This window comes from Wolffia australiana, chromosome 12 (assembly GCF_029677425.1).
Source record: "Wolffia australiana isolate 7733 chromosome 12, ASM2967742v1".
NCBI classification, from domain to species: Eukaryota; Viridiplantae; Streptophyta; class Magnoliopsida; order Alismatales; family Araceae; genus Wolffia; species Wolffia australiana.
In genome coordinates, this window is record NC_135846.1 from 13,719,248 (window position 1) to 13,974,966 (window position 255,719).

At 43.5% G+C, this 255,719-nt stretch overlaps 7 protein-coding genes across 10 annotated transcripts; 5 read left to right on the forward strand and 2 right to left on the reverse strand.

The window, feature by feature from the left end:
* Positions 1–2,159: 2,159 nt before the first annotated feature.
* Positions 2,160–3,516, forward strand: LOC144710668 (protein NONRESPONDING TO OXYLIPINS 2, mitochondrial-like). Of its 2 annotated transcripts, none has more exons than XM_078584497.1 (3): positions 2,160–2,367; positions 2,449–2,611; positions 3,375–3,516. In XM_078584497.1, exons 1-2 carry the CDS (start codon positions 2,234–2,236, stop codon positions 2,597–2,599), a joined length of 285 nt encoding a protein of 94 aa, XP_078440623.1. In that variant the 5' UTR covers positions 2,160–2,233; the 3' UTR covers positions 2,600–2,611; positions 3,375–3,516. The 2 variants fall into 2 exon arrangements, with proteins under 2 accessions (XP_078440623.1, XP_078440624.1); XM_078584498.1 differs by having other exon boundaries at positions 2,164–2,367; positions 2,449–2,567.
* A 6,219-nt stretch (positions 3,517–9,735) lies between these two features.
* On the forward strand, positions 9,736–12,480 carry LOC144710180 (uncharacterized). Its single transcript, XM_078583870.1, has 5 exons — positions 9,736–10,318; positions 10,409–10,603; positions 10,850–11,410; positions 11,490–11,580; positions 12,030–12,480. The coding sequence occupies exons 1-5, from the start codon at positions 9,866–9,868 to the stop codon at positions 12,392–12,394; spliced, it is 1,665 nt and encodes a 554-aa protein (XP_078439996.1). The 5' UTR covers positions 9,736–9,865; the 3' UTR covers positions 12,395–12,480.
* Positions 12,481–14,465: 1,985 nt separating this feature from the next.
* On the reverse strand, positions 14,466–33,515 carry PIP5K9 (phosphatidyl inositol monophosphate 5 kinase). Its single transcript, XM_078584576.1, has 9 exons — positions 33,337–33,515; positions 31,222–32,517; positions 30,481–30,648; positions 25,821–25,986; positions 18,099–18,209; positions 17,815–18,002; positions 17,020–17,183; positions 16,648–16,813; positions 14,466–15,007 (listed from the first exon to the last, which is right to left on the reverse strand). Exons 2-9 carry the CDS (start codon positions 32,457–32,459, stop codon positions 14,737–14,739), a joined length of 2,472 nt encoding a protein of 823 aa, XP_078440702.1. The 5' UTR covers positions 32,460–32,517; positions 33,337–33,515; the 3' UTR covers positions 14,466–14,736.
* Positions 33,516–53,443: 19,928 nt separating this feature from the next.
* On the reverse strand, positions 53,444–170,838 carry LOC144710218 (ARM repeat superfamily protein). 2 transcript variants are annotated; one of them, XM_078583923.1, is made up of 51 exons: positions 170,718–170,838; positions 170,551–170,641; positions 170,427–170,481; positions 170,185–170,316; positions 169,760–169,831; positions 169,533–169,623; positions 169,348–169,443; positions 169,191–169,269; positions 168,970–169,033; positions 156,185–156,288; positions 155,972–156,077; positions 150,174–150,263; positions 146,612–146,689; positions 139,739–139,806; positions 128,988–129,087; positions 128,302–128,478; positions 128,130–128,219; positions 127,969–128,034; positions 127,775–127,873; positions 127,635–127,709; positions 126,923–126,982; positions 116,297–116,386; positions 115,407–115,528; positions 112,957–113,086; positions 112,805–112,884; positions 100,089–100,224; positions 99,459–99,540; positions 98,858–99,003; positions 98,696–98,776; positions 98,528–98,628; positions 98,043–98,281; positions 97,846–97,955; positions 97,605–97,733; positions 97,453–97,527; positions 97,224–97,357; positions 97,066–97,138; positions 96,831–96,962; positions 70,943–71,118; positions 70,729–70,851; positions 70,598–70,658; positions 70,410–70,505; positions 64,665–64,765; positions 63,938–64,043; positions 56,884–56,997; positions 56,705–56,779; positions 55,502–55,600; positions 55,262–55,333; positions 55,110–55,195; positions 54,065–54,158; positions 53,886–53,993; positions 53,444–53,806 (listed from the first exon to the last, which is right to left on the reverse strand). In XM_078583923.1, exons 1-51 carry the CDS (start codon positions 170,749–170,751, stop codon positions 53,657–53,659), a joined length of 5,148 nt encoding a protein of 1,715 aa, XP_078440049.1. In that variant the 5' UTR covers positions 170,752–170,838; the 3' UTR covers positions 53,444–53,656. The 2 variants fall into 2 exon arrangements, with proteins under 2 accessions (XP_078440049.1, XP_078440050.1); XM_078583924.1 differs by lacking the exon at positions 150,174–150,263.
* Positions 170,839–185,339: 14,501 nt separating this feature from the next.
* Positions 185,340–192,313, forward strand: BTR1L (binding to TOMV RNA 1L (long form)). 2 transcript variants are annotated; one of them, XM_078583932.1, is made up of 8 exons: positions 185,340–185,663; positions 186,693–186,931; positions 187,117–187,217; positions 190,618–190,811; positions 191,048–191,148; positions 191,689–191,823; positions 191,898–191,959; positions 192,047–192,313. In XM_078583932.1, the coding sequence occupies exons 1-8, from the start codon at positions 185,582–185,584 to the stop codon at positions 192,132–192,134; spliced, it is 1,002 nt and encodes a 333-aa protein (XP_078440058.1). In that variant the 5' UTR covers positions 185,340–185,581; the 3' UTR covers positions 192,135–192,313. The 2 variants fall into 2 exon arrangements, with proteins under 2 accessions (XP_078440058.1, XP_078440057.1); XM_078583931.1 differs by having other exon boundaries at positions 185,345–185,663; positions 191,033–191,148.
* Positions 192,314–200,646: 8,333 nt separating this feature from the next.
* On the forward strand, positions 200,647–203,562 carry KAB1 (potassium channel beta subunit 1). Its single transcript, XM_078583930.1, has 4 exons — positions 200,647–201,306; positions 201,993–202,136; positions 202,967–203,131; positions 203,233–203,562. Exons 1-4 carry the CDS (start codon positions 200,722–200,724, stop codon positions 203,344–203,346), a joined length of 1,008 nt encoding a protein of 335 aa, XP_078440056.1. The 5' UTR covers positions 200,647–200,721; the 3' UTR covers positions 203,347–203,562.
* A 30,073-nt stretch (positions 203,563–233,635) lies between these two features.
* LOC144710258 (hydroxyethylthiazole kinase family protein) lies at positions 233,636–239,250 on the forward strand. Its single transcript, XM_078583980.1, has 3 exons — positions 233,636–234,195; positions 235,258–236,393; positions 238,793–239,250. Exons 1-2 carry the CDS (start codon positions 233,749–233,751, stop codon positions 235,699–235,701), a joined length of 891 nt encoding a protein of 296 aa, XP_078440106.1. The 5' UTR covers positions 233,636–233,748; the 3' UTR covers positions 235,702–236,393; positions 238,793–239,250.
* Positions 239,251–255,719: the final 16,469 nt, after the last annotated feature.

Below are 255,719 nucleotides of genomic sequence, written 5' to 3' on the forward strand. Positions count from 1 at the left end.
CACTGTGTAAATCACATACTGTGTTCATTGGGCCAAAATACTTGTTCCCACTCAATAATAGACTTCTAACATTCAGCCTATGTAAATTTTTATAATGATGGTTGTTGACTTATCCTTTACTTATTTGGTCAAGTTGAGAACCTTTTTGCTTTCTGAGTTCACAAACTGTGATTAGAGTAAGGGAGAGTAGTAGTAAGTTGGGAGGCTGCCCGGGAGATCTTTTAATCAATGAAATTCCAGTAAAAAGGTAAACAAATTTAACAAAAAAATGAAAATTTTGAATAATATTATGGAATTCACTTATATCAGAATACAAATACCATAGTTCCTCTTCTAGATACCAAAAAAAATATAGTTTATACAATTTATGCCCAATGATAACATGATATAAGTAGAATTATGGCTTTTATAAACTTGATCAAATATCAATTTTTTAGTGAAATATTTAATCAAATATGCATCTGATAACCAAAAATATTCAATCTCTTGGTCCCTTGAATGATAATCTTCAGAATTTTCATTTATCTGGCCTAAAGACACATTCTCACAATTTTCAGAGTGTTGAATCTCCTCCCTTTTCCTGGAACAATGCTGGTGGAAATCTGATTTTCTTGCCGTACAGTCCTACCAGAAGTAGCATTCAAGAAAAAGGAAGAGAAGAAAGAGAGGGCACTAAAAATGACTTTAATATTCACATCAATTGAGTGTTGCCCCTTCTCTTTATACTATTCAAGAAATTTTCATTGAACTCACCATTCCTGAAGCATTTAATAAAAACTATGTCCACCAACATCCCAAAATGTTATATGCGTGACACCTAGGCCTATGTATCTGTTCAGGGAATAGCTTCAATGGCCCTATAAATTTTATTGGCTAAATTTATTCAATAATTGTATCAGCAAATAGATCAATTAATCACAGATTGATATAACCCAATTGATAGGTCAAGTTTCCAGCTCGTGCCGTGACAAGCTACACTCTACGGTCTATAAGATACAAAGGAGTATTCCACTTATATCATGGAACATTTACCATCATTGGTTACCTTGTTTGCATAATACTTCATCCCAACAAAACTCCCAAATGGTTTAGGTTACGTCTAAACTTTCAAACCTTAAGTGGTCATCCTTGAGTTTATATCCTATAGTACTGAGAGGAGTCAATCCCATCTTGACCACATAATCACATTCATGGACTTATTTCTTCATAGAGCTAAGTGAGTTCATACTCTCGTGGTTAGAAAAAAATTGGTTAAAACACAGTCACGATTGATCACATTCAAAACACATTCAAAACTCTTTCCCTTACTGAATTCGGTGATTTCAGTGTAGTACCCAGAGTCAGTCCTTAGTTTCTCCTCACTAATGGATATGGAATGTAGCATACTCATCATATAAGTGCGACAAAATAATATGATTCTATGAAGATATTTCAATGCCCTTCATGAGTATTCTTTGAATAAATATATTTAAATACATATTTTAAGACTAGTGACCTATGTATTATAATCTCATCAAAATTCACTTTATTCGTGCAATGTATTTCATGGATTTCAATAATGAGCATCAGATATGCATTATTACAAATATGTTGCATCAAGTGAATATTGAATGAGAGGCAGAATTTGTGATTGACTTTCAGGCCACATATTTCCAACGCAAAGTTGACAAAAAGATAAGCTACCTTTGATATTATTAAAAGTCATTGAGAGAGCTATAGAAATGATGAGTCCATAAAAGTTCAAATGTTATTGTGCCGGGGATATCGTCAAGACTTTCTACAAAAGAAAATTCTCCCCAAGGGTAAAAGACATGCCAGAATTGGTTATGCATAAAACTTTGGGAAGAAGGGAACTCCACTGTGAATCATGTTGTGATGACCCTGTGGAAGTTTGTCGAAAAACAACCCTTAAAAAATCATGGGGAAAATATATATATCACACTAGATGTTGAAACCACTTCACATGTAAAAATTATGGGCAGAATGAGCCTTTTCAAGCAACCCTTCAAAAAAAAAATAAACAATACACATACACACACACACACATATATATCTTTAACCAGAAGTTTAATTTTCTGATAAGTATAAAAAATGAATTAATGAAAAAGTAAAAACAAATGGGTTGAACTGGGCCAAGCAGGGCTCATCTTTGAATTCCCCCACCCCTGGTCTGATAAAAACCCTAGAGGAAATTCCCTCTCCAGAGACCTTCAGAGCTTCAGCAAGCCAAACCATGGCTTTCCGCGGGTCGTTCTCCCGGTCGCTGATCTCCTCTGCTAGAACTTCCTTTCGATCTTCGGTTCCTCCACCTCGTCGCAGACCCACGCCCCCAATTGGAGCTCGTCGCGCCACTTCTGCTCATCTACGGTGAGGATTTCTTCACTTCAGCGCTGTTCCTGAAATTTGGGGTGACCCATTTGAAAATGCTTGATTTTTCCTTCTCTGCAGTCCTCTGGCCGCGTTGGGTTGCTGCCAGTCTCTGCTTCCGCTGCACAGCGCGGTAGCCGTCGCCCGTCTCTCCTCTCATCTCTCGGTTAACGCCCGCGCGTGCTTTGAGCTCTCCCAGGGTACCTTCTGCCGCACTTGCCAAGATCGCTAATGCTGTTTCTTTGTGAGTCTTGCCGTCTATCTTGATGATTCTTCAGATTTGGAGCTTGGGCCGCCGCGATCTGGTTGTGTAGATTTGTTGCGCGTGATACTATTGAGGATTTCTGAACCGAGGAATTCGTACTAATTTTGCGTCTCATCCATTCTTTGCTAATTAGTCTGATGAAGAAGAGTACATGATTAAAGAAAGTTCTCTACTTCTGCATTTTTTTTGTTTTTTACCACTTTTTTTTAGTGGAGTCTCCATTACCCGCAATCATTTTTTTGTTCTGTGATTTGGACACAATTTCTATTGATCAGGTTGAGAGACGTTTTTAATTACGCTTAAGATTAGCATTCTCATGAAATTCTGTCAGTGATATTTTTATGATATATCATATTTTTCTTGGTGATACCGTCAGAAAAAACACAAAAAAATCTTCAGAAAACGCCCACTGAAATTCTAGAATTATGATTTGATACATTGAGAAGATACCCCTTTGATTGATTATTCTAGTCCAAGGTAAAAACTTTCTCTATCCCGAGCATTGATTATCCTAGCTCTTCATCTTTCTCATTTTTGGGTATGCGATTTAGTTTTTTCTCTCTTCTTTTTTTGAAAGGATTTTTTAATTATCGGTACCGAAATTCCCCAAGCATTTTTATCGAGTGATGAGAAATATTTTTTTATAAATTTCAGCTTATGAGAATTTCATTGTTCAGTTACTCAAAGATTGTGCCAACTTGCCATCTTTCTTTGCTGAAATCAGTTCTTACTATTGATGCAGTCACCTGATCAGCTTTGTGGATTGGAAGAAAAAAAAGGATAAGAAAAATAAGGAAAAAAGTTGCTGACAAGCGGAAGCCTTTATTTTTTATTTGCTCAATTGGACAAATTTTTGCCGAAATTTAGTACCTGCCTTTCCTTGATTCTTAGTCATCTTCCACTGCCCTCAACTGTCCTTTCGACGTCAAGAGATAGCTAGAGAGAGATAAGGAGAGAAATTTTCTGAGAAAGAGAGAAAGAAAGAGCCAGGAAAGAGAGCTTTGTTAGAGGGAGAGAGAAACTAGGAAAAAATTACCAATGACGAGATAGTGGAGGGAGATTTTGAGGGAAAAATGAGAAAGCATAATTAATAGCAGGAAGAAGCTGTCTTGAGTAAGATATAGAGCATTAGAGAGAAATAGAGAGTTACCTAAGATAGGTTAAAAGAAAGATTAAGAGATTGAGGGAAAGGTTCAGTAAGAGTGGATGAGATTAGAAAAAAGAGTTGGAATGGTGGAAGAAAAGGAGATGTCAAGGTAGAGATATACAGAGAGAGATATCTATTAAAATATAAGTGAGAGAGGTGAAGAACCAGCAAGTGTGTAAGAGATAGAAATAGAGAGAGTTATAGAGCTACAAGGAGAGTGACAGCAAAGGGCCAGAGAGAGAGAGAGAGAGAGAGAGAGAGAGAGAGAGAGAGAGAGAGAGAGAGAGAGAGAGAGAGAGAGAGAGAGCGAGAGAGAGAGGGAGAGGGAGAGAGAGAGAGAGAGAGAGGAGAGGAGGAGGGAGGAGGAGGGAGGGGAGGAGAGAGAGAGAGAACGAGAGAGAGAGAGAGAGAGAGAGAGAGAGAGAGAGAGAGAGAGAGAGAGAGAGAGAGAGAGAGAGAGAGAGAGAGAGAGAGAGAGAGAGAGAGAGAGAGAGAGAGGGAGAGAGAGAGGGAGGGAGAGAGAGAGAGAGAGAGAGAGAGAGAGAGAGAGAGAGAGAGAGAGAGAGAGAGATGGAGAGCTAGAGTCCAAGAGAGAAGAAACCAGAGGGAGAGTCATAACTCCCATACTAGAGAGGCGTAGAGAGATTAATGAAGAGAAAGGCCAATACATTTACATAAAATGCTTAAATCAATATTTTGATGAATCCTAAACTTCACACTGTGGGATTGAGTCTCATATAAACTTGACTAACAATTGATCAACACAATTAGATATGATCAACTAATAGCAAACCATGTCAGTATATACATACAATCTTAGGATCTGAAACAATTAAGAAAAAGTCATATTGGAGTGAAATGAGTAGAGTTACTACCTTGTATCTTAATGTGCCTGAATAAAGTTTACTTTTAATAGTATAGTTTATGGGTCAGACCTTTAAGTTTTGACCCAAAATTTTATGACAAAGATTGCCGTATCTTTAATGGTTGGTCAATTTTTTTAAGATTTGTATATCATTCAAACTTAATTTGACCAATAAATAAGAAGGTCAAGACTTGTGATTGTGACTTTGAACAATTTATATATGTTACTAGAGAAGAGACGGGATAAAAAATCATTTATTTAAACTAGATTAAATGAACCACACCTGGTTTATGCTATTTGAATGATATATTGAGATGACTTTTTCAAAGTTAATTTTTAATGTTGAATTAGATATATATTGAGGTTATGTTTGATCGATAAGGTTAATAAATGCTTTTCTTATAAAATTTTAATATATCTTAAAGAAAGTGTTGAATTTGACGGAATTATATGTCCTGCAAACTTATTGCACATTCCATATTCTATTCATAATTCACCATTACAAATTATATATTGTAACTCAAGTATGGTATTTGTAATGAAGGTCAAGAGTATACGCAATCAGAAGTGAACTGTGAGGAGATCATACTACAGTAATTACTCATCTTTAAACATGTATGCTAAACATGTGTGTTAAACATGTATGATATTTGTGAAGGAGATCAAAATCTCTGGATAAAATATTACTATCAACTCCTATTCATAAAATGAGGATACTTGGTCCCACTACCATTTGTGTGGATATACCACTGATACATATTGGGTACTCTTTAAGGTGAAAGTTGATCCGTACGGGTCATGTATATTTTTATACCAAAGTATTAACCAGGTCAATTCATGTCACAGAGCTTTAGTGGGCCTCAGATTTGAGAAATAAAAGACATATTGTTGATGGATGATTATGTTTTTATTATAACCTATGAGTTCCTAATCACCAGATTCAAATAGGCAGTCACATGCAACACATCCACAAATGGGATCATATGCCCTAGTTATAAGAGGACACATACTTCAGGAAGACGTTATGATGCAATCCTTAGCTAAGGTAATTGAAATACTACAAAAAAAATTCAGAATTATTTTTAAATTCTCAATTACATCAACTATGACTCATTAGGGTTTAACAATTGGCCTTACTCTAAGCCATTCTAGGATATTGTGTTGATGAGGGATAATGCTACATCATGTCTAATGACAAACTGGTTCAATGGAATAAATGACAAACCCCCTTGTATCTTATAGATCACACACTGTAGTTTGGCATCTCACATGTTAATGACTCAACCTATGGATCAGTTTAAACTGACCGAAGATTAATTAATTAATTTTGGATGTATTTATAAAATATCAGCTTAAGTATAAAAGGGAATAAAATACCATTTGAGAAATTATCATGCAAGCATCTCCTTGGGATCCCCATCTCCCTCTTTCCCTTGTGTGTGATCCCCTTCTTGTGGGACTAAAATGGTAAGGAGATCCTCCCAGATATATAGTGGTTCGAATTGAGTAGAATATGATGTGATATGATATTCCATGGAACGTGTGGGTATTTCTAATGGTTGGACACCTCTGCAGATCAAGACAACTCATGCAAGGAAGTGTTGGTGGATTTTACTCCCTACAAGGGAATTCAACCATTGAAAATTTTTGATTTTTAATTTAAAGGTGAAGTTTAATTTTTATTCTTTGACTGTGAGAATCTCATTTTAGATTGTGAATCGTGGTTGAACCCAACAAAGCTGGTGTCAGCTGTTTTGGCATTTAGTCCCTTATCCACAAAAATACAATAAATATTTCCATGGATATACCCATTAGTTAATTTTTGGAATTCCAAAAAGGTCCTGACTGCACACAAAAACTTTACAAAGAATCCAAATCACAGTCATTCCAATTCCAAATTATAGGGCTAAAAAATTTTGGACATTAGTTGGTTGAATTATGCATGAACTTCTACGAGCCAATAGAGATATATAAATATATAAAAGCAATTTGTCTATTTTATTGATATCCGACCTATCCCTCACCAGAAAGCAAGCTCAATAAACCCATCTTGATGAAACAAAAAAGAAAATTAAAATTTTGGGAGTAGAAAGAATCTACACATTTTACCTTTTGAATATACAAGATCTTATATTTCAGGTATTGGTGCATGAGTGTAAAATTTTATGGTTTTAGAGTTTGGTTTGGACAGATTATGATTTTCTTGATATTTGAATTTAACTTCACGTTTCCTATACGAGTATTCTGCTCAAGGAAGTTAGATAAAGATTGAGACAAGAAAATAAAATTCTGATATTTGGAAAATTTCGAGTAGAAATAAGGGTGAATTATACAGTAATTTATAAACTTTTATAGATAATACAGAATTTAAAATTATAAATTATAGAGAGTAACTATTGAGAAATAATTTACTGTGATAGTGTGATATTTAAACTGAAAAAATGTTCAAAGAAAAGGACAACAAGAAGAATTGAGATTAAAAAATAAGTGATTTAGTGTAGATGAGATAGGAGAGAGAGAGGGAGAGAGATATATAGAGATGGAGAGGGAGAGAGAGAGAGGAAGATAGGGAGAGAGGGAGACAGAGAGAGAGAGATAGAGAGAGAGGGAGAGATATAGAGATGGATAGGGAGAGAGGGGGACATATACATATGTATGGAGAGGGAGAGAGGGAGATAGGGAGAGAGGGAGACAGACAGGGAGAGAGATATAGAGATGGAGAGGGAGAGAGAGAGAGAGGGATATATATATATATAGAGATGGAGAGGGAGAGGGAGAGAGAGAGAGAGAGAGAGGGAGATAGGGAGAGAGGGAGACAGAGAGAGAGAGAGAGAGAGAGAGAGAGAGAGAGAGAGAGAGAGAGAGAGAGAGAGAGAGAGAGCTAATTGATGCCAGAGTATAGTGTGAAGTGAACTGGAATAAAGGTGCCCGATCCAGACATACAAGAAGTTGATTTTGGAGAGTGAGAGTGGGCGGAAATTAGTGTGTGATAGTTTGAAGAGAAAGTATGAGCTATTTTAGATGTGTTTGTGCTGATAATGGAGAGAGAATAATGGAGAGAGAGAGAGAGAGAGGTCAGAGATCGGAGATAGAGAGAGAGGCCAGATAGAGAGATCAGAGATCAAAGATAGAGATAGAGAGAGAGAGAGAGAGAGAGAGAGATCAGGGATCAGAGATAGAGAGAGAGGCCAGAGATCAGAGATAGGTAGAGAGAGGGAGGGAAAAGGAGAGAGAGGGAGAGAGGGAGGGAGAGAGAGAGAAATCAGAAATAGAGAGAGAGGAAAAGAGAAATCAGAGATAAAGAGAGAGAGAGAGCGGGGGAGAGAAAGAGGGAGAGAGGAGAAGGGAGAGAGAGGGGAGAGAGAGGGAGGGGAGAAGAGAGAGGGAGAGAAAGAGGGAGAGAGAGGGAGAGAAAGAGAGGGAGAGAGGGAGAGGGAAAGAGAGAGGGAGAGGGAGAGAGAGAAGGAGAGAGGGAGAGATAGAGAGGGAGAGGGAGGAAGGAGGGGAGGGAGGGAGGGAGGGAAGGAAGGAAGAGATCAGAGAGAGGAAGGAAGATAGAGATCAGGGAAGGAAGGAAGGAAGGGAGAAGGAGGAAGGAAGGAAGGGAGGTAGAGGTAGAGAGGAGGAGAGAGAAAGATCAGCGAAAGATAGATAGATAGATAGAGCGAGAGAAAGAGAGAGAGAGAGAGAGAGAGAGAGAGAGAGAGAGAGAAAGAGGGAGAGAGGGAGAGAGGGAGGGAGAGAGAGAGAGCGAGGGGAGAGAGAGGGAGAGAAAGAGAGGGAGAGAGAGAGTGAGAGAGAGAGGGGGAGAGAGAGTGAGGGAGAGAGGGAGAGAGGGAGAGGGAGAGGGAGAGGGAGAGGGAGAGGGAGAGAGGGAGAGAGAGAGAGGGAGGGAGGGAGAGGGAGAGAGAGGGAGAGAGGGAGGGAGAGAGAGAGAAATCAGAGATAGAGAGAGAGGGAGAGAGAGGGAACGAGGGAGTAGGCATCAGGGATCGGATCGTTTGAATCTTGATCAACAGATTCGAACGAACAAATGCCGATTCAAACAATCTGTTCGAATCTTTTGATCGAACAGACCGTTTGTTCGTGTTCGATCGAAAGTTTCGAACAAACAATTTGGTTCGTTCGTGTTCGATTGCCATTTGTTCAACTTTGTTTGAACAAGTTCGAACAATTTCAAACAAATGGCCAGCGGCACCATTGACTTTCTCTCTGGTGGCCGCTGGCGTCTGTTGGCCGCCGCTGGCCGGCGCTGGGCGCAGCTGGGCGCCACTGGGCGCCGCGGGATTTGAACATTCGATTCAATCCGATTCGAACAACATGTTTGAATCGGATCTTATTTGAACATTAGATCCGAACAGCCATCTTGTTCGAACAATCCGATCCGAACAGACGCACAGATCGTGTTCGGATCGGATCCGATCAAACATTCGGACGATCTGTCCGAATCCCCGATCCCTACAAGGGAGAGGGAGAGAGAGGGAGAGAGGGAGAGAGGGAGAGGGAGGGGGGGGGAGAGGGGGAGGGGGAGAGGGAGGGAGAGAGAGAGGGAGGAAGGAAGGGAGGGAGGGAGGGAGAGAGAGGGAGAGGGAGAGGCAGAGAGGGAGAGGGAGAGAGAGAGGGAGGGGGAGAGAGGGGGAGGGAGAGAGAAGGAAAGAGGGAGAGGGAGAGAGGGAGAGAGAGGGAAAGAGGAGGGAGAGAGGGAGAGAGATATAGAAAACAGAGATAGAGAGAGATATATAGATAGATAGATAGAGAATACAGAGAAATAAAATCTGTATATAGAAAAAAAGATACATAGAGAGAGAGATCAGAGATACATAGATACATAGTTAGAAAGATAGAGAGATCAGAGATAGAGATAGAGATCAGAGATAGATAAAGAGAGATAGAGAAGGAGAGATAGAGAGGGAGAGAGAGATAGAGAGGGAGTGAGAGAGAGAGAGAGATAGAGAGGGAGGGAGAGAGAGAGAGAGATAGAGAGGGAGGTAGAGAGAGAGAGAGATAGAGAGGGAGGGAGAGAGAGAGAGAGAGACAGAGCTTTTCATTTCAGTTGACCACAGAAGTACTTCGCGTGGCTTAGGCGCAGACCAGATAAATCTCAACTCTGAACCCACTCAGCTTCTTCCCCAAGAAACAACTCCCCTTTCTCTCTCTACCTCCCCCTTTCTCTCTCTAGATCTCTCCGTCTCTCTCTAGAACTCCGCCGTGGCGGCGATCGATGAGCTCTGGCCGGCGAGCAGGAGGAGGAGCGCTCGCTCCGGGCTTTCGATTCCATCCGACGGACGAAGAACTTGTCGGATACTACCTGAAGCGGAAGATCGCCAGAAAACCATTCCATTTCGATGCCATTTCCGACATCGATCTCTACAAAATCGAGCCTTGGGACCTCCCCAGCAAATCCCGCATCCAGAGTAAGGATACGGAATGGTACTTCTTCAGCGCGCTCGACAAGAAGTACTCCAATCGCTCCCGCACCAATCGAGCCACTGGGTCGGGCTATTGGAAGACCACGGGCAAGGATCGCCCCGTTCTCTGCGGTGGGCGCCCCGCCGGGATGAAGAAAACCCTAGTTTTTCACATCGGCCGTGCCCCCAAGGGCGAGCGCACCAACTGGGTCATGCACGAGTATCGACTCGAGGATGAGGGTCTGGCCCGCAATGAAATTTCCCAGGTTTCTTGATCTGGATGTTGATTTTTTTGATCTTTTTGCTTGGAATTCGTCCATTTTTCTTGAAATTTGGGATTGGGTTTGATTTTGTAGGATGCGTTTGTGGTTTGCCGAGTGTTCCAGAAGAGAGGGCCTGGGCCTCAGAACGGTGCGCAGTATGGGGCGCCATTTCTTGAAGAGGAGTGGGAGGAGGACGACGAAGAGCCCACGATCGAGGAGGACAGTTCATGCGCGCCTCTAAATCTCATTAATGATCCCTTGCTCTCTGAGCAAGATGAATTGAAGCAGGTATGATCATCTCTTGATTAAATCTATGTCGTTTATTGTTTGAAATCAATGAACTCATTTCTTCCCCAGAGATTCTGAATCAACGGTTTATTATTTTATTTTTTTTAAAATAAACTGTTGATTCAGATGTCACTAATTCACTATCGCCGGTCGGGTGTTCAGCTACTGCTTCATTTTTCTTAAATCTGAGTGTTTTTCATCTCAAGGGGGAGCATGAATTTTAATGTTTTGATGATTTAATCGCAGGATTCGACCACCGATGATCAGTCTGGAATCCCAGGGATGAACAGTTTACTGGAATTTGGCGATGTTATAGACAGCGGCCTGCTTACCCAGGAGAACCATTCTCTTGCTCTTCTCAATGATGAATTTCTGGAGCTTAATGATTTTACATTGTTGTCACCAGTGCGTGCCACCGACATCCCAGATCTTGAACCGACCGCCAATTCTAAGGAGACCTCGCGGCCCGCCATCGAAGGGATCGTCTTTCCTCTTGACGAGGAGCCCGGCTTCTCGGAGTTGTTCCTTCTTGATCACCTGTCCACTGATGAGAAGAGCTTCTTAGAAATCAATGATATTCTGGGATATGAGCTGGGACAACGCAACCTGTCTGCTGAACCGAAGGCGGATGACGAGGGTCCACTCTTGCCAGAAAGTGATTCTCATTTTCTGGATTCTCTTGTTTCTAGTTCCGGCGGGCCGGATATGGTGGATGAGCTCATGGCTTACTTTGATGCCACTGAGAATTTGGAGCCCTCCGATCTTGTCGGCTTCGAGGCAGGCTCGTCGGACGTGAATGCTCTGCGGGTAAGTTCACTGGAATTGGAGCGATGCTCTCGGCTCCGGGAAGCATCCCTGAAGCCTGTGCTCTTCTTCCTCAATACAGGTGAATCGTGGCGATCTCCAGCTGCACCGAGGATCCCTGCAGAACCCAGAATCTACTCAGGACCGAGGAATGGGTGCCGTCGACAAGCTGGGTAGGAGCATTTTATTCTCATTTTTCTGTTCACTAAATGCCATGTCCCAATCGCATTTTGCCAATAATGACGACTCCAAAGGTGCAAGTTTTTGTTCAATCATTAGTAGAAGCCCACACAAAGTTTCTAGATATGTAGAATTTGGGGTTCGGGGCATTAAACTTACGTTGATATATGTGCATTGTCTGGTGCTTCATTGAATTGATAGATAAGTAAAGTACCTTTCCTCATGAGCCAAGTCCCCACTGTATTTTGTTTATTTTGAGGGACCAAGATTTGATTTTTGTTTCGATTACGGTCGAAAGCTGCGCCATGATTTTCTGCCCAGAAAAATTGTTTCCACTCCGAGATTACTACTTCTGCCGTTTCTTGTTCATCTCAAGCAACATGCTTTTGAACCCATCTTTCTCTCATCAGAAAAACTTCCCCATTTCAATGTCCTGGTGCAGGCCAAGCCAAGGGGGGATTCTCGGCTCGGCTTATCAGCATGTTAGGGGCCATCTCCTCGCCACCGGCGCTGGCGGCGGAGAAGGGGGCGCCGCTGCCAAAAGAAGCCATGGCAGGATTCTCGCAAAGTCCGGTTCGCATCACCTCAGCAATGGCCCAGACATGGATGGTGCCGGAGAAGAGCGCTACGAGCGACATGAGCTACTTCCTTGCCTATGGTGGCAGCAGCTGTGAGTTTGAGAAGCTGGGCAAGGCCTCTGGTGGGTTGTTTGCCTTTATCCAGCGTAATAGCTTCCATCTCATCTTTCTCTCTGTTCTCCTCTTAGCTGCCAGCTTCAAGATCTGCATCTGTGTCTTTGCCCATTAGGGGGGCAAGATTTTAAGGGCAGAAGTATGGATCTGGATCTTATTTCTCTGTTTACTTATCTATGGGGATCTCCCCCATTAAGATTACCCGTCTCCTAACATATCTCATAAGTTTATTAGTTTTAGTCAGATTTCAAAAAATTAAGTTTTGAAAATGGGCGTTTCAAATCAGAAATCATGGGGAATAGACATGACGGGCCAATAAGTATTCTGAAAACCTCGAGTATTTTTCAAAACCCTGAAGTGGAGTTCTTATTAGACAATAATTTCTGAAGTAGCTAATAGGAGAATGCATCTACTAAGAAACTTGGGAATTGTCCTTAAATATCTGAAAAATGTAAGTTTGCAATTTTCAGAAAAAAACGATTAAGAAGAGAATTCAGAGCAGATTTTTATGGTAAAATGGACAAAGTCCCAATAAGCTATACACATTTACTTCTGGTGTCTGTGGTATTTTTTTTTTATCACCAAAAGGACTATCAAGTATCAAGAGATGAGTCAGTGACCCTCCCAGTAGAACCTTATATGCCCATCTCATTCAATCTAAACATCCACACATGTCAGGGATAGCCCCATCGGTAGAAGTGGTCTTTCTCGTGAACAGGACCTCATTCCTATGCAGCCATATGGCTGAATATGCCGCGAGCACCTGCTTGCCTTCTTCTATTACTGCAACTCTGGATTGAGCCCTAAAAAGTCTCATCAGAATTCACATCTACTATTAATATCTCTTGGCTGACAAATCGTGTGAGCAAAAGGGCATTCGAAAAATAGGTGTTGGCAGTCTTCTTCCCTTCATGAGCATAGCACACATGCTGACAATGTATATGGGTATGGTTTTTTGTGAAAGGCCCCGATCATTAGTCTTCTCTAGGGTTTGACATTTTGGACCGAGGACCGATCAGACCACGCAGAACTGGGTCCACCGGTCCGCCGTTGGCTAGGTTGACGGCCTGATCTGGTCTGATGATCAAACCAGACCGGTATCGGATATTAATTAAAAAATAAAAAATATATTTTTCTCGGTCAACCTTTCTCCCTCTTCACCCAATGGCATTCTCCCACACCTCACCGAAGGACTCCAGACTCTGTTTATAGGATGCAAGCATGCACAAGTGGGAGGACGCCCTTGTCGGCAGTAATACGGTAGAGAACATGGAATGCAATCTTGTAAAAATTCTGGCGCTGGGCAGCTTACAGGGTGGCGTCAGCCTACATCCGGATGAGCACCAAACCTGCTGGGCTGCCCACAGATGCTCAAATAGGAAGAGAGAAGAAATGAGCAGGCAAGAAAACTCACCTGAATAAAGGAAAGAAGAACAAAATTTTGCTCAAATAGTAAGAGAAAATATTTTGCCATTCTTCTTCTCTTCTTCTTCTTTTACTCTTCAGTTCTTATTTTCTTCTTTCTATCTTCCGTTCTTCTTTCCTTCTTCTATTTTTCTTCTTCTTTTACTCTTCATTTCTCCTTATTCTATCCTTTTCATCTTCTGTTCTTCTTGCCTTCTCCTTCTTTTACCTTCATTTCTCCTTATTTTCTTCTTTCCTCCTATTTTTTCTCTTCTTTTCTCCTTATTCACATATGTTCTTTTTCTTGTTCTTCTCTTTTTATATTTTTGTTTTTCTGTTTCTTCTTTTCTTTTCATTTTATTCGTCTTTTCATCTCCCAAATAAATTTTAAAGAGCACTTAGCAAGACATTTTTATTTTTACAATAAGTTCATGACCATTCCTTTGACCAGTCAACATGGCTGTACCGGGACTGGACCAGGACCGCTGCGGAACCGGACACGACTGGACCAGAACGGGACCGACCATTAGGTTAGGTTTAGGTTCTTGCTAAAAACCCGGACCAGACCGAGACCGTAAAACCCAGTCTTCTCTATGATAGCATCATATTAAGTATTTTCTATAGTAATGTTCTCAAGAAACATACTAATTAATTGAAGTAATTTAATCTGAGGGTACACCCACGAAGTAACTAGGAAGTTCTCCTAAAATATCTCCAGAAATGTAGTAAAAATGGTTGAATTGTATCTCTAGCAGAAATCAAAGACGAATAGACACAGCCAATAAGTTCAAGGATAGGATACTATCCATACAAGGGAATTTCAAATAGTATTTCCACTTCGTTTCTGATGTCTAATGAAGAAGGATATAGAGAAATGTTGATGAAATGTTTCGTGTGGTTCCTTTCAAGAAGCAATCTAGAGATAGAGAGATATTACAAGTTGCTCACCACAGGTATTTTTATCTTACGAGGGAAAATACAAATAATCATTTTTTTCCTTTTACTCGTTGAATGAAGAACAATGGAGAAAGGAGGAAATAGTGAACCTCTGTATCATGAGTTTTCTGGGAAGACTCTCTGGATGAAGGAGAGGAAGCGGCTGGAGTAATGCAGCGGATCGACGGCGGAGATAGAGAGAGAATCAAACTTGAGAGATTTGTAGGCATGCTCAATTTTCTTGCTGGTGTTGTATTCTTGAAGAATGTCAATGATGCCCAAGTATAGCACCACGTCGTATACTTCATGAAAAAGCTCGCTGTCTTCCTCCTCCCCAGGAAAGTGCTCTGCCCTCGCTGGCATGTTCACTCCCAGCTGGATCTGCAATCTGCCCGAGGATAAAATGATAAATATACCCAAGTCTACAATCATCATGATCGATGGTGTTTAAACAATGGTTACGATAATACCAATGATCTACTTGAGCATCAGATGAACATGAGGGTGAAAAAGAGGTTTGAGATGCTTCAACGAACTTAAGTTATGTAAGTTATGATAATGATGGAATAAAGGGTGAAGATGCCAGATTCAAAGGATGGCCATAAATCTAGGGACGAACTCTCTCTAAATTATGGGTCAGTCGAGTCGATGAGTTGACATAACAACCTGTATCCAGCATCAGATAATTCGATTTGAAATGATGATGGTTAAAGATAACTTACTCAGGTTGATCATCGACAAAATAGTAATGATGAAGACATATGACATGTGATGGTAATGTTTGTGGGTCAAGATACTAGATAATGAATGGTCATTATCCAAATGATAACATGGAAGCAATGACGAACGAGGCCAACGGTTGACTTTCTACTTTGAAAAGGTAAACGACATATGGAAACTGTTAGATGCTACCATGGTAATAATGATAATGACAGGCCCTCCAATATGACATGTCTAGATGGATGATGCAAGCATCAAATGATGATATGATGTAATTATAATGGATCAAGATAATCAATGATGAATGTCATCATCCAAGAAATAAACATGGGAATGATGAGGAACAGGGTCATAGATTGAATCTTTACGTCATAAAGTCGATCAATATATGACTACGGTCAAATGATATGATGGAAATGAGATCAAAATCTTTAAAAGACCGGGTAATGAAGGTGTTACGGGATTATTACACAGCACGTGGGGTCCACGTGCTGTCCATCTTCTATGGCTATTCTAGCCTTTGGTAAAGGACTGTTGTAATCTGTAATCAATCGCGTATAAATAATGCATAGAAGAAATAGAATGCATGCAAAACTTTTTTCTCTTCTTGTTTCACTCTATTACAGCAACTTCTCATTAGTAAGATTGCCTCACAGAAGGTCATAGTGGGTCGACCCAGCAGGTTTGAACGAATATATATATAGAGAGAGATAATACAATAATGTAGATAACGATGGATTGGACCCACCGGCTTGATCTTTTGAGTTGACAACATAACCTTCTATCTTCTTTTCAAGAGTGGAAGAAGGTTATGGAAAAAATACCAGAGAACAAACTAATGTTTACAACGATGATTATTAAGAGTCAACTCAATAAATCAACTCAGAGTAAACAAAAGAAACATTTTGCAATGGGAAAGATAATGATCATTGATGACTAGAATGACCATGATAATGAGAATGATTCATGATTCACTATATACAACTCATAAATAAAATGATCCATGTTGCAGGACGATGATGAATTCAGCATCATCATCGTCATTGTTATCCATGTGTGGCTGGGACAAATGACGATGACAATTCGTTGTCAACAGATAGATGATATAAAAATGACGGTGATGGTTCCTGGGAATCGGATGACAATGTCAATAACTAATTGTCATCATCATCACCACTGTTGTCGCTGAACTGTAATAAAGACAAAGAAAATGACAACAGTAATGAAAATGAGGATAATGATGGGTTGATCTGCATGGTCAGCCATATGATACTGTTGCTCCTTTTAGAAATCGAGATGAGGTTGCACCTTGCAGTGCCAGGAAGGAGAAGATCCACTTCTTCATCCCCAATGGCAGAAGCTCGCAGGCGACTCCCCCTAATGTGTGGACCCACGACAAAACTACTCTCTTCGCTCCCCCGTGGGATGAGAACAAGACCTTGCGGATAGTTGGAGATTTCATCATCCAGTGGATCTGGAAACAAGACCATCACATGTCAAAACCAAAGTCATCCCACAGAGTAAACCCAGTTGACCAAAAATTTTCAGACATCTTTATGATGAACATCACTGATTTCTCATGTTTGGCCAGTTTTGGAGAAGAGAAAAGAATAAATCCTTTCAAGGAACAATCATATTTTATTTCCGAAAATTGGACATTAAAATGAATGTGGTGCTGACCTTCTTCAGAAACAATTGCTAAGCCATCGGAAACTGCACTCTGGAGATGATGATGTCGCGCTTGGGACCGCAGGTGCTGGGGGGCTCTGTAGTGTACGCCAAGTAGCAGACTGTAGTCCATAATACACTGTGTCTCTAGGAACTGGCTGTCGATCTCTATCTGGCTATTATTAGATGAATGAAAGAATATTAACCACACAATCTGCAAAGATGCGTCAGAATCACAGACCAGATAGTGCATTTAACTGGTCAAAGCATATTTTATGGCGGTTGATAATTGTTCTGTTGCTTGTAGGGAGGGAGGGAGATAAATATATACATATTGAGAGAGGAGGGAGAGAGAGGGAGGAAGGGAGATGCATATATACAAAGATATATAGGGAGAGAGGAAGGGAGGTACATACAAAATACAAACATAAATATATGTAATTAATTTTCCGGCTTAAGGAGGTTTGTCCGAAGTGAGGATCTAGAAGGGGGAAATTGTCATTCTAGAAGGCCGAAATAGAAGGGGTAAATACATCCCTTTCTCCCTCCCTCCCTCACTCTGTCTCCCTCTCTCCACAAATATCCCTTTTGCCCTCTCTATACGCATGTATAAAGAGAGAGAGACAGAGAGAGGTAGATATATATGATATATAGAGAGAGGAAGAGAGAAAGAATGAAAAGGAAAAAGTGCGACTTAGATGGCCAGAGAGAGAACTAAACGGCGATAAAAGGGAGAGAGAATGCAAGAGAGAGATTGATATGGATAAAACAATAAATCAAAGGAAATGGGAGGTTTCATTGTCCTACTTGAGTAGAGCGTCTCTCCAGGATGGTTCCAGGTAGAAGCAATAGTTAAGATCCAGATCTTTAAGTGTTGTATTCTCGTCAATTTCAACCTTGTCTGTTGATCGGCCTAGTGAAGATCCCTTCAGATCGTACCTCCTATGTATCCGCAGAGCCGTGCAGAACATGTTTCCCATTACCACAAACCGGAACTGAAAGGCCAATAAATTATTAAGATGACAAACAAAATAAAGCCATTCGATGAAAGAAAGTTAAAAGCCTACAACATAACATAAGTTGGGTATCACCTTCTGGCCACTAGATGGCTTCACTCGATGCAGACCAAAGAACTTGGTGATCAACGTGTTCTCGTATGTGCGGACATGATGGTAATAATTCGGCAGCATTCGCAAGAGGACCTGGATGATAAATACTATGTTAGCACCCAGCTCTTCCATGAAAACAAGAAACTTACAATTATAACTAAGCTTTTTGAATGGAGAAATATGTTGTCTCTGAGAAACGGTGCCTGACGCGTTTGAAGTTAGAGCAAGATTAAAAGTTAGACGGACGTAATAGTAATATTTCTCCTACCAGTAGGATACCTAGTTGTAGATACCTGAGATCTACTGCCTTTTTTAGCAATTGACCCCTGACGAGAAAATATACTATTGTTGTCGACATATTATTCCCATTGGGGGCCTGTAAGGCCTCGATGGGAGGTTCACTGATTCGTCTGGTGTTCATCCCTTATTATAGTTCAAAAAAAAAATGTCAGCGGACCACCACCTTCCCCCTCCCCCCACGACACGCCTCCCTGGGAGCCTGATCACTCCCTCACCCCGGCTGGTGTGACTCACCCAGCCCGACTGCACCATCCCGCATACCACCGGCGAGTCCGGCAAGATGATTGGGAGGAGGAAGATGAGCCAATCCAGTCGGAGGTCGAGAACGGCTGGAGACGGCGGGAGAAGTGAGCCAATCCAGTCGGGAATCGGCCCAGGGAGAAAGGGGTTGGAGGCGGTGAAGACGGCATGGTCACCACGAGGTGAGGAAGAGCGTCGGGATGCTCGCCCGACACACAGGCACCCAGGCGGGGACCAAGGTGGAAGGTCGTTTTGATGGCCACCACACCACACTCACCGGTCTCAAGGATGAAGGTCCCAATGGCGCAACACTGTGACAGGAAGATACGGGCGGTGATGAGGACAGGAATTGGATGCTGGCCCGTCGTGACTGCCATTACAAAAAAGATGAGAGAGTGCTGCGTAGCAACACGCAACTCAGCCATGCGGGTCGTCGCGGTGTCCAGGCAAGCTATAGGAAGGACGGCCTGCGCCAAGATGAAATCAAGCGGGACACTATCAGTTCAGCCAAACCGGTGTCGACAACAGAGGAAGTGATGGAGCGAGCATGGACTGACAACGGAGGCAATAAGATGGAGGATGAGGAAGGTTGGGTGATAGTGGGGCCCCGGCGTGTGAAGAAGAGATAAATTATGACCATGATGCCCCGACCACAATCATTCGACGAGGCCAACAGATGTTTCAGATGCTTCGCACAAGGACATCACGCACGTGAGTGTAGAGAGCCTGTGATTTGCCGCAGATGTAATGGACCAGGCCATCGCCGAGTACATTGTTGTCAAGGGGAGAAAAAGGAGGTTGGAGCACATGTTCGGACAGAGCAGCCGCATTGGAATAAAGGCTATCGAGGGGACCAGCCACTTGCTAAAGAGCGGGAGGACTACGCTAGCATTCGGCATAGGTGCTTGATGGGAGACATTTGTGGGGGCTCTCCCGATTTGAAGGTCAATAGGGACTTACATAGGAACTTCCCGGTGGCGAACCTAGCAGAGGTGCAGCAGTTGGATAGCAATACCCTATTCCTCCGGGGGGGTATTGTTGAAGACTTATGTTGCGGTCTGTGGCTGGAGGCAGAGGATCCCAGACACCACGGAGGTGAGATGGCGCCGGGTCCTCCCCATGGACGGGGCAGAAAGGAGGAGGAAACGAGGGGTAGTTGTGGAGGCGCATGGTGTCCCGTTGGTACATCACAGAAGATCGACATTGGAGAGGATGGTCGCGTCTTTGGGACGACTTACATATCATCTCAACGGGGTTGGAGTCGGGGGACCCTAGAATGGTGCTGATGGAAGTCGAAATGGTGGAGGGAGATCCGATACCTGGGTCAGTCCAAATCCATGGCTGTGATGGAACTTTCAGGGCGGATATCCGAGCCAGACCACTCCTGCCAGCACCTTTTGGAACCAGGGGGCCCGAGGCGCTACAGGGAGAGGTGGTGGGGAGTACTCCCAAGCAACTACACACCACATTGCAGCCCAAAGATGACATGCCGGCACCAGTCAGAGATAGAGGGAACCAAGCCCAGGGAGAATCTGTGACATCGGCTTCTCCGACACAATTGATTGCAGATGTTCGAGCAACAAAGAGTGGCAGGTCGGACCCTCCACAAAGGTTGAAGGAATTGGATGAGGCGACCATCCTAGTACCTCATCAGGGTGACCCTGCCACAGAGGGCCAAGGACAACGGGGGAGGAGGTTAAGGGCAGCCCAAAGAACACGACGTATCGCCAAGGAAGATCTCCGGCGGTTTAAAGGTATTGTATATCGTCGAGGGAAACTAGCCTTGACGGATGAGCAGGGTAAGACAACATGGCTAGTGTCAGGGAAAAATGGTCAAATGCGGCTGAGAACAGGACCATCAAGGAAGATAATTCCACGTCCGTTGGTGGGTGAGGGGACAGACTGCAGCTATCCCAAGCCAAGGAGTGAAAGCCGTGATAGAGAGGAAGTCAGACATGCAGTTGACGGTACGTGAACTGGCAGAGAGAGTGGAGCTCCTACCAGAGAAACCATTGGGGGGGCAATCGCCAACCCAATTATGAGGTGCATCTCTTGGAATGTACACAGTCTCCGTGATGAGGGAGACGTGGTGTGGTGGGAGGGTATTTGCAACAATGGGGAGCTGATATGGTATGCCTGCAGGAGACAATGCTGGAGAGGTATGATGCCAAAGAGTGGAACTTGGAGGGCGAGGGTTCTTGGAGGGTTTCGTGGCAGTTAATGCAATCGGCAGATCGGGGGGCTTATTGGTGGCATGGAACACGGTGACCTATACTAAGGAGGGGTCTTGGACAGGGCAGTATGTGGCTGTAGTTAAAATCAAGAGAAGGTGCGACAACCATCACTATGTGGTGGCATCGGTCTACGGCCCAGTGATTGCGGCACGCCGGTACGTGCTGTGGGAGGAGCTGGAGGCCGTGGCCTCGCTCTTCCAAGGGACCACCATGCTTATTGGAGGGGATTTCAACGTGACACTGGAGTCGGGCGATAGGCCAGATGGGACGGGAGGGCAATGTCTGGGTTCCGAGGAGTTTTGGTCCTTTATATCACGAGCGAGCATGCAAGAAATGGGGCCGATGAATTGTATCTACACATGGAGAAGTACGAGGGGACCTAATACTCTCTCCAGTTTGGACAGGTTTCTATGCTCAGTGGAGTTATTGGAGGAATACCCGTTGGCAGATGTGCGTGCAGTTCCTAGACCGTTGTCAGATCACACCCCAATTATATGGCAGAATAATGTCGGCCAAAACAGACCCACATACTTCAAGATGGATAAATCGTGGTTGCGGGAGAAAGGATTCAAGAAATTCAAGAAAAAGATTCGAGAAGAACATCACCGCTGTAGAGATGAAGCCCTGACACGAGTTCAGCAGATGGATGCCCTGGAAGATATATGGGGCTTAACTGATATTGAGTGCATGGAGAGAAAAAACTGTAGAGGGATAGTAGAAGACGAAGACAAGAAGCTAGAACTTGGCTGGAGACAGCGATCTTGCCAACTATGGATTAAGGATGGGGACGCCAATACTCGATTTTTTCACTTTGCGGCAAATGGAAGACGGCGCTCGAATTAAATACTCCGAGTGAAGGTGGGGGCGCGGGAATTTGTCAGGACACAGGTGATTGGAGAAGCGCTGGCAAATCATTTCAGAGAAGTGACTAGAAGAGGGGCTCGGAACCAGTGGAGATGGAGCGGTAGAAGTGCATCCAAGTTAACACAAGTCCAACAAGATGAGCTGGTGAAGCCATTCCTTGTGGAAGAAGTGAGGAAGGCAATCAAGGGCTTGAATGAAGAGGGCCCACCAGCCTCGATGAATTCCCAGTACTCTTTTTCAGCGAATTTTGGGAGGTGGTCGGATTAGAGGTGATGAGTACATTGGAAGAATTCTGGCATGGTAATTATGGCTTGGAGACACTAAACTGATCATATTTATTTCTGCTGCCCAAGCGCTTTGCTGCCATCAACGTGGGGGACTTCAGGCCGATTGCATTCTCGAATTCCATATATCTTATCATCGCCAAGGTGCTGGCGAACCAGCTAAGGGTGGAAATTGGAGACCTAATCGGACCTTTCCAATCAGCTTTCATCCCAGGTAGACAACTGGTGGACAGTACGGTGGTGGCAGGGGAGATCGTATCTACATGGAAGGCGAAGAAGAATAAGGGTTTCATATGGAAGGTTGATTTTGCTAAAGCATATGACTCGCTCGACTGGAGATTCCTATGGTCTGTTATGCGCAAATGTGGGTTCCCCGATGAGTGGGTGACCTGGGTGAAACGGTGTGTTACCTCTCACACATTCTCGATATTGGTCAATGGTCGAGCTGAGGGGGGATGGATCCACCCACAAAGGGGAGTCCGACAAGGCTGCCAGTAAGCACCGCTGTTGTTTCTTCTTGCGGTGGACACCCTGGCCACCTGCACAGTCAAAACCTGCGAGCAAGGCCTTTTCAAAAGCTTTCAAACGGCAAGCTACCCTGAGGATGACACCACATTTTTCATTGAAGGCTCAATGAAAGAAGCTCGTATTCTGTCAGCATTACTCGATCAGTTTGCGGAGTTCTCAGGACTGCAACTCAATCGAGCTAAGTCCGCGTTCGTGGGTTTCGCACTTACTTCAGAGGAAGAGACACAGTGTGCCAGAGCTTTAGGCACACCTTGAGGATCGCTCCCGATGTGTTATTTGGGTCTCCCATTGACAGGGCGGCGTATTCTAGCAGCTGAATGGCATTGGTGGTGGAGAAAGTAGAAAGGAGGCTAGAGGGGTGGCAGAACAAAGTACTTTCGAAAGGGGGACGACTGTTGCTTCTACGGTCGGTGCTTTCCGCGATTCCGATATTTCACTTATCGGTATTTAAAATACCGGCGGGAATGGTGAAGCTACTGGGGGGGGGGGGGGGATGAGACGGTTCTTCTGGGGAGGCAATGGAGAGGAAGAACGAAAGGGGGTGCCACTAGTAGCGAGGGAGATTCTATGCAGACCTGTAAAGCATGGAGGGCTGGGGATCCTGCATCTGGAATCAATGAATTTGGCACTGTTGACCAAGTGGGTGGAAAGGATTGCCACTTTAGGGGAGGGGCTGGTTTTCAACGTCTTGAGAGACAGATATGGCTCCGAGATAGACTGGGAGAGACGCAGGGCTAGAGTCAGAGGAGAGTCCCCTTTCTGGAATGGTCTGCGGCAAGCCATACCTCGCATTCTCAAGTTCTTAGAGCCCAGATTGGGAGATGGGGCTACATTTCGCTTTTGGACCGACAATTGGTCCAACCACGGCCCCATGAATTTGAGGTTCCCATGGCTATTTGCGCTAGCGAGGAATCCAAAGGCCGCGGTCAGGGAATGTTGGGATGAGGCTTGCATCCCTATGTTGACAGAAGCTTTATCAGAGCCGCGGTTGGGGGAGCTGATGGAGCTGCAAGAGTCACTTCTACCTTTCAGACCGGTAGTTGATTCCTGTGACGGTTGGATATGGCGGGGGTCGTTCTTCTCGGTGAAAGATGCATATTTGAAAATCCAAGGAGCAGTTCGGGACGACGAGACGACTAGTAAGGCCTGCCATATGTTGATGACATGCAAAGTCCCCCATAAAGTGCGACTCTTCAGTTGGTTGTTGAGGCGTCGAAGGCTGGTCACACGAGTCTATCGACGGAGATGGACCCCTGTGGCTCCCATTGGCTGCCCTATGTGTGACAGGGGAGAGGAAAATTGCTCTCACATGTTCTTCACATGCTAGTTCGCACAGGGCGTCTAGGCATCTCTGCATTTGCCGGGGGTGGATATCTCCTCGAACGATGCCTTTTGGGCTTCAGCTTCTGACGGGAGACATGGAAACCGACTTGATTGGGGCCGCTTGCTCGCGGTGCTCTGGACGATATGGATGCATCGAAACGAGGTAGTGTTTAATGGGAGGGCGGCTTCAATAGAGAATGCCGCTCATGATGTGGAGGCGCTGAAGTCATTTTGGGGTGGAGGGAGAGGATAGCCTATTTTGAATTTGATTGTACATTGTTTGTACAAAACCTTTATCGTTAATGATAGCAGGTAGACCACTGGTTCCGGGTGGTCTTCTTTATTGTTCAAAAAAGAAAAAATAGTTCAAAAAAAAATTATTCCCATTTTAAAATGAAAAGTTTAGAGTGTTTTCTTTTTGAAAAGTGATTTAAGGTGGTCACCCAACAAAGCGGTAACCACCCGCAGTTACATGTGGAGATAGTTAAACTCTCCTCACCACTTGGACAACCTCTCTCTTAACTGATTACCTCTCTAGCAAACCAGGATGCCATGAGGCCCTCGACCTCGTGGGCTAGCCCGTCCTTGGACACCTTGCCCCCCTTAAATACTACCTCATCTCGGTGTAGCCATATCGCCCAGAGCACTGTCAATGCTCGACCTCCCTCTTCCCTCCTAGAGTCCCCTTGCCTTATGAACTCCCAAAAAACCTCCTATGATGTCACATTCGGCGCCAAGTGCACTTGGGTAGCCCAGATCGAACAGACGACTGGGCACTCAAAGAATAAATGGTTGCAGGCTTCCTCACCATTTGTGCATAGAGTGCATGTCGCAGAGGTATTAGGATACATCCTCCGACGGAAGACGTGTGTCACCAGCCTCTTTTGTAGTAAGAGTCAACCAAAGATCTTAACCTTTAATGGAATCTTGAGGTGCCAAATGGCCCGACATGCCTGGATTGTTGATCAATCTTCCGTTCCCTGGCAGAGCTTCATGTAGGCCTTCCAAACAGAAAAGGGAGTGTCTGTCCAAGTCCATCCATCTTGTTCGCCATGTCTTGGCCGGCATTGAGACAAAGCTTGTTGCATGCCTAAGAAGTCTGCCACCCTTTGATCTGAGAGAGCACCTTCTACCGTTGGATTCCATATGTTGTCCCAACATTCTGCCACTGTGGCATCGGGGCATCCGGCCAGCCCATAGAGCCGAGGAAATGCCTCCTTCAAAGGGACGTCCGAAGTCCATGGGACTCTCCAGAAGCGAAATAAGGAGCCATCACCAAGTCGGGCAGTGAAAAAGTCTTTAACTTGGGGGAAAATCTGTCTAAGGCCCTGCCCGAAAGACAACATTCCTCTGCCTAGGGTTGCTTTCTCATCCCAGTTTGAACTCCGACCATAGCTGTCATCCGAAATTTGGATGGCTAAGTCTTCCCGAGGGTGCATAAACCGCGTCACCTATTTTGTTAGTAGTGATGTGTTCATGCGTTTTAGAGTGTTATTTATTTCTGAAAAAAAATAGGGTTTATGGATAAAAATGCTGAATAATTTCAAGACCCAAAAAATGCAAAATTAGGACAGCCTTTTTACGATGGTCAGATGAATGTGAAAAAGCCAAGTTCATGTGTTCTGATTAATGAGATATGGCCTAGCTAATTGGACATGATTTAAGTAAGAAAACCAGCTTAAAAGGCAGCAGTCTAAATTCATACCAATAATTTCTCGTCAGGAGATACTTTAAAATTGCATGAAATAGATAACAAGAGAAGATAGAGGAAAATATGTAGAATCGTTTGTAGATACCTAATTTTACAAGTAAAAAATGGAGGCCATTTTTTGGCTCCTGCTCAGAAAGTATTAAATGTCCCAAAAATATAAGTTGCCCACTATTCAAGATCTAAAAAAAGGAAGATAATTTCCCACAAAAGAGGAATGAACCTTGACTTCTGATTTCCGCAGGGTCTTGATCATGAAACGGTCATCTTGAGAAAGAAAGAATACGCTACCGCTCTTCCCTGGTGAGGAAAGCTCTCTAAGTGCAGCACTACCGCACACTGAAACCATATAATCCGCTGCATCTAGCTTAAACATCTCACGCAAATTTCTGTAAACAAAAAAAGAAACAGATAAGAAACAGAAAATGTCGCCAGAGAAATAATAATGAAACGACAGAAAAATGAAATAACAAGATGCACACATAGATGTTGAAATACAATCGGATAATACAGTAAGCCTGTGTTCACTAAGCTTCTGTACCCCAGCCCTAATGTGTGTATTGACATTTAACACATCCCAACGCAATATCCAACAATTAGTGTTGGATATATCAAAGGACGGGACACCAGAGTTAGTCAGAGCAAGGATGGATTTCAAGTTACTGAGCAAAACGATAATGGACCTCAAGAGTAGGATTTTAATTTCCACAAAGAGGAACTTCTTAGGCTCAAGAACTTCTTAAGTCATCGACCAACATTATTCGCTCCACTTCCCTCGCCCTCTCAGATGTCTGTTACTCCCTTACTAGAGCACTACCTCATAGGTCTACCCCATGGATCCTTGACTCCGGAGCCTCTGACCATTTGACTCCATCTAGAGACCATTTTTAAAACCCATCAACCCTGCACTAGAGGCCAAAAGTTCAGACTGCAGATGGCACTCTACTACCTGTGGTTGGCATCAGAAGCATTGAAGTTACTCCTACTCTCCGAACTTCAAAATTATGTGCCTGTTTGAAATCAGTAAAACGTCTTGCCCAACAGTCCTTTCATAAGTTGATTTTTTGATGGAGCTGATGCCTTTCTTTGTGAGAAAGTCCCGGGCCCCAATCATGGACTAGTTAGGATCTCAGAGGGCCTTTATTACTCAGAGGCACATGTCCAGGTTTCAGCAGCAGCAACAACTAGGAAAGAACATCTTTGACTTCTTCATCATGAATTGGGGCATTCATCATTTTCTGTTATGGACATGTGTCTAGATTTATGTTACAGCTGGTATGTGATGAGTGTTAATTGGCTAAAATACATAAGAATATACATAAGAAGATTTAACCAAAGAGCCAGGTCCACGTCACCTCACGAGGACTAAGAGGGTCAACGACCCGATAAATAAAGACAGGGACAGACCTACAGGTACGAATTTCTAAGAAGTGTCTGGTCCCCTCGAGGATCACAGGGAAGGGCTGGAGAGCAGGAGAAGCCAGCGTCCAGAAGAGGGATCAGTCAATCATGGTTTGGGTACCTTTTATCCATTTCCGTTATAAGACACATTGTATTGGTTTGTGAAACTCTCTCGATCTATCTGGGATTGAATCAAACTGATAGATTTTTACCTCTCGCAAATACAAGACGAGCACCTTTCCGATTTTGTAATCTGGAACATATCAGATTCCTATCCTATCTAAGGTTAGATTTGATGTGTTAGTTCACTAGGGGCATTTTGGTCACTTGGCCCTTATGTATTCCCTTTATATAGGGACGCCCTTTCTCTAGGCGGGCAGCCAAGAAGAACGAAGTTAAAGTCCCTCGTCTTTCCTCTTGATGGCAAAGTTCCCTCTCTCCCTCAATGATCCCCATCCCTTGTGATTGCCTCTACCTCATTGTCTACAGATGGCTTATCCCCCATTATTCCCTCCAATAACTGCCTCCAATCATTCCCATTCTACACTTCAACCTTTGGGATCCTCTACTCTTCTCCTCAATCCCCCTTCCTTCATACAAACCCACATCAAGGTTATTATCAATGGTGCAACACACATGTTTGAGCTAGGGCACAGTGACATCTGGCGACCAGCCCTATTTTCTGGCCTACATGGTTTTTTATTGTTCTTAGTTCTCATTACATTCAAGCACTTACCAACTATGCTAAAAGGGCGCTACTTTTTCATCTTTCTGCAGGATGTTATTCTTCAAAACTCCTCCATAACTCCTGTCGCTGGCCTATTTATGGCCCAAGCATGCAGTGCGTTGCTTCAGGGATTTGAACCTGCAACCTGACTCTAACACCATGTTAGATTCAAGCGCTTGCGAACCGCGCTAAAGCTGTATCTGATAACAAGAGCGCTCTTTTTCATATTTATGCAGGATGCTATTCTTCAACAGTTCTGATAGATGATATGTGCTATTTTTGCTGGATCCATCTTCCGAGGCATAAATCTGAATATGATTTCCTGATTATTTTATATGAAAGTGAAGAGATTTCACACTGACAATGGATGTGATTTATTAACTCTGAAACAGAGACTCTTAAAGTCCGAGGTAATATACATGGACTTTTGGAAAGAGAACGAGTAGGCAGATGATTGTGTAATAGACAGAATATAGCAGCTTCTCCCCAGAAACTCTTTGGAATAGAACCGTGAATAGTGAGGGCTCTTGTATTTTCCAAGATGTGTACCCAATACACAACAAACGCACAATTAATGGCCTTTGGAGCCAACTTATTTGTTTGATGCAGACGTCGATGTACATAACACTCAAATCTAACAAGTTTAAGTTCCGGGGTATACTGGACCGACAGGCTGCAGTGACAATTTGAATGTGAGTGTTACCATCTCTTTCCAATCACAAACTTATTACCCCCTTCCATATAACCTAATGAGGGACAGCTGCATAATGTTCCATGATCTACTCAAGAACCACCACCACATACGGATGCTGTTCTGCTGAGTGAAGAACTTAGAGTCTCAGTCCTTAGATGAGCAAATACCCTAACTCACTCATCCACCACCCTATCATCATCATTCCAAGTCAAAAAGGTAAGCGAATACCCATTGAACAACATCAACAAAGCACCCAAAGCTCTGCATCTACGTCCACAGGTCCAGCCACTGTCAACGATGCAAATGCGCCTATTTAGGAAAGTTGCCAGCTCTGTCATACAACTCCTTTCCCTTAAGGTGATATTCTAATCTATCAGAATCGATTAGAATTGAACTAAAGGCATTTCATCTTTTGTTCCCTTCCCATAGGTCCCTTTAAAGATGTGGCCTTCAAGGGCAGGAATTATATTCTTATTAGAAAGTTCTGATACAATACCGTATTCCTCTAAAACAATGACTCTGTCATCCTCGGATCTAGTTCCCTTCCGCAACGCCCAGTGCCCCTGTCTCTTCTGTCTCATTCTCTCGGCAACTGCCATCGGTGGGCCCTCCATTCCTCTTCCCCTTTCAAGACATAAACCACGTCAGTTTATATCACTCTGTGACAATAAGTCTGCCATCAGTCTCCCCATGATCCAGTTCAACATGAATGGACCAAACACATGGGCCTCTAAAGCCACTACATCAAGCAACAGTTGGATGAGCAGATGCTTCAAATTCATTATGTACCTATCATATCGAGCACCAACTGGCTGTTATAAGATTTCAGCATGACTAGCTTTTGTCCTAGCAGGGCATGTATGCTATCCACTCTCCATCTTACAGGGAGGTGTTATAACGTAGCATGTCACTCACATGCTGCATTACTTCATATGCAAACTAGCCATTAAATCCATCAGGTCTTTTCCTGTCCCATCAGGTTCATCATGACCCACATCCTGGGAGACATCACGGGCACACTCGGCAACCCATCTCGTCAAATCCCTGAATCTAGGAGCAATGTTTTAGCCCAAGGAACTATTTGTCCGACATTAGAGAATCATACTTTTTTTTGAAACAGATTAGAGAATCATCTATCCTTGCAACTAAAATCTCTTTTGCTGCCCCTTTTCCCATTCACAGATAAGTCAAGAAAAAACCGTCTGTACAAGAATTTATGAAGGAGACATGACTCAAGCCATCAAAAGATGAGTAGCCGACGAGACAGTTAAATAAATTCATGATTCTCACAAGTTTATCCCAGTAGTGACTGGATGATGATAGGATGCTAGGGGGTAGTATAGTCATGTTAGCCCGCAGGGGCATTTAAGTCATTTAGTGATTGCTGTATTTCCTTTAAATAGGGATGCCCTCCCTTTAAGAGGGCAGCCAAGAAGATAGAAGAAAGAGTGTTCTTGTCTCCCCTATCCTCGTCTAGGCCTGATCTCCTTCTCTCCCTGTACGATCCCCTGCCCTCATGATCGTCTCTACCTCACCACGTCTTCAGGCGGCTCGTCCTCGGCCGATCCCTGCCCCCTCAGCTCGGCCTTCCTCCGACCATTCCCATTCTCCTCTCTACCCCGGGAACTTCTACCTCGCCTCGCCCGTCTACCCTCCTTCCGATACGAGCCTAGATCAAGGTTCGTATCATATGACTTCATCTAGCGAATGAAAGAGAAGAGGGACAAATCAGGGAAAGTTCACATCTATATTTTATTCAATAACGGTTCCAAAATTCTAATTCATGTAACACTCTGCTGCAAATATTTGACTTCGTTTGTTCTGCCATTCTCTTTTTGTCATTTATTCATATTTATAGAAACCATTTATATATATGTTTCCCTTCCCTCTACCTTTTTTTCATTCTAGAAGGGGAATCATGAGAGGGTTGTCTCAATGGCATCACAACTTTGTAGCTACAAGGAAAATAATATATTGAAGGAAGGAAACGGGAAAAAAGATAAAGGAAAAATGTAGAAAACATGTCATTTTGAGGACATAAAATAAGGATCGGTATATTACCTAAAAACCATTGGACAGTAGTCCTTCCATTTGAAATCCTCGGCATGGTGGGAAGGTGTCAACTGAGAGCCCCCTTTTGGAAAGTTCATCCAAAAACTTGCAGATGGGCCGAAATCTGATGAACGGACCTCACGTCTCTGAATGGGGGTGATTTTCCCAACAGTGTACCTATATGTGAGAACACAGCCAATAGAGGTACATATCGTCAGTGGAATTTCTTGACAAGTGCTAGTCTTCGAGGACTGTTGCGAGCCAGAAAACAAAAGTAACATAATTAGCCTTTTAACATGGCCTCACCCTCTGAAGCTCAAAACAGCTAATTCTTTGAGCCGGATTCAACAAGTATTAAGGTTAAATTTTTATTAAGTAAAAATGAATTTTTGTACTGGAAGCGATTTAATGCTTGCGTTATCAGTTCTTTGAATATAGAATTAGTAATCAGAGTTCAGAGAACTAGGTAACAGGTTCCGATTATGTCTTACATGCTAAAATATGATAGAATCTTGAAGTTCTATAGAGGAATCTTTTCCAAATATTGACGAAGATACAGAAATAGAGAGACAGGGATGGAGGAGTATCTGGAATGGGAAAGGGATTGTATCAGAATACTACAAGACCGGTCAAATTATTTAAACCAACCCTGTTGGAAAAAAAACTAAAATGCGATAAGACAACACCAGTTCATAGCATGGCAGGGTCAGAAATTAGAGCAAAAAAGTCAAAAAAGTTGATAATGATTGCCTGATCCCAAGTTGTAGACTGAGCATTAAATCATAACTCCGGTGGCCCTTAATAATTGTCTCCCCTTGTCTTTTCTCCTTTGCTAGTTTCCTATGGCGTCTTTTTGTTCTTCTTGACGACGAGGAAAAACCATTATTTACCACCAGTTCATTGATTAAAACACCTTGGACATATTCTCTTTCAAGGATGGGAAAGTTTGATTCCTCAAGCTTATCCCCTTGTAAGGTTGTTTCACCAGAAAATGACTGAGCACTTCCAAGAAACTTTTCAATGGCAATCTCCAGACTCCTGCCTCTGTCCAACGACAAACTAGAACTGAGTGGCTGGTTTAGCTTTGACAACCTTCTGTTGAAGATACTGCGAGATGCACTGGCTCCTGATCCTTTAGTATCATTCGCCTTCATGAAACCCATCTCCATTGAAGAAAAATGAAGAATACGCGATCGAGAACCATGACTCTGCCTTTTTACATCACGTAAAAACCCTCTTTTTGAAAGGGCGTTAAGATAGAACTCTTCGGCAACTGGAGGCTTGCATCCTTTGGGATAAAATACACCCTTCCCATCCTTCTGTCCCCTGGTCCACGTACCAATGTAACAGTCTCCTTCAGACCAAGTGTAAACCCCAAAACCATGCACCATGCCATCTGACCAGTTACCTTCATATGTATCCCCATTGCTCCAAGTGAGAGTGCCCTTTCCCGACATTTTTCCACCCTTCATATGACCAAGATACATGTTGCCATTGGCCCACGTGTACTTGCCGGGTCCTTCCACGACTCCCTGAATCCAAGAACCATCAAAGACGTCCCCGCTAGGATACGTCTGGGAACCAAGGCCGTGTTTTCGATTAAGCTTCCAGCGACCATCGTAAGTTCCTCCAGGACCCGTAAATTTTCCAGCTCCATGCATGTAGCCACCAGAAAACTCCCCCTCATAAGTAGATCCAGAAGACCATGATATATTTCCATTCCCATGCCTCATCCCCATTTTCCATTCTCCATCGTAGATGCAGCCATCTGGCCAAATATACTTACCAGTTCCGTGTGGCACGTTGCCCAGCAATGTCCCAATATAGGACTCCCCATTACGCAGCACAAACTTTCCATGTCTTAGCTCAGGCCCATTACCAGAAATACTTGGAAGTTCTTCATGAAGAGACCGCGAGTCCAAGGTAAACTTCCTGGGAAAAGATTGCTCTGCTTCCGCATTATCCGGAAGGGCCACAGGGAGTGACATTCATAATGAGCCAAGAACACTTCAAGCCTTCTGAGGTCCTCAAACCATGCACATCCAACTAAGCAGGAAAAAAAAACAGAAAAATTAGTGGCCATGAATTAAAGCCAGCAACATAAATTTCAGGGCACAATATGGTTGTTATCATCCAAACATAATAAAGAAATGATGCCCATCTCGTTTCTATATTTCTAATGCTTACCTAAATCCAGCTTCATCGGAGAGAATTTGTGGATTATTATGTTTGTATAGACTCGGAAGTTCGAAGACTAAACGATACATACATACATACACACCCACAAGTTTCGTCATGAAATTAGGAAGAAAAAGGTTTTGTCCCTACTCCGCGCCTGGTAGAGCTTCAGTTCAATCCAACCATGCAAACAATTGAGTCTATAAAATAGAAGAAAGACGATTCTTGGAGGAAAAACATAAGAAACCAACACAAATCGGATTCCTCAGATCGAATTACGAGTAATGAGTAGGAAATTCGAGGAAACAAAAAGATAAGATGACCAAGGAAGTGATTAGACTTCAGAGAGAATGAGGATAAAGTCCAAGAACAAACTTATTAGAGTAAAAGCCAAATTCTATCTAAATCAAACCCCCACCCCCACCCCACAACAGCAAAAAACCAAACCAAGGAATCCATACCACAACATATCAAACATCTTGACCGCGATCCCTACCCCAATCACATCAAACCAAAGCGCAGAAAGTATGAACAGCGGACGCAAGATACCGTACCAGGATTCCAATCAATCAAAAAGAGACAGTCAGAGATGCGGTTTTGCAACAGTTCGCCAGCAGATCCGGTCAAGAGAATACAGAAAAAGAAAAAAACAATACAAAAATCGAAAAACAGAACCGATCCAGCTACCTTTCCATGAGGCGATGAGTTCGTCCGATCAGAAGCTACGAACATACGAAGTCACGCGGCCATCGCTCGTCCTTCCCCTCCTCGAACTCCATCGCCCCGTCGATCTCGAGCTCTGCACTACCAGACCAGCAGACCAGGGAAGACGACCCGCTCGATCAGTACCCCCACAGACGAGCCAAACGGGTCTGACCGGACCCGAACGCGAACCCGCCCCAGGCCCGATCCCGTGTCCTGCCGGAAACCGATTCTTATCCTGCTCCCCTCTTTGACTGGATCGATCGGTCATCTCGATCTAGCCTGCTCGATCGATCGACATTGTCAATGCTAAGACTCGTTGAATTCCTGATACAGTATAATACAGTGAGTCATTATTGCCCATAGAGTCTGCTGTTTTATGACGACCTGTGTAATTTATGAGCATCCCAAGAAAATGTAACTGAATTTGGGTTTTTCAAATCTTTCAATGTTAGATCACAAAGTTTAACCTTTGATTAATAATAAAGGAGATATTACTAAAACATAACGACGCAAAAAATCTCATTAAATACCTTATTTTATTTAAATATCTATCATTATCAAGACCAACAATTTCTTATTAACAGCGAGCCAAAAATATAGTCGAGTAAAATAAAAGATATGATAGAAAAATTGAACTTAATCTCGAGAAATTTAAATATTGATTATAATGATTTTCTAAAACAGAACGCAATGTGATCAAAATGATCATATTAAAAAATTTAAAGATGAATTAAATAAAAAATTACAATCGATCAAAGGGTAAAACTCCCAGGGCGACGTCCACATGCAGGGCGATCAAAGGGAACGGCTGGATCAGTCTACATGCAGCGCCATGTTTTTTGCCAATTAAAAAAGAACAGTAACAGGGTAAGTCAGCTGTGGTCTATGATAACAGGAAGGGAATGGAATTGAAGGCAAAGCGGATGACAGATGACGGTAAATGTTGGAACGGGAGATGGATCGTCATTGTCCCGCTGGGACGTTGGAATTCAGCTTGTTGGATCATCTTTGACACATGGCGACTCAGCATTGGACGTCAACGGATCGAAATTCAGTCGACCAGCTCGAACTCTTGATCGCTCGACGGTCGGATCTTGGGGGGGAACCGGTTAAGGCGGAGATACGGAATCGATGAGGAAGGGGGTACAGCGTACCGGGGGGTTTCTCTTTCTTGGGCCCGGCTTAGTGGGCCCAGCGGGCAGGGCAAGTTGCTGTCTTCAGTGAGGGACCCACTGGAGGCACATTAAAGTGGGCCCAATAAGCTCCGTAGCCACTCTCTCCACGTGTTCCTTGAAGTGAGTTCAAGTATGAAGATAGTTTATCGCTGACCGGGGATTGTTTTCCAAGGGAAATGGGGTGATGCTTTGTTAGATGTCTGAGTTCTGAAAAGCCCGCAGGCTTTTCATCCAAACGTATCTCTCCCTCTTGCTCTCTCTGGTCTATCTCTGGTATCTCTCTCTCTGTGGTCTCTCTCTGGTATCTCTCTCTCTATCTCTCGTCTCTCTCTCTCTCTCTGTGGTCTCTCTCTCTATCTCTCGTCTCTCTCTCTCTGTGGTCTCTCTCTCTCTCTCTCTCTCTCTCTCTCGTCTCTCTCTCTCTGTGGTCTCTCTCTCTATCTCTCGTCTCTCTCTCTCTGTGGTCTCTCTCTCTATCTCTCGTCTCTCTCTCTCTCTGGTCTCTCTCTCTATCTCTCTCTCTATCTCTCGTCTCTCTCTCTCTGTGGTCTCTCTCTCTATCTCTCGTCTCTCTCTCTGTGTGGTCTCTCGCTCTATCTCTCGTCTCTCTCTCTGTGGTCTCTCTCTGGTATCTCTATCTCTATCTCTCGTCTCTCTCTCTCTGGTCTTCTCTCTCTCTGTAGTCTTATTACTCTCTGCTCTCTCTCTCGGGCCTTTCTCTCTCCAGTATCTCTTTCTCTGGTCTCTCTCTATCTCTCTGGTCTCTATCTCTCTGGCCTCTCCCTTTATCTCTGGTCTCTCTTTATCTCACTGGTCTCTATCTCTATCGCTATCTCTATCTCTGTCTCTATCTCTATATCTATCTCTATCTGTATCTCTATCACTATCTCTACCTCTATCCTATCCCTCTCTTTCTCTATCTCGTGCTATCTCTGTCTATACCTCTCTCTATCTCTACCTTATCTCTATGTTTCTCTTTATTGCTATCTTTATCTATCTCTCTCTATTTTCGTAGATACCGTCGAATATATGATGATAAGTAAGTGCTACTACTAGGGATCACCCGTCCCGAAACCGGTATCGGATTACGGTATCGGGACGGATGCTGTACAGGATACCAAAAATCAAATTTTCGGTATCTGTTTTTTTCGATATCCGGATATCGATGTTGGATATCGTTTGCCACAGTACCGATATCAGATATCGACGATATCGGGCGTGGATATCAGATTTCGATATCGAAGTTAGAGAGGATATTTAAAAATATAATTAACTCATAATTATTCAGCAGTTGGAATGGATCAACGTGGACAAGAGGGTAATTGGGGAGCTTTTTGATTGATTAAGTGGCACTTTTAATATATACAGCTGAATCTTTTCAATTTCTTCCATATGGGATCACAGGATTCAGGGTTTAACATCAAAATCCTAATCCTTTTATCCCATATGGAAGAAAATAGAGATTTACATCTCTATTTATTGGACGATGTGTTATTATATTAAATAACCAACAATTTTAAGGGGCTTTAAATATAGCGACTATAGGTTAAAGTATTATTTTATCATTTAATATATAGTCCGACTCATATAATATATAAGTTCTACAAGGTTCATGCTGAACCTTGCAGAACTTATTTTTAAGATAACTTCTTCGCTCCTCGCCTGATTCATCTTCATCTTTATTGACTTCTTATCAGATTCAGATTCATCTTGACTCCGCTCCGTCGCGTCTTCATCTTAATCTGAACGCTCCTCGCGCCTCATATATTCACCGCTTCCGCGCCTCAGTTCTGATTAAAATCAGTTATTATCCGCTCCCGCTCGTAAACTTTGCGCCTCAGAACCTTTATCTTTCTGAGTCGAGGCCCGGCCTGGCTCGTGTCGTTCTAACTACCGACGGGCTCAGTATACGATCACGTGCAGTAACTGGGAGTCCTATTACACCTAAGGCCAACTTCAATTCACCAAACCCAGGTTCATCTCGTATAGTGATTGTGGAAGAAGACGGTTGATGTATCAGACTCGACTCTGTCTTTCGTAGTATGCATTCCCATCCGTGTCGCAACGGATTCGGTAAGCTACGTGTCCTGTGCACAGAAAACAGCCTTCGGTCCCCCAACCTTACTCATGGCAACCTTCCGGCCGCCCAACAACCTATAACGCTAGTAACTATTCCCACTGGGATAACATGATTCGGAGTTTACATTAATTTTTGAATCCTGTTATCCCAAATGGAAGAAAATAAAAATCTTGCACTCTATATATCAACTGAGGTTGAAAACACACCAAAAGCATATGCCATTGATGTACATTAGTCATCGAATGTGATGATAAAATTTATTTTATCCGTCGATACCGGATATTGATGTCTGGATACCGGTTCCGATATCCGGATATCGAAATCCGATATCCGGTATCTGATACCTGTTTCGTCCTCACCCCCCTGATATCCATCATCGATATTCGTCTAGACCTAAAGGACAGATATCGACTGATATTCGATATCAGACATCGTCCCAGTTTTTTTCCAGATATTGGATATCGGTTGTCCGATATCGGATATCGGATGGATATCGGTTGGACAATCACTAGCTACTACATCAATTAAAGATTTTTATAGCTAAAGTATATAGCTAAATCATTTTTTAATTAAATGAATAGTCTAAATACTCCCTAGGTCATGAACCATCGTAATTTATTTGCTAATTAAAGAATTTTAAGATTAGTCCCATTTCACTCATCAAGTCCCGCGTATTTATTCTCACATCCTCTTGAGTTTTAATTAGGATGTATGACATGAACTATGGAAGCAATTAAGGAAAACAGAGGTGGAGTTTGTCCAAGCCCATTAGAGATGATGCACTTAAGGAATTCAAGACATAGTCTTATGTGCCTGCCCAGTTTTAGGGGTAATTGCCAATTTCAAATGGGCAGTCAATTGATCTTTTCAAGGATACTCGAAATGTGGTTCTGGGGAAATGATGATCACTCCAAACCTGGAATTCATCCATAAGCTAAAGTCTTTGAACTTTTCTATTTAAAATCCTCTTTCTCCCTTGATTGTTTCACCCTTGGATTTTAATTGGTGGATTAAAAAATATATTTAAAATCTTGTTTGGGTCCACTCTTGAGTTATCAATAGTGAAGGTCAAAGTGGTATGAAGCTTGGAGAAGGAGATTTGGAGGAGACACACCAAAGTTCGTCAAAGGATTACCTCCATAGAGGTTTTTGGATACTTCTGCCTTTCCCACTTAGGTCTTTTTTGTTTATGCTTGGGTTTTTATCCAAATGGATATCATAGATCTAGAGCTTTTAAACGTCTCCACAAACATAAAAAACTCATCTTGTAGTAAAATTATTATTAGTGTTTTTAGTCCATTGTATTTGTTATCCAATTCAGCCACTCATTGGCTGCCATCGACCATTTTCTTACTGAAAACAGTGGCAGCCTCTTCAACTTCTGCCCATGGGTCATGTAAACACTTTGAGTTGGTGGGTACCAAGTTGATTTGGCCAAGTCACCTAATTAAACTGTTCTGATTCAAATTAATCATTGGTGTTCACTCCTCATGAACACAAATTCCGTCCAACTGAATTTTCCTTGGAGTTTATCATGTGTCTTACATTATTTCATGGGGATATTAATTCTTAGAGGTGCAATTAATATTAATAGCACATCATTCTTATATTTTTAGGTTCCGAAGGTGGATAGACAATCCAAAGAAAACTTAAGGTCATTACCAAGGGAATATGAATTAATTAATTTGGGAGAGGGTGCCTGATTAGATGTTAAAATTATTATATTTGTCTTACAATTTTTTTTCATGTTTAGATGAATTAAAAGGAGTATATATGTATTATCAAGTGTAAAATGATTAAATATTTTTTGTATAGTTTTTATTTGATGGATTTCTTGTAATTTTATGGGATTTTTACATCATATTTGTTAAGAATATAATTTTTGAATCGAAAAATAATTTTCGATTCAAAAATTAATATTTGTATACCATTTGTATATTTGTATACCATTTTACGACATTGTATCCATATAAATTTTAATATTATTTGTCATAATGCAGTTTTAGCTATTAATCACACTCCTCCGCCTGCCACCATTCAATTTATTTAGGTGAACCAATCAATGATTTATACAAATGGATAGTTGAGCGAATCATTACAAAAGGTCCTTGTGGAATCACAAAATTTGGCAATTAAGATCACCATCACTGCTATGCAATGCTAAAAAATACAGATACCTAGTGGGATTTCATTGGATGAGAGGAGACATTACATTAATATGGCATGCCCAAATCATTTGGCCACAACACCCATCAAATGCAAAATGTTACTTTTGATGCTACTGTAAGGATGTGTCATGCTAGGGAAAGTAGATTTCTGATGACACTAAAAACTGAGAACAAATGAGGATGAGGATGCAAAACCCTAAAAAATTAAGCTTGGTCAATGCTGAAAAGGATAGAGAATAAATAAGCAAAATAAATGGCCTAGATTGACTCAAATTCCAGGCCCATAAGGCTGATTGAGCTGAAATTTTGAGAATAGCCGTCTTTATCCTCTTACCCATTTCTGCACTCTGATTTATAGGGGGAAACACAAAATCTTTAAAAAATATCTTTTTACTTTATTCATTTATTTGGCTTAATGAAAGAAGGTGAGTAAGAGATTCATCAAGTTACTTGTGGGATTCTTGGTTTATTAAAGGGAACAAACAAAGAAGATGAGGAGGAGCCTAAAAATAGATGTGAATAGCTGAGGTCCTTGGGGAATACAAGGATCTAAATTTTATTTTCTTGCCTTACATCATTTAATTCTTCATCAACGTCCATCTAACTAAGATACACACCACATTTCAAATACTACCCACATTTAAACCCTTCCATATCACTAATGCAATGTCAACCCACCATTCCCAAATCCAGATAACTTTATACATCATTTTATACTGATATACTTATCCACATCTTTGTATCACCCTTCTCATCCCTTGATTATTCCTATTCTTTCTCATTTCATTTACATCCACAATCTTCTATGTTCCATGTTTTGTATTAAACCTCATATTTTCTATAAATATTAATAATCACCTTCTCACCTCAACATTTATGTTGTCTCTCCAGCTATTACCTTATAAGTATCCTTTCTCACCTGCTTAATTATCATTTAAAGATCAATGAATTATCGGTAACCATCCCCTCTGGAGACATCCCTTACTCATCACAAACTAGTCTTAGTGTAGAAAGATGCTAATACATATTCCTGAACATAATGAAATATCACTCTAAAATTTGGGTTTAACTTTCCATAGATAAGATTCACCAAAATGAGAATCCAAGATGAGTAACTCCAAATAATGCTTGGTGGTGATGCTAAGGTGTTCACTAATCACTCATTTCTGAGATGCTAATATATAAACCCCTTGCTTTTAAAGTATATTCCTTACCCTATTGGATATCCTCTTCATTTGGACACCAATCATACATCCTCAAAAAATATAGTTACACTAATATGTATCATATCACAAATTGTTCTTTAATCTTCATGAGTTTAAAACTTACTTTCACCTTCTTCCAGAAACTCTATTGATGTGTGTCTTCTCTTAGAAGGTCTTTTTTATATGATTCCATGATAAAATATTGAATTTTCATGAAAATCAAGTGATTTGATCTTTCCCATTCTTTTAGGTTGACTTCATCAGATTTATTCAGCTTTTCAAATTGCATGCCATAATCAAAATTATATCATATTTCTTTCATATCTTAAATTTGGGATTCAGATAGGAACGATAATCCCCTGTAAGCTGATTTACTCTAATGAAAGTGCTAAAGATTAGGACAAATAGCTCACATAAGAAATTGAATTGCAAATAAAGTACAAACCCACTTGAATACATTAGGCATACATTAATGTATCCTCTTTAGAGTATAACATGAAGTATAAATGACATTTTGGTATGATACCAACATAGATCTATTGATAGTCTCAAAATAGGGTTTTAATCCGTCGCTGATATTTTTTAGATTATTCAATACAAATATAAACCACTAAGTAATCTTAGCTAGTGATTAGTATGGACAGTCCTCCACAGGGAACATTGATTAAAAATTTGGTATTCTTAATATGGTGATTGTTGAGATGAGAAGAGATACATACTAGATAAAAAATCACGTGACCATAAAGTAAGAGGCGAGACAGTGAGATTAAGCTGAGGAGTGTAGTGATTAGATAGTGATAATTTGGGTTTGAGAAGAGCGAGTGAATGCAAGATTGAAATAACGATGATGTGAGGTGTGACGGGAATGGGGTTGAGATGAGTCAGATTGGATAATTTACGAGTAATTTAAACATAACATGATGATGTGAAGTTGGTAAGAAATGAATTGGAGAACGTATGGAGGTGATGGAAAGATGAGATGTGTAGTGAAAGTGAACTAAACTGCCAACGACCTCGAGGAAGAACAATTTAAGGCGAAGATGCTTACCATAGATCGTTACATTCTACCAGGATCAAGGTGATTTGTGAGTTAAGGTAAGCTCCCTCTCTTATCTGTTGCTTCTTCCCACACACCCAGGGCACCAAGAACACACCCAATGGATCTAAAAAACTTGCTATCTTTCAAGCAACCCACATTAGAAGGAAGCAAGTATAAGGTTAATTTTGACAATGAATCCACCTCTATTTATTGATCAGAGGGTATGGATGGAAAGAGGAGGGGGAGATGAAGTATCCTAAAAAAATTCAGCTCAATCGGACATCTAGATTGTAAAATATCGTGTTTTGAATTTGGAGCAATCCTAGCCGTTAATTGACATTGGCGTTTCCTCTTTTTCTATTTTTGGTTAAGTCATCTCATCAGCTATTACTCAATGGTGCGGTCACATCGTCTTCTGCAGTTGGGTGCTCCGAGAATGCCATGTGAAACTATGCAAAAAGAAGACAAAATAGATTTTTTTGTTTTTCTTTTAATCATGAAATCACACATTTCCCCTTTGCTTTTTAATCAATTGTGGGGGTACACGTGAGCGCCACATGTACTGCCACAATTGTTGGCTTCTTTTCTCTCTTTTTTATTCTTATCTCTCTCGATTATCATAACACATTTATTGTGATTTAAATCAGCTCTCTTTTTTCTATTTGTCCCATGTCACCATTCGACAAATCAAATGGTGACATGTGGCAGGTTTATATTAAAAAAATAGATAAATAAATTATTATGAAATAAATACTAAGTCATAAAAATATAATAAATTTACTTTTCAACTTAGAAAATTCATATATTTATGAATATAACCAAAAAAATCATTAAAAAATATTCTGAATTAGAAAATTAAGTTCTTTGAGGATTTGATGTCAGAAAAGTTATTAAAAATCCAAAAAAATCAGAATGAATCTAAAATATGTTAGGACATTTAAAGGTTGATAACACACATTTACATTCATTTTAATGCATAATCAAGTATAACTGTCCCATGATGAACCCCTTAATTTACGTATTATTACATCTTAAGATTATATAATCAAATAAAATGATAACAAAAAATAGAAAATTGATTAGCCCTAATTAAGTAATTTCTCACGTTTGATTTTTTTCCTGTAGTTAAATGTTTACATCGAAGCTTCAGGTCATCAACTCAACAGAATTTTCATTAGTCCTAGTTTTCATCCCAAAGATTTCCTCTGACTTCCACACAAGGCCCAATAAGAGATCAAGGATGACCAACTAAGTTTCATTATTCTAACTCCACTCAAGTTTAATCAAGGTTTCTTAATAAGATTCCTTCAGGTAATCTCAAATATGTTTATCAAGTTCCCTAGAAGTGGAATCCACAAATAATTCCTCAAAATAATGCAATAATGTTTTCTCAAGACAACCCAGTAGGATCTAAAGGAGATCACAAGAAGTAAGATGGAATTTCCCAATTTAATCCTAACAATACAATAATTATATCTTAATAATTTTTCAAATTATAGACTGTATCCTCACAATTTTATGAAACTTACGATTGTAAATTTGCACCTAGATTGATTGCTCTAGAGTGAATCTTCAAGTCCCTCTTTTGCTTGCCACTGTTTCTCTCCTTCATTTCTATTGAACGACCTGCACTGAAGACGTACACCACACTAAAAGGAATCAAGGATTCATTTTCCACCATGGAGGCCTTGAATGCTCTTGAGTAAGACTTTGAATATCAGAGAGAGTCCTCCAAAAAATTCTCCTTGAATCAGCCATTGAATGCACTTGATAGAGCTTTGAAAGCTTGGAAAATGAGAGGGCTATTGAGCTAGAATTCTTTATATTTGAGTGAAGACAAGATGGTGGCACTTGAAGCTCAGAATAATTCTTCAAAGGATTCCCTATCTTATCCAAGGCAGGGGATTTTTAAGTCCCCATGAAAGAGAGGCAGATAAATTTGGTTCAATTCATTTAAATAATCGAAAGCTTCAAAACGAAGGAGTCATTACGATTTGTGTATATTAATGCACCTTCTGGGAAAAACACCCCAGTAAAATGTGCATTAAAACCTTTATTGGCTTCTCGATAAGGCCTAAAGACCCATGAATTACTGTAAATAGAAGGGGATTTCCTTCCTTTTGGAGAGAGAGTTGAGCGACAACCTTAAATAGAAACATTCTTGCATTAAAGTAAAGAGGCATACCCTTCTTTCATTTTTCTCTTTCTTACCAGACTCAAATGTTTTGGTGGAATTTTTAGAACTTCTGTAGAACCCTCTAAATCCACAGGGTGACTAATAAACCCTAAATGAGGCGTAAAATTCTGCATATTCAAAGGTCATTTTGGGATAATTTTATTTATATAATTTTCATCTTTATATGATTTTTATCTCATGGAATCAATGTAGCATTTGGTAGCAAGAATAAATTTTAATGTAATTTTTGCATAAATTACAAGTTCAATTATTTTCATCTAAAATGACTTTCAAAATTATTAATGGGTTAAATTATTTCTAGTAGTTATTCTATATTTTCCAGGAAAAAACTAAATGAAATAAGTAAAAAAAATTGGGTTGAGCCAAGCAACATTAGCGAGCGCTGTTGCACCTAAGGGGCTGCATCAAATGCCTCTCAAAGACCTGCACAAGCCAGCCCAGAAGGAGCCCACATAACCCACAAATGGGGGTGGATGTGCGGGTGATAGAGGAAGTTTTAGTTTATTCAAATAGTATCCCCAGTTGAAATTTATATACTTGTTTTACCTTTCAATATTATCAATACGGGATGATGACTAACACACTGCTTTCAGCACCACCTCGGTCGCACCAAGTAGATAAGAAACAGATTATGGCCCAATGGGCCGCAATCTGAATAGAACAAGGTACAGATTATGATTGGTCTTTGAGCCGACCCAGCCTGAAGCTTGTGTCATATTGTGCTGCTTTATGTGAGCAGATATGATCTCAGCTGTCTGATTTTCTCAAGTAAGACTGGACGGTAAGATCTGTTTCTCTTTCTTTTTCTTTTCAGGTTCCTGATTGGCCATGATTGCTGACGTGATGGTGGGGCCATGCAATGGACAAATTGAGAGCAAGAAGCAATGACGAGGTGGCTAACGGTACCACTGATGTAGTAAGGATGGGTACACCATTAACAAATGGGTCCATGGAAGCAATTTAATCACAGCCGTTGATCCATTATTTTGGGGATCAAATGGAGGGGTATAAAGATGTCCTTCATCCTCCCCTTCATCACCCTGTTGGCCCATTGGATTGGGAGCTTGTGAATGAAGGGTCGAGAGAGCCTCTCTCTCGACCATGTAAACTTGATTTTTAACGCTTAACAACCCATTTTACTGCAGTAGCAGAAACGACGAGAGAACCCATATGGCAGTGGGACAAGTGAGAGGGGAAGGGTGACACTTCTCCAACAGCCTCGAATGCTCAAGATGGCTTCAATTAGAGGAAGACTCGGATCTGCACCATCACAGAGGAAGACAAGTAGGGACACATATTATGGCTAGGGGGTCATGATTGGCACAACTACCCTTACTTGCCTGAATCAGGGTATATCTGGTACCTTCCATGACTCTATCTGGATGATAATTCTTAACATAAAATGTTAGTTTAGATTAGTTTTGGTTAAAATACGACCGAGTAGATTTCACGAAGATTTCATAGATTGGGTTCATCTAGGCATTCTAATGAACATCTAGTGTGGCATTTGAATTTTTCTGTAAATTATACCATTTTTTTCAATTTTATTTTATAAAATAATCTTAAAATACTTCTTATATATATTTACCTATATGAATCATATTACAATCATTCTAAAATAATCATAAATGTTAAATCCCAAAATACTCACAAATAATCTCCTTAATCCTTATACTCCTCTTAATCTCTCTCTCTCTCTTTCTATCCATCTAGTTAACTAAAATAAAATATACTCCCCATCTAACTGCTCAATTCTCATCTAAATTAAATAATCACTATTCTCCTATCTATCTCTCTTAATCCTTATACTCCTCTTGATCTCTCTCTCTATCCATCTAGTTAACTAAAATAAAATATACTCCCTATCTAACTACTCAATTCTCATCTAAATTAAATAATCACTATTCTCCTATCTATCTCTCTTAATTCTCATCTAAGCATATACACATATTTTTCTGTCCTCCACTAATCTATATCTTAATATATGATCCCTTTTTCTCCCAATCTATCATAATTCTATTCTTCTTTTTCTTCATTCTTCTTCTTACCTCTTAATAAAATAAGTACTCCAATTGATTAACTTCTTACTAAATTTTCACTATCTATTGGAAAAGCTTATCCTTTATGAACGTTGACAAAGCACAGATAGGCATCAATTTAAATCAGACGGATGCAAATGCTGAAATGGCACAAGACCGTAATCGTAGACGAGAATCATGCAAAACTACTGTGGTAAACTCGCAGAAAAAGCATCGTGGGCGAGAATTGGAGGCTATGCAATATTTTGAAGAGTTCGACCTAAACCAGTATCAATGTATTGTGTGCAAGGAGATCAACCCTCCAAGAATTACAACTTTTGAGAGAAACAAAGACGGACGACATCTATTTTTTGGAGGCACTTTCAAAAGAGCCATACGGAGCTGCACGATAGGCTGAAAGGTAAACAAGTTCCCTAGTCAGAGGAGGAGCCCAGTTCTGGAGGTCAACGATCTATTGTTGGAATGTTGGGTTCGCCAATAGGGCAGAATACCTTCGTATTGGGTATCACATTTGAGAGAACAAAGGAGATGCTCACCAGATTTATATGTCTCACTGACCAAACGTGGTTCGAAAAAAGTTTCAGAGAGGTATTGCTTTATTGTGCACAACATAAGATTAGAATACCATACTCGAAGACCATTCCTAAATACGCAAAGACCCTCTTTGGTACGCTCACTATCAAATGTTAGAAGTGTTTGCCTAAAAACACTAGATGCATGTACAAGTGAAAGTATGATTCCCTTATTAGGAATCACTGTGCATTGGGTCATAGACGAATGGAGACTTGAAGAACGTATCTTAGTGGTAAAGAAAATTGATGGTCCACATAGCGGGGAGTTACCTCACACAACTTCTCGTAGAGGTGTTGGTCGACTTTGTCTTGGGGAAGAAAGTAACTGCTATTACGACGGACAATGCAAGTAACAATAGACCGATGATTGCATCATTGACTGATGCAGTACAAAAAGTGAACCCCAACTTTGATCGAAATCGGCACATGCCTTGTATTGCGCATGTCATAAACCTTATAGTACAGGATGGGTTGAAGGCACCGGGAATTCCACCTCCACTTACACCCGATGAGGCAGCAGTGCTAGTGGACGGGAAGTCCGAAGAAGCACAAAGATGATGGGTTGGGCGCTGCCTCGTTGGGAGATTTGGTTACACGAGTGCGTCAAATTGTTCAGGCCATTCGTTCTTTAGATGATAGATAGAGGAGCTATGCCCAATGGTGTACGCAATTAAAGATGCCTAATAGTAGAAAATTGGTGTTGGATGTGAAGACTAGATGGAACTCCACACATGAAATGTTGTAAGTCGCATATCACAAGAGAATAGTGTTGTACAAGATGGCAATTTTTGAGCTAGAGAGCACGGCAGAGAAAAACTTTGTGATAGATGACCATGATGGCAAATGTTGGCACACTTTGCTCGAATTTTACAGCCTTTCCGTGAAGCATCAGATATTGTTTGCAGCTCTAAACGTGCGACGGTGGCAATAGTTTTATCATTGCTCCAAGTCCCTGATGAACACCTTTGCGAACATATTGATGCCATAGACCAAGGACCCCTTTTTCCAAATGGTGTTGTCCTCACGGTGGAACAATATGACTCCATCCAAATCATGTGTAGAGCCATGAGAGCAAAACTGTCCAAGAATGAGGCTCGCATTCGAGGCAATACTGCCTTCTCGGTTGCATTAGTTGTAGACCCACATATTAAGTTAGACTCCATTGTTCTAGAAGATCGTGACATCTTGGTGGCATATGTGCGAAGACTTATGAACGATGTTAGCGAGGAGAAAGTCCCAAATTTGAGGGATAACCACAACTCTGGAGGCGACGGAGTGAGTCGACAACAACACAGGAATTATGACAAGGAAGTCGGAATGGATGAGAGCTACATATCGTCTATCAAGACGAGGCTTGCACATGTGTTCCCATGACAGGAATATGTCACTCCATCCATGGACAAAGAGTTACAGAGTTACCTACAAATGTCTCATGTGCCGACTAATGCTCTCCTATGGTGGCAAGGCAACGGTTGCAAGAGATTCCCTAAGCTCGCCTATGGTGGCAAGGCGACGGTTACTGACATTATTTATATTCTTTTAATGAAATTTAAAATAACAATTTTATTTCAAATTTGGTGTCTCCTTAACTTTGATATTTGATACTGATAGACTAAAAGCTGATGGACAACGTGATAGATATATGTAACTGATCAATGTTTTTCCGATCGTCCCCAACAAAAATTTCATTAAGATATGAATCTTCTCAATTAAGGAGAAAAATGTATTTTATAATATTTACATTAAAAATAACAGTCTATTGAGGACAATCAGAAAAACATTGATCTGATACATATATCTGGCGCGCTGTCCTTCAGATTTTAGTCTATCAAGATCAAGTATCAAAGTTAAGGGGACTCCAAATTTGAAATAAAATTGTTATTTTAAATTTCATTACAAGAATATTAATAATGTCAGTAACTGTCACCTCGCCACCATTGGCGAGCTTAGAGAATCTCTTGCAGCCGTTACCTTGCCACCATAGGAGAGCATCAACCGACACATGAGACATTTGTAAATAAACTATGGAGCTCTGAAATATATTATTCTCCCATTCAATTTTACAAATAGAGAGAACTACATGAACCTTCCCAAACTTGGCCTTTAAAAATTGTTTTAGTATTTCTCTTTTTCAAATGCTTATATAAAATGAGGTCACTTCATTTAATCGTGAAATTACCTCACAAATTTGTTCTGAAGTTACATTATGCTCAATTTTCATTTATCGCACCGTTGCCAGAGTATTCAGGTAAAGCAAGTTTTTTTATTTTCATTTATTAAAATTAAAGGTTCCAGATGCCATCTCGTTCCTGCGTTCGCGAACGAACACGAACACGAACGCGAACACAATTTTTGTTCTGTTCATTCGTTATCAAACAGCATTCGTTCAGCGACGAAACACGAACTTCCTAACCCTAATTAAGAATATTCTATTATTATTCTATCTATCTTAGTAATATTTTATATTTATTCCAATACGTGTAACATCACCCTTAATTATAATATCACTATTTCATTTCAATATCCTACTGCTTTATTGTCCCTAATATCTATAAAAAGATATAAATAATATCTCATACTATCTCTCTCTGTCTGTAGTTCTCCCTCACAACATTTACTATTCCTTGGTATTACACATTATCTCAATTCTCTCATCCATCAAATACTACCTCCCACCTTCTAATTACTTATCTTATAATATTTTCGCTATCTTTATTATTATTATTACTTACATTACTCAACTATAAATAATATCTTTAACTACACTTATTATCATCCCAAATTATCCATCACCTTAATTCAACTATCAAATAAATTTCTGAAGGCCAGTCCCTGTGGAGATGACTTGACTCCCATTATACAAATCTGAGTTAGTTTTCTATTTTAACAAATTTATTTGATTTAGACAAATTAAAATTACAATGACAGTGAATTAATAATGTGATTTTCCTTCATCAAATACATTAGATAGTCTAGGTATGCAGGAAAAAATATTATAAAATAATAAAAAAATTCACATGGTGAATGGTCAACTTGTAGCCCTTTGTCTAATGAGCAAGACCTATGTGCTCAAATACTCGTCAGAAAAACATGAAATAATTTTTTTTGAAAAACTGACTTAAAATATCAAAATTTTTACTCAAGTTTTGCATTAATTTGAATCATATTAATCAATACAAAATAATTTATTCAATTCATGCATTGTTGACCCGAAATAAAAATGCAGAGATCAATTTATGCTTGAGATGTCTTTAACTCGTAATACTCTTCATAAAAAGGCTCAGATAAAATTTTGACTACTATTACAATAAATTTGATGGAAAGATCAACTATTTATTTGGCATATATCTTTCTGTGGAAAATATATAATAAAATCATTCAGAGTTGGCCTGACTCAGATATAGGGGAATGTTTTTGAATGAACCAAATATTTTTAATTGATCTCAAACTTTGGTGTTTGGTCACACATTAAGTCTTGGGTTGACCACTAAAATATGGAATAAATATACACTTTTTAAACCTGTTGACCTTAAATGCAAAGTCAACTATGTTTAGGCATTGTGTGAACATAGGCTATATTTATAAAAATGAGATGGTTTTGAGATTTCAACTCATCCTAAACTATTTAAGATATTACTTCAATATTTTACACATCTTTGAAATAATTTGACCATCGATTTGTCATAGGTTGACCATGGTGCATTTAGAGTCATCAGGTCCATATGGTAAATTCATCAAAATTCACACATAAAGTCATCAAAAACCATGTATTGACTTCAAATTAATGGCCTTAAATCTTCAATATAACATCTTCAATACAATAAAAAGTTGAATCAACAAATGATTGGCTATTATAACTCCTTTTTGGAATGATTGGCTACATATGTACATCTCACCTATGGCAAGATAAGTGTCATCTTTTTTAGTCAAACGGCGAAAAGTGTCAAGGCAAGAGAGATTTAAATAAAAAATATTTCATGAAAATACTAAAAATATAGATTTTGACTTATAAAAATAATTAATCACTGAGTATATTTTATTTAAAAATAATATGTTGGGAAAATGCTGAAAAATTGTAAACAAATCCAAAAAATCAAAATATCACTCTAAAAATAGATTTAATTATTTTAGGCTTATAGTGCATATAGATAAATATTTCAATGCATATAACCATTAAAATTTAATAATATTAACATAATAATTAGTATGTTATCAGATACCACCAAGGAGCACTAATCTATACATTTGTCTGATTTGATGTAGCCCTGAATCGCATTTTTTTTGGCCCATTAGCAAGTGGTGGCCGAAGATGTAGATCCTTCCAGAAAAAGAAAAAATCTGCAGAAAAGTTCCTTGCAATCCAAAAAGTCCTATGACAGATCCTTTGTTTGTTCAAATCTATGGAATATCTCTGCTACACCTTTTTAAAGGCAAAAATTTATATATATATATATATATATATTTTTTTTTGAGAATACTCTTGAGCTAAATAATATTTTCTGACATAATCTAACATCCTAAAAATCCAAAATATAACTCTTCTTAGGCCTGTAATGCTTTTGATCCACTATTTTGTCTTGTTCTTTTTCCCAATGTTTGAATTTGTTTTTTCAAGATTACTGTCATTATGGATGACCCTAACCTTTGGTGGCCTATATAAGATCCCTTGTAACCTTGAAGGGGCATTATTGAAGTATTTTATTTTGTTGAGTAACCTGTTTCTCTCATGGATGGTTATCATTGTACGAGACCGGTCTAATACTTGTGGACTCAATGGCTGGAGAGGCTAGTTCTATAGATTCAAAACTTGCCTACTTCAAATCAAACAAGGTTTATGGATGCTAGTTGTGGTCCTATATTGTTCCTGCACTAAGGAATCATTACTACATATTGGTTTGAATTACCTACTCTGGGCCACATTATGTCCATGATGGATCAACATCTCACGCTAGTACCCAAATGGACCACCTCTCTAAGGATATGATCATGTTGGGCTGTTTTTCACCCAAATGGGTCACCTCTAAGGTGGGAGGGGCTCACTTAGTCACTTTGCGCCCAAAAGAGTCATAACATGGCCTTTTAGGGTTTAACATCACAAAAGTAAGTCACATGTGCCATATTAAAATAAAAGCGTGCAGAAAGAAAGATGAGTTATGATAAGGATTTAATTTATGAGAATCTTATAGATCTATTATGTCGATTATTCCTAGGTAAAATAGAAATTATTTATTGCATCTACATATTTGCATCTAATATTTTATAAAAATATGATATAACCTAATTCAGTTAGTATCATTTGAATATGAGTACTTAAGAAATGTTTAGAGACGTGATCACTATATTGTGACCTCATCATAATGCACTTAGTAATATAATTTATTCATAGAGTGCAATATAAGAATTACATATTTAATACATGAATATATCATATCAATGAATATTGAACGAGATGTGAAATTTGTGATTGGCTTTCTAGGTACACATATTTCCATCATGCCTGGGCAGCATGGGCCATCCAACCAATAAGGAGGCCTTTGAGGACTCTTTACATGGTGCCCTATCTGGGAGGCAAGAGGAGCAAGGACGACCTTTTGGCAGTGCTCTAGGCAATATGATTGCATTGAAATGAGGTTATATTTAAGGGGAGGGAGGCGACTCTTGACTTTTCTTGGTTTAGAGAGATGTGAACAAAGGATCTGGGGGTCATTTGTATTAATTGACCATATATATGTATACCACACTGGGAAATCACCAATCTTGGTTGATCTTCCTCTCTTTTTTAAAAATGATTCTTAATATATATAGAGAAAATGTATGATGTGGTGAATCAGGCTTTTTAATCTTTTATCTTAGGTAATCACTATGTACTTCATACATAGCCACCAAGTTAATCAAATCCTAAATGAGTGGGAATGCATGATGATCACCAACACAATGTTTCGATACATAATGTAAGTAATTATTCTCCTATCTTAGAGCCTCAAAATCACACTATCAATCTATCAAATAGCTATCCCACTAAAGCCTGGTCCACCGAATAAGGGTGACAAAATTAACTAATAATGAATATTAATGATTACCCTTGGATAGCCCTTCAATGATAAAGACCAACATTGTGTTTTTATACAAGTTTGGGCTATTCCCTAAACCTGTTTTGGTAGTTCTCCCATCTTAGAGCCAAAATATCTTTATAACAGCATATAAAATACCTATCCCACTAAAGACAGCCCAATGACAAAGGGCAAAAACATTATTAATGGGTTGCCTTAGGACAACACATTGATGATCTTGGCTAGCAAGGCTTCAATGAGTCAGATTTTACGCGAAACCCATACAAGTATTTTTAGGGTTTTCTCAGAGATTTGATTATATTCCAGCCATTCAATAGGGAGAAAGGGGAGGTTTCTGAGGATCAGGGAGACACTCATTTTCCCAAATGGTTTCTGAAGGAAATTTTGATATCAAATTTGCAAGGATAAAACATTTATTCATCCCTCATGCCTGATATTAAATCAACTTTCCAGCAATTTACTCTACTTGGATGATATAAGTATCAGTAAATTCTTAGCCTAAAAGAATTTCAAATAAAAATTTAGAAAGGACGATACTTGATTATATCTGAATGAGTAATTTCAGTACACTAATGCAGCAGGCCTAAGGACACCATAATTAACCAAGCATGGACCAAATTTTTATCCAGTAAATAAAGATTGTTGAAATTGTCCACACTTCTCACCACGACTGAGACTTTAAAATTCGCTGTTATCATTGTCTTTATTTTAGGGTTAACTTATCTCAGAATTATCAATTTCCAGATATGCTTTGGGGATTGGTATTGACCGGGCCAATCAATTTCATTTCAGTAATCCATTTTGAGGCATCTCTAGGAAAGATACAGATGCAACTGATTGAACGTAGATAACTTTTTTATATAACATATATTTTGGAAAGAAAAGCTTTGAAATTAAAACTGGATTGGGCAGAGGTGTGCTGAAACATTAGAAAATTGATGTTCCTCCCTGAGAAGAGTGGTGAGTAAGTTTGATAATAAAAAGATAAAATAGCGTAGAATATTCATTCTCCCAGCTAAAATAATCACTGGCCCAAATTTACTATCACTGCACCACCACGTCCACACTAAGAAGAGTATTAACAGATATCTAGATATTCTAAGTGAAAAATAATCAAGAAATATTTTGGAATGTTATGATTTCTAATCAAATAGTCTATCTTTTCAAAAATCTGGAAACATACAAGGTAGAATGACAAAACCAAAGCAACTTAGCCACACAAAACTTACATGCATTTGGCCAAAAATACAATTGTTTAGGATTTCACGTCCACACCATGAAATTTATCTTATTTCAGGCGTTGACTGGACCACACCGGAGGGCAGCTCTGAATTCAAACTAAAGTACATTCCAAAACATAATGAGAAGGAAAATATGAGCTTGATATTTTTACTTTCCAGAGAAAAATTGTGATCGTACACGAGAGGATCTCTATCCCCAATTCCTTAGTTATTAAAATAAACATAAGAGGAGCTCTTGCTTCTTGGTAATTTATTCCAAGTACAAGATCAGGTAACATGAAAATAGGTTATAGACTATAGGATGGAACCAACTAGAAATAGGACATAAATATTAAGTTACTGCGTAGCTTTACAACAGTAGATAAGATAAAAAAATATTCACAAGATAGAGCCAGGAGACAAACACTTCTATAGAACTTTTTTTATTGACTGCATCGGCATTGCGGTAGCTAGAAAACCCTGGGCTTTTATTTGTCTTCACTTTTCTCTAATGGCGGGGTTTTGGAGTAGTCTTCTCACGTTCTAGATTCCAGTTTATCAAGCGGTGAAGGTGACCATGCTTTGGGGTTGGACCCCTTTAAGAGAGAGCCGAGAGCAGAGGAGCAAGTGGCCCGTACAAGGGCATCCGGCGACTGACCCAACTTAGCTAGCAGCATTCCAAGCACCTGAAAAATATCACATTTAAAATAATCAAGTTTTCTACAAAATTCGACAGCAAAATCTCTAAAAAAAACTGTAAATGACCTCGGGTAGATAAGAGGCCAGTGCTCGCTGATCATCCAACTGGCTGATGATGCAACTGGAGAAATAGATGGCATTGGCTTGAATAATTGGCCAAGCTGCATCATATGCCTGAATTATAACCCCCATTAGTTTTGTTTACTTTTATTTGACCAACAAGTGATGGTGTATATTTATATGACCTGAAATGTTGAGACCAAGTAGGAGGTTGTTCTGGTAAGAAATAAGTGAGGCAATTGCTTTGCAAGGGACCTCAAGAAGTCCTCATACTCACTCCTGAAATCACAAATTGGGAAGAGGTTTAGATGTGTATCTGTTACGGTCCCCATGAAACAATATGCAAGTAAGAAGCTGCAGAAAGAAAATATAAGAGGAGTGTCACGTGCAGTAGCATGTGACAATTAAAGAGTCGTAACTAACTTCCCCTGTGGACGAGAAGGGAAGATGAATCAAGAAGGGGATTTTTCCTGACATTGAAAGGGGTACGCGAGGGAGCTCTGCTGCATTCGGTGGAGCTCTGCGCGTGGAGTCTCAAGAAGGGGAATTCTTCGGCATTTGTGAAGCATCGGAGGATTATTTGTCTGGGCGGAGATATAAGTGGCGAATCAAGTAAGAATTTCTTCTTGAAAACTATTTTGGACTTTTGGGGTTATATCAGTATCCTTCTCAGGTCCAATTTCAATTTCAAATTTTATGGGTCAATATAGAAAGGTGCATATAAAGATGACTCACATGAAAGCATTTGGCCTAAGAAAAATTTGTCCAACACCCTCTCACTAGATTTTACATATGTGATACCATCCTGTACTCCCAAGGGTATTTTGTCATCATGTTTTTTGGTTAGTTTTCAATTAAGATTTCTAGTCCTCCCCGTAGGAAGACATTCAAGAAGTCACTTGGAATCTTTCTCTTTCGCTGTCTCTACCTTCTGATGTCCATCTCACTGGTATCCCCTATCAATGCAAAGCCCATTATGTGGTCAATCATTGTCTCACTGGTTCTCCAGCCTGCTCCCTTCGGTGTTCATACCTTCCCATTCCAGATTGATTCATCTATCCTGTATTGCAATTCCTTGATCTTTGCTGATAATTGGAAAATGTTAATGGAAATCTGGGGTTCTATTAATACCACTCAATCGTACTAGATGGATAACATAGTCATGTCACATGATAACTTTCAAGATTATAGTTAATAAAGATTCAGCAACTAGATAATGAGTAAGCATACCGGTGGTCAGAATTAAAAGCCCTGGTTTGAGCAAGGGAACACAGACTATCAATCTCCATCAAGGAAGCAAGCTGTTTGAAAGTAATCTGAAAAATGAAATTGGGTCATGTTGCGACATGGTTTTGATGAATCAAAACTTTAATTTTTTGTACCCGGCATGCTTGTCGGACAGTTTGATCATCATCATGTATATGTAGGGCCACACGTGGAAGAACAGCATGAACCTTTCATGATCAAGAACATTAAACTCACAGCCAAGGAGTGAATAAAGTCAATATTGTTCAAGAGAAAATATAACATTAAGAGAAAGCCATAAAAACTAATAGGCCTATTCTGCATGAATTCTGGACACAGAAGGCTTATTGAATTGGATGATGCCACGAGATATACACCTGTTCTATAAAAACATCGCATTCTCCACTCATTCCGTAGTAACTTAATGCTCCAAATGCTGAGAAAGCATTAGCCCGCATTGTTGTGTCCATACTCATCTGTGTCATACAGTGAATATATCAGAAATGTAGACCGTAAATCAGTATCATTCAATATACATGATGGAAGTGCCGCATGAACCTTTCTTAGGAATGTTGGAACTGCACACTTATTTTTTAAAGAATTAAAAGCAGAGATTTTCTTCGGAGGGGTCATTGCAATTTCAATTGACCATGTTAAGAAAATAGAAAATTGAACTTTAAGCGACCCTCTATGAGAATTAATGTCTGTATGGCTTAATTTTAAGTGAATTCAACTAGGCTTAGCTTCAGGCTATTATTTTTTAGGAAAATTATTTTTAAGCGCACAGGTTGTGGTACAAAAGAAAATAACGCCCACGGATGTTGGAAGGACAATCTTTAAGATGAAGAATAACCCATTCACAACTATTAAGTGTTATCAACGAGTCTAATGAAATAAAAACTGTTGGAATCTCTGATCTCCTCAATGCACCGCCAGCTCCAGCAGGTCTGACATGAAGAAGATCAAGGAAAGAAAGAGAGGAGGAGAGTAGTAACAAGATATGAATGTGAAAAATGCTCCTATTATTGGTTAACGCTAACGCCCATTTTTATATCATACATAGTTGGTTTGAACCTTAATATCTGAAACTGTGTGCCTTACAACAGTCATAAACAAAGTCGATATTACAATGCATATAAAAATAAATAGATGCCTATGATAAATAAATCTAAAATATGCTCAAAAATGAATTCTGACATTTAACAACGATATCACTGGAACTGCAGCTACATAGACCGTGCAATGTGTTCCCGTTTGAAAGATCTTGATCCTTTTCATGAATGAAAATCTTATCCAATCTTAGCTCTCCATGCTTCAAGGCACATTCTATTTAGTCTCAACCCCACTCATCATTACAAAGGTTCAATGAAAATTTGCAGAACGAAAAACGGGACAAACAATCAGCATAAGGAACAATTGTCATTCCAACAATAGAAGATGAATGTTTAATTATTTCATTTTAAGATTTTCACCCCAAAAATTTTAAGAAATAGTTAATTATTTCTTCTCAAATTCACTCAGGATTCCGTGGAATTATGTCGCGTACACATCACAACACATTGCGTAGAACTTTGACTTACTTGGAGGTTCTTCAACCGCACAGAGAGATTGAGGGAAACAGGATCCACGGCATCTTTTGGACATGACTTCAGAGCCTTCCGGAAGGATAAAATGTTGGAATCGTAATTGTCATCATAAAAGAAAGCATTTCTTGACTTTATGACTAATGCTAAGCCCCTTCCCATAAACCCTAGCTTACCATTTGTAAACACTGGAGAGCAGTTAGCTGGACACCACCATCAGTATCTTCGAGCAAAGCTACTATAACACTGAGAACCTGAGCAGTGTACCGAGCCCTGTGCATTTGTGGTATCTGCAACAAAAGCAAATCTATCAGAACTTACCCATGATGGGAAAACACGGAGAATTAGTTTGCCGTTTTTAGAAAGGGTTAGAATATGAGTCCAGCTACCCTCAGTGGTAGAATTTGAGTGCAAAGGTACAGAACAACCAGGCAAAAAAATAACTTTTTTGTTGAAAATCAGGAACTAGGTCATCAACATTTAACCCTTTTAACTGTTGACATTTTTTGTCCAATTCATCCTCAACCAGAAAATTCAAAACGCAGCCCATTTTATAGAAGAAATTTATTAACTTAACAAGATCCATCATATTGACCGTGAGAGTTTTATTATTCCCTACGGATTTACATATTTTATGCCTGAAGTGCATTGGACCATTGATGAGTAACACACTTTTTTCTTCAATGTCACAGGGTGGTAGAGACCCTCCCTAGCCCCCTGTCTCTCTGTCTGATATGATTTGCCAGAGGATTTATTCCCGGAAGACTCGGCAGCAGCCTGGTTCATACGTGCAGGCCCAGCCTACTTGGGTTCCTACTCAAGCCTACCTCCAGGAAGGGTAGGAAGCATGATGCACTGTGAGGCTCTCTAGTTTCCTCCACCACACCTCATTTCGGTTGTGACTCTCTATTACGGTACTGACAAATCCGGATTGGACGAAATTAACCAGTAAATTCGCTCGAGAATCTTTTCTCAACAAACACGATAGTAACAAGGAATTTATCCAGAACCAAGAGGTCTGTATGGCATCAACAGTAAACGATGTAACAAGAGAAAGGAAACACGATCATTAGTAGTATGTGGAGCTCCTGAGTGAACGGCTTCGTTGAGGTCCGGATCGGCTTCCCCAGTGTCCATAGGAGGAGACGCAGATCTGGTACAAGGCTGAAGACCGAATCGGCAGCTCCAGCTCTGCGGAAGAGAAACTCCTCTCACCCAACAATGTTTTTCCAACTGATTCTTGATGCCCGATGGAGAGCCCGCACCTTCTATATATAGAGCTTCCGGCTCTCTCATTCAAACTCACGCGTGCAGCATCAGTTTGCACGTGTGACTGAGACTCTGCGCTTCCTTTTACTTTGGTAGGTCTTCATTGAGGACTTATAACTCTTCCCTTCTCTGTGCTCGCATGCCTGACGTCATCCTCCTGCTGAGCAATGACCTCTTGTCGACGATCCTTCGCCATTTCCCTCCACCCTTCCCATTTCTTCTCTCGCTACCACGTGAATATCTCTCTCCACCTCCCACCCTCATCCTACAGTAAATGATTTGAGACTTTGAATTATCATTTTGTGTTGAACATTGCATTGCAGTGTGCAACAATAACGATCCCAACCACGGGATTGTATCAGCATCTTTCCTAATCCTTCTAGCCACAAAAACTAATTAATAAATTTCAAGTGTCATTAATCTCATATCAATTTCAAGCCCCATATCACGCCCTTATCACAATTTTATGCCCCTGAGTACCTTTTTCTTGTGTCTTATTAGGTCCAATTCCTATCTGGCCTTCCTTCGTCCTTCTTGTCAAACTTGACCAAGCCTTCTTCATTCTCCTGCTGCTCCCTGTCTTGAAATGCTGATAGCTAGGGTTTTGGCCAAAAACATTGATACTTTCTATTGAACAAGATAGGTTGGCTTAAAATGCCATATGACAAGAACTGAGTGGACCCCACGTCACTTAAAACCCTAATCGTACAAAAGAAAATGAATGGGCCACTTATAACATGTTGCCCATAAATATATTAATGAGATTAGAGGAAAAAAGGGAGATTGTCTACCATTCCCTGCAAGTTGGGTGTGCATATTGATCATGCCCCACTAGGAAATGAGTCTCTTAAACTAAGAACCACGCAAGCATTTGGTGAAGATGTCAGCAACTTGCTTCAATGATCTCACAAACTAAAGTATGATGACCTTTGCTTTGATATTTTCTTTCATAAAATGCCAATCAATATCTATGTGTTTAGTCCTGTCATGCTGAACATGATTATGGGCAATTGGAATAGCTGCTTGGTTGGCACAGCACAGTTTATTATCACCTTAAGCGAATAACCTTAGGTCTTCCATGATTCCTTTGATCCAAAGGGCCTCACGTACGATTGAAATGGCTATCATCTTTTGTTTCTTAGTACTCCATGTCACTGGACTGTTCCCACTAAAGGCACAATAGCCAATGTTGGACTTTCTGTCTACTATTGAACAAATAAAGGCAGCATCAGAATAAATCTTTACTCATTCATCTCTGGTGAACAGGATACCTTTTCCTACTGTACCCTTAAGAAAATGCTAAACTTGTGTGCTGCCTGAAGATGACCTTCATATGGACCGTTCATTAATTGGCTCAAAGCACTAACAATATATGACATATCTGGCTGAGCATGTTTCAGTTAGCTGAGATTACCACTCAACCTCTGAAATGAATCTTTATTTCCAAGAGGGCTATCATTTTCCTTACCCAATTTGACATTAATGTCAACTGGGGTTCCCAATTGCTTGCTAGCGAGTTTCCCTGTCTCATGGTGCAGATCCAGAATATACTTTTGCCACAATATGAAAATATCTCCTTTGAAGTATGCAAACTCTATTCTCAGGAAGTATGTCAGGGCTCCCAATGCCTAGATGTCTAACTTCTCAGAGAGCTGTCGACTCAACCTCTGAATTTCCTCATCACTTCCTGTGACAATTATATCATCCAAATGAGTCAGTGGAGTTATGCATGATAAATAGAGTATGATCTCTGTTTCTTTGATGATATCCCAGACTTCTCATAGCGGAAGAGATTTTATTAAACCAGGCCCTTGATGACTGCTTGCGGCCATAAAGTGACTTCCGCAATTTACACACCAGATTTTGCCTATCTGATAATTGAAATCAAGTTGAAATAGTCATATACATTCTCTTCTAAATCACCCTGCAGCAAAGCATTTTTACATTGGAGTGAAAGTTTTTCAACCATTACAATCAAGATTCTGACCAAGTTGACCTTGGCTACAACTGCAAATGTTTCAAAGTAATCAATGCCATGTTATACCTTTCCAGGATCCCATCAGCCTTAAATTTTGAAGTATATAAACATCTGCAGCCTGCGACTTTCCTGTCAGATTGTATTTTATTCTACGCAGCCCAATCCTCATCCATGGCATTCTTTCACATTCTACTTCTCAATGCTTCTTCAACATTCCAGGGAACATGTGTCTCTTTAAGAACATTTAGAAATGGCTAGTAGTCTGGACTCAATTCAGCATAGGACAGGTAATTCCCCAATGGACATCTGGGCTTGCTTCGACAGTTCCTCACATCCTTCAACAATGCAGGTTTTCCTACCCCTGGTCAACAGTGGCATCAATCCCAGGCAACTAAACAGGTGGTTCACCTATTAGTTCTCCATTAACTTCTTGGGATTCATTTTCTTCAGGTTCACTTCGTACAATAGACTTCTCCACTGTCTCTTGTATCTCTAGGGTTTGCGCTGTGACCAATGGCAATAGTTCAGTTAATTCCTCACACCTTGGCTATCTGCTTCATGAGGGGTGAGCTCACCCATACTTTGAATCCCTCTGGGCACAATTAAGAACTAGAATTCCTGCCGTAATATTTCGGAGACCGCTCTAGTATCCTCCTCATCAGCAAACACACATCTGCTTCTCATTAAATGTCACATCTGCTGTGTGTTGACAAGAAATAATCTCATTAAATGTGTCTCAACTAAGTTTAATGGAAAACCCTTTTGAGTTTTGGAATATCTGATGAACACACATCTAATTGCCTTTGGATCAAGCTTTCTTACCACCATACACACAAAAGCAACAAACCCGAACACCCTAGGATTTATTGTAGCCTTCAATATCACTTGAGGATAGGTGAGAGACATCAGATCAACAGGGCTTCTTCCCAATAGGACTTGGACACGTTTGCCTGAAAATTGCGTGGCCTAGCTGCTGCAAGTATACGTCTACTTCTCCTTTCAGCCAATGCGTTCTATTGAGGGGTATCGACACATGAATTACGTGGCTATAATGAGGGGTATCCCCACCACAAGCAGTGATTACCTCATGAGGTTCATTAAAAGGTAGATATGATGCGAGTTGGTCCCAGTCTGGGTTCACATGATCAGTTTTCCCAGTATCTAGAGTCCAGGTTTTTTGTTAGAGTTTAGGAGAGGAGTCACTCCAAGAAGAGTCAAGATTTTACCTGAGTGAGCCAAGGACGTATAGCCCAACAATCCTTTGAGGTGATTCACCTCTGCCTTCAGTGCATGAGCATTTTCATTTGGATCATGTTCTGCCTCATCTGCCTAGTTCTTTCTGGAGGAGGTTTCTCCCATTTGGTGAGTCTCTGAGGCAGCTACAAATACCTTTTAGTATTGTTGAGGCCACTGTTGGTTCTTGTTCTGCTTCTTGTAATAAACACATAAGAGGGTGTCCTGGATTTGCCCTTTTGCAGTTGTTTTTAATTGGGTTTTCTCCCATGCTGGGATATCCCAATTGATTCCCATGTATGGTCCTGGTGTTACCCTTCTTAGTGGCAAATGCCCCAAACATTCCCCCTGCCCCTGGTGTATCTGGAGTTAGGTTCAACCTCTTCTCCTCATCCAGAAGCATCTCAACAGCCTCATCCAGGTCTGGCAACTGTTCACAGAGAATAATCCGCCTTTGGACACTTTCATATTCTGGATTGAGGCCCATGAAGAAGGTAAAGAGCCTATGGTTGAGTGTATACCTTCTCTCCTTAGATTGGTGATTTTTGACTGGCCAATAATGGTCAATTTCCCTCCAGATGCCTTTCAAATGACTGGCATAGACCATGATAGTTCCTTTCAACTGAATGGCATGGACCATGATGGGTGCACTTTTTCTTCACTCTCAAACTTCAAACTTTGGAAAAATTTTGATTTTTAGAATAATAATATTAAAATCAGTGGACAGGATATTTGAATTACCTTTTGAATGTCTGCCAATTAGGGAATGACTTTAGGGAAGAGGTTTTGTCCCTAGACATTGTACTTGCAAATCTGTCCTCTTGGAGGTGCTAGAATAACCATTAAGGAAGGTTCAGAAGCATCACCGATGTCGCTTTTAGAAATTCAGTGTCTGTGGACTCTCAGACTTTGCTGAGGCAAATCTCAAGGTACTATTACTCAATTATTTGTAAGAGTAATGATCATCCAAGCAGATCCCACTATGTCAGAAAGATGTTGGTCCAATCAAAAGAGGCAGACAGTATGAGGCTCCACATCTAGGTCATTACAAAAGGCTTCCACATTGTTACAACATCATCATTCTCAGCGTCCAGAGCCTATCAGTTTGATTATGGGATTCTCACACCATATTGTATCCAGCCCATATATGCCCAGTTCTCTGGTTAGTATGTCATATTTTTAACCTACATTTGACTTTAGTCACGTGAAGTCTCATCAATTTTTTATACATTAGTAATAAATATCTCATGAGTGACTTACAGGCAGGAGGCTGCAGCAGACTGTAAACAGACTCTACATTTGCCCAGGACAGCAGTCCACGGGGAAAATTTCACAGTTCTGAGATGATTGAGATGCCAATCCAACTATTCTCTAATTGGATGGTCGAAGACCGACTATAAAACACTCCACAGTTAGGTATTTCTAGGAGGATTCATATTCAGGGCAAGTCAGACCTGGATAGTGGAAGAAGACATTTAGATGATAGGAGTTAGAAATTAATACACTATCAATGCAATCCTCCAGCTACATTCTGTTCTCTAACTGGGTTTTCAAACCCAACTTCATCCGCGTACTGCATTTTCCTTTGATGTGTTCTTATCATCAATAGAAAAAGAACACACTAGCACCACAGAATTCCCGTTCCCCCACTTTCAACATCTCCATGCATACCATATGACATATATTGTTCCAGATCCTCAGATGACAGATATCCAGAGTGTGGAGGAAGAGCACGAGAGATTAACTGTAATGCAAAGATGGACAGTTCAGTTGTTCAACGAGCTTCGGGTTTTTTGGGCCGATTGGCAAATACATTGCTTTATTTCAAGGTATGGCCTCCGTTCTCGGCTGCTAAATAGGCTGTTGAACAATAATGGTTTTAAATTTCTTGACTGTAATACTTTTACTTTCCAATACATCATGAAACCTTTGGTCAGACCACAATCCTTACTCTGTCAATGATTCTTGATATCGAAGGGCCCAAGTGATATCAAAATACAGAGTGAAAATCTCCATCTTCCCTAAAAAATTGTAATATTTCATTAAATTCATCGATACATGTAAGAAGAAAGAAACTAATATCTGAGTAAGCAGAGATATGGAAAGAGAGGAAATGAAAAAAGAGAAGATGAATAAGAAATAGATGGGCCTATGTGGGCTTCAGACCACATAGGCCATGAAACATCCCAACAGTATGCAACAGGCATCTGGCAGTGGTCTGGGCGACGGACCCAACAGATAACATCCTACATGACGTAGAATCTCATGTGCAATACTGGTTGAAGAGGGGGTGAAGGAGGTCCATTTTGGACATCATGGGGTTGAAAGCTCATCTACCTTAATAGTATCAGGTTGATCAACACTCTCAGGTAATCTTCCTTATTTATTCAAAAAACATGCAACTTATTTCATGCATTGATGGTAATGTTTATCTTTTTCTGCTTTCATGATGTCTTGATCCACATCACACAAAAAATCATATTATTCCTAGACTAACCTTTGAACTCAAAATGACTTCTTACAAACACAAAGAAACATTCAGATACATACTCCCAGATCAACATAATGTCTTTCCATAATGGATTTTGTTCTCTTGAGGGGGTAAATATCATAAAAGGATGAAATTGGGAGTAAATGAGGAGTGAAATGAAATGGAAACTCTTCACTAATCATATCCCTCATGGTTTAAGAAAGGAAACCGAATACTTAATGAATATTCAGATACATAATTGTTAATGAATAGCACCAACCTGCACGAGTCCTTGAATACACAAGCTTCTCACAGTAGACGACTCGTCCGAAACATGTACGCACATAGCTTCCACCATTTCTTCCAATAATGATTCAATTCCATCACTGAGAGAATTTTACTGATGAAAATGTAAATCCACCCAAACTATATGGAAAACTGAATGCAAGTGCAACATCATAAAGGCTCCATTTCAGAAACATCCCAGTTCTTGAATAACCAAATATACACCAAATTGGAAGACTAAATAAAAATGAGTCATCATTAAGTACATTAAAATAAAGCTATTATACATTAAAATTAAGCATGCCATTTGCTGCATCCAATTATGTTAATAAAAATCTGAAAAAATCATGGGCCCTAGTCCAAGATGAGGCTTCATGTTTGAGGAGCTGGATGTGTCACGAGTCCAAAAGAATCATGCATCAACATTGAAATCACAGCAGACTACTGCTGCAAGTATCATCACAATGACAACTCGGTTATGTACCGAGATGAGATAAGGATGCAGACCCATATACATAACAAGAGATAAACCTAAATAGTCCCAATCCTTGAAAAAGTCTCAATCCTTAACAAAGGTGAGGATGTATCATCACTTATGAGGGGGTTAACCTTTGCATCGGTGGCATTATCATATTGTGACTCCCAATTAGTTTTGAAGGTGAGAGTTTAATAATTTAGCCATTATCCAAGTAAACTTTAGCCATAAAGAAAAATTCTCTGACCTGGAGCAAATAAATTTTGACAATGCTGAAGCTGAAGCCTCCCTCTGAAATTGTGTATGGCGACTTAAAGCTTTACAAAGAATTGTGCACATTGGTAGGACCTAAAACAAATAATTCACTCATAAACTTAAATAGAACAAGAAAAATATTGAACTCATGTATAAATATTTTCATTTAAAAAACAAAAAATGGGAAATATTTGTTGAAAAGTAAAAGCATGAAAATATTTGCCAAGATGGATGGCTATGGTCTGGCATACTCCCCTACATCAGGGGTGCATATGTACAGATTAAGGAAAGAAAAAAATCAGAGGAGAAACCATCAACCATATACGCATGGTGAGTCGTATGGAATCTAAATATCCCCCTAAAAAATGCAGTTAATTGGGTGGCTTCTCCTTAGACAAAGATCTGTGATGCGGGCCTTTAGGAAGAGATGGCTACGGGAAGCCTCAACAGGGGTGGATGTTTCTTTTGAGGAATCCTTTGGGACTCTCTACTGATGGGGGTAACCAAGGAGAGGGATGGCTGTTTGCTGTGCTCCAGACAATGTGGCTGCACCTTAATGAGGTCATCTTCAAAGGACGAGATGTGTCTTTGGTTGATGTGTTTATAAGGAGGTAGAGGGTGTGTTTATAACTTTCTATTAATTAAGCATAAAATGAAGATAAAAAGCCACGAATGTAACGGGTACAAATTTTAAAGATGAAAGACTACCAGGTCTTACCTCAACAGGAAGGGGTGATCGGGGTAGCCCATGAAATGCATCTCATGGATTGTTTGCTCTCCATGATGAGCATAGGAGAGGAAAAATGGAGAGATACCTATGCAAATGGAGTGCTGCCATGGTGTGCTTGTAGGAGACCATGTTGGAAAAATGTGAAGTGTGCGATTGGAGAGTTGCAGGTACTTCTTCAATGGCTACTTGTCTGTGAATGCAGTTAGAAGATTGGAATGAGGCATTTTTTCTAAGAAAGACTGTTGGGCGGGGCAGTTCACGGCGCCAACACAGTTGAAGAGAAGTCATGGCCTTCAGTTGGTGGTCATCTCGGTCTGGGGCAAACGAACCCATTTCTCCAGGCAATCTGTTTGGGAGTTGGCATAGGTTGTTTCTAAACTCCAGGGTTCATCACTACAGTTTGGGGGGGGGGGACTTGAATGTGACATTAGCGGAGGTAGAAATACCTAATCGTGTGGACGGATGAGACTCTGGACTTGAAGATTTCTGGGGCACTCATTGCAAAGGCGTCTTTCAAGGAAATGGGGTTGGTTGACTGTACATACACATGGACGCGCTCGGTGGGCCCCACAACCCAATCTTGGTCAAAATGTTTCCTTGAGCAATTCTAACAGGTAGATTTGTTGTCATTGCCTTGACCTCTGTTGGATCACACTCTGATAGTATAAAATTTTCAAGAGAGGTCCCAAGAATCCAAACACTTTAAGATAAACAGATCTTGGCTCTCGTAGGAGAGCTTGAAGGAGGAGACAGAAAGACAGAGGGCAAAGGGTCCTCGGCAACGGTAAATATGCCCATCAAAACTGGAGGTCTGTGAAACCATCTCAAATTGCAAAAACACATTAGGGAGATTCAAAATATAAGGAGATCCTATGCCTTAGCCCCAATCAAGGTCTTGCATGACTTAGAAGATGTCAGAATCCTATCACAGGAGGAAAGGAAGTGACATGGAAATAAAGTGACATTAGCAGATGAAGATAAGGTGGCGATAGATTGTAGGCAAAGGCCAAGATAATTCTGACAAAGGAAAATGATGCTAACACAAGATTCTTTCATCTTATGGCAAACTGGAGGAGGAGAACCAACCAGATTTGAGGTTGAAAGCAGGAAGCCAAGAGTATGTGGTAGGCCTGGCCATTGGCGAAGCACTGACAGATTATTTTTAAGAACGTCTCATAGATAGAGTAGACATAGATGGAGGTGGAGTGGAAGAGGAGCGACTCGGCTGAAGCCAGCACAATAAGGAGAGACCGTGTGCCTCTTCTAGAAGGCAGAAGTCCAAGCCACCATCAAGGAACTGACTAGAGGAGCCCTGGGGCTGGTTGGTGTCCCAATTTTTGTTTATTAGCATATTTTGGAAGACGATCAAGACAGGTAACGGCCACAGCAAAGCAGTTTAGGAAGGAAATTTCAGTGCAGAAGATTAAACCACGCTTATTTGCCGTTGCCCCCGAAATGTCAAGAAGCAACTAAAGTGGGTGATTTGCGGGCCTTTGCACTATCCTGCTCTACATACCTTATCATAGCCAAGGTCTTGGACAACTGGTGCTGTAACACGACACACCGAGATCGAGCAGCTCGTGTTACAACGCAAGGGAGGGTAGCTAATCAGTAGAGCGGCGGCGCAGGGCGGCCGCGTCAGTAACAGTGACGGGTTGAGCTTTGGCTACGGCTTGCTATAGGCAACAAAGATAGGCGTCGGTGGCGCAGAGCGGCGGCTGTTTTACCTGCGGCGGCATGTACTTCGCGGCGGTGAACTGGCGGCGGCATGTCGTCCGACGGACGTCTCCCTTGAAGCTACTATAGGAGACCGTAGCGGCAGCCCTAGGACGGCGCAGAGGCATAGGGCGGCTGTAACAAGGTAACATCGGATTTCAGCGATGGCGATGTCAGGCGTCGCTACGATGACAATGATGGCTGTAAAGCTAGCTACTAGCGGGCGGTGGTAGGCGTCGGCGACGACGGCGGCGGCTGTTCTTCCTTCAGCGGCATGTACTTTGCAGCAGTGAACTGGCGGCGGCAGGTCATCCAGCGATAGCTCCCCTCGAAGTTACTCTAGAGAACACTAGGCGCGTGTGGTGCGGGTAGACGTGGCAACGCGGGTAGGCGCAGCGGCATGGATAAGCACGGCGGCGAGGATAAGCACGACAGTGCAGGTAGGCGAGTGTGTGGCGCGGGTAGATGCGGCGGCGAGGGTAGGTGCAGCAGCGTGGATAAGCATCGCGGCGCGGGTAGGCGCAGCGGCGCGGATAAGCACGACAATGCAAGTAGGCGCGGCGATACTTGTACGCGCGGCGGCGCAGGTAGGCCCAACGGCACTAGTAGGCATGGCGACGGGCTCGGAGGCGACTGCTGTGGGGAGGACAGCGGCAGTGCAAGTTGGCGTGGCGGTGCAAGTAGGCGCGGCGGCGCAGGTAGGAGCAGCGACAGGCTCTGAGGCCAGCGCCGTGACGAGGACGGCGACGTGCGCAGGTTGGCGCGGTGGCGCTGGTAGGCATGGAGGCGGGCACGACGACGGGCACGACGACATGACGTGGCGGTAGATGCAGCGAAGGCAGGCGGCTGCGGCTGCAGCTGCGATTTCGCCTGCGGCTGCGGTCAAGGTGGTGACAGCTGCGTCTGTTAGCTACAGCTGCGACTGTGGCTGTGGCTGCGGCTGTGGTGGCGGCTGCGACTGATGGCCTGGCGGCTGTCGACTGCAGCTGGCGGCGGTCAGCCGTGGACGGCGGCTGCAGCTGCGGCATCTGCGGGCGGCTGCAGCCGCTGCAGGCGTCGGCAGCTGCTGCTCACAGTGCAACTGGCGGCTGTGGCTGGCGGGTGTGGCCACGGCGGGTTGCGCGCGGCTGCGTTGGCCGCTGCGGCCATGGCTGTTGGCCGCGGCTTCGGCTGTCCCTGCTGTGACCCGGCTGACGGCGGCGGTGGCTGTGGCCGCGGCTGGCTGCTTGGGCGCGTTGGCAGCCGAGTGGTAGACCCACAGGCGGCGATGGCGGCGCCGGTGATGTCAGCGGCGGCGCTTCGGCGAGGGCTGCGATGAAGCCCTCATTTCTCTTCTCGAGGGGCATTTTTGCAAATTCTCTCAAACTCTAAAACTAATAAAAAGGAACAACTAAAATAACGGGAAAACCCAAAGGACTACATTTTGAGTCTTTTTTTCTTCTCTTTTCTTACGATGGGGATCCCAACTCTTATAGGGGAAATATGGGCCTTCTCCCTTAGGAACAAAGGGAAGAAGGCCCAATAAAAGTGTTATAGAGGGCCATTATAAGAGAAAGTTGCACATACATGCCCATATTTGGCCTCGCCTATGGACAAAAATACAGGACCATACTCGGGTCCCCACATGTGCCAACCTAAACAAAGAAATAAAGACTTCTAGGCTAGATGGTCCCCCATCGATTGGCTTAGGGAGGCGACTAGATTGGACCCTTCCAAATGGCCTTTATGCTAAGACGATAACTGGTTGTCCCAATTGGACCTTTCCAATTGGTGGTGTAGTTGTCGCATTAGAAATCTTGACAGCGTGGAAAATAAGAAGAGTAATAGGGTTTATATATAAGATGATTTTACAAAGGCGTACAACTGTCTTGATTGGGCTTTTATATGGGCATTTTTTGAGGTGTCGAGGCTTTTCAACTGAATGGGTGGGGCGGATTAAAAGATGAATTACATCCCTATCATTTTTAATGCTAGTGAATGGGCACCGAAGGATGCCAGATTCAGCTGCAAAAAAGGGGTTAGACAAAAATGCACTCTAGCACCACTGCTATTTGTCTTGGCTGTGGATGGCCTTGTCACAAACAAAAGAGGCTTGTTCCAATGGCCTGCTCTAGGGATTTTGGAACCCTTGTTCCCAGCGGATATCCCTCTACTACATTATGCGGATGGTACCACATTTTTATGGAAGGTTCAGACAAGGAGGCCAATAACCTATCCATGCTGCTAGACCTGTTTGTGGATTATTTGGGACTACACGTTAACCACGCCAAGTGAGCCTTTGTTGGCTTTGGGTTATCACAAGAGGAAATCCGTATGCTCTAGAGCCTCAGGGACGTTAAGAGGTACAATAGCCATGAAATATTTGGGTTTGCCATTGCGAGGGGTTGTATTAAGAACACAAATTGGCAGCTAGTGTTCGAGAGGGTGGAATGGATGTTAGTGGGACGATGAGTCAAAGAGCTGTTGATGGGGGATGACTAGTGTTGCTGCCAAATGTGTTCTCAGCGATACCCATCCTATACCTCTTAATGTTGAAATTACCGAAGGGTTGGCAAGTGTTTGGAAGGTATGATGAGAAGATCCCTATGGACAAGCTCAGGGTTGAAGGAGGGGCGTTGGATGGCACTCGTATCGAAGGACATAGTGTGCAGACCAGTCTGTTTTGGGGACCAATCTGTATGCATGGATGATATTTATTTATCACATTGGGAGGGTCACCAATTATCAGTGATCTCCCCTATCTTTCGCCAAAGAAATCCTTTGACTCCCTTCTCAACTCAATCTCTGACAATTAATTACAAACTCTAGTTATGCAGCTTATCCTCTAAACTTATTCTTGCTACAAACATGTTTGGAAACTATGCGTAAGGTTAGTCATAAAGCAATTTATATGCAGTAGAAAAACAATGAGTATATACTAGGTTCCATTTATTAGAGAAATTAAATCAGGGATAATTGACGCAAACAAGGTAGAAAAATTTTAGGCCATTAAGATCTGTTTGAGTATTGGCGCTATAACTATCATTCTGAGAATACATATTGTCAATGAGTCAATCTATCAGATGTCATTTGAGGCACATACTTTGAGGCAGAGACCAGCTATTATAATTATCATTCTGAGAATACATATTGTCTATGAGTCTAAGAATACATATTGTACCTTTGTCTATGTAACCCTAAATGAAGTATGAGTGTTGTTATTTTCTCTCAATATCTCTCTTGATTCTTCTTCCCTACTTGTTCATCTTCATCCAAGAAGGAAACTTCACACATAATTTTTTTAGAAATTACCTCTTTTGGTCGTTTCATTGAGACACAGCATGCTAGTTCACCAATAAGGTCAATCCATTTATGGCCAGTGAGTTGACCACCATCTCTGGTCAAAATCTGAAAGGAGTTTCCAAGAATAAGATAAATAATGGATTATAAATAAATGACACCTTTTGAATTTCTATTAAAGAGTGATATGAAGTAGAAACCTTTCCCATTTCAAACTCCCCAAGACATTCACAGAATGACTGGAAAGCAACTAAAAGAAACCTGAAAATGAAAACCAGTAATGTTTCAGAAAAAAAATATATTTTGAAGATTAATACTTTACTAAGTTTACCTCATTGGCTCTTGCTTTCCGGCTAAACCAAGTCCATGACAACTTCCCAATTGAAGTATCAGAGTAGAGAGAACAGATGCATAATGTTGTTCCACTGCTTTCTTACCAGTCTTCCCCCCACCTCTATAAATAAAAAAAGGTACATGAAGGTAAAATTTAAAATTATAACAGGATGAAAAAGTGGGGTGATAAGTGCAGGAAAATAATCTATGACCTGAATAATGCAGTTAAAGCGAGCACAGATGCCCGCTGAATGTCTTCTTCAGGAGATAACTCAGAATAATAACTCTCTCCTACGTCTGGACTGATTTTTCCATTTGGTGCTTCATTAAGGATATAGACAACATGTTCAAGAAAAACGCTAGAAAGCGCTGCATGCTGAGAAAATGCCTGCAAACATTTTGGAGCAATAAATACAAAATGCGGCACTAAATGAGACTGTTTCACATGAAAAAGAAGCATTTCCAATCTAGAAATCACATAAGATAGAAGAGGAAATCTATGAGATTTGGTTCTTCCTAAGTTTTTCCCGTAGCTCGAAGCTTGTGAATTTCATCCCAAAGGAACTATTCATGGATCAATCAGATGAGGAAGAGACAGAGGAAGAGAGAGATAAGGAGAGAGAGAGAGGGAGGGATGGGGAGAGAGAAAGAGAGGAAGAGAGGTAGGGAGAGGGGGGGGGGAGAGAGGGAGGCGGAGAGAGGGAGAGGGAGAGAGAGGAAGAGGCGGAGACACAGAGAGAGAGAGAGAGAGAGGAAGAGGCGGAGACACAGAGAGAGAGAGAGAGGGAGGAAGAGGCGGAGACACAGAGAGAGAGAGAGAGAGAGGAAGAGGCGGAGACACAGAGAGAGAGAGAGAGGGAGGAAGAGGCGGAGACACAGAGAGAGAGAGAGGGAGAGAGAGGAAGAGGCGGAGACACAGAGAGAGAGAGAGAGGGAGGAAGAGGCGGAGACACAGAGAGAGAGGAAGAGGCGGAGACACAGAGAGAGAGAGGGAGAATGAGGAAGAGGCAGAGACACAGAGAGAGAGAAAGAGGGAGAGGGAGGAAGAGACGGAGACAGAAAGAGAGAAAGAGGGAGAGGGAGGAAGAGGCGGAGAGGCAGAGAGAGAGAGGGAGAGCAGGAAGAGGCGGAGACACAGAGAGAAAGAGGGAGAGGGAGGAAGAGGCGGAGAGGCAGAGAGAGAGAGGGAGAGCAGGAAGAGGCGGAGACACAGAGAGAAAGAGGGAGAGGGAGGAAGAGGCGGAGACACAGAGAGAGAGGGAGAGAAAGAAAGGAAGGAGAAAGGACGAAAGGAAAGAGAGAGAGGAAGAGGGAGAGGAGAAAGAGAAAAGAGAGAGAGAATAAGGAAAAAGGAGACTAATGTAGCCCAGAAGCCCATTTTCTGAAGCCCATTAGCAACTTGTGGCCCAAGAAGGAGATTCTTCTAGAACTGACAGGATCTGCAGAAAATTACCTAGAACCCCTCAAAAATCCTCTGACAGGATTTCTTCAGACAAGAATAGGGTTCGCCCAACCGATATCCGTCTGTCATCCGGTATCGGACAACCGATATCCGATATCCGGGAAAAAATGGGACGGTGTCGGATATCGGATATCGGTCGATATCCGTCTAGAAGGGGTAAGACGGATATCGGTATCGGATATCGGGGGGTGAGGACGAATAGGGTATTGGATACCGGATATTGGTTTTCCGATATCCAGATTTCGGAGACGGATACTGGATGCCCGATATCAGTTTTCGATATCCGGATATCGGATCCGGTTTCCAGATATCGGAACCGGTATCGGCCGATAAAAATAAATTACATCTCACATTCTACCTGTTAGTTTTAAGCGCATTGTATGGTTTATGATTTATGATCAATGCCCATTAATATGTAGTGTGCATTGTGCAATTTTTTTTTTCCTTCCATATGGGATAACATGATTCAAAGTTAATGTAAACTCTGAATCCCGTTATCCCACATGGAAGATATTAGAAAATTTTCTCTGTATAAATTAAATGAGGCCGATAAATTATTTAATATTAAAATAATGTTTATATCTATTATCGCTATATTTTAAGAGCGTTTTATATATATAAATTATTTAATTAATGAGTATACCGTCCAATAAATAGAAACAAAAATTTCTATATCTTTCCATATGGGATAAAGGGATTGCGAGTTTAACACAAAACCCGAATCCTTCAATCCCATATGGAAAAAATTAAAAACCCGCAACTGTATATAATAGTTGAGATGTATGACCAAATTGAAAGCTCTTCTGGTTCACCCGTGCCCACGTTATCTATGCGAAATGCGGGATATCTAATAAATAAAAGTATTTTTATTATAATTCGATGCGGATATCGGTTTTCGATATCCGCATCCGATATCGTCATCTGCCCCGTTGAGACGGAGACGGATGCCGACATCGAGATGGATATCGCCACTGTAGCAACCGATATCTGATATCCGGTATTCGGATATCGAAAAAAATGGATACCGGAAAATGCCTTTCCGGTATCCGATACAGCATCCGTCCCGATACCGGTACCGGATGCCGGTATCAGGAGGGATGCTGTATCGGATACCGGAAAGGCATTTTCTGGTATCCATTTTCTTCGATATCCGGATACCTGATATCGGTATTGGATATCGGCACTGTAGCAACAGATATCCGATACCAATATCCGGTATCCGGATATCGAAAAAAATGGATACCGGAAAATGCCTTTCCGGTATCCGACAGCATCCGTCCCGATACCGGCATCCAGTACCGGTATCGGGACGGGCGAACCCTAGACAAGAATTTTCTCTGACAAGATTCTCTCTGACAGGATCGTCTGATAGATTCATGTCTGACAGAATCCTCTGACAGATTCTTCTTCTGCCGGGATCTCTTCTCTAACTTGTCAGTACTGCACATCTTCTGTTTGTCCCATCAAGATCTTCTTGAGCTACACAAATATCTCTTGACAGCTCCTACATGTCCCAGAATCTGCAAGATATCTCTGTTCAGGCCTTTTAAGCTGCTTATCCTTTGTTTTAGCTTGCCAGAGTTGTTTTTCTCAATGTTTTAACTTGTCCTATCATGGGTACGGTCATTATGGACGACCCTGCACTTGTTGTGGCCTATATAAGGCCCCCCTGTACCCCTGAATGAGGAATTATTGAAATCTATTGTTTTGTTGAAACTGTTGTCTCCCCTCTGAGTGTTCTCTTGGCTAGAGAGTGCTTAGCTGCTTGTGGATTCAAGCACAACCCCTTGTGGACTCAAGGGTTGGAGAAGCTAGTTCTGTGATTCAGGACTTGGCTCCTTCAAGTAGAGCAAGGCTTGTGGATTCAAGTCCTGTTCCTACACTGTTCGTGTACTAAGGCTGCGTCAGAGACGGAGAGAGATTAAGCAAGAAAAAGAGAGGAAGAGGGAAGAGGGAGAGGGAGAGGGAGAGGGTGAGAAAAAAGAAAAACAGATAGAAGAGAAAGAGGGAGAGGGACAGAGAAAAGAAAGAGAGATAGAACAGAAAGAGGGAGAGAGAAAAGAAAGAGAGATAGAAGAGAAAGAGGGAGAGGGAGAGAGAAAAGAAAGAGAGACAGAGGAGAAAGAGGGAGAGGGAGAGAGAAACAAAAGAGAGATAGAAGAGAAAGAGGGAGAGGGAGAGAGAAACAAAAGAGAGATAGAAGAGAAAGAGGGAGAGGGAGAGAGAAAATAAAGAGAGAGGGAAGAGAAAGAGGGAGAGGGAGAGAGAAAAGAAAGAGAGATAGAAGAGAAAGAGGGAGAGGGAGAGAGAAAATAAAGAGAGATAGAAGCGAGAAGGAGAGGGAAAGAGAAAAGAAAGAGAGATAGAAGAGAAAGAGGGAGAGGGAGAGGGAAAGGGAGAGATAAACAAAAGAGAGATAGAAGCGAGAGGGAGAGGGAGAGAGAAAAGAAAGAGAGAGAAATAGGAAAAGGGAGAGACAGAGAAAAGAAAGAGAGAGAGAAGAGGGAGAGGGAGAGAGAAAAGAAAGAGAAAGAAAAGAAAGAGGGAGAGGAAGAGAAAACAAAGAGAGAGAGAAGAAGCGGGAGAGGAAGAGTTAGAAAAGAAAGAGAGAGAGAGAAGAAGAAGGAAACGGAGAGTTAGAAAAGAAAAAGAGAGAGAAGAAGAGGGAGAGGGAGAGAGAGAAAATAAAGAGAAAGAGAGAAGAAGAAGAGGAAGAGAGGAAGAGAGAAAATAAAGAGAGAGGGAAGAAGAAGAGGGGGAGGGAGAAAGAGAAAATAAAGAAAGAGAGAAGAAGAAGAGGGCAAGGGGAAGAGAGAGAAAATAAAAAGAGAGAGAAGAAGAAGAAGAGGGAGAGGGAGAGGGAGAGAGAGAGAGAAAGAGGGGGGGAAGAAGAAGACGGAGAGGGAGAGAGAAAATAAAGAGAGAGAGAGAAGAAGAAGAAGAGGGAGAGGGAGAGAGAGAAGAAGAAGAGGGAGGGGGAGAGAGAAAAGAAAGAGGGGGAGGGAGAAAATAAAAAGAGAGAGAGAAGAAGATGAGGGAGAGGAAGAGAGAGAAAAGAAAGAGGGAGCGAAAGAGAAAATAAAGAAAGAAAAGAGAAAGAGATAAAGAGAGAGTTAAGAGCGAAAGAGAGAGAAGGAGAGAGAGAGAAGAGAAAGAGAGAGAAAGGGGAAGAGAGAAAAGAGAGAGAGAGGGACGGAGAGAGAGGAGAAAGAGAGGGAGAGGGAGAGAGAGAAGAGAGAGTGAGGGAGAGGGAGAGAGAGAAGAGAAAGAGAGAGAGAGAGAGGGAAGAGAGAGAGAGAGGGAGAGAGAGAAGAGAAAGAGAGAGAGAGGGGAGAGAGAGAAGAGAAAGAGAAAGAGAAAGAGAAAGAGAGAGGGAGAGAGAAGGGAAAGAGAGAGAGAGAGGGAGAGAGAGGGAGGAGAGGAGAGAGAGAAGAGAGAGAGAGAGGAGAGGGGGAGGGGAGAGAGAGAGAGGAGAGAGAGAGAGGGGAGAGAGAGAAGAGAGAGAGAGAGAGGAGAGAGAGAGGTGAGAGAGAAAGAGGAGAGAGAGAGGAGGGAGAGGGGGGGAGAGAGAGAGAGAGGGAGAGAGAGAGGGGAGGGAGAGAGAGAGAGGAGAGGGAGAGAGAGGGAGAAGAGAAAGAGAGAGAGGGGAGAGGGAGAATAGAAAGTGAGGGAGAGGGGGAGAGAGAGAAGAGAAAGAGAGAGAGGAGGGAGGGGGAGGGAGAGAGAGAGGGGGAAGAGGGAGAGAGAGACAAAGAGAGAGAGGAGGAGAGAGAGAGGGAGAAGAGAAAGTGGGGGAGAGGGAGAGAGAGAAGAGAAAGAGAGAGAGGGAGAGAGAGAAGAGAGAGAGAGAGAGGGAGAGGGGGAGAGGGAAGAGAGAGAGAGAGGGGGAGAGAGAGAGGAGAGAGAGAGAGAGGGAGAGAGAGAAAAGAAAGATAGAGAGGGAAGAGGGAGAGAGAGAAAAGAAAGAGAGCGGGGGAGAGGGAGAGAGAGAAGAGAAAGAGAGAGAGAGAGGGGGAGAGGGAGAGAGAGAAGAGAAAGAGAGAGAAGGAGAGAGAGAAGAGAAAGAGAGAGAGGGAGAGAGACAAGAGAAAGAGAGAGGGGGAGAGGGAGAGAGCGAAGAGAAAGAGAGAGAGAGGGAAAGAGAGAAGATAAAGAGAGAGAGAGAGAGGGAGAGAGCGAAGAGAAAGAGAGAGAGAGGGAAAGAGAGAAGATAAAGAGAGAGAGAGAGAGAGGGAGAGAGAGAAGAGAAAGAGAGAGGGGGAGAGGGAGAGAGCGAAGAGAAAGAGAGAGAGAGGGAAAGAGAGAAGATAAAGAGAGAGAGAGAGAGAGGGAGAGAGAGAAGAGAAAGAGAGAGAGGGAGAAAGAGAGAGGAGAAAGAGATAGAGAGAGAGAGGAAGCGCGAGAGGGAGAGGAATTGAGAGGGCGAGGGAGCAGGGAGAGAGAAGAGAGAGAGAGAGAGAGAAATGTCACCTATGATGCAGGGAAAATCATCTGCATAGGCAATAGATGAGGGGTTAAGGTCAGGGAGAGGAGAAAAGGGAGAGTGGAGACTAAGAGAGACCCATGATAGGCAAATTCGTGCCCAGGACTGGGATGTGCTCAGCCTTTTCATAGGTTTTCAGGCCTCCAAAAATATGCTGCACCTGGTTTAGGCTGATAAAATGGAGTGAATATGGGCCACGATACCAGACCAGAAATTCGATTCGCCCTGGTAACATATCAAGCCGATATTCTTCTTATCCTCTGCCTTCTGCTGACACCTCCTGGTCATTCCCTGTGATGAGTTTCATTTTTTACAATCTCACTAATTATTTTCCTTGAGGTTGTGGTAACAAGAGAAATCACTCCTCCTGAACCCACAATTGAGAAGCTATGATTAAATGTGCAGGCACAATTGAGAATGTCTTTCATTCTTCCAGGGTTGGAAGAGCACTTACTTTCTTCACTACATCTATCTAATCTAAATGACACCGGGAGATGAGGCTCGCTGACCGAAGCAGCGATTTCGCGCGAACATCGCGTCGCGAGCGTCGCCGGCGAGCGGAACTCTTCGACTCCGCCGCCGATTGGAGAGACGGAGAGTGGAGTGGACGAGGCCGCGGAAAAGAGAGAGGCGATGAGACTGCCCGAGGAGGAGTCTCCATGCGACTTCAATGTCGCGATGGCAGGGAACACCAGCGGCGCGGCGGAAACCTAGTTTCTGCCCAGGATCAGAGCGATGGCAATTGGGGAAGCCGGGGCAGAAGACATGTGCGCGGTAAGGGGGAGCCCTCCGACCGTGACGGAAGGGGCAGGTCGTACGCCCAAGGAGACGACTGGGACAACTGGCGGTTTCAGTCTCATGTCAAGGGGGGCCTCCGACGCGATAGCAGGGGAGTTTGTTCGTACGCGATTTCTGGAAAAAGCGACTACCGCAGAGGAACTCCACATCGTCTGTGCCTCCTGGGAAGCCGTCGCGGTTCCTTGGAGGGCGTCGCCCACCAACCTCCTCGACTTCCAGTCGGGTGGCTGGCCACGGGCATTAATGGGCGGATCATTCAAGCTCTCTATGGCGAAAGGGATCTCAATATACACCCAGGAAGGGAAGGCCGTCTGTTGGGGCAGCGACATTGTGGTTGGGAATCCTCGCGGAGATTCCCTGACAGCCGAAGATCCTGATCAACGCCAATCCAAGAGGCCTATTACCTTGGGCATCATGGAGGGCCCCTTCACATACCTGGCGAGAGGGTCCCAAACCCAACCGCTTGGAACGAGGTGGTGAAGAGGGCCCCAAGAGCATTCGCACAGAGTGAGAGAATGAAGAGGGTCCCTCCACGCGTAATGCGAGGGGATACCACTCTTAATCCCTGGCAGAACACAGCGGCCCCGGACGCACCTCCGCTCCGCGCGGACGGGGGAAAGTACATTGACCCGGGCACGATGAGGCGGGAGGTGGAGCGAGGAAAGAAGCCCCTTCACGAAAGCCTAGGGGGCGGATCAGGCCAAGGGGATGGGAGAGACGATGGCATCACTGAGGGGCAGACTAGCGGAGGCCCCACACCGCAAGAAAGGGAGCAGAGGGGGGCGCCGAAAGAAGAACACCACCGCATGGAACAGTTATCAAGGACCGGAGCAGAGCATGAGGCCCCGGTTGTAGACAGCGACGAGCCCGGGGCAAGCCAGCAAGGATCGTCACCATGCGGGCAAGGAGACAAGAACGAGGTGGGGGGGGATAATGAAGGTTGGGTGGAGGTGAAGCCACGTCGGACGCGGCTGGGTCAGCAGAACATCGTCCATCAGAGATCACGCGGTGAGGGGAACTTATGCTTCAGGTGCTTAGGGACGGGCCACCATGCACGTTACTGCCGGGACCTGGTGGTTTGCCGACGATGCAGAAAGACCGGTCATCGTCAATACGAGTGCACTCAAGGGGGCGATGAAAGTAGGGGTCCCAAAGAGTTAAGGAGAATGTCGACCCGAAGCCCGGGTCGCCAAGAGACCCAAATTGAGACGGAACGAGATGATGCCTCCAACCCCCTCCATAAATGTGTGGTGGGCGATGTATTCGGGGTCATCCCAGCATTGGAGAGTGTATGCGTCGGCGTATGGCAGCAAGCTCCTCATTTGGCCCAGGCGGAGTTGCAAAGGCTCGCGCACACACTCTGCTTCTACGAGGGGTCCCGAGGGCTGCGCATACCGTGTTATGCGGATGGCAGCAGTGGGTCACCGAGGAGACGGAGGTGAGGTGGCATCGAGTACTCTCGACTGACGGGGCGGAAGGAGTCAAGAAGGTGGGAATAGTCGTGGAGCTGCGTGGGGTCCCATTGGTGCACCGTCGAGAGACGACTCTGGCAAGACTAGTCGCCTCTTTCGGTCGGTTGAAGAACGTTATTTCGTCAGGGTTGGAATCCGGGGACCCAAATGTGGTGCTTCTGGATGTGGAGGTGATTGATGGGGAGGCGATACCTGATTCAGTCTAGGTCCGGGCATATGCATGGGCATTCAAAGCAAGAATAGGACCCAAGACCCCTCCAGCTGCACCAGGAGTATTCAGGGGATCGGATGCCTGGCAGGCGGCGGTTAAGGAGAAGGGTGCTTCCTCCACAAGGGTACCAGAGGACGATGCATCCATGGAGAAAACCGTACAAGAAGGGGATAGTGGGATCCGAGTCCCAGGGGAGGACACGGCGGCGGCCATCCCGCCACCCTCGACCAGGGAGGAACAAAGTCTAGGACGGAAAATGGCGAGGCAGATAACCAATGATGCTCTTCACCGGTTTAAGGGAGTGGTCTACCGGAGGGGGAAGTTGGCGTTGACGGAGGCAGACGGTAAGAAGACATGGGTGGTATCCGGACGCAACGGGCAGATACACCTAATCGCCGACGGAAGACCTAAGAAGATGGAGCTCGTCGACAACCACGGGGGATCGTGCCAAAGGCTCCGCGAAGCAAAGGGAAAGCGGCCGTAGCGTTTTCTAGCCACACACAGGTCGCGGCGCCAGAGGAGGCCCATGATACATACCCGACGAAGGCTGAGGTGGCGGAGGAGGTGGGAGTGACCCCAACGAGGGAGCAGGGAGGGCATTCATCAGTTCATCAATGAAGTGCATATCGTGGAATGTTCACGGACTCCGAGACGAAGGGAGACGGGGAGTTGTGGGAAGCTACTTGCAGCAGTGGGGAGCGGAGGTGGTGTGCCTTCAAGAGACGATGTTGGAGAAATGCAATCCTAAGATGTGGAACTCAGTGGGAAGGGGCTCGCTTGAGGGTGTTGTGGTCGTTAATGCCACGGGCAGACCGGGGGGCTTGTTAGTGGCATGGAACACGACGATTTTTGCTAAGGAGGGATCGTGGACAGGACAACACGTGGTGGCCGTTAAAATAAGGAGGAGCGACAGAGTTCAGTGTATGGTGAACTCGGTTTATGGACTGGTTCTGGCAACCCGATGCCATGAACTGTAGGCGGAGTTGGAGGCAGTCACCTACCTCTTTCAGGGGACTCCAATGTTGTTTGGTGGGGATTTTAACCTCATTCTGGAGTCGGGCAATAGACCGAATGGCTGGGGAGGACAGGACCCGGGTTCAGAGGCCTTTTGGGCTTTCATCTCCGAGGCGGGTCTGCAAGAGATGGGTTCGATGAATTGCAAATACACATGGAGGAATACGAGAGGTCCTACCACGCGATCTCATCTGGACCGATTCTTGTGTTCGGTTGACTTGTTGGAGGCACACCCTCTAGCAGATGTCCGAGCACTCCCCCGTCCTCTATCCGATCACGCACCAATTATATGGCAAGACAAAGTTGGGCAGGTTAGACCCACCTATTTCAAACTGGACAGATCGTGGCTACGTGAGAGGGGTCTCATAGATAAGGTGATAACGTGGTGGACGGGTCACTCTTCTCCGGGATCAGCCACGATGAGGCTGGCCACCAAGCTGGCGGGCCTGCATTAATACCTCATTGGGGTGAAGAGACAGATTCGAGAGGGAAGACACCGACGATGGGATGAGGTTTTATCGAGGGTCCAGCATCTTGACCCCATTGAGGATACAAGATGCCTATTAGAAAATGAAGCCAAGGATAGGAAAGCCTGTCGAGAGGTGGTGGAGGAGGAAGATAAGAAGCTCGAGATGGATTGGAGACAGATTGCGGCAGACATGGCTGAAGGAGGGTGATGCCGACACTCAGTTCTTCCATATGGTGGCGAATGGAAGGCGGCGATCAAAATCACATCTACAAAGTGAAAGTGGGGGATCAAGAGGTCGTGGGGGCTCAGGCGGTCGGTGAAGCACTAGCAGGCCACTTTCAAACGGTAACCAAGCGAGGACCCCACAACTAGTGGCGATGGGAGGGCCGAGGGGTATCCCGGCTATCACAGGCACAACAAGATGAGCTAGTGAGGTCGATTAGTGCAGAGGAGGTGAAGACGGCGATCAAGGGCTTGAATGGAGAGGGAGCTCCAGGCCCTGACGGCTTCCCCATCTTTTTCTTCAGTGAATTCTGGGAAGTTGTCGGCCCTGACGTGGAGGTCTTGGGGGAATTCCGGAGGGGCAATTTCGGACTGGACAGACTTAACCGGTCATACTTAATTCTGCTGCCCAAGTGCAAAGGGGCGGAGAATGTGGGGGACTTTCGACCCATCACTTTGTCGAACTCTACTTAATCTCATCATCACCAAGGTATTGGCTAACCGTTTGAGGGGGATCATCCGGGATCTAATCGGACCGTTCCAATCGGCCTTCATCCTGGGTAGGCAGTTGCAGGAGAGCGCAGTGGTGGCGGGGGAGATCGTCTCCGCATGGAAAAGAAAGGAGACAAAGGGATTTATTTGGAAGGTGGACTTCGCGAAAGCTTATGACTCGCTCGATTGGAAGTTCCTATGGTCCGTCATGAGAAAGAGGGGATTCCCCAAGATGTGGGTGACCTGGGTGCGTCAGTGTGTTACATCCCACTCTTTCTCGGTCCTGATCAATGGCCGGGCGGAAGGAGGATGGATCCACCCACAGAGAGGAGTCAGGCAAGGTTGCCCTTTAGCTCCACTGTTGTTCGTCTTGGCGGTAGACACCCTGGCTAGCTGTACCCTTCAGGCGTGCGAGCGAGGCCTCTTAAGAGGTTTTCACACGGCGAGTTATCCGGGGGGCATCCCTTTGCTCCAGTATGCAGACAACACAACATTCTTTATGGAAGGTTCGGTGAAAGAAGCTCACACCGTTTTGTCATTGTCAGAGCTGTTCGCCGATTTTTCGGGATTAAGTCTCAACCGGGAAAAGTCAGCATTGGTGGGGTTCGGTTTATCTTCCGATGAGGAGAACCTATGCGCCTGTGCGCTAGGTACACCGCGAGGCTCGCTTCCGATGCGATATTTGGGGCTCCCTCTCACGGGGAGACGGATCTTAGCCTCAGAATGGCAACCAATAATCGATAAGGTGGAGCGGCGGTTGGAGGGCTGGCAAAGCAAGATACTCTCACGTGGGGGTCGCCTGGTACTGCTGAGATCGGTGCTCTCCGCTATCCCTATCTTCTACCTGTCGATGTTTAAGGTGCCGGTAGGAGTAGCCAATCGACTCGAAGGGTTAATGAGACGTTTTTTTTGGGGCGGGAAGGGAGGAGGTACAGGAGGGATACCCCTGGTTGCCTGGGATGTGGTATGTAGACCCATGAAACGGGGAGGACTGGAGATTCTTCACTTGGAATCCATGAATCTTGCATTGCTCGCCAAATGGGTTGAACGGATGGTGTCATCAACGGAGGGGCTGGCCGTCAAGGTTTTAAGGGATGCATATGATCCGCCACTGAATTGGGAGAGGGGGTGGGCGCAGAAGAGAGGAGAATCCCTTTTTTGGCATAGTCTGAGGCGAACCATTCCTCACATCCGGGATTCCTTTGACCCCCAGTTGGGGAACGGTGGACGGTTCCGGTTTTAGACCGACAATTGGACAAAGCATGGCCCCCTGAAGATGCAGTTCCCGAGACTTTTTGCGCTGGCGAGGAACCCTAATATTGCCGTCAGCGAGTGCTGGGAAGGGGCGTGGGTCCCTAACCTTCCTGGGTCTTTGTCGGAGTAACGTTTCGTGGAGTTGCTGAGATTGCATGAGATCATCCTCCATCTCAGCCCCTCGGGAGCCTCCCGGGATGGTGGGTATGGCCGGGGCCGCTTTTCTCAGTAAATGAGGCATATCTGAAAATCCGAGGGGAAGTGAGGGATGACATCTCTACCGGTGCTACATGTCATCTCATAATGAAGCAAAAACTCCCCTTAAAGGTGCGGCTGTTCGGGTGGCTGCTGAGGAGATGACACCAGGTCACACGGGTATATCGCAGACAATGGGCGCCAACAGAGCCCGTCTCGTGCTCTCTGTATGGCGAGGGTGAGGAAGACTGCTCACACCTTTTTGTCACATGTCCGTTTTCCAGGGGAGTATCGGCATCGCAACAGGTTCACAGGGTGGATATTTCCTCCAACACCGCGTTTTGGGCTTCATTCATGACGGGTAGACACCGGAGCAGAACAGACTGGGGGAAAATACTGGCGGTACTCTGGGCGATATGGATGCATCGAAATGATTTGGTGTTCAAAGGAGGGACGGCATCGGTGGACAGCGTCGTCTCGGACATTACGATTTTAGTATCTTTTTGGGGGATTGGGGGGTAGCGGGCCGGCCTTACGTGGCCATGTCTGTATATGCTATGTACATAATATTTGCATTTTTTTAATGGAACAGGTGGACCACTGGTTTCCGGGTGGCCTGCCTTACTTTCTTTCAAAAAAAAAAATCTAAATGACACCACTTCTACACAAAAGTCCCTCTACATAGGGTTTCAAAACCTATTCAAATGCACCAAATTATTCCCCTTTTGCATAAAGCCACGTACCATGAATGGATAAATGCTCTAGTAGCTGGCATATTTCAAAGTAAAGGGTGCAAACCCAATGGACAGAAATAGTCTCCATTTTTTCCTTTTGTCTTCACTAACTTCATGGCGCACCGTCATACTGAAGAATGGAGCATCAGAGGTGGCGCATGCAGTCATACTAGATGCATGTGGGGTTCCAATATGCTACAAGACAAGGCCAGCATTTTGTGGCTCTGGTCAAATCATTCGGCAAGCTCCAACAGATCCTTTCTTCAAGACTTAAGTTTGGCAAACCCCAACATTGTGCTGATGGAGGTGGAGGATCTCAGGGAAGCTGCAACATCACTAATGACGAGGCTTTGGGCCCCTGGATAGGACCTTTGAGGTTTGAATATTGTTGGGGAAGAGAAGAAGAAGATAATGACATGACTTGAACAGAGTACATGTAAGGGTATATGTACCCTAAGAGGGAGAGAGGATAATAGGGCTAATGGGCTTATAGAATAGGGCCCATTAGCCCATGAGGGATAGTCTATCACTAACACCATACCGAGCATTTTGTGGATATCTTCCATACCGAGCTTGGAGACAGCACGTTGAAGAAGAGGGCGGGAGAGTCCCTTGGTAAGGACGTCTGCTGCCTTGTCGGCGGATGCAACAAAGTCCAGGTCAAAGATCCCTTCGTCAACTCGCTCCTTGAAGAAGTAGCGGTTGCGCTCCATGTGCTTGATGCGGCCCAGTTGTCCAGGGTTCTTGGCCAACGCAATCGTCGACTTGTTGTTGCAGAAGAAGTGAATCGAGCCAGCATACTCCACGCGAAGATCGTGAAGGATGCCGTAGATCCATTGGCCCTCAAAGGCCCCATCGGCGAGTGCGCGGTACTCGGCTTCGGCGCTAGAGCGGGAGACTTTGTCCTGCTTGCTACTTTTCTAGCTGACGAGACTGCCAAAAACAAACGTGCAGTAGCCCGTGGTAGACCGATGATCCACAACGGAGCCGGCAAAGTCAGCATTAGTGTAGACTTTCACTGTCTGGTCAGTGCTGCGAGGGAAGAGCAGGCCCTTTCCGGGGCAGCCCTTCAGGTACGCAAGGACCCGGTGGGCGGCCTGATGGTGAATCTCCCGTGGGGAGTGCATAAACTGACTGAGCAGGTTGACGGCGAAGGCGATGTCGGGCCGAGTGTGCGTCAAGTAGAGCAGCTTCCCCACCAGCTGCTGATACCGGTGGGAATTCGTCAGCGGCGAATCCTCCCCTTTGCCCAACTTCACGTTGGGATCAATGGGAGTGCTCACCGGCGCACAATCGGTCATCCCTGTCAGTGCCAGTAAGTTGACGGCGTATTTCTGCTGCGAGACGAAGATCCCACGGGGGGAGTAGGCTACCTCAAGACCAAGGAAGTAGCGAAGAAGGCCTAGGGCCTTGATCTCAAACTCCTTAGCCAAGGCAGTGCTGAGGCGGACAGCTTCGGCAGCATCAGATCCCGTGATAAGGATGTCGTCGACGTACACGGCAAGAATGGAGACACCGGTCGGGCGGTGACGGAAGAAGAGAGAGGCATCTCTATTGCTCTGAGTGTACCCTTCGGTCTTCAGAACAGAGGAGAACCTCCCAAACCACATGCGCGGGGACTGCTTGAGTCCATAAAGGGACTTCCGCAGGCGGCACACGTGACCGGGGGGGCCGAGTGAGTAGCCCAGGGGTTGCTGCATGTACACCTCCTCCGTCAAGTCGCCGTGCAAGAATGCGTTCTTGACGTCGAACTGGCGGATGGCCCAGTGGAAGTGCGCTGCAAGCGCCAGAAGAAGCCGGACAGTCTCCATCTTCGCCACGGGAGAGAACGTCTCGAAGTAGTCCACGCCATAGGACTGAGTGAACCCCCGAGCCACAAGCCGAGACTTGAGGCGTTCGAGAGTACCGTCCGCATGATGCTTCTTGGCATGAATCCACTTGCAGTCCACTACCCTCTTGCCCGGAGGTAGTGGAACGACGTCCCACGTGTGGTTCTTGAGGAGAGACTGCATCACCTCGTCCATCGCCGCTTTCCAATGGAGAGAAGCGATAGCATCGGCTAAGCGTCGAGGAACGGGATCCGACTCGATGCGGGTGAGGAACAACCGGTAGGGAGGACTCAGCCGGTCAAAGGAGAGGTAATGAGAGAGAGGGTAGAGGGGGGCCTTAATGCACTGACGGACCCCTTTCCGTAGAGCAATAGGCCACCCCAACTGATCGTCACCATCGACAGGAGAAGGAGCGGAAGCAATGGGGGACTCCCCGGGAGGAGCAAAAGACGACACACCGGGAGTCGGAGGAGACTCACCGGAGGGCGAGGGTAGACCGGGAGGGGGGGTGACGAGGGTTGGTCACCGAGAGAGGAGGAGGGTGACGCACCGGGGTTTGACAAGGATGGGGGGAGGGAGACCAATGGGAGAGGGAGAGCTGCCGAAGGGGGAAGGGCAGGTAACGAAGAAGAGGTAGAGGACACGTCCAAGGACCCCACAGGAGGAAGTGAGGAAGAGGAAACAAGGGGAGAAAGATCCAGAAGTGAGGAGGGTGGAGTGGGAGTGGTGGACTCCACGATCGGACTTGGCCCCAAGGGGGGGGCCGAGGGAGCCTCATCCAGCGGAAGGCATGATGAGGTAGAGTAGTCCCCAAAATAGGGTTCATGCTCGGCAAAGGTGACGTTTGCCGAGATGAAGAACCGCCGAGAAGGGTAACCGGTACCCTTTTTGGAGGGAAGAGTAACCCTTTTTGGAGCACCGGTACCCTTTTTGGAGGGAAGAGTAACCCACAAACACACACCGGAGTGCGCGTGCATCAAACTTCGTGCGTGTGGGAGAAGTATCATGGACGTAGGTGGTGCAGCCGAAGATACGAGGCAAGAGTCCCGTCCGCAAAGAAGCATTCGGGAATGCCACAGTCATCCGGTCCAAGGGGCTGGAGAACTCCAGGAGTGGGGTGGGGATACGGTTAACGAGGTGAGTACTCGTCAAAACCGCCTCTCCCCAATAACGCCCCGGCGCCTTGGAGTCCAACAGCAATGTCCGCGCCGTCGAGGTAACATAGCCGATGCGACGTTCAGCCATGCCATTCTGCTCGGGCGTGGCCACACAAGAGGACTCGTGGAGGATGCCCCGGTCGGCAAAGAAGGAGGCGAGGTCCGCGTTGAAGAAGTCCCGGGCATTGTCGGAACGAAAACGCTGGATGCCTCGACCAAACTGTGTATGTACCATGGCGCAAAAGTGTCGAACATTCTGTGCAACCTCCGATTTCGCAGTCAGGAGGTAGACCCACGTATAGCGGGTAGCTTCGTCCACAAAGAGTAGAAAATAGCGGTGCCCTTTCAGACTGATCTGCGGGGCCGGCCCCCAAACATCACTGTGGACTCGGAACAGCGGGGTCGATGTGTGAGACGAGGATGAAGCAAAGGAGGATCTGCGGTGCTTGGCTAACTGACAAGGTTCACAAAGCATAGTCTTAAGGTCCACGCCCGAACACAACGAGGGAAAAAGACGCTGTAAAGTGGAGAAAGGTGGGTGTCCAAGTCGCTGATGCTCCATCAGAAGGCGTCCCCGACGCTGCTCAGCCACCGAGAGAAGAGTCCGGTGCACCATGAAGCACTGGGAGCGGCCTCCATCGTCCAGCATCAGGAGTCCGTTCTCCCGCCTAATCGGTGTAGTCCGGCCCACCTTGTCAGACAGAAACATGCCGTCAAGTTGTAGGTGGAAGGAGCAGGAGATGGCATCAACTAAGCGCTGCGGAGACATAAGCACGGCCCACAGGTCAGGGACATGGAGAACGTTGTGGACCACACCAAGGCCGTCCACATAGACTGCCCCGATTCCGGCCACACAGAGACGTCCACCCCCGGCCGTGAGGACAGTGCGGCCACCACGATGCCGCTCATATGATACAAACCGGGCATTGCTCGGGGTCATGTGTTCGGTAGCCCCCGAGTCAAGGACCCAAGTCGTATCGGAGACGACAGGTGAGTGGAAGGCCGTATGGCCACAATACCATGCATCTAAAGATGAAGGAGGGGAAGACGCACCAAAGCCGCCAAAGTAGGCCGTGGACGGATTCTACAGGGCAGCCATCTGGTCACGGAGGCGGGCCAAATCTGCCTGAAGCTGGTCCATGGTCACTGCGGAGGGGCTGGCGGAGGAGGAATCAGAATGGGCCACCATGGCCTTGCCTTCTGCGGCCTCTTTCTTCTTTCACCAGTCATTCAGGCGCTTCTTGCACTTGTTCTTCCCGTGGCCCGGTTTGCCGCAATACGAGCAAATCGTCGTCCCAGCTGGAGGAGCGGCGGAGGTGGGCGTAGGGAGGATCGATGGTGCCTTGCCGCCTGAAGAGAGGGCAGAAAGTAGTGCGGTCGACTCGCCCGGGGGGCCGGAGGAGGGAGTCCCATGGAGGAGGAAGTGGCTTTCCTCTTCTTGAAGTTCCTTCACCAACTCCTCGAGGGCAGGAGGACCTTCCTTGCGGTGCAAGGCACGACGACGTACGTCATCATACTTGCGGTTCAGGCCGCTGAGGAAGCCCATGATCCGCAGAAGAAGCACATTCTGGAACGTCTTGGACGTCGGATCGTCGGGCGGTAGGTAGTAATCCACTTCATCCCACATCTTCTTGTGGGCAAGTGCATATTCAGAGATCGTCAACGACCCCTGACGGAGATTGCTGGCCTGACTTGCAAAGGAATAAAGACGCCACCAGTCGCTTTCCCGGCCACAGAAGGAGCGCACCTGATCCCAGAAGCCTTTCACCGTTTTCTGATGCGGAAGACGGTCGTGAAAATCTGGAGCCAGGGTGTATGCATACATCCAGCCGAGGATGAATTGGTCCTCAACGTCCCACGCTGCATAATGTGGGTGATCGACGGTAAGGGGGTCTTCAGTGCAATGCTTGAAGAGCTGGCGCGCCTTCAAGGTGGTCTCGACGAAGCGCATCCACGGGAGTAGATTCGGGCCCCGTAAGAGTGTCGTCTCCGGGACCGACGGAAGCAGATGAGCCACCTTGTAGGACAGTGGCTTCTCCAGGAAGTCGGTCTCGGTGAACGGCATGGTGCTGTTACGGTGCTGCTACGGCAGTGTTGCGGGCTGCGGCTGCTGTGCGTGCACGGCGGCTGCGGGTTGCGGCTGCTGTGCGTGCGCGGCGGCTGCGGGCTGCGGCTGCTGTGCGTGCGCGGCGGCTGCGGGCTGCGGCTGCTGTGCGTGCGCGGCGGCTGCGGGCTGCGGCTGCTGCGCGTGCGCGGCGGCTGAGGGCTGCGGCTGCTGTGCGTGCGCGGCGGCTGCGGGCTGCGGCTGTTGTGCGTCTGGCGGCTGCGGGCTGCGGCTGCTGTGCGTGCGCGGCGGCTGCGGGCTGCGGCTGCTGTGCGTGCGCGGCGGCTGCGGGCTGCGGCTGTTGTGCGTGCGCGGCGGCTGCGGGCTGCGGCTGCTATGCGTGCGCGGCGGCTGCGGGCTGCGGCTGCTGTGCGCGTGCGCGGCGGCTGCGGGCTGCGGCTGCTGTGCGTGCAAGGCGGCTGCGGGTTGCAGCTGCTGTGCGTGCGCGGCGGCTGTGGGCTGCGGCTGCTGTGCGTGCACGGCGGCTGCGGGCTGCGGCTGCTATGCGTGCGCGGCGGCTGCGGGCTGCGGCTGCTGTGCGTGCGCGGCGGCTATTGGTGGGCGATGTCAAACCCTAGGGAAGGAGCTCTGGAGCTCTGATACCATGTTGGGGAAGAGAAGAAGAAGATAATGACATGACTTGAACAGAGTACATGTAAGGGTATATGTACCCTAAGAGGGAGAGAGGATAATAGGGCTAATGGGCTTATAGAATAGGGCCCATTAGCCCATGAGGGATAGTCTATCACTAACAAATATGTCTACAGTCACAGTTCCATTATACTGGCTGAGAGTACATGAAATGGGCAGCGAATGACGCCAAAGAGAGACCTTGGATCATAGCAGTCAAGAGAGAATTGTCATCAGATGGGGAGAAAGGTCAATCGGTGAACAAAATCAAGGGGAGAACATCCTACAAACCTCCTGCAACCTAGCCAATGAAAGAACTGAGCCACATGAGGACAATAGAGATGATGGGAAATACAAGGTATGTAGGTCTGCGCCATGAAAAACTAACAGGGGAAATAGTGGTAAACGTATGATCAGGGTATAGTGGTGTGGGCGAAGGCAGGGAAATGTGGTAAGGAAATACAGAATGTTAGTGAGAGGCCTCTCCTAGTGGGTCATGTTCTATAAACCCACTAGGCTCCCTCACTTATCACTAACTCATATTCTCCTCTCTCTCTCTCCTAGGGTATATATACCCCTCCTCATGTATATTCTAGTTAAGGAATTCATTCCACTCCTTCCTCCAAGCCCTAGCATGGAGTTCAACATGGTATCAGAGCCAAGCTCTTGATCCCCATCTCTAGCCCTAAGCCTTTGTGCGGGCTTCTTCTTCTTCTTCTTCCCTTGTGGTGTCCTTCCCTCTCACCATCACCCTCTCAATCTGTTCTTTGCTCGCGGAACTCCTCTCCCTGCTTCCTTGATTTGGGAAAAAGGGGGGGGGGCATTTTTCGTTCATCGCTGCTGCCCGCGAGCAGCCGCCCGCGAACCGCCGCCCGCAAGCAGCCGCCCGTGAGCAGCGCCCGCGCGCCGCTCGCGAACTGCCGCCCGCAAGGAGCGCCGCCGCGCGCCGCCAGCAGCGCCCGCGGCGCCAGCGCCAGCGCGCGCCGCCGCTGCGAACTGCCGCCGCGAGCAGCGCCCGCGAGCAGCACCCGCAAGTTCCGGGACAGCACCCGCAGGAGCGCCGCGCGACGCGCCCGCCAGCGCCACCCGCTCGCGCACTACCGCTCGCGAGCAGCGCCCGCAAGGAGCGCCCGCGCGACGCGCCTGCCAGCAGCCCGCAAGCAGCTGCCTGCGCGCAGCGCCCGCGCGCAAGCCGCCGCCCGCAAGCAGCCGCCCGCAAGCAGCCGCCTGCGCGCTGCGCCCGCCAGCAGCTACTGTCCGCCAGCAGTGTCGGACCGTGTTCGGTTCTTCGTTCGCTGCCGCTGCTGCTGTTTGCCGTCATGTCGACTACCTCCAGCATGGGCAGTGATCCGTCTGCATCCACCGCCCCGACGTCAACCCAAGCAGATTTCACCGCGGCTGACTTTGCCCGGAAACTCCCGTCGCCGAAAATCGGTGTTCCTCTCCCTCCGGCTCCGGATAACTGCCGTCTCAGTGCTCCGAACCAGCGCCGGCAGCGGCTTCTACTCACTCACCAGCGGCTCGGGCATCTGTCTTTCCATGTTTTGAAAAGACTTTTTCCGACATTGTGTACTGGCTTGGACCTCTATTCTGTTGTTTGTGATGCATGCAAACTGGCGAAGCATCGCCGGGCCTCCTTCCCTCCGTCGACTTCTCACAGTGATGTTCCCTTATATCGCATTCATAGCGATGTATGGGGTCCGTCGCGACAGGCCAGCCTGAAGGGACACCGGTGGTTCTTGATCTTTGTTGATGAGGCCACCCGTTACACGTGGACCTACTTGTTGCTGTCCAAGAGCGCCGTCTCCTCGACTGTTCAAGCCTTCTGCACCATGCTTCAGACTCAGTTTGGCCGGACTATTCAGCGGTTCCGGTCCGACAATGCGCGGGACTACGTCAACCAGGAGTTGACCTCGTATTTCACCGCCCATGGGATTCTCCACGAGACGTCTTGCGTGGCGACGCCCGAGCAGAATGGCCTTGCCGAGCGGCGTATTGGGTATGTCACGTCGACTGCCCGCACTCTCCTGCTGGACTACCACGTCCCGTGGACTTATTGGGGGGAAGCCGTTCTGACGAGTACTCATCTCATCAACCGGCTGCCCACCCCGACCCTCCAGTTCAGCCCTCCGATTGACCGGTTGTTGGCTGCCTTTCCCGCCGCGCCGCTCGCACTCACCTTCTTCCCGCGTCTTTGGCTGCACGGCATATGTTCATGACACGAAGCCCTCCTGTCGGCTGGATGCCCGGGCGCTCAAATGCGTCTTTGTTGGCTACTCTTCGCTTCAGAAAGGGTATAAATGCTTTCATCCCTCTTCTCGTCGGTTTTTTGTCTCCGCCAATGTCACCTTCTATGAATTTCAACCCTTCTTCTCTCCCTCATCTCCTCTGGCCCCCCACTTGGAGCCGGATCTGGTTCTGGAGCCCGCTGCCCCCTTTCCTCCCACCGTCGTCTCTCCTCCCACAGTCGTTCCACCCCCCTCTTCTTCTCCTCCACCGGTCGGCCTTCCTTCCTCACCCATTGCGCCTACTCCATTATCTTCCTCCCCCGAATCCTCGCCTCCTGCTTCCGCTCCCTCCCCGTCTGCTGAGTTCTCGCCTTCCTCTCTTCTGCCAGCCATTTCCGAGTCGTCTTCTTCTCCTGCTGACGATGACTCCCCTGACTTGCCTATCGCTTTGCGTAAAGGGGTCCGCCAGTGCACCCGCACTCCCTTTACCCCTCTCTCACTATCGCTCCTTCGCCAGGTTGAGTACTCCCTACCGCCTGTTTTTGACCCGCATCGACTCTGTCTTCGTTCCACGCCGCTTAACCGATGCTATCGCTTGTCCTCATTGGAAAGCGGCGATGGATGAGGAGATGCGCGCCTTGCTCAAAAACCACACGTGGGATGTGGTTCCTCTACCGCCCGGGAAGACGGCCGTCTCGTGCAAATGGGTTCACACCCCCAAGCACAACGCCGATGGCTCCCTGGAACGCCGCAAATCGCGGCTCGTGGCTCGTGGCTTCACTCAGTCCTACGGCGTCGACTACTTCGAGATGTTTTCTCCGGTCGCGAAGATGGACACCGTCCGCCTCCTCCTGGCGCTGGCCGCTCATCATGGGTGGTTGATTCGCCAGTTCGACGTTAAGAATGCCTTCCTTCATGGCGATCTTACCGAGGAGGTCTACATGCATCATCCTCCGGGCTACCCTCTCGGGCCTCCGGGGACCGTCTGCCGACTGCGGAAGTCCTTGTATGGACTGAAGTAGTCACCGCGGATGTGGTTCGGCCGCTTCAGCTCCGTCATGCGCGCCGAAGGGTACACCCAGAGCAATGGGGAAGCCACTCTCTTCTTCCGTCACGGCCCGGCCGGGGTCGCTATCCTGGTCGTTTATGTGGACGACATCCTGATCACCGGGTCGGACACTGCGCGGCTTCACGCCTCAGCCGCTCCCTTGCTCGCGAGTCCGAGACCAAGGCCCTTGGTCAGCTCCGGTACTTCTTGGGGCTCGAGGTGGCCTACTCGGCTCGTGGTATCTTCATCAGCCAGCAGAAATATACGGTGGACCTGCTGACTTTGACGGGTATGACCGACTGTGCTCCTGTGAAGACCCCCATCGACCCCAACGTCAAGTTGGGCGCGGGTGACTCTCCGCCGGTCAGCACCCATCAATATCAGCAGTTGGTGGGAAACTTCTCTATCTGACCCACACGTGTCCCGACATCAGCTATGCAGTTAGCCTTCTCAGTCAGTTCATGCATGCTCCGCATGAGATTCATCGTCAGGCAGCTCACCGGTGCTCGCGTACTGAAGGGCTGTCCCGGAAGGGTTTACTCTTCCCGGAGCTCGAGCCGATCAGAAGGTATATACAGACGCTGACTATGCAGGCTCGACTGTGGACTACCGGTCTACCACGGTCTTTGCATCTTTGTCTTCGGGGCCTTGTGAGCTGGAAAAGCAGCAAGCAGGATCGTGTCTCCGCTCGAGTGCAGGCGGAATACCGGGCACTGCGGATGGGGCCTCTGAGGCTCAGTGGATTCACGGGGTGCTCCGCGAACTTCGCGTCGAGTACACCCGTCCGATCCACTTTTATTGTGACAACAAATCGGCTATTGCCTTGGCTCAAAATCCGGGCCAGACGGGTCGCATCAAGCACATGGAGATCAACCGCTACTTCTTCAAGGAGCGGATGGACGAGGGCTTGTTCGACTTGTCTTTCGTGCCGTCATCCGACCAGGCGGCCGATGTTCTCACGAAGGGATTATCAAATCCTCTCCTTGTTCGTGCTACCTCCAAGCTTGGCATGGATGACATCCATACCTCGCTTGCGGGGGGCTGTTAGTGAGAGGCCTCTCCTAGTGGGTCATGTTCTATAAACCCACTAGGCTCCCTCACTTATCACTAACTCATATTCTCCTCTCTCTCTCTCCTAGGGTATATATACCCCTCCTCATGTATATTCTAGTTAAGGAATTCATTCCACTCCTTACTCCAAGACCTAGCATGGAGTTCAACACAGAATGTGGAGGGACAAGAAGCAACACGAATGCGGAGCATGGACAGAGTGGGATAGCTGCCACTGGGGACAAGACATGGAGACCTCATACATGGAAGGACCACTGCCGGTCGGGGAGCTGAATGAGGGGAAAAAAGACCCTCTAGAGTGCAGCTGAGTAGACAAGATCGCTGATGTTGTGGGATTGCAATAGGTACAGAACAGGGAAGGATGTACATCTATTTAACCATGAAGTATGTCTCACATAACATGCGCAGCCTCTGAGACAAGTCCAGGAGAGGCATAGTGGGAAGGTACTTAGGAAGAATGGAAAGCCATGGCTGCATGTTTGCAAGAAACCATGCTGGAACGCTGTGAGTCATGAGAGTGGAACGTAGTGGGCTGATGTTTTCTCAAAGGATTCCAAGAGATCAATGTGCTGCAATGCTCTGAAGGAGTAAGGTAGCATGAAATGAAGTCCAGTTCTTTAAAGTGGACATGTCCACTGGACAATTAGTTGCAGCAGCCAAGCCGAAAAGGAAGAGTAATGATTTTGAAATAGTAGTAGTCTCAGTCTATGGCCCAGAGAAAGCCATGAGGATTGACTTATGGAGGGAGTGGGCTGGAGTGGTGTCGGCACTCCAAGGGTCTCTAATATTCATATGGGGAGATTTCAATATAACTCTGGAGAAATGAGACAGATCCAAATTCAGAAGAATTCTAGTCCATCCCTGAGGTAGCCTTACAAGAAATGGGCTCAATGGACTGTGTAGACACTTTGAGGAACTTAAGGAGACTTGGTATGCAATCTAGATTGGACAGGTTCTTGTCTTCAGTAGTGTTAACGTAGTGTTTCTCGATTGCAGACATGAAACCATGACATTGGACATGGATTGGAGGCAACAATCGAGGCAATTATCGCTGCGGCTAGGAGATGGTAGCACGAAATTTTTTTCATCTTGCGGTGAATGGGGGGAGACGAACAATCAGATCCTGAGATTGATGACAGGGCATCAAGAACACGTTGACCTCTAGGTGGTAAGATGATACGATCCTAGATCTAGGCTCATATCGGAGGACGGTAGAGGACGAGGCGAGGTAGAAATTCCCGGGGTAGAGAGGTGAAACGGGAAGGATCGGAGAGGAGGCCAAGCAGAGGGGCTAAGGATCGGCCGAGGTCGAGCCGCCTCAAAATGCGGTAAAGTAGAGACAATCACAAGGACGGCGATCGTAGAGGGAGAGAGGGAGGACAGACTTAGACGTAGAGAGGGGAGACAAGAGTACTTCTTTCTTCTAACTTCTTGGCTGCCCTCTCAAAGGGAGGGCATCCCTATTTAAAGTAAATACATAATAGCCAAATGACTAAAATGCCCCAGTGGGCTAGTAGGGCCCACTTAATATACCTCATCTTTGAAAAGCTGTTGGGGAACAGGTTGAGAGAGGAGATCAAAGAGCTAGTAGGGCGCTCCCAGTCAGCATTTATATGGGGACGTTTATCGGTGGATAGCGCTATTGCAGCCAAAGAGATTCTAGCAGCATAGAGGAAGGCTGCTTGAGGTTTATGTGGAAGGTTGATTTTGCCAAGACATATGGTTCCTTGGATTGAGATTTCTCGTGGGCCTATATGAGAAAGGGGGCTTTCCCAAGGCATGGATCATGTGGGTACGAAGATACATCACATATCACTCATTCTTAATATTAGGAAGCCAACGCCTAGAGGGAGGAGGAATTCAACCGCAAAGGCGTTTAGGGCAAGGGTGCCCATTAGCACCATTATTGCTTGTCCTAGAGATGGATGCACTGGCCATCTATATCACTTACCGATGCTCTCATGGACTATTGAGGAGTTACCATAGGCCAAGTTACCCAGGGGGGATTACTCTGCTGCAATACACAGATGACAACATCTTTATTGAAGGCTTAGTAAATAGGAGTCAGACCGAGACAAAGCCAGGGGTTAGCGCTGGTAGCGTGGGATAGTGTACGTAGACTTACTATGTTGGGAGGTTTAGGGTTACTGCATGTGCAAAGTATAAACACGTCCTTAAAAACCAAGTGGGTGACAAGGATTATAAATTCCTGAGTTGACCTCACCATCCAAGTGCTGTGAGATATCTATGGTCGGGGGATGAATTTGGAGAGGCGCACGGCTCCACTCAGAGGGGCATCACTCTTCTAAAAAGAACTCCGACAGATATTCCCTCAAGTACACAATTTCATATCCTCCTAGTTAGGTAATGGCATGGTAGTTCTGTACTGGTTTGATGCATGGCCATTGTGAGGAACTTTGAATGAGATGTTTATTCGATTACATGCACTTGCACAGAGTCTCAATGACATGGTCAGGGACTGTTGGGATGGAATGTTGAACCCAATTTTAGATGATACCTTGTGGGACCAGAGTATTACAGAACTCCTGGACATGCAACAATCATTAGTGTAAATGAGACAAGTGCATAGAAAACAATGGCTGGGAGTAGTAAACCAGTGACACTTTTTCGGTTCGAAAGGCCAACGTAGAGATTTTAGAGGGGCCATATTCAGGGGGTGAGTTATGTTCAGGAAGGGAGAAAAACTGTACGCACCTATTCTTCGAGTGCTCCTTTTCTCTCACAATTTGGGCTAACCAAGATTACAAGTGGACATGACCTCTAAGGAGTCTTTCTAGCCTTCCACTCTGCGCAGGAGCTGCAAAAGAAAGGAAGAGAGATGTCGGGTACCGGCGATGTTATGGGCCATTTGACTGCACAGAAATGAGGTCATATTCAGGGGCAGGGCAGCTTCTACAAATGGGGTGATCAATGGTCCAGAGGGACTTAATGTGGCCTGGCTCCCTCAGGCCGGGTACAGAGGGGGGAGAATGTGACATTGTTTTGGTAGATCATGATGAATCTGTCTAATTGTACTAGCGTGGTCACTGTTTCGTAGCGTGACTCTCCCCTTCACTTTTCAAAAAAAATTGTTTCATGAGCATAAAAAAATCGGAAAAAGAGAAAATTATCTCCAACAGAAGCTACTTAGAGTTTCCCAAGAAAAAGGAGAAATAAGATAAGTGTTAACTGATCTATCACTAAAACAGCAAAGATCTATAACTCACATGAAATACATCCTGCAATAACCAACCACCTCTCAACCTTGAGATATCTTTTGTACCCGCATCCTTTCCAGCAGCAGTTAACACTTCGTTGAAAACTATACTGGGAATGGTATGTTCAGCCAAGCAAGATATCTTATTTTTTTAGGGAAAAATCAGACTTTAAAAGTGCCTTGAAAAGTAATAAGTCATTTTAAAGTGAATACTTTGAGAAAAAAAGAAAATCGCAACAGGATACTGCATTCATAACTTCATGTCTTGAGTGCCGGTCTACAACAAGAATTGTAGCTGAGAGAAGCGACTGGGTAGTCCTGTGTTAATGATTCCATATATCACATAAGACAATGTGAGCAACCTACTTTTAAACAATTTATTGATCCTGTCAAATGTACAAACCTTGAGATCTCACTTGGATTTAGTTCCTTTCCTCTTCTAACAATAAATTCAGTGACAGCTTGTATGGCACCTTCTGCAGACTGCTTGATCTTATCACATACTGAATCACAGCATGCATGAAGCGAGACAACAAGCTGTTTCAAAGACCCAAAATTTAGTAAACAGCATGAAAAACTATTGAATATCAGTCGCCAGAAAAAGTTTTTTGGCCCAAGGGAGGAAAAAGCACCTCTTCTTTTGTAAGTAGGGAGCAAACGGACAGTAATACCCTTTGAAATACTTCAGACTGGTCTATTGAAGCATCCTGGATACAAATGCACAGATTAATCCTTTTATAAACTTACCATAATATATGATGAAAACAGTATGCAGAAATCTCACTCTTCTTAATATCGAAACGACATCCTCTAGGGAGTTTAGAGCATTATATGAAGCTTCTAGGTCAAGATGAGCCTTGTCCCCCAAAAGCCTGGGAAGTGATAATGCTATATTGAAGAAAAGAGAGACTGTCTATAAGGAAAAAGCAATTTAAGTTAGCAAATATTATCCTCATACAACAAGGAAACAAAATCAATCATAACATAAACTCATCCATAAAATTAATTCTCTTTTAAAAGTATACCTGAATGGCAATTTTTCTAACTTCAGTACTTGGATCTGTACAACGTGGAAGATAAGCCATGATGCGCTCGCCAAGGCTCATTGAAGCACGAGATGGCAACACAAAAGCAGCTTGATTTATAAAATGAAACAGACAGGGTGAGACTGGAGAATTGTGAAAGAATAAAAATGATATCAAAACAGTAGAGAAATAATTACGTGGAAGATTAGAAAAGTTCTTCTGGAACATGTGTTCAGATTGCTTGCTTTGTATTGAAGCCATTTGATTTCCAATTCCATAGTAGCTGCCAGAACAAAGAGTCCGAAACTTCTGCAGTGTCTCATAAACTGCAACACATGCTCTTCTTCTTTGATGCTCAACAGAAGAGGACACATATTGATCCAGTTGTCTTAGAATATGGAGAAGTTGTTCAGCACGGCTGCGCCCGTCTTCACCACTGGATATTCCACGTTTGATGTATCCGAATTACTTTGAGATGGTATATAATAATGAGGAGTTGAGAATAGAAGTTGTATTCTATCTTAGAAAAAATGGATCTAAAACATCTAATTTGCAATAGCGACGAAAACACAAATTAGATGTATAAATACCAGAAACGGAATGTTAGGGATATTCTTTACCTTAAAATTATTTCTCGAAAAATCATTGCAAACAAGTTATAAGGATGTTTAGGAGGGCAAACCTGGTAACCAGAATCGCGCATAAAAAGGTAGTCAAGTTGTCAATAAGTGGATCAACAATGTCTAATGGCTCGTTTGGCACCGCAAAGAAGCCAAGTGTAGCCTGGAAGTGTCAGACCAAAGGCGAGTAAATGAATTTGGAAGTCTACTTATGTGAAATGAAATTTTACCTTCATCACTCGATTTCTTGCTTCCACGGGCGACTTTGGTTCTATGGAGACTAAGGTTGTGCAAGCACGTAGAGCAAGGCTCTATAAAAAGACAAATGATACTCGACAGGGATACAATGTAAAAATGATGTTTTAAGAGAATAGTATCTAGACAACACGTACTTGGGTCTGCAGATGTTCCAAGCTACTATCAGTTACATCATCATGGTCATCTCTACCCATCAACGTTAACACATATTCCAGCATTTGGTCCCTTCGTTTTAGTGGAAACGTCAGGCCATTTTGAGCAGCCCTAATGACTGCATTGCCTGCATGAGACAAACTACAAACATTTCATCCGAGTACAGGATCGTGTAAAATTAAGTCCAGAGTCAACATAGAAGAAGCACCATTCTCCAGTCAATATACCTGAATTTCTATGTTTAATTCAGATAATTACATCTTTTCCCTCATAGAGTTTAACTACCTCCTATCATGTGGGGCCAACCTGTTATTTTGCATGTTTATGACTGCAAATAATTAGTGGAAAACAGCTGACAATTTAGTTTTTTAGTAGAGAAATTTATAAAATATTTTTCAAAACCTCATAAAACCAACCCTGGTTGAGTGTTTCTAAATATTTTGGTTTAAAAGCGCCTAAATAACTATCTTTTTAAGTAGAAGAGACAGAGCCAGTCCCACACTCATTAAGAAAATAAGTGTTTTGTTTGTTTCTGCATACACCTTGGGAGATTCTCTCATCCGGAATGCTCATAGGATGTACCTAACAAGTCGATTGCAGTAATAACGGCTTGCTTTGCAGTTGGATTTTGTACATGAAGTAACCGTGACAGCATATTTGTCCCCTAGGTGCCAAGTAAAAATTGGAAATGACCAAAAATTAATAAATTTAGAACAAAATAGATATAGCTATGATCAATTTGGGCACAAATTATAAAAGTAAAACACTGTATCTTCAAAAGATTGTTGATTGGGGTTGATCATATAATCACACAGACAGCTAATCATCAGCATTGACTGTCCAGAATAATGTGATAAAAACTGTGAGATCCAGTCAGTATTCACGTCTGGAATTGTGGCCCAACCAAAGATAATGAATGCATCCAAAAAAATGTTAATCATCTTACTGAATTTTTCCTTCAGCATTTTTTCTGGAACAAAAAGGCAGCCCAGCCAATTAAGATGAATAGAGTTCTGTAAGGACTTAAACCCTGATTTATTTGGGTCCCAGACACATAATGTTTGGTATGACACCATTTACTGCATGAGATATCGGAGTTGTAGGTAATGGTTCCTTCCAAGTATTCAAGAAATAACATAAATTGATCAACGCATCAAATCCATGTCATAATGGAAACAGCTTTCTGAGATTTTTAATCCAGGCATTGCATACCACAAGGGCATCGATTCTTGCTTCTATTACTGAAGGCGGAGCATATCTTGCTGCATACCCGTACATCAATGCTAAAGAAGCATGGGTATCATCAGTATCTTCAGAGCTACCACCACCAGAAAAGAAAGAAAGGAACCTATAACAAGTGAGGGACAGAACTTAGCGAATAACACTAATAATAACAATTTATTTAAGGTCAAGCCGACAGCATCAAACACAATATAAAATTAATGGTTAAAAATAGGTTAAAATAATCTTAAGAACATCAGTTGTCGAGCAGTATATAGATTGAACAGAAAGAGACATGTCCCAAGTTTATTGATACCGTGAGCCACCAATGGCCATTTTTGTGTCTTCCCTTGGATGAGGTAATTAAATCGCCGACAGAAAAGATGAACAGGCTATTGATACACCCTCTTATTGATCCAATTCTTCACTTGACATAGAAGTCAGAAGAATCAGATCTCTGAGCAGTGCTCTTTTATTCTGTGGAGAATATTGTCAAAGATATGGTTCCTCACTCCATTCCCAAGACTCTATGTGAACAGATTGCAATCATGAGCATGAGTAATCCCCGGGTCTATGCTATGATCTCATCCTATCTAGGATTAGTTGAATCACTTAACACAGTAGGGGAATTTTAGTAATTACTTTCTGTGATGTCCCCCTCTCTCCCTCTGTGATTCCCATCCCTCGTGATTGTCTCTACCTCACTGAGTCCTCAGGCTGCTCATCTTTTGTCGATCCCTGCCCCTTCATTCGAGCTCTCCTCTGATCATTCCCATTCTAATCACCAACCCAGGGAACATCTACATTTCTCGCCTAGCCCCCTTCTATAATACAAGCCTATATCAAGGTTCATATCAGTCTATTAACCTGACTTCTGCCTACTTAGGACTGAGGATAGGATACCATAACCTCTTCGCGTAATCTAGTGCTACTCTACAATCCTAGGAGATGCTTCTCATGTACCCTCTCACTACTGATCTTAGGACTGACCAGATCATGAGCAATATGAATGGCAGATTTATTGTCACGGTTTAGATGAACCAGACAAGGGCAACATTTTCGACTCTCTCTGCAAATTATTGACACAGAAAGAGCAGTATAGCCGGGAGGAAAGGACATATAAATCTCCTCATGAAGATCACCATGGAGAAATGCATTCTTGATGTCAAATTGCTGTAGAGGCCAACCGTGTTGAGCGGCACGGGCAATAAGCAAGCGAACAGTATTATCCTTGGCAATAAGGGAAAAAGTTTCCAAATAATCAATGCCAAACTTCTGAGTATAACCCTTTGCCACAAGGCGTGCCTTATACCTTTCAAGAGAGCCATCTGACTTGTACTTGACAGCAACGACCCAACGACAACCAACCAGATGTTTGCCGGGCAACAAGGGAACAAGGTCCCAAGTTTGGTTTTTTCCCAAGGCCGCAATTTCTTCCTCTATGGCATGAAGCCACTCAGGACGAGCCAATGCTGCATCTGTTGTCTTTGGAATGGCAATGCCAATGCCGAAGATAGGTGGTCCCATTGAATTTTTGAGGGTGAGCACAGTCAGAGACAAAGGGAATAGGAGCAAGGGGGAACGAGGAAATCAAGGGACTCATCAAGTGTATGAGAAGATGAAGTGGATGAGGAAGATGATGAAGAATAGAAAGGCGTTGACTCATCAAAGGTGGCATCCTTACTCACAAAGAAGCGATGAGTAGACGGATGATAGCATTTATACCTTTTTGGTGCGACGAATGACCCACAAATACACATCGGAGTGCTTTAGCATCGAGTTTGTCTCGGGAAGGGTGATGGTTGGTGACATAGCAAATACACCCAAAAATGTGGGGGGTAAGGTTACTTTTCAACGACATAGTTAGGTGAGCCTCATGCAGGGCAGTAAGGGGAGAGATGATAAAGGACGCGTGAAGGAAGACAGTTGATGAGATGGACAGCAGTGAGAGAGGCTTCACCCCAAAAATATTTTGGCATGTTCATGTTTAGGAGAAGGGTTCAGATGGTGTCAAAGATGTAGCAAAACTTCTGTTCAGCAAGGTTGTTCTGTTGAGGAGTGTAGGCACAAGATGTTCAATGAACAATGCCATGGGAATTCAAAAAAAGTAGGAAGGGTGGAGTTAAGGTAATCACGGGCATTGTGTGAGTGGAAGCATTTTAGGGTTGTACAAAACTGGTTCTGGATGAAACAATGGAACGAAATGATAGTTTGGCAGGAGTCAGATTTGTTCCTCAGCAAGTGTAGATGTCTGCCCCGACACCTTATCACGATAGAAGTATCTTTTAGGCGTGAATGATAAATCCTGACCAAGGCGACGAAGAGATAGGATTTTAACGGTAAGGCATGGAACATGGAAGACACGGTTAAGAATAATGTGGGAAGAAAGTTGGACAACTCCACCCTCGAAACGGTAAGGAGGTAACCACATGCAGTTTTAACTTTACTCGAACCAGGAGAGGGTATGTAGGTGAGAAAACAGCGAGGCTGGGGACATATGGGCTCTCGGACCGGTAAATGATCCATCGCATCCAAGACGATAATGGAGAGGAAGTGATAGGGCTTACACCACCATGAGCCAGCGAAGTAGATACCACCACATTGGACTGAATTAGGCAGCAAAGTTGGTCAATTTCCTCCTGCCGGGGCTGATCTCCCATAAAAGATGATGCATTAGCCACTGTTGATTGAGGTACCCCCAGAAGAGGATGAAGTGGGACATGAGGAGAAGTTGTGACTTGTACATATTCTGGAGATTGGCTGATAGTAGCCGGAGTGTCACTAGGTGGCTCTAGTGAGTATTCTTGTGCTGCTGCTTGTAGCAAGTCTCCTTAGTATGACCTTGTTTCTTGCAATAGTTTCAGAACAGTGAAGTACTTCAGTGATTAGGTGGCGCTGACTTCAGGATCGAGGGAGCCACAATCGATTGCGTCGTTGCGGGATATGTCACATTGGATGGTCCTCTCTGGATTGGATGGTACAGGACGAGAGCTCCCAATATGTTGAAGAGCCATCACAGAGGCCGGTTCTGAGTGAACAAGGTGAAGACGAGTCTCATCGGTCCACACAATATTAAGAGCTTCCTTACAAGTGAGAGTGTTCTCACGATGGATAAGCTGACTGCATAGGGACTCATATTTGAGATTCAATCCCATGAGGAATTTGAAAACCCGAAATTGAAGACTGTACCCACGACCCATAAAGTTAGGATCAAGTGGAATGTAGTGATCCAACTCGGCCCATAGAGAAGTCAATTCACTGGTATACTCCAAGACATATCTCAGACCTTGGACCAAATTTGTTGAGTGACGAGATCATATCTAATGGACAAGTTGTTCTTCCTGGAATGAGACTCTTTGAGAAGCGTCCCAAATTTCTTTGGCAGAGTTGAGGGAAAAAAATTCACCAGCGACAGAGGGACTAATGCTGTCAAATATCCAATGGTGAACACGACCCTCCACATCACGCCAATGATCATAATCAGGAGCATTAGGAAGTGGCAGAGCCTCCAAAATATGTTTCATAAGCTTTCTTTTCTAGGAAATTTTAATGTATTGACCACTGGAGAAGATTCAATCAAGTCAAGCAAAATTCAAGAGGAATGAAAGGCAAAGGATGGTGCCAATTACTGAGTTCAGGTGCCAATAGTGTAGAAGGCATTGATGGCAGGTTGACATCAGATGTGGTGTAGTCGTCGATGGCCATTGTATAACCCAACAGAGACGTTGATGATCAGATGTGAAGGTGATGCAATGCCTGGGTTGACAAAGATTGTGCTGGAGGGCTGGCGAAGCCGAAGCAAGCGACGATTGAGCTGCAGCAGAGGGCCAGCGGTGCCGAGGCAAGTGGTGGAGCAACCGCTGCGAGCGGAGGTGACACCGACGCGAGCAAAGGCAGAGCCGAACAGAGCAGAGGCCCCAACTAATTAAGGAGACGACAAGACCGGCCCAACCAAGGACGGAGCCGAAGGCGCCACGAAGGAGACGGAAGGTAAAGCCGAAGGAGTCGCCGGATTGGACAAAAGGGGAGCCGAAGGCATTTTCGGATCAAGCGAAGGCGGAGCTGAAGTGATCTAGCGGCAGAGCCGATGTGATCAAGGGCGAAGCCGACTAGAGAGAAAGATCTGGAGGAAGACTCCCAGACCTGGCTCTGATACCATGAAGAAATCAAGAATTGAATTCCTTAACCCTCATTGGGGAACATTAAATTGTATTTAAAGGAAGGAGGAAAGAGAATAAGAAATGGGCCCATTATCATGGGTCATTACATGGAGATATTAGAAATATAAAAAGCAGCCCATTCAACAGTAACAGCTTACCACCACCTGCTGATATTGTTCCCTTTAGTGATGTCCTTGGAGACTCACCCCCTGTTGACCATACACCACAAACAGTTGAAGAAATGCTTCACATTACACAGCTATCACCTTATCCCCATCATTTTACACGTAGAATAATAAGGCCTATATCCCATGATCACCAACAACCAAACCCCAAAGCTCTGTATATGATGGTCCTGCTGTTGTCACTGACCCAGCTCTGCCTCCTCTAAATAGTATCCAGCTATGTCTTACTAGTTTCCCATTGACAAGTAAGACATAGGGCATTCCTTATGGAACTTCAACAGGTTGTTATTCCCAAATCTGTCCATGAAGCTATAACTCACCCTAGATAGAGAACTGCAATAGATGCTTATGACAGCCCTTCATTCTAATCAGAGTTGAGAAGTGACTCCCTTACCGCCAAGCAAACATGCTATTAGATGCAGATGGGTCTATACTATCAAGTATAAGGTTGAGGGTCAATTTGAAAGGTATAAGGCCCCCCTTGTGGCACATGGATACACCCAACAATGTGGCATCAACTAAACTGAAACATTGGCTCCTGTGACGAAAATGAATGATATACTTCTCTTATTTCCCTGGGCACATGTCACAATTAGGAATTGACTCAACATGACATAAAAAATGCATTCCCACATGGTGGCTTGAAGGAAGACGTATATATGAAGCCACCCCCAAGATTTGATCTTCCACTGGGAGTAGTCTGCTGCCTTCAGAAGGCCCTCTATGGTCTGAAAAACTCACCCAGGCTATAACAAAACTGAACAATCGTAGATGTGATGGCCATAATACACTATTCTTTCAACGGAACCCATGAGGAAAGATTGTTCTCCTCTTCATCTATATCGATGATATAACTATTACAAGGAGTGATTCCCAAGGTATTATGTCTAAGTCAGCACCTAAAGGATCATTTGACATCAAGAGCTTAGGTCTTGTCACCTGTTTCTCAGGCATTAAGACGGTTCATTCTTGCAGTGGAATTACCTTATCTCAAGAGAAACATCTATGATCTGCTGAATGAGACTGGGCACCTACTAAGTGTCCTCTTATTCATTTCCATGGAACTCGATTGAAGCTTGCTCACATCACTGACAAACATGATACTTACATCTTGGATTATCAACAGGATATATTATATTCAAGCTGGGCAGGGATACTCTACACTCTCCTACTTGCGGGGAGGTATTATGACATGTTCCGTCTCTTCAATGAAAACATATCTTTCAGATGGCCATTGTATCCCCCATGTATATATATACACTTGTTCACTTAATAGAAGTTAATTTCTTCCTTCTATTTTTTCTTCTTTATCAGTTCATGCCTGCCTGCTCCCTCAGGAGCACATGGTCTGCCCTGTTCTTCCTGTATGTAAACTAGCAGCAGCTCGCAAGCATCCACTTGGCAAGATGGAGATAAACAGTGATGAGGCTGCAATTAAAGTACATGGAAGAGATAGAGACACTCCTGGAGAAAGCTCCTGGCATGGAGATACTTTGACTTCGGCCTTCTGCTCTTATACCATAACCGTGGGAAGAGAGGATTATGACACCACAAAAGAAGAAAATAAAAAATTCAACCAACTAGAACTTGTTACATGTAATTTAAAGATGAGAATATTTGGGTTAATCGCCAGGTTGTACCAATATGACACGGGAGGCATAACCTCACATAGATCGAGTGAAATATAAGTGGGGTTTCCAAAGAACAGCACACATCGTGGATAAGCTCGTACCTCTGACATCTCCTAACATTTGCATGGCTATCCTCCTTACAAAATTGTTGCTTATCCTGATAATTTAGCGGTTCATATCAGGGAGAAGACGAAGAGGAGGGAGAAGATGCGGGGATGGTCGTCGGTGCAGGGACAGGGAGTGCCTGGGTGGACTTTGGCATGATGAGAGGCAGGCGGAGTGGACGTCACCTAAGGGATGGTCCGACAGAGTGAGCGTCGCCAGAGGGAAGATAGTGGCGGGATGGACATCGCCAGGGAGACAGACACATTTTGTGATACTTCTTGCCTGCCCTCCTCAAGGGAGGACTGTCCTCTTTAAAGGAATTACATAAGGTCTAAATGACCAAAATGCCCCTATTGGGCTGAATGACAAAAGAGACCTAGATACGTTGGGGTTGTATCACAAAACTGCGTGCAATTACTCAGCAGCCTCCTATTTAAACTTGCCCTTAGTCTGCTTGTCTGCATGTATTTCAGGATGTACACTTTGAGAGGTATTTGCCACGTGCCCTGAACTTGCGATGGTTTATCATATCTCTCCATTGATGATCATCGATGCTGGCAGCACTCATCATGTCGCAAGTACATTTGAAAAAAAAAAAATTTTTGAAAACATATGAGGCGGTCACCTGAACAAATTGGTAACCACCTGACAAGTACATGGTTCGAGACATAGGACTCTATTACATGTATACATTTTCCTCTTCCCTCTTCATCCCCGTCATGAAGTAAACCATGATGCTATAAGACCTTCGATCTCATTGTCGAGCTCGTCTGTAGAGGCCTTCCCGCCTCGGAAGATCACCTCATTTCTGTGTAGCCAGATTCCCAGAGCACTGTCAGCACTCGACCCCCCACTTCTCTATGTCCGGGACCGGTCCTCTGCATGGACTCCCAAAAGGCCTCTTCTAAAGACGTGTTCACCACCAACTGTCCTTGGGAGGCCCAAACTGTGTGTGCGAAGGGCATCCAAAAAATAAATGATTACACTCTTCGTCATCCCTCGTGCACAACATGCATACCGTCGGGCATCTGGATACATCCTCTTGAGAAAGACGCAGGTTATCAATCTCTTTCGTAGCAAGAGCCACCCAAAAATCTCGACCTTAAACCGAACCTTAAGATGCCAGATGGCTCGACACGCTTGGATCATATTTTTGTCTTCCTCATTGCCTTGTCGAATCCGTGCAGATGCTTTCCCCACTGAGAAAGGAGCTCTTGTCCAATCCCAACCATCTAATTCCCCCGGGTTAGGGCGGATCTGATTTAGAGCTTGCTGCAAGCCCAAGAAATCAGTTAGTCATTGGTCTGACAAGGCATCTTCAACCCTCGGATTCCAGGTACTGTCCTAGCATTCACCTACTGTAGCCTCGGGCGAGTGAAAATAGCCGAGGGAATGCTTCTCGCAAGGGACCATGCGACGATCAGGGTTCTGTCCAGAATTTAAAGAGAGAGCTATCGCCAATTAGGACAGTAGAACTCCCGGACCTTGGGGAGGACCGTGGGTGACTAGGATCATGCAACCAAGTGAGGACCTCATCATACGGATCTTGAGAGACAAGTATGGTCGGGGATTTGTCTGAGGCCTTGCCAAAATGCTGACGCCCCCTATATTGGGGCTATTTTCTTATCCCAGTTCAATCCCCAACCATACTTGTCTCTCAAGATCCGTATGGTGAGGTCATCACTTGGTTGCATGATCCTAGTCACCCATTTTGCTAATAATGTCGTATTCATGCTTTGGATATGCAATACTCCTAGTCCGCCATGTATGGTGGGTCTGCATACGGTATCCCAGGCAACCAGTGCAAGCCCTCGACTCTGATCAGTACCACTGCCTTTCCAGAGGAAAAGTCTCATCAAGCCTTCAAGTCTCTGGCCAATTCCTGTCGGCATCTTGAATACAGAGAGATAGAATACAGGGATTGCTGACAAGACCACCCTCAATAGCACCAACCTACCGCCTCTGGACAACACTTTGGCTTGCCATCCTTCCAACAGCCTCTTGACCTTCTCTATCATCGGCAGCCAATCCGCCTTAGTCATCTGCCCTCTAGTTAACGGCAGACCCAAATATCTCTAGTTAACAGCGCCTCTGCACATTGAGCCTCCAAGGATAGGTCACAGCTCACAAATGCAGATTTAGCTCAACTGATGCGTAGGCCGGAGAAGTCCGCGAATAGGTCCAGTAACGTGGACAGGTATTTTGCCTCCTCTACAAAGCCTTCTACATAAAAAGTAGTATCGTCCCCATACTGAAGTAATGAGATACCCCCAGGGACACTAGCGGTTTGATAACCCTTCAGAAGACCATGTATACATGCTAGATTAGTGCATGTGGCAAGTGCGTCAACCGATAGCACAAACAATAGGGGTGCGAGCGGGAACCCTTGCCTCACCCCCCTTTGCAGTTGTATACGCCCGCCTTCCGGCCTTCCATTCACCAACACTGAGAAGGAATATGTTGTGATGCATCTTTTCATCCATGTAACCCATTGTTTCGGGAAGCCCCTCCTTTTCATTGACGCCCACAGGAATCCCCAGTCAAGCGTGTCATATGCCTTGGCAAAATCAACCTTCCACATGAGACCTTTAGATTCGTCTTGTTTCCATGTCGCTAGGATCTCGCCTGCTGCTATGGCACTGTCGACCAGTAAACGGGCTGGTATGAAATCTGATTGGGAGGGTACCACAAGTTCCCCAATCATCTCTCTCAATCTCTTTGCCAATACCTTTGCAATGATAAGGTATGTGGAGTTGGACAAGGAGATTGGTCTGAAGTCCTCGATTCGTTCTACGCTTTGCTGCTTGGCGAGTAGAACCAAATACGCCCGATTTAGTATCTCCATACTGCAAGTCCCTTGTCGGAACTCTTCAAATGTGGCCATCACATTTGGTTTCACCAAATCCCAGAATACATTATAGAAGAAAACTGGCAATCCATCTGGGCCTGTCACCATTGAGGCCTTTTATGGCCTCCTTGACCTCTTCCTCCAAAAATGGACGAATCAACTCCTTGTGTGATTCTTTTCATTAAAGTCCGAGCCCCCTTTCCGCACTACATCCACGTATTGCGTCTACCTTTCTTATAGAAAGTGTGGAAGTGATCTGCAACTGCAAGGCCTACCAGCTGGGCTCCGACATGCTCATGACCTCCGACTGTCAATGTCCAAATATGTTGGTCTGACGTCTCCCGTTGCTGCTAAGTGGAAAAATCTTGTGTTTGCATAACCAGCTTGTCGCCATAGTTGTCTGGACCGCTGTCTCCAATCCATCTCAAGTCTCTTGTCTTCCATGGTTATCACCCCCTCCACTTCCGTCGTTCATGTGATTCTTCTTCTTCCAAAAAATTGTATATCCTCGAGATCATCTAGTTGTTTGATTCTGCACAGAGCCTCATTTCTTGTCTTCTTTCTGTACTTGTGTACTCGCTTGCGAAACTCCACGAAATGTTGCTCCAGCCCATATATTTTGGCTGCTAACGTTCCCATCTCTGATCGTAGTTGGTGTAGTGAGCGCCATTTTTCCTGCACCTGTTCCTTGAAGCCAACCTCTTGCAGCCATGATTTGTCTACCTCGAGGTCGGTGGGTCTCCTTGTTGTCTCATTTCCGGCCCATACGATTGGTATATGATCAGAGAGAGGGCGCGGAAATGATCTCACGTCCGCTAGTGGAAATTGCTCCGCGAGCTCAACAAAGCATAGAAACCGGTCCAGATGCGACATCCTGTTTTCGCCCGTAGCACTTCTCCACGTATTTATGCAGTCAGAAGGCCCCATTTGTTGTAGTGACGATGAAATCCCAAAAATCTTTCGAGTCTACGTCTCTCCCTCCGGCTTCATTTGGTCGATCCTTAGCCTCTAATGTCATTTGAAAAACTACCTCTTATGATTCCTTATCTGATCCTATATCCATTACTATTACAGAAGGCTCAACTGTTTGGCCACCAGTCCTGGAACTATTTCTCCACTACTCTCCGTGTCGGTTGCTTTCGTTCGTTTTGATTGCCTCCTTGACCTCTTCCTCCAAGAACGGCCGAATCAGTTCCTCTTTGCGTGAGGGTTCCAAGGGGCGAGCCCCCTTCCGCACCATACCCAGGTATGGAGTCTGCCCCTCTTGTAAAAAGTACGAAAATGGTCTGCAACAGCACGACCCACCCATTGGGAGCCAACATATTCTTGGCCTCCCACCATTAATTTCCAGATGCTATTGATCCGATGTCTCCCATTTGCTGCTAGGAGGAAAAATCTCGTGTTCGCGTCACCTGCCTGGAGTCACAGCTGTCGAGACCGCTGCCTCCAGTCCATCTCAAGTTTTTTGTTTTCCTCGGCTACCACGCCCCTCCACTTTCTTTGCTCGATTGATTCTTCCTCGTTCAAGAACCGTGTATCCTCTAGGTCGTCCAAATGTTTGATTTCGCACAAAGCCTTGTTTCTTTTCTTCTTTCTGTGTTCATGTCTTCGCTTGCGGAACTCCACCAAATGCTGTTGCAGCCCATGTATTTTGATGGCTAGCGTTTCTGTCTCCAATTATACTCTCGGTTGTGATTGCCACATTGCCTTCCCCTCTTCTTTGAAGCCAGTCTCTTGTAGCCAGGATTTGTCTAGCTTGAAGTATGTAGGTCTTCTAGGTGTCTCATTTGCGACCCATGCGATCGGTATATGGTCCGAAATAAGACGAGGGAGTGATCTCACGTCTGCTAAGGGAAAGCACTCTGCGAGTTCAACTGAGCAAAGGAAGCGGTCCAAACGCGACCTCCCATTGTTTCCCGTTGTGCTCCTCCACGTATATATGCAATCGGATGGCCCCATTTATTGTAATGACGTCTCTGCGGTGAAAGCCCAAAAGGCTTCTGAATCTGCGTCTCTCCCTCTAGTATCCTTCGGTCGATCTCTTGCCTCAAGTATCACGTTGAAATCTCCACCTAACAACATGGGGCATCCACTGAACGTGTTTGTTAACTCGGCTAGCTCCGTCCATAATTCCCTTCTGCGCTGGACATAGTTGGGCGATAAATCGAGGTTACGACCAGTTCAAGATTGTCGCTCGGTCGCTTCAATTTGGCTGCTGCGGCAAACTATCCTGTCCACGTAGCCACTTTTGAGAACATGGCCTCGTTCCATGCTACCACCACCCCCCAGACCGTCCGTCCGCATTGACTACTATAAAACCCTCAAGAAATCCTCTGCCTACTGTATTCCACTCCCTTGGCTCACAGTGCTCCAGCATGGTCTCCTGTAAGCACGCCACCGAAGCCCCCCACTCTCTGAGGTAGCCTCCCACCACTCGACGTCTACCTTTGTCCCGGAGACCACGGACGTTCCATGAGATGCACTACATGGTAAACGTTCTTCAACCCCTTTGCTGCCCAGTGACAGCTTCAGTCCTACTATTGCCGCCAACACTTTAGCACGGGCTCTTCAGTCTTAAGAGGAATCTTCTGCCGTTTCATGTTGTAGCATGCCAGATTCTATGGTCTCATTACTGGACATGCACATGATCTCCTTGCCTTTCCCCCGGGGCTCAGCTTGCCCCTTCTTACTACACTCTGCTTTGGGGTTGCTTTTCGTCCCATTCTAGTAGCATTCGCCCGCTTCTACCCGCCTTTGCCCATGCAACAATTTTTTTCTCATGGTGGATACCAAGTTTTTTGCGTTTGTATACAAAGCTAGTCAAACCTTGTTCTCCCTTTTTGCTTTGCTGGGGGGAGGGGGGGTGTTTGCTCTGCTGCTTTCCGTGGATACCAAGCTAACCAAAAATCATAGAACATTGAATACCTTGCCTGATTATTGTTTAATCCATATCCATAGGTTTCTAAGTCATGCATCCCTCTCTGGACTCCAAATTTTTGTTCCTTTCCTATCTCAAGTGAAGTGCATGTCCTTTCTAACATTTGATGAACCATACTGATCTAGTTTTGGGAAATTTCTAACAGGTTTCTAGTTGTTTACGATCTTTTTTACTTTGACATCCTTGGCCATATTCCTGTGCTGATCGCCCAATGTTTTGTCACGTGGTCCTTTTCTTTAACACCATTAGTGGTGTGAATTGGGTTCATCTTATGAAAGACTACTACGCATTATATCCTATCTTCCGCTTTTTCTTTCCTTCTTTATAATTATCTTCATCTATCATAAACCCATCTTATATTTGAAAAAACACAACCACTAATAAGCGATTGACAAGGATGATGAACCAGCACAGTGGGGAAAATACTGACATCTTCCTGGGAGAGTGATACACCTTGCATTTGTGTATCCTGACTTCTCTTCTTGAATCATATTTTGTGTAGATTAATATCCATGATCCTGAACTTCTTGTTCTCCTTAGACAGGCTCTCTATCACAAAAAGGAAACCCATAACCCCAGGACTTACACTGTTCCTAGATCCACTAACAGAGTGGTTCTTTCTTCTCCTTATTGAGGAAGAAATCTGATCATCTATTTTGATTACGTTTCTTTAACCCCCACTCCAAAATTTTAGAAACATTTAGAGCAATTTTGCGATAAAGAAATTTAGAAGCTCTTGAAGAATACTAAAATTATTGCACAAAGAAAGAAGAAAACAATTTGAATTGATTTTTCATCATATGAAAAATGTGATTTAAGTATAGATGAGGTAGAAAATACCTCTGAAACCTACCACGTCCAACAGCATCAAGAATGCTTTTTAATTTTTCCAATACAGTATCCAAATGTGAGGAGGCAACCTAGACATCTTAAATCATAAGTTTCCTGGGAATCAATTATTAATTCATAATAATAATGCAGGTTCCACATACCAAGCCCATGCCTTTTGCAAGACCAAGTCGATTAGCTGGAACATAAATCTTTGCATTCGTATACATGACGTCTATTTTCTCTCGTACATATGCTCTATCATCAACCTTCTGAAGAAGGATCCCCAAACATCTGAAAAAGCAGTTAAAGTAGCATAACAAAGAGTGTCAGTCCACTATTCAATAATACAAGGAGTACTCATTAATTTTCCAAGTAGAATACTCTGAAGATATTGAAGTAGCCCAGGAATAAGAGTCATTTAATCCGGCCAGTCTTTAGTGCCCTAGAAATAGAGCATAGACATAGGGAAAAGGCTCTTGAACGGATTCAAAGGCTGAAGGGCCTTCGCAGAACAAGAGACCTGGTACAATCTGAAGGGTGACAGAGAAGATGTGACAGTGGATGGGCCAGGAGTAGCAAGGAGACAGACTAAGGCTTTGGTGTGACAATGATTAATCAGAAAATTTGCATCAGAGCTCCTAAAATTTGCATGGCTATCTCTCCATACAGACACATGATAACCCATCGATATAGAAATTGTCAAAAGAGGGGAAAAGGGACTTCGACTTCTTGGAGGTTGTTCAACACGGTGGGATCCAAGATTTGTGGGCAGTGAGCCACTTGGCACTCAAAATGAAGGATCCGGTGTACTATTCTGGATACAAAAAGGCATCATTGCAGGAGAGTGAACTCTCAATCATGAGATTGAGAGTCTCTAAATAATCTTGGGGAAGGTGAAGCATATTACATTAATTCAATGTATTGGTTTTTTTTAAAATCAAAAAAGGTGGTCACCCGAACAAATCGGTAACCACCTGCCAAATATATAAGTACACATGGTTCGAGCCCTAGGGCTCTATTACATGTATACATTTGCCTCTTCCCTTTTCATTCCCGTCACAAGGAGAACCATGACGCTATGAGACATTCTATATCATGGGCAAGCCCGTCTGAAGAGGCCTCCCCCGCTCGGAAGATCACCTCATTTCTGTGTAGCCAGATTCCCAGAGCACTGTCAGCGCTCGACCCCCCACTTCTCTATGTCCGGGACCGGTCCTCTGCATGGACTCCCAAAAGGCCTCTTCTGATGACGTGTTCACCGCCAACTGTCCTTGGGCGGCCCAAAATGTGCGTGCGAAGGGCATCCAAAAAATAAATGATTACAATCTTCGTCATCTCTCGTGCACAACATGCATACCGTCGGGCATCTGGATACATCCTCTTGAGAAAGACGCAGGTTATCAATCTCTTTCGTAGCAAGAGCCACCCAAAAATCTTGACCTTAAGCGGAACCTTAAGATGCCAGATGGCTCGACATGCCTGGATCATATTTTTGTCTTCCTCGTTGCCCTGTCGGATCCGTGCATAGGCTTTCCCTACTGAGAAAGGAGCTCTTGTCCAATCCCAACCATCTGATCCCCCGGGTTAGGGCGGATCCGATTTAGAGCTTGTTGCAAGCCCAAGAAATCAGTTAGTCGTTGGTCTGACAAGGCAACTTCAACCCTCGGATTCCAGGTACTGTCCCAGCATTCACCTATTGTAGCCTCGGGTCATTACGGAATGCTTCTCGCAAGGGGCCATCTAGCATATGTAATGAATTCAAACGATGGACTCTTAGAGTTTGCTTAGTGAACCCTCTCTCTTCAATCCCTGTCTTTCTTGGTAATGTTGGGATCAGGACCTCTTTTTAGTTAGTTTTTTTGTCCTATTTACCCTCTCTTCCTCTTCCAATCTATAACCAATATTCATTGAATCCCTACTTCTCTTGACTTACCCTTGATCTCCCCTATTCAAATCTAGAATAGCAACAATGGTGCTAGAGCAGTTAGTTTTGGAGATAGTTATGGAAGTTAAATGAGAAATTTGTAATATCCTTCACTGCTGCCAAAATATATGGGGAGAAGATCAAGGTTGCAAACTCTGCGTAAACCAGTATCCACCTACAGTGAAACTACTGTGGCACACTCAAGCACCACCAACTCTCTCCATCTCCGATTAATCTTTACCTCAACCACAATCATGACCATTCCCTCTTCCATCATCTCTAAAGGTGGAGCTAGTTCTTTTGGTCTTATTACTATTTTACCCCATTTTGTTTAATATTGTGGTTATGTCCTTATACAACCATTTTCTTGGCAAATGATTCCAACCTCCCTTCGCCCATTCAATCTGACCAAAAAACTTCTGAGCTGCTGGGAAGGCTCCGTCAAGAAACTCTTGTATGACTTGCGCACTCTTACCCAACCATATTTATCTAATAAGAAGCACTTGAAATAACACAAACTTTAATTAAACCCCCCATTAAAAAATCAAATTTTAAAATAAACACATTATACACTCAAATTCTATAACATTTAAATTCCCACCATCATCGTACTACTTTTCAAATATCAAATATCAGACCATAATGAAGTAACTTAACAAATTGCAACTCATACCATATCGAATTTACCTGTGAAGCAGTGCAGAATGTTCATCCTCTCCGGAGTAAAGCTCATAATGTCTCACAAATGAGTCTCCCAACTGAATGACCCATTCTGGTTCATGCACAACATCCAAGGACTCTGCAAGAAACTGATGAGCACCCAACTGAGACAAGTGTCCGACAATTTCTGCCCCCCTCTCAGAATCCTAGCAGCTAAAGATAAAACAGAAATGAAAAAGAACCCCATTGCTATCACACTAGAAATTAGTAACATTTTTTTCACAAAGATAGTGGGAAAGGTCACACGAGATCTGTTATCCTTCCTATATGATCAAGTACAAGAAAACTACAAATACACCCCGTTTAACAAATGCCCAATACATTGGCTCTAATTTAATCAAATTTCATAAGGTCATACACACAAAATGAGATACTTACATATTATGGAGACATAAACACAGAAAAAGAATACAAGGTCATTGGAACCGGAACAGGAAAATAGAAAAGGCAGAAAAAATGAAATGAAAATCAATCCAAACTAGGTATTTTTTTCTTGAAATAAAACGAAGTAGATTATTGGCAGTCACCATCTCCAAAATATGATGAACACACCGCGGAAGAATTTAGAATTAGTACAATTGAACAATCCTTCACTCCGAAAGAATTCAAGAAAAATGGTCTCGATAACTTCATTTGGCATCAAGATCATCAAAAATATCGTGAGCGGAGATCCCTTGAATTTTTGGAAATCAAGAGCCCAGTGGTGGATAAAGGACAAAGGGATCGTGCAAAGCAATTCAATATAAGCAGCCATTCAAAATAAAACAAACGCACATCATCAATCAAAATTAAAACAGTCGTTAATTATGCAAAAACTAGAGTTTGCAATTACACGGAATTCAAAGTTTGTTGCATACATTAAGAACCATTTCATCCCATTTTTCTTGGTATGTCAAGTCCTGCTTCAAGTCTGCGGGATCACTGATGTATGATTTCATCTTCGGGACCTGTTCATTCATCAACATGAAAGACAATGAGGAATTCATAAAACGATTCGTGCAGATCGGAATGACTGCAACTATCAACGTTTTATCCTAAACCCATTCAAAACATTAAAGGCATCTGTGACATTAATAGTGTCAAAATATTAGTTGTGCATATGTTTTCATGCAGTATATCAATATTAATTTTCTTTCTATTAACTTCTTTCTCCTAAGCTGTCTTTTTGCTTCAGTAAATTATTAATGAATGACAGTTTGAGCATTAACATGGTGAGGGTTACTGCTCTGATAAGGACTTCAGCCAGATTATTGGGGGTCAAAATGATGTAGACAAACTACGGAGAAACATATCAACTAGAAGGAATAAGATCATTCAAAAGAAGGGCAACAGGAAGAGGCTACAATTTAAGGTGCCTGCACTGCAAAGAAGAAGTTTAAGATTCTATGAATTGGTTGATGCGGTGACGGGGCTGGAGCCTGGGAGATCCTCTAGGGATCATAGAAAATGAAATCGATTCAAATGACTCATTTCACTCTTATTTGTTGATTGAAGGCATTATATATCCACATTGGCGCAGAATTTTACTGAGCCAATCCTGGGAGCATATTAACTAGTATCAGAGCCCACCAATCCTTCAATATTCGACATGTCAGAAACCAACGCAAAGAGTGACAGCTCATTCAGGATCCATCCTAAATGAGTGACGTCCTAGACACGAGAGAGAACAGAACGCCTAACAGCTTATCTTGAGAAACCAACACCAGAGAATTGGCATGAAAAGAACTCTTGCTTCATAAGAGACAGCCTGGAAATCTTTCAAGGTACTCTTCCAATCTGTAGATCATTTTTTCATGTTTCATCATCAGCACAATAGAGAGAGACATCATCTTGACCCATTACATCTGGGCAACTCTGATATGATCCCATGCTTCAATAGGCCCTGTTAAAAATAAAAATTTGGGCCAGGCCATAGGTGCAAAAGGATCTGAATCTTTTTTTCTTTTGGAAACAAATAAAAGGCAGTCACCCGACGAGTCGGTAACCACCCGAGAAGTACATGAGCCCTAGAGCCCGTATGATACTTGCTTAACTACTCTCTCTATTCCCCCCTCGCGGAACCATGCCGCAATGAGGTTGTCGACCTCATGGGTAAGTCCATCCAGTGAGGCCTGCCTCCCCCTGAAAACCACATCGTTTCGATATAGACATATACCCCAGAGCCCCTTTCCTTTTTTCGTCTATTTGCATTTATTTGCATGGATTCCCCAAAAGGCCTCAGCTGATGTCATATTGATTCTGAGATGTGTTTGAGTAGCCCAAGTTGATCGTGCAAAAGGGCATGCAAAGAACAGATGGTCACAGTCCTCTTCTCCTTGCGTGCAAAAGATACAAATCATCAGTATCTCAGGGTACAACCATTTCAGGAAGGCGCAAGTCATTAGTCTCTTGCGGTACAGTAGCCACCCGGAGATCTTTACCTTTAGGGGGGCTTTTAGGCGCCATATAGCTTGGCATGTCGATATGGTCATTTGGTCCTCATTCCCTTGGCAGATCCTTCTATAGACTTCTTTGACTGAAAAAGGGGCATTATTCCAAACCGAACCGTCCTTTGCTCCTAAACATGGTCGGATGTGGTGTAAGGCATGCTGTATGTCCATGAATTCAGCTACCCTTTGGTCTGACAAAGAACCATCAATTTCTGGGTTGCAAATGTTGTCCCAACATTCGCCCATTGTGGCCTCAGGATTTCGGGCGAGCGCAAATAACTGCGGATATGTATCACAAAGGGGGCTGCATGGTGCCCATTTGTCTACCCAGAAGCGAATTATAGCGCCGTTTCCTAGCCTGGCTGAGTAAAACTCATGAACTTGGGGGAAAATTAGGCGAAGGCCTTGCCAGAAGGGTGATGCCCCTCTGATTGGGGTTGTTTTATCCTCCCAATTCAAACCCCGACTGTATCCCGCAACATCTGGATGACGAGGTCCTCATTGGGTTGCATGAGCCTTGTCACCCATTTAGTTAGTAATGCAATGTTCATACATGGTAAGTGCAAGACTCCTAGCCCCCGTTGACTGGTGGCTCTATAGACAGTGTACCATGCGACTGGTGACTTGTGGTCTGATTCTACGCTTTTCTAGAAGAACAGTCTCATCAGGCTTTCTAATCTTTGACTAATGCCAACTCGCATTTTGAAAGTGGAGAGATAGAAGATGGGGATTGTGTTATGACCCACTAAGCCCACTAGGGGCATTATCATCTTTCTATATTTCCTTGAGGTTTCCTTTAAGTATGTAGCCCTCCTTGTTGGAGGGCAGGACATGAATCATTGAGTTGTTTTGCTTCTAGTAGTTTCTCTTCTCCCCCTCGACGACGTCCACTCCGTTGAGTCCTCCGGTAACGTCCACTCCACCGTCTCCTTGACCGCTCGTGACCCTTCGGCGACGTCCACTCCGCCCCTGGTTATCCCGTCTTCGATACGATCCTGGCTTGGATTGTATCAGATTGCTGACAGTACTGACTTCAGTAGAACTAACCGGCCCCCCCTAGACAGAACCTTGGCTTTCCAACCTTCCAGACGTCTTTCAACTTTCTCTATCACCGGTTGCCAATCCGCTTTCGACAACCTCCCATTAGTCAATGGCAAGCCCAAATATCGCATAGGAAGACTGCCAATTGGTGTACCTAGTGCCCCAGCGCACTGCGTCTCCTCCTCCCGAGATAGCCCACTGCTCACGAAAGCTGACTTGGCTCGATTGATTGGTAGACTCGAGTACTGTGGAACGATTTTTTGCTTCTTCCTCTCCACCTTCTATAAAGAAGGTGGTTTCGACCGCGTACTGCAATAGCAGTATCCCCTCTGGAAAGATAGGTGTCTGGTATCCCCTTAGGAGGCCATGTGCGCAAGCTATATTCGTTCATGTGGCGAGTGTGTCTGCAGCTAACACGAAGAGTAGAGGAGCAAGTGGGCATCCTTGTCTCACCACCCTTTGTGATTGTATCCACCCGCCTTCTGGCCTTCCGTTCACCAACACTGAAAAGGAATGTGATGTAATGCATCTTTTCCACCCACCTCATCCATTCACTAGGGAAGCCTCTCCATTTCACTGATGCCCAAAGAAAGCCCCAGTCTAATGTGTCGTACGCCTTAGCAAAATCAACCTTCCACATGAACCCTTTGGTCCCATGCCTTTTCCATGCTGTTAATATCTCTCCTGCTGCAACTGCTATCGACCAGTAAGCGACTTGGTATGAATGCTGATTGGGAGGATCCATCGAGATCCCTGATCACCTCTCTCAGCCTGTTCGCCAGAACCTTTGCAACGATTAAGTATATGGAGTTGGACAAGGTGATTGGCCTAAAGTCCTCAATTGTTTCCGCACCAATCTGCTTTGGCTGTAGAAACAAATATGCCTTGTTTAATTTTTCCATACTACCTGACCCATGTCGAAACACATCTAGCGTGGCCATCACATCAGATTTCACCCTCTCCCAAAAGTCTTTGTAGAAGAAAACTGGCAGGTCGTGTGGGTCTGAATCTTAATATGGTTCTATAAAAAGATGTTGACCCAGATTTTTTAAAGAAAAGAGGGATGGTCACTAGCAAACGGTGATCAATCAAATTTTAATAATATATATCAACGTGAATTACATGACCGACGGAAATGGTCCTGTCGAGCTTCAATCCCTCTGAAATCAGAATGAAACACGGCTCTTCACATCATGTAAGATGTTCTGCGTCAAAATCATCATGTAAGACAATGTCTGTCATTCACAACACCACAAACCAACCTCATTGTGGTGTAGCCATATCGCCCATAATACCACGATGACCCTTCCTCATCTCATACATCCCCTGCACTAGCCTCCCTGATCATGTCCCGACAGGCCCTCATCAGAAGCAACATCCACCTCAGAGAGCTTCTGCAGACTTCAACAATGCATAGGGTTCTCGATGGAGACTATTGGAGGTATAATTGCCAAGTTAGAAGAGCCCTGTTCTCACCCCATAGAGTTCACCAAATTGGTGGAACTCAATTTCTCGTACACGGCGAGAGGAGTGGACCACCAGAAATGGAATATGAAGATATTGATGAATCAACGCCACTTATAGCCCCATGGCCAAACCCAGATCCAAGTATCACTAGGAAGCCCAACTCACAATCAGCCCGCGCAGGAAACGAGAAATAGAAGAGATGAGTCTCTATGCTAGAGCCACAACTAGAGGGCCTTTAATGCAGGAGTTGGCTCGAGGCAATGAAACAAGCAACATCATCCTTCGCCGGGTTAAGTTCAAGGGCAACAGTCAGACAAATCTTGCACCAAACAAGGGGAATCTGGATCCCTAGGACTAGGGGGGACAGGCTAAATTCGGGAGAACTGAGCTACACCATCTCAACTCCCCGCAACCTTTGGGCCCAACATATAGCAACAAATCCTCAAGTTGGGTGGCCAAAGTGCCTCGCGTGCAGACGTCACAACAACCTGACAGAGGGACCCAAACAAACAGGGACAAAGACTAGACATGACACTGTTTCTGCCGCCTCACGAGGGGACATTTCGCCCAGGATTGCAGGGAACCTCTAACAAGCAGGCATTGGAGGGGATTTGGACATTGCCAATACTCCTGCCCACGGGCTGGCCACAAAGAAACAAGAAAGGTGATCCCATAGAGTCAAAGAGCAAGGACAGGACAAACAGATCCCAATGGAAGATTCTGAGATGGCAGACAGGTCAGACAAAGGTACTCATTACTCCAAGATTGCCTACAGGGCAAAGTGTCGAGAGGCCCTTGAGATTTTGAAGAAATCAAGAGTGGGCTATAGAAGAATTTTCCGCAGCTAGGAGAAGCAGATCTTTGGAGACTAGACACAGGAGCCCTCGTGTTACAGGGTTTGTCAATGGCATCATATGTGTCTGTATGTGGCTGAACACAACCAGTCAGCAGAATTGGATTAATCAGATGGCGCTGAGTATTACCAAGGGACTAGAGATCGTACAATGAGTCACAGACAGCCATCTTGGAGCTTCGCGGGATGCCAATGGGATCTCGGATATGAGATGTATGAGCCACCCTAGTTAGGCCTTTCGGCCGACTCCGCCATATTATATCGACCGGGCTGGATTCTCGGGACCTGAATCTCGTGGTACTGGAGGTTGAGGTGGCAAGGGGTCTCTCACCACCGCCCTGGCTCCCACAATGACAGCCGGAAGGTACATGCATGTTGAGGGTATCAGAACGCCATCCTTCATCGACGCCACCATCTGAGAACCAAGGAGTGGCCAAGGAAATCTATTCGGTGCAGTCGAGACACAGAATCGGGATGCCGGTTCATCATTCGAATTAGCTACCATCTAGCAATTGTCAGAAGCTTCTCTCCCAATGAAGGCCCCAAGTGAAGATCCCAACGGTATGGGGGCCTCTACCGTTGAGGGTCTCAATGAGAGCATGGCCTCTTGGGCCTCTACAAGAACACACTCACCTCACGAGGAGAATACAGGTTGGACGGCTATTGCGCCACACAACCCCCAGAAGACACGAAAGACCACAGCTGCACAAGAGGACAGGATTGTACTATTTGGCAAAGTCATTGGGGATAGACAAAAGGTGGTACGAGCGTAATAAATCTAGCGCAGTAGTGTGGCTAGTAGATGGGAAAAGAGAGAGCCTACGTTTCACAGAGTCAGAAAGAGCGGGACAAATTTCGGAACAAGGAGTAGACTGAGTGAGGCAGCCCACTATTGTCGAGAAAATCACAAAGGAGCAGAACGAGATGGGTAGGAAGGGGGCAAAGGTAGAGCATGAAGAAAAAACAATTTCCATCTGGAGAGACATGGATCGAAAAGGCAAAACGCCATTGCCGAGACGACAACAGAGATGACCACTAGTATGACAATGGCCAGCATGGGGGCTAGACGACAAGCGGAATAAGATAGGGATGCCAACCCTTGGATCGAAGCAGTATCAGATGGAACAGGATTCCAGTGGGAGAGGAGGCTGGAGGGGGCGGATATGGTCCGCCCATGAGATGCATCTCTTGGAATGTCCAGGGCCTTCCGAATGAGCGAAGAAGGGGAATTGTGGGGATATAGCTAAGCAAATGGGGAGAAAATGTTGTGAACTTGCAAGAGACTATGTTGGAACAAAAAAAGGCCAGGGATTGGAGAATTGCAGGCAGGGACTTCCTCAATTGCTTCGTGTCTGTGAATGTAGTGGGTAGATCTGGAGTGATGGTGGCGTGGAATGCGACCATTTTCTCTAAAGAAGCGTGTTGGAAGGGAAAGTTCACAGAGGCAATGCAATTAAAGAGACGAAAGGATGGTGTACAGGTGGTGGTCATCTCAGTCTACGGAGCAGTGAACCTCGTTCTTACGACATCTCTCTAGGGAGAGCTGGTAGAGATCGTTAACAAATTCCAAGGTTTTCCATTGCTGTTTGGGGACGACTTCAACATAACATTGGAGGCAGATGATACACCAAATCGCACCGGAGGATGGGACATTGGTCCAGAAGAATTTTAGGTACACATCGCAGAGGCATCTTTGAAGGAAATGGGGCTGATTGGTTGTGCATACACATGGAGGAGCATGGTAGGGCCTACAACTCTATCTTTATTGGACCGCTTCCTATGCTCAGTGGAGCTCCTACAGCTATTTCCGCTGGCGGAATCAGACTGCACCCGAATAATATGGCATTCACAAGAGAGGACCCTGTGTCCCATATACTTTAAGATGGACAGATCTTGGCTCCAGGAGGGTTTCAAGAAGGAGATCACAAGGTGGCACACAAATGGTCTACAACATGGCTCGGGAATGGTAAATCTGTCCAATAAACTTGGAGGTCTGCTAAACCACCTCAAGGACTTGTGAACCATAACTGGAAGAATAAAATACAAGGAGATCAGACACCTTAGCCCAAATCAAGATATTGGATGATCTCGAAGAAGTCAGAGTTCTCTCACAAGAGAATGAAAGAGAGCAGCAAAGACATAGAGACAGTGGCAAACGAGGATAAGGTGGAGATGGATTGGTGTCAGAGGTCAATGATTGTGGCTGAAGGAGGGCAATGCCAACACAAGATTCTTTCATCTTATCGCAAAAGAGAGAAGGCGCACCAATCAGATCTTGAGAGTGCAAGCTGGAAGCCAAGAGAAAGTAGGAGCTCAAGCCGTTGGTAGAGCACTGACCAATCATTTCAAGAATTTCTCACAGTCAGGGGCTAGATATAAATGGAGATGGAGTTGAAGAGCAGCGACTCGGTTGAATGCAGCAGAACAACGAGAACTGGTGTGCCTTCTCAGAGGCCGAAGTCCGGGCCACCATCAAGGGACTGAATGAAGAAGGCACCCGGGGCCAAATGGCCTCTCAGTTTTCCTTTATGGTGTCTTTGGGAGACAGTCAAGACATGGTAACGACCACATTAGAGGAGTTTCGCCAAGTAAATTTTGGACTGGAAAAAAATAAGCCGAACTTAATAGGTATTGTTCCTAAAATGCCAAGGAGCCACTAGAATGGGAGACTTTCTATCAATAGCATTGTCCAACTCCATGGATAATGAAGATGATACCACTTTTTCATCGAGGGGTCTGACGAGGAGGCTAAGAACCAATCAATCCTGCTAGATCTATTCGTGGATTGCCCTGGTCTACACATTAACCATGCCAAGTCAACCTTTGTTGGCTCTGGGTTACCGGAAGAGGAGGAAGCCCTTTGTTCCAATGCCTTTGGGGGAACCTGGCGGTAATTTACCCATGGAATATCTGAGCCTACCACTGACAGCAGGTCGTATTAAGACCATCAACTGATAACCGGTACCAGAGAAGGTAGAGCAGAAATTAGAGGGGTGGCAAGGCAGAGTACTGTCAAGGGGGGACGATTGGTGTTGTTGCGACACCTGCTTTCTGTGATACCCATTTTCTATCTCTCAATGTTAAAGGTTCTAGTGGGGGTTGGTAAGCACTTGGAAACTATGATGTGAAGGTTCTAATGGAAAAGCTCAGGATTGGAGGAGGGCTGGCAGATGGCCCTTGTATCATGGGACATAGTGTGCAGACCAATCAGCTTGGGGGAATTGGGAGTGTTGAAAATGCAAGATTTAAACATAGCGTTATTGGCGAACTGGGTGAGCAGGCTAATGGGACCAGATATAGACATGGTTACAAGGATTGCAAAGGACATCAATGGATCTAGCTTGGACTGGGAAAGTAATGTGGCTCTAGTCTGTCGGTCATCTGCTTTCTGGCAAGGAATGAGGCAGGTGTTTCCTCATGTCCGAGAATTCATCAAAGCCAAGCAGGGGAACGGCACATCATTTCATTCTTGACTCGAAGCATGTTTGGGTCTGGGAACACTCAAATCAGAATTCCCCCACTTCATTGCACTTGAATGGACCCCTCAAGCAAGTTTGGGAATGCTGGGACTAGTGATTGTCCAACCGATATCCGTCCGATATCCGATATCCGGAAAAAAATCGCACGGTGTCTGATATCGGATATCGGATATCAGTCGATATCCATCCTTTAGGTCTAGACGGATATCGATGAAGGATATCAAGGGGGAAGGGACGAAATGGTTATCGGATACCGGATATCGGAACCGGTATCCGGATATCGATATCCGGTATCAACAGGAAAAATAAATTTTATCATCACATTCAATGACTAATGTACATCGATTGTATGCTTTTGATGTATTTTCAACCTCAGTTAATATATAGAGTGCAAGATTTTTAGTTTCTTCCATATGGGATAACAGGATTCGAAGTTTAATGTAAACTCTGAATCCTGTTATCCCACATGGAAGAAATTAGAAATTTTGCTCTGTATATATTAAATGAGTCAGACTATACATTAAATGATAAAATTATATTTTAATCTATAGTCGCTATATTTAAAGCACCTAATATATGTTGGTTATTCATTATATTAACACATCGTCCAATAAAAAGAGCTGAAAATTTCTATTTTCTTCCATATGGGACAAAAGGATTTGGAGTTAAATGTTAAACTCCGAATCTTGTTATCCCATATGGAAGAAATTGAAAAGATTCAGCTGTATATATTAAACAAGCCACTTAATCAATAAAAAAGCTCCCCAAATATCATCTTTCCCACGTTGATCCATTGTAACCGCTGAATAATTATGGGTTAGTTTTATTTTGAAATATCTGCTCTAACTTGGATATCGAAATCCGATACCCACGCTCGATATCCGATATCGTTATCCTTCTCAAGAGACGGAGGCAGATGACGACATCGAGACGGATACTGATACCAGATATTGGTACTGTAGCAACCGATATCCGATATCAGTATCTGATATCCAGATATCAAAAAAACGGATACCAAAAATTTGATTTTCGGTATCCGGTACAGCATCCGTCCCAATACCGTCATCCGATATCGGTATCGGGACGGGAGAATTCTTGCTGGGATGGCCCATGGACCCCAAACCTCGCAGACACCTTGTCCAACCAAAGAACAGAAGAATATATGAGGCTGCAGCAGCTCTTAATCCACCTCCGCCAACTAGGAGGAACAAAGGACAGGTGGGAGTGGATAGGCACACCATTCTCTATTCGAGATGCCTGTGCGAGACTCTTCCACTGACATAGCGTAAGGCCCGAGGATCCACCACGCATGCCGCATCATATGGAGACAAAAACTCCCCCTTAAGGTTAGATTTTTTTGTTGGCTGCTGCTTCGGTGAAGACTAGTGACAAAGCTCAACAAAAAGAGATGGCTCCCAGATGTCTACACGGAATGTGCTCTTTTGCCAGTGGCGAAGAAGACTATGGCCATTTTTTCTTCGATTGCCTGTTTGCCCAAGTTATGTGGACCCATCAGCCAATCCCAGGGATGTATGTCTCCTCAAAGGAGGCCTTTTGCGCCTCCGTACAAGCCGGCCCACATAGGGGCGAGAGGGGCCTGGTCGACCTTTTGCAGTACTTTGGGCATTATGGCTGCACAAGAATGAAGTAATCATCAAGGGACAGGAAGCCTTGATGTATGTTGTTGTATAAGCGGTGGTGTGTTTTACCTCCGTATGATTTAAAGGCCCATTGCCAAGACACGGAGTAGCTATATAGGGTATTTTTGTACTTAATGTTCATCTTTATATCACCACGGGAGGGTCACTGATTTTGTGTGATCTCTCCTCTCTTTCTTCAACAGAAAAATCCTTAGAGTTCCATGGCCATGTCCTCCTACCCCATAATCCTCCCCACCCATTTTCCCAGAGATGCTTTGATCAGTGTAGCGCCCCCAGCCCTCCTTTGCACTACAGTCCGCAACCATGAAGAAGTTGACCCACAAAGAAGAGATAGACAAGATACAAGGAAAGTATTGTCCCCCTAGAGGCATTACAAACTTTCAAGAATAGACATTACAATTATCATGATACATTCTGATTCATCAGGGAGAATCCAGTTTCATAGGAGAATAGACAGTGGATGATAAGACATTGGTGACATAATATATATTATATGATCTGTACTATACAACCACGATAAAATTAAAATAAAATATGTTTGAATCTCTATTACCTCATCTTGCCAAAACAGCGCCATATTCTTAGGGAAGAGTGCCCCAAGGTTACAAAAAACCTGCAAAATGTAGCAACATAACTATTGGAGAAATATAAACATTTCTGAAATTCATCATAATTTAACTATCGGTTTTCATTACTATCTAAGAAACAATAGAAAGCTGAATTTATTATGGTGTGTCCCATATAATGGGTTCAGCCCATTTATGTTTTCCCCTACTCTCTCCTATGACTACTAGAATTTTTGAACGAATGAACTCGCAGATTTTCAACAATATGCAAATTCTTTTATCGATCACAGGAACCAAGAGGACTAGACGATAAAGGCATGTGACTTCAAACTGACATGTCAAGCGACAATCCAAAAAAAAACACAAAAAACATTCTTAACAAGGTGGGAAAGATATTGCTGAAATTTAAACTTTTCACTGGCAAAACACTTAAAAGATTTCCCTTAAATCTTTAGCTTCTGTAAATGGATTTACAAGTAGATACGCCCAAACAATAAAGTGAAAAGACCTGAGTCCCAACTGGCAACCAATCATCTATTTGTATTGTCTTCAATCAAAGACAAAGTTTCTGAACTCCACAAAAAATAGAATGATAAAATAAACAAAGAAAATTATCCACGGACCTTTCATCTAAGATGCAGAGGAAATCAGACTAAAATTTACGAAACATTAAGGTTACAGTCAAACACGTGTACCAACCGTCAAGATCTGATGCGCCAACTGCCCTTTTGAGAGAGGATTGTGCAAAAGAACCACCAAGCGCGCAAAAAGATCCTGCAGAACAGGGCTTAAAGTTGTAATCAAATTAGAATGCAATAGTACAAGGAAAATGGACTTACGACAGGAGCTGGAAGATCAATCTGAGCGCTTGAATCTGTTGGCATTAAACTGGGAAGAGGTAACTTACGCTTACTAAGTTCAGAGAGGCATTTACAGACCTCCAAACATGAAAAGAAGAGACAAGATTATGAATTATTGACATGCAAAAAGCAAAAGCAGAGTCAAATCCAAAGAGAAACAAGGAAGTCTCTACCACGGCCACAGCACCAGTATATTTTCGTGGAAGGATGAACTTCAACATGAAAGGCCAAAGTATGTGCTGGGAATATTGATCCAGGATATGATTAGGTGAAAGACTCATTATACGTCCAAAAAATTAATGTATAGTTTTCCAGCAAAGACCCAAGAGTTTACCTCCATTTCAGGAATAGTGATAGAAATTAAAAGTAAGCTCTTGTCACATATTTCCCTCAATTCTTCCACATAAACAGGGCCCAGCTCCACCTGGAAATCAAACTACTTAGACCAACACCACTTAGATACAAACATGCAAAGGATGAATTATTGGCACTGTAGAGTAAATCACCTTACGGTTCTTGTACTGGATCTGGAAAAAGGAGTTATTATTTGTGGAGACTTTATCGGATGTCTTATGAATTTTGCAATCATCATCTGATGTAGAACAACGTTGCACCAAGAACTCAATAAACAGTTCTGCAGTTTGACCACTTAAATAGCAGTGCGATGCCATTACAACGATCAGCTGACGAAAATATATGTTAGAGTACAGAAATTACAGCACTTTTCAGTTTTTGTAGGGAACTATAAGAAATCAAAAAGAACTAAATTGATCTACTGCCATAAAAGTGAGCTCTAAAATCCACTTCGGTGGAGCAATAGCAGACATGAGAGAAGAAGGTGGTGGAGATGATGACGTAGGGTAATAGAATACTCCTAGGAGTTAGGCTGCTGGAGAGATTTAAATAATATCAACCTCGATTACAGAATGGAATTCACTAGCCTTCTATGGGCAGAGAACCTTAAGAGAAATTACATAATCAAGGATATTCAAAGCACATAGAATCATAATCAAAGATATTCATATTCTCCATATTACTAATCCCCTCATGGTTTGAGGATAAAAGAAACGAGGTCTTGATTGCTATAAATTGTTTTATCAGTTCAATCAGTTTTCTAGAAAGCATAGGTAAAAATCAAGAATGGACTATTGGAAAGACAGAAAAGAGTGAGAAGTGGAAATCAATAATGTACCTCAGCAACTGCCCTTTGAACACCAAAGCTAGGCTCACTCAGTAATGATTTTGTAGTATCAATGAGCAATGTTCTTCTGTTATGCCAAGGTTCAGCCAACCTACAGTAAAAAGTTATCTTTTAATGACAACATACAAAAATATGATGTAAATGCCTGAACAACAGTCTTTCAAAAAAAAAGCATGAACAACCGTCACGATCCCATTTTACCAGTTTTTTTTCCATTCAAAACCTGCCTGAATAGATTTCTCTAACACACCCTTTATTCTATAACTTTGCATTTTTCAAACCCTCAAAAAAACTTTATGAAATGTGCTTTTGAGCACTAGGTCATGTATCAAACGATTTCCTTAATTTACTGCTCCTTATGTGAAAGTTGTCTTCGGCACAATAAAAAGGATGAACTCAATATTACTGCTCCCCAATACCCCAAAAGTGGGGCTCGGCTATGATTGCATATTTCTAATTTACGGTGGGTATGACAGTATTTTCAAGTTTTAGAGTTTCTAAACAAAATTTATTTACTACGAGAGAGAGAGAAGAGGGAGAGTGAGAGAGTGAGAGAGAGAAAGAGAGAAAGAGAGAAAGAGAGAAAGAGAGACCACATGAGAGAAGAGGGGGAATGAGAGAGAAAAAAACCAAGAGAGAGGGATAAAAAAAGACCACAAGAGACAGAAGAGGGGGACCAAGAGAGAAAGAGAGAATGTGAGAGAGAAAAGAGGGGGAACAATAGAGAAAGAGAGAATCCGAGAGAGAAAAGAGGGGGAAAAACAGAGGAAGGGAGACTGCAAGGGAGAGAAGAAGAGGAATGAGTGAGAAAAAGACACCAAGAAAGAGAGAGAAGGAGAGACTGAGAGACAGAGAGAGAGATCCAGAGAGATAAGAGGGAGAAAGAGAGAGAACAAGAGAGAGAAGAGGGGGAGAGAGAGAGGGAGGAAGAAAAAAGGGACAGAGAAACGAGGGAAAGAGAAAGAGACCAAGAGAGAGAAGAGGGAGCGAGAGAAAGAGTTTGAGAGACACCCGTAAAAACATTCATTTGTACATATAACCTTACATCCTGCAAATGAAGGTGGAGCGGAAAAGGTACTTCTTGGCTGAGTGCAGCACAACAGGAAGAACTGATGTTTTTTTTAAGGAATAAAAATTGATTTTGTTTTGGGCCATGGCTGAGGAGCCAACCCAAGGCCATCCAAAGCCAGCCCACAGCCCGCAGTTAAGAGTCTCTAGGCGGATGATCACATGGTGAACAGGCCCCCGGCCAAGGAGGAGGTATTGTTTAAGTTTTGAACAACAGGGAGAACTGATGTGTCCCTTCGAAGATACAGAAGCCTGAGTTGCCATCAAGGGACTGAATGGAAAAATACCCAGAGAGAGATGGTCTCCCATTTTCTTTTATAGTGTATTTTGGGAGATGGTGTAGACAGAGGTAATGGCCAGAGTGGAGGAATTTCAGCCAGGAAACTTTAGACTGGAAAGAATAAACTGAGCTTATTAGGTGTTCGTCCCAAAATGTCAAGGAGCAATTAGAGTGGGAGATTTTCAGCCATTTGCACTATCTAACACTATATATCTTGTTGATCTGAGTATTACATGTCTTTATTTTCTCTCTCTTGTTAGCCCATTAAGGGCCCTCTCTAGTCAGCCCATTAGGGCTTCCTATAAAACCCTGTAATCTCTTTCATTTTCTATAAAGAATAGTTCTTTTCTTGTTTACATGGTATCAGAGCCCTAACCCTAACCCTAATCTGGGTTTCCTGGGCTCGACCTTGCGCTCCGATCTTCGGCGGTTCTCACGACCGCCTGATCTCGCGCTCCGGTCTCTCGCCGTCTCGCTCCGGGCCTCCCAGGCGCTCGCCGTTCTGACGTCCGCCGTCCCAGCGTCTTCCGCTCGGCGCCGCCCGTCGGCCCGCGCCGCCTCGGCTCGTGCCCTCCCGGCTCGCGCCCTCCCGGCTCTCGCCGCCCCGGCTCGCGCTGCCCCGGCTCGCGCCGCACTGGCTCGCGCCACCCCGGCGACCGACGTCCCGGCGCTCGCCGTCCCGGCGACCGTCGTCCCGCGCCCGCTGCCCTGCTCCCGCCGCCCCGGCGTCAGCCCCGGCGTCGGCGCCCGCCGTCCCGGCGACCGCCGTCCCGGCTCCCACCGTCCCGGCGCCCGACGTCTCGGCGCCTGCAGTCCCGGCTTCTCGTCGTTCCGGCGCCTTCTGACTGTGGTCTACTCTGCTTTCATCATGACGAACCCGGTTGAAGCCCAGACCTCTACTGTCACGCCAGACTCGACGCCGGTATCTACGCCACATGCATCTGCGGTGCCTCTCGAGCCCGGGAATTGGTCGTCCTCCTCTGGACCATCCTCTTTGCCTCGGATGCCTCCGGATGGTATGTTTACTGGATTCAATCTCCTGCAATGGCGCCAGTACGTCCAGATAACTTTAAAAGGGCGTCTCATGCGCCATCTTCTAGAAGACGGACCTTCCCGGACCGATCCCAAGTATTATGACTGGCTGGACGTTGAGGGGGTAGTTCATCGTTGGCTCTTGGACAGTATTTCACCTAGTGTTAAAGGTGAATTCATGTCTCTAGAGTCGGCTCGGGCGGTCTGGGAAGCAGCACTTGAGAGCCACTCCAAGAAGCACAACATTGCGACTCTGCACGAATTGGTACATCGGGCCGCTAACCTGCGTCAAGGGGACCGGTCTATCATGGAGTACAGTACGGAGCTCATTTCGTTGTGGAATGAAATTGACTACTACATGCCGCCCGACCCCCATTCGGTGGACCGCCAATATACTCTTCAACTTCGGGTTTTCCAGTTTCTTATGGGACTGAACCCGGAATATGAAGTTGTACGGGCTCAGCTTATTCATCGGGAGACTGGTCCTACCTTCAAGGATGCGCTCCACAGTGTGCGGGTTGAAGAATCCCGCTTTCAGCAGGCCCAGAACTCGGCTTCGGCACTTGTAGTTCATTCCTCTTCGTCTGCACGCCCATCGTCGACTCCACCACCCGGCTCTTTGCCACGTGGTCCGACGGCTCGGACGGAGGATTCTCCAAAGGGTGATCCTTCACTGTTTTGCAATTACTGCAAGAAGCGAGGTCACTCTAAGGAGACGTGCTACAAGCTTCAATGGATACGCGCACAACCGAGCAACCTTGCTGCAGCCGCCTCGTCCGTGCCCCCCCCGGGTCAAGTGCCTATGCTGTACGGTCTTCTCCCGACTAGTGCCTCGCCCGCTAGCTTCACTCCGGAAGAGATGGAGCGTCTACGCCGCTTGCTTGATCCTCCAGTCGTGGGCTCATGCTCCTTGGCCCACGCAGGTATGTCCACCAGTCTTCCCATACCTACATCCCCTCCTGGCCATTCTTTTTCCTCTTCCACTTGGCTTCTTGATTCCGGTGCCACCGCCCACATGACCCCAAATCCTCGAGCCTTTCAAACTTATGCACCCGCTTTCTGGCTCCTCCAAAGTTAAAACAGCCTCCGCGATCTTCTCACCGTGGCGGGTATTGGTCGTGTGGCCCTTTCCTCTTCTCTGCATCTATCTAAAGTTCTTCATGTTCCTCGCCTTACTCATCATCTTCTCTCCCTATCTAGCCTTGTTCGCGACTTGAAACAAGACCTTACCTTCTCTCCTAATTCATGTTTTTATCGTGATAAGGTGTCGGGGAGGACGATTTCCATTGCTGAGGAGCATGAGGGGCTCTATCTTGTTCGCCCTTGTTCGAGTTCTCTTGCTTTTGCTGCTGCGAAGTTTCCTTCGGCTTCCCACGAGCTGCCAGGCTTCTTCATCGACGCCTCGGCCATCCTTCTTTGCTACTCTTTATCGTCTCTTTCCTAAACTCTTTCAAGGCCATTCTGTGGACCGCTTTGTTTGTACTGCTTGTCGAATTGCCAAACATCATCGTACCACATATCCTATCTCGCCTTCTCATTCTTGACCCCATTCTCCTTATTCACACCGATGTGTGGGGCCTTCCCCTATTCATAGTACTTCCGGTTCTCGGTGGTTGTGCATCTTTATTGACGACGTTACTCGATTCGCGTGGGCATATTTCTTGAAGAACAAATCGGAGATATCTCGTGTCATTCCTCAATTTTACTCCCTTATCCAAACTCAATTCTCTATATCCATTCGTCGCTTCCGCTCCGACAATGCTAAAGACTACGTTAACACCACGTTAAGCACCTTCTTCCAAGACAAAGGCATTATCCATGAAACTTCTTGTCCCTATATACCACAGCAAAATGGCGTTGCCGAAAGAAAATTCCGTCACATCTTTGAAATGACTCGGAGCCTTCTCTTCCATATGCATGTGCCCAAGTATTTTTGGGGAAGCCGTCTCCACCGCCATCCATCTTCTTAATCGCTTCCATCTCGAGTGCTTGACTACTCCACTCCCATTGACCGTCTTCAGCATTCCTTTCCAACTCTCTCTCGAACTCATCTTACTCCTCGTGTATTTGGATGTGTATGCTATGCGCCCAACCACCAACTTGGTCGTGATATACTGGATCCCGTGCTATCAAGTGTGTGTTTGTTGGCTATTCTTCCACCCAAAAGGCTATTTATGCTATCATCCACCCTCTCGCCGGTTCGTCGTCACCAAAGATGCCACGTTTGATGAATTGCTTCCTACTATTCCTCCACCTCTCCTGAACCTCATCGCCCCCATCTCCTCCGATCCACTCGAATTCCTCATCCTCGCCCCTCATCCTCTTCACCGGCCCCGCCCGACGTGTCTCCGCCTGTTGCTCCTCCAGCAATTGTGCCTCCCGACCCGCCTCGCCGCCGTCTCAGTCCTCCTGTGGAGCCTCCTCCAGTATCTGCTCCTGCGCCGACCCTTCTGCTGCACCTTCTTCGATTCCTCCGCTCCTATCCGTCGCTGCCCGCCTGAAAAACGCTATGGTATTACCCTTGCTCGTCGCAAGCCTCGGCTTCCTTCTTCGTCTCCTGCTGCCCCGTCTCCCTCAACCTCCACCCCTCCTGCCACCTCCTCATTAGCCGTGCTGCCCTCTTCCCGTTCCTCTCCCCTCTATCCGTTGGCGAAATCTATCTCCTCTCGTCGCCTCACCCTCTTATCATGCCCTTCTCACCTCCCTTGATGCCACTTCCCTTCCCAAGACGGTGGACATTGCCCTTTCATTTCCGCATTGGCGTCAGGCCATGGCGGAAGAACTTCAGGCTCTTGCTCACAATGAAACGTGGGATCTGGTTCCTCACCGGCCGGGAAGCATCTCGTGGGTAGCCGTTGGGTGTATGCTGAAGCATAATTTGACGGTTCTATTGAGCGCCACAAAGCCCGGGTTGTGGCACAAGGTTCACTCAGAAACATGGCATTGATTATCAGGAGACCTTTGCTCCCGTCGCCAAGCTGAATACTGTGCGGATCTTATTGGCCCTTGCTGCGGATCGGGGCTGGATTTTTGCAACAATATGATGTGAAGAATGCTTTTCTGCATGGAGAGTTGACTGAGGAGATCTACATGGCATTACCTCCTGGCTACACTTCCTTACTGCCAGCGTCTCCGCACTCTATTGTCTGTCGCCTGAAGAAAGCATTATATGGCTTGAAGCAACCTCCTCGTGCCTGGTTTGGTCGTTTCACGACGGCCATGCAGCGTCGTGGATACCGTCAGTGTAATGGTGATCACACTTTTCTACCGCCATTCCACGTCAGGGAGTCGCTATTCTTCTTGTGTACGTGGATGACATCATTATTACGGGTGATGATACGACGACCATTACTGAGCTGGCTATGTATCTCTCGGAATTTGCTATTCGCCATCTTGGCCCGTTGAGGTACTTTCTTGGCATAGAGGTGGCCTATTCTTCCAGCGATCTTTATTTGTCAGAGAAAGTATACGGTGGACCTTCTCTGAGCTTGGAAAGGAGGACGCCAAGCCTGCTTCGACACCGATTGATGCGAACCATCGACTTGGTGCCGATGCGGATGAGGAGCCATCGAGCCTGGCCCATATAGAAGACTTGTGGGAAAACTGCTTTATCTCACCCACACTCGCCAGACATTGCATATTCAGTGGGTGTTCTGAGTCAGTTCATGCAGACTCCTCGCATGAGCCATTTTCATGCTGCTCATCGTCTCCTCCGCTTTCCTGAAGGGCACCATTGGCCGTGGATTATTTTTTCGCCGCCATATCGCCTGTGTCTTGAAGTCTACACCGATGCAGATTATGCCGGCTCTGTGGTTGATCGTCGGTCCACATCTGGGTATTGCACCTTCTTGGCGGCAATCTGATTACTTGGAGGAGCAAGAAGCAGAAAGTGGTCTCGATCGAGTGCTGAAGCGGAGTTCCGTGCCCTTGCGCATGGTCTGTGTGAAGCACTTTGGATTACCCAGCTTCTTCGTGAGCTACCGTGTCCAGTTCCTCTCCTGTCCAGCTGTTCTGCGACAACAAATCGGCGATTAGCATTGCTCATGACCCGTTCAGCATGACCGCATAAAGCACATCGAGATCGATCGCCATTTCATCAAAGAGAAGCTTGAATCGGGAGATTTTTGCACGCCTTATGTTCCGTCCGCTGAACAGCTTGCAGATATCTTCACCAAAGGGCTTCATGCCCCTAGGTTTGAGGAGCTCTGTTCCAAGCTGGGTGTGGATAACATCCACGCTCCAGCTTGAGGGGGAGTGTTGATCTGAGTATTACATGTCTTTATTTTCTCTCTTGTTAGCCCATTAAGGGCCCTCTCTAGTCAGCCCATTAGGGCTTCCTATAAAACCCTGTAATCTCTTTCATTTGCTATTAAGAATTGTTCTTTTCTTGTTTACATATCTTATCATAGAAAAGGTCTTCATCAACTGGTTGACAGCGCAGCTGTTGCATCTGAAATCTTGGCGGCATGGAAAAGATCAAAGGTAAAAGGATTCATGATGAAGATGAATTTTGCAAAGGCACACGACTGCCTTGACTAAGACTTTTAACAGGCATATTTGAGGCGCCGAGGTTTTCCAGCCAAATAGGTGGAGTGCACTAAAAGATGTATTAGGTTCCACCTTTTTTCAGAGTTGGTGAAGGCTTGATTCAGCAAAATGAGGGGTCAGGCAAAGATACCCTCTAACACCACTGCTTTGTCTAGGCTGTAGAAGCCTTTGTCATAAGAATAACAGAGGCTTGCTCCAAGGGTCAGCTGAAGGGATTTCGGACCCCTAGTTTCCCTCTATTACAATATGCCGACTGTCAGCTAACCATTTCCCTTATTTGATATTTCCTGAATTGGCATTTTACTTATTATTATTTCCTTTCATACATTACTGTTACATCTAACCCCCTTGTACCCATTATATAACGGGTACAAGGGAACTGATCTATAATCTATCAAGAAGTTACATTTTCTGTAATTCCATCCTGGATCTCTTGATCTCTCCTCTTGTCGACAAGGGTTTGGTGTTCGAAAGATTTCCATTTACCAATCCAACATGGCGTCAGAGTGTGATCTGTGCGGAACACGCGGTAGTCTACAGCTGTTCGTGTCACCATTGTCTGTGGAGAGTCAAGTCATGGGCAAGGTAGCAGTCATGATTATGCTGCGGAGTCGTCATCAAGATTTATCATGGAGTCCCTGCAATTTTGAGAAGTGTCTGTTCTGAAGTCGTGGACGCCCCACGAAGTCAGTGAAGTCGTCGTCAAGGTTTTGGTTGTGACCTTGTTGTGGAGTCGCGGTCAAGGCTACTTAACATCAGAGTACTCTACGTTGAGGTTGTCAACATCGTTGAAGCTATATCAAGAATCATTGTCAACAAGTATTCTCTTCCAAAGTTGTGGACACCCTGCAAATTCACGTGTGTCACGAGATCCTCTTCTCATTGCATCATCAAATTCTGTAAACCATCATCAAGGTTTCTTCGTGTCACCAAACCACTGCACAGCACTACTATCTACATTGCAAGATGCCGTCTGGTGAGGCCTCATCCCATGTAGAGGGTGACTTCCAGGGATCTTTTGTGGAATCACACAGCCTTGTACCATCAGTGATTCTTCTAGTAGCTGAACCACTTCGGGATAATGAGAAAAATTTTGCCCAATGAGGGCAGATAGTAGGGTTGACTCTGATTGGGCAGGAGTTCGGTGACCACTTGATCATCGAGATGCAGCCATCTTATCCATCAAATATAGTTTGAGAGAGAGATGATGCAAATGTCCATGTCCTTCTACTTGAGAGTATGACCAAACAGATGTGGGATTATGTTCTAATGAATGCCCTAAAGAAGAGCAATCTTTGGGGAATCTATGAACTCATCATCAAGGAATGGAATTTACAGAAAGGAGACAGAATTATGACAGATTATGCGCATGAACTCCAACCTATTTGGTTAGAATTGGACCACTCCCAATTCAAAATTCAGATGAGTGGGAGTATACTCTCCAGGAAAGAATGTTCAAGTTCCTCATGGGTTTAAAATCTGAGTATGAACCATTACGGAACCATATTCTCAATCGGGAATTGGTTCCTGACCTGGAGCAGGCTATCAATATTGTACTGGAGGAGGAAGATTGCCTACAGTTACCTTCAAAGGTACCTAAAGATGAAAATGGGATAGGACTCATGGTCAAGGTGAAGGCTCAGAAGACTGTCGGGGATCTCAACTTTATGAATGTGACAAAGAATAGTGTGCCTGAAGGGACTGATATAAATGAGAAGAACAAGGGAGGCAAAGTTTATATAGGCAAAACCATGTGCACCTACAGCAGAAAATGAGGGCATACAGAGGACAACCACTGGGATCTGCACGGAGGACCTCCCAAGTTCCAAGGTCACTCAGTAAATACTCAAGGAAACAGTTTAGAAGATGGAGAGACATCAGCAGAGGTTAATGAAGCACATTCCAAAACATAACAGCGATGAAGTCAGCAGTCTCAGGGAAGAACTTGAGAAGTTGAAAGCCATGGATAGTTCTACCTCCATGTCCAGAACAGTTCCTAGACCTGGTAAGTTGCTGCATTCTGAATGTCATCTTTACTTAGACTGGATTCTGGATTCTGCCTCAACCGACAGATACCAAAGCCAACCAAAACGAATTCGGCATAGTCGATGTGAAGTCTTGAGCAGTCTACAAAGAGGTCTAGCAGAGGAAGAGAGATTATTCTCCAACACCAATATTTCGGTAATGAAATTTTTCGTCGGCATATAGTAGTAGAAGGATACCTGTCAGGAAGCTAGGGATCTGAAACCTTTTTAGGAAACCGGTGGAGCAAGCCTGGTTTGTGCTTATAGCAACGGCATCCATTGCAAGGGTAAACAGCTGCAGTGCAATGGGGCATCCCTGCCTGACCATGCTTTGCAGTTGAATCCACCCTCAGTCCCAGCGCTTTAATGAGTGGGAAATGATAGAACCATTAATCAACACCGCCCATTTTGTAGGAAAGCATCTTCACCTCATAGTTGTCCACAAGAAGTCTCAATCTAGGGAGTCATATACCTTCACCAAAATTCTCCCTCCACATGAAACCTTTGGTCTTCTTCCTTCCCCATGCTGCAAGGATATCTATTGCGACCACTCCTCCATCCACCGGCTGTCTCCTCAGAATGAAGGCAGACGGAAAGGGTCCAAAAAGGTTCCCAACCATTTCCATTAGCTTGTTAGCCAGATCCTTTTCTATGATGTGATATATAGGGTTAAACAATGAGATTGGCTGAAATCTCCCATCATGATGGCGCCTTGGCACTTTGGTATTAGAACTAGGTAGGCACAGTTAATTTTCTCCAGAGATCCCTCGCCAAAGTTCCTTGAACATGGCCGTAACCTATATCTTGACCATCTCCCACGACGCAGAAATGACGTTAAGCACTGAAACTCCTTACCCGATTAGTCCCTTGATGGTCACCCTCAAATAATTGAGCAACAAAAAAATTCACAATGGAAAGAAGAATTAATGGAGAGTATGCGGCATTGGCTAGCCCTCTCCTGGAGTAGGAGAATCTCCTGTAGAACTTGATAAGATCCCAACAATAATGCTAAAACGCATTCCAATTGCAGAACAGAGTTAGAAAAGAAACTCCATCTCTGGGCTTCGTCGATGCCTAGAGAGGGAAACAGACTTCTGGTCGAGACCAGGGGAGCCGGGAGCGGGGGAAGAAAAGAGGCCGGACGAGGAGGGGGATAGCCATTCCGGAGGGAGACGCAGCAGCGGTCGCAGGGAAGAACTTCTGCAGAGGAGACGCCAACTAGGTCAGTGGGGAAGGAGAGGTGGTAGAGGTAGAGGTAGAGGGACAGGAGAACTCTTACGTATGAATCTCGATGCCCTCATTCCTCTTCCCTCGTGCTACTTTGGTTAGGTCTTCTGTTGGGTCAATGGGCCAGTTTGGCTTCCTGGGCCTCCGGTGTTCATAAACTCGCCTGTGTATCGTATCAGAACTCCAGCTTCCAATTGCTTCTACAGTAGACTCGACAACTCTGGATTCTTCTTGAATATTGAGTATCCTGCCACCTTAACAGTCTAGGCATCCCCGTCTCTTTTTTTATATTTAGCCCATGCAAAAATTTATTGCCGGTTTTTCTGTAAATCCTTACAGTGATCTTATCAAAAAGTAAGACTGAGCGGACGTTTATTTCATTATCTTAGACGTTACTTAAAGCTCATCTTTCAAAGGAAATATCAGTCATCCATGTTGAAAATCAAGGGAACCAAAGTGTTAATTCTAGAAATAAATTCAACGGTCTGCAGACCAGCTGTAGGCTTCATCTAATTTGTTAGAGAGATGGAGGTCTCTGGAAAAGAAAAGGGAGAAAATATAACCTGGGGAGAAGATGCTTCAAGATATTAATTGCACCAACAATGAAAGCTTCATCTTTCAGCTCACATTTCTAGTTCAAAAAGAACAAAAAAATGATGGATATCTTTTATTGACAACAAATTAATATAGACAAAAGAAATAATAATAATAATAATCATCCTACTTAAGATAACTTTCCAGTTTATTGATCCTCCATTCTTCCTTTGAAGAAAGAGAACTGCCCTATGGGGAAGATCATAGATGCAGCATGAAATAGGTTTCAATCAGGAGAGGAGAATGGGAGAATGAAGACTATTGCTGACAAATCTAGAATTGAGGGGGGAAGAGGAAGAGAAGAGAGAAAGAAGAAAGAGTTTTTCACTAAAACAAAGTAAATGTACATTCAACATGTATCATCTTTTATATAAGCCTATAACGGCTAATTCCAACGGTCATATAATGGCTAGTTTTACTAGCCGTTATTGATCGGATGGATTGGATAAGGAACCCGATATTGGGCCTGAAATGGCCCGGTACATGGCCCCTTTATCCTGGGCTTCCCAAGCAGCCCATGTCTTCAACATGTCTTCAACAATTGCTTCATAAATAAAATTAGGGTGCCACACATGCTATATATAGAGGATTAGAAAAGAAATGGGACAACCCCAATAAACAAAAGTTAGATGAATTAGAACCAGAGAGCGTAGGGCAAAGTTCAATAACTCCCCCTCAAGCTGGAGATATTATCCATGACCAGCTGGCTCCACGATTCTTAGAATCTCACAGCCAACTATCCTTTGGAATGTATGGGTTGCATAACTGTCGTTTTTCAAGGTTCTCCTTCATATCTTTAGTGTAGTTGAATTCTTATTTAAGAAAATAGGATAGACCACCCGAGAATGGTGATCAACCTGATACTATTAAAATTCTGGAAATTAAGTACACTTGATGACCAGAAACCCCCCCTTCACTCCCTTCTAAACCAGTATGAAACCAGACTCTCCACCGTATGAATAACTGATACCATTCTGATATCATAGATCAAGATTTTTGATATAAAAGCCAACGTGCAAAATCACTGTTGAAGGTAGTGTTCGAAATCCACAACGGAGAGATCGATATGCAAGGGAAAGAGCCGTAAGAGTGAGAGAATGGTGGTCCGATGAAAGACAGATACAAATGGAACGGTGAAACAGCTCCCTCTCTCCCCTTCTGATTGTGGAAGACTCCCATGCTCCAGCCTCAGCCTTCAGCTGCCAAGAGTGGTCTAACAACTTCTTCGCCATCCTGTTGATATAGGCTTTATTTATATTCAAGTCACACACCCGACTTGACTTAACACGATCTCTTGAAGGCGCGTTGGTAATATGTTCTTGAGAAGAATGTATCAATAAAGTAGTCCGCCTAGCTCGTCCTTCCTTTGAAACCCATTTCATTAGGGTGTAGGCATATCGCCCATAACACCACTAGAAGTCTTCCTTATTTTTTCCTCCTCTTGGGCCTGCCTCCCCTGAGAGAGCTCCGAAGGCCTCATATTAGGAGACATCCACCCCTAGGATCTAGTGCGAGGTCCATATTGCCTCGGCAAACTGGCAAGCTAAGAAAAGGTGGGAGCAGTATTCCTCACCCTTGTGCACATAGCACATACTGCTGAGGTGTCTGGGTACATTGTGTGGTCATGTTTCACTGGATAGTGAGCAATGCTGATGGCAGATATACTGCCACAGAAAGGCCTAATCAGTAGACATCTTCAGTTCATTCAGAGCTAGAATGCCTCAAAAATGGCGTGAAGAAGAGCACAATAGTCTGCCTTTGCACTTGAAAGAGCAATGACAGCTTCTTTCTTGCTGTACCGCATGAGAAAAATTACTTAAGAATGGTACAATACAAAGTGATTGAGCAGCAATCAAAGTTAGAACCGACTACGCTGACAGGCGTAAACACCTTCAAGCCGACAATGTTGTTATGTTTAAGCTCAAGTCCAAGTCCAATGGTGTCCTTGAGATGTAGGATTGCTCAAATCGCCATTTGTAGATGTTTTTTTTTTTTGGACTATAACGAGGGATGAACCCCCGACGAATCAGTGAACCTCCCGTCAGGATCTCACAGGCCCTTTACATGCTTATCAGTTATCATCAATACCTCCCTTCGCTTCCCGTCGATTGCAAGGACCATGCTGCCTTAAGTCCTTCTGCTTCATGTATAGCTCCATCGGCAGAAGCCCTTCTTCCTCTGAACACCACCTCGTTTCTATGTAGCCAAATGGCCCACAACACGGCTAGTGCTCGGCCCCCTTCCTTGTTTCTTCTTCCCACGAAATGCCGTGCTGAATCCCAAAAGGCCTGTTCAGATGTCACCTTCATCCTTGAGAGTAACTGGCTGGCCCAAACTGTGCGAGAAAATGAGCATTCAAAGAAAAGATGGTTGCAATCTTCTTCCCCATTCAAACACAGCGTGCATTGCGACGAAGTATCTGGATATAACTTTTTGCGGAGGACTTTTGTCATTAATCTTTTCCTTGCTAGCAGCCACCCAAAAAACCGCACCTTCAATGGGACTTTTTGACTTTATATGAACCTGCATGCGCTGAACAGTGGCATGTCTTCCTCTTGTCCTTCTCGAATCATCGTATTAGCCTTATGAACCGAGAAGGGACCATTTTTCCATGTCCAACTATCTCGTTCTCCATCTTTGGGTCGTAGCTGAAATAGGGATTGTTGCATGTCTATGTAATCCGACACATGCTGGTCGGATAAGGCTCCTTGCAAGATCGGATTCCACGCGCCCTCCCAGCAGTCACGCATGTGGGCATTCTGATCCTGGACCAATGCATACAGTCGGGGGAATACCGCACCAAGGATGCCCTGTGGCGACCATGGATCTCTCCAAATTGGAATGTCTTCCCGTCGCCTAACTTGGCCGAGAAAAAACCTTGCGCCCTAGGAAAGACCTGTCTCATCCCTTGCCAGAATGGCGATGCTCCATGATACATATCTGCCTTTCTGTCCCAATTCAGACCATTACCATAGATGTCACGCAATAACTTGACGACCAAATTCCCCCGTGGATTCATAATTCTCTCCACCCATTTGGTTAGTAGTGCTGTGTTCATGCTTTGCATGTGTAGGACCCCCAGACCTCCCATCTTAATTGGGCGGCATACTTGATCCCATGCCACCATCGCCAAGCCCCTTCTTTGTTCTGGCCCAAATCCTCTCCATAGAAAACGCCTCATCATTTCTTCTATTCGCTTCCCGACTCCAGTGGGCATCTTGAATACAGAGAGATAGAAAATTGGAATGGTTGATAAAACTGACCTCAGTAGCACCAATCGTCCCCCTCTAGATAATACTTTTGCTTGCCATCCCTCTAGTCGTCATTCCACCTTCTCACTGACCAGTTGCCAATCAGTTTTCGTCATCCTCCCCTTCGTTAGTCGTAGGCCCAGATATCTCATTGGAAGCCTCCCAATTGGTGTTCTCAGAATCTCTGCACACTGTGCTTCTTATTCTTGCGAGAGCCCGTTACTCATAAAAGCTGATTTCGTCCTGTTTATTTGGAGTCCCAAGAAATCTGCAAACAGATCAAGTATGATGGATAAGTTCCTCGCTTCCCTCATCGAGCCTTCGATGAAGAAGGTGGTGTCATCAGCGTATTGAAGCAGGGGAATTCCATTTGATTGCTCCGATAGTTGATAGCCTTGCAGCAAGCCCTTTGTGCATGCTTGCTCAGTACATACTGCGAGTGTGTCCACTGCCAAGACAAACAATAAAGGTGCCAATGGGCAGCCTTGTCTCACTCCTCGTTGAGGTTGTATTCGGCCACCTTCTGGGCGTCCATTTACCAGCACCGTACAGGAGTGCGTTGTGATGCATCTCTTCACCCAGATTATCCATTCCTTGGGAAAACCCCTCCTCTTCATGGATGCCCATAGGAAATCCCAGTCTAAAGAGTCATACGCCTTGGCAAAATCAACCTTCCGCATGAACCCTCGCTTTCCCTTACTCTTCCATGCAGCTATTATTTCTCCGGCTGTTACTGCACTATCCACCAGCAGCCTGCCAGGAATAAAGGCTGACTGAGCATGAAGTGACTAAGAACCCCCACAGCATGAGAAATATCTGGGTGAATGTAAGTGAGATATGTAAGCTTTGCAACCAGCCTTGGGTAGTCCTGGGTCAACTGAGTAAGCAAGTTCTGCTGAACAGATGGTAAGTGCCTGACAGTCTGCTTTCCAAGATCCATAAGAAGCTCAATATTCTACTTTCCCTGCATAGGAAATACCTGCTGAGATGTGGCCGTGTCAATAACAAGTATATTGCAAAGTGGCCCAAGATGTTCGACATCAAATTCACATGTCAGACGCTGAGCCAACTGAGGTCCCGCATGAGAGTCAATCCTTGAGATAATAATAGCATCTGCATGGTCATTACGGATAGCTGCTGCCCTAGCAAGCGATGATGATAGAAAAGGGTGTGGCCGCCATTAGAATGAGAATAGCTGAAGAGCTTCATAGGATGCATTAAGTGGCGAACCAGGCACAGAGGAGGGCTGCTAAAAGCCAAAGAAAGCCATCTTAAACTTGCACAGAGATTTTTGGTGGAGATCACCATGAAAAAAAGTATTTTTCCACTCGAATTGCTCAAAGGGCATGCCACAGTGAGCAACAAAAACAAGCCAAACGAGATTGATTTTGACAAGGACAAACATCTCCAAAATGGTCAGAAATTCTCAAGTATTGACATCATCAAAACTATCGTTGGCATGGGGCTCTACAAACTGCAGTTTATTTGTTAACTGGACTGCTGTTAAGAAGATTGAGAATGAAAGCCCGTAAAAATCTGATGTCCGCACACTTTCCAGTTGTAAGTTCAAAGAGAAACATTTAGATGCAGTGCATTTGAACATCTGCATGGCCAAATACTTATCAACACCCCGTATCACGCATAGTCCAGCACACCACAATAGCACCAAGCAAATTAAATTGGATAAGCAGTAAGCCATGAAAAAGATTGAGTGAAATTATTCGGAGTAAGTACGTTTGATCTTGGAAGCAGATGGAAGACATGATGCAGCCCTCTTTGGGGGGGAACATCACTAACTATTTTGGGCTAATAATGGTAAAATAACTACCATCTTCGTGCATGGAAAAGGAAAACTACTCATTTTACCCTTTTCTCTCTCTTTCGTGTCTCATCTAAGATTCGTCCCCCCCAATAGAATCAATGGCATCAGAGTTGGAATCTTGGTGTAAGAAGATGAGTGGAGTAAGTTGAGTGAGGAACTGAAAGAACAGTGAAGCAATTTATGGAAAAATTGCTAATCTTGGAAAAAGTATTGGCTCATCGACTCCGACAAGTGGTTGATGATTTAGTCGGACCTTTTCAGTCTGCTTTCATTCCCCTTTGACAGCAAATCAACAGAGTACTAGTGATGGGGGAAATCATAGCGGCATGGCAGAGAGAGGTGGAGAGAGGTTTCATGAAGGTTCTTCATAAACCTAGGGCACAGCTTTTATGTAATCACCCAGGGTATTAAACGGACCGAGGCTATCGGGTCCATGATAGCCTGGGTCCTATCTTTTATGTAATCGCCCAGAGTACTTAACCCCAGGGCGCAGTTGAATCAGAGAGATAAGAGATCTTTTTGTTTCTTTCTCTTCTTGAGCTTCTTCTCCTGAAGGTTCTTCCTCCTAATCCTAGGATTAGGGTTCACAGATGATTCACAACTGTCGCTTGGAAACTTGATGAGATGCTTCTTCTGGAAGGGCCCAAGTTGACAAACAGTAGTGTGTCTGCTATGGTATCATGTGAGGTGGTTTGCCGACCAGTAGACCACATAGGGCTGGGAGTACCACATCTGCAAGACATGAACACGGCAATGTAGACAATGGGCAGGCAAGAGTAAGGGACTGAAAGAAGACATGGTCACGAAGGTCTTGAGAGACTGTTACTGTACAGAGCTGAGCTGGGAGCTGTGATTGAATCCAATCAGAGGGGCTTCCAGTTTTTCGCATGTATGGGACAGATTTTCCTGCAAATTCAGTGGTTTTTTGAATCAAACTGGAGTACAAAGCCTGTTTCGATACTAGATAAATAATTGGTCAGCCTCAGGCAAGCTGCGAGAGGCTTTCCCCTGCCTCTTTGCATTGACACAGAATCCTCAAGCATCAGTGCGAGAGTGTTGGGACGAGACAGGGAACACACTCATGGAGGGTGCACTGTCTGATCAGAGACTGGAAGACCTGCTGAACATGCAACAGTCCGTATTGCACATAGAGGACCACCACTTGAACATGAGACAGCTGGGTATGGAGTTGCTCACCTATTTCAGTTTGGAAGGTTTACAAGAGGATGATGCCATGATCCATACATACCGACATTTATGAAAGCAGAAGGTCCTGTCTAAAGTGTGGATCTTTGGATGGCTGCTTCTTAGGAGAAGAATTATGACACATGTCATCCAAAAGCGCATGATCCCAAACACATCAGCATCCTGCCCATGTGTGCCCAAGGAGAGGAAGACTGCTCTCACAGTTGTTTTAGTGTTCTTTTGAGCAGGCAATTTGGAGATCTCAGAAGTTCGTCGGGGTGGATGCGACGTCTGATGAAACATGTCGGAGATCACTCTAGGGCAATGGATCCTGAGGATGCTTGGGTGGGGAAGGCTCCTTGCAGTGCTCTGGGCTAGACCCCAACTGAGTAACCACATATTTATTGGGAAAACATTATGCAATATGCAGTTCCTTAAAGTTGGGACAGCCAAGAAGGCAATGCCCAGTCACAGCTAATGCCTAATGCCAACAAAAACTTAATCCAGAGGCAGAGAACCATGCATCTTTTCTCAATTATATAATACAATGAAGTTCTGATAAACACTTCAATAAAATAACTCACTTCAATGAGAAATAGGAAAAGATTGTCTGGATAAACAGACCCAATGAGAAGAAAACAGCATTGAACTTCATTATAAACCTGAAAAATACACAGAATCAAAACAACATGAATACTGAACAAAAACATAATTGAAAGAAGAGAATAAGAATTCATAAAACTGATGCCCACAAAGATGAATAAAAATAATATATAAAGATGAAAGAAAGCTGTCCCAATTTAAAATGGAAAAAGGGGAGACAAAAAAATCGTGCAAATAGTTTCTATTTTGCAGTGCTCCAGGCAGCATGGCTGAAGCAGAATGAGGTTCTATTTAATGGGAGGGAGGTGCCTCTGGACGGAGTCACACAATTAGTGGTGAGTCTTGCCTTTTCTTAGTTTAGAGAGAGGTGATCAAAGGATGTGAGGGCCCTTCAGATCTCTGATTCGCTCTTTTGAGGAACATACCATCGACATTCTGTTACCATCCACTCCGTCTAGTAAGCCCACTAGGGGCATTCTCGTCTTTCGAATCTCCTTTAAATATGTAGCCCTCCTCATTGGAGGACAGGATATGAGATGTTAGTCATTCTTTCCCTTCCAGTCGTATCTTCCCTCTCGGCGACGTCCACTGCGTCGAGAACATCTCTCTGGCGATGCCCACTCCGCCGCTTTCTCACCGCTCTCGTTCCCTCGGCGTCGTCCACCCTGCCAGGGTTAACCTCGTCCTCAATACAATTCCAGCTGGGACCGTATCACATTCCCGCAAGATAAGTCAGTAAGTTCGTTACACCAAGTCATATGTGGTAACTCCCCCCACAGCAGTGATGGCCTATAAATAAACAAGAGAGAGGAGATAGGGGGTGATCCTCTTTCAAGAAGCGACCCCTCTATTGGTCAGCATCAGCTGAAGGCCGCAAGGAAGGCACCGACAACCAGAGGAGAGGACTATCTGCGCTTTCTCAATCTTGGATATCTTCTCCTTCTATCTTCTTGTTTCTGTCATCACTATCAGAGACTTCACCACCTCACATGTCAGTCTGGATTCAACGAACTGCAATTCCAACAATACATTTATCTCTGTTCTTGCTGATTTTTTATTTTGGGAAATATTGCTCAAGAAGGTTCCTCTTGAATTCCAATTTGATACCTCATCAGTATCAGTCTAATGAGTATTCACTGCACATAAAAATACCCAACCAAGAGGATCACCGATCATGGGTGATCTTCATCGCTTCTTTCAAAAGAAATACATACAGTTTTATTCTAGTCCAAGTTCACTAACTTTAAAAACTACAAAAAAAAATAAAGAAGTGATCAAAATGAAGTTACAACAGAACTAATAAAAAGAACTGTACAAACTTGGATAAGAAAAGATAAAGTGTTTAGTTCAAAATCACCCAAAAACAGAACGAAGGTACTTTTCTGGCTTGGTGCCTTACTAAGCCCCATTTATAATTATGAGTTGATGGAGCCAGTCAACAAAATTCTAGCAGAGAATCTGGATATAGGCCCTGTAGTACCCACTGGCACAGCTAAGTTCATACCCATAAATAAACCACAAGAAGGTACTTCTCTCGCTCTGTACCAGACTATTTTACGCTACTATAAATGATTTGGTGGAAATGGCGAAAATATTTTCTAGCAGCAAGAGGGCTCACTTGTGCAGCTACGTTCATAGAACCAACTTGTGCAGCCATTCAGCCTAAGGAAAAGACTATTAAAAAATTCTCACAACAAGAAGAGAACTTAGAGAAGGAGAAAAATTATCAATGAAGGATCAAATAGGAAGGTAGTATATTGGGAGTCATACATAGGCTCCCAAGTAGTAAGGAGCTTTGAAAAGGTAAAACAGGAAAGTGACAAAAAATGTGGAGACCTTCCCTCATAGCCCTATTAGATCAAATAGGACTTTCCCTCGTGGAAGAGTCTTTTTGGATCTAATAGCTAACATATGTGAGAGTCCTTGATGAGATGCGGTTATAATGTGTCAACTCACCAGAATGGCCTCGCCCTAGTAGAATATGGGGACATTTGTTTTTGAAAGAATTTAGGTCATCTTGGTGGATTAATAGTGTCCTATCAGCTGACACATTATAACCAATGTCTCCTCATTGAGTCTATTTAGTTGAGGTGCGCTCACACATAACGATTCAAAAATGATAACCCTCTGCTCAAAATAATCATCTCAGATCTGAAACTTTTTATGGTAACCCCAAATTGAGTCTGAATCATCTCCCAGAACTTCTTCAGTGTTTGGCTGACTTCTGACTTTGCCTTTAATAGGTACACGTGTAACGTGTACACTCATCGATAAAAATTGTAAACTATTGTGCACCTGCAAGGGTAGAGATAAGTGTGGGCCCCCAAAGTACACTGTGCACACAATAGAATGGAATTTAAGTAGGTTCACCAACATTGCTCAAAGCAGCTCTATAGTGTTCTGTCAGTGGACGCCCTCACACACCAAAGTTGTAACATCAATGCAGACAAACGAGGAGAGAAATAAACATTTCAAAAATTAAATGGAGGGGTGTTCCAGTCATTAACATTCTCTTCTGCTTGCTCCTCTGATTCCCTTGGCTCTGGAGACGACCATCGGCTAAGAAGCACTGGTGATCTCTATCCTTCAGAAGCAGCAATCCTCCATCGCCTTTAATTGGTGTAGTCTTCTTTCCACCTTGTCATAAAGAAAACATTCATACACGGCATTCACACCTACCAGGAATTTCTTCTTCCTAGTGACACCAGCCTCTGGGTGGAGGCTGACAATGATCAACAGGGTAAGGCAGTCATAAGTTGAGCCAGAGGCATTCATGCCATGGCTCTGATACCTAGACAGCTCTGCTGGAGCATAACAGACCAGAAGCGAGGCTCCACATTTAGGGTTTCAGAAAGAAAAAGACAACCTAATTTTGTGCTGAGTGTCTGGGAACTAAATACCCCTGAAATACATTAGAGAAGAGACTTCTGAAGTGGCTTCATTCACATAGAGAAGTCACTCAAAAAGTGAAATAGAAAGTACATTCAAGTGAAGTTCCAAAAGGCTTGCAAAAAGGTCCAGCAGTGTAGAGAGCTTTTTGACCTCTTCCAATTATCCTGCCATTAAAAATTTTGGAGTTTTCTGCATTGAAATACCATATTACATTCAAGGGATCCTAACAGAAAGAAGCTTAACAAAGTTGCAACTGCCAAATTTTAAATTATAGAATATGGAAACTGTGAGGGCCTAACGAGCCTAATTGTATCACTAGGCCTATCTATCGTATCTCTCCGAATCTCATCTCCCAATATCCCATATGAAATATCCCTATGCCATGTCTCCCTTGACCCTATATAAAGACATGTAATCACCCATTTGTAATGATCCAATCAAGTATATTCTTGTGTATTCTCATATCCTCCCTTTATCCTAGGTTTTCCCTTGGTGTCGCACTCCTCTCGGGTAGTGGGCCTCCTCTTGCAACCTTACCACCATCTCAGCTCTTTCTCCACTTGTAATTCTGCTAGTATCCAAAGAAACATCAAGGAACCCTTTTGCATGCATAAAAATTAAAAATTGATTGACTTAAATGGAAATACATACCCTTAGTTTAACTGAGAAATCAGAATTTTTTTCTTTTGAGTCATAGATACTAGCCAAGGGAATAAGTGCGCTGAGTATCCGTAAAAGACCCTATAAAAGGTAAGTTGCACTTTGAGTTCGAATATACTGTTTCATTGCAACACAATAATTTGACCCAAAGCATTCAGTAAAAGTTCAAATAGGTAAGTAAAAAAGTCAAAGACCACTAAAACATACAAACTTCTGAGTATTTGAAGAAAACTATCTTCAGCGGAGGAGACATCACCAAAAATTGTTAGCTGGAAACTGAGGTGGTGAGAGAGAGAACAGACGTCGAAAATTTTCTTTGATCTTTTACTTTTTTTATAATGAAAAGGTGGAAGACCACCCGAACTCGATGGTCAACCCAAAATTACAATTGATATATTTGATCATGACATAGTACACGCCCGGCCCGCCTGGCCCTTTTTCCCTCCTTTATGTCTTACTGAACCAGTAGGCTATACATTTCTCCAGATCATGTAGCACCAATTCCAGCGACGCAACCTTTCCCTCAAATACCACCTCGTTGCAGTGTAGTCACAACGTCCAAAGCACCGCAAGGACCCTTCCCCAGCTCGACCGTCCTCTACCCACCCTTCCAGCATGCATCATCTGCCGTCACGTCCCCCCCTCCCAGCTGCTGTGCTCTCCAAATGGCATACGCAAAAGGACACTCAAAAAACAGGTGAGAACAGTCTTCCTCTCCAACGCCACACATGGAACACGCGATTGGTGTGTCCGAGAACATGTGCCTTCAGAGAGTACGTGTCATAACTCGACGTCTAATAAGCAGCCAGCCAGCAATTCGCCCTTTCAATGGTACCTTCTGCTTCCATAGGCATCTACACGTACGGATAATCTCTGCATCTTCTGTCGTACTCCCCCGGATCTGTTTATACACTTCACGAACTGACTACTGGACTCGCCTCCATAACCAGCTGTCCCTTATCCCATTGACGGGCAGTAGATCCACTACGGTCTATTGCATATTCAGGAGATCTTCCAATCTCTGTTCAGACAATGCATCATGCAAGATTGGATTCCATGTGCCGTCCCAACAGTCTTTCACTGAGGCTTGTGAGCTCCTAGCCAATGCGAATAGTCGGGGGAAAGCTTCCCATATCGGACCTCTTGTTCACCAGTCATCAAGCCAACAGCGAAAACACGCTCCATCCCCTAATCTGGGTACAAAGAACCCTTGGCTTCTTTGATCTTTTACTAGGGTTTGGTTCACTACATTTAACAAGAGAGGGTGATGAGTTAACTAATGGGAAGAACCATTACCCAAAGCCAATAAGTAATCCTATGATAGGCTTCTTGAAATAAAATAATAAGGTCCATTCGACATTCATCATCGAGCAGAGAGTGGATGTTATCTAGACCCAGCTAGTCACACAACTCATGAAACCTTGCAGCCACCAGGCCCTCAGTGAAGATATTGGTGCAATGCTGAGATGAGGGGCATATCTTTGTTGGAGTTGTGATCCACCTCAATATGCTAGGTGAGATAATGCTCCAAAAAAATCATGATCAATGTTGGAAGCAGATTTTCGATCACAAAAGAGTTGAAATGGATGGTTACAAGACACCTACAATTTGGCAATGCGATTCTTAATCCAAAGGCTTCACAGATGCATTGAGTAATGCTAAGTTCCTCTATTGGTAACATAATTATTCTTCAATCAAAGATATGATATGTTCACTTCGGGTCTCGATAATTGTTCAGAATAAGATCAGAAGAGAAAGAGAGAGAGAGAGAGGAGGGCTGGAGGAATGCAGGATGCCGTCGAGCAGGCAGCATCATGTGCTTGTGGAGGAGACTAGGAGAGGGCCAGAGACAACAAATGTATGATAGCACTTAATAGGCGTCGAAAGCCCTTTCCTCTTTTCCGATCAACTTCTTAAGTAGGCCCTCTATTGGGCCTATCTGGGTTGACCTGTTGCCCTTCTGCATGGGCCGGGGTCGACGTTCAAAGATGTGATTGTGTATCTCATCATGACTCCACCCTAATGCAACCAGTTTTTCCTCAAACTGAAAAGCCGGGAATTGTTGTCTCAACAGCTCGGCAAATTCCGCGTTGCCTCTAAGTCAGGGAGCCCCTTCCAGTGCATGAGAACCTGAAGGCCTTGGGCAGAAGGTCGGAATGCTGTAATCTGCAAGGGGGTGACCTTCCATTCCTTCTCAGTGGAAAGGCCCACCAGAATAGGTTTTTGCACACGGTCCCCCAGTGCACTTCTGCTACAACATATGAAACACTGGGTGAATATGCACTTCAGCTGGTAAGTCAAGGCAGTATACCACCGGTCCGATGCAGTGGGTGATGAGGTAAGGGCTGAAGTATTTGGCTGCCAATTTTTTTGTTCAGTGTGCCAGAGAGGAACTTCATGCAGTAGGGCTTGAACTTCAGGAACACAGTGTCACCTTTTTGGAACTCAACATGATGACGGTGGCTATCAGCGCAGAGTATCATAACTGCATGTGCGCTCTCCAGGTGTTGACGGAGTAGTTTGGTCGCATTCTTGGAGAAGATTATCCAAGTCTTCCAAAGGCGTTGTGGGCTAACGTAGCGCAGAAGCATCGGCAGGTCTCATCCTTACACAGCCTTGAATGGTGACATTTTGATGGAGGCTTGGTAGGACGCGTTGTAGCTTAGCTCTTCCCAGCGCAGCCAGGTACTTCACTTCTGTAGTTGGTCTCCCGCAAAGCAGAAAAAATAGGAATCAAGGAACCAGTTGATGGCTTCAGTCTGTCTGCCAGTTTCCTTATGATATGCCAAACTATGTTTCAATTTTGTGCCGTGTAGCTTTTGAGGTTCTGTCCAGAAGTGGCTCAAAAAAAACACTGCCGCGTTCAGGCACAATCGTGTGTGGCATGCCATGTAGCTTCATGATCTCTGTTGCAAATTTATAGGCTACTTCTCTGGCAGAAAACAGGTTGTGCAAACCAATGAAGTGGGCGTACTTACCGAGATGATCGACGACGACCGGAACGTGATCCACGCCCCTCGACATGGGAAGTTCTTCTCTAGAGTCCATCAAAATGTCGTCCTGAATTTGTTGGGGTATGGGTAGGGGTTGCAAGAGTCCCACCGGAGAGAGAGAGGACGCCTTGAATCATTGACATTGAAAACACCCTTTGATGTGTCTTGATGTTGCTTTTCATACCATGCCAATAGAATTGTGTGGCAACCCCCTTGTATGTTTTGAGGAAACCCCAGTGTCCCCCCATGATGCCATCATGCACTTCTGTCAAGATTCGACAAATGATCGAGGATGCTGCCAGTATGACCAAACGAGCTGCGTGCATCAAGATTTCCTGAATCAGGGTATATTTTCGTGACTGCTGGGCGCCTCGAGTAACCTTTGTATTATTTCCTGCAGTCCTGGACCTCATTCTACTTTGTGTCATATTTGTGCCATGTCACCCCAAGTGGAGAGTGAGACGGCGTGCAATGTCATGTCTGATGGTGATGGTTGGTGTGGAAGTGCATTGGCCACCTGGTTTGAGCTGCCTGCCTTGTATTGAATGGAGAAATGGTACCCCATCAGTTTAGAGGGTAAATGATGATACTCACATTGGATCTCTTGTTGCCCGAGCTAGTGCGTGAGGCTTGGTTGATCAGTGTGGATGATAAACGCGTGGAACATCAAATAGTGGCGTCATTTCTTGATTGCAGGACCACCGCCACCAGCTCTCTAAGATGCGTATGGGGTTGGAAAGCATCTTGAAGACTTGATTAGGAGGTTTTCTTGGAGAGGAAATGGATCTAGGAATAACAAGGGGATGTCCTTGGTCTCTTGGGATGTAGTGGGCAGACCTGTGAATCATGGGGGTTGGGTTTTCTCCATCTATAATTCAGACATTTGGCACTGTTGACAAAATGGGTGGAAAGAATTATATGGTCAGAGATGGATCTGTTCTCAACACTCTGAAGGACAATTATGACTCTGAACCGGACTGGGCAAGGCATGCAATTCAAGTTAGGGATGGCATGAGACAAATCTTCCCCTGCACCGGGGAATTTTCGATTGCCAGACTAGGAGATGGTTCCATTATTCGATAATGGCCAGTTTATTGGTTGGCTAGAGGTACACTACAAGTGGAGTTTCCAAGACTTTACACCTTTGCACGGAATCCGCACATCACAATCAGAGAGCGTTGGAATGGAGCATCGAACCCAATTTTGGAAGGGGCTTTGTTGAAGCAGAGGGTTAAAGAATTGATGGGCATGCAATAGGCACTCACAAATCTTAGACCTTTGAGTGATATACAAGAGGCATTGCAACTCCTTTTCTGTCAATGATGTCTTCATGAAGATCAGAGGGGAGTATCTACCACCACATGTGGTTTTTTGTGGCAGCAGAAAGCTCCCATAAAGGTGCAGATTTTTGGCTGGTCGTTGATCAGTCGGAGACTAGTGACACAAGCCATCCGAAAGAGAATTTTCTCAGAAGCTTCGGCAGAATGCATAATGTGGACAAGACGCGAGGAAGACAGTTCTCATCTCTTCTTTGGGTGTCAGTTAGTCCAGGTGATATGGGCATCGCAACAGATCCTAGGGTGGATGTCTCTCCTGATGAGGCCTTCTAGGATTCTGTTAGGGAAGGCAGATCCAACAGAAAGATGAAATGGGGAAGGCTTCTTGCAGTGCTGTGGGCAATCCGGCAGCATCACAACGAGGTGGTGTTAAGGAAAGGATGGCCTCAAAAGACAACAATATTTAGACATGGAATCACTTGTGGCATACTGGTTTAGAAGGGGGTGAAGAGGGGCCTTTTTGGTCATCTGGCGCATTAACCGTTCATTTATTTTAGTAGCATCAGGTTGATCACCGATCTCGTGTCAAACCCTAAACAGGACAGGTGGCTGGTGAACGCAAGGAGGAGGACAACAAATCAGACCAAAAATACAAAATTACGATAGTTTTACGGCATACCTATAAATTTTAAAAAAAAACGAAATTAAGGTCACCCCAAAATTGTAGACCCGTCTGATATGATAAATAAGTATGATCGTTAATAATAGTAAAATTAACGATAAAATTAACTTGTCTTCGTTGACAGGCTGGCAAGACAAACTTGCCCTATTTACAACTAGGGATACTATCAGAAACCATCTCAGGATTCCTCCCTCAACCCTAGGCTGCCAGAACCGTAACAGAGAGAAATCATCACTGCCCTAAGTGATGTTGCACAAAGGATAGTTCATTAGTGATTTAAACACCATTATATAGGGGTTACAAGGTTGGGCCACCTTTAGAGCTCATTTGATGCAACCAATGGTGGACCATTTGGCAACATAACGCATAAGGGTGGAAATATGATATGTTCTTCTCAAGGAAATATAAAAGAAGGCGATTTAAAGAATCAGGTCCATGTCAGCTCAAGAGGAATAAGAGGTCCAAAAACCCTATAAATAAAGACAGGGAGAGACCTACAGCTACGAATTTCCAAGAAGTTGTTGGGGTCCCGTCTGGAGCACGGGAGAGGCTGGAGAACAGGAGAAGCTTGCATCCAGAAGAAAGGATCTCTCAATCCTGGTTCCTGGTATCTTGAATTCATTTCCGTTGAAGCTACATTGCACCAACTTCGTATAATTCTCTCGTTCTACTACGCATTGTATCGAACTGATTAGATCTTCTCTCACGAAGACACAAGAAGGTCACATTTTTTGATTTTGTTTTCTTGATCATATCAAAATACAATAAAGATAAAAATATGCTTTGCACAGAAATGAGAAGATTAATAAATAGTAAAAGATACAACTCAACATTAACCTCAAAATCAAGCAAAGGTGGTCCAGTGTCGGTCAATAGGGAGGCTTTGAGAATAAAATGCAAGCTACAGGTGGTACTGAAAGCAATTTCCTGGTCTCTCTTATATCTAGATCAAAAAAAAAACCAGAGTATAATTGGTCAGCACTTTGCAAAGATACACCGGACAAAACTCAAGGCTCATAAAAAATGTGAAATAGAAAAGACTTTTCTTACAGGTCCAAGGTATGTTGGATAAGCCTTGGCAAAGCCGTCTTGAGTTGGGAACGTGAAATAAGACCAACCATTTGTCCCAAAGCCTCCAGAGTTGATAGCCGAACCTGTTAAAAATTGACCAACATGATGTAAAATCAAGTAACAAAAGAGAAATACACTAATGATCATACAAAAAATATAGAGAAGAAGGATTCTAGAAAAACTGAAACTCGATTTCAAAAAATAAATTTCCAACCAAATTTAAATCAAAACCTGTGGGGACATCATCGCAAAGAAAGAAATGCCACAAATAACACATAATGTACAAGTTTACATCGCTTTTACGATGTCTCATACACAAAGATGATAGTCATTGCAACATCTTAAATATGCAAAAAGTAGACAAAAATCGTAATTAAACACTAAGGCTGAACAGAGGAGACAGGTCCGCCTGTGGGAGGAGAGTCCCAGAAGTAACTAATAACTTCCTCTCACACATGGTGATTTATACTTGTATACATATAAAAAGGCCAAGGCAGGAAAAGAGAGGGAAAAGGCGTTGTCACTAAGGACGAGGGAGTTCTCTTAAAGCCATGCCCAACAATTATGACCTAGCAAATTGCCTTCAGCTTTTAGATCAATGTCATAACAGTAGCTTCACCCTGCCTGGCCTAAACCGCGTTTCAACTCATATATACGACACTCATTTCATTGATCTGCAGAGCTCTTGGCGTCTCATTCTGCATTTCTCTGGCTGAGTTCATTCTAAGGAAATTACCCACCATATCAGGCACAATAGTAGATTAGCACATCCTTCTCTGTCCGGGATACTTGCACAAAGTTCAGACTAAGACATTGTGGGGGAATGATGGACCATCCGCACATGCTGCGCCATATGGAAACAAAAGATTCCCCTGAAGGTATGGTTCTTTGGTTGGCTGCTTTCAACGAAGACAAGCGGCCCAGGTCCTAAGGAAGAGGTGGCTCCTGAAAGCCTCTGCAGAATGTATTATGTGTGTAGGAGACAAAGAAGACTGCACCATCCATTCCTTGAATGCCCGTTTGCCCAAGCAGTGTGGGTCACCAGCCAAACACAGGGTGATATCTTCTCGAAAGATACCTAGGACTCTATAAAGGACGATACATTCCAGGGGTGAGAAGGCCCAAGTCAGCCATTCCCCGTGCTCTGGGAAATATGGTTGCATAGGAATGTGGTCACCGCTGGACTGTGTTGTACATGAAGTGTCTAGTCTTGCCTCTTTACGGTTTTAAGGGCCACAGCCAGAGAGAGTGGTGGCACTTTATGCCTTGCTTGTACTTAATGATCAGTGGCATTTTGAGGGTCATTGATTTTGGGTGATCTTTAATTTCCTCAAAAAATCATTCTCAGACACCATAGTTCCAAGGAGCCACTGATGGAGGAGAGATTCTTTAGATTTCTAGGTTTCATCGAGCAGGTCCTCTGATGGAAGAGGTTCTTCCGCAAGGCGATCAAACAAACAACTTGCACCCAGGATAGTTCCACCAGCTTGTGTTAAACGCAGCAGTTTTCTAAAGTTATGTCCTCTTGTACAATAGGCCCATTATATAAGCTCATTACGATTCTCTTTTTTTTAAGAGGAAGAAGTATTCTTCCTATAAACTCCATGTAGCTAAACCTAATGGATCATGGTGTTAAGCTTCTTTCCCCTTGAGTTCTGTCTTCTCCGGAATACAAACTTCTTCATGGTATCAGAGCTTCTTCGGTCAGACTAGGAGACGATTCCCTATTTCGCTTTTGGAGGGACCAGTGGTCTTTGGATGGCCCTTTATGCGAGACATTCTCTCAGCTCTATGCTGCTGGCCAGATGCCCCAATGCCACAGTGGGGTAGTGTTGGGAAAACACATGGAATCCAAGGGTAGACAGTGCCCTGTCACACTAGAGGGTGGCAGATTTCTCGGGCATCCAACAAGACTTGATTCAGTGCTGGCCAAGCCATGGATAACAGGACAGATGGATTTGGACAGGTGCTCCCTTTTCTGTTTGGAAGGCCTACACGAGGACCTGTTAGGGAAATGAGGACCAATCAACTATCCAGGCATGTCGGACCATTTGGCACCTAAGGTTCCACCAAAGTTTAAGATCTTAGGATGGCTCTTACTACGCAAGATACGGGTGACACACATCTTCCGGAAGAGGATATATCCTGATATCTCCACGGCACGCACTTTATGCGCAAGTGGCGACAAAGACTGCACCATTTATTCTTCAAGTGCCCGCTCAATCCAGGCCACCCAAGCACAGTTAGCGGTGGACGAGACGTCAGAGGGGGTCCTTGAAATGATCCAGCAGCGAGTATATGTTAAGAGGAAGGCTCGATCAGGGCCTATTACCTACATAAAGGCCTCTCTCCTACTTAGAGGCCCAGCCCTCAACATCTCCTACTTAAAGGGCTCTCTCAAGGCAGCTTGGGCAGGAAATCACACAGCAAGTTTTGTCTCCTTTCTCTGTTATCTCTTCCCTCTCGTCTGGGTTGTGACCTTGCCCTACCTGGCTTGCAGGTTGGCGTCCTACCTCTCTGGCCGAGACCATGGCTGCGCTCCGGCAAACCATCACCAAGATCCTCGTGATTCCCATTTCCTTCCTCTCCACCCCGGGAACTTCTTTTACCCTTTGTCTCCTTCCCCCTCTCTCTTCTAGTGTTGACGCTACATTGGCATATTTGAACTTGTCTCAATGAATTTGGAATTACATTGCGATCATCAATCCGTCCCCGGCACGGAAATGTATCAATTTGGTATCAGAGCCAAGCCTTCCCGGCCTCCCTCATGGAAGCCAAGCCGGAGCACTCGCCCTTCTCCGAAAGAGACAACGCACTGGCCAAGGCCATCGCTGATGCCTTCGAGCGCCACGTCGCGCCGCTCGCCTCTCAGGTGCAGATGCTCTTGTCGGCACACCAGTAACAGCACTGTTGTCAGTGCTCCCGTCCGCCATCGATCCCTCATGCGAAGCGACCACCGCCCACACTGTAGCAGCTCGCGACGACAAGTTCCAGCTGTCTCCTGTCACGGAGGACTTGGTCGCGACCGACTCCTTCTCCGACAACAAAGACAAGGGGGATGGGCTGCTGTCACCCTCTTCTCTTGCCGCCGCCGCCTCCCCATCGCCAGTTCAGGCTCCTCACTCGCCCCCTCTGCCGCAGGTCCTGTCAGCCCACGCAGGTGGGTTACCCTCCCCACGCCAGCAAACCCTAACAGGCCGCCGACACAGGGGAAAGGGGCCCTGTGACCCTGGCCCTCCATCGCAGCCTTGTGAGATGGGCCCTTTCCCATTCCCAGGGAGGCCACCCCATTTCCAGTCAAGCCCAACCAGCTTTGGGGCAGGCCCGGCACTCAACCGGGCGGGCCGGGCCACTCAGGCTTACCGCTGCCTGGGCTCGGCTGGGAGGCCCTTTGCTGGGACGAGGACCGGACCGCTCTGGCCTACCATGCTCAGTCGGGAGGCCCTTCGCTGGAACGAGGAAGAACAAGGCGGGGTTCTCGCCAGGCTCGACCCTTCGGGAACCCCCGCACCCTTTTCGAGCGGGTCGACATGAGGCTCCACTGGCCAACGCCGTGCCCGCTGGATCGCCCAGGCCGAGGGAGGCGATTGTGATTTGATTCCAGACAAACCCTAGAATGGGTTGGAGGAGGTTGATTGAGAGAGGAAGTAATGACATAAACACTAAGAGAGTACATAGGAGGGTATATATACCCTAAGAGAGAGAGAGAATGATAATAGGGCTAATGGGCTTATAGGACAGGGCCCATTAGCCCATGAGGAGTAGTATCTCACTAACAACCCCCCCCAAGAGAAGTATGGATGTCGTCCATGCCTAGCTTGGACACAGCACGTTGAAGCAGAGGGTGGGATAGTCCCTTGGTGAGGACGTCCGCGGCCTGGTCAGTGGAGGCAACAAAATCCAGGTCAAAGATCCCTTCGTCCATTCGCTCCTTGAAAAAAAAGCGATTGCGCTCCATGTGCTTGATGCGTCCCTGCTGTCCAGGGTTCTTGGCCAACGCAATCGTCGACTTGTTGTCGCAGTAGAAGTGAATCGGGCCAGCATACTCCACGCGGAGATCGTGAAGGATGCCGTAGATCCACTGGCCTTCAGAGGCCCCATCGGCGAGGGCGCGGTACTCGGCTTCGGCACTGGAGCGGGACACTTTGTCCTGCTTGCTGCTCTTCCAGCTGACGAGGCTGCCAAAGACAAACGTGCAGTAGCCCGTGGTAGATCGATAATCCACAACGGAGCCGCCAAAGTCAGCATCGGTGTAAACCTTTACTGTCCGGTCCGTGCCTCGAGCAAGCCCTTTCCGGGGCAACCCTTCAGGTACGCAAGTACTCGGTTGGCGGCCTGACGGTGAATTTCCCGTGGGAAGTGCATAAACTGGCTGAGCAGGTTGACAGAGAAGGCGATGTCGGGCCAAGTGTGCGTCAAGTAGAGCAGCTTCCCCACCAGCTGCTGATACCGGTGGGAATTCGTCAGCAGCGAATCCTCCCCTTTGCCCAACTTCACGTTGGGATCAATGGGAGTGCTCACCGGCGCACAGTCGGTCATACCTGTTAGGGCCAGCAGGTCGACGGCGTACTTCTGTTGCGAGACAAATATCCCACGAGGGGAGTAGGCTACCTCCAGGCCAAGGAAGTATCTGAGAAGGCTGAGGGCCTTGATCTCAAACTCCTTAGCCAAAGCGGTGCCGAGGCGGACGGCTTCGGCAGCATCAGATCCCGTGATAAGGATGTCGTCGACGTACACGGCAAGAATGGAGACACCGGTCGGGCTGTGACGGAAGAACAGGGAAGCATCTCCATTGCTCTGAGTGTACCCTTCGGTCTTCAAAACTGAGGAGAACCGACCAAACCACATGCGCGGGGACTGCTTGAGTCCATAAAGGGACTTCCGCAGGCGGCACACGTGACCGGGGGGGGCGAGTGAGTATCCCGGCGGCTATCGCATGTACACCTCCTCCGTCAAGTCGCCGTGCAAGAATGCGTTCTTGACGTCGAACTAGCGGATGGCCCAGTGGAAGTGCGCTGCAAGGGCCAAGAGAAGACGGACAGTCTCCATCTTCGCCACTGGAGAGAACGTCTCGAAGTAGTCCACGCCATAGGACTGAGTGAACCCCCGACCCACAAGACGAGACTTGAGGCGTTCGAGAGTACCATCCGCATGATGCTTCTTGGCATGTATCAACTTGCAGTCCACCACCCTCTTGCCAGGAGGGAGTGGAACGATGTCCCAAGTGTGGTTCTTGAGTAGAGACTGCATCTCCTCGTCCATCGCCGCTTTCCAATGAGGAGAAGCGATAGCATCGGCTAAGCGGCGAGGAATGGGACCCGACTCGATGCAAGTAAGAAACAGCCGGTAAGGAGTACTCAGCTGGTGGAAGGAGATATAATGAGATAGAGGATAAAGGGGTGTCTGGGTGCACTGACGGAGCCCTTTCCGTAGGGCAATAGGCCATCCCAACTGATCATCATCTTCGGCAGCAGGTTGGGATGGATTGGCCGACGGAGGATGAGCGGAAGAAATAGATGGGGGAGACTCACCGGGGGGAGCAACAGACAACTCCCCAGGAGTAGAAGGAGACTCATCGGAGGAAGAGGGTTCTCCGGGAGTGGAATGGGGAAAAACAGCGGGAGGAGAGACGTATGGCAACTCACCGGAAGGTGAAAAGGGTGACTCACCGGGAGAAGATGATGCCACAGGAGAAGGTACAGAGACCAACGGTAGTGGCAGGGCTGCCGCAGCTGGAGGAGGGGGCCGGGTGGCCGGAAGCGAAGGAGAGGTGGACGACGGAGAGGAATCAAAGGGAGATAGATCATGGAGGGAGGATGGCGGCGTTGGAGCAGTGGGCTCCACGATCGGAAATGGCCTCAAGGGAGGAGCCGAAGGAGCCTCATCCAACGGAAGGCGGGATGAGGCAGAGTAATCCCCAAAGTAGGGTTCATGCTCGGCAAAGGTGACGTTTGCCGAGATGAAGAAACGCCGAGAGGGCGGATGATAGCACCGGTACCCTTTTTAGAGGGAAGAATAACCCACGAACACACACCGGAGAGCTCGAGAATCGAGCTTCGTGTGTGCTGGAGACATGTCATGTACGTAGGCGGTGCAACCGAAGATCCGAGGCAGAAGTCCCGTCGGCAAGGAAGCATTCGGGAGGCCACACTCATCCGGTCCAAGGGGCTGGAGAACTCTAGGAGCTGGGTAGGGATACGGTTAACGAGATGAGTACTCGTCAAAACCGATTCTCCCCAATAATGCCACGACGCCTTGGAGTCCAACAGCAACGTCCGAGCCGTCGATGTAATATATCCGATCCGGCGTTCGGCCATGCCGTTCTGCTCGGGTGTGGCCACACAAGAGGACTCGTGGAGGATGCCCCGGTCGGCAAAGTATGAGTCGAGGTCGGCGTTGAAGAAGTCCCGTGCATTGTCGGAACGAAAACGCTCGATGCCCCGACCAAACTGCGTCTGCACCATGGCGCAAAAATGGCGAACGTTCTGCGCAACCTCTGACTTCGCAGTCAGTAGGTAGACCCACGTATAGCAGGTAGCTTCGTCCACAAAGAGGAGAAAGTAACGGTGCCCCTTCAAGCTGGCCTGCGGGGCTGGTCCCCAGACATCACTGTGGACTCTGAACAGCGGGGTCGAGGAGTGAGACACGGATGGAGTAAACGAGGATCGACGATGCTTGGCTAACTGACAAGCTTCACAAACCAAAGTCTTAAGGTCCAATTCAGAACACAACAACGGAACAAGACGCTGTAAAGTCGAGAAAGGCGGGTGCCCAAACCGCTGATGTGCCAGCAGAAGACGTCCCCGACGCTGCTCAGCCACCGATCGAAGCGTCCGGTGCACCAGGAAGCATTGGGACACCTTGTCAGACAGAAACATCCCGTCAGGCTGGAGATGAAAGGAACAGGAGACGGCATCGACTAAACGATGCGGAGACATAAGGACAGCCCGCAGGTCGGGGACATGCAGGACGTTGTGGACCACACCAAGGCCGTCCACATAGACTGCCCCGATTCCGGCCACACGGAGACGTCCACCCCCAATCGTGAGGACAGTACGGCCACCACTATGCCTCTCGTAGGATACAAACCGGTCATTGAGCGGGGTCATGTGCTCGGTAGCCCCCGAATCAAGTACCCAGGTAGTATCCGAGACGACAGGTGAGTGGAAAGCCGTATGACCACAGTGCCACTCATCTGAGGAAGGAGGAGGATGAAACGCACCAAAACCACCGAAATATGCCGTGGACTGGTTCTGCATGGCAGCCATCTGGTCACGGAGACGAGCCAAATCTGCCTGGAGTTGGTCCATGGTCGTAGTGGAGGCACTGGCGGAGGACGAATCAGGCTGGGCCAACATGGCCTTGCCTTCTGCGGCCTCCTTCTTCTTTCTCCAATCCATCATTCTTTTCTTGCACTTGTTCTTCCCGTGGCCCGGTTTGCCGCAATACGTGCAAATCGTCGTCCCAACTGGTCGGGCTTCGGAGGTGGGCGTAGAGAGAATGGCAGCCGAGGAGGCAGCTGGTGCAGGTCCGGTCAGCAGCGCGGTTGACTCACCCGGAGGTGCTGAAGAGGGAGTCCCATGTAGAAGAAAGTGGCTCTCCTCCTCTTGGAGCTCCTTCACCAAATCCTCGAGTGTAGGAGGGCCTTCCTTGCGGTGCAAGGCACGACGACGAATGTCATCGTAATCGCGATTCAGGCCACTGAGGAAGCCCATGATCCACAGGAGAAGCACGTTCTGGTACGTCTTGCACTTCGGGTCATCGGTCGGCAGGTAGTAGTCCACTTCATCCCACATCTTCTTGTGAGCAAGTGCATAGTCGGAGATCGACATCGAACCCTGACGAAGGCTGTTGGCCTGACCTGCAAGGGCATAAATGCGCCACCAGTTGTTTTCCCTGCCACAGAAGGACTTCGCCTGGTCCCAGAAGCCTTTCACCGTCTTCTGATGGGGAAAACGGTCGCAGAACTCAGGGGACAGTGTGTACGTATACAGCCAGCCGAGAATAAACTGTTCTTCAACGTCCCATGCTGCATGATGCGGATGTTCGGCTGTCAGTGGTTCTTCAGTGCAATGCTTGAAGAGCTGACGCGCCTTGAGGTTGGTCTCGACAAAGCGAGTCCACTGAAGGAGATTCGGTCCCCGTAGGAGGGTCACCTCCGGGACCGATGGAAGAGGATGGGCCACCTTGTAGGACAGGGGCTTCTCCAGAAAGTCGGTCTCGGTGAACGGCATGGTGCTGCTACGGTGCTGCTGCGACGGTGCTGCGGCGGTGCTGCAGCGATACTGCCGCGGTGCTGCTGCGGTGGTGCTGCCGCGGTGCTGCTGCGGCGCTGCTGCTGCGGCGCTGCTGTTGCGGCGGTGCTGTTGCGGCGGTGCTGCGGCGCTGCTGCTGCGGCGGTGCTGCGGCGGCGGTGCCGCGGCGCTGCTGCGGTGGCGGTGCTGCGGTGCTGCTGTGGCGGTGCTGCGGCGCTGCTGCGGCGGGTGCTCCGGCGGTGCTACAGCGGGGCTGCAGAGAGATTTCTAGGGTTTCGCTAGAAACCCTAGAAGGATGATACTGGGTAGCGGAGGATGATGTCAAACCCTAGAAGGTCGCTAGCCAGAGGAGGGTGATGTCAAACCCTAGGAGGATCAAGAGCACAATGGCTCTGATACCATGACAAACCCTAGAATGGGTTGGAGGAGGTTGATTGAGAGAGGAAGTAATGACATAAACTCTAAGAGAGTACATAGGAGGGTATATATACCCTAAGAGAGAGAGAGAATGATAATAGGGCTAATGGGCTTATAGGACAGAGCCCATTAGCCCATGAGGAGTAGTATCTCACTAACAATTCCGCTTCGTAATCGTATCTTGGGCAAGTAAATCACCCCAAATCGTAATACAATTTCAAGATTGTCGTCCAAGGAGAGTGGAGAGGATGAGAGGTTCCCGGGGGTAAGAGAAGAACGGGAATGGTCGGGGGGAAGGGCTGAGCTGAGGAGGTAGGGATCAGCCGGGGACGAGCCGCCTGAAGACGCGGTGAGGGAGAGGCGGTCACGAAGACGGGACCGTAGAGGAGGATAGAGCTTGGGCAAGACGAGAGGAGAGAAGGGAAAACAATCACTCAATATTACTTCCAGTCTGCCCTCCCCCGAAGGAGGGCTGTGCTATTTAAAGGAACGTAAAGGTAATTATGCCGAAAATGCCCTCGAGAGCACGGGAACCCTATCAGATTGCCACTTGGCCGACGCATCTCGCTGGCTGTCACCTGTGCTTCCGCGGCATGATCACGTGGCTGAGCTCGGGCTGGGAGATGACAGGGTTGATTTTGATGCGGTGTCAGACTCTTCATGGCAACCTCCACTATGACATCCCCAGCGAACTCGCCCTGGCTTTCTGGATGGCCCTCCAGACAAGGGTCGCCCACAACACCGTATGGTGGAACCTCCCATCTTCTTGGAAGGGGACCCGGACCGCTGGTTTTGGCCCTCGTGCATTACTTCTGCTCAGTACCGGTGGATGACGCAGAACGCCTGCACATCGCATCGTCATACTTAGACAGATGGCATCAGCGTAGTTCTGCTGCATCAACAATTGCTTGGGCTTTCAAGACTGGCTTGATTTCAAGTGACAGCTCAACCGTCGTTTTGGCCTCAAATCACGGGAGGCGTATCACCACCTCGTCCACCATCAGCAGAATAGGTTCGTGGACGAGTTGGTGGCCCCCTTCATGGAGCTTGTCAGATACTTGCCAGCCCTCGCAGAAGACACGACGATGCATGCTCTCCACACTGCCCTCCATGCCAAAGTGAATCGTCTCCGACCCCGCACTACTGATGAACTGATTGATTTTGCCTTCGAAGCAGAGTAGACCCTTGCTAAGCTGCAAGATCACGGGGACCGCTGAGCAGCGCAACCATTCCAGCCCCCAAAGGAGCGCCTCCTTGGATTCTGCCCGTCGCACCTGGGGGTCCAAATGGGAGGCGAGATAGACCTCCACCGGCATGCCACTTGAACCTCACGGAGGAGGAGTTTCTGCGCCGTCGGACACAAGGCCTCTTCTTCCAGTGCAACAAGCGGTTCTCCCCGGGACACGGCTGCCGCAAGGACCTCTACATCCACATCATCATGTATCATCCGGAGGATCCTATAGTCCCCCCCCCCGACTCGATGGTTTGGCATCTGAAGATGACGAGCCGGCCGACGACGCCTAGCTCACTACGGTGCAAGTGGAGTCGTTGGCTGCCTTGGGTCTCACTTCACCCCGTGTCCTCCAGATCCAGGGGGTCATCCGCGGGCGGGAAGTACGGGTCCTCATCCACGTTGGCGCAATGGCCAACTTCATTTGCCGCCACCGCGCGTGCCAACTAGAGCTCTCCTTCAGCAGTACGCCTCCTTATCAGATCCGTTACGGCAACAGCAAGATTACCCATGGCAACACACAAGTCGCTAACGTCCCCGTGGGTCTCCAAGGGTACACAGCAGTAGTCACCCTCTTGCCGGTTCCCAACCTCAGCACCGATGTCATCCTCAGGTAACCGTGGTCGCGCACCCTTGATTGGACTCAGACGCATTGAGACCTCTTCCTCCTGAAATTTCAGGTGGACAGTGTGTGGCACACCTTTGCGAGCGACCCTGACAAATGCTGCTCCCACAGAGGACGCTACCAGATCGACCGAGTGCCACGGACACTGAACGTCATGCACAGCTTGCCCTGGAGCTTTTCGCCACCCTTCCCCCGCATCGGCAGACGTCCACGCACTCATGGAGCAACATTTTCCCTGTTGTCTCATTGAATTTCGAATTACATTTTGATCATCTATCTGTCCCCAACACGGCAACATTTCAGACTTTTGGGAGTTCTTAAGGCAAGGGGGCCCTAGGAGGAGGGTCGAGGGAGGAGGGGGGGTCGAGCGATGACAGTGTTCTAGGCAATTTGGCTACACCGCAATGAGACAATATTTAAGGGGCGTAAAGTGTGCAAGGATGTGTTCCCCCACGAGGTCGAGGGCCTCATGGCTTCATGGTTCCCTCGAGGTGTAATCAGATAAGAGGAGAGCTTCAGTTATCTTCACATGTAACTTTGGGTTGTTACCACTTTGTCATGTTAAAACATTTTTCACCTCGTGTTTTAACCCCCTCCCTTATCTGGGTCAACAACCTTCTTTTTTTTTTGAATTCTTTCTAGCTTGGTTCCCTCTTCAAACGTCTTTCTTTCTGCAGTTCTTGGCGCACATCTTGGTGCCAATCATTCTTGGCACGCATCTTGGTGCCAATCATTCGGGTTAAAACATTCTGGGGCAAGCAGTTTCTTCCCATGGGTGGCTCTTTTTTGCCATCAATTCTAGTTCTTGGCAGTGGCGGTAACAGTGCTCGTATCTCCTCTAGTCAGTATTTCCTGGTGGACAAACCTCACCTACTGGGATTCGTCACGCAAGCCACACACCAACTTTGCAGACTTCACATTGAACACGGCACCCCAAGCACCTACTCTGCACGCTATGCCTACACTGCTCCCCCACAGTGGTTTCCATGTGCCAGCCTTGCTTTCTCAATCCATTCTTTATGCCTAATTGAGGTAGACCCTAGTGGCCAGTTACTATGGAATCTGACGACTCAACTACATCTACAGCTATTCCTCCAGGGGTCACTACTGTTCAATCTTACCTCGATGTTGGCAATTGGCAGTATCCTCTCCAGAATTGTGTTTCAACAGCTTCAACTGTCTTCATTGGCATCAGTATGTTCAAGTGACATTGAAAGGGAAGCTTATGAAACATCTCATCCATGAGGCAGTGATTTATGGTTTCCGAATAGGAACATCTTGTTTGTGTTCTTGAATTGAAGTTGATGGCAATGGATGAATCCCTTCCAGTGCCGCCAGACAAACTACCAGTTATTTGTGGTTTCAAATTAGAACATATTGTTTGTATTTTCTAGTTGAGCTGGTTTTACGTACCAGAATAAGTGACTAAAAGACAAGAAATGTGGGCCACTGATATGCTCTTCTATACAGAGGACTATTGGAGAGCAGATCAGAGACTAGAACTTCAATTATTTTCCCCAAAGCAGTATTACTAGCAACCTCGAATCAAGAGTTCAAGAACGGGTATCACCGTTAGGAAAGAATATAAGGACGATGATGAAATCACTTCTGGAGTTGGAGGATTAACCGGATCAGCCTAATCTCCTTTTGGAGTTGGAGGATCTCCCTACGCCAGACACTAATAAGCCAAAAAATCTCCTGATTCTTTGTATCACCTCAGCAACCGAATTTCAAGAAGTCACCTCCTCAAGAATTTGAGCCCCTCCTCCTCGTATTGCTTCTCAAAGGCATCAGTCCACATGCATGCCTTTTGTTCGCTTCCTCCTCCATATGTATATATGTGGAAGGGCCATATCATCCACTTATAACACCTGGCCCAGTCAAATCACTTCTTCCCTCACCTGAGAATAATTGACTCAGATTGAAGAAAGGAAAGTCAAGTGGGCCATTTAAAAGAAAGAAAATATGGCCAAGAAATAAGATGCTTACTAACACATCTCCAGTCAGAAAAGTATATCAAGGAGCAAACTTTTTTTTTTCTTGAACAATATCAAAGAGCAAACTTATTAAATTAAAATTTTATTTTTATAAATTTTTTGATGTTTTCTGTAATGATAGAGAAAATAAGAATTTTGAGACATGTTTCTATTGAATGAAAGAGAGTACAAATCAAAATTGAAAATATCAGGTCATGTTTTCTTGTTGGTCAATGTCGCAGGTACACAGCAAGCAATACCTTAGTGTCTCGAGAGCTCGCCCACACCTTTAAAAGAAGTTCAAAAACGGAATTCAGATATGACCTGCACCATTAAAAGGATTTATCAAAAATACAAAGTTGTTCAATGTTGCATAAAGATTATGTTATGCAATAATACAAAGTTGACCACATCGATGGTTCTGACTGGAATGGAGGAATATGTCGTTCTAGAGTTGTATTGTACAAGAACATCGACTTACATAACCACACTATCGTGCAGCCAATCACATGGGAAATCGACACTACACTGCCCTGCAGCTTGAAACCAACATCTTATCGCTGAAAAATGAAATAAAACAACGATCAGTTTCAACTTTATAACATAGAGACACCTTAGAGCCCTAAAATAAAAAATACCGTTCGCAAAGATTGGCCTCTGGCTGTCTCGTACACTACCCAGAATCGGTAATACTCGTGAAAGGACATCCTTAAGACGGGGAATGAACAACATCGCTTGAAATTGCATAAATGTAGAGATAAGATAGTCAGTATCAGACTCAGAATGGATGACAAATTATTTGACGGCTGCTAACGACCTTCACCTTTGTCTGAAGCAAAGTCTGCAAGGACTTGGACCATTGCTGGTAGGGCTGAACTAGGTCCAGAGAAGTGGCGAAAAATTTCATCCATCATCTTCAATTTCAGAGAAATAAATAGAACATGATACATTTATTTCTTTGAAAATCAGGTTAAGTAAAAGGATATCTGGCTGTAGCCATGAAGAGCAACAGTTTCTTCCACATTCCAAAGAAGAAGACGTGACTTTTACCAGGTCAGGCGCGTGAGAACCTAATGAAACGAGTAAGATGGATGCAGATCTTTGCCATTCCGCATTCAACTCCTACAAAAACCAATGAGGTGTATAAACATACGAAACTTCGACTCAGCTAATCATTTATGTTTCCTCAGTTTCATTCGTTTGATGGGTGAAGAAAGCAAACAACCATTGGTTTCGCCTTCTCCACCAGCTTTATCATTAAATAAAAGAGCAATCAATCTTTTTTTTGTGTAGAAAGAACAGTGAAACGTTTAAAAGCTGGATGGATTAGTATACCATTGGCTTAGTGACCTTTGAAGAAGAAATTTGAACACGGAGCATACGATTGTAGTCAACATTAAGAATAGATCACATTTAGCCTATCAGAGCTTTGATCACACGAGTTACAATGCTTCAAACACATGTTGAAGAACCACCTTAGAAGTTATTATCTCCGAAGTTGCAATCCGAGCGAGATTCGTGATGAAGGACTCATTAACATCCTTGGCGTCCATTGCTCCGACGGCGCAGGCCATCACAGAGAAGATCCCGGCCATATTTCCAAATCTCTGCGTAACACAAATGCACGCCGAGGACCGCAATTAAACACAAAAATACGGAAAAATCTTCAAACTCCTGTCCTTCCTCAAAAAAAAAACCTAAAAATTAAATCACTAACCCGACGACCACCTCGCGAAACAGCAGAACAGCAGTTTAAGACTAGAATTGGATTCCTGCGGCAACAAAAGCAAAGCCGATAAACGAGCGCATCAAAGTTATCGATTAAGCGTCATCGGAATTACAGTGGAGCGATATCCTGAAGAGCAGCCACGGCAGCATCCCTCACTTCTGGAGAATCATCGTTGAGAGAGGCCGCCAGCAACTGCACAGCGTCTAGAACACGAGAAAAACGAACATGAACGAGAGAAAAGCAACTGGAGAGGAGTAGATACAGCAGATCAAAGACTACCTGCAGCAGGCAACGATGGCGACGACGAGGCCATGGAAGGAGCTGTGGAGGATCCCGCGCAGGAGAGAATGGTAGTTACCGTAGTACGCGCAGGGGAGCAGTTCTGACGGGAAGCTGTCCGCGCTTTATATTAGGAAGAACAAGAACTGGAATTTTCAGTTTTTTTTTGAATTTGTTTGATAAATCGACGTGGCATTTCACTCCGACACCTGTACGGGGCTTTTGGGTCAAAAGTTCCCAAAAATAGTATGAAAATTGACAAATAGGGATTACAATTGATGAATATAGTCTTTTCATGTTTATCTTATCATGGGTGGCTTGGCGTGATCTTTAACACAGATCATGACACGACACGGATTGCATCCGTGTTTCCTTCGATCCTCAAATAAGTCATGAGGAGTTGCTTGTGTGTGCAGCCTCTATAAGTATCCATGCGGTCCTAGGCAAGTCGGATCTCCTCCTTGTCATTGCTGAGCTCCGTTTAATCCCATTGTTGTTACGCCAACCCAATCACATCAGGAGTAGAGAAGAGGTGTGGGAGAAGGAAGAAGAAGGGGACGCCCCGAAACAATTCTGATATGGGTGAATTTTGTTTAGGGCCTTCCCTGTTTATATTAAGAAGATTTTTTCACAAAACCCCCAAACCTTAAGTACATCTTCCATCGTCAAAAAAAACTATTTGTGTATGACCCTTTAAGCCCATGTATCTGTCTAGTTAACAACTCGAGCATCCCAATAACTTTTATTGGACTTACAAATTTATTAACTATATCATCATCAAGATTGATTAACCCAATCAATAGGTTGAGTCTCCAACTCATGGGGTGCCACTCTACACCTCATGCGTATCAACTCACGAGTGTGCATCGACTCACTTATAGAACATGGAACATGCTCACTTATCCACTCACCTCATATATGATGGAAATATATGTGGCTGACAAGCCAATCACACATTCCACATCTCATTCCATGTTCATTAATACAACATATTCATTATAATGTATGTGTGATGCTTATAATGAAGTCTATGAATACATGATTGGACCAAGTAAATTATGATTAGAACATAATACGGAGATCACTAGTTTTTAAGTATTTGTTTTAAACATTTATATCTGAAGGATCAGCAAGAAGGACATCGAAGTATCCGGATAGAATAACACTATCTAGGCTCACTCTTATGATAAGTATAGTCGATCCTGTAGCCATTAGTGTGGAGACACTAAGGATGGATAGTGGGTGCTCTTTGGTGAAAAGAGTTCACTGAATTGATCCGTACAAATCCCTGAATGGTATTATACTGAATTGTCAATCAGGTTAATTCATATCACAGTTATGTCATTGGTCCTCAGAGCTGAGACACCAAATACGTCTTGTGGACAGTCGGTCGTATTTTGACTATGGCCAACGAGTCTCTGATTATGGGATTCTAAATGGTCTTAGTTCGGGTATATCAAGAAGTTCACGAAGATGATTGAGTGGTCAAGATGGGATCGACCACCTTTGGTATAAGAGGTGACAGCTTAAGGAAGACGATGTAATGAAGTCCTTGGTCAAGCTAGTGAAATATCGGAGAAGAGTTCTCCAATGATTTTCAAACGCATCAGTACTAACTCGGATGACCGATTAGGGTTTGACAGTTGACCATACCCGAAGTCGTCCAAGGGTTGTCAAGTGGATGATGGATTATACGTACACGGTAATGGATTATGAACATGTTCCATGAGTGATTCGATACACACTACTTTGTAACTTCTAGAACACGAGTTATAGCTTACAACCCCATGTGTTGGAGACTCAACCTATCGATTGGGTTAAATCAATCCGATATTAATTAATCAATATAATGATATAGTAAATTAATTTAGAAGACCAGCAAAGGTTACCGTGCTACTAGACTGATACATGGGCCTAGAGGGTCACACGCAAATAGTCTTTTCAATGTCGGAAGATATACTTAAGTTTTGAGATTTTTTATTAAAAATACCCACTTAGTATAAATAAGGGAAGGTCCTAAATAAAATTCACCCAGACCAGAATTTTTTAGGGACTTTCCCATTCTTCTACCTTCTCCCCACACACCTCTCCATCCCGGTGCAATTGGGAAGACGTAACAATGACGACAGAGATTGAACGGGGCTTGTTAATGAGAAGGAGAACAGTCGACGTGCCGAGGATCATGTGGATACGTCTAGAGGCTACACACTTGAGCAGCTCGACTTGTCTCATTCTGGGATTCAAGAAATCTCAGATGCGATCTTTGTAAAGGTACTTTGTTTAATGATTTTATCAATGTCATTTTGATTTCGTTACATGTCTTTTGTTGCATTGAATCATCGCTTTCATCCAGATCTAGGCCTCTTGAACCCAATAGTGTAAAATCCCTCATACGCTTGACACTCATAGGATGACTTGGGGTATGGTCAACTGTAAAATACTAGTCAGTCATCCGAGTCAGTAATGATGCGTTTGGAAATCATCAGAGGACTCTTATTTGATATTTCAGTCACTTGGTCAAGTACTTCATCACATCGTCTTTCTTGATCTATCTCATCTTATACCAAGGGTGGATGATCCCATCTTGACCAATCATTCGTCTTCATGAACTTCTTGATGTACCCGAACTAAGACCGTTTAGAATCCCATGATTAGAGACTCGTTGACCATAGTCGAAATATAACCGTATGTCCACAAGATGTCTTTGGTGTCTCAGGTCTAAGGACCACTCACACAACCGTAATCTGAATCAACCTGATTGACAGTTCGGTATAATACCATTCAGGGATTCATAGAGATCAATTCAATACTCTTTCCACTAAAGATCACCCACCATATATCCTTAGTGTCTCCACACCAATGGCTACGAGACCAGCCATATTCATCATATGAGTGAAGCTAGACTGTGTTATTCTATTCGGATACTTCGATGTCTTTCTTGAGTATCCTTCAAAATAGAAATATTTAAAACACGTGTTTAAAGACAAGTGATATCTATATCAAGATATCATCATAATTTAATAAGTAAGATCATGTATTCATGGAGTTCATTATAATAATCACACATTGATGGGGACCATCTAGCATTGAAGACTGGTCTCAGTCAGCTTGAAGAGCACGAGCTGAAGTGTAAGACCGGACTTCAAGCATTCGGCCTAGTCAATGGGCCGCCAAAGGTTAATGTTATCTTCGTTCTTGCTTTTAAGGCTTCTTTTGTTCTTACGGCCATGTATGTGGGCCCATATGTTTGTGTGTGTGAACGTATGTGGGCTTGAGTGTGGGCCACTACAAATTTGGCCCCCCTAAGAAACCCTAACCCGTCATTTTCGTCCTCACTGCCACAACCGCGTACCTTGTTGATGACACAACTGATGTCGTCATCACCACGTGCACCCCCCAACATGCTGTTGGGGACGACATCAACACATCATCTTCGGACGCACCTCCACCGCCACCTGAGACTTCCCACGTCATGACGCGCCGTCAATGCCAACTGCAGAACTGTCCTGATGGCGACCACGACAACACACCAGCATTGGACGCATCCCCACTTACACACGAGATGTCCCGCATCGTGGCACGTCGTCAACGCAAACTGTGGAGCCACCCTTTGATGTGACAAGTCGACACATCGCCTATGTTGACTTGACGGTTATTTTACCTTATTTTCACGTTCCTCCAAGGCCTATACATAGGCCAAAAATGTAAGAAACACTTGGTGAATTTTCTTTTGAATTGAAGTCTTCTTCTTCAAAAAGAAAGTTTGCCCTAGAGGCCCCTCCCGAGCCACCGCCGCTGCCTCTCGCAATCGCCGCCGCCATCGCCAAGGAAGGACCACTCCTGCCGCCCACCCATCGACTGACCACCACCCTCGCCCTACGCCCCTGGCGCCCGCACGCACCGAGCGCTTGATTGCCCACACGCGCCCCTTGGCCGTCTGTGGTCGCCGCACGCCCGGTCGCCGGCGCCTGCCGCAGCCACTTGTGCCTGCCACGCCCGGTCGCCTATGCCTGCCGAGCCCCCAGCCGTTTGTGCCCCTCGACCGCCCGTGCCTGCCGCGCCCCTGCTGCTTGTGCCTGCCGAGCCCCCGGCCGCCTGCGCACGCCCGCCGTGCCCTCGGATGCCCTCGCAACCACTTGTTGCCGCGCATACCGTTTAGGTTTTGGGGCGCTACCTCGAACCCCGCAAGGGGGCGACTCCCCCCTTGACCCCCCGCCAACTAACCGCGCACTTAGATCCATGACCCTATCGAAGTGCACGTCAATCGTCCCGCCAACGACGTGTCGAGAATTTCCCACAGCCTCTTCACGCACTATCTAGTGCCTAGGTACTTCTACACTCTTTGGTGTCCGTGTTCTTCTTTTAGTGTTCTTCGAGTGTTCATTCACCGCCGTCGAATTTGATTGGATTTAGAATCTTCAAGCGACTAGTTGAATAGGTCTTTGAATCTTCTAGCGATCGTCATTCATATTTATTGAACGTGTTGCTTCGTTTTCACCACGGTGGTTGTAAGACAGTACTCCCACCCTCGACGAGGAAAGGGTCTGCACCATCATTATTTTCACCGGATTTAAATCTTCGAATTCGATTGTGTGATTTGTGGTCTATTTTATCCTATCCCTCCCCTAGCCATCATAGTATCCGGTTCCCATTATCACTTTGTCCCCGTCTCCTCTAACCACCCTGCATCACCCTGTCATCCCCTAATCATCCTGCATCACATGCCCTACGGTCCCTGCACTATGGACAACTATAGAGACCTCCCGCGCCGCAACTACCCGCGTAGCCGCATGATCCTGGTTCATTACGTGAACCTGCGCTGCCAGTCACCTTGTGCCACAACGCCATCTGTGCAGCAACTCCTCTCATGCCACCACACACACTCGGCGTCCCACCTCTGCCATTGGCATTGTGACCATTGTTGTCGCGGCCATTGCCACTGCCACCACTGATGCCATTTTCTTGGTCATCACTCACACACACTGGGCTGTCCTCATCGTTGCTCTCTTTGTCATCACTGACTCAGCTGTGGTACCCGTCGTCACCATCATAGTCGCACGACACCCTTGACGTTAATAAGGCCTCCTCCCACCACCCCGTCAATGTCGTCATCTGCCTTTTTGCCCATGTTTTCCCCATTCGCACTGGCTACTTAGTTGCCGCCCCTGTTGTTGTCGGCTTCTCGTCCGTGTCGTTCTGCCATCGGCATCATCATCTTATCCGTTGTTTAACTATCGTACAATTCATTGGCCATATCATAGCCAACGCCAACTCTACACAACCACTCGTCGATACCCGTGCCGTTTACTACATCATCTCTGCCGCCCCTGCTAGTGCTGCCCACGCTGTCGTTGCATGCCATCCACATTAGGGATGGATCACATGCCAACGCCCATTGTTCTCAACATACACAATCAGGTCGCAACTAATCTGGTACACTCGTACTTCTCCTTATTTAAATATTCGTTATTTCTTTCAGTGCCTCCAATCCTGTCTCCACCACTTAGGTTAGGATAGAGTTAGATAGGATTGTTGGCCTAAGGGATGTGGTTCGTGTTGGTACTCCCTTGGTTGGACTACCAAGGGTGTGCACACTAGCGATATTAGCCGTGGTCGCACCGTTTGTCTTCAACTCGACGTCAAGGTCATTGGGATCCTAGTGGCATATCAGAACCCCCTTATAGTAATTTTATTGGTCTCTGGTGTCTTTCGACGCCGAGCCTAAACTTCTTATTGAATTTAACGTCGCATTAGCATCGATTCTTGTTTGCATTTTAATTGCCCAATTGACGCTGGGACGGGTCGATCGATCCCGTCCGATCGTTTCGCATCATACATGCACTATACATGGGAATCAAAGTTAATGCCAGCCGTTTGTAAGATAAATGGAGGTGTGGATGATTGTCAAAATCATCCTTAAACTTGCTTACTACTCATGTGGTTTGATTGATAGATAACGAGTTTTTGAGATTGATCAAGTGCGTTCTTGGTCCCTTTGGTGTGTGGAAATAAGAAACAGATAAGAGGTGGAGCTTCTCTGCGCTCGCAAATCACCATGATCTTGGCGGAGAGAAAGAATCTAAAATAATCATCTTCTTCTTACATTGCTCTTTCTCAAACATCATTGTTAGCTTAGGTTTCTTCAACTATAACATTTCACTAGGACATTGCCTCCATATGATCTCCAAATCACTTTGTAGTACCTTCACATCATCACCGTACCATTAATTTGCTCGTCAATTATAGTCTTAAAGTCATTTTCTATCCCATTCTTGTCACTCTTCACAACATTTTTATTTCACTCTCGCCCTTATCAAACATGAATTATCACTATCTACTAACTACTCTCCTCCACTTAATATCGCTTTCTCTCATTGTAATTTTCTCATCACTTGATTTCGTATTTTGTTATTATATTTTCTCATCTCGATAATCACCATATTAAGAATATTAAATGCTAAATAGTTTTTCCATGTGGAAACAATCTGTACTCATCACTAGCTAAGATTACTGAGCGAGTACAAATTTATATTTTTATTGAATAATCTCAAGAATACCAATGATGAATTAAAACCCTCATTTGTATTTTATTAATTATACCCTGGAGGTACACTTACTAGTTACTTAATATGGAGCTATTATACATTTTATAGGTTTTGACATAAATTTATGATTCATCAAAAGCCTAGGTGCATCATCTAGTTTTGACATGGCTTTAACTCTTCACATGTATCTCGAGATTCTCTAAATGATTTATCAGTTTCACTAAAAATGTAAATGGCTATTCAAAAAAAAATATTTGAAATGAAGCCTTTTCACATTATGTTAAGGAATATATTAGTTTTCTAAGTCAGAATTTATAGTTTATTTATTTTATTTATATGGAATATATTTAATACTTTGGTGTCTTAATTCACACTCTGTCTTGTGTGTTCATTTGATTAGATGGAATGGTGATCAATCACGATTTTTCAACAACGAGTAACACAGCTAATCATCGTAAAAATTTGCCATTATGGTGTTTCAAATCTTGAGGTGACAAAGACCAATAAAACATACACCTTTAAATTTTAATAATGTGCATGCAGAGAATGGGAAAATAATAATACTGCTTTATGATATTCAAAAGTATAAAAGTCAAACAAGATGGCACAGGGATGTGGCACCGCCCAATTATGGGAGAAAGTAATCATTCCATTTTTAAAATCATGATAATGATACACAAAAATATGTTGGCGTGGCACACAGTGGCATGTTTCCACATGGCATGTTAACAATTTCTCTAACATACCTTTAATTTTTTTGTCTTTTTCATGTATAAAGCTTTTGAAAATACAGTGCACGCAGGGAAAAAAGGAATGAGATGAGTACAGAAGTTAGACAAGCATTCCACACCATAAAGGTGATCCACATAGATCTTCCTTGAAATCGCCCAGTTACTAAGGTAAAGAACAGAGCAAAAGTACCAATTTCTGTACCAGTTTCGATAAAGCGAAGATAAAGGTGATTTTTCCTATAGGAATATGGAGCTGTTATAGCCATTTCTATTTGAAATTTTATTTTACATCTTTAAGTTATGTTATCCCATTTCCCACTCTTTATTCTCCCTTGCTGCATCCAAGAAGGGTCAACCTAAAATGATGTGATCATTTCTAAGATCTTCAGTTACCTTCATATCAGATACAATGAAATGAACTGGGAAAAAACAGTGTTCAAGTTTAACAATAACATAGGATTTTTTGACAAAGATGTTGATGAATTATAGTTCAAAAAAATGGAACTTGAAATATTAACTTTGAAAATCATTCCTTACTCAAGTAATAACTTTGAAATCATTCCTTATGTCCCTCATTTGATTATGGGAGCTCCAAAATCCCTATTTTACTCTATAAAATTTTTGAAAATATAATTAATTTTTTTGATAATTAATTTTTTTTTTACGTCTACTAGGTGTGTAAAATCATTAAAAATTTAACGTACAAATAATTATGCTGTGTTTTTTTAGTGAATGAATTACTTAAAAATCTCTTGAGATGTTCATCATGAGCATATAATTTAATTATACATTTTTTCAAAGTTTTAGAGAATGAAATCGATGGAACAGAATCTTTATAATTAAGATCTATTTTCTTACGTTCATCTAACTCCGCTGGACATTTTTATTTCTTCTTTTTTAATTTTAAAGACACAGGGTTATAATTTCTCATTCCTTAATTTAGAAATTTCATGCATGGTTTCATTATAATTTCAGATAAAAATGTCATCAAACAAAATTTAAATTCCTATGATTCATTTTAGGTTGATTTGAGAGTTTACATGATTCAGGGATGGGTGATCTACTTTCGTCCATTTTACCTTTTGTTTTAGTTTCACTCTTGCAATATTCTTTTGGATCATCTGATCCATTTCCTTACTGAAGTCTCAGTGAGCTCTGACATTTTGAGCTTGTATTTTTTCCGCCTTTTCCTGTTTCTCTTACACGTTTTTGAAAAACTCATCATAAGAAGGATAATGAGCATGCTGAAATATTTTATGGGTGGCTTGTGAGTAGAAGTACCCACTATCTTTAGGATTCCCAGAATTTGAAACTACAAGTCTACGCATCTTGGAGCTATTAATGACCATAACCTGTTTGTGCAAATGATGGTACACTTCCACATAATCAGCGCTAGACCAATAATGGAAAAAGGGAAATATCTATTTGAGAAAGATGAGATGAATCAAATGGTTTTAAACTACCTGCACGTATTTTGTTAAATCACACAATGATTTTGTTCACTGGTAAATCATGCTTGATTGAACTTATATCAATGAGCCCACCTTGCTTAGAATTTGGCTTATGTCAATTATGATACATAGAAGCTGAATAAGGGTCAATTTATGCTTGAGCTTCTAAAATTCCAAGCACCTCCTTTAAATATATATATACATGTGTATGTATAAAAATACCTCCGCTGAGCGCATTGATCTTATTTTTGTCTTCATCTCTCATGCACAAAAAAATTGAGAAATTTCTCAGTCTTCTATACCATGCAGTGGGAATTTTTTTATCAATTCATTTTATTATTCTCTATCTTCAAGTAAGGATTCAGCATGCCCTTGACATGATTCATGTACTACTTTTCAATTTGCATTCATTTTTCAACAATATTATTTTTCCAAATATGTGATTTCCATTTACTTCTAAAAATCAAAGCTCAAAGATAAAAGATGTGGACCAACTTTGCTCTTCATCTCTAAGAGTGAAAGGAAATAATCACATATTTATAAAATTCATGAAAGTGAAGAGTTTGTCAATTAAGATAATATATCTAATTGTTTTTTTGGTTCTTCCAGATATAATATGTCAAAGTTAGGGTACGATTTAATTGTATGATGATTAATTTTAAAATTTGATCTCTCATCAATAGAACCATTAGGTTTATTAAGTGAAATGACGGAGCTAAATATTTTTAATAGTGGCATTTATTTCCTAAATTTTGGTTTATAATCTAATATTCAGGATATTGTTCTCTATTATTTGAAGCCTTTCCTCTATCTTCTTTATCTTCATTTGCATGTTTCTAATTGATCTTCTACTATTATAAGTGATATATATTCAATTAAATTTTAGGAAAGATTAAGAGTGTGAGTGACGGAAAACTAGAATCTTATCTGGCCTTGGTGTCTCGAATGACTTCATATGACTTATGGAAATATTAAAACATGATTAGAAGGAGAGATAAAATCACCAAATTAAAAGACAAAAATCCTTGATGGCTACCATTATTGGTAACAAATCCAATTGATAACTCAAATTTATGGTTTTGATTTGTCATTGGTTCTTTGAGTTAAAGTTATAAAAATATAAGCTATTACTCACATAAATAAATCTAGCTTGTGACGAGTACGGATTGTCTTATTTAAATGGCAATTAATGAGATGAAGGATATACATATAACATATGGGATAGAGAGACGAGAAAAATGTGAAGGGATGGGGTGATAATTATTAATAATATTACAATGATTAATATAAATTATAATAGGCAGAAGATATCAATATGAGCAAGATAACCAGAAAGAGCAGAACAGAGGATGAAGTGATGATAACAATATAAGAATAGAGATGGATAGATAGGTAGTATGTGATGAAAAAGAGATTTAATTGAGTGAGATGATGGAAACATGATAAAGATATGATGATGTAAATATGTAAGACATAGCGGAAAGTCAGAAGAAATGATGTGATGGTAATATTTGATGATAATATGGATATATGTGAAAGATGATGACGAAAATTAACAAAGTAAGACAAGTATGATTACTTTAGATCCTTAAGTTCTTCCAGCACCACATTATTTGTAACTTCAGGTGAGCTCTGTCTCTCCTAAAATGCCCAAAACACCACAAATGAGCTTGATGGATCTAAAAACTCACTTTCCATTAAAAATGCCCACAATGTAGCAAGCAGGTGTGAAGATGAACTTTTCAAAGATCCACTCCTCAATCTATAGATCTGAGGACCTGGATGGAAAGAGGAGAGAAAGATGAAGCTGCCTGAAAAAACTAGTGCAGCCAGAATTTTACATCTTCAGATATCAAACTCCGAAGTTGAAGAAATATTGGTCGTCCATTTGATTAAATATTCTTTCTTCTAGTTAATGCCATTGTTGATTCATCTTTTTTTGTTTCTGGCATTTGAATTGTGATATATTATGTTTTATGATTGACACCATTATTCATCCTTTTCCATGATCATTGGCTTTGAGACTGTCATGTGTCATGTGCAAAAAAGATAAACATAGGGTACATTAGATAAATAATCAGAGTGATATGGGGACATGTTGCCACATACCACATCAACATTTTTCATTTTTTCCTAGTGACAGGCTGTCACATGTCATCCTGGAAATGTAAAAAAAGATACACAATGATTGCATGATGTGGTGATGTAAACTGTGGTGCCTCATTAACATGTTTTTTCTCTCGACCAACTGAATGGCATAGCACCACCACACCTTTTTTTGACTCTTCTACTTCTAAAAACACATTAAACTTATAATTTTTCCTTGTTATCCGCACGCCCATTTATACAGATTTTAATTGTGTCTTTTCCCTATTGCTTTATGCCACTACAGGGATTAAAACAATAAAAGACATTAGCTAAGGATTGGCAATTTTAGCATTGTGATTTGGTGTTGCTATAATGGTACTTTACTGTAATAATTAGGTGCAGTAATCTTTGCTGGAATCATGATTGGTTGAGATTTGACAGAATTGAATGATGACTTGGGAGGGAGAATTAAGACTGAAAAAGATTAAACAAATTCCATCTAGATAAACAATTAAGTCATTAAAATATATAAAATGTAGGGTCCAACTTCGAAAATTAATATCTTTCTGAATATAACGTCTTTAAGAATATGTTGGAAAAAGACCAATAAATCCACAAAAATCATAATATCCTTTAAAAATATATAATCATTTTATGATTGAAAACAAACATATATACTTAGTTTAATTCAGAAAAATGTAAATTCATGGTATTGACCTAATCATCGAGTTATCAGTAACCTACATATTGATGTTTAACATATTATATGAATAATTCTAAAACTTGGTATGTTTTAAAATATTATTCTCTTTTTTGAAAAAAATACTTCGCAACAAAAATCTTAGGCCAGCTTATTTCCTTCCAGGAATCAAATTTATATCACCACAAATGACTATGTGCTCTCTCAAATTAATGCATTACTTCTGTTTTCAGGAATGGTGATATTAATCCATGTAAAATGTTAAATACACCATGTGCTATTTCGTTGTCATCTTCTTCTATTGCTGTTACTAATGATCGAAATGGAGAAAATGTAGCTCTTTAAAAAGTCTTGTAGAGGTGGTTCATTACTTCACTCTTACAGGACCAGATATTGGTTTTGCTATCAAATTTTTTTTTCAGTCATTTACAATTCGGACCTCTACATTTCAACCTAAAACGATGCTGAATGGGCTGGTTCAAACATTGATCATCGCTCCGCAGGTGGTTGCTTAATCTATATAGGAAAAAATATTGTCTTTTGGAGTATACAAATGCAACATACTGTTGCAATACCAAGCATTGAATCTGAATACAAATAGTTTGCAAAAAATGCTGCTGATATTATTTGGATTCAGTATCTACTTCTATATTTTCAAATGAAAACTCAAGGCCACAAATTCTGAACTGTCACATTCATTTTTCTCTTTCTGTCTCTATTCTTCTTGCAAGAGGATTTACAGAGACTACTGCAGTGCTTCATAACTTCACAGTAGACGATATTTCCCTCTCTAAATCTGCTCTCTCAGTCTCTACGAAACTGAAACAATAATTGGGTTCATTTAATAGTCCTCGGTACGACCCATGTAGGAATAAACTAACAAAAGTTTATTATTTGTTTATATTAATGGGCCTTGAAACGACATCTCAACTATCTTACTAGGGTTTGTAGGAATAGCGAAAAGTCGGCACTGAGCAACATAATTTTCTACAACTTGTACGTACTATTTTTGGGTAGTGCTTTAAATGTCTTACAAATTTAGAATTGTCAACACTTCCCCAACCTTCTGTCGACGTTAATACGCAACATTCATTGGGGAGAGAGGAAAGCGAGAAAGAGAGAAGAAATAGACCAAATTGAAATAGACCAAGATGGAAAAGAGAGAAAGCGAAAGCATGAGAAGAGAGAGAAAGTAGAGGAGAGATGAGAGAGAAAGCAGAGGAGAGATGAGAGAGAAATTGAGGATAGGTGAGAGTGAAATAAAGGAGGGTTGACAAAGAAAGTCGAGGAGAGATGAGAGAGAAAGGACAAATAAAAAAAACACATAGGGACAGAGATATTAACCGAATAGAAGATGCAAAGAGAAAATGACGTAGAAATGAAAAGAAGTGCGAGTCAACAGAGGAAAGAGAAGAAAGAGAGGGAAGCAGGCGAAGGGAGCAGGAGATAGAAAGGGAGAGTAAGCGAAAGTGTGAGATGAGAGAGAAATAAGAGTAGATGGGAGATGAGAGAGAAAACTGAGAGAGTGAGAAATAGGGATGTATTCCCCGGAGAGAAGATAAAAAGAAAAAAGAAGATATGGGAATGGAAGAAAATAGGGGAAATAAAAAATTAGGCAGGGAAAGAAAGAGAGAAGATAGAAAAATAGAATAGAAGAATGAAAAATAAGACACAGGGAGAAGAAAGAGGACATGATAAGAAATAGGATAAACAATGAGAGAGAGAGAATAACATGGAGAGAAAATGGAGATGGAGAGAAATATGGCATGAGTAGAGAGAGGAGAGAAGATATGAAACAGAGGGGGAAAGAAAATAGAGAAAAAAGAAAAAAAAGAGGGGATAATGAGATAAGAGAAAATAATAGATATTTTTAATAATTGGAGGGATAATACAAAGAGAAAAGGCAAGACACATTGACAACAGAAATAAATGGAAGAAAAATTGTAGTCAGAGAAAAAAGAGAAATACGAAATAGAGAGAGGAATAGAGAAGAGGGATAAAATAGAAAAAATAGAAAAAGAAAGTTAGAGGAATGGGAGAGAAAATGAAGAAATTAGACAGAGAGGGAGAGAGAAAATAGAGAAATAGACACAGTGAAAGAGAAGAGAGAAAACAGAGTAATTAGATACAGAGAGGGAGAGAGGAATTAGATAAAACAGAGAATTAGACAGAGGGTGAGAGAAGAGAGAGAAAACAGAGAAGTATACAAAGAGAAGGGGAGAGAGGAGAGAGAAGTTAGACAAAAAGATAGAGATAGAAGAGAGAGAAAAGCAGAAAATAGACAGAGTAACGGAAAAGAGAGAGAAAATAGAGTAGACAAAGAGGAGTTAAAAGAGAGAGAAAAGAGAGAAATTAGATACAGAGAGGGAGAGAGAAGAGAGAAAACAGAGAGAGAGGAAAAGAGAAGAGAGGGAAAACAAAGAGAGAGAAAAGAGAGAGAGAGAGAGAAGAGAGGGAAAACAAAGAGAGGGAGAGGGAAGAGAGTGAAAACGAGAGAGAGGGAAGAGAGAAAACGAGAGTGGGAGAGGGAAGAGAGAGAAAACGAGAGAGGGAGAGGGAAGAGAGAGAAAACAGAGAGAGGGAGAGAGAAGAGACAGAAAACAGAGAGAGGGAGAGAGAAGAGACAGAAAACAGAGAGAGGGAGAGAGAAAACAGAGAGAGGGAGAGAGAAAACAGAGAGAGGGAGAGAGAAGAGAGAGAAAACAGAGAGAGGGAGAGAGAAGAGAGAGAAAACAGAGAGAGGGAGAGAGAAGAGAGAGAAAACAGAGAGAGGAGAGAGGAGATAGAGAAAAAACAGAGAGAGGAGAGAGGAGAGAGAGAAAACGGAGAGAGGAGAGAGAAGATAGAGAGAAAACGGAGAGAGGAGAGAGAAGATAGAGAGAAAACGGAGAGAGGAGAGAGAAGATAGAGAGAAAACGGAGAGAGGAGAGAGAAGATAGAGAGAAAACGGAGAGAGGAGAGAGAAGATAGAGAGAAAACGGAGAGAGGAGAGAGAAGATAGAGAAAACAGTGAGAGGAGAGAGAAGAGAGAGAGAAAACAGAGAGAGGGAGAGGGAAAACAGAGAGAGGGAGAGAGGAAACAGAGAGAGGGAGAGAGAAAACAGAGAGAGGGAGAGAGAAAACAAAGAGAGAGAGGGAAGAGAAAGATTGTACTTAAAAAAAAGAGTCAAAGAGAGAGAGAGAGGACGGTGGATCGATGATCCTTAGTACCGGCTTCGGTTCGCAGAGGAGGCAGATCGTCTGATAAATCTCATTGGCACTGTCGACGCGTCTTCCCCCCTCCTCCGCCGCAGGCCCCCCCCCCCTCCCACACTCTCCTCCGACACCACTAATTCCACGGCCGCCCGCCATGGAAACGTCGGACTCGCCCTACACGTCTTCCCCAGAAGGCCCAACCAAGCGGTCAATCCCCGCTAGATCACCCGGAGCCGGTGAGATCTCGCCCTTCTCCGTAATTTAGCTGCTAATATCTCCGCTTTATTCGTTTTCTTTGATTGTTTTGCATCTTTTTAGATCCTCGAAATCTTTGCACTTTACTTTAGTTTTGATGATTTCCGCGGATATAATTTCTTTTGACGGATCTTATTGCCAGATCTCGTCTTGATTACGCTTCGTGTAACCCTGAATTCGTTTGTTCGTCTGTTAAATGATTATCTCAGTTGTTGGCTTTTAGGGTTTGCCGCCGCGAAGTCACTTTTTCTTTTAAATCTTAAAAGTTTGGTCAATTTACGTTCGCTAGTTGCTCGTCGGCGAGATCATAATCGCTAACCAAGTTACGCGGCCTGGAGTGATTTTATCTCGCCTAGTTCTCCAGCTCTCGTGGCTGCTACCTAGCACAAGCGGTTCATGGGACGGGGAAAGAGCCTGTTTATGCACGCGGGTCCTGGTCAAAATGTAATTTTTCTTAAGTAAATCGTACCTTGGAACGTTTATTCCTCGGATTTCTAAAATCATGAGACTCTTGTTCATACGATTGTACTTTTTTCTCTCTTATGCGGCTTACCGTTGGTTCCTTCGTCGACGAAGGAACCATTATAATTGAACTCTTGTTCGCTGGATTTTTCGAGAGGGGGCAATTATAATTGAAGTTTCTGTTACAGAACTAAACAACTCTTTCTTAAAAGAAAAACTATTTAATTATTTCCACTCATCGTCTGATCATTACACGGGCGTATTTATTTTAGCTTCTTGGTATGTCAAAGCCATTGACAGGGCGATAGCTCGTTAAGATCCGGGATATTTGTACATCACATGATCAGAATGATAAGATGCATAGTCTCGTAAAGATCCTGGATCTCTAGGACTCTGCCCTCGATCCATCATACTAGATACCACCAAACAATGGATTTCTACCTTGGTTTCAGCATAAACTCCTACTTTAGTTTGCTATGTTGAAAATTAAATCCACCTTTATTGTTGATTTCCTATGGAGGGCTTACTAATACGTCGACTTTTTTTAGATGACAAAGATAAATCCACCTACATTAGGTTCCTTGTGTCGAACTCGGAGGCGGGAAGTATCATCGGAAAGGGTGGATCAACTATCATGGAGTTTCAATCACAGTCAGGGGCTCGTATACAATTATCCCGTAATCATGAGTTCTTCCCTGGTACGTCAGATCGAATCATCATGATTTCTGGGGCATTCCTCGATATAGTGAAGGCGATGGAACTTATTCTTCAGAAATTACTTACCGAGGTAATTTGATCTCTGCCCAGCCATCAAGCAAGATCACAATCCGTTCGCTCTCACATTCTTGAAAGTTTCTTATTTTACATTTTTAAAATTTTTTTTTTCTTTCGTAGTCGCGTGGTTGGTTCAGAGTAATTTTTTTCTTATTTACATTTGCTTTGAGAGTTCAATGAAAACTTCTTGGCGTGCAGTCTGAAGAGGCAACTGATCCTGAGAACAAACCCAAAGTGAGAATCATCGTACCGAATAGCTGCTGCGGGGGTATTATTGGGAAGGGAGGCTCTACAATAAAGTAAGCCGCTGTTCCTTATTGTTTATTTTCTCTCTTTTCCTCTCAACCCTTTATTTCTTTGATTGGCGGGTTATTGCGACAATTTTGTTGTTGGACAACTCATGTGTCAGTTCACATCTTAGTGCTGTTTGGTTGTTATTCTGAAATTCGCTGGGATTATGCAGCATGGCTGTTTGGTTAAACTCATTAGCCTTTTTTAGATGATTATTCTCATTAGTATCATGTGCTAAATTGATAAATTGTTTATCGTCATATCTTTTTGATTTTTACGCTATTCTGCGATACCACCATACTCTTGCTTTTGGTGTCGCCATGTGATCATTTATTACCGTTGTCTGGCATTGCCCTGATGTCTATTAGAGATGGTTGGGCTCATGTTGTATACTAATTGATATATGATGCCGGTGTTCTCTGTTTTTTAGAATTCTGAGATTACACAGTAGTTTATGCTTCGCCCTGGGAACATTCTGTCATTGATAACAATATTTGTACCCCTTTATTTTGACATTCACCTCATTGGTGTTTTATTTTTATTTATTGCTTTCCAGTTTTCCCAAAAAAAAATATTACAGTCAAGAAAAATGTGAAGACTACCTTTGCTGAGAGTCTCATAGGCAGATGACAGATGTGTTGTTATGTGGTTTCTGTTAGAGACAAATCCCTGGAGAGAAGCTACATTTGAAGTGCCTACTAAGAGAGGAAATGAATGTTAACCTCATTTGTAATGTGGGGAATTGTCAAATATAATAAGAACTGGTGGAGTTCTTGTCAAGAGGAGAGATGTAGAGTGAAGGAAGAGCGGGATGGGGGATGATTGGTCAGGTGAAGGGAGAGGAGAAGGGAAGTTTTGTGCTGGGGTCAGTATTCTAGGTGGACCTGTGGAATAAGTTTTGACCTGTAAATAGATGCATCTGCTTGACTTTCGGAAGGTGATAGAGGCTGTGAGTAGTAGGTAGAACAAGAGCAACCTCACGGGTTGTGCCTGCCAAACCAGTAGTGCAACCTTTGATTTGCTTTAAAGACCCACTTGTACTCGGTTGGACTAGCTGTTGAGAATTATATTCAGAGTTTTGTGGAACGTTGGGCCATGAGCACTCTGATAACGTCCTACCAAGGACTTATTATGGTAAGAAAAGACGCAAGCAAAACCCAGCATATGAGGGCTGCTAAGGTGCAATGAATCTTCAAACGAATAAAGGTGGGAAAAGTCGGGCTATAAATAAGAGGGGAAGAGCACGTGATCAGGAATCAAGAAGTTTTTTGCGGGCTATTAAGGCTGATGGTGGGGGAGATTCTTCCAACTTCGATCATGGGGAAAGGTCCGATCTGGTTCTACCTCATTCTCGCCTCTGAGAGAAACTGGTGCGGTTCTTTATTGACCTCTCCCCTCATCAAATTATAGTAAAAGTTCCACGATTTTTGTACTTCATTCTGGTGATGTTCTTAATTGGTTCTATTGCAAGATCTTTCCACACACCCTACGTCAGGAACTATCCTGAAACATTTCACTGTTTTCCATATTGAGAACTCGGTCTTCAAAATTAGTTACTGTTCTTGAAATTTTATTCAAGCCTTGCTGATATTGATCCAGGTCTGGTACGTTACGTTCTCCATATGTCAACTGAATGAAGAGCTCTTGAAACGGTCTCATCTGGAGGCAGAGCTAGCTCTAAGACTGTAAGTTCGGCTCTGGAAAGAACGGTGCGTCTCCATAGGTATCCCATCACTAAGGTCGAAATAAGAATGAAGAGGTTCATGTAATAAGTTGGGCGGATGACTTTTATAAACTTACAAATAATAGGTGGACATAAGTCACATTAGTGGTTGGGCTGGGGCTTCTGTAATGGTATCGGTATTTAAACTGGTCCAGACATAAAGCGGCGGAACCTTTCGTCCTATCCAAGCCCTAGTTGTCACAGTACTGGAATTGGAGGAAGCTCTGGAGATTGTGTTACTTGTTATCGCCGAACCTATGCAAAGTCAAAGAAGCATTGGTCAACTTAAGTGGCACATGTGTTTTCATCTAATAAGATGGGCCTTAACTCACGACATTCAAAAACCTTGGAGTAAATTTGCTTCGGCGACGGGGCTGGAATGTAGGAGCGTCTGGATCCAGATTGGCGAGAGGGCCGATGGAGCTTCTTGATCTGTTCTCCTCTGTTCTTGATCTTGCCTCCTTTTTCTCCTTTCCCTGACCTACTGATCACGAGCCTGCAATCTGACTAATGTCTTTGAGTTGGATATTGAGAGCAAGAAGCAGATCAGACTGCAGGAGAGGATTAAATCATCCTCATACAATTTTATAGTTATAAGGAATGGGTTGATCACCGATTTCGGGTGATCTTCCCTCTTTCATTAAAAAAAAAGGGAATCATTGCCATATATCTGGAGATAACCTTGAGTGCAGAGTCATATCTTGAAATATTTCTCATGGTCGCAGGCACGATATTTAATGTTATCTGCTGATAAGCATCTTCCAAGGACGTACCAGAGAAGACGAAGGGGCGCCCGTTGACAAGCTCCCCGAAGAAGATGAAGCATCACACGTATGGATCGCCATAAGTACGTGGGATATTTTGAATAACATGGCGGGAGGAGAGGCTACAAATAAAAAATGGAAATAACAAGGAGGCCATCGAGCTATCTTCTTGGTCGCCTGGACGTGGTCTGGTGGGAGATTCTCTGCACCAGAAGGGGCGAGGCCGATTCGGCCGCAACCCTCCCTTATTCCCTGAGTGTACTCCTCCCATCCTCCCTTCTCCCCTCACGAAATTTCCTCCTTGTGTTGTCATCCCCTTTTGCAAGACGTCAACGTGGGTTTATCAGGCATTCTACCACCCTACGTGAGCGATTACCGTTCTTCAGGGGAGATTACTGGAAACCCTTAAGGATCGACCAGGGGAGTCTTATCATCTGCTCACTGAGGCACTTTTTAGAAGTAATCAGCACCCAATTGTCTTTACAAAAATTACATCACGATAGATAAACTAATGTACGATAGGCTCTTGAGTAACGTCTATATCCATTTAGGGCATTGAAATAGCCTGTAAAGCATATAGATATTGTATGGAAAGCGAATGTGGGAACTATTCCAAAATTCCTGAATTTTAATTGTCCGGTCTAGGTCAACGATATCCTACGTAATAGAATGAACAAAATATTTACTTTTACTTCATCAAATGGTCACCCAGGTACCCCTGTATATACAGGGATAGTAATATGGGCCTTACATTGGTGGCCTATCATAACGTGCTGTTAATGAGTTGGGGGAAATACAAGGCTAGAAATAAACGTCTGCAGCTAACATTAAAAAAATTTCTTTGATAAAGCCAAACTATTCTTTCCTTGTATTAACTAGTTTCTGTTATTGTTAATGGAATAAAAATTCATCTTTTATCAGGTCTCTTATTGAAGAGTCTGGAGCTGGTATCAAGATATCGCCGCAGGATCATGCTTATGTGGGGCTAAACGACAGACTAGTGACATTGACTGGGTCTCTTGAGGAGAGAATGAGTGCCTTATATCTTATTATGTCAAAATTGGTGGAGGACTACCATTACTCGCAATCATTCAGTTCTCCGTTTTCTTATGCTGGTAAGGGTTTGTCATGTCATGAAGTTCTTTGCTTATCGTTCTTATGTGCGGATGCCTTGGGAGAATCAGTTCATCCAGATTCCAGTTTTTTTACCACTGTCATCTTTTAGACGATTGTTGGTTTTTCTTTCATCGAGTTTCTGATCATGTCACGCTTATTCCTTGGTCAGTATTGCAAACATTAAATTTGATTTCTTGGTTACTCTAAATTTTGTCTTTAGGCCTTAATTTATCAGGTATGCATGGTGTTCCGGTTGGGTTCGTTATTCCTCCTGTCGCATATAACACAATTAGCTATGGACCCAACGGTGCAGGTGTTAAATACCCAAATAATAAGGTTTGTTCTCTCCTACCCCTTGGTTTTCCTCATCGTAATATTTTCTTCTTCAAGTATCCTTTCATTTTATTTTCATGGAATTAAACCATCAAAATTACCTCTCTTCATTCAGGTTGTAATCCTTTCAGGCTACTCTAGTCCTTAATAACGATATATTTTCACTTCCTAAAACCGGAATCATTTTTTAAGAGGTTTTCTCATGGACTTTCAAAGCATATTATTAGTGTTTGGCATTCGTTAATGTCAACGTCATCTACCCTCATTGACGTTGATGAATTTTAGGGCGGTTGATGACAATGTTGATGTGGTTAGTGTTGATGGTTGATAAAAATGTTGATGAACTGTTGATGTAGTCCATCACTGGCAGCCGTTGATGTTGATGCTGTTATTGGCTATTCATAAACCCCTCGTCACTGTCGTGGAAGACATTGTTATGAATTTCTAGCATCAGTGTCATCTGGACACGGTGAACTGTGCATTTTAGCCTGCCAGTATTATTCTCCCATCCTCTAATGGATTCTTGAAACGTGATGTTTACAGGGACTTATGCCTCAAGCGCGGGCTCCGGGTGTTTCCCAAGATGCCAATTCTGATTCTCTCACCATTGGAGTCGCTGACGAGCACATTGGTGCTATTGTTGGTCGTGGGGGAAAGAATATAATGGAATTGAGTCAGGTGCGGTACTTGCTCTTCCTCAGAAAAAGGAAATAATAGTTTAAAGTATCAGATTGAAAAGACTTTTTTCTCAGGCTAGCGGAGCCAAGATCAAGATATCAGACAGAGGGGATTTCATGTCTGGAACTACAGAGAGGTGAGAGAATCCTCCCTTTTTCTCCCGCAGCCTGTTAAAATCTGTGTTTTTTTCTCATTCTGGAATCTGGTTTCCGCTGAGGAGCAGGAAGGTGACCATAACAGGCTCACAGGAAGCGATTCGTGTGGCCGAGACTATGATCATGCACAGGATTGCGTCCAGCCCGTCGAGGTGATGCCAAAAATAAATTGTGTGATTTCCCTTTTTCTTTTGATTTCTTTTTTCCCCTCCTGCAACTCGATATTTATTTGTGTTTTTTGGGATGATTCCATAGCTGCATGTTAGAGATCAATCTCTCTGTGTAGTTTTTTAGTAGTGCTATCTGATGAGGCACATTTATGTGCTTTGCTCTCACCCCATGGTAACAACCTTCTTCGTCAGGAAATAAGAATTGAATTAGGTAGAAAATTAATTTTTATGGCATTGACTATCCTGATTGGTGTTCGGGCCATCTTCTAAATTAAAGAGGATCGTTTAACTTCAATTATGGACAAAATATTCCCTTTAAGATATGGTCTTTAATGATAGGCAATGGTTTACCTTCAGTGTAAGAAAATACAAGTATAACATAAGCCGCCAAATTAAAGAGAATAATTTCGTCGACATGGGCAAACCTATCTAATATCTAATTATTTAGTCCCGTGTGGCATAAATTTTCAATTCCTTTCGTCCATAAGATTTTTTGCATTAATGTGTAGAAATGCGTTGCGTCTGAAGAGTAGTTTGATAATATCACTTTGTCACTTGATGACTGTGTTATGGATAAATTAAGCTATTTATACCCAATGACTTTATCTCACGGTAGAATTGTACCTCACAAAAACATTGGATTAAGCTTAGCTTCAGCTTAGCATCGTCTCTCCAACTACTAGAGGCGTCAGCTGCCTCAAGTTAATGAGATAGTTTCTATAATGGGCATCTTCTTTTATAGGGATGCATCAAAGTTAAAGTTTATGTATCCATTGTCGTACTTGCTTCTAAAGATATATTGGCATCCGATGATGAATTCATCATCCCCAAATTGTGCCACCATTAGCTATTACGAGACGAATGATGAAACGATTATAAGGCAATGGCGATAGGATTACTTATTGATTATCTGATGATGATTTGGACAAATGAAGATGACCTGACAATGATACAATTAGCGTTGGATGCTTTGGACGAATTATGCGAACAATGACAATTTATCATTGTCATCCACCTTTCGTCTATTCATTATCGTGTCGGATGCCAAACCCAATATTTGAGCCTGATGAGTTGCTGATCTTGGCGATTTTAATCTGGTTAGATATGAGGAATGTGGCGGCATTGCCTTAGCTTTTTATTGATTTTTTCAAGATTCATTCGCCACATCAGAAGAGTGCAACTAGTGCAATTTTTTCTAATACGAGACTTTCAACCGCAGCCTCAGAATACATATCGAGTTAGTGGTGTTATAATCATCATAATATGAACGGTTAAAAATTATAGATCATGATTGAGCAAATGCCTCTTTGCGTATTTTCAAGATTTCATCCTTTAACTGCTTTATACCTTGTGGTCTACCAATATTTGAGTTTGCTACTGAGCAGACATGTTTGAACATATTACATTATTGAATAAAAATAATTGTATTTGCTTTTAGTTTGACGATTAGTGGCCCGTCTTTATTATTTTGGATATGCCATTGTTATTGTCAACAATTTTGGAAGTCTAAGAACTGTTTATCTCTCTAAGCATGTTATTTCGATGTAAAAAACTGAGTCATAAAGGATTACAGACTCTCCTAAGATTATTTTTGCAGTGTGTTATTGAGGTTGTTTAGGGTTTTATAGGTCACTGAACGAGTTTCTGTCTCCAGTTTTGTTTTATCCGAATCAATGAATCATGTTACCTTAATGTCTGGGCTTTAATCTCCTTAGTATAGTATCAATATCATAAAGCAATATGGTCGGAGATGTCTGAATTTACTGTGTCACAAATTATTTCAATGCATCTTAGGCTTTTGTTAGCGATCCATATACTTTTAATGTAACAATTTCGGTGCTATAGTATGTCCAATAGGTCTAACTATTTTTGTTAGTTTGATTTAGTAATGGGTGAAGAACCGTATTATGAGTTGCAATAAATTATTCATCATAGTATAAAAGGACAAAATCTTAACATACTAGAGTCTTGCTGTGGGTTGACTGATTCACTAGGTAACAATTTTGAGCATTGATTAGCTCAAAATTGTTCCTTTTCACCATTGTGTTAATATTATGAGCAATGTGACATGGTTATTATTTTTCTTTTCTCCAATTTATTTTAGAACAAAGGTGATGATTTTTTAAAAGTTATTTATCGATTAGTCAATATGCTAGAGTAGAACCTGATTGTTACAAGATACCATGGATGAAAGTTTAATGAAATGGTCCTTTTATGTATTTGGAGTAACTAAATAATTGCACAAATGGGATGCACAATCAAATTTTGTTGTTGTCCCCAGTCATGGTTTTTTATCATTATTTATTTCTCCAATTTATTTTAGGATAAAGGTAATGATTTTGTGAAATGATTTATCGATTAATCAACATGAGAAATACATATGATGCAACTGTCCTGGAGTAGAAATTGATTGCTGGAAGTTACCGTAGATGAAAATTTAATGAACTGCTCCTTTTATGTATTTGGAGTAAGCAAAGAATTTAACAAATGAGATGCACACTCTCAATTTTGTTTTGTCTGCACTCATGTTAAGGTTCCTGAGTCCTAGCATCTCTCACATACCTTTCCTTACAAGTCGCTCCTCTTTATGGTTCTCCACTATTTTTTTTTTCTGTTCTGTTGATTTTTATCTGGATTTCATTCAAATATAGCTGATAGCATCTGTAATTTCTATCGGCATCTATTGATTCCCTTGTCTTGATTGTACCAAATGACAATTTTTTTGTTTCTAAAAGCATAAATCTTATGGATTTAAAGTTGGAGTAAGAAGCAGAAGTATTAGGGGCCAAGATATATCACATAAAAGAAATGAACGAAGAGGAAGGATTAAAGAGGTTGATGGGAGATTAAATAAGAAACGTGACCTTTAATTTGAGTTGTCATGGGTTTTCTGAATTGTGTGATTAAACTTGATAAAAGATACAAAACAAACTAATAAATGACAGAAATAACACTTTTGTGATGGAAGGATGATCCTTATCGCCTGGTCAGTGACTAGGCATGGTATCGTCATTCAGTATTGGTTGAACCCAGTAGATTCTTCTGGATTCCTCCGTTAAATTTCACAATTTAGTTCCCAAAACTTTTACATTAACTCTAATTCTGAAAATAATTATCTCCAAAATTTTGGAGTTATTTTGGTGACTTGAATTGAGATACTAATTTATCAAATTTATGATTAATATCTTTCTCAGTATTCCCTTGTGGCTTGTCAACTTCATTCCGAAATTTGACTAATACTGGGTTTATCTATTTCTCCAAGTTTTCACCTTAACTCTCTACATCCCCATTTCAAAGGTAAAACTTTGAATCATCCTTATGTTTGACCTCAAATCATGATGATAACGATTTTAAATCAAATTAACCTTATAAAATGCCTCAATCAACCTGGATATGTATATGGAAGGTTGATAGATATGTGGATACGTCAGATAAACTTATCGTTTTATGGATGGGGGAATGGACTTATGGTGGATGGAGGGATTGTAAATTTATTTATTGGAACATAAATTAAAGAAACACCAGATCAAAAGCATGGTCATAATGTTAGGTTTAATGTTAATTTTAAATTTTCCCCTTAAATAATTTGGATGTTACTATGACATTTAGTTTTCGTCTTGAATTTTACTTTAGAAATGGATATTTCAAAACTGATTATTGAAATCAAAGTTTCTGGAATAGGCTTAGGCTTACTCAAGAAACTGTACTGTGACCTAGACCATTATTCTCTACTCATTTTCCATCTCTCGTACATATAATGCAAGTTTTCCCAAGTAAGATGATCGCATGATTTTGGTGAATATCCATATTTTTAAATTGAGATTTCTTATGTAAAATGATTTTTTGATTGAAAATGATATAATATGATTGAAGGTTGGAATGAGATGGGAGGATATATGGAGACTTTTCTAGCACATGGAATAAAGAGCTATTGCAAAGAAATCACAAAGTAATTAGATGTTATATCACTTTAAATTTTTTCATTATCCATTCTTCATTTTATTTATTAGTATAAAGGAATTTTCAGATAATATAAAATGGTAAGAGTCATGAGAAGTTGGTATATCAAACCAAAGTCCATTCCAATATCCTTTTCTTTCCCCTGGAAATAACCATCTTATATTATTACTTTGGACTATCTTACTTGATTTACTCAGTATTTTGTATCTCACATCTATTCATCCATCTATATCATCGCAGAGACCGAAGGCCTAAATCCAATCCTAGGATGGCACGTAGCTCTCACTACCCACTATAGTTAGTAAAATGTTAGAAACAATATAGGTGTTTATTGAGTGCATTATAGAACTAAATGGTAAGTCTGGTTGGATTGAGATAGGCACATGATTTAGTAAAATTGGAGCCGCGAAAGCAGGGCAGAAGACTAAGGGATTGGCTAGGAAGAGACATGAATGAGCTTGTTAAGTTTAGGAGGATTCAGGGATGCACGCACAGGCCATGGGCTGGACCAGCAACAAGGATGAAGCTTAATAGGATCTGGACAGCTGAAAAATCTGAGTGGATTTTGGGTTTGGGTGGTCAATGGTGTCAGGGGTTCCATGGCCTTAGTTAGAATTCTGAGATGAGTGAGGACTTTCTGGATGTGTAAAGCTGACCCAATAATGAATTGATATCGAACAGAGAGGTTGGGCCAGTTTAGCATTCTTTGCCTGATCGATTTCAATGGGGATTGGGTTTGGATCTAGATACAGTCTAGCAATGGGATTCAATTCAAAAGATGCCTCATGAGAATTTCTGATTTATCAGAAGCAAGAAATAAATCTGACTAGTGGTAGAATATTGAGTTCAAGTTTATTCTTTTCTTTATATGTTCCTTTACTTCGTACCGTTGGATAACCATCCAGAACCTTTTTTATATCAAATTCAGACATCCAAAGTAATTTGGGAACCTCTTGCTTTATGCCTTGTGCTAGCGCACTTAAAGGCGCACCTTAGCTCCCTCTCATAAATTCGTTTCTGCTCCATTATACTACAAAGTTGTGCCTTAGTTTCTTTTAATTTTATTTCATTATTATTTCTTTATTCACTTTGAATTTATTTCATTAGTTTTGAATCGGAGGTGTTTATGGTACAGAAAGACAGGATGTTAGTCCCCATGCAAAGAGGCTCAACAAATATCATATTCAAATGTCGGTAGTTCATTAAAACCATATTGGAATGCTCTCCCAATACATGAAGAGAATACCCCACAGATATATCACTTAGGCATCATGAGAAGTTCAGGAAATGAATAATATTCCATAATAGTCTATACTTGATGATAACTGCTTTACCTGATACTAATAGTTCTCATCCTTTTACTTAATAAAGGTTAGTGATAGTACCTTTATCATATTTTTAAAATTTTATCTGCGCACATGTAGGTTGTATAATATTGAAAGATAAATGAATAAATAAGATCAATTTGTCTGAGCCAAAAATATAAAATTATAGCTTATAGTGTTTTAAAAATATCACAGGCGCGCTTAGGGAAGAACTTATATTTTTTATTGAAATAATATACCACTACTTATGAAGTTTAAGTTTCCAACTTTGATTGTCTTTAAGACCATCTTCCAAAAAAAATTATAAGTGGTACAATGGGTCTATTCTCTCAAAGGTTATTGACACTCAGATCTTATATTTGATTATAGGCCATTCTCTCATTGATTGGATTCTTGTGAAAGAAGTTTATTATTTAATAAATCCTCCATAAGTTGGAATTGAGATTGGAATGATGGAACTTTGGATTTAGTAGAGTTGATTGAAATCACTTTTTAGAGTTATGAGGAAATATGAGACTTTCAAAATACAGTATTTTGGTCAATATAAATTTCAGGTGATTCAATATTATCTAATTTGAAATGTTGAGGAACTGATTACATCGCTGAAGAAACAATTCACGGTCGCTTTAGATAGAGTAGTCACTAAAAGTTTCTGGAAATCTTTACAAGACGTGAGTAAGAAACTACATTACTTTTAGATTTGATCATCATACTACAAATTTTCCAATTTAATTGGATATAAATGCATACAGTTGATAAAATTCCTTTGTCTTCTTGACATGATATTCACATAGTCACTGTTGACTTTTGAGTTCCCTAAAGCAATTGATCTTATTAAATTTTTAACTCTTAAGCGTATCATTAAAATTATGATACATAATATTATATTCAAATGATGAGAATGAATAATTTTTATCGGTGTAAGTGGGTTTTTATTTTTTATGTTTTATCCTGATGAAACTTGATTCACATTGGTCAATTGTATATCAAATATCCTCATGCAGAGCAACACAACATGTAAATATTGAAATTTATTTTCATTTTGAGATATCTAAGCTTACATAGATTAAACTTAAATTAGCTTACGTATATTGATATTTGTTATCCACACTAATTTTTTTGTTACTGAGGAGATGACTTCACTATGAAGTGCAATGAATACTGTTCAAAAATATTGAGAGGGACCATGTCTTCTTTATCGGAGTTATTTGGGTGAATCAATAGTGCATCCCATCGTTTTAAATCTAAGTTCCCTAACTAAATCAAAAGTTGGGGTGTTGTTTCTTGATATTCAATGCTAGGACCTTGAAAATATGAATTCACCAGGAAATGTTGCTATTTTGAAAACATCAATACTCTTCGTCCACAATAGACATAAGGATTACCCCAGACTAATAGAAAATACCGTTATTATTTTATCCCACTTATTTCTCTTGGGGAGCAGGAATCACTGCATAAACAATTATTAATGTAATTTTGATTTTAAATTGAATGAAACTATTAGTAAACTTAATTCAACATCCCATCCTGGATTCATTGCGTTATATAGCAATCAATAGTAAAAATTCCAACCTTCCTATATCCTCTTCAAGAGATGACTGCGATGAAAATCAACTTACCTACTACAATCCAAATGTTTCAAAATAATAACATAGTGCTTCTCAGCATTGTTACCAAAAAATGGGATGCCATATGGCCACACCTGTTTGGACTGGTCTGATCTGATCACCTATCCAAGAGTCGATCTCAATATGTCGAACTACAGACACACCCAGTCCCGTGATCACTCATCATCCATCCCATCACATCCCATCCCTGCCTTCTGGAACATGTCGAACCCTAATCTAAGGTATAACAGCCTCTCTAAATTTTCATGAAGACAATCGCATAATAACATAAACATTCAAATATAAAGTAGAAAAATTCGGGAATCAAAACAGTTGGCTCTATCATCTGCCACATGTCAGGCTGCAACAATAGACGCAGAGAAATAGAATGAGAACTACCCATCCTACTGTGACCCCTGACCACTCATCATTCGTTCCATCACGTCCCATCCAGGAACTGCAGAGCCCTAAACTCGAGTATAACAGGCACTCCAAATTTTCATGACGAAAATAGCATAGTCACATGAACATTCAAATGGATAATAGAATAATCCAGGAACTGACATATGTCAGCTTTCTCATCAACCACATGTCAGGCCACAACAATAGACAAAAAATAAATATAAATTCAAGACAGTAATTTCCAAGTGTAGAACTACCCGTCATACTCTGTCCCATGACCACTCGTCATCCGTCCTTTCACGTCCCCGCAGGTACATGCAGAACCCTGATATCAAGTTAAATAGCCACTCCAATTTTTCCTGAAGATAATAGCATAATCACATGAACATTCAAATGGAAAATAGAATAATCCAGGAACCGACACGAGTCGGCTTCGTCATCGATCACGTGTCGGGCAGCGAGGAGAGACAAATAGGAGTGTAAATTCAGGACATGCAGAACCCTAATATCAGGTATAACATTCACTCCCAATTTTCATGAAGAAAAAAATCATAATAACATGAACATTCAAATGGAATATAGAATAATCCATGAACCGACACGTGTCGGCTTCCTCATAGACCACGTGTCGGGCAGCGAAAAGAGACAAATAAGAGTATAAATTCAGGACTTACAGAACCCTAATCTCAGGTATAACAGCCACTCCCAATTTTCATGAAGAAAACAACATAATCAGATAAACATTCAAACGAAAAAATAGAATAATCTAGGAACCGACACGTGTCGGCTTCCTCATCGACCACGTGTGGGTAGCGAGGAGAGACAAATAGGAGTGTAAATTCAGGACATGCAGAACCCTAATCTCAGATATAACAGCCACTCCCCATTTTCATGAAGAAAACAACATAATCTCATGAACATTCAAACAAAAAATATAATAATCCAAGAACCGATACGTGTCGGCTTCATCATCCACCACGTGTCAGGGCGGTGAGGAGAGACAAATAAGAGTATAAATTCAGGACATGCAGAACCCTAATCTCAGGTATAACAGCCCCTCCCAATTTTCATGAAGAAAACAGCATAATCAGTTGGAACATTCAAACTAAAAATAGAATAATCCAGGAACCGACGCGTGTCGGCTTCTGCATCGACCACGTGTCGGGATAGACAAGAGGAAGTATAAATTCAGGACAGCTAGCGAGGTGTTCATTCTCCCCGCATCGATCTCCGCAAGATCGAGGAAAGCTCGTCGGAGATCTCGCCGGAGAAGGAAGAGATGGTCGGAGGGAACGCGACGATGCAGTACAGAAATCTGGGAAGATCGGGGCTGAAGGTCAGCCAGCTCTCCTATGGCGCCTGGGTCAGCTTCGGAAACCAAGTCGACGTCAAGGAAGCCAAAGCCCTTCTTCAATGCTGCCGCGACCATGGCGTCAACTTCTTCGACAACGCCGAGGTCTACGCCAATGGCCGCGCCGAAGAGATCATGGGTCAGGCTTTCAGAGATTTGGGCTGGAAGCGATCGGATCTGGTCGTGTCGACGAAGATCTTCTGGGGCGGTAATGGCCCGAACGATAAAGGATTGTCGCGGAAGCACATCGTTGAGGGTACCAAGGCTTCTCTCAAGCGGCTTGGCATGGAGTATGTGGATGTGCTGTACTGCCATCGCCCTGATACTGCTACTCCTATTGAGGAGACGGTGAGGGCGATGAACTATGTGATTGACAAGGGCTGGGCTTTCTATTGGGGCACGAGCGAGTGGTCTGCCCAGCAGATTACTGAGGCCTGGGCTGCCGCCGAACGCCTTGATCTTGTTGGGCCCATCGTTGAGCAGCCGGAGTACAATTTCCTCGCCCGTCATAAGGTATTGCCTTCAAAGCAGCGTTTAATTTGTAATATTTGTTTCATCTGTGACGATATTTCAAAAAAATTATATCATTTTCTTGCATTATTTTTCATTCAATTCTTTGATAATCATGGGCATATCGTCGTCGTTCAGCTTCTCTTCATCATCATCGTCATGTTTAATCCTTGCTGTGATCTCTGTTGAACTTGATAGATCTGTTTCTGTAGATTTCTTTGAACCCTATGGAGGAGGAAATATTTGTTGTCTGGTGTGATTCTTCATGTGATTGCATCTTAATCAATCGGATATCTTTGTTGCTATTTTCCATTCCATTGTCATCAGCATCTTTTATTTCCAAAAAAATATGGACTAAGCGAAGGATCTAGATCATGTTTCATTTTTGCATTGAACTTTCAAGATCTGTTCTCCATAAATTTCTTGAAAACCACTGGAGGAGGAATTCTCTGTTGTCTTTAATTCTTCCTCAATTGCAGTATTATCATGGATATCATCCTCACCGTTATCTTCACCATTATTGTCCTCATCATCCTAAGGCACTGGCTGCACCCTTTTTGTTCACTAAAAGGATGGATCACGTGAAAGATTAAGACTGTATTTAATCCTTTCATTGATTTAATAAGTTCCTATTATCGTCCACCTCTTTTTTTAAAGATTAATTTGAATTTCTTTGTACTCGGATGCAGGTTGAGGTGGAGTATGTTCCACTTTACACCAACTATGGGATGGGGTTGACAACATGGAGCCCTCTCGCCTCTGGTGTTCTCACAGGGAAATACAACAATGGAAATATTCCCCCTGATAGCCGTCTTGCACTAGATAATTACAAGGTGGGGTTTCCCTTTCCCTTTGCATTAATATCTCTGTCTTGGTTCCTATTAAACACTATTTTTAACCTTCCTCTAATGTTGGAGATGAAAGATCATCAAATATGCTTGTGCATCAGATTGTCTGTAATCAGTTACAAATGGTAATTGTTGCCTTGTTCTGTTACGAACGGCAGCATATTAATTCTTTCCATCCATGTCCAATCTTCTGCGCCTTGTGTTTCATTTTATTTTCTTCGCTGCAAAATTTTTAGTCGAAATAACATCTCATTTGATTTTCACCATTCTATCATATCTAATAAAATTTTCTTTCTTCCGTTAAATATTTGATATAGTTTTGTAACTCTATTAGTGTGAAAGTCATTACTTTACCATGGAGATTTATGGGTCAAAATCTCAAGCTTTAGAAACAAATTATTTTTCCTAATCGATCATGGATTAGCTATATTTTTTTCTTGAGCATTGACGATGGCTTACTGCCTACAGAAGCTGTGCATAGTTCATCTTGAAATTTTAAGAGCCATATCTCCAGATTTTCTAGGCATTTTTAATTTTTTAAATTGGTCGAGATCATACGTTTTCTGATTTTTATTTTTATGTAGTGGAATAAGTTAAAATTTCGTTGTTTTGGTGCCTGAAGAAACTTGTTCTTTATTTAATTCAAAATATTTATGAAATGGTTTATGCTCATTACTTTAATACTTTTTAGTTTAGTGCCCGAAGAAAGTTTATTAAACTTTCTACTTGTTCTTATATTTTTGAAATATTTCTAATGTAGGTTTGATTTGCCAATCAACACAAGTTTTTTTCCCTCATAAATTTTCTGATTGCAGAATCTGGCTAGTCGATCTTTGATTGACGATGTCTTCAAAAAGGTGGATGGGCTAAAGCCTATCGCTGCTGCACTAGGCGTGCCCTTGTCCCAACTCGCCATTGCTTGGTGCTTGACAAACCCAAACGTGTCTTCAGTCATTACTGGTGCCACTAAAGAGAGCCAGGTTTGATCTAAGCCCACAAAATTCTCTATTTATTTATTTATTTATTTTTATTTCAGTTTTTCATGTAAAATCATTAAAATACCTTTTTTCTTCTGTTATAGATCACTGAAAACATGAAAGCACTCAATGTGGTTCCTCTCCTGACACCCAATGTCATTGACAAGATCGAAGCAGTAATCCAGAGTAAGCCAAAGCGTATGGATTCATACAGGTGAACATTGGGTGTCCAGCCCTTTCCTTATTTGAGCCCGTGATTTATTTATGTTCTATAAAAACCGAAGGTTTGATCTTTCCTCATTTTATATTATTTTGTGTGGGTTGTGGAATGGATTATTTGCATTTTTGATACACATGAAAGACTCAGCAACTTTATATTTGCCTTGAGAAAATGTATCCCTTCGTGTGGTGTTATAATTTGTTTCTTAAGATCACCTCCGCTCCTCAAACTTGCGTGTCTTGGATGCTTGTTGATATGATGAGAGAGGGCCGACTAAGACTTTGTGTTGAGAAGTTTTTTATTGTAGTAATGATTGGGAGGCAACCAAGTTTCTTTTTGCATTTTTTTTTGATGCAACTTCATGTTCGCATATAATAAGTTATCAGAAATTCAGTTAAGTTGGTGAATCTTGCGGAGGGAATTCAGTTAAGTGTGCTTGATATTTCAAGCACTCTTTCAAGAATCAGCTGAAAATAACTCTAGTCAAAATTACCCACGATATTTCTCAATCCAAATAGTAAATGTGAATTGAATCCTTTTCAAATTAACTATTCAAATCAAAAGATTAACATGTCCTTGATCATCCAACTTTAATAACTCAAGTATTCCAACTCAACCTTGGACAATATCGTCCTCCAAATAACTCAAAACGACTCACTCTGTGTCCACTATGTTATGGGCTTTCTGATGCTAAACTCTAAATGTCCAGTTCAAAAGTAAAATCTTTTTTTTAGTATGAAATCCTCAACTTTTTCCTAATCCTGACTAATCAATCCAAGTCCATTGCAGGACTATTAAACGTCACTTTCAATACACCAACATCGCTTTCATGACTACTAAATATTCTATTTTTTTCATATTAGAATCCATCAACGGCAGCTTATCCAAAATCAATCCAAGTGTCCCGAAGTTATCCTCATTTCAGCACAAATAATGAACCTAGAGTGAAATCAATAATTAATTGATTATCATTATTTTATTAATTGCGTAACAATAAACTCCCATGGGGCAGTGAATGCCCTTGACCTGATGATGCCGGCCCCTTGGTCCTTAAGGTTTGAAGAAGAATCATCCTCCAGGAATCACATTAAGTATGAGTTAAAGTATAACCTTATATGAGTGGGTCGTGACCCATAGAGTTTCACTTCACTTCTCATGTGAGCAATATGTGAGTAATAATGCAAAATAAAGAATGTTTGGTCACTTATGAGACAGGACCCATTTACAAAAAAGAGATGAAAAGACAAATAAAAGAAGGCTCAGGACTAACTTGAACACTATTTTGAGAAGTGATCTCTTTGCGAAGATATATGCTGCTTGCTGTGAAGAGAAAACAAACCATGGTGGGATATATCCTTCTTATATGATCCACCACCGCGTATATGTTCCACCATGGTGGGATACAGAAAACAGTGATATGATCCACCACCGCGTATATGTTCCACCATGGTGGGATACAGAAAACAGTGATATGATCCACCACCACGTATATGTTCCACCATGGTGGGATACAGAAAACAGTGATATGATCCACCACCGCGTATATGTTCCACCATGGTGGGATACAGAAAACAGTGATATGATCCACCACTGCGTATATGTTCCACCATGGTGGGATACAGAAAACAGTGATATGATCCACCACCGCGTATATGTTCCACCATGGTGGGATACATAAAACAGTGATATGATCCACCACCGCGTATATGTTCGGAGGAAGCCACGGCAACGGCCGGGCCCAGAAACCTCGGCCCAGCCCATGGATGCTCCAATTTAAGCCCTCACTCTTGGTAGTAGAAGGCAGAAAAAATATCACTGTGAGTCTCCTTCTTCCTTCTCTCTCTCTCTCTCTCTATGGTTGTGACCTCCACCCTCCTTGTTATCGCAGGTGGACATCGCCAGCCCAGACGTGGGACGCCCTCCTCCCTCTGGAATCCGTCGCCATTCCCTCACCATTCACGTTCTTTTCTTCATCCCCGGGAACATCTCTTCCTCTCCTCTCCTCTCAGACACTGATCTGTTTCGCCGAATTGAGACTTGAATTCAATTGAGTTTACAAAGTTAGAGTCGTTAAATCCGTGCCAGATCCGGTCTCGAATAGGGATTGTACCAATGGTTTATGCTACAATTAAGAATCTAAAAAACTTGTGCAATTATAGAGTCAAACCACACATTTAAAACTTAAACCACAAAACACATGCTGATTAAATAACATGGTGCAAAGTTGAATCAGTCATCTCAAGCCACATATGTATCCAAATTCTAGATGTATCAAAAGGGTCCTTGACACATTACAACGTGTCATCTTCTACTCGATTAGCATTTCTAGAGATCCAAAAAGTTAATCTCACAACTTGTTTGATACTGGGAGTGAGTGGGGTCAAGCCGAAGGGAGAAAAAGAGAGGGAACCTGAGGAGAAACTTGCACGATCATTCTTACTTATGACTTGGAGTCCTTTCATACTTAACATAGTTTTTCACAGAGATTGAAAAACTTCAAGAATATCCTCCAATCTCCACAAACCTCATGCATGTGACCTTTTTGATACAATAACAGTCTAGTTATTAATTCCATTATCCAATAACACTTTACTAGGTATTGCAATTAATTAAGTATATAAAAAATGCAGAGCTACTAACCATGTATTGAATGCACATTCTAGATAGTACACCGGAGTTCACCAACTCTTTAATGGAGCCTTTATATCTTCAGTACCATGTATGTAGAATCTCTCATGTGTGAGATAGTCATAGAATGAATTACATCTTGATGAACTATCAAATCCTAATTAGTCATCCTATTAAGGATTGATGGATTGGGAGGCCATTGAAAAATACTTATTCCTTTATTTTAATTCTTTTGGTAGAGGAGTTCATCATATCTTATCCCTTGATCTTTCTCCTTTCCTACCAAGGTTGGAAGATCCTGTCTTGACCAGAAAATATGTTTTGGTTTTGTTCTTCAGATAAGAATATTTGAAGTCTTAGGGTTAAGGACCGCTAGGTTTTAGTCCAAACATAACTGTTTATCAAAAATATTTCCTTGGTGTCTGATAAACTCAAATTTGGGGTTTATATTTTGCCGTTGTTGATTTGAGTTTAATCAATAAAACTTATAAGAATATTAACATAATAGTTCTAGATAATGGATGGGTATGGATCATCTCCAGAGGGAATGGATCTCAGGGATTTAACTATCTCTTTATTGAGATTCAGGAAGGAGGAGAAGGGATACATGTATCATAAGAGATAGTGATGTGATGGAAATGGTGTGTCTAGGAGGGAGTCATTAAGTACTTAAGTGGGGGGTAATGATATGTAAGAAGAGATATAGGTGAGATGAATCAATTAAGATGAGTAGAAATGAGGGGATAAGGGATGCAAAATACATCAGTGGAAGAAAGTAGATGCAGGAGATGAGTGAAGAGGTAAATGGAGGGAGATAGTGTTTTAGGTCTTATGACTTAGCACAAGACGAGATGATGATTACTCAGATGATGTGTAACATAGATGATAGATGGTGATGGGTGATGATGATGTTGATGGTTGAAGGTGAAATCATTGGCTCAGATTTGCCTGTGTCATCCTTTATTGACAGCCTGCGCTGCCCCACGATTTAGTGTATGAAGAAGACAAAAAGGAATAACAATATACTTTTATACTAATAGTAATATATAAAGGGGGTGCCACATCTGCGCTCTTTCAAAAAATCTCCCATTAATGATGGGCATGTTGGCCCCACGTGTACTTATATGCCATGTGTCTCATGACATGTCATTGACGCTACACTTTTTGCGAGTTAAAGAATAGAATAATAATAAAATGATAACTATTTTTAAATCAAATCTCCTTTGTCCCTGCATTACATTTGTAGCAAAAAATGTACCTTTAGTTATTGGGCCATGCCATACTTGTAGTTAAAATAATAAGAAAAACTGTCAGTCATCAATGCCACTATGACACTGCAAGTCGAGATTTCATAGTGGTATCATTTTAAATGATTGGGTGACACCAAAATATCTAACAAACTTTAATGATTGGTTTGATACCAATCATACCTTATAATAATATACTGGTTGTCATTTGACAAATCGAAGGGCGACACGTGGCTTGTTAGAAATAAAACTCAAAAATGCATTAAGAATTCATATAAAAAATATATTCTGACATCAAAATTCATATACAAAAATTAAATATAACACTATAATATATATATATATATATATATTTTGACTCCTAAAAATACATAAGTTATAAAAAATGACTTATGAAAGTCATATATTCATTAATATAGTGTCAACAGATTAGAGAAAGATCATATTCCAACTTCAAAATTATTTATTTCAGAATGAGATCTCATAAAAATCTCTCAAAATAATTAAAAAATTACAAATTCAAAACATCACGCTTAAAATTTGATTCAAACATTTTAGGCATAATAACACACATGTAAGCCAATGAATGGGAATAAACATGTAACTATCATCATATTAGCTTATTAGTAATGCGTGTTATTAGTGCCCTGGGCCAAATGACTATTTACACATCTGTGAGTCTGTGAGATGAATAAAATTGATATAAAATTAGGCATAAAAGTATCCAAGGTTCATTCAGACAAATTCTTAAATTTTTTTTTTTAAAGAACATACATATCTACCGTTATTAAATAGTTGAAATAAGATGTGGCTGTGCAATTAGCTGGCGGGATATAATTCCATTACTTCCTTGATATTCCATTTACTGAATTGGTGATTACTTTATATTTGATTTTTTTTGTCCTGATATAATCATTGATGAAGATTGGTATAGCAGAATGACTTTTGCAATATAGCTGGGTGCCATTCAAGTAAAATATTTCAAGTCTTCCGTGCCACCTCGCATACATAAAGGTTCACACATGCCATGGGCCTTACAAAAAGAATGTGCATCAGGGCTTGATCAGGCCACCTGTAAAGGTACAACACCTGTAAAGGTACCTACCACCAACGAGCTGGCATAGTCAATATATGCATAAGTTCAACTTACAAGTTGTTATTTTGGGTGAACAAGAGACCTTGGAAAATTTTATTTATTAAATATCACAACATACATCATATTTGACGGAGATGTACCTCATGTGCACTGGTCATCAATTGGTTGAGTTTGATCAAAGAAAAACGAACTATCTAGACATGCACAATAAATTAAGCTCCCAAGCAGTCTATGGAAATATGTTCTCTAAATGAGGGACTGTCATTACTTTCTTCAAGTTTGACAGTAACATCCACAAGGGTGCTCACAAGTATATGGCTCAACATACCAGTATTCTTGTGTAGATTCAACATGTATCAGTATTGGCATCTAATTTTCTCTTTTAGATAGTCTACTTAAATTCACTTAAAAGATTTCACGATGTGTAGTGACTTAATATCAAAATATTGATGGGTTTTCAATTGATATTTTACTTTTCTTACTCAGACATGTGCTAAAGTTTCTACCTCCTCTATGTTAGTGTATTTATCTTTAGTTCTTCATTTTCATGAAAAGTGGCCTTAACACAAAATTAGAAAAAGTATTCAAATAAAATGTAAATATGAGAGTGGAAAAAAACACATAATAATTTCTATGAAGTATTGTGATTTTTTACCAACCTTTTCAAGTATTCAAAAGTAAGTGTACATATGTTTCTAGTAAAGAAAATGACTGATGTGCTTTTTTAATCATAGATATCTGAATGGATCTCTGCTACCAAATTTCTCTTTGTCATTGTGAGATTCGAATAATATTTTTGTATATTTAACTGGTGATATGTAATTTTCTATTCTATGTCTTTTGGACTTTGGAGATATAAATAGTACATAAAAGATAGCGCATGATTTAACATTTATTTACATTTGTCCAATTATAACGTACCCCATGTTGTATCCCTTAGTATTTATTGATACCCCTTTAAATATGAAATGACTAAATTATAAATAAGATAGTTTCTCCTATACAGAAGTATACATCAGTTTTATATGCTATTTAAGGAAATGAAAAAAATCAGCATAAGGGACCCAAGTGGCAAAATAGAATACATAATAATGGATGAATACATAATATATTTTTTTTCCTTCTTAAATAATGCATATACAATCAAGATGTTACAGGTTGACTAGAGGAGACAGGACGGGTTGATGCAGTATGACTAGAGGAGACGGGATGGGATGACAACGGGTGTAGGATATTAGCCGACTAAGGAACGGGTAGGATAAAACCAGACCACAAATCATATGATCGATTTTGAAGAATTAAATCGATTCCGAATAATTAAATTGATTCTGAAGAATGAAATAGTGATCGTGCAGCCCCTTTCCTCATGGAGGGCGGGAGTAGTGTCTTCATCCACTGCGGTGATGCCAAGCACCAAAATCAATAAATTCAAACAATCATCCACTTGAAGATTCAAAAACCTATTCAATTAGTCGCTTGAAAATTCAAAATCCAAAGCAAACCCGACGGCGGTGGATGAACTCTCGAGGAACACTGGATGAAGAACACGGGACACCAAAGAGTGTAGAAGTACCTCAGCACTAGATTAGTGCGTGACGATGTTGCGAGATATTCTTGACGGGTTGTTGGCACTGGCGATTGACGTGCGCTTTGATAGGGTGTCGCAGATCCAACTGCGCGGTCAGTTGGCGGGGGGTCAAGGGGGGAGTCGCCCCCTTGAGGGGTTCAGGGCAGTGCCCCGAAACCTAAATGGTCTGCGCGGTCGCAAGTGGCTGCGAGGGAAAGCAGGGGCGGTGGGTGCGCGCGAGCGGCTGGGGGCACGACGGACATAGACGGACGTAGCAGGCACGGACGGCTGAGCGCGAGGCAGGCGCAGGCGGCCGGGGGGGAGGGTGGACGGAGTGCAGGGTGGCAGTCGGCACGCGAGCGGGCTTGCACGTGCGGTGGCCTGCGCGCGGGTGGTAGCCTACACGAGGGCGGCCGACTAGCGTGGGTGGCGGCCTGCGCGTGGGCGGGTCTGCGTGGGCGGCTGCCCACGTGGGCGGCAGTTGGCGCATGGACGGGCCTGTGCGGGCGGCTGCCTGCGTGGGTGACGGTTTGCGCGGGCGGCTTGCCTACGTGGACTAGCATCCTGCACGAGCGGCTTGTCTGCACGGGCGGCCGGCCTGCGTGGACGGCCATGCGCGCGGGTGGCTTGCCTGCGTAGAGGGGCGGCCTGCGCTGGTGGCGGTCTGTGCAAAAAGGGCGACGGTGGAAATGACGAGTGGCGGCAGTGGTGACGTGAGAAGGGGGGAGAGTTAGGGAAAATATTCCAAGAAGAATAAAGCTTCAATTCTTGAAAATAGATTCACCAAGTGTATCGTGCATCATTGGCCTACACAAAGGCCTTGGAGGAAAGAGAAAATACGAGAAATAAGATAAAGTAGACGACGTGTTATCGTGTCACGTCAAAGGGCAGTTCTGGATCTGGCATTGATGATGTGTCATGATGCGTGACGTGTCGTGTGTAGGTGGAGACGCAAATGATGCGGTGCGTTGACTTGGTTGTTATCAGGGTGGTTCTGCAGTTGATGTTGGCAACGAGTCATGATGCGGGATGTCTTGGATGATGGTGGCGGCGCGTCCGAAGGTGGTGCGTTGATGTTGTTGCCACCACAAGAACCATTGCTAATGAATTATCATCAGTTGATTGTTGATTCAGATGAATACTCAAAGTCATGATATATCGCCCTTGTAAAAGGACTAGTCCCATCGTTTTAAATGAGTTCCTACCTATCAGAAACATATTCAGTATTAGATAAATCCATAGCATCAGAATCCATCATGTACTGACATATATTTACTTAGATAAATGAATGAATTTATTCATGGTGTTCAAATTATGTAATGACTATTGGTAGTTAAATGCCACTACTGATATACGAGTTAAGTTATATTTTAAAGAAACCATGTCAACATGATGACATCATTTATTATGTAGTATACTCATTCATAAAATAAAATAATGGAAATAAAATATATAAAATTATGTTGAAAAAAACACGGAAAAATGGCATTTTAAATGTAAGATATTGTGAGAATTATGGAATACTGATTAAATGATCGGATTTTAGGCAGTTATAAACGCTTTGGTTTTTTTCAGCTCATGTGGCATGTAAATACATGCGCCAAGTATAGATAGGAACAATTTTAGATAAACCCGAGTTATTATACATTTCTCTCTTCATAAAACATATTTTTATGCATGCTGAAAAAATTGGATCTATCAAGCTATACAAACAATATAAAAATTTACAAGTATAAGAGAAACATAAGATACATTATTTTTAAATATCTATTCTATGTATTTATCAAAAGGAGTAACAACCAAACCTCATTCTTCAAATGAGCTTCACTTAGAATGCATATTATTTAGTATTAGATGTCTTGGAGTTCGAGTTTGAGAATTCTCGAATGATGTAACATGACGCGACGGAATTGTCAGCTCGTTACACCACAGGATATGGGTGTGATGAGATGTGACGAATGATGTGACAATCGTTCAAAGTCAACTAAAGAGCACGCGTGTTTCGTCCAATTAGGACCGAGCGACCTGAAGACACTAGGGATCGAATAGGCTCCCAATGACCCGATGAACCAGCTTGAACACTGACGACGAGGGAAGGCAATTACTGCCCGTATGTGTCCTGAAATGACCTGCAAGAGAGCTCCTGGATGGCGGTTGGTCGAATGCAAGATCCAGGCTCCGTTAGCAGGTTCTGTTAGTGGACGAGTACTGAATGGTATGGTCTAGTGGTCTGTCTGGCGCTCGGACAGAACGAACGATGGAGAGGCAGCTGTTAAGTTCGGTCAACTAGCAGAACGGCTGTTTTTTTTTCAGGTTCTGGTGATCGACCAGTGATGTTGAAAGGTGTGACTGCCCAACCTGCAGCTAAGGCAAGCGGCACCGATGGTGACCCTAAGGGGAGGCTGAAAATTCCAGGGGTGGCCTGGGATGAACCAGCCAATAGTATGACAGCGGCTGAGGAGGCGCTCGACGGTGTCGGATCAGCGGGCCAAATGTCGGTGGCCATTGCACGTGGTGATTTGTATGAGTGTGGTAGCCGTCAGTGATAAGGCCCTCCCTGCTTGGTGGCAGCGTGATTGATCAGGAATGATCGCGGGAGGTCACACATATTAAGGAGACAAAGCTGAAGCTTGTTCAAGAGAATACGTGAAGGTCCGGCAATGATCAGTTGCATTTGGAAATGGCCATGAAACGATCAGTTGCTACGATGGAATCACGACGATCTGTTGTGAAACGGTCTCATTTTGAGACTATAAATAACTCTGTACTACTCTTGTTTTAGTTGAGGTTTTTCTTATTCAAATATGTCTCCCAGGGCGGCGGCTCCGCCCGTTGCCCTGTCCATCGTCTTATCCCCATCTATTTCTCTTGCTCTCTATTGTTTCAGGCTAAATGGCTTGTTGATTGAAGATCGTGAGATGCCCCTTCCTCTTCTTCTCTGGTTTCTCTTCTTGATTGCATCTTGGCATCTCACGTTTCTTAACAGCACAAACGTGTCCAAACAATGTAGATGAATGGCGATGGCTAGACTACTGGTACAATCGGCAGTCATCATCGAGGAGAGTGTCTAGGTCGGCTAGATTGGATTCTGTAGCAGTGGCACCGAACGCCGTTGTGGCAGCACAAAGATATCACGTAACTAGGAGCTTCTATTGGTGGTGGACAACGACGTCTTTCTTTTATTTAATCTGGAGAACAACTGTAATCTCCCTGGAGGAGAACGATGAAACCTCAATGGGAAAATAAGAAACTCAATTTTTTTTCAAAAAATCCAAAGATGGTTTAGGGCACACCATCCCTTACATAGGTAAGGGTGGTTGCCCTAATGGGCCGCTTAGGGGAAATATCCAAAGATATACATTCCCCTAATGATCAGAGTACAACAAACAAAACATAAAAAATCAAATGACGGAGCATAAAAACAGGGTGCCCTGTAGAATATCCATAAGACATAAAGCAAAAGTAAGTGACTATCAGGACCGGTCGTCACATTGTGTACTTGAAGCTTGGGTCCTTCGTGTCGGCTTGGGCTCCACGACATGGCTGCTGACGAGCTTGAGCTGGAACCTCCCGATGGTACTCCATCATCGGAATGGAGTTGTGAGAAAAAATCCAGACACTTGGTTATCAGTCATTTACCTTGAATCTATAAAAATTGAATATGTATAATGATCAAGGTTGTCTGGACAAGGAATATACAGTATAAGAAATATAGCTTATACATATATAATATGATAAAACATTGAAACATGTTAAAAAGATAGTATATACAGATGAAGGAATACAATATTCCAAGTTCACCATTTTACACAAGAATAAGCTTGAAATATTTTGGAAAAATATCAGTTTTTTTTGAATTTTGTGCATTGAGAAATAAGGATATAGAATATAATTAAATAGCTGGTTCTTCCACCAGACTGATTAGAAGGTCTAGTTACTCATAGAAGCTCAAGGTGTAGAAGATCAAGAATAAAAAATTCATAGAAAATGACAAGTTAAAACCTCATGAAAACTGGAGTGGAAAATACAGATTCAAACTTCGTAGGCTTTAACGGAGATAGATGAAGACTGAAACTCATAAAACATCAAAGTGTGTAGTATGAAGAGTAATAACCTCACGGAGTCTCAACATCAGTAAGCTCTAGAAATTGTGCTCATGTTCTTTTTGGGAATATGAATATATGAATATTCACGTCTCAACCCCATAAATACCCCCCCTTTACTTTTGTATTCTCCATCAAAGAAATGCTCCTAAAATTTTAGGGCTGATAAAAAATATTTTATTGTCTATAGGGACCAGTCGTCATATTCTATCCCATGATTTTCTATGAATTTTTTATTCTTGATATTCTACACCTTGAGCTTCCATGAGGCTTTGAATGTTAATTTATCCACCCTTTGAGCTTTAGTGATGCTTCATCCCTTCATAAAATGTCGCTTGAGCTGTGGTTCTCATTCAATAAGGTGAATGATGTCCCTTTTATTCTGCCATTTATGATTTTTTATAATTCATATCAATCATTTTAGTGTGGGGGGTTAAATATTTAATAGACATAATGCACGAAATACCCTCTAACTCTCACAGTAGGTTCCCCATTATATTTTGAGTAGTCTCTTCATCAGCGTGTTACATCCTTGATTTATTATTTAAAAAACCTGACTATTAACACAGTTAGAAATCTACAATAGTTGAAGAAATATAATATTCGAATTCAATGCCTCAATTGAAATTATTCCATAAAATCACATGAAAATTAATCTGCATGATATCTAGGTGATAATCATGTAACCAATTTAGCAAGAGCGATATGGAAATGATTCATGAATCCATTAAAAATCTGTATGACTCAAATCTAAAAAATGTAAGCAAACTAAATGAATATGATAAATGAATAAATAATATGTATATTGGTTGTAGGAAAATAACATAAAATAAAGAAGAAAGAAAAATTAATTTACTAGTCATTCCTTTGTAGATAACATGGTTAAGTTAAAGTGTATATGCTCTACACATTACTATTTCTATCCTGTATAGACTATGAGGCAGAATATGAAAAAAATTAGTACGTAGAGATACAAATAAAAGTGTAGATATTTAATGAAAAAATACTAGTTTTAAGAAAGGTAGTAAGCTGAGTTTTACAAACAAATAATTTCTTTGAGTCCTTACCATTCTGGTTTAATTAGACCCATAATCATATATCAAAAAGCAGATGGGATCAATTCAGCAACATTTGTTTCACATATGCTTTTGCAGGAAGGAAATTATGTCCAACTTAGAGTTGTCAGTTGTACCTCTAAGAGCTAATTTGTGCAAGATGTTGAATGACAATGCTCAATTTTGAAGAAAAAATATCATCAGTACGAAAATGTACATGCCATAGGTGAATTATGTTAGGCGATTGAAATATAGTATGTTACCAGAAAATATTGAGACATCAAAAGGAATCCTAATTTTGGATTACTGATCCCTCTAATCCAGTCTATTTGTCTTGTTTTGGGAGCTAGAGGAAATGCATCTCAAGTATAAAAATAAGAAGGTATGTGATAACATCAAATTAGATAAATAAAATTATACTTTTATACTTATATTTGACAATATATTTTTATATTTATACTAGCATTATTCAGCATTTAACGATGAAACTAGAAAATTTTGATTTATATTGCTAAGATCCATTTTTGTATATTTTATTGAATTTTGAAACTGACCCCATCAGACTCCTTAGAGTTAAGTGGATTTATCACATCTTCTTGAAGTTTTATTTGAAAAGACTTAAGTAAATAAAATGGTGAATTGGAGATACAAATGAGTGGAAAATATAAACCTAAGACATCTAGATTCCCATGCAAACCTCCGTATGGACTGGGTCAACTAATAGCAAGAGCTTTGGAACTTACCCATAATTTTAATTTGAATGACTGTTTTGTCGGCGGTAATGCTAGTCCGTGTCAGAAATCGAGAAATCCTAGCCCTCCAAACTTTTGGAATGAGATCCAATGGATGGGAGAGTTAGGGCAGTTCTATTTATTCTATTCTCCCTGCTTTTTGTATCTTATCTTTGATTTCTTCTCCCAAATTGTTGCTGGACATTTACTGCATCCTATTTCTTTGATCCATTATTTTTCTACATTCTTAGAGGAAGCACACCACTCGGCCTTTGGGGGAAGTGACAACAAGGTCCGTGTGATCTCCTGAGTGTTTATTTTATTTTCATATTTTTCAAGTTAAACATTTCAGATAATAGCCTCGACTTCAAGCTTTCTAAAACATCAAAAAGTGCTTAAAAATTCCTCATGCAGAAAAATTTAGTCTTTTCAGTCTACTACTGTTGGGCAGAGCGCCGCCTCCCACAAAGTGTCGACAAAAGTTTCCTTTAAGGTTAAATATTATTTCTTACCCTAAAATTATTCAGAAAATCCTTAAAAAATGACATGTTAATTATTAGAATTTATCTAAAATATAATAAATATGTATTTCATATTAGTGTTGAGTAGTTTTCATTGATTTCATTGATTTTCCTATTTTAAAAATATTTAAAAATCTATAAAATACAAAATCATGTAAATAAATTATTTGAAAATATATTTGAAATGAAATTTAGTCTCTCATTATCTACTCCTTGTGAATTTAACCTTGAACCAACTTTATATAAGGAAAATTTTAAAAATATTGTTGCATAAATCATAGCCTTAAAAGGATTTATTTAACCCAAATTCTGGTTTATTATTATGAGAGGCTTAATGTCAGATCCCCAAGGATTAATGATATTTTACCATTTCAAGAAATTTACCGGAAGGAATCTCTTTGACAGAATATATAATATCTTGCTATGATGCCCATAAAAGAGTCATAGTTGCTATTGTATGAACACCATGTGTTGGCGACCTCACATGTGGACTTGTTCAAAAGATCATAGTACACCATGCAAATTTGCATTGGATGATCTATATCTCTGGGACAGGCACTGATTAGCACATTGAACTATCCATATGGCCTTAAACTTTCCAAAGCTTCTCTCTCCTCCGAATTCGGCGATTGGGTTGTATCTTTTGCTACAGACCTCCAATCAAGTTGATTTTTTGTTCCACTGGATGCGGAAGGCTTGAATCTATTAGAAAAGACTCAAAAAATGCCTCCAACGGATCATTATAGCTCATTCTAGAGGGGATTAAAGATCCAAGGTGAGTTTTTATTCTTGAGAGTTATTCTTCAAAATTCAATCGTTCTAGAAGTCCAATCTTCTTCAAGTTTTGGCTTGAATTGTTCTTCTAGGGGAGCTGAACAACAAGGTATAATTTTTTTCCATTAATTTATCTCTTTTCCCTTTAATGTTTGATGTTTTAGAAGCTCCCACCGCAGAAAAATGGAAAAAATTATGGCCCGCAATCCAATGTGGGCTGCTGAGTCAGCTAAGGCATCTAGCTTGCCGTCTGATGTGTCAAACACATCAAACGGCACACAGGCCCAAAAAAGCGAGTTGGCACTACTAGCTTGCCATTTATCTGACGTGCCTACCATGCCAGATAATGGTGGGCTGGATGTGCGAGCTGTAAGATCTACCCAGGCCGTCGGATCTGACAATGTGGATGGATCTAACCGCATAAAACCAAAAAAAAATCAAAATTTAAAAAAAACCCAAAAGAATTTACCTGTTGCACCAATGCCAGCATTAAATGCTGCGAGCGGGGACTTTCTTTGTCCATCTATCTGGACCATTGTAGAAGACATGTGTCATGAAGAGAACATTCTAGATGATGGACCTTTGGTGGACCGCTCAGTGGCTCAAAAACTTGAGCTGTTGGCATTCAATGCCGACGGCTCAATTAATGCCCTCTTTTGTCTCGAGCTAAGTCACCCAGCCACGTCAGATCCGATGATCGAGAATGGATGCCGCGTTCAGATTGATCCATTCTCAACCATCGGATTGGCCACATCATCCCATGTAGACAAGCTCCTTAATGACAGCGACAACGCATTAAATGCGCTGCTGGTAAGTTCACCCCCGGCTACGCCCACAAACATTGACCATTCCACGCTCTTATCGCTGTTCGATACTTTCAGAGGATACCATTTGGATGGCCCCGATCCGCCCACATCGCTGCCACCTCAACGGTCATCAATTTCTGCTGGTGCGGCCCAGAAAGGCCGCCTTCACTCCGCCACGCGTGGCCAAGATGACTCTCCGGGACTGGACCATGTCGACCCAGCTGGCCCGCCATCTCAGCCCTGCGCCAAGTCGGTGCTGACTGGACTGGCTGCCACAAACACGTTGGAACAAGTTGACTTGGTGGAGCTACAATGAGTCAACTCGGTCGAGCACAGTCAAGTCAACATGATCGACTCAGGCGACTCAGCCGAGTTGACCAGGTTGAGAGAGACCAAGTCGACCTGGTTGACTCGGCCAACTCTGACTGAGTCGATCGGGTTGAGAGGCCGAGTCAACCGGATCGACTCGATCGTTTCCGGCCAAGTCGATCCGGTCGACAACGACTGAGTCAACACGGTCGACTTGGTCAACCCTGACCGAGTCGACCTACTTGACTTATCAACCCTGACTGAGTAGATCAGGTTGACTCGGTTCACTCTTACCGAGTCGATCTGGCCGACTCGGTCGACTTCGGATGAGTCGATTAGGTCGCCTCATTTGACTCTGACCGAGTTGACCTAGTTGGTTTGGTCAACTCCGCCCGAGTCAACCCAGTCAACTCCAAACGAGTCGACGAGGTTAACTCGGCCGATCGCGAACGAGTCGACCCGCCTGACTTGCCCGATAGTTACCAAGCTGACCCGGTCGACTCATTGGACTCTAACCAAGTTGACCAAGCCGACCTGGTCGCCACTCACTGAGTCGACATGGTCGACTCGGCTGACTCTGACAAAGTTTACCTAGACGACTCGGGCAATTGCAACCAAGTCGACTCGAGCGAGTGGGATCAAGTTGACTTGATCATTTCAGGCGACTCCGATCGCATAGATTTGACTGACCCGGCTGCCTCCGTCTGTGCCAACCATGTAGTGCTGGACATTCTCAATTGAGACTTGGTTACCCTGCCCACCTCGACTATTTCATCGGCTGATCCGCTTTGCGTTGACCGCCGCGAGGGGGCTTGGCCGATAAGGGCACAGCTCGCTTAGCATCTCGCACTAGGGTTGCTCCTCCCACTCTCGATCGAGTCGCACCACTTGGACTAGGCCCTATTAGCTCGGAGGAACAGAGAGCAGCGTAGGAGCGAGGACAAGCACCTGATGGACCACTATCTGGACGACCACCATTGACGACTTGGGCAGCGAAAGTGGCGGGAACTACACACACAGTTAGCACTCAACCCCTCCCCAAGCCCACACTTCCCCCTTTTTATGATGACACAACCCCCAAACGGGGTTACATTGACTCTGAGGGAGTGCGAGTCGTTGCCTTCTCCAAAGAGGAGCTCGTGCAGATGGCAGCACCATTTTCTTTCACCTTGATAGGGAGATTTGCTACCAAACATCTCCTTATTGATGACATCATGAGGGTATATTTAGCGTTGGGGAACTTCCTCGGATTGGTGGTTATTGGCGCACGCAACCATCGGAGTGTTTTCATTATCTTCCAACTGGAAGCCGACTTTAGGAAGGCTTGGAGCTGAACCACGTGGACGAGCAGTGGCTCCACTATGCACACCTATCGCTGGACAGCCAAACAGATGAGTAGCTAAGAGTTCTATACACACTGCACCCTTTTGGGGTCATACTCTTCACACGTGTCCCCAAAAGGCGACACAGACCACATTGACCCCCCTGGAAGAGTTTTTTCCTCCATTGCCTTACAATGACTACATAGTAGAGGCAAAATCCAGCACCCAAGGGCATCGCCCTTACCAGAGACTGCCTCTGGCTACACACCCCACACTCATATCGTAGGGTGCGATTGTTGTGTCCCCTCCCCTACCTCGGGATTCTCTGTCGGCTAAGCCTATATCGGCTAAGCCTACCCCTACAACTTCACAGTGGGTGAAGAATGGAGCTGATAAGTGTCTCCAATCACTACCCTGGGCTAAGGATGCCCCTTTTATTAGCAACCGGTTGGGCAAAGGTAAAGAGGTAAGTGCACCCGCACTTACCTCAAATGCTTTTGCCCTGCTGGACACACCGGAAGGACCCGATATGAGAGACTACGTGGAGGTCATGCAGAGTTGATCTAGTATCCCTAGCACCTGTGGCCCTACACCCCCCTGTCCTGCATCATCCCCTCGGCCTACATCTTCCCATCCCCCACCATCCCCTCGGCCAACAACCCCATCCCTCATCGCCCCTCCGTATCTCCTCCCGCCCCTCGTCACCCCCTTGGCCTACATCTTCCCATCCCCCATCCCTTGGCTCCACCTTCATCCCCTCCATCTCCTCCACCTTTCACAACCCCATCCCACCATCCTCTCCTAGCCACATGCCCCCCCACCCGATATACTCACCTCCCTGCTCGACCTCCATACATCATATCCCATTTGAGCAGGAGGAATGCCTGACTGACCATCAAGTTTTACTCACTAGTTTTGAGGATACTGGTGGAGGCACTAATGGTCACCCTTCCACGGGAGAGGAGGATGATGCCTCTCTTTCTGAGGATTCATACATGGATACCTCCCCCCCTCCAGGACATCATTCGGATGCCCCCCATACACGCCGTATATATAACACCCGATCGAGGGTGCGCCACGCGAGCCGTTAGCCTCATGATTCCAAGTCTCATTTGGAATTGTAGAGGGATAGGCAGCCCTCTAACCCAGTCACACCTCGTTGCCCTAATCAATAAGCACAACCTAGGGATAGTTGGGCTTATTGAGCCGATGATTACACTAGATCAATCTTATTCTATTATGAGGAAACTCAGAATGGGTCATGTTTACCGTCATTCCTCGAATAAGCTCTGGATTTTTTGGAAAGGAGATTATTCGTTGGAATTTCTTGCTGAAGGGACACAATACATCACTTTTGTAGTACTGTACTCCCCGAGGCCATACACGCTCACGGCCATCTATGCCTCGCATAGACACCTAGTGCGGGAAGCACTTTGGGAGGAACTCACCCTACATATTGAGGGCCATCCGAGACTTGCTGATCTCCCTTGGTTTATAGCGGGGGACTTCAACTACATACGGCCAGTCAGTGAACGCTAGGGAGGCCGCAAGCCTAGGGCACGACCTATGCAAGCGTTCAATAACTTTATTCACCAGGCTTCCCTCGTGGACCCTCCCACTATAGGTGAGAAGTGGACATGGTGCAATGAGCACCATGTAGATGCGTGTATGTACGAGCGGCTTGACCACTATTTTTTTAATAGCAGTGCACTAATGCACTACACCCTCACCTTCGAGATACTTCTACGTTACTACTCGGACCACACACAGCTTTTACTCCTTCTGGACTCTGCTACTCGTGTTCATCGCCCTCCCTTTTGATTCCAAGCTATGTGGCTAGAACAAGAAGTCTTTTAGGGTTTTGTGCATAGTCACTGGCATGGAACTATCTCTGATTTGCCTCTCGAGAACTTTCAGTTATAGACTGAGAAACCTAAAGTTCCACCTGGAATAGTGGAATTGACATGTATTCAGAGACGTGCATGCACCACTCGAAATACTCAAGAGGGAGATAGCTGCTATTATACGACAACTACAGGATGGTTGGATGAATGATGCGGGAGAGCGCAAGACTATGCTTAGCGAGCAGCTTGAGGATGCTATGCGACGATAGAAAATTTTTTATCTCTAGAAATCACATATCCAATGGCTGCGAGAAGGTGACAAAAATACATGTCTGTATCTCGCCAAGGTCACACACTAGCATCTCTGTAGAGGCACGATTAGCACCTAGTATGATACATGGCTCGCTGATGCAGCCTTAGCCCGCCATCCCCACTCTGAACCACATCGCCTTTGATTGAAAGTGGTGTAGTTGCTCAGGGGCAACATGCGCCACCTTTGGGAGCAGCATGGCCTCCCCTTAGACACTTTATCCCAGGCCCGAAGTATTGCCATCGGGACCACTCGCAACTGTGCGATTTGGACGCTTACCCTTGACGGATCCTACTCCTGTAGATCTTCTTGGGAGCATTTTTGTGAGAAAGCCCCCATCCAGCATCGGGGTCGTCGCATATGGTATCTGACGATCACTACTCGGGTCTCCTTCTTCCTGTGGAGACTCCTACATCGTGGTCTCCCAACTCATGATCGAGTGATCCGTATCGGTCACTCCCTCAGTTTGAGTTGCCATTGTTGCCCCACATCTCCGCAAACTGAGATTATGGAGCAACTCTTCTTCCACAGTGACAGTGAGACAACCCTAGACTGTTGGTGCCAAATTACACATCATTGGTGTCCACTCTTTGGTACCTCCCCTATTCTCACACCGTTAGGGTGTTTTGGCAAGATGCATCTCTAGCCAACACGCTCTAAATGGAGCCCCTTCCTCCACATCACCATAGCCTACTTACAATGGGAGATATGGAAAGGGCAAAATTCCTCTCGTTTTGCAAGTACTCCCATGCGCGCCTTGGATATCATGCGACGAGTCAAGCTATGGATTCAGCGCATCCACCATCTTATACCTCCTCGCGTCCACAGTTCAGCCCTCGAATGTGACCTCCTTCGCTCTTGGGGCATCCGAGTGACCCTCGGCCCTACCCGCATTCGGCTATAGATTGTTCATTGGCATCCACCTCCGATCGACACCCTCAAGCTAAATGTGGATGGTGCGGCCAAAGGGACTCTTGGTCCAGCTGGATGGGGCGGTATGGTCCGTGACCATACATGGAGTATTATCTTTCCTTTTTCATCCTTCTATGGCATTCAAACTAATTTAGTAGCCGAGGCTATGGCGATACGTGATGGTTTACTCTTCTACAAGGAATGAAACCTTCACAGTATCGTCGTAGAATCGGACTCATAGGTATTAGTTGACAAGCTTCGTGCATATAAATGCTCCCAGTGGCGGCTTCAACAGGTCTTGGAGGACATCATATGGTGCTGCCCTCACACAACTAGTGTTCGTCACCAGCTACGTGAGGGAAATCAAACAGCAGATGCTCTTGCCAACGACGCAGTATACACACGTACCCCTACCACCTTTTTATTTTCTTGGCAGGAACTCCCTCGGGCAGCTTGTGGATGCTATTGCGTGGAACGCCTTGGGTTGCCGGCTCTTCGCATGCGTCACACACTGTCAAAGGAGAGGCCGCGAGAGTGGCAAATTGCATGGAGGGATGACGGCGGGAGAACTCACCCTCTCGCCTGATCGTCCAATTTACCGAGCACCTCAACACTGACATCTATGGATGCTGGGTTGGAATGCACTCCACACATCGACTCTACTACGCCGGGTCACCATACTCTTGTTGGCACGCGTACATCTCATGGAGATTTGCCTGCACGGTTGGCGTCTTGCATGAAGTGTGGAAGATGGAGCACTCGCTCTCCCGCTTTATTGATGTCCCCGCCACACACCTCATCGATGACACTTCTTGATGATGGGGAGAGCTCCACACACTCCATGCATCATCACTACAGTGAGGGGATCCAGAGACACGCCGTCATGAGCGACCTTCTCAGAGCACCTGCCAGGTATCACTGATGTATCTTTTCTCTTTCTTGCACATGGGTGTGGAGTGGGATCCGAGTGTAATTGGGATAGTTATGCTCGCTCCATGCCTAAAAACGCTGATAATCAATCCACTTTATTTATAAACCCCCCCTGGGTGACATCTAAGGCACGGTTGGATCGGTCTACGGGCATAACCACACGGTTGGACGTACTCGACACCGTGTTTTGCCAATAAAAAAATAACTATCCATATGGTAGAGAGCCCTCACAGCCCAGGCAAAATTACACAATTATCAAGGGCATGGTATACTACTAAGCTAAAAGCTTGTCATATGATCTTCCTAGAGGGAGGTTTGCTGTGATCAAAGGGATAGGAACTCCACCCACCTCTTTGCCTTCTACGTCCCCTTTGTGATGATTGACAACTACGTGCATTAATCAATATGGTTGAAAACGTATAGTGGAGACGAGGAATCAAGCTATGTGATTCCACCACACGCATAGAGTATCTTATCTATTTTGTGATTGAAAAAAAATATTGGTCAAAAGTGCAGATATTGTTTTTATTTTTGGGACCGAGGAAGTAGGAGGTATCAAGGGATGATGAATTGACTTTATTATGTACTTTATTTAAGTAAATATTTCAGAATAATAAAGTGAATAAGTCATACTATTTAATTTAATATTATGAAAATAATCTCAATATAAAATTATTATTTATCACTGAAGGTCAACTTTTCAGTTAGGATACTATTAACCATGGAAACAATGATACATTAAGATAAAATAAATAATAGTTAGTGATAATCAAGCATAGGAGGCTAATTACAACATTAATGCCACATACTGCATACATTCATGTATTTATATTTTAGTATTTCCAATAATGTTTTGAATGCTATTCTTATTTTTCCTAATTTCTGATGGAAATATATGTGACCGAAAAACCAATCACACATTCCGCATCGCATTCCATTTTCATAAATAGAACATATTCATTACAGTGCACATGTGATGCAGATAATGAAGTCCACGAATACATGATCGAACTTGGTGAATTATGATGAGATCATAATATGTAGATCACTAGTCTTTAAGCATGTATTCTAAACATTCCTATTTGAAGGATATGCGAGAAGGACATCAAAGTATCCAGATAGAATAGCACTATCAGCGTCACTCCTATGATGAGTATGGCCTGTCGCGTAGCCATTAGTGTGAACACACAAAGGATAGATAGTGGGTGCTCTTTAGTGGAAAGAGTTCACTGAATTGATCCGCACGAATCCTTGAATGGTATTATACCAAACTGTCAATCAAGTTGATTCACGTCACGGTTGTGTAAGTAGTCCTTAGACCAGAGACATCAAAGACATCTTGTAGATGGATAGTTGTACTTTTGAAAATGGCTAACAAGTCTCTAATCATGGGATTGTAAACGGTCTTAGTTTGGGTGCATCATGAAGTTTACGATGCTGATTGAATGTTCAAGATGGGATCGTTCACCCTCGGTATAAGTGACGTAGGACGACTATGGAATAGGGCGACTGAGGAGACGGATGGGTTGACGACGGGTAAAGGGTGATAGACGGGTTTGTAGGGAGGGATTAAACAATCCACAGAAATTCATACGATCGATTTCGGACTTTAACACCGATGAAAATCTGGTGGTGCAGCTCCGACCCTTATCGAGGGCGGGAGTACTGTCTTCCCCCACCGCGACGATGCCTAAGCACCGAAATCAATACCTGAATTCACGTCGCGAGGAAACACTTGAGAAAGAGGGAGAAGAAGTAGAAAATCCCAATCCAAATCTAATTCTGACGGCGGTGTAAACTTCTTGAGAAAACACTGAACGGAGAACACTTCGACACCAAAGAGTTCAGGCGTACCTCGACACTGTAGTGCGTGAAGAGGATGTGGAAAATTCCGATCGTGATGAGGCTGGGCGAATCCGGGCGTTGAGCGGCCCACTGGACGGGACGATCCTGGGCGCTCCGGGCGTTGAATGGCCCTGGTTGAGACTAGATGATGCTGTCGCAGAGTCAGGCGTGGGCGAATACCCACATGTGCGAAGTGCGCATAGGGTGCGCGGAGCGCACGGAGCAGCACGCGCGGGCGCTGAGTGCGCGCGTGGAGTGCACGGAGTGCGGTGGAGCACACCTTGAGCGCGCGTAGCGCGCGCGGCTCGAGGCATCGACAGCGTCGACGATGAACTGTTGGACGGCCTCGACGACGTTGGTGGCCGGTGTGTGACGTGGCGGCCAGCCGCGTGCGCGGCGCGGACAAGCGATCGGCGCGCGGCGTGTGCGGGCGACCAGGGGTGGCCCTGGGCGACCCTAGATGGATGGCCGGGGGGGCCCTGACGGGGCTGCCTGGGCGGCCCTGGGGCGGTCTTGGCTGGGGTTTGCCTGGGCGGCCCTGGCGGGGCTGCTTGGGGGCCTTGGCTGGGGCAGCCTGGGCGGCCCTGGCGGGGCTGCTTGGGCGGCCTTGGCTGGGGTGGCCTGGGCGGCCCTAGCGGGGCTGCTTGGGCGGCCTTGGCTGGGGCGGCTTGGGTGGCCCTAGCGGGGCTACCTGGGGTGGGCGGCCTTGAGCGAGAGAGAGGGTGAGAGGGAGAGGGAGAAAGAGAGAGAGAAAGGAGAGAGGGTGGAAGGCCGACGTCGCTGGCGGCGGCAACGACGGCGGTGGTGGTAGTGACGGCGGCGACGGCGGCGGCGACGGCTAGGGTTAGGAGGGGTAGGGGAGGCTGGGCAGTCCTCCAAGAAGAGTTAAACTGAAACTCAATTCTTGAAATTATGACTTCCTAAAAGTTTCTTTAAAATAATGGCCTTTATATAGGCCTTGGAGGAAAGAGAAATTGACGAGAAAGTAAAGACGAGAAAATAAAGACGTGCGCCGTGTCACGCCAAAGGGCAATTGTGAATCTGCCTTTGGCGTCGTGTCATGACGCGCGTAGAGGCGTGCGCGGGTGGAGACATGCAAGTTGGCGGTTGTGGCGTGTCGGCTTTAGGTTTGACCCTAGTTGACCGTGGTGGGTTGACTTCGGTTGACTTTAGTTGACCGTGGTCCAAAGCATGCGTGTTGACTCCAGTTGACCGTGGTGACGCGTTTGTCGATGAGATGTTGGCGTCCTCGCCATCAATAAGAGGTGACAGCTAAAGGAAGACAATGTGATGAAGTCCATGGCCAACGTAGAGAAATATCAGAGAAGAGTTCTGCGATGATTTGCAAACACATCATTACTAACTCACATGCCCAATTAGGATTTGACAATTGATAATACCCTAAGTCATCCTGGGAGAGTCACGTAAATGAGGGACTATACGTACACGATATCTGATGACGAACTGGCTCCATGAGTTAGTCGATACGCACTCCTTTGTATGTTCTACAGCGAGAAGTGTAGCTTTGCACCCCAAGTGTTGGAGAACCGACCTATCCATTGGGTTAAATTGATTCGACGTTAATTAGTCTATATGATGATATAGTTAATTAATTTGGAAGGCCAATAAAGATTATTGAGTCGATGGAGTCGTTGACTAGACTGACATGGGCCTAGAGGGTCATTCGCACATAGTCTTTTCGACGTTAGAAGATATACTTAAGTTTGGGGGTTTTTATGAAAAATACCCACTTAGTATAAATAGGAGAAGGCCCTAAACGAAGTTCACCCAAGCCAGAATATTTCATGAGCCTTCCCTTGGTTCTCCCTTTCTCCCCATGACTCTTCTCCATACCAGATGCGATCGGGACGACGTAACGATGATGATGGAGGTAGATCCAACATGCTGAGGACCGCGTGGATACGTCTAGAGGCTGTACACTTGAGCAGCTCGACTTATCTCTCTACAAGAACCAAGAAATCATGGATGTGATCCGTGCAAAGGTATTTCATTTCATGATTTTAATGATACCGTTATGTTTCCTTTACGTGTCTTCCATTGCATGGAATCCTTGTTTTCATCAACATCTAGGCCTTTAGAACCCAATAATTTTCTCATACTTTATAATTTTTTTGACATCCAACTTGTAAGTAAATAACTTTGTAAATCAGACTAATTTAATGGGTCTATTTGATTATACTTTATGGTTTGTATGCATTTCATGTTTTAAATGTTCACCACCATTTATTATAATCAGATTCATTTGGATTATGGTGAATCATTTTTTGTGGCAAATCATTGATTCATTGATGTCCAATGATAGTTATTCCAATCAAAGAACCAATTTGATATGAATTTGGTTGCGAATAATGTGCAACCAATGAAAAATGGCTTATCTAAATTTCAATACACGTAGGCTAATTCATATGAAATGTGACATATGGATAAAAATTCTGATTTAATTTACAATACATGTACTTACTCAGTAAAGGTAGTCAGGACAGTAGTTATTTTTGATAATCTTCTTCATATTACTATCACTTTAATATTGAATTACATTCCATGTATTAATTGGTCAATCATGTTAATTTTTCACTTTTTATTGTGACTTTTACATGATTTACAGTCCCAATAGTTTGACAATGTGATTTACGGGATGTAAATGTTTTTGGGCTTAATTCTTGTAAGTGTAATTTTGTATATATTTTATATGGTGAAATTTAAATAAAGAGAAAAGAAAGAAGAAGAAATAAGTTGGCTACGGCTGCAGTGCCCATTGACCAAGCCAGCTAGGCCAATCGAGGGGTGGTGATCATTGAAATGAAAGAAATGGAAGCACAACCAAAGTAGTATCACCACAAGGATCCTTACATTGTGCCCAAGAGAACCATGGTGCACAATAGTCGCAATATCAGGGAAATGTGTAGCCCCCCTATAATGGAGGGAGTAAGGATAAAAGGTTTTAATATTTTATAAATGAGATTAATACACTGTCTTTTAAGTTTCATCACCACTCTACATCAGATCGCCAAGAGAACAGCTGAATTGTGGACCAATAGCCTTGATGTTAAGGAATTAACAGATTAAAAATGACCATGCTGGGGGTTGACCCGGGCTGGAGCCCAAATTATAACAGGCTAAGTTTAGATAAAGTGACATAATCAAAATCGTATCTTCTTTTAGAAGATTGAGTGGAAATATTTAAAATAACAAATTACTCACCTCTATCTTCCTCATGCAAGATTTTATTTTGTTGGCGGCTGTTGAGGAGGATTGCAGGGTCCCTTGACTAATAAACCAGGAAGCAAAATGATGATGATGCAACTGATGGCGTAAGCTCAAGAGGATGAGGGTGCACCAGAAGCATAAGAGGTCTAGGATTGTGACTTAATCACTTCTGTTGGTATCCCAATGAAGGAGATTTGATGCCGCGGAGCATATCCAACGCTCTCTATCCCTGGTCATCATGCTTTACCACCGAACGATAGGTTTTGGCAAGGGGGGGGGGACTACTAATCCAATCCTATAGACCTTGGACGGCCCCCAAGGATGGATCAATGCATCTACGACCACAATTTCCCATCTTCCAATCAATATTCACAATAGCTGTGAGAGACCCATTCTGGGTTTGGCTTGCCAAACCAGATTCCTAATAACTCTAGGGTGGCACGAGGAGTTCAAGGAGCTCCCTTAGGCACTCTAGAACACCCAAGAAGCAGGCTCACATGGATGAAGGTGGCTAGGACATAGTTAAAAGTCAGGGATGGTGAACAGAGCTCCCATCCTCAGCTCGTCCAAATCAGAGCATTTCCATTGGTATTTCTTAACTTATTGGGTTTATACATTTTAATCTCAGTTCATTTCTTATATATGCTTCAAAGTTTGCCGGGAATTATGTTTCGAATCACATTTGTTTGAAGAGCCTCTTTGAATATTTCAACAAATACCTTCTGTGCATCCAAAATATTAAGATTTTAAATTTCTATTAGAAATGTATAAATTTAACCTCTATGAATGTATATATACACTTAATTAATGCCTTCGTACTATCATTATAGTTATCTCCTTTCCTCTTCAGCCTTTATCTAATATTATATTAAAGTTAAATACCCTTAATTCACTGTCCTCAACTCGTAATATTCTGTCAATTATTGTATCTATCTCTCCTATCTATCTCTCAACTCGTAATATTCTGAATATTTATAACATGCATTTTTAGTAGCTTAACTGACCATATTTACGTGATTATTTGTATTGATTTAATTATATACGTATGTTATCAAACTTAAAATGATCAAATTTATTTTTCGAATGATATTCAGAATTTCTTACATTTTTATGTACGTTTGGATATTAAGCTAATCATTAAGTTCAGTTAATGATTGTCGTTAGCCAATCATTTAACAAAGCAGTTATGGCATCGCAATCATTGCATTTAATGACTGACAGAATCATTTTTTGACTTTTTTAAGTGCAGGTGATGTGGACGAATAAAAAAAGACATCATTTTGTAACAAATGCATTCTCGGAACGAGGCAGAGAAAATTAAATTACTATTTAATTTTCCCCTTCTCTCTCCTTGGAACGACAAAAGTTGCAGCTGCGCTTATGTGTTCATGGCACCACGTGGACACGATGTGGGAATGAGTACACGTGGCAAACATATGTCACATTTTTTCTGCTTAAATGGAAAAGGCGCTAACGTGGTGACTGCTGACATGCCACCATGTCATCTGTGAGATAGTATTTAATAATATATTATTATTATTCGCTTTTCGTCTTTTTCCCAGGGTGACACTTAGCGTGACGAGAAACGGTGATCGCAGACGACGGGGACGAATCTCATCAAATCATCACATTTAATGCCCAAAAGAGACAAAACCCTAATCAAATGACATAATGACGCTGACAAGGATGAGGAGAGAGAAAAATTTGATTCTCATATCAATTTAATTCAAATTTTTGTATATCCAACATACATTACTATCTCTTTACTTTAATCATCATCTTCTCTCAATATCACCGCCTTCATCACCATATCCACTACCTATCATGTCACCATCAGGTCCCCACTTTATCTCTCCAATGTCATTCATCATAAACCCTAACTTCTAAAACCCTAATTAGACTCCTAAATCTGTCATAACTACTCCCTCTCTCTCTGTTCACTAACTTGTGCACTCTACGTAGTCCTAATCGCCTCGACTTCACCCAATCAAGAGAATTTCCTTCCCTTACGTCCATTCCCTGTGGAGACGAGTCTTACTCGTCAATAGCTAATTAAATTATTTACGAGTATAGGTTATTAATTTTTTTGATTAAACTCAAATTCTCGACCCCATATTTGTTGGAAAGTTTCTGCCACGATTTCAGCCATAATCAGCATCAATGTTTTACTATCTGAAAAAGTCACTCCACTCCACTTCCTTTAATTGTTTCGCAACCTGAAATTCACTCCATAAAATGTTGGAGTAATCACTTCCTGACCTTACCCACCATGTTTTTCATATTAGGAGATAACTTATCATTATCCCTTTTCCACTTAAGGTTTTTAGTTCTAAATCTATTCTTCTAGAAACTTGTCTCTAATTAAACACACCCAGAAGTTGTCGTTTAGTTTTTACTAATTATAAAAACAATCAATCCAAAATTTTGCAACATATCGTATTAAGAAATTTAAATCCCTCAATTAAACATAATAAAATATATTTCATATTTTCTCACATCCTCTCACACTCCTTCTAATAAACTATTAACTTGTTTCTATCTATTAACATTCACGAAATTCAATTTTAGCCTTTGTGCTCCTAAGTTATCTCAAACTTGTTTCTAATATCTAGCTCCATCATCTTATCAATATAAATATTTTAATTATTATCCGACATCAAAATTACATAAAGTTAAGTATATTAGGAAAATTAATCGGTTGCTATTATACATGATATTCCTAGTTTTTCCATGTTTTTACTTCAATCCAAAATTCACCGTTTTTAATTAAATACTTATAAAAAACTTATGTTGAGAATTATGGAATAATGATTGGCCCGGCCCAATCATTTGGTTCCGCCTATGGTTGGCCGATGACAATCATTGGTGGGGATACAAACAAATCAGATTGTCACACGTGGGTAAGAGGAGATTAAATCAAATCCAAATGACAAGTAAATCCAAAAGTATTCACAGAAATCTGGAAACATATATTCTGACTGATAAAAATAATAAAAAGCGAAAGATCAGAATAACATTCTAAAAAATATAAAGCCACCAAAAATATTTATATAAATCCAAAATGATGATTACAGAGATAGAAAACCATTTATTTATGAATTAATCAGATTCCTTATAAAATACTACACACGATATTTGATTTTCATTCTAAAAGTGTAACAAATCAGTTAGGCTTTAATAACATGCAATAATGACCATTTTAATGAAGATAAACACATTGAATAGAAGTAATTACTTTTGAATAGTAATTTGTTATTATCTGAGAGAGAGAAGAGAAAAAGAGAGAGGAGAGAGGGGGGAAGAAAGAGAATGAGAGAGTGCAGAGATCGGGGGAGAGAGAAAGAGAGAGAGGACAGAGAGAGGGGGAGAGAGTAAGAGAGAGAGGGAGATATAGGGAGGAGAGAGGGGAACGAGAGAGGACAGAAAGAGGGAGGAGAGAGAGGGGGAAGATAGTAGACAGAGATGGAGGAGAGAGAGAGGGAGAGACGGAGAGAGAGGCGAAGAGAGGGGGAGAGAGAAAGAAAGAGAGAGAGAGGAGAAGAGAAGGGAGAGAGAGAGGCAAGAGAAAAAAAAATGGAGAGAGGGAGAGGGAGAGATAGAGAGCGAGGGAGGGACATAGAGAGGGAGTGAGGGAGGGAGGGAGGGAGAGAGGGAGAGAGGGAGAGAGGGAGAGAGAGAGAGAGAGAGAGAGGGGGAGAGAGGGAGAGAGAGAGGGAGAGGGAGGGAGAGGGAGGGGGAGAGAGGGAGAGCGAGGGAGAGGGAGAGAGAGGGGAGAGAGAGAGGGGAGAGAGAGGAAGAGAGAGGAGAGAGAGAGAGGAGAGAGAGAGGGGAGAGAGAGAGGGGAGAGAGAGAGAGGGGGAGAGAGAAAGAGGGGGAGGGAGAGAGAGGAAGAGAGGGAGAGAGGGAGAGGGAGAGAGAGGGGGAGAGAGAGGGGAAGAGAGAGAGGGAGAGAGAGAGAGGGAGGGGGGGGGGGAGAGGGGGAGAGAGAGGGAGAGAGGGAGAGAGAGAGGGAGAGAGAGAGAGAGGAGAGAGAGAGGGGAGGAGAGAGAGGAGGAGAGAGAGAGAGGGAGGGAGAGAGAGAAGAGAGAGAGAGAGAGGGAGAGAAGGAGAGAGAGGGGGAGAGAGAGAGAGGAAGGGGGGGAGAGAGAGGGAGAGGGGGAGAGAGTGAGGGAGGGGGAGAGGGAGAGAGAGGGAGAGAGAGAGAGAAGGAGAGGGAGAGAGAGAGGGAGAGGGAGAGAGGAGAGAGAGGGAGAGAGAGAGAGAGAGAGAGAGAGAGAGAGAGAGAGAGAGAGAGAGAGAGAGAGAGAGAGAGAGAGAGAGAGAGAGAGAGAGAGAGAGAGAGAGAGAGAGAGAGAGAGAGAGAGAGAGAGAGAGAGAGAGAGAGAGAGAGAGAGAGAGAGAGAGAGAGAGAGAGAGAGAGAGAGAGAGAGAGAGAGAGAGAGAGAGAGAGAGAGAGAGAGAGAGAGAGAGAGAGAGAGAGAGAGAGAGAGAGAGAGAGAGAGAGAGAGAGAGAGAGAGAGAGAGAGAGAGAGAGAGAGAGAGAGAGAGAGAGAGAGAGAGAGAGAGAGAGAGAGAGAGAGAGAGAGAGAGAGAGAGAGAGAGAGAGAGAGAGAGAGAGAGAGAGAGAGAGAGAGAGAGAGAGAGAGAGAGAGAGAGAGAGAGAGAGAGAGAGAGAGAGAGAGAGAGAGAGAGAGAGAGAGAGAGAGAGAGAGAGAGAGAGAGAGAGAGAGAGAGAGAGAGAGAGAGAGAGAGAGAGAGAGAGAGAGAGAGAGAGAGAGAGAGAGAGAGAGAGAGAGATAGGGAGAGGGAGAGAGAGAGAGAGAGAGAGAGAGAGAGAGAGAGAGAGAGAGAGAGAGAGAGAGAGAGAGAGAGAGGGATCTGCGCGGTGTGCGGACCAGGTGCTCCACGCCCTACCCGAGAGCGAAAACGCACTTTATCGTGAAGCCAGATGTCGATTACTCGTCGTTTAGATAACGCCCATGTTGACCTACACCTCTTCACAGATGTCCTTTTTTGCCAGCTATATCGATACACTCTATATTGGTCAATGGCTGATAGAGAGAGATAGATCGGTTGATAGATGGGTAGAGAGAGATTGAGACGAGAGAGAGATAGGAGAGAGAAAGGGAGATCCAGCACCAGAGCGGCAGAAGACAAAGAGGAGAGGAATTCATGGCCTCTTCAACGTCGGACGATCAGGAAAACTGGGGAGCGAGATGCTGGGAGCTGATCTCCGCCATGCGGGCGCGATCACCGTTGATCCAGTGCATCACCAATCTCGTATCCATGGATCTGATGGCCAACGTTCTCCTCGCCGGCGGCGCCTCCCCTGCCATGGTGCACGCCTTGCCGGAGATAGAAGACTTTACCCCCCACGCCGACGCTCTTCTTATCAACATCGGCACTCTCTCTGATGCATGGCTTCCCTCGATGACGTCCGCGGCCGTCACGTCATCCTTAACAGGACGGCCATGGATTCTCGACCCCGTCGCCGCTTACGTATCCGAGTTTAGAATGGCCGCCTGCCTCAGCCTGTTGAAGCTCAAGCCTACCGTCATCCGTGGAAACGCCTCAGAAATTATCGCCCTTTCCTCTGCTTCTCGGCTTCAGGGAGGGAAGGTCCGTAATCATTCTGAAATCTCAACTTTCAACAATTTTTTTTTGATTGATATATTCACACCACGTCCTGATCAAATCTCCTGTTTACAAATCAATCTCTCCTAGATTAGCGGTTTCTTCATCGTCATCCATAGTATTAAACCCATGCCGATTCATACAAGCCAATTTTTGTAATCGATAATTGGGCGGAAGAAAAATCTCGTCGGTTTGGTTTTATTTGGATCTGTATTAAAATGCTCGTCCGTCAACTGTTAGTTGTGTTGTTTTCAATGAAAATACTAGATCTCTTACTGCTTCTACAACATTCCTCGTCCAGGAGTGAAAACAAATTAGAACTCTCAGTTCTCTAGGACGTAGAGTAGATTGAATACTTCCTGGAACAAATAAATCATGATAATATTTAGCTTCACTCATGAGCATAGTGCTACGTCGTGACATGGATTTCTCGAAAGGATAGTCATCAAGAATTTTTCATGTATAACTTCTATCAGTTTCAAGTTGTTGTTTACTCTTATTGAACAATGCAATGCCTACAGTTTGATGATTAAGAAGTTCTTCATCCCACTTAAGAGGTAGTTGAAGGGGGACGATGACGACTCGTCATACCCAGTAGTCCAGTACTCATCTAGTAGATTAAAAATCTCTAGAATGACAAGAGGACGATGACAAACTATAGTCCCATCACTTCATCTTCATCTATTTAATCACGGGACGGAACGAGAGTCGGTAAAAGTTTCGTTCCGTTCTGACTCCTTGATCAAGACGGATTGAACAATGACGTACTCGATTCCGTTGGACATGCCTTGACAAAACTTGCCGCCTCGCTGGTTCCCATTCCGTCCCGTCCCGTTCTATAATTATTTCAAACCACAATCTAATAGTCCGTTTTAGAGCAGGCAAGCATCCGCCCCGGCATTATTTCAACCCTCTAACGGAAACGGGCCGAAACGGCAAGCCACATAACGAACCTCTCGTTGAGTCCCTTTGCGTCTATGTGAACCGTCATCCGTCATCCATTATGAAATCCGACTGCAGTTGAAACTGTCGTGGATATCTGTACAGGGAGCGGACAGCTCGCACGGGTCGGAGGAGGCCGTTGACGCGGCGAAAGACTTGGCGCGGTCCAGCGGCGCTGTCGTAGCGGTCACCGGCGCCGTTGATCTGGTGACGGACGGACGACGGGTCGTCGAGATATCGAACGGGGTGCCCTTGTTGCAGAAGATCACGGCCACTGGCTGCGCAGTGACGGCGCTGGTGGCGGCGTTTGTAGCGGTGGCGCCTCTGCGCGCCGTCGACGCCACCGCCTGCGCTCTGAGCGTGTTCGGCCTCGCCGGTGAGCTCGCCATGCAAGTATCGAAGGGACCGGGTTCGCTACGCGTAAACTTGTTGGACTCCTTGCATGGGATGGACGAACAGACTGTGATATCTGGTGCCAACATCCGATATCGCGCCAGGGCTGGATTAGTGAGCAAGACAAATCTATCTCACGAAGAGAAGGAAGAATAACTCTGATGTGATGTTGTAGCGTTATAAGGTTCACTTTCAGACCATGTTTTTCATCTTTCTATTGTAGCGGATCTCAGAGGCTTTAAGGTGAAATAATTCGGACCCAAGCGTATTTGGGTGTGAACATGATGGTGTGGCCCAGCCTAGCCGGGGAACAGATCTAAACTACCTCTGCAGGGGGTTTCTTCTGACTAGGACAGACCTGGGTGTTTTCATTTTGTTTTCTGCTCTGCATGATCGATTGTAACGGCAATGCGGATGTGACATCTGCTCCAGGGACTCCTGGGGACAGTTAGTTAGAATCACGTTTTTTCTTCCTTGCTCCATTGGACGCCCTATATAAAGGGCTATGTGTTGGAACTTCGTTAAGATCAAGTGTTTTTTGGTTTTCAGTCCATTTTTCCTTCTTGTCTTCTCATCTGGTTAGAAGTATTCCTGAGCGTGCTTCTTGATGGAAGAAGCCAACAAGTGGTATCAGAGCCACTCGACTTCAAGGTATCAAGAGATGGCGAAGAAGACGGGCGAGACGAGTACCTCTGGCAAGCTTGGTGGAGAGATGGCATTGCCGACGCCGTCTCTCAAGATCTCAAAGACAAACTACCGCATCTAGGCTATGTGATGGTGCACGCCATCTCGAATCATGGACGACGTCGTCCGCGCCACCCGCCACCGTCATCAACAACCGGGTGAAAGTATGCTCATTATCACATTTTGATTTTCACCGTTTTAGTTGTATTTTGTGTTTTCTTCGTATTTATCGGTTTGTTTTGTCGCACTATGATGCGTTCCGTGTCGTGTTTTTTTCATCATGGGGAGGGTTCAATCAATTGAACCCCCTTCCTTGCATTTCCTTTTCTTTATTTCCTTAATTCCCATCATGGTTGTAAAAGAGGGGGCCCATTAGATAAGGGCTCCCCTTACTGGTCCAAGCCCCTTCCCCTTGTTGAAGAGCCCACTAGGGGCCCATTAATTCCCCTACTTAAGGGAATAGTGGGCGCCCTAATTTGACTCAGATTTGTTTTCCTTGAGTTATTGAGTTGATTTTTTTCATCAAGGAAGACGGGTCTCCCCATCCCGCACAGGAAGAAGGGGGGGTAAGAAGGGAAAGGGAGAACGGTAGAGGAGCACTGGAGAAGCTAGCTCCCATGCCCCTACTTCCCCAATTTCTGCTCCCAAAGCTCGGCAACGGCCCACAGCGACGGAACATCCTGTTCGCACAGAGAGACCCCTTTTCTCACAGTGGACAACGCCGCGGACTCGCGTCCACGCTGTCAACCCCCGCAGCGATTGCGGCTCGCAGCTGAAGGACCGCACACCTCAGTGATCAATTGAATTGCGAAATTGGGGTTTTCGGTCAGCAACGAACCCCGTGGACTCACCCCGGAATTGAAGTGCGAATTTGGGCAAGGACCCGGTGATTCCCGCCGTGATCAGTGATCCGAACAAATGAAGCTCGCCCATCGCGAGATGGAGGAAGTCTTCACTCAAAATTAACAATTTGAAGCTCGATTCATCAACTTCCCAAAATTGATATTCCGGGTTGATTGAGACTTGACTCACCAATTTAGTGCGACGGGCGAGATCTGCCCCCAGTGAATTCCTGCGGGCGGGTCCACGATCCGAGCCATCGGACCCCCGTCTACACCAGACCGTAGGGACATGCTAGCCGCATTCCTTGCTGCTTGAGCTGAAGACTCACCTCGCACCGCCCCCCTCGGTCCCTTTGTCACCCTCGGCAAAGTGCTCTCAGGCTCCTCTCCATCGCAACCTGCCTCTAGCTGCCACCGTCGACGAGGAATCTGCACACGAGCTATGCGCCGACGAGGTATGTAGTTCCTTGCCCGCTCGTTATATTAGCCTTAGCAGTATATTTTTATCTTGATTCCACCGTGCTCGGGCTAGGTAGGTGAGCGAGGAAAGTATTGAGAGAAATCTACGACGCAAATGGGCGTTTTACTGGAACGGACAAGTCCGTCCGTTACGTGCAAGCCCTACGTATTGATTCCATTTGGCTGTAGACATCTTCGTCGATCTGATGAGGTTTGAGAGGCCACCATCGCCGTCACTCAACGACCTCGTCCCAGCTCAGAGCTCGGCGCCTCCCTCGAGTCAAAGCGTGCACGTACGACACATAGGACACATTGCATCATAGTTACATAATATCCTATTAGGATTTTTCATCCGTTGGACGATGACACCGTTGACATTCGACACCACTATCTTAAATCGGTACAGAGCCGTCATACTCAGAGCCGATTGGATGACGTCTTCGACGACGTCCGGCATCAAATTGGTATCAGAGCATCGTCTCGATATCCGCCCGAACGACGACACTGCCGTCATCCTGCATCACTATGTCTATGGAGGTATATCTTGATTCTCACGACTTGTGGCGGGCAATCATTCATGAGAATGTCTTGAAGAATAAGGACGGATCAGCATTCTCCGCAATCATCATTCCAATTCCGGAAAATCTGCTAGCGGTTCTTGATGGTAAGAAGACGTTGAAAGATAATTGGGAGATCCTACGACAACAGAATCTCGGCGTGGATCACGTGATTCAGTATCGCTTCCAAGGCTTGAAGCGCAACTTCAAAATGCTCTCTATGGCTAAGACTGACTCCGTCATGGATTTTGCGATGAAATTCACAGCTTTGTCTCTGTCTTGCGGAGTTTGGGAGAAACACCAAAAGAGAAAGAAGTGGTGTGGCAATTCTTGTGGACAACACCCTCCAAATTCGACGCTGTAACGCTATCTCTAGAGCAATATGGCGAGCTTGACAAGGTGAGTCTCAATGAAGTCATAGCCTCACTCATCGTTCATGAGCTGCGGCTCAAAGAATGGGAGTCTCATGAAGAGGAGCAGTCCTTACTGGTCAAGGTGCTCAACAAAGCCAAGTTATCAACTAGGGAGGAGTCCTCATTGATGACTCTCAATAAGTCATCAAATATTTAGACTTTTAAGCATTAAAGCATCAAGAATATCTAGTTAATTCATGTGAGTTGTCATGCATATGCATTATTTCATAAAATTACTAACCCCACATGATTCTTCGAATCAAGTGGATTATATTTGACATTTTTTGGTTAGTAAGTTTAGAAACAGGTTAAGACAACCAAGGAGGACGTCAAGGATCAACAGGAGCTGGCGAAATCTCAAAGAAGAAGAAAATTTCGAAAATGCCCCTGGGCATGTGTTAAGAGAAACCTATAAATACTCTCTTGAGAGTTCACTTTGGGTTGTCCAGAATTTCTCTCAAGGAAGCTAGGGCTTGGAGAGGAAGGATTTCTGCAGACCCTCCAGGAGCTGATGAGCTTTGGAGTTGAAGAGGAGGAATGAGCTGAAGATTAGCTGGGGATTGAAGACCTCCGCCTCGCCGCAAGGACATGACACTTGGTCGGAGCGATCTCTCTAGTTTCAGCGGTGTAATTCGCTCCATTTCAGACAAGCTAGGTTGGGTTGGAAGATTCACACCAGTGATCTTCCAATATTTCCAACAGAGATTGTTTCGTTTTTTATTTGGTTTCGAGTTTCTGTTTGTTCAAATCCATCTCCCTTTCATTCTCCCAAGAAACCCTGTTGTTCTCCATTGTCCAGGTGAAACCACCTCTGGTGGCAGCTTCCAGGCAGCCAGCAACCAAGGCAACCGCCTAGGTTGCCAGCAACCCAGTTGCAGCTACCTAAGGGGTGGGCGGCCTAGGCTGTTAGCAGCCAAGATAGCCAGCGACCAGGGCAACAGCCTCGGTCGCCAGCAGTCTAGGTAGCCAGCAGCTTGCGCTGCCAGCAGCCCAAGCTGCAGGCAGCCAAGGCCACCAGAAGCGGAAGCTACAGGCAGCCAAGGCCGCCAGAAGCGGAAGCTGCTAGTGACCCAAGCCACCGGCAACCAAAGCTGCCAGCAGCGTGAGCTGCGGGCAGCCAAGGACGCCAGCAGCGTGAGCCGCCAGCAGCGCGAGCTGCAGGCAGCCACGGCCGCCAGCTGCTCAGCCGCCAGCAACGCATGCTGTTGGCAGCCAAGGCAGCCAACAGCCCACGTTGCTAGCAGCCCACGCCGCTAGCAGCTAGGGCCATCGGCCGCCCAGGCTGCCAGGGCGACTGAGTGGCACCCTTGCGCGCAAGCAGCGGTCCGCGCGCAGGGTGTTTGCTCTATTGCTTCATAGAGCATAAGCAAACCGTCAGCAAAGAAATTCTTTGCTGACGGTTCTGCTCAGTTGAGTTTTAATCAAGATAACTCTGTGGAACCTAACTAAAGATAATCTAACTGAAGAGTTGAGTGAACCAATACTTTAAAGAAATCTCTGTAGCTTTTACTGAAGAATTTTCTAAGAGAGTTTGATATTTGAAAATATAGATTTGAATATACAGATTGAACTGAAAAGAACTACCACTGTTTTCCTTGCTCTCTGAGGTTCGACCCTTACTTGCCCTAAAGCAGTGAGGTTATAAATTGTGTTGCATAAGCTCAATCCTCACACGATTAGACTGATAAATAACCAGTAAAAACCACTAAAATCGAGCTTATCACTCATCACACAGAAGCGGACGTCATCGCGGCCACGGCAGAGGAAGAGGTCAAGGCTGAGGACGCATTCCACTACCTGATGGAGACAAAGAGAAGAAATTATTTGATAATTCAGCTATTCAATGTTATAATTGCCAAATATATGGTCATTTTGCATATGAATGCTGTAGTGCAAAATGGGGGAGAGAAGATCGGGCCTATGTGATTGAGTCCACTCCGGCAACGACATCATCAACCTCATCTACCTAGGGAGCGACGACTTCATCTCTTCTCATGGCTGTAGAAGAAGCTCAGAGTGAAGTTCTGTTGCAAGGCCACGAGTTTGATCATCTGCATTCTAATCTGTGGCACCTAGATACAAGGGCCACGAATCATATGACCGAGAACTTGAAGTTCTTCACGAAGCTTGATGATTCGGTAGCTGGTTTTGCAAAATTTGGAGATAACTCACGAGTTGAAATTTATGGTAGAGGCAGCATAAAAATTCTCCAACAAGATGGAGTGAGCATCAAATTCGGTAATGTTCTCTATGTTCCTAAGTTATGTGTTAATATTCTCAGTCTAGGGAGACTTGATGAAGAAGGCTACAAGATGATCATGCATGGAGGTTGTTTGACAATCTATGATCGAGATGGCGCACTCCTAGCTGAAGTTCATCATCACACACAAGGAAGACTCTATTTACTCAAACTCAGAGTGGCAGAAGACTATCTCATTGCAAAGACATGATAATTCAAGTCGACTTTGGCATTTGAGGTATGGTCACTTGAATTATATATCTTTAAAAGAAATATCAACCAGAGAGCTAGTGGAGGGTCTTTCAATGATCAATGTGCCTGATCACATCTGCCAAAATTTACTGACAGGGAAACAAGTTCAAACTTCATTTCCTAAATCCTCAACTTATAGAGCGAATGCACCTCTTGAGTTGGTTTATGCAGATATATGTGTCCGATCAGCCCACCCACATTAGGGGAAGTCGGTATTTTCTCCTAATTGTGGATGATTTCTCAAGACTAATGTGGGTAGCCATGGTGAAGCAAAATTGAGAGGCACTAAATCACTTCAAGAAGTTTAAATGTCTGGCTGAGGCCGAAAAAGGGACAAAAAATGAAGTGTCTCAGAAGTGACAGAGGTAGGTAGTTTAATTCAACAGATTTTAAGTCAATTTGTGACTTACAGGGCATCAAGCATCAGCTGACTATTCCCTACTCTCCTCAGAAAAATGTAGTAGAGAGGAAGAACCGGACTATGACGTCCCTAGTCCTGAACATGTTAAAAGAAAAGAGCCTACCTCAATAACTGTGGGGAGAAGTTGTGAACACAGCAGTCCATCTCCTTAATCGCTCATCTACTCGCAACTTGCAGGGGTTGACTCCATATGAGAAGTTGACAGGCAGGAAGCCTTCAATTGAATACTTACGAGTGTTTGGCTCAATTGTGCATGTGAAATGCACCAAGACTCCGCAGTTGAAGCTTGAAAATCACAGCTCACCTATGGTCTTCATAGGGTATGAAGTAGGTTCCAAGGCCTACCGTTGCTTTGATCCAGTGCATGGCACTGTCCATATCAGCTGGGATGTTATATTGGAACATGATGCATAATGGAATTGGAAAAACAAAGGTGAGAATATTTCTGAAGTCACATTTTTCCTAGTATTTCTACTAATTTTGTAGAGGATGAGCCAAGCTCCTCTGAAGTCGAAGATGAAGAAAATCATTCTCAGACCAGAGAACTCACCTCTGCCCAAGCATCAGACTCCAAGCAAAGCCCACTTGGAAACTTCAAGTCATTTACTCAGCTCTATGATGAAACCAACCAAATTGCACCAAACTCAGAAGAATGTATGGTGTCAGCTGAAGAACCCACGATTTATTTAGAAGCATATCAGAAAGAAGAATGGAAGATGGCTATGGTGGAAGAGATGTCAGCTATAGATGAAAACCATACATGGGAATAGGTTTTACCTCTATTTGGTTGCAGACCAATTGGGCTTCAATGGCTCTTCAAGCTCAAGAGAAATACTCATGGAGAAGTAGTGAGACATAAGGTAAGAGTAATTTTGAAGGGTTACTCTAAAAAACATGGCATTGATTACAATGATGTATTTGCTCCAGTGGTCCGTTTTGAATCAATTCGGGTTTTGATTGCCATTGCAGCTCAAAATAGATGGTCATTACAACATCTAGATGTGAAATCAACATTCTTAAATGGAGACGTGGAGGTGGAGCTCTATGTAAAGCAACCAGATGGCTTCATTGTGAAGGAAAAGGAAGGCTATGTCTTGAAGTTGAAGAAGGCACTTTATGGGATTAAGCAAGCCCCTCATGTATGGTATTTTAAATTGCACAATTGCCTTGTCTCACTTAGGTTTAGGAGAATCAAGTATGAACAAGCTATCTATCTCAAGTTTTCAGACAAAATTTTCTTGATCATCGAGATGTATGTAGATGACCTTCTCATCATTGGAAGAAAAGGCAGTGACATCAGTAAGTTCAAGAGACAGATGAAGCACTACTTCGAGATGAGTGATCTCGGGCATCTAGGTTCCTATTTGGGCATAAGGGTGGGGCAGGATGAAGATCAGATCATCATGTCTTAGAGCGCTTACGCAGAAAGCATTCTACACTTTGAGCAAATGAGTGACTGCAACCCAATGCAGACTCCCCAAGAAGCCAGAGTCAAGTTCAGACAACAGAATGATTCATCAGTTGACTCGACCTATTTTCGAAGCCTCATTGGTAGTCTAAGGTATGATAAGTCCAAATTTAGGGTATTATGTCATTGTTTTGATTTACACATAACCAACAATTTTTATGAACATTTTCAACTTCAATACTCTATAATTAATATAGGGAAAGTAATGGGTCGATCCACAAAGAGGCAGAAATCTAATTTCAGAATTTTTCTCAAGCTTGGAATGAAGGAGGTGAGTTTAAAAGTGAGATATATAATTTCTGAGATTTTATGGATATTTGGTCAATTTATATAAATTCTTATGATCTAAATTAAATAATAATTACAAAGAAAAACACTAAAAATATTTTAGACTAATTTTTAAAATTTTAATTAACACTAGAAATAGGAAATAAATATTTTTTTGAATGTTTTTGAATTTGAATTTAATTAACATAAAAAATACTAGAAATATTAAAAACGAGAGTTAAATATTTTTTGGAATTTTTGTAGATGTTAAAAAATACTGAATATTGATTATATTAATTTTAAGGATTTTTTATTTTTTGAATTTTTTAAATATATAAAATATGAAAAATACCTTTTTCGGCTATCGCTGGCGATGGCGATGGCGGAGTAGTGGCGGCGGCAGTAGTGCCACTACTCCGCCATCGCCATCGCCAGCGATAGCCCTTATAGGGGTGGCCTTAGTGGGTCACCCCAGTAAGGTTCAGCCCGATTCGGCTAAGTCAAGACTTGGCCTAATGGGCTAAGCCCTAATGGGCTTGACCCAATATGGTTAGGACTTAGTCAATTTGACTAAGTCCTCCACTCTCCACTTTTTTTGCCCTAAATGATGGAATTAAAACACGATTTTTTTTTGAAATTTAAAAAGAAGAATGAAGGATGATCTAGAGAGAGAGAGACTGGGATGGATTTTAGAGAGATAAATAAATGGAAGAGAGAGAAAATGACTGAAATGAAGAGATAGAGAGAGAAAATGAAGAGAGAGTGTAGAAGAAGTTTAAGATAGAATTTGAAGGTGAAAATGAATGATAATTTTGATGAAATTTAGAGAGGATGAAATAGGGATGTGGATGAATATCTAGAGAGAGAATGAAACTATTTTAGAGAGAGAAAGTAGGGAAAACATGTATTTAGAGTGATAAAATGATGTATATTAATGGTAAATGGATGGATGATGATGTGAAAATGGAAATCTAGGTTCCTAAAACCTCAATGCAAGCCTTGTGAGCCGTCAATGCTTCCTCTCAAGTCTGGATCCTTATATTTTTCCAGGATCAGGCCTTTTTCAATGCAAACAAGAGACGAGATCGAATGAAAACTTCAACAAACTTACATTAAGCAGGTTGAACAACCTGGATTCTGAAATATGAATTGTACTGCTGGCCAGACACTTGCTAGAGCAAGTCTAGAATGAGGGAAATGAGGGAGAAAAGATTATTTATAGATTCGAATAATTACTAAAATACCCCTTTGGGTATTTTCTATTTTCTTTTCTTGCCATTTTTGCCTCTTTTTCTCCATGGGTTGAGAGTTTCCTCTTGTAATCTACAACTTCTTTCTTTGGAAGGCTTTTGAGAGCCCAATGGAAACGTCAGGTAGTGGGCCATCTTCCTCTGATTTCTCATTTGAGGGCCCCAAACACCCTTTTTCTCCTTTCAATCCCCCTTTTGAGAATCACTAAACTCTAAAAAATTCTCTAACTCTTGAAGAATTGTTTGTTCTTATTCCTGTGAATTTCTACGCATGTAAAACTATAGAATACTCGTCATTACTAAAACTTCTTGACTTCAAAGATCAGTTCATTTTTCCTTCTTGTCTTCTCATATGGTTAGAAGTAATCCTGAGTGTGCTTCTTGGTGGAAGAAGCTAACAGAACATATGCAGGACATTTTAAGGATGATCAACAAAATGATATGGGAGGATAGCTAAGATGTCATTGTTAGCCTCATCATGTCCCTTAGCACCCTTAGCACCGATGGAGGACTGCCGAGATGTCAGTGTATTCATCATCAATGAGAACACCCTTAACACCAATAGAGAAAGAAAGGGAGAGAACCAAAGTGTGTGTGTGAGAGAGCACTTGAGAGAGAGAAAGAATAAGAAATAGAAAACCAGCGAGAGAGAAGGAGAGAGAGCAAGACAGAGGGAGAGAGAACCACAATGAGAGAGCACGAGTATGAGAGAACTAGAGAGAGAGAACAAAAAAAAGAGAGAGATAGAGAGAGAAAGCACCTGAGAGAGAGAAATAATAAGAAATAGAAATCCAGTGAGATAGAACAAGAGAGAGCAAGGCAGAGAGAGAGAGCAAGACAGAGGGAGAGAAAGAGAAAGAGAAAGACAGAGGGCGGGAGAGAGAGAGTGAGTGAGAGAATGAGAAAGAGAGAGTGAAAGAGAGTGAGCAAGAGTGTGAGGGAGGGTAGGGAGACATGACCTACAACAACACCATGTGAGCTACCACGTGAGACAGTACTGACACCCTGTCGGGCAATTGCAGCAAGGCCATACGAGAGAAAACAATATGCGAATGATATTGTAACACGTAAATTATTGTGTTATTTACGTATATTTTATATTTTTTATGCATTAAAATATTTATAAATCAATGTTATCAATATGTAAAGGATAAAATATATATTTTTAATTTAATATTCGGATTTGTGTTGATGTACCAAAATTTTGAAAACATATTCTTAAAGAAATCAGACTCCTGATTCAGAATATCGTATGCATGTTTTGACCTATAATCTTGGAGATATAATTTTTATAAGTCAATATATATATGTCATATATTTTCATGACATAGTATTATTTTTAAAATGAATAAATAAATTAATTTAGCCTTACAAATTATGCCCATCTGTGTGGCCAATTAATTCATCACATGATCACCTATCAAGAGAGTCCACAATGATCAGTTGCGCTAATCATTAGGAAAAGACGCTATTATGGCATCGAGAATCATGATGCCATAATTTCCTAGTCATTGACTGACATGTTCCATTTGTTTAATTCACAAAGGTGTCGTAGACCAATACCAAAAATGACCAGATTAAAATCATAGTAAATGCAATGTGATAATCGAGAGAGAAAATGATTAAAAAGAGAGAAAATAAAAAATTGTGACAGTACACGTGGCGCATAGTTGTACCACCGCAACTAGTCAAAATCACAATAATGTTGACGTGACACATTAAAACACATTGCCACATCAGATAATCATTCATTCATTGATGCTTTCTCCAGAAGAAAGGACAAGTGTAAAATATTATCTAATAGGAAAATAATTAAAAGGAAAAGAAATAAAAGAAAGAAGGTGAAGTTGCCATTTTATGATGAATTAATAGTTAAAAAGGGTTTTTTGTATTTTTCTCTTGTAGGTACATGTGGCGCTCTCTAAGCAAGCAATAGGGGAAGATATCGTGATTGTGCAACTCATTAATAGCTGATAATTGGACACTCAGCCGCCAACAAAAATGATGAAACATTAGCGACAATGATTAAGAGAGAGGAAAATGCACGACAAGGAGTTTGATTGATAACTGTAAGGCTTGATATCTGACGATCCAAAAGTCTGATTGAACTGAAATTTTGATTGGTGCTTCATCTTCACCCTCTCCTTCTGTTCACAATAATGGATTTATAAACAGCACGGATCCCTGTCAAATGCATCCTTAAACTTGCTTCATACTTATGTGGGCTGATTGAAAGGTAGTAAGTTTCTCAGATATATCAAGCCTGTTCTTGGTGTCTTAGGTATGTGGGAAGCGGTAACATAGAAGGGGGGGAGCTTATCTGCACTCACAAATTGCTGTGATCTTGGCGGAACATACAAATCTATGGTCAGTATCCTCGCCTTACGTTGTTCTATCTTGACATCATCATTAGCTTAGATTGATTTCATTGTGATGTCCAGCCATCACATCGTATCATCAATACACTATTTAGTCACGTCTTATCACCTTCACTAGACAATATTGTATTGTCATTTACCTTATACAACTTGAATTTACCTCTCTCGAGTTATTATTTGAGCTATCATCACTTCATTCTTGCACTCGCTCTTTCCTAAGTAATATTTTTTACAATCTACTGACCACTATCATTATCATAATTACAATATTAGTTATCACTATCTTGCCTCGCATGTTCTTGTCACTCGACTGCGCATTTATACGCATCACATCTCGCCACAATAAGCATAATGTAAGAATTTTAACTCCATAATCACTGTTCCCTGTGGCGATGATCCTTATCAAAAGAAAAATTGATTAAGTTAGTACAGGTTTATATTTTTATCGAAAAATCCCAAAACACCAACAACAAATTAAAACCCTAATTTTCGAGCTTATCAATTGGCACAATCTTTAGGGAACGGTGATACTAAGGATTTTTACTTGTTTATTTAGATAGTTTCTTGCAATTACTAATCTTGTTTAGAGAAGTGCAATGAGCTACAAGAGATTTGAAGAGAAGGTAGAATTTTAGTTTTTGTCTCAAGCGCTCTTCCATATTTAGGCTTTCTTCGATATATCTCATCATGAATGGTAGACAATCACTTGAAAAAAATGAAAATCTAGATAAAGGAGATAAAGGGGAGGCTTCCAGTAATATAGTGGATCACCTTGAAGATTATATTATAAATGAAAATGTAAGAAATAGATGACAAATATTAAATAAATATTCTGCTCCTCTAAGATACAAACTACTTATAAAATTAAGGCTCAAATTTTTTAAACTTTCACTTCCGTAATGTTACAAATGAGGTTATAAAAATGTGATTATTTCCCTTAAGTCTTAGGGGTAAAGCTAGAAGTTGCATCTTTATGTGTGAACTTTGATTCATGGAAGGAAATGGAAATCATATTCTTAAAAAATACTCTGTTGAAAAAATGAATACATATCGATGAACCATAAGATAATTTTATTAAGCTCCCTATGAGTCCCTAAGTGAATTAAGGAAAAAAACTAAAAGAATTAACACAAAAATGTCTACACTAGGAGGATTGAAGATTGTGAAATTCTTCAAACTTTTTATGCAGGATTAAGAGACCAAGGCATAAAGATGATTGTGCCAGCAGAGGTACATTTATGGATAAACATTTAGATGAGGCACTCTGAATTTGTGAAACTTTTGCAGAGGATGAAGCTTCTTATGGGAATCTTAATCGTGATGGGAGAAATAAAAAAAATCAAGAGAGGTGGGAAGATTGATGTAAATGTTATTGAGCATGATTTACGTATTAATCAACCAGTAAAATCTCTTTCTGATTTAACTACACACATCAATAGTTAAAATCACTCGATTCCTCTCATCCTGCTGAAATAGATATTTTAATTTGCAATCATTTTTCTAGTGCTGATCATGTATAAGTAGACTGCACATTAAATAAATAAGTTATGGCTATCAATAGGTCCAAGGTGAATAGATCTATAGTTAAAATTTCTTGGAACCGTAGAGATAAAAGATAGCGTAGAAACAACATGCCAATAAATGCATCATATCAAAATATCTCTCTTTTCAGAAAGGATGAGAGTAGCTTTCATCAAACTACTAACCATTTTATGATGAGTTTATGGTAATTTGCAGGAAAAATAAGATAGGATGGAGCAAATGCGAGCTCAAGTAATAAAATAAGAAGGAATTGGAGAAAATGAGATAAGAAAACAACTCCAGGGAAGATGTAAAAAAAAGGAAATGGATGAGAATTGATTCCCCTATCCATGAAACAGGTTGACTCCCAGCACAACTTCAACTTAATCCTAGGAACTTGTATTTGGCTCAAAGTCATATTTTATATCCGAATCATCATGAAATCATGCATGGAATTTATAAATAAAGAATTGGTACAATCTTCCCCGATATTTCTCAAGTTCAAATAGAAGAAGATGTAAAAGTATCTCAGGAAAAAAACAGATGATCGTCACAAGATAGATCATAATCTGAGAGACTATGTTTCACCTATTCCTTTCCATGATTCTTTGAAAAATTCCAAAGTTCAAATAAATCATTGTGATGAAAATATTCTTGAGAGTTTTAATGAGCGATCAACATTTCATCTACTGAAGTAACACAACATATTCCCTTGTATGCCAAAATTCTGAGAAATCTGTACACACCTAGTAGAGAACACAACAGAATCCAAGTCTATGAAAAGGCTAGTTCTTTATAGTATTAGAATTAGTCTTTGCCTAAATTAGGGAAAAATATGGATTATTCGAAGACTTTGTTATTAATTTTTTTTTTTAATTTCCATTTTATTAAATTCTTCATGCGTATCATTTGAAGATATTCTAATACCTCAACATTTATTGTGAATGATGTTTACTCTCTTGAAGTAAAGATTGATTTGAATCTGTTGCCCTCGGCTTTCTGGTGATTCTGTTTTCATGTTTGTCTTTGCATCAAGAGAATAAATTACTCTGTATGCTTAAAAAACATAAATCTACATGTGTTTATGGAATATTTACATTTGAGAATGTTAAACCCACTTCAGAATGCAAAGAAAATTAAATCCTATAAAGCAGGATGTAGTTAGAAAAGAAATATGAAAATTGGTAGAAGATGAATTATTTTCTCAATTTACAATATTCCTTGGGTAAGCCTTGGGCATCTTGTCCCTTAGAAAATAGCAATCACTGTAACCAGCAATGATCAAGATGAAGAAGTGCAAACTAGACTCCCCACTACTTGGAGAATATTTATTGACTACATAAAATTCATGCACTCAGTAGAGAGTATTATTATCCATTGCCTTTCTTGATCATATTTTGGAGAAATTAGTCATGGAAAACTAATTTTGTTTCTAGATGGATATTCAGGATATAATCAAATAGAGATTCACCTTGAAGATCAAGAAAACACTACATTACTCATACATTTATAATTTTTGCATTTAGGAGAATGCCGTTTGGACAATGTAATTTGCTAGATACCTTTCAAAGATGCATGAGCGCCTTGTTTTCAGAGCTAGCCAGAGATTATGTAGAAATTTTTATGGATGAATTTTAGTTTTTGGTCAAAATGTTGATGCTTTCTTGGTTATTTAAAAAAGGTTTTGTAGATATGCAGAGAGAGGCAACTAGTTCTCAATTAGAAAAAGTCCAACTTCATGGTCGAAAAGGTAATGGTAATGGGACACATGGTCAGCCATGCATTAGATGTGGACAAAACCAAAGTGGAGGTGATCCAAACCTTGCACATTCCACCAACACCAAGGAACTAAGAGGATTCCTCAGCCACACAGGCTAAATTCTATGGATGGTTCATCAATGATATTCCTAAATTCTCTAAGCCGTTCACTAACTTATTGGTGAAAGACCATGATGTAATACAATGAACGTGCCGGGACCGGACAGCTCGTATTATGTCACAGGATATAGTTGAGTAGATTCGTAATTATCAATGAAATGGATGCAGGTTGAGAAAACCACTTAACGAGCAATTGAGGAGTTCCCGAAGAGAGAGGATGATCAACGTCGTCCCCTAAGAGGAGATATTGATCTGATTAGACTCTTGATGACCCTTGGGACCAACTGTGACATCTAAGGAGTAAGGGGCGTTTAACGGCCCATCGGTGTCCAACGTCTAAGTCAACGACTAGGTCCTTTACCGCAAGAGAATCCTATCGCTCGACGAGGTGGCTATCCTATAGATGATGATCACGAAAACCCGGCAGAGGAAGATATAGGGGTGGATGGCTTTGAAGACAAGTAATAATACTGGAATTAATGGAGGGGAGACGAATAGGTACCTGATAGTCGACAGTCCACGGTGCAATGCATTTTCAGGATGGGTTGACAAGGACGGACCGACACGTAGGTGAAGGGCGGCTCGCAGGGGGGCTGCTGCGGGTGGCGCGCGGCGGGGACGTGGGACATCAGGCGGGAGCGTGCACGGCGCGGGGCCACATGCGAGGCCCGGGGCGCGTACGAGCACTAGGGGCGCGCATAGGCGCTGGAAAGTGGCCACGGGCGCGGAGCGTGCGCAGGGGCGCGCGCGGGGGCGTGCGCTGGGGTACGCGCGGGGGCGAGCACAGGGCCGCGCGCGGGGCACACGCACGAGGCGCGCGGGGGCTGGAGCGCGTGCGGATGCCTGTGGCGCACGCGGGCGCCGGGCGACGGAGCGCGCACGGGGAGGAGGGGCGCACTGGCGCCAGACGGCAGGGCGCGCACAGGGGACCCGCGCGGGCGTTGGACGGCAGGACAGCGCGTGGGGGCCACGTGGCAGGGGCGCGGGTGGGTGCCGGGGCACACATTAGAGCGGGCGGCGGCGCGGTCGCAGGGCGCGTACGGGCGGAGAGCGGCGACGGCGTGGGCGGCTGGTGACAGCGGTGGCGGCGCGTGTACGTCCAAGAAAGAGACTTTCTTGAAAATTAACCGCCAAGAAGTCTCTGATGGAGAGGACGTTTCTTGATCTTCTTGGAAGGCACTCGGAGAGTTCTTGACCAATCTTGGAGGAAGACGCCGGCGGCACGGACTCAGAGTGATCTCGATGAGGACGGCTGGCGACGATACCCCCAATGCGGATGCCTCTTGAATCTCAAGATACCCTCGGAGTAATCTCGACGAAGGAGTCTTTAGGCTTCAAGAAACGACGGTCTTGAATCTTTAGGCATCCCGGAGTAATCTTGACGGAACGTGGAGACACTGCGTCACGGAGTGATCTCGACATGACGATGTGGGCTCTAACCACGGAGTGGTCTCGACGTGGGTGAAGACAGCCACTCCTCTCTACACGCTAATCCTTGCTACGATAAGGTGGAGACAAAAGATGGAAATTTCTTCAACAAATGACTCAACCTTTCACTTGGGCATGCTATCCCTTTATATAATGTGGATAGGTGCCAAGTGAGGACGTGGGGGAGGACGAACCATCGCGAGACATGGTTTGGCCTCTCTTAAACGGTTACAATTGAAAGTAAAAAAATATGACAAGGACGAGGCCCAACACCGGCCCAGTCCATAAAATCCAAGAACAAAAATAACGAAAAGATAAAACAAATAAAAGGAAGATAAGATGCTTACGCGGAGTACTTAAACTCTGGGTCGCGAGCATCGGCACGAGCAGCTCGGCGTGGCTAGAGTCGTCCGGGCTTGGTGTCCACTGGATGGTCGTCCATCAGACCAGAATTTGGAAATTGATTATGCAAGAGAGCACACTTGTTTACAGATAAAAGAGGCTCGGGCGAAATCACCAATTCAACATACTCTAGACTGGAATCCCCCCTTTAAATTCATATGTTATGCTTTTGATAGTGAAGTTGGGGCAGTTATTGATCGACTGATTGAGAAGAAGCTAGTGGCCATCTTATATGCTAGCAAGACCTTGGGAGATTCTCAAGTACATTACACTACAACTGAGAAAGAATTTTTAGCTATCGTTTTTACATTTGATAAATTTAGATTGTATTTGTTAGGTAGCTAGTAAGTACTAAATGAATAAAAATTAGGCAAAATCAAAATGATTAGATGGATTTTATTAATGAAAGAGTTTGAGCTTGAAATTAAGGATATATGTCTAAAAAATTCATAGCTAATCATTTATCAGGGCTAAATGTTAGTAACCTGATTCCAATTCTTGAAACTTTTCTTTATGAACATATCCTTAAGATTAACACTTGAAAAAACACCCTTGGCTTACACACACTGTGAGCAAGAAAAGAAGAAGTTTTTAAGAGTGGTCCTATAGTATCTTTGGAAAGATACTAAAATATTTCATTTAGGGGCTGATAAAATTTTAAGGAGATGTGTCCACAAGATTAAATACAAATATTTTAGAATTATTCCATTCATCTTTTTTGTGCTGAACATATTGCATAAAAAACTATTGCTTTAAAGGTTGTTCAATGCCGTTTCCTTTGGCCTACTTTATTTTGACACTCATACATTTTTTGCAAAAGTTATCTAAAATATCAGTCCATGATTAATCTTAAAAACAATGATGCCATGCCCTTAAGCTTAATCATGTAAATTCAAAATTTTGATTCATGGGGAACAGATTTAATGGGACCCTTTCCACCATCTTATGGACATTATTATATACTGATGGCTGTGGATTACGTTTCAAAGTGGGTCGAGACGATCCCCACTCAGAAAAATGATAATAAAGTAGTAATGAAAATTTTGAATCACTATATATTTTATAGATTTGGATGCCCAAAAGAGGTAGTTAGTGATGGTGATCCCATTTTAACTATTCTGATTAAAGATATTTACTTGAGAAGTATAATGCACATCATAATGATACGACTCCTTACCATCCTCAATTAAAGTATGCTATAGAGAGACCAATCGGATTTAAAAAAAAAAGATAATATGACCAGGCGGTTAAAATTGGAGAGAAAGATTACATAATGCTTTGTAGGCATATGGAACAACATATAAGGGACTCATGGGGATGTCCCCTTATAAAATAATCGTTGGAGAGGCAGGTCATCTTCCTGTTGAAATTGAACATTGTGCTTATTGGGCAATTAAGAAGGTAAATCTTGACATTGAAGATGTAGGAAAAAATGTATGTTGCAGCTTCAAGAGCTTCAGGAGTTGAGAAACGAGGCATATGAGAATTTGGTGATCTATAAATAAAAAATGAAAGCCTTTCATGATATCAAGATAAACAGAAGAAATTTTTATGAAAATAAGAAAGTTTGACTTTATCATTCTCATTTAAAACTATATTTAGGGAAGCTTAGTAGCAGATGGGATGTATCATTTAAACTGTTTGATTATGGAACTGTTTTGATTTCAGATCCAAACACAAATTTTTTAAATGGACAAAGATTGAAGATGTACCTAGAACTAGAACCGCAACCATTGGAATCTGCAGTAGACCTTCATGATGAAGCGGGGATATAATCTTACATTAGTAAATTTAGATTAATCCATAGATTTGCATATCTACATTTTTGTTCGCTTTTATACATTTTCTAAATAAAGGACCACCAAAATAGCCCATTTGGTGTCAATAATTATCTTTCTTGACATTTCCGTTTACCAGGCGATTAATCAGGAGGCTGCCAGCATAATGAGCACAAGGATCCCATACATGAGCATTAAAATAAACTAAATGGACATAAGAAATCAGAGTTTGACATTGCTTCTCCTTCATTTTTATTTCTTGCATTAGGGAGAATGCAGACTTTATGTTAGGGAGTTGAATGATTTGTAATTCGTGTATCCATTCTTCCACTCAAGTTGGCCAGTAAATGGCTTTTCTTACAAAATCCATTTATTTTTTCCAAATATGTTCATCAATTTAATCCAATCCCAGCTTGGAAAGTTGATTTACTTTAAGTCCTAGAAGCATGGTCATAAAAGTTAGGCTCATGGAGTGAATTGAGTACACCTCTTAATGGTATGAACATTGATCAAGATTTGCATTTTCTCGTCTCGCATTTTCTCATCACTCGACTCTGTACTTTAAACGTATCTCATTTCAACACAATAACCACTATTTTAATAATCTTAAATCCTTAATCACCGTTTCATGTGGAGACAATCCGTAACCATCACTAGCTAAAACTATTGAATACAAATTTATATTTTATTGAACTATCTCAAAAACACTAACAACGAATTAGAACCCCAAATTGTGAGCTTATCATGTTTCATACACATGGAATGCTACTTGGAGTTAGAACACGAAAATTGGAAATTTCAAAGTATTTTGGTATGGGTAAGCAATTGAGGGTGAGCTTCAGGACAGAAAAAGATATTATTGGGAACACCCTTGAATACATTTATGACAGTGCAAGCCGCCAGCATGATCCGCGCAGATGATAAAATTGTCTAACCGACAATAGAACGAGGCATGACTCGTGACCCTGAGTATGTCCGATGCCTTGTAAAAATGGGCTTTCTCCGACAGCATTGAATCTCCACGCAGGCGTAGTTAATATGAGATAAAGAGTCCGTCTAACAAACAAGTGGTGCCATTCTTTGTCAGTGCCTGGTAGACCCCTTACTGAAGGCAACGATCTAAATAAAGGCCTTCAAATTTACAGCAAAGATATCGTCATTCTGTTGATTATAACGTGTCTCGCAGTGTAGTCGGAAGGCCGTCTACATCTTGTCCTTTTTTCGTGCATATTCCGTTGACAGTTACGTGACATAAATAAATAAATAAAACGTTTGCCGTGCACGTGGTTATTTCATGGGGCCATGGAAGAGTGCGAGCCCAACAGGTGGGAGCCGATTCTCGTCTGCGCTCTACGTGGCCTCATCCACACCCTATGGTGTTCCTTAGCGAACGTACTCTTCCCCAAGCCTAGGGAAGGTCCAAATGTGAGACCGATTTTTTTTGGTGCGTTTGTGCGGTGCGGTGCGAGTTTCGCACACCTTCCGGCACAACATAATCGCACACTGCACAGACCTCTGTTTTTTGTGGTTTTTTTGAAGCACAGTCACTCAGTCGCTCGTCTTCCTCCCCGGTCGACGGTCGACGGTCGCATACCACTGGTGAGGTTCAGATTCTGAACCCACACTTTGCAAGGCCTACAGAGCTGACCCCTCTCTCTCTCTCTCTCTCGTTTCTTCTCTCTCTCTCGTTTCTTCTCGCTCTCTCTCTCTCTCTCTCGTTTCTTCTCGCTCTCTCTCTCTCTCTCTCGTTTCCTCTCTCTCTCTCTCGTTTCTTCTCTCTCTCTCTCCCGTTTCTTCTCGCTCTCTCTCTCTCTCTCGTTTCCTCTCTCTCTCTCTCGTTTCTTCTCTCTCTCTCTCTCTCGTTTCTTCTCTCTCTCTCTCTCTCTCTCTCTCTCTCTCTCTTTCTCTCTCTCTCTCTCTCCCGCTCTCTCTCTCTC

Excerpts from the sequence above, each read along its gene's own strand:
- LOC144710668 (XM_078584497.1), top strand. The coding sequence starts at position 2,234 with ATGGCTTTCCGCGGGTCGTTCTCCCGGTCGCTGATCTCCTCTGCTAGA. Across the intron at positions 2,368-2,448 it reads GCCACTTCTGCTCATCTACG|TCCTCTGGCCGCGTTGGGTT; the intron begins GTGAGGATTTCT and ends CCTTCTCTGCAG.
- LOC144710180 (XM_078583870.1), top strand. The coding sequence starts at position 9,866 with ATGAGCTCTGGCCGGCGAGCAGGAGGAGGAGCGCTCGCTCCGGGCTTT. Across the intron at positions 10,604-10,849 it reads AGCAAGATGAATTGAAGCAG|GATTCGACCACCGATGATCA; the intron begins GTATGATCATCT and ends ATTTAATCGCAG. Across the intron at positions 11,411-11,489 it reads CGGACGTGAATGCTCTGCGG|GTGAATCGTGGCGATCTCCA; the intron begins GTAAGTTCACTG and ends TCCTCAATACAG.
- PIP5K9 (XM_078584576.1), bottom strand. The coding sequence starts at position 32,459 with ATGTCACTCCCTGTGGCCCTTCCGGATAATGCGGAAGCAGAGCAATCT. Across the intron at positions 30,649-31,221 it reads AGTCTACAACTTGGGATCAG|GTACACTGTTGGGAAAATCA; the intron begins GCAATCATTATC and ends TCTCACATATAG. Across the intron at positions 16,814-17,019 it reads AGCAATTGTTTCTGAAGAAG|ATCCACTGGATGATGAAATC; the intron begins GTCAGCACCACA and ends TCTTGTTTCCAG.
- LOC144710218 (XM_078583923.1), bottom strand. The coding sequence starts at position 170,751 with ATGGCCTCGTCGTCGCCATCGTTGCCTGCTGCAG. Across the intron at positions 126,983-127,634 it reads TGGCGCATCAGATCTTGACG|GTTTTTTGTAACCTTGGGGC; the intron begins GTTGGTACACGT and ends TACATTTTGCAG. Across the intron at positions 54,159-55,109 it reads GCTTTTAATTCTGACCACCG|GAGTGAGTATGAGGACTTCT; the intron begins GTATGCTTACTC and ends TTGTGATTTCAG.
- BTR1L (XM_078583931.1), top strand. The coding sequence starts at position 185,582 with ATGGAAACGTCGGACTCGCCCTACACGTCTTCCCCAGAAGGCCCAACC. Across the intron at positions 187,218-190,617 it reads AAGGGAGGCTCTACAATAAA|GTCTCTTATTGAAGAGTCTG; the intron begins GTAAGCCGCTGT and ends ATCTTTTATCAG. Across the intron at positions 190,812-191,032 it reads TTCTCCGTTTTCTTATGCTG|GCCTTAATTTATCAGGTATG; the intron begins GTAAGGGTTTGT and ends TTTTGTCTTTAG.
- KAB1 (XM_078583930.1), top strand. The coding sequence starts at position 200,722 with ATGGTCGGAGGGAACGCGACGATGCAGTACAGAAATCTGGGAAGATCG. Across the intron at positions 201,307-201,992 it reads ATTTCCTCGCCCGTCATAAG|GTTGAGGTGGAGTATGTTCC; the intron begins GTATTGCCTTCA and ends ACTCGGATGCAG. Across the intron at positions 202,137-202,966 it reads TTGCACTAGATAATTACAAG|AATCTGGCTAGTCGATCTTT; the intron begins GTGGGGTTTCCC and ends TTCTGATTGCAG.
- LOC144710258 (XM_078583980.1), top strand. The coding sequence starts at position 233,749 with ATGGCCTCTTCAACGTCGGACGATCAGGAAAACTGGGGAGCGAGATGC. Across the intron at positions 234,196-235,257 it reads CTCGGCTTCAGGGAGGGAAG|GGAGCGGACAGCTCGCACGG; the intron begins GTCCGTAATCAT and ends ATATCTGTACAG.